Source organism: Gymnodraco acuticeps, unplaced genomic scaffold (genome assembly GCF_902827175.1).
Source record: "Gymnodraco acuticeps unplaced genomic scaffold, fGymAcu1.1, whole genome shotgun sequence".
Taxonomy (NCBI): Eukaryota; Metazoa; Chordata; class Actinopteri; order Perciformes; family Bathydraconidae; genus Gymnodraco; species Gymnodraco acuticeps.
In genome coordinates, this window is record NW_022989974.1 from 3,111,364 (window position 1) to 3,393,794 (window position 282,431).

The following is a 282,431-nucleotide window of genomic DNA, read 5'->3' on the forward strand; positions in this document are numbered from 1 at the left end:
TAGCTGACCTAATTCATAACTTCTTTCTCCAACAACCAATACTTGCTGCCACCTTAATGTCATGCTAATTGCTGTGACTCATTGATTGAATTAGGAATGTTGGCTTCATTGCCTCTTCAGATGTTTGATCATAGTTAACACATCACTGAAAATGGTTCCTCTATAGTATTTAGATATTTAAAAAATGTGCGAGCTGCAGTAAGACATTGTCACCTAATAATATCTGGATTGGGATTAGTGATTATTTGTGTATAGTTGCCTTTAGAAATCGATGTTACGGTTTTATTGCTTACTTAAAAGCCCTGGGAGACAGTGAGCTATTTGTCTGACCTCTTATTGCCCTCTGTCCCCTCCTGCACCATGAGATCCTCAGAAGCATGGCTGCTGGTCGTCCCAAAGTCCAGGTACAAACACAGAGGAGAGAGCCGTCGCTGCCAGGGCTGCCTGAGGAGATCAGAGCGGCAAACTCTTTTTAATCTCTTTTAAAAACCAACATTTTCAGAATAGCCTCTATTTTATTAATGTTTTTTCACTGGTTTGTTTTACTGTGTTGTACAAGGTTTGTTTTACTTCCTTTGTTTCAATACGGTTTCTACATCATTTCATTATTTGTATTTAATTGTGTTCTGTTTTTCTCTAAAGCACTTAGACAACAATTGTAACATTGTTTGAAAGGTGCTATACAAATAACCTTTATCATTATTAAAGGTCTGCCTAGAGAGACACCTCACCTGTCAATATTTGGACAGTCTATTTTATATAGCTGACCCCGTTGTGTCACTAAATCTGACAGGTCACACATTTCAGTGTAACATTTGTTCCTAAGATGACTGACCCTTTAAGACAGCAGTTGAAGATGGTGGAAAAGTTGATGCTGATGTCTAAACAGCTTGGATTTTCACTCAATCACTCTTACTACTTTGTATTATTCTGTTCTCATTTTGTCAGCCCATGTTCATCAGTTTTCTCTTTCTCGCCTTAATGAGCAAATAAAGAGATCAACTCCCAAACCCCCCCATCATTTCTTATCTCATTATGTGAATGATCTGCAGCCCATGTATTCTGTCACTGTGATAAAGGGGTGTATTCATGAAATGGACCATCAAATATGTACATTTTGCATGTGTATGTACCAGCACTGGACACATGAATAGATATAAAAAAGCACTAATTAATATGACACAATTTTTCATGCAATCTCTGGGTCTGTTAGCTCCATTTTATGGCCAGATCTGAGCAAGAGGACATTGTTTGGTATTTAGCATTTCTTGGCGCTCACTGTGGCGAGCCTATTTTTAAAGTTAAAAAGTGCTTGCAGTTTGGCCGCAAGAGAGGACACTGAAGAAGCAAACTGGTGATCCATGATGCTTTTATGAAAGGATGACAGAACGCTACAGCTTATAAACTCACACAGGCTGCAATGATTAATCCTCATAGCCCACTTAAAGGAAGGAAAACTAATTCTGCTGAAGATGAAAAGGCTGATAATTATGTTTATACTTTCTCTGTTTTTAACCCCAGTGCGAAAGGATTTTTTTTTATCGGAACGCCCTATTGGGTTTATGTTGTTGTGGGTCACTGAACCTGCATATTTTTGATGTGGATTTTGTGTGATCATTTGTGACATTTTTCCTCTGGTGCATTTGGTTTGCTCCAGACTTCTGTCTTCTGTCTGAGGTACATTCACCCGAGAATTCAAAGCAAATACATTAATGAATAACTAATCTTTGCAGATGCATGAATCTACATATCAATGTAATCAGAGGATGTTGTGTGCATGGCTATTTCCAGCAGAGGGGCTGAGAGGATGTCAAGCATGCAAAGCCTCTCTGCATATATGCTAATTGGGCTCCATTTTCCAATCTGAACCTTTCTGAAATGAACTTGTTTACCAATTCACTTTTTAAGGTGTCATTTTGCACATGCACGCAAACTGCATTGCTCCTTACTTATCAAGCATTTATGCCGTGCAGCTGGGTGAGATTTGAGATTACCGGGTGCACTCTGAGACATGTGAAATTGTGGATTCCCAATAATTTTTTCCGTTTGATAAGGTGCTCTCGTGACACAGCAAATATTGCAGTTTGTTCAGGCAGCGAGGCTCGGAGGCAAGCAGAGCATATGATTTCAGTACAGATGCAAATGTAAGTCTGAATCCTATGCCAAAGAGGTTACTCTGTCACAAATAATAAGCGCTTATCACCCGCGCCGTAGAAAATCTATGGGTTTGAATGAACAAATCCCTATACATATAGACCCTTCAAAAAGGACCTCAATTTACATGACATTACCCTTCCCCCACTTTGCCTCTTTTGGCAGCTCATAAACATTCAACATCACACGGAAAACGTTGCACCTGTCTGATGTCTAATGAAAATATTTGTACTATTCAAATGTCTGTTTCTGTACACAGAACTGTATAGTTTTCCTGTATCATCTAAAAAGGGGACGGCATTTTCAATGAAGGAAAATTGAAGCATCTGTGACCAAAGTGAATCTCTGTGAGTGAATTTTAAGTCACAATAAAGAGGACGATTTCAGCTAATCAGGAACTTTCAGTTTGCTGTAGTGCTTCTTGTCTTTTGTCACAGCTTATAATGTCTCCCCAATGTGCCAGAGTCATTGTAGATTACTGCCTGGGTCAAACCCTGAATGCAAATCAGGCCGAGTAACAGGCAGAGTGAAGCATTGGAAACTGGAATCAGGGTGCAGGACATATAGGGAAAATAAACTGCAATATTTGTCTTATCGTACATATGTGTCGAATAATTTATTTCTAATTTCAAGTGTGTTTGGCTGAATGTGTGTGTATGGACTGGCATGTATTTGAATATACATTTTTCTTTTTTAGAATATTGGAGCCAGGGTTTTTTCTCATATCAATCGACTGTTATCAGAGCAGGCTTTTTCAAAGGACTGAATAGTTTATGGGAAACGTAAGCGAAGGGGAGAAATTCCACATGGTGAGCAAGACATGTTACTCTGCCTGGATGTCACGCACAGTGGGTGCTCTGAATGATCTTGTGCTCTGATGTGAAGCTAGTGGGAGGAAGGGCTAGTTCTCCACTGAAGCTCCTCTAATGGCTTCCTCCTGGATTCCCTGCCCAAAGGGTTTCAGGCCCTGTGCTCTACCCTGGGCCTCTTTAGGCTGTGCGACTTTGATAATAGCTGACAAATGAAAAACTCTGCCGACATCAAACTGAGTTATTTGTTTCCCTGCTCTTACACAGAATGGACAACAGAAGAAACGCACTGTTTTTTCCACTGAATTTCATTATTCTATAGCAAATGTCCTGGAACTTAACCCAGTGGCGGTTCTAGACCAATTTGACTGGGGGGGCCACTGGGGGGCCAGTTGTTTTCTGAGGGGGGCACAATAAATGCAGGACGAAAAAGAGAACTAGACAGTATGAAGTAATTGCGTTTAAGAAAACAATGCAATACAGTTATTGGTATTTGTTTCAGTACACTTATTTATTTCAGATAGATCTTATAGTTATTACTGTTAGCTTCAGCTTAAGTTATAGTACAATTTTTGCACTAACACCATATCATATTTATATAAAAATAAAGGCAATGAACAGTTACATCTCTACTTTACATCTACAATTACACGGATATAGTTTAACTCACCTTCAATTATCGTGGTAGTCTCTCGAAACGTAGGTTTCAATCAGTCTTTCTTGGATGCAACAGCCTCTGATGATCCGAGATGAAAAGTGTTTGTCTGTTCATTCAAAGTAATGTTAAAGGTGGGGTAGGTCATTTTGGAGAAACCAGCTCGAGTGCGCTAGAATTTGAAAATACTGCCACTTCCTTACAGAGCCCCTCCTCCAACACACACGAACACGCACATGACCAATGAGGGCACGAGATAAGTTTGTGCACAGATGGAAGGCTGACAGGCAGGTAGGCCATCCAGTTATTTTAGCCGGGCCGGCTCAGATGATTGGTCGTCCTTTTTACAGTACTCTGGCTTCCACTGATGACATTTTTTTATGGATTTTTTGTCAAAACACTTAAGATATTCATTGCTATCGGCATGTTAAGAGCATTCCATGGAATATAACGAAAAGTGTATCTCGAGCCGGTTTCTCAAACTTACCTACCCCACCTTTAAGTAAATTGAAGGTAATTAAAAACTCTTGCATTGCTGTTTTGTATTCACAGTAGGTGAGAATCACAGTTTCATTGTCTTTGTGCTTTTGGGTGTTGTTCTGTGAGCTGATGTGATTATTTTTGGCCCTATTTTATATGCAAATGTGACGAAGTGACCTCCACACGTGCATTGCATGCATTATCCCTCTTGTTGCATGACATTTTCACTCATGTAGTTATGCCCTTGACTACACTTTATGAGTGTGTGGAATAAGAGGCAGATATTTAAGCTGACCCACATACATAAATATCCCCGCTGCCTCAAATATGAACCGAAAACTGAGGCAAACACGAGAGACACGTACAATGCAATGCTCTGGGAAACATTTTGACGGCCTGTTCGGATGCGGTTTAATCTTTCTGACATGTTAAAAACACACGGGCAACTTTAATAGAAGCACTGTCGTATGCTCACAAGCTCATTCATTCCTTGTTTGTCTCATTCTCTTCCTTAAACAACATGCACACACAGAGGCACACACGATGATTAAGAGGTCTGAGGGCCTTCAGTGCACGTGTGGACTCAGGGCTGCAGTGATTCATAGCTTTGATGTGGTGCATGCTTTCTATTCTAATCTGTCAGAGAGGAAACTGTGCTCACTGATGAGTGAGCCGGACCAGGAAGGGCCACAGAGTCCTGCCCAGTCTGTCCTTCCTCCTCCTCGGGCACCTCAGCCCCGCTCTCTCCCTCCTCTGACATAAACGGTGACAGGTGAGACGCCCCGAGAGCCGCCTGCGCACTGCAGGGCTGAGAGACACAGCAGGGATCACTGAGGTCAGAAACGTACTATGACACACGTGAAGGACAGGACACATTTCTACTCAGCAGCACATAAGACATCATTTCACATGGGCAGATGCTATGTTATTTCATATTAAATAGATTAGGCTCACATCATATTTAGTTATTCAGTGCTAATGTATTTAATTTAAAATATATCACATCCTCTCCTTTTGTGTAGTGCTTACAAGGTATAGCAGATCTTTTATCTATTTTGATTAAATTCCTCCTCAAACCTGAATCGAACTTTGAATGCCAATGGTTATTTTCTAAAGATATCATAAGGAATACTAGTGTTATTTTAAAGCTACAAAGATTTTATAATTTAACTGTAAAAAAGCATTTGATAAAAAAAGTTAGGATTTGTGGAAATGTGATACTTTGAAATAACTTTACTTTACAATCAATGGCCACCCTTTTTACTTAATTATTTCATCATGTTTCCATATTCTGGCCATGAAATACAACCCTACATTTGATAAATAAGACCGTGGATCGGAGCTTGGAACTATCAAATAGGTCTGACAATATGAAGGGAGGCAAAGTGTTGGAGTTGGAGTGAAGTTCCTGTGGTCTGTCAAACACATCCTCTGGCCGGGCCTAATGTGGCGTGTGACACGTCACACCCTATCACTCTGCCTTACAGGTGACCAGCCACTTACGTATGCCGCGTGCACCACAGGATCCCAAACCAGACACTGTCAGGTGTGATAACAGTTTGAGCACCAAACCCACTCTGAAGCCTTTTCATTTGATGCTGCAGCCGCACAGCTCACAGTCTGCACTACTGCAAGCATGTGCAGTGCCCTAAAGATGCTTTTATTCCTGGTTCCTGGCACATTCCCCCGATGCTGAGGACCAGAGATAACCCTGATGCTCCGCTCTCTCACACCACCAACCTCTCTCCATCACTGTTTTTTTTTTACTGAAATAAGGACTGCTGCTGATCCCAGCTCTTCAGAGGAAATCAAATAGGGCTGAGTCTCACTGTGGGGAGACAATGGTGCATGTTATACATACACCTTCAAGCACCAAATACAGTTCCTCATCCTGTTAGACTGCTGAACACCACCGTGCGAAGGCTGAACACATTTCTCCTCTTACAGAGTAACTACTTCCTCACACTTGTACACTAACGGATCAGCTTTTTTCTTTTCTTTATCTTGTCATTAGTGCCCTTTAGTCTCAAAATGCGCTGCCTCCATTTGGCATTGGAGGTAAATGTTCCCCCAGCACACACTCATTATTTCAATACTTACAACGCTGTGGACAGACCCGGCCTCTTTGACAGCGTTTGATGCTCTTGCTCTTTCTCTCTCTGTGTCACCATTTCTTCCACTTGATAGAGAAAGGGTTTGGGTTTTTTCTAGTTTTGACCTTGTTTTCTATTTATTTCTATTTCTATTTGATTTATCAAGGCTACCTGGCTTTGTGTGAGGATGTGTGGTGAAACATTTAGCTGAAAATGTATAACTGCATCACAGTGACAATCATTCTCCCTGTGCACAAAGGAGTTAAAAAAGAGATCTGCAAAACCCTTTCTCAATAGTCATTTCATCAAAATTGCATCATTTTTTTAAGGATGTTTTTCCTTTTGTAAAAGAGGCCAGCCCCTGTGGATAAAACGTTAAAGCTACGACGTATTAAACCGTTTTGTAGCTTTTCCGTGAAGCGATTACATTTTTTAAATTAAAATCAATCTCCACAGCTCACCTAATTTGATCCTTTCTTCTGACTGGGTCAAAGTCAAATTCCCTGTGTTTGTGTATAATACACATCAAATGTGTGAATGAAAGCTCATCAAAAAGGTGCAATCTAAAGATTTATGTACATGAAGAATCTTGTCTTTCAAACCTGGGGCTTTTTTTCTTCTTTACATTGAACCTCTGACCATTCCCCATTTGCTCTGTAAGCGTTTCAACATGAAGGGGAATGTTGGAGCAGATAATAAAGCAGTCTACTGTACAATCTCTGGGCCCTTAAGTCTGATAAAACAATGCGCAGGTGGAGGAGAAGAAAAATCAGTAAGGAGCCATTTTTCTGTGCTGGATTGGTCTCTTTGATCTGGAGTGCAGTGAAAGGAGGGCATTATGTAACGTCTTCAGCACACACATGGCCGACTGTGTGACTGCCAAACACACGGGGGGCAAAGGCGGTGGGGGGGGGCAGACAGATCAGAGGAAAGAGATAGGGCCCTGGAAGACAGGAGTAGTAGATGGACTTGTGAGGGAAAACATTGCTGCTCATATTGGTGTTGGGTCACTTTCCTTATTACAGCTGTAATGTGGGCCCTAACAAGCCTCATAATGAGACATGAGAAAGCCCTTTAGTGACGGTTCAAACATTTATCTCCTGCTCAGTGCCCAGTTCTAACTGTTTCAATGCACATCCTTTTGGTCGATTGTTAAGAGCGTTCATTTGAATAATTACATGGGTTCCTGATCTTGTAGGAAAAATATAGTCTGTAACACGAAATATTAGCCCATCATTTGTATGCCCTAATTGGAAGCAATCCATTACCTTGAAAGAGCACAAAATGGCAGCACAGTCATGCAACTGCAAAGCAGATGGCCCTTAAAATCAATCATTTACAAATTAATCAATAATATATAAAAGTATGAAGTGTAAGCCAACTGTATTGGTAAGAAATGACTGGCTGTGTCAAGCACCATACGGCCTTATGGCAAGCCAAATGTGGCGCAACAAAACAGGTCAAAGATGGAGCATGCAACATGGAGGGTTGCAAAGGAGAAATGTATTAATAGGACCCTGCCAAATCAATGTAACATGCACGCCACACAAGATGGCCTAATCAAGAAGGAGCTGTCTTAACGGATCGAAGGAGGAAGTGAGAAAAAGGCAAAGAGCGATTGGGAGAGTGTGTTGGCGGTGGTGTGCAGCTGAGAGCTGATGTTGAGATGGCCTGACAGGGTCTGTTTCTGTTCATCGTGAGACTGTTATCCAGAGTGACCGTGTTGTCTTCCCTTCCCTCCACAAAGGTTATGCCATTGCCAGCAGTCCACATGACAGAATGAATGAGCCACAATTGTTGGAGCCAGAGATGCTCAATCTTAAAGTACGCACCGACCCTGCACTCAATCAATACCACATTCAAGTCATTCATAGGTAAATCAGCGCCTGATCGCAATAATTCCGCCCTTGTATGCGACCTATAGTGAGGCTATGGCTGCATTTTAGAAATGACGTGCTTGGTAATCGGGTGTGTTGGGCTGTCAGCTTAGGGTGCATGATCTTGCCAGCATGACTCAAGTGTGCCCGTGAGCTGCTTCCTGTGCATCTACTCCAGTTGCTTGTATGATCTATTTTAGATTATTTTGCCCAAGGATGTGTGTGCATCCTCACAGCAGAGAGCCACAGAAATAAGAAAAAAGAGGAGGGGGGAATGGATAATGTTGAAATAATCTACAGGCAATCATGCAAATTCCCCAGACGTTGTGCACTCGGGGATGCTGTAGATACGGGTGCAGCCTCGCATTCTATTCAGGCATAACACATTTGGAATTATGCAAATAATAAGATCTTTATCGGCCATTAGTATAGGCTATGTAGGCAACATTTGAGCCAACATGTGTGACACTGCTGGGGCAACTTTTCCATTCAGTCTGTAGTAAAATCATGCATTTATCCATGTGGATAATTATCACTCCATACCGTGTCCACTCTGTTGAACCGCTTCCATTGGTTCCTTCATTTTATGTAACCAAGAGCAAAACGGAGCGAACAGTGTTCAACATATGTGTGTCTTGACCATGTCTGAAAGCAGCAGAGTCCATCCTGTTACAGCAATAACAGGGGGCAGCGACTGAGAGACCAGTCCTCCATCGCAGGCCCAGATGTCATGCTCCTTGTGGCCTTCACACATTGAAGGGGCCAAGTCGAAATTAGCGTGACCCTGATGTGTCATCTTGATTTAGACACTATTTTCATGCCGGCTATCAATGTGGCCTTATATCTACAGTATGTGCGCGCAGTAGTTTGTCGATGCGTGGATCTGCGATTGGTTTTGCACAAGTAGGAAAAATGTGTTCCCCTTTCTATAATCCCACAAGAGGAGGCTTCCTTGGAAGGCATGGTGCAGCAGAAGCAGGGGCATTGTGGTTGGTGAATGGCTCGTTCTAATCTCGTGGAGGCAGTGGACTGTTGGAGGGGCTTTTGAGCAGATTTGAGCCCGAGGGGTGAGAGCAACAAACACCAAAAAGAAAGAAAAAAAATCTCTCTTTCTAGTTTAAAGATTTGCTTTATGAATTCTGCTCGGCAAATTCAAATTAACCAAAGTGGAGGTATACTCATTTCCATTTCCATTCAGCCTTTAAGGGATATATTTATATCCTAAAAATGTAAAGAGGGATATGCTAATCTGACACTATGTTTCCCGTACATAAATACATCTTCAATTACATTTCAATAAAGATCCTTTAAGGCAATAGTCTGGGATATGGAGCCATGTTGGGTAACATCTATCCATTCTGCTCTCAGTACTATGACAGCTATTTGACACCTATAGACTCTTTTTAAAACAAAAGGACATTTTCACATTACTAACGGACACATTGAAGAAATGCTGCATCCATATCACTCTTCCCAAAATGATGACGCTCGTGTCTTTGTTTGATCTCCAGGGAGAGGTGTGTGTGTAGAGTGGTTTAACACTGCCATCTGCTGGTTGGGAAAGAGAATCCACTTTTTCTCTGATTTAACTACAGCCTGGTCATACAGTATCTCATTTCCATTATAGCATAATAATGTTGAGGCTGAAGGCTTATCAGATCAATGCTCAGGTCTGAGTCAAAACATTTGTATCACTGATAATCCTACCCTTTTCTCTCTTTAAAAGCAATGGATTTTTCCAACAGCTATCATCCCATTCTTTGTTACCATGACACCAGATCAACCAAACAATGTCTCTAGCCAAAGTGGCTTCAACTTTAATGTCTGTGGGAAGACGTCAGCTGTTGGTCCAGGACATGACTCTGCCATAGAATTTATTATGCACCAACAGCCATTAAGTACAAATAAAAGGTGTTAAACATACAGCTGTTATGAGACTATTGTCAACATACGTACAATTATGGATGCACCAGGAACACACCAGGCACTGTCCAATATACTATATTTACAGATAGTATCATCACATTTAATATCTATGGAGTATAGTATAAAAGGAAATGTTTCCAATGTTGGTCTCTCCGAACAAAACAGTTCTGGTTAACATGTTGTCAAATCACTTCATTTTGTAGCCGTGGCAACTCTGGTCCAATGACAATAGAGAAGGAGCCATGACTCCTTATTGCTTGTATTGGGCTCTAATCAGAGTAACCACCTTGTTATTGTACATTGAAGCAACAAGATGTCTTGAGTTTGACAATTAACCAATACAGTACTATAACACAAATTGTATGTTAATCTGCAATAAACAATAACCTTACAATTTAAAGCGGTTTCTTTCCAAAGCACCCTATTTTTTTATTCATTGTCAACAAATTCACTTGTATGAAATTGAATTGCATCCTACTATACTAGCAATCCAATTGATAAGTATTTTTATTTATACCAACCATACGCTTCATTATTTTAACTGGATTAACATACTTTTGATGTTGCTGATTGTAATTAACATTATGTATGTGGCTGAATGTGTGGATTGTTTCACATTTTATTTAGTATGAATGATGTTACAAGAATATGCAAAAGATAGGCATTTTTATGTTTATTTGGAAGAAATTAAGTACAAAACAGTGGCATTTTCTTCCAGAGAAAAAAAGGACAAGTGAACAAATATTACCTTTTTTTCTATGTGTATGACACCTGGAGCAGGTCATTTCTGCAAACAGTCTTAAAAGTACAGGTAGTCTATATAACAATTAAATAACAATGGACTAATACCCCAAACATCTTACTGAAAAATCTACTTGTGTCAAACAAACAGATTCCGATGATAATCCCTAAACTCCGCTAAGGTACACACAGAAGCTAAACTAACTCTTTAACTGTTAGTACAGAAGTCTTTGACACTGTACCAAGAAAGTCTTTGATCGAAAGACTATTGTGTTCCTGCACGTATTCATCATCTGACAATTCTGGGAAGATAACCAACTTTAGGAAGATACAAAAGCATGGTTAGAAGATAATAAGCACCCATGCTACATAGGAGTACACTACTCTGAATCAAAACAAAATATCTATGATCGTTCCGCGCGGCGCAACGATAGTCTTAAAGGAGTAAAATAAAACATATAAAGACAGGATAGTGTATGTAACAATTTCAAAAACTGTAAGATATTAATACAAATGTATATGACAGTTAACATACAAAAGAAAACTGAAATTGCAATACCATATCTTAATAAGTGTTGACAAATAGGTTAGGCTACCTTAAGTAGAGAATTTCAGAAGGGTGAGAAATAAAAGAAATTCTACATAACTAATCCGCACAAAAAAAACCATTGTTACCCACTGACACCTTTCTCTATATTTAAAGGAAGATATGGCAGCTCCCACCATGACACCGCTTGATCATACAAGACAAACATACTTGTCATTCTTAACAAAACTGGAGTGACGAATAAGGGTCAGGCAGCCATGGTGTAATAATAATAATAATAATAATAATAATAATAATATTTGTTCAGGAATTGCATGGGCATTAAATCTTAGTTCTAAGGGAAATCAACTGCTTTGCAATTGAAGCATTGAAGACTTCCTGTTAGAAAGTAACACAGTTAGAGTTTGTTGTCACCATTTTTAGCCAAAGTCCAAAATGTAACTATTGACATGTTCAAAATAAATAAAGCCACTGCTAGCAGACTGCTACTGAAAGGTCAGGTGTTGCTGTATTCAGTCATTTAGAAAGCGTAAGCATCCAGGTCCACAGAATAACAAAGCAAGTTAGCCTTTTAAACTGCATTCAGACAACCTTTCCAGAGGCTGCGATATGTAGGTCAGTGCTAAAATATACACCTACATATAGTAATGAAAACCAGATACAAAAAATATATTGAGTACAACTGTACCAGCAGTGAGTATTTCTAAAATGTTACAGATAAAAAATAAATTCTGAGTAAATATATAGTATAGAATAAGGTTTGTAATAGAAACCAGCTATTTGAAACATGCTTTCTAGTTAGGCACATCTACTATGATTGATATTAGTTTACTAAGTAATCAGCCACAGTTAGCATATAGACAGGAAACTAAAATAATTCAGTTAATAGTGGATAAGTCCAGTTCAGAATCATAAATAAGACATTATTAATGTCTTCAGAAAGTACAAGGGGGGGGGGGGGGGGGTGAAATGCATGTCCACAATTTCAAAACACAAGGATTGTTCTTGAACACATTGATTCAAAACGGATCTATGAAGGTAACCTGCTACCTAAACGTCAGAATTGTAAAAAGAGAAAATGACATCTGGCTGACTTTTTCAAGTAAAAAGAGATGAAAGAGGAGCAGTGTGATTTTAGAAAGGAAGATCTATGGCTTATATGTTGATGGGACATGAAGGGAAATTCTTTGGCTGTTGATGCAAAGTAAAGGCAAGTCAAACAAGAACATGAGCTCCTAAACAACCAAACACTTTGTGAATCTCATTTGAAATGCAAAATAAAAAAATTCTGATTGTACAGTTTCCACATCTAACATTGTCAACCCAACTACGCAATACTTATTTTCTCAATGAAGAGCCAATTTTTAGAGTATAAATATTAACTGAGCGTTCTAAAAAGTCGACCTGGATGTCCACAAGGGAACAGCCTATGTGAGCACCATATGACTTACATTGTTCTTGGCTAAGGGAAGTTGATGCTTGGCAAGACATGACGGTGGTCCATCTCCACTCTCATATGGAAACAGTAAGGAAGTGATGGTAATGTTAACTTCCCTCTGCTTCATTGATCTGCCTCTGGGGTTTGACGACCCCCATCCTTAGCCTTGATTTGAAGCCAGGCATCTCCCAGCGCCTTGGCAAAGTGGTCGTCCACTGAACCGGTGATGGACACGGAGTTGGACAAAGGCTCTGCTTCTTTGTAGTTCTTTCCAAGGCTGCGACGAAAGTGCTCCTCAATCACAGGATCGCATTCTGTGTTGGCTGAAAGGCCATTATGTGTGGAGGCAATAAAACCTGATTATTATCATGCATGTAATATATCACAAATATTATACTACTATATATAAACATTAGATTATTATTATTATGATTTATAGTAATGATTGGCTCACCGTTGGTCTTCATCTCATCAGCAGGTGGGCTGGGTGAACAGCCGTTCATGTGGCAGTGCGAGAGGTTACAATTACGGTTGCTCGCAGGGGCACAGGTAATAACAGAGGGACGATTCTATAGGTGGAAAACATTCATACAATCAGCTACAAAGAACTATGTAAAATACTGAGATTGTTAACATATTGTACACATCGTTACTGAAAAGAGTTTAAATTGAGAATTCAACGTTCTCTGAATATGTATATACCAAGATACTCCAGCAGATTCAAGGTACTACAACAACAAAAAACATGACAGTGGTACACCCAACAGACTAATCTGAAATATAATACAATTAGAATCAGGGGTTGTTAAAACAATATGTACACGGACAGTTGTAGACTTGCAAGCAGACGCAATCTTATACATACTACAGTCTGGGATCTGGGTACACAGACAATAGCTAATAAGATGCTGATCTCATTGCAGCAGGAAAGTGTTTGGTTAAACAACAAGAAGAAGGAATAAAGGGAAAATGGGTGTGACCGCTTACCAAAAGTAGGACCAAGGAGATTAACATATATCAGTACATCGGAGGAGGAGGAGGAGGAGGAGGAGGAGGAGGAGGAGGAGGAGGAGGAGGAGGAGGGAAGCATCGACCTGGGGAAGTGTCTCGCTACAGCTTGCGCAGTCAAAATGTTTCAATTGCAATTAGGGATGGGAATTTGAAAGCAAATGTATATTCGAATATTCGACCCCCCAAAAAACGGTTAACCGGAATGTACATATCCTATACAAAAAAAAAATTGGGTAAAAAAATTAAAATTCAAATAGTTTTTTGGAAAAACATTTTTTTCATTAACTTTTGGAAATAAATACATGTTCAAATAAGTATAGAAAGAAACCAAGTCGAATTTGTCAAATGTATTGAACTGGTGATCACAGTTTGACAGCTATAGTCCTACAGCTTTCATGTGCGGAGGCGATTCACAATCAGCCCAGCTGTAGAGAAGACCCTCTCAGCTGGAACGGAGGTTGCGGGTATAGCATGTATATATAAGTTTAATTTGGCATAGTTTGACCTCTGCACCGCACTCACTAACCTGGTCGAAATATTTCCACACATTACTCCTTTTTGACGCCATGTCTGTAGGACTCTTCTTAGAGTGTAAATAATTACCGGACTATGACTGGTAAAATATGTTGAATACCGGCAAAACTAAATCCCTCCTGTCAAAATGTCTATGTACTTTGCCGCCACACACGGTTGCCAAGCAGCGCTTATTGTTGTTTAGGCTGGCCACTCATGTGTCGCAAGTGTTGACAGGGGGGGGGGGGAGCACGCTCATGAACTGTTAGCGCCGGAACCTCGCAACGGCTGCCGAGCGCATTTGCGCCACATTTGGGCATAAGATGAGGTTTGAGTCTGCGTGATCTGCGTGTAGGGAGGGGCAGCAGCCATATCATTAGCTAGAACTAGCTAGATCTGATGGATTTGGACATAAACGTGAGTGAAGTATAACCGGACGCGAGAGAGAGAGAGAGATCAGCACCTGCAGCTCTGCCTGCTGTGAGGGCCGGTGAGCGGAGCAAAACACACCTTTAGACGTCACCTAACACATTTAGCTATGGCACTGTCGTATACATTCAATTATTCAATTTGATAATATGTAATCAACTTAGGCATCCCTCCCAAAAAACTAAAAAAATAATAATAAAAAAATTAATAACTCATATTCGAATACCTGAATACCTGAATCATTTCGAATATTCGATTAATCGTTCCCATCCCTAGTTGCAATAAGACTGGTGGACCTTCACGCTTATAATCACACGATAAAATGTACATCACGTGGATCAATTATGGCCGCTCAGATACAGCAGGCATGAACACCACTTGAATTTATCAAAATGATTTAATGTTTATACCGCGCACTCTATTGTATCACTCCCCGATTACAAGTTAAGTGCTTTCTTTTTTCTTCTCACTGTTAACTTAAGTTATTCTATAAATAAGTTCTAGAAGTTGACATACCTGCTGTCGCTCCACAGTCCCGCTAATGACAGACCTCTCTTTGGTCCTGACTCCAACGTCATGGATGCTTTTGGTCAGAGCCAGAGGCTGGTCTACAGCATAGCTAGAATAAGAAGCATACAGGTGGTTCCCATGGAGACCGTTGGAGGAGGAAGTAACATGCTCCATAGGAGTGTGAGCAAGGCTCCAGTGTTCATTACGATTGTCTCCAGCAGAGGGACGGGCCCTAGAAAAAGAACATTCATATTAAATATATACCACAAACAGTTTCACCTTTTCATAGACAATCCATAGCTGCATCTACACAGCGTAAACTGGGGTGGTGGTCTTGTCTTTTGTATTGTGCAGCACATCAGTGGTTGTAGGCATCTCTCAGAAACTGTTATGATTATTCACTACTGCATCATTTGTTTTGCTGCTCATCAAGTTTTCTCCTGAAATCATGACACTTTATAGCCTGGAGGTGATCCTTGCATTCCACCAGAGTTAATGCTGTAAGGTCGCATTCAGACATTTGTTTAAAAAAAATTTAAACTGGGCTTTTTCAAGCTGAATGGTTTGATATGTGTGTATGTGTTTAATACAATATGTCTGCTGTTTAAGGCAAGGCAGAGAGTAAATAACAATGTTGGGGTTTGGGGAAATGGATAATACTAATATAAAGCAGTACTCTTGAATAACTGTACACACAGTACCTTTAAATATTCGTAAAATTGCCTTGTGCTACATATTTCAATTTGTTGGCAAAAGAAAAATGCATAACTGAGCATAATGAGTTCTGAACCAGCTACATATCTAAAGGTGGGGTAGGTAAGTTTGAGAAACCGGCTCGAGATACACTTTTTGTTATATTCCATGGAATGCTCTTAACATCCCGATAGCAATGAATATCTTAAGTGCGTTGACAACAAATCCATTAAAAAAAAATGTCATCTGTGGAAGCCGTAGCGCTGTTAAAAGCATGACCAATCATTTTAGCCGGCTCGGCTAAAGTAACTGGATGGCCTACCTGCCTGTCAGCCTTCCATCTGTGCACAAACTTATCTCGTGCCCTCATTGGTCATGTGCGCGTTCATGTGTGTTGGAGGAGGGGCTCTGTAAGGAAGTGGCAGATTTGTTCCGACTGTGTATTTTCAAATTCTAGCGCACTCGAGCCGGTTTCTCCAAAATTACCTGCCCCACCTTTAAATACTTAAATGATACACTGTACAAAAAAAAATGTATGTGAAAAACTAAACTGAATTTTTTTTAAGTATTTTCGACATAGTTTTGAGTATAGGTTCTTACAGTTGAGTGGCAAACAATCTGCTCATTTTGGTCATGGGGTCATCATCACAGTTGATTTGGTCGTCCATTTGTTCTTCGCCATACTTCCGTTTGCTTGGGCAGTGAGGAGGAGGGCCAGTGATGTTGGACATGGCAGTCGGCAGGGAGGGTGTCCTGGACTCATCTGTGGTAAAGGAATCAGTAGTATAAATAACCTTGATTCACTTTAGATTCATGAACATGACCACAGCTAATTTGGTGTTTGTCTGCTAAATAAGAGCAGAACATTGATTAATTAAGCCCATTAGCTTAGTCATATCATCTTGTTAAAAAGGCAAGTAAACTGTCTTCCAGATTACCCTCCTAATTATGGAAGGTTGAGGTCTTTGTTTATTTCTGAAGGCAGCTTTGATTAAAATTGTTGTGCAATCAACAAGAGAGTCCTTTTGTTTTGAAGTAAAACCCTCTGCTTAAAAACAAACCCAACACTGTTGTTGTCAATATATTTCTCTAGAAACTGTTTATTCATATTTTAACAAGATGTTTGGAGGATGGCCTCCCCATAGACACTATCAGCGAACACAGACATAAGTCCTTCCTACATCAAATTAGGCCATATTTATAGTGTTTCATAGTATGTATCTTCATCATACAGTATTCACATATTTGTGTGTTATTAGGTGTGTTTAGAATGTCTTATAAGCTTTAAAGGGAGGGTATGAGAAAAACCGATGGTCATTTTTTTGTAGCATTTCCGGTATTTAGAATTAGTAGTGAATAATTAGTGAGTGCTAGTCTTTCCAACTAAGAAGTTAAACATGCAGAGACAGTAGTATTCACTTTATCTCCTTAAAACAAGGTGAGTTTAAAATATGCCGATGTATCTTTATTCCAAATTGACGTACAAAAAAAGTTGCGTCTCTGAAATAGCGTTAGTTGAAAAGCAAAACACTCGAAAACAATGACATTTTAATTATAGAAAGAAACCTAAACTTATTGGTTCAACATAACATGTGAAATACACAATATTGGGACACATAACAACACGCAAACAATGTCAAACTAACCTTCGTAGTGCAGTCTCCCGATGTTATTGTTCATCTTGTCCAGGAACTGAGAGTTCAACAGGTCCATTCTAGTGAATAGCATTTACACGAACAGGCTTGTTGCTAACATTGATGTTAGCAAGACACACCAGCGAAAGCAACACAAAAGTTATATCCTATAAAAGAGAAACAAAGGACACATCACGTAAACCAATGTGTTAGATTAGCTTATATTTCAATTAATTTAACGGAAAAGGATAATGTTCCCTTGACGTTAGCGGTTAGCTGGCTAACGATAGGTATCCTCCTGACGTTGACGTTAACGCTTTGAATGCTAACAGTTAGCAGTCCTGCTAGTTAAACACGTAGCTTCAGCTAACCGCTACAATGTTATGTTACCTTTCACTGACAAATGAGTAAAGTAGATCAGCAAGTTACGTTGCTACAATAACTGTACAATGATTGTTATAATAGTTACGGAACTGCTGTCTTAGTTACAGGAGCTAACAAACTGGAAAGCTAACTTTGGCGACTTTGACAAACTAACGTTAGCTATTAGCAGCTAAGCTAGTCCAAAACTTTGTAGTCAAGCTAGTTCGCCTAAACAGAATAAACGTTGAACAACCTTACACCAACTAGTCAAGTGAGCACTTACATTACGGTACATTTACTGGATGTATGCCCAACAACACCATTCAAAAACAGCGTAACATTAAAAGTGATGTTAAAGTTACTCACTTTATCGAAAAAACGCTTCACAGCCTCACCACTACCATGGCTAGTCCAGCTTGCCTTTACACTGCCTTCACGTACTTTCCCACCGCACCAGTCCCCAAACAAAAGAGTGGCGAGCGGCCCTAGCGGAGAATAAACGTCAGTGTTTTTATGTTTTATTCCTACAGAATACATGGTGAAAGGATAAGATGTGTTTTGTCAGTGTATAGTACCATTTTATAAAACATTCTCTGTTGTTTAAGTGTCTGATACTTGATAACCACGAATACAAAATACGTAAAAAATGACAAGTAATGATAACACATAGGGGAGAGTGGGGTAAATTGAGCCATTTTTTAGTTATGCTGTACTCTAAGCAAGGAGAAATGACACTCAAATGACACAAGTATTGTGGTGATGGTCACACCACACCACATCACACCAGGTGATGGTGCTGCCGGATTTGGCACCCCCACTATAACTCGGCTATCCTCTGCTCCTACTGTATACTCTTCTCATCTATAGACATATCAGTGACTTTGATCTTCTACAGTGTGGAGGTTGGTATTAATGTTTCACTACAGCGCTGCTACCAGTGGATGTCACCCAAGTATCTCTGAATAAGAACCCTTATAAGTACCGGTGTGTGGTGCAGCTTTTCTCAAGTAAAAATACAAGTAACATTTAGACTCTCCTTACCACTGTCTGTTATGATAAACATTCAAAAAGTAAATGAGACACCCTTGTCCTTTTACATGGATATTCAGTCAAGGGGTGCCCCATATCCTCATCCTATACCTATACTGTTCTTCATACTGTAAAATGTAAATACACTTTAAAGCCTTTATTTATATATGACCAAATATGGTCTCCACTTATCTCCTTAGACCAGGGGTGGGGAACCTCCGGCCCCCGGGCCGTATACGGCCCGCGAGACCATTTGGTACGGCCCTCGAGGTAATTTATAAACACACGCAAAAAAGAAAAAAATGAAAGAAATCTAGACCGCAAAAAAATTAAACAAGCGAGTGCCTGTTTTTCCTGGCCAAGGTCAGGGTCCTTGAACACAACACGAGCCTACGTGTCATCACGTGGTATGTCTCGTCTGACAGGTGTGTAGTGCTGACGGAGAGCACCAGAACACCGCTCCGGCACTTCCACAAATTGCATTAGCCTACCCATAAGGAGCCGTACACATGCCGCCGTTTTTGCGTGTCTGTGTCTTTAGTTGAAAGCCCAGTGGCGATCTGTTCATGACTGTCATACTGATCATACAGTCAATAACTTTGTTGTTATTAGCATCTGGTTAGCTAGCTATGCTAACGAATATAAGAAGCTTTTTCTCCAACCAGTGAGGTAAAGGCATATCTTTATATGATCATTATTATAAAAAAAACAAGATAATAAAGTAAACGGGTATAAAATACTATATGACAGTAAAAAAAAGTTGTTATTAATAAACAAGAATACAGTTTGAAAGGGGAGTGATTTGTAAAATGTCCATAAAGAAAAAGTAAATCTGCTTACAGTTCTGTTTCATATGGGTGTTGAGAGATGTTTCCAGAGCTCCTAATTTTGCTCTCAAAGTGCACCAGATTGATGCTTTTAACTTCAACATTTAAAAAAAAATCTTCCCGGGGGAGCATACCCCCCGAACCCCCCTAGAGGAGGTTAGGTTCCCCCCCACTTAAATCATGTTCACATGGATAGGAAACTAAATACATTTGCACACATCTTGTGTCCATATCTTTCTGTTTGGGTGTTCATGCCACAACCGTGCACGTGCATGCATCATCATGGTAAGATATCTGGAAAGAAAGGCCAAATGAATGGGCTGTGATTTTAGTTTTTTAAGCAGAGGTCAATAATTTGTACGGCCCTCGGAGGAAGTTGAAAAAATATAAATGGCCCTTGAGAGGAAAAAGGTTCCCCACCCCTGCCTTAGACCATAGATTCAATTAAGAACAAATTAATTCAATAACAGAGAAACATTTGACTGTAGAAAATAGGTATGCAACAGATGTTGTTTAGAATAACCAGAATGAGTGACAGCAAAATTACAATATGGGGAAACAGAATGGCAATATTAAAGTGCAAACAAACAACCTATAATTAGAGCTGGAGTTTGTCACTCATGGATTTAACAAAACTCCACTATTCATGTGAAGCTTTTGACAAATGGTAATTTTTTTCTGTATGATTCATTGTTAAATATCCAAATCTCCCTTCTGTTCAATTTCCTTGAAACAGAGGAGTAAGCTCCATCCCCAAATGAGTGACATGTGTGTGTTAAACAAATTAACCCTCTGAAAACTTAGAGATATATTTATTTGTGCAGCATTAAGTCTAGAAATAGTAGCAGTAGAATAATATAAAGCAAATTTGGACAAAGCGTTCACTTATGAAAGGGATATAAAAGATGCAAGGATGTATTTTCGAAAGATATTTTGTTGTATTCTTTTGTTATCCCCAGTTCATACACAATGTACTATTTTGTATAATGACATAGCCTACTACTTCCCATGTACTAAAGGTTAGAGTGTTTTTGTGCAAATAGCCCGTTGCTATATTTACTCAATTTTCCAAGTGGCCTGTGCCTGACAGTGCGGTTTAAATCTCCTGATGGCTGAGGGAGTTTGCTCAAAGCGGTTAACTTCATGGCTTTTGCATATAAAAGTGTTCATGCGAAATAAATATTCTGTTGCCTTAGTAATAACATTTATTAATCTTAGGTTGATTTGTGCTTAAGAGTCAATGTTGTATCTTGCAGAATCATGTGAACTGTGCAGCCCCATGACAAGATTTGTGGTGAGTGCGTTATTGATGAGTTATTGATCTATTAATCTGTTTCTTGATGCAATTTCAAAATATTAATCTATTACTGGAAATGAGATGTGGTAGTCTCTGAGGTTTTTATCAAACCGCTTTAGTTCCTTCTAAGTATATTCCCTGTATTTACCAATGAAAACATGTCAGAACAGCCATTAATGTATATAAAAGAGTACCAGGGGCAGATTCCTCCTTTGACATTCACATTATGTTTGCTAAATCAGACATCATTAAGTTGGAATATATTTTTTTCAGTAAAATGTATGAAAGTAAATGTTCAGTTACAGACAATATAATACAGAACATAACGTATGTTGTGTTTTTATGCTTTCATAAGCATTTCGATTGTGTACACACGTAAATGTGTATATCAAAATGTAATTGCACATAATATTGTTGTGCCATAGTAGACAAGTGCTTTCTAATTAAGTCATATAAAACAGTCAGGAAAAGAATGTCTTGTAGGAAAATGTAATAACCAAAATCAGTAGCTAAATGGGATCGATAAATCAATTAAGAGAGAGGCTTTACTGCAGGCACTTGTGTCTCAGGGGACTGCTGCTGACGCTTCTCCTCTCATTCAACATTGCCCACTAGTCCAAACAGCCATTTTAGATTTCATGGCTGCATTTCACACACACACATGCTGCGCATGGACAGAGGGCAAAGAAAACACAAGAAACAGGGGGAGCCGGAGGAAGGCAATTATTGTGTAGTACTCTGTATACCCTCATGCACTTACACTGGAAACCCCTCTATCTAAAATGCTGTGGTTCAAGAAAGCATGACGCCTGCGAGGCAGTAGAAAATGGGGGAGGGGTAGGGAAGGCAGGCACACCAGTGAGAGTGAAGAGAGGAGAGAACGAGAGGAGGAAGGAGAGTAGGAGCATCATTTGCAGTGGTGAGGGAAGCACAGGGTAAAGGGATTGGCTGAGGGAGAACGAAGCGTCACTGCTCGTGAGGGGGTGCTCTGAGGATGCTCTGCTGAACTGGGAGGGAACACATTTGCTGGGAGTTTGCATTGAGAGCTCAGCCATCGTCAGCTGCACACTGGGAACCGGGACTCCTCTGCAGAATCATTTTCCACACCCAGTGCTTGTTCTCCTCTCTCAGCTGTAGCCATGAATTATCTGCGTCGGCGTCTCTCGGACAGCACGTTCATCTCCAACCTGCCCAATGGCTACATGACAGACCTCCAGAGGCCTGAGGCTCAGGCTGCCCCACCTGCCTCCCCCACACCTGCCAAGTCTCCTACTACTGGGCCTTCACCTCCAGCCACTTCCCCTGCTCCAGAGAGAAAACCCCAGCCATCTCAGTCAAGCGGAGCAGGCTTCTTCAGCTCCATCACCAACGTTGTTAAGCAGACAGCTGCCTCAGCAGGGCTAGTGGAGCAGACACAAGTCACGACGCCTAAGAAGTTCAAGATTCTCCTGGTAATTGATGAACCACAACAGGAGTGGTAAGACAATATGTTTTCTCTACTCAGTCATTAAATTCATCTCAAATCATTTATGGGTTATGTATTATTTGTTTGCTCATCCTTGTACTGATTTTCTACACATGAATCCATTGACAACAACATGTGTTACATGCAGCCTGCAGATGGAAATGGGCACTACTCCTGTGGTTTGATGGTTTAGCATCCCTGTGTAATGATATTACAAGAGGCAGACAGTAATTAAGCAAATACGGTCTGTTAATTTTCAGGAGTAATTACATTAGATAGAGATACATCAATTGTATTGTCCTCTATTTGTCTGTGTTTTAGGATGGGGTTTTCTGTGGCATTTGGTTAGGTTATACATATTGTAGCAGGGTTTATGACAGCTGCCTTTAAAAAATGGTTTCCATTAACTCACAACATGTGCCCTGTAATGTAACTTTTTGAAATTCTGAAAAAAGATGATCCACAAGTTGGGCAAAATATGGAAATGTACATTATTTCCCTGTTAGTGATCTAAATACTGCAGTGCTTTCCCTCCATCATTGGGGTTGCCCCTGCTCACTGATAGATCACATGACATGTATCTGCAGTACATGGTGGTTTCCATTGGTTGAACATACAAGTCATGTGCAGTATATACTGTAGGGTGGCCATAGCCTGCATATTCTCATCCTGCTGGGTGCAAGGACCATTGTGTCATTAATGCCAATAGAGGGTTCGTAACGACATTAAAGCTGATGCACTGACAGTCAGCGTCCTGTGGGATCTAACTATGAGGTAGCTTAGAACAAGCATCGTTGTCAGTCAACTGTAGTAAGGAATTCAATTGCTTCAAATCAGTATGCACACAGCCTCAGACAAAACCTATTTTGTGTAGTTATTCATATATCTTTGTAAATTAAACATTATGTTAATTCTATCACCTCCTGATCAACACTTGTTTGCATAGCAGACATATTTTCCACAGCAAGGTGTGTGTGTATGTAGAGCTGTGCATCTGGATATCACATTCTACTGAATATCCCACAACTCATCTTATGTGATATTCCATTCTGTTGCAAAGCATCTATGGAAGTGGAGTTAAAAATCAGGAAACCAAAACTCAGCTTTATGATGCCTTTTTAATGTTCAGCACTTTCACACTGGATGGTAAACTGATTTCATGGACCCTTGACTCCAAATGCTTGGATAATACCAAGGTTCAAGGTTCTTTATTTGTCATACGAACATAGCTACAGAGTAGTTATGTCGATGAAAATCTTAGGTCACAGGCTTCTCCAACAGTGCAACACAATAATACAGATAAACAGAAAAATATAGTTCAAGTAAATATTAAAAAGTAAATACAAAAAGAAAAATAGTTTTAAAAAAGTGGAATTGTGAAATAAGAGTCTATAAGCTATTGGAATGATATATTAGATAAATAGATAAATAATTACTAAGTAGCAGATGAATGTTATGAATATTGTTTCAGCAGTTCAGGTGTTCAACAGTCTTGAAACTGTCTCTGAATCTGGTGGTTTTAGTCCGGATGCTGCGGTGACGCCTGCCCGACGGCAGCAGACAGAACAGTTTGTGGCTGGGGTGATGGGGGTCTTTTATAATCCGGAGGACTTTCTTCCTGAGCCGCTGGGAGTAAAGGTCCTCCATGGATGGCAGCGCCGTCCTGGTGATGTTCTGTGCAGTTTTCACCACCCTCTGTAAAGCCTTACGATTGAGGGCGGTGCAGCTGCTGTACCAGGCCGTGATGCAGCCAGTCAGGATACTCTCTATGGTGCACCTGTAGAAGTTGCAGAGTATCCTGGAGTCCATGTTGAACCTCCTCAGCCTGCGGAGGAAGAAGAGCCGCTGTCGAATCACAATATTCGGTAGTTGGAGCTGATTTTTAACTTGAATTACCTACAGTAAACATTGTTCAACAGATCAAGGAAACAGATTAGACAGGATGGCCATTTTGGATGCATCTGGTCTGGATGTCTTGTTTTATACATGGTTAACACATCAAGGTTAATACTGTATGTCATCTGTATCTCATGACTGCATATGCAGGATTTAATTTCACGCTGATTTAGATGCACATAAACAGACAATGTAATTAAATCTTCAGAGGAAAATGCCCTTAAAACAAGTCCCACAGAAATTAGGATATCAGCATGGTTCATTCAGGTGGACTTGCAGTATACATTGTTTATGCGTGCAGGACTAGCCATTTATATAACAGAACCGTTGATCAATTTTAATAAGATCAGTGGGATGGGCGCCAGTCTTTTGCATCCACTTGTTCCACATTTGTTGTGAGTGGATAGCAAGCTGCTTGTTGGAGAATAAGGATTACAGTCTGATGTGCCAATACACTGACTCTGCTCTGCAGTTTTGGCAGAGAAACGCAGTATAATAAATTAAACCATGCCTTTTATCAAAGGTCGTTCTAATTTAGAATATTGAGTTGGTAGAGCTGGGAGTGAGATCATGTTTTACACTCCATTGTTCTAACTGTCCGTATTAAACAATATCTGAAGTATTGCTAGCAAGTGTTTTACTGCTCAGATATTATTTCTCTTTCCTTATGCAATTTGGTCGATATAATGTTAGTTCATTGGGTCCGTGGGCTCTGCAGTCTAGTATCGTTTGAAATGGTTTCTTGCTTCATATATCGAGCACACATCCACTTGGGAGAATGAGCTGAAATGCTTCATTCCAAAGGCTTCCTCTGTTTGTGCTGCATCTATTTTTCATGACTGCTCAATTTCACTGAGTCCGGAGTTGCACATGTTTTTGGTTCTTTTTGGTTGCTTTTAAGTGATCTTTCACAAAGGGGGTTTGGGTCACGACGACACTGCAAATCAATCTTGATTTACTCTGTGTTGTGTCAGCTTCATTCACATTGGCTAATCTGTAGCTTATAGGTGATTTATGTGGTACCAAACTGTGCTGTTTGGACCATTAACTATAACATAAAGAAACAACTATCACATCGAGTGAGATTCAGAGGAGAAAGATTGAGAAAAGGGCTGAAATGTATAAAAGGGTACTTTGTATTCAGCTCTCAGAGAGGCAGGAAGAAAACCTCAAAAAAATAAAGCTGCAGACAAGTTTTAAGGAGATGAAATATGTCATGCAAGTACCCAACATCCTCTGTAATGTTGGCCCACCTTGAGTCTCTCAGCTTGTGTATGTGCTGTATCTATCTTGTGTGACAGTATGTCTGCCTAATGCTGTAAATAAAAGCCAGAGTGATGAATACCGGTGACACAGAATGAAATCAGGAAAGAGTCCTTCAGACTAATTGCATCTGGCAGAAGGCTCTGTCATCAACATCTATTTTTAAGATCCCAGATGATATTTTACACACAACACATTTTCGTACAGCACTGTCTGCATACTGTGTCACCCTGACAATATTGGGAAACACAACACTGTGTGTAAACCTTAATATTTCTGGAAAATCACAGTGACTGAATTGTAAGTGAGACATATTCCACAGAGGCCTTTAAATGCAAAAATGTCCTGCAATATTAGAATCAGCCAGTTATAGAAAACAAAAAGCACATCATTATGGACATGTATCTGAATAAGAAATGGTTGTGTAACAGGTTGTGTTAAACAGAATAATTATCTGTAGATTAAATGCATGCTGATAACATCAATGCAAATTACCAGGCTCACAGCAGAGAAAGCAGCATTTTGTCATTTAGACAACGCTTTGACTTATATGAGGCTGCCAGTCAGAGAGGTTTGTTTTGTGCCAGGAATACTGAGCTAGAAATGTCTCTTATAGCAAGAGGAGCAGATGTTCCCCTGTCTTATCAGACAAATGGTCGACATGTACTGCTTCTTATTCTCTCTGTGTTGTCGCTCAATTTAAAGTAGAGAGGCTCAGAGTCCTTATATTCAGTCACACTGTTCAACATTACAAAAACACAAATGAGCCTGCTTCGAACAGGAATCAGCACATGAATGTTTTGTACTGTGAGCTGTACCTTATTCAAACCCTGCCCACGTGTAAGGGTGAATCTTAAGTAGGCTAAGTGATGAGACATATAAATTCAACATGGACTCCCGATAACCAAGCTCCCGGGTGACTCATCAGAATGAATAAATAGTGATTTAAATTTCGCAGCAATATGTAATTTGGCAATTTGACAACCTGCAACAATTAATGAGGTTGCTTAATTTTTCATTGTCTATGTTGTCTTACTTTACTCTTAAAATCAGAAGAGAGGAAGAGGATTCTGGCCTTATTTGGTTTTTCATTGCATGGCTCATATCAGTGAGCAGTTAGGCACATTCCCCAGTCTAACTCTTTTTTAAGGTCAGTATGTTACCCAAGGGAAATGGCAGAAATGTTGCTTATACATAACAATAACGTCCTTTATTTTTGGATGGAAGCAAACATAAGGAGAATAGGTAAACTAAACAGAGGGCCTCCATGCAGAGGAGCTGCTTAACGTGAGTTGACTATCAAATACTTATGCATATTATTGCACTGTGCTGAAAGATTTCAAAGGAACTATAGGGTGGTGTCCTCTTTGAACACAGGGCTTCCATGCTCAGTATGCTAAGCTAGGCTGTGTTCTGCAGAGTGATAAAGTACAGTTCAAACATTCAAACATTCAAATGAAATCATAGGATTTTTAGCCTTGTGTCTGTGTTTGTTCCTGGGGTCGTGTAATGTAAACACCGCCTCAGTCTACACTGTATGTTTTGACAAAGCATATTCATCACAGCAGAGTAGGCTTTTCATTTCCCCAGATATATGAGCAGTGATTCATACTTTAATGCTTGTTGTCCTCCCTAGACAAATAGATCCCATGCCCTAATTAGATTGGGGATGAATAATGCAAATCTACCTCCGCGCCACATTGGCAGGGAGTGCTGGATACGTGACAGGGTGATGCAAACTCAGAGGAAGAGGGAATGAGAACTCCACAGCATGTCGTCTAAAAATATAAACACAGCCAAAACATGGAGGTTCTACTGATCCTATTAGTTACATAATGCTCAGCCTAACACCAATTTAACACTGTTGCACTGCAGTAAATGTCACTAAGTTTAAGTTTGAGCGAGAAGCTGTGGAAAGGAAAACTCCTACATGGCAATTTGTGGAAGTAAAAGGGTAGAAAGGTTTTTTTGGTCCATCCTTATTATTGATTTATTTGAGCTCACCCAAGTTGTACTTTCAAGGCTTATCTTCTCAGGCCCAGTCCTGCTACATAGGTCTAGGAAAAAGTCAAATAAATCAAACACACAGTTAACACCGACAATCATTATTTGCTGCAGCTTTCATCTCTGTGTGGTGTCGGTATGTAGACACTGGTCCATCTTAGTCTTAAATCCCATGGCAAAAATGTTTCATTAATCCAGTGATCCATGGGAAAAATGGGAATTAAAAGACCCACAGGTGTCACTTTTGTTTAACCTGTTTTGAAGAGTGCTGAATGCAGCCATTTCCATCACTGCATTGTCCTGAAATAACCCCACTGAGTGGTACTGCTAGTGGATCAGGCCGTAGGAAAGTCTTCATTGCATCTGCGTGTATGCTGTTGAAGGGCTTGGTTTTCAACAATCATGTAGCTTGGAATAGTGTTGCAATATTTTATTGCTTTACTTGTTGCCAGATTGAAGGGAAGAAGTGTTGAGGAGGCTGTGCTTCAGCAGTTTGAAGAATGTGAAAGGGAGATTTTGTCGATACTGTGCTGCAAATGGACCCTTTTCACCCAACAAAGCAGGATTTATCAACATTCATTCATAAAGTGATACGTGAATGCTTAATTTACCCTTTGGTTTGTAATCAATTAAGGTCTCTATTATTTTTCCTTTTTTTCTTTTATTGAAATTTGTCTTTCTGTTTTAACCAGGGCAAAATTATTCCGTGGGAAGAAACTACCTGGAGATTATGAGATCAAAGTGGAGCAGGTATGTGTTTTACCAAACCTGTGATATCCATTTTATTATGTAGAGGAAAAGTGTATTACTCTCACCTTTTGTGTCTCTCTCTGGTCATCCTCAGGCTGAATTCAATGAGATCAACGTCGTGGCTCATGCCAACGGGAACTGCATCGTTAACATGCAAGCCTACAGAAATGGTACCAAGGTTATCAGGTGAGACACACACAAAAGAAAAGAGTGAAGAATTATCCGCCACAGTCATAAATTAAAGTTAATTTAAAGGTTGATTCAACAGGGATGTTGAGTATCCACCTCCATTATTCATCATCCACACTGATATCAATGCTTATCACAATTAGTCATATTTCTTGTAAGAGTTTTGTCACATCTTTGCTTACATTTGACTTACCAGGTCATTCAAGCCGGACTTTGTCCTCATTCGTCAACATGCCTTCAGCATGACCCAGAATGAAGATTTCCGCAACCTGGTCATTGGTCTGCAGTATGGAGGCGTCCCATGCATCAACACGCTGGAGTCCATCTACAACCTGTGTGACAAGCCATGGGCGGTAAGCACCCAGCAGGAGCCTTACTGTAAACAAAGCAATAAAGCAGGGAACAGGATAATAATGAGATCTAATCTGACTGCATTGTTTTATACTAAGTAAATAAGATTACTTTGGGACATGATTTATGAATTATGATTTATTTACCTTTTGTGTGTCTAGTTTGCCCAACTTATCAACACCCACAGGAAGCTGGGTGCTGAGAAGTTCCCTCTTATTGAGCAGACCTTTTACCCCAACTACAAGGAGATGGTGAGAACCAAATCCAAAGATCATTTCAGAATATGTGATTGACATTAAACTAGATTTGTTTCTTATCTGCGAATGTAAGATAAATGTACAGTATGAAAAAATATATAATGCAATAACTTTCATACTTCAGGTCAGCATGCCATCCTTCCCTGTAGTTGTGAAGATTGGACATGCCCACTCTGGTATTGGAAAGGTAAAGACATTTTTCTTCGTGCAGTATTAGGAAAGAATACGTTATACACTTTTTGGGCGAACTCTTTTTAAATGATATGCTGTTAATATACATTTGAAAATCATCAAAATACTAGAAAACATTGTCTGCACCATGTCGATTTGAAAGTCCATTAGTTTGAGTGTTTCTTCTCATATGTCTGTTTTTGTGTACAGGTGAAGGTGGACAATCACAGTAAGTTCCAGGACATAGCCAGTGTCGTGGCTCTCACCCAGACGTACACCACCACAGAACCTCTCATCGACTCCAAGTACGACATCAGAATCCAGAAGATTGGCAACGACTACAAGGCCTACATGTATGTGTAACTCCACTTTTTATACCTCATATGTACAACTAGATGAGAAACAAAGATGTTATAATTTGTGGGCTTTACACACTTCAGGAGAACGTCTTTATCTGGCAACTGGAAGACCAATACTGGCTCAGCTATGCTTGAACAGGTGGCCATGACTGATAGGTGTGTATTATTCCTATGTTCCAATACAAAAACAAATGTCAGTGTGAAAAAGACGTTCAATGTATTATGTTACATGTTAATTAGAAGCAAGCAACTATTGGTGCGTTAACCGGTTTCTGTAATCAGTTGTGATAATCCGGTGTGTCTCATTATGCTGCCGCTTGTCTAAATCAGAACTGTTTTGTCTAGGTACAAGCTGTGGGTTGACACCTGCTCAGAGATCTTTGGAGGTCTGGCTATTTGCGCCGTCAAAGCTATCCATGGAAAAGATGGCAGAGATTTTATCACAGAGGTAGGAGAGAAAATCCCGTTTGAAAGCGTACAATGAAACACCTGTTCCTTAAGGTCAAGTGTTCAGTACATTACATTGCATTGCAGTACTTTCGAAATAATGCGACAGAGGTGTCGACATCCTCGCTCTCTGCTATAATAAATCCTCCTTGTTCCACAGGTGGTGGGATCCTCCATGCCTCTGGTGGGGGAGCACCAGGCCGAGGACAGGCAGCTGATCGCTGACATGGTGCTGGCTCAGATGAACCAGTTAGCAGAGAAGGAAGCCAATGCTCCCCAGAGACCAACCACCATTCAGCCATCCCAGGTACAGTAACACACAGGCACTGAGATTAGAAACGTAGGCTTGTGTTGGATGAGTATCATAGTTTTAACCCGGTATCACGGCAAGACGTGAACATGTGACGATTCACCATGCTGGGAGACGTGAATATGTCACGATTTCGTCCCTTCAAACGTGACAGTTACACGGTATTGTTAACCAGTGGAGAAATACCCGGAAATGCCAAGCAAATGCTACCCCGACGGTCGGTTGTTATTGTCAATATTAATATAATAATGATTTATTTTTTAATAGTCACACTCGATTACGCCGATGTTCTTGTTGCCCCAGCTGGTTGACACCTCTTTTAGCAGAAACAAAGGCTACATTAAAGGTGGGGTAGGTAAGTTTGAGAAACCGGCTCGAGATACACTTGTTGTTATATTCCATGGAATGCTCTTAACATCCCGATAGCAATGAATATCTTAAGTGCTTTGACAAAAAATCCATACAAAAATTTCATCTGTGGAAGCCGTAATACTGTAAAAAGTACAACCAATCCGTTAACGGATTGGATTGCCGCCCTGTCTGTCAGCCTTCCATCTCGTGCACGCACAAATGTATCTCGTGCCCTCATTGGGCGTGCATTGCAGTACTTCAATGACTCGCCAGCAACAGGCGGCCACTTTCACCAGTCTGCTGACGTCATGTGCGCGTTCATGTGTGTTGGAGGAGGTGCTCTGTAAGGAAGTCTTAAGGAAGGGGCGGATTATTTTCTGCTGTGTACTTTCAAATTTTAGTGCACTCGAGCCGGTTTCTGAAACGTACCTACCCCACCTTTAATGTATTAAATCGATGTTAATCCATGCGTGTGGATGTGGAATTAACGGACGTGACGTTGTACGATTGCGTTGCCAGGCAACAGCTTCGGTTCATGTTCATTTACAAACTCTTCAACTACAACCGTAGTTATATTTAAAAACATGTTAAAAGGCCTCACGAAATACTTTAATGTAAATTTAAATTTAAATGTGAAGGAATGTGTGTATAACAAAATACATCCGTCATAAACGAAACCGGAAACAGACGTAGGCAAGATCCTCAGCCCGATGCATAAACGGCGCACAGCTGATAGAAAGGGACACCTGGTGGTTAAAGCACGTTATTGCATTTTATTATTTGTATTCTTAGATATAGAAGGATGTGCAAAACAGACAAACTAATAAGGTTTAATTTAAACATTAAAGAATACTTTAGGTTAAGGTCTTCTTTTGAATAAGAAAAAAAGCTTTGGGGGTATAGAAGAAGAATATGGAGGGATGAAACCCTCTTTAATGGTCACACATGCAGAGCACACAGCACACACAGTGACATTGGTATCTACAGATAAATATTAAGCCTAACAAAGTACTTAACGTCTAATATATTGCTTTCCTGCAATGTTAACTATGTTCAAGCACTTATTTTAACTGATATTATACATGTGTATTATACTCTTATAAGATGTATGTAGATAGTATAAGAAATGTGCAGAATATGACAGTTTAATGGTGGAGGTATACACACATATTGATAGATGTCTTGTAATGCACTGTTGAGGAACCTGCAACACAAGTTTTTCATTCATTGCATAACTACACCATAGATGTGTATAATATGATATGTTAATAAACCTTAGAAAATCTTGAAAGGGATGTGCAAAATAGTCATTATATACAGTCTTTAATTAACTATTAGTAGAGAATAACGAATAATGAATATACTTTATAGGGATCCTATTAATATCTAATAATAAAAATAACAAAATTCAATAACGTGCTTTAACCACCAGGTGTCCCTTTATATCGGCTGTGCACCGTTATGGTGTAAATACAGCCTATCTACCAATTGGATCAAATATAAAAGTCAGCCGAATTAGTGTTGATACTGCAAGGAGACGTATTGTGTGAAAAGAAATGTAAGATGTTGTTTAATTGCTTATATATTTATGATCACGTTTTCAGTTTTGGCGGCAGTTCTTCATGTTTGTCTAGAAGTCTTCTCAGCAGGGCTCTATAGATAGAGAACTACGATAGATATGTAGTATTATTATATTTTTGAAAAAAAAATCGGATTTCACATCGCATAAACACTAAATCCCAGTGTGCATTGCGGGTAAACCATCCAATCATCGAGCTGAGGATCTTGCCTACGTCTGTTTCCGGTTTCGTTTATGACCAATGTATATTAATGTAGCATTTGTTTCTGCTAAAAGAGGTGTCAACCAGCTGGGGCAACAAGAACATCGGCGTAATCGAGTGTGACTATTAAAAAATAAATCATTATTATATTAATATTGACAATAACAACCGACCGTCGAGGTAGCATTTGCTTGGCATTTCCGGGTATTTCTCCACTGGTTAACAATACCGTGTAACTGTCACGTTTGAAGGGACGAAATCGTGACATCTTCACGTCTCCCAGCATGGTGAATCGTCACATGTTCACGTCTTGCCGTGATACCGGGGTGCATAGTTTATATACTATCAAAAACTAAAATGTTTAGATCTCACTATGAGAAAACCAGCAAAGTTGCAGGATGAGTAAGTAATTGCTTTGTCTTTTTAGGGAACTGGTCCGAAAGGAGAGGTTGTTGGTGACCCAGCTAAGAACGGTGCTGTGGCCCCGCCTCAAGGTTGTCTGCAGTACATTCTCGACTGTAATGGCGTCGCAGTGGGCCAAAAACAAGTCCAGGCCAACTGAGTCACCCAGGAGAAACTAGAGAATTCTCAAAGTCTAGATAACAACGACGTCTCTTAGCCAAACTCAAGCGCAGTCGTGTGTTTGTGTGGATGCTAACAGCTTGAATCAGATCTTGGTGACGTGAGCTCGGAACAGCTGAGTGCTGCCCTGGACTGTGTTTTTAACCCTATGCAGTGTCAAAATTGACTGTCTACTTGTTGACCTGTTCATTTGTGTGCTTGTATGGGTCACCCTTGTTTCAGTAGCTGTGGTTTTTCTTTGGGGCTGTTGTTGATTATGTAAAAAGCAGATTGTGCCTACACTGAGTCCAGTGCTGCTCTGTGCTACCCGTTTGACCCAGCTATAAATATTTTTGATTTGCCCCTTACCCCCTTTTCTGTTTACTATTTTGGTGTGTACCTTAGATATTGTTCGAACTGTGGACTATCGTGCAGTTTGAAGTGTGTGTATCTCAATATGTGTACAGTACGTGAGTGTGTATGGCTGTAGTGGTGATTATTTTCATACTAATATAATAGATATTTATTTTTGTTTTGCATGATTGATACAAAAGAAGGTGCAAGTCAGTTACTCAGTCTGATCAAGTGGGAAAATCATGAAACATCACTGTTTTACCCAAGATGTGTTCCCTGTGATTCATGCATTGTGAATGTGTCTTATGAAATGCATATTATATAAGTTAAATAGCTTACATGTATCCATTACCAATCAAGCGTTATACCAGTGTGCATACACATACTATAGAGATATACAGTATGTGGCCTTTCTCCTTCTTTTCATCATCACTGTCACAATGTTATCAGACAAGAGATTATGTCGAGTGATTTTAGGATACTCATAGATAAACACATTATAAATAATAAAACTTAGTCTAAGATCTATTAGCTCTATTAAAGATACAGATAATATTATGAAGGGTTGTGCAGGTGTCTGCACACACAACTTAAATATATTTCTATAATTTTGAACCAAAGAATACATCATTTACTTTCAATCGGTCTTTGCACTCATGCTGTAACCCACAATGTAAATATTAGCGAGTGGGCTGCAGTGTGTGTAATTTCACCATGAAGAAGACAATACTTCTATGTTTTCAAATAGACTGTTGTGAATCAAAGCCACTGAATTGATGCCATATATTAAAATTGTGGTCTCTCCGGTTGTGAGGAGGCGGGCATTACGGCTGCTAATATGGGTGAATAATGTATGATCTGCCACTCAATTGCCAGATATAATACCCCCTGTGGCCCTCACACTGGATAATGGCTATCATTGTGGTGTTGCTATGACAACAATGCACATTCTTTGAGGTTTTAGCGTCTGTGTTTCTGAATATTCAACACTTCCTGTGATTTGATGGAAAGTGCAATACAAATCTTTGTTTTTTTACTCAATAATCGTTTTATTTTCAAATCAGATCTTCCATTGAAATGATTCAAAAAGCTATAGTCATCCACTCAATGATTTTTTTTTAAGCGTTTCTAAACTAATATCACTATCACTTGGTTGTTGTCCAGTGGCTATTTCATATATCAAATACCCTAAATGGTGAAACAGCTAAAAAGCAACCAAATCAACTGTAAAAAGAAATCTGTACCTGTTTTCCAATGTATTTGTTATGACATATGTTCAGCAAGCTCTGTGTGCAATTCTTTACCAAGTTTTATAAAGTGCCATTGTATCTGTGAGTGTATCCTTGTAAAAGCCATGCCTGGGGCTTTATGAGTGTGTTGTTCTGTTCAATAGGAAATATGTCATGGCATTGAACTCCAAGGGAGGAACATGCAGAGGTAACCTGCTGCATGGTCATCCCTTGGTTCAGTGATCGAGACTCGATATTTGACAAATTATAACTGGACGTCTTTATTTGGCCAATGTGTTGAGGTGAAACCTATATCTTCAGACCTGTAGGACTGCAACTATTAAGGGCCATGGTAACTTGCTCAATATATGTACTTTTAAAACCGGTGTTGGACTGTTTAAATCAAGATCAGAATACAATATATTGTGGAAAAACGTCCTTTCTGGATATTTCCCCTCTGTCACTGGCAATAAAGCTTCATTTGCAATATATGTATGGTCTGTGTCCTCATCTGTTGTTGTGCTGTTCATGAAGGGAACCCTTATGATCAAAAACATACAAGATGTATCAAATTCAATTTGAGGAATCCATACTACTCCAAAAATGCACACAATAATGCACGATGCAATATTCATATTGTGGTAAATATATCTATATTGTAGTAATGTATTCCCTCCTCTTTGTTTGTGCCATTCTTTGTGTTGTCTCACACTTAAACAATATGACATTACTATCTTTAAGTCAGATAAGTATATTAAAACATTCATCAAAACATGCAAAAGTACATTTAAATTTCACTCACCACTCTGTCAACATTTATCTTTTGCTCAAATTAAAGCCCCCACAAGGATTTCTTTCACAAAGGCCTGCTCCAAAGCTGAACCTCAAGGCTGTAACCGCTTTTCTGAAAATGAATCCACAAATACTCACAATAAGTGTACATTCAAATACATGTTTTGAATGAGATCCTAGCTTAATATGCTGTTGTACTGGACTAAATGATATTGGGATGTTTTCAATTTGTTTGTCATTGTCATATCAGATACATGAGGGTGGCATACTTTCAGAAACTCTTCAAAGACAGAGTAAGAAAAACACATCAAATTTAGATTGGTTTGCATTTGATCCGTTACACAATGCACCATCTCTTAGTTGCAGCTCAGTCCCTTTTTATCCTTCAGAATTTATACCATCCTCTTTTAGCTGCTGCCAGATTGTCTTGGCTGCTTCTACCAAACTCTCCAGCGTATTCTAGCCTGTATTTACCTGATCTGGCTGTTCTCATCCAGCTTGCCTGTATTTTGGGCCTTGGGTATTATGTTTGCTACTGTCTCATTGAATGGCTTAAGGATTCAATTTAGCCAGAACCAGTGAACATTACAAGATTAAACATGAATACCTAATAGATCTAATCTAAACGTTTCCACAACTGGACCTAGATTATGTTTTGTCAGTCCTCGTTTTAAACCGAAAAGGCAATCCCTGAATGAAGTTTCCTGTGAATGTGAACAGTTTCTTTTGTGATTTAAATCTAAGTGTATGAGGTTAGACGAAGCAACAAACGAAGTTCTGGCTCATAAAATATAATAAAATGTTATTAACATTTCTTTCAAGCATTGCATGACAGTAACAAATGATATGACGAATACCTCATTGAGCACATTCATTACTTATTTGTCAATCGGGTTTATTATTCTCTTGATAACGCTTCTTCCAAATTGAAAAATATCTCATAAGGTGCACTCCATTATGATATTATTTGTTCTGCTTTATTGCTTTGGATGTTTTGCCTTTTTAGTTACACTGAATCAGCCAACTGGTGACAGTGTTACAACATCCCACCAGATCTGTAAATGCTTTTTTCCCACAACCAAGCTACCTTGTCTGAGAGTACACAAGGATCCCTCAACATATGCAATTACTGTCAAGTTAACAGACCTGGTGTGCTGTACCAATTACAAATATTGTGTTTTTAAGACATATGTATTCTCCTTGTATACAGTATGTGCACAGGAGGGCTTCAAAATGTCCACATGACACTCAAAACGTACTTACATAGCACAAACCCTGCATACTCTGCACAGCAAATGTCAACCATTTAAATTATTTAAACAAAGAGAAAACACATTGTGAAGTGAGTGTGTATTTGTCTTATATTTGTAAAAACAACGATCATTTAACCCACAATTCTAATGATAACCTCAACATTTTGAGTTTGTTATTTTACTAGTATGATGCCTTTCTGTACTTATCCTCTTGTTGTTCCTGACAGCAGAGACTGGTCAGCACTGTGCACGTTCTGCCTACACATGACTCATCAGTGCATATGGATAACCTGATGATTAGCCTGTGTTTCCTTACACAAGTATTACTTTTAAAAAGAATGAGGTAGTTCAGGCTCCTTGTCATTTTAACAATGGGTTTGAATGCCAGATTTTTGCTCATAATGGCATATTTTTGCATTGTTCTCTTGGTACTTTTTACTTACCACTATTCCTGCAAGTAGTGTGTGAAGAAGGCCGACACACCCTGAAGGAACAGCCACTAGATGGAGCTATTTGTAGGCCAGGCAGGGGTGTATGACTGTGCCTGTGTGGCTTGTCAGAAAGCAGAAATAGAACAGATAAACACATATAGCAAAACCGTCTTAAAAATAGAAGACTAGCGGTCAGTTGATGACTTTGCTCTTATTGCATTGCTCCACTTTTGATGACATCTGCACTATTGTAACCTGTGACGTGTCACTCAAGAAATGTTTTTTTACAGCCTTGGCATACATTTAAATTCAAAATAATCCATTTCTAATTTAGTTCACATACATTATGCCCATATTTACTATAAATGTGCGCGCCCTTGCCCAGCAGGAACTACACGTTGCATGTTTACACTAAAACGAAATATAACTGTCCTCTTTTTCCACAGCACGTCCCTCCCTTGCTAAATGATTGTTGTTCCACAGAGCCTGCCAATGGCTGCGCCGTACACAGAAGCATCAGCCAATGGAGGAATCCCCTGGTGTATGTATAACGGTGTATGCACTGGATCCCCTGTGAGGTTACACCACGTTGCCACTGCTAAAGCAAACATTTCACCCCACCACAAAGTCTTGCACATGTGTGGGACTTTAGTGTGAGTGAACGAGAGAGGAGGCCGTACAAATCTGATCCGCTTCAAATGCTGGTCATACAATTATATAACGTACAGTGTGTGGACTAATTACATGTGTTCCCCTTAATAATAAGTACAACATTTAACAAACACATATTTGGCAAAGGAAATTAACTTAATTTTATTAAAATATCGAATCCAAGGACACAAAAAACGTTTAACCTCCTGAAAGAGACATCAAAAGACAACAAATACTAATTAGTTTCCAATCATTTAAAACATTTAAGACAACCGCCACATGTCCAGCTCATGATAACCTTCCCATGGTGAGGACTGATAAGAATGTGTGTGTATCTACAGATCTATGAAGCCATATGTATACGGTTAGGAAATAACCATTGCTTTTGCTAGTGTGTGCAAATTCCATTTTACCGTCATCACTCATGCTCGCTGTCCGACAGGCTGATAGTTCTCCAAAATGACCCCCCAAAAAAGACAATAAAAAAAGAAAAACAATTTCCCATTTCTACACCATTATCCTTTAAGACAATGCAAAATAAACTACTATTGTGCAACTAAATGGACTACCTCCAACGGCTTTGTGATGACAAGAGGAGGTGAATTGTGCAGGATCTTAGTCCAGGCTTTGTTTCCTCTTAAGGCATCTTAGCTTTAAATTCCTCTTCATCAGAAACCAGCGCGGTCAGACAGAAGGCTGTGCTTCACATCACAGAACCCAAATCCAGAGAGATACATCTGTCTTCCTCTTGCGTTTCCTTCAGTGTCCATTTATCGTCGTCTTAGGTAGCTGTGCGTGCACTTATTTACAAATTGTCACCGTGGAGCCTCTGCATACTTCTTAATACGTGCAGCGATAATCAAGGCACCATCTTAAGCCAGCTTCTTCATGTGTTCTTCCCACTGCAATCCATCTTCATTCAGATCCACTTCCTTCTCCTCTCTTACTCACATATTGTATTGATTAGACAGGGTTTATATATGATTGTATGTACATTTGTAGGCTTACATTCGCATCTGTGTGTATAGCATTTGGGCATACTTAGCATTTGGACTGTTCTGGATATTTTGAAAGAGAAGGTGGAGGGGTAAGTGTAAGGAGAGGAGGCAGGGCTGTCTGAAACTCTAGAAATCAGGCAGTCTGGTGGAGGTCAGAGTACAGGCATTGATATCCTCAGTGTGAGAGGCTCTGTGCAGGGACGGTTCTGAGGCACTGCGGTTTATCTTAGGTAGGGCGTGCTGGAGAAGCTCAATGGAGGACAAAATCTATTAAAAAGAAGCATAACATGGAAAAGAAAATTATTAATTATACAAAACAGTCTTTATCCCACTAGAAGTCTTTAATTAGAGAGTACTTCACCTGTGGGAAGAGCGGCCTCTCGTCCTTGGACTTCTTGATGCAGTCGGCCACCAACCTTTTCATGGCTTTGGGGCAGCTCTTGTAGAGCTTACTGAGGTCTGGGGACAGGTAGCCTCTTCCCACCATGAAGATAATCTGAGAGGGGAGGGGGAGGGGGTCACAGACAGATCAGACTGAGGGAGTGTTTTGAACATGGATCCCATTTGTAAACATTTAAGAGTTCAACTAAAGACCCAAGTCAGTGCCACAACAGGAGGCACCTGATCAATCAGCAGATCATCTCAGGGATAAGTTTAAAAAATACCCAGAGAGTAAAAAGGTGACAAGCATCTAAAACACGGGAGCTTTTGTGGAGGCATGAGTGCTTGATGCTGCTTAGATAATGGGTGATAGGAGTACTCCATGTGCTTGCCAGTCAGAAGTGGATCATAACAGCACTTATGGGCACACTTTGTACAGCGACTTTATCCTATTTTGAATACAAACGCAATAAACTGAACTGAACAAGGAGCCAGACACGATCCAGACTTGGTCTCGTGGCCTGCGGTAGGACGAAAAACCACAGACACACATTTGCACTCCCATGCACCGCTTTTCAAACACACGGGCAGGGTTGTGTTACGGGGTCTAAAATTAGGCCAGTGGCTCCAGGAAGGCCGCCTCTGTTCCACGATGGGACTTAAGCCAGCTCCATAAGCCCCCTCCAGACAGCGACCCAGTGTCTGTCCACCACCTTCTGGCCCCGGCTCGCTGACTGACACTGGGACACAGGCGAGGACTAGAGCTTGACTGACTGTGGGTTACAGCTCTGTTTTACATGACCAAACTTGTAACCCAACTTAAAAAGTTTAGGCAAAAGTCTCTCAGCTACTGTATAGGACCTTTTGTAACACTAAACTATTGCCACTTGACCACACAATATGAAACGTGTAACTGATGAGACTTTACCTGATCTCTTGTTGCTATCAGGGAGTAAGGGAGCTCTCCCGTCAGGATCTCAAAGAGAACAATTCCATAGGAATAGACATCAGACTGGAAGCTGTAGGGGTTGTTATCCTGCATCCGGATAACCTCAGGAGCCTGTGGACACAATTAACACACATTTCTTTAGATTTGCTGTTGTGTCTCACATGAAAAGAGTCTCAGAACAGTTGTCTTCATTGCTTCAGTGAAAGGAAGGCTGTGTTACTGACCATCCACAGAATGGACCCAGAGGGCTGCTCCACCTGATGCGAGCCGCTCCATCTGGCCTTCACTGTGGCCAGACCAAAGTCCCCGATTTTCACCGTGAGCCCTTCATGCAAGAAGATGTCTACACCGCTGTCAAGGAATCACAGCTGAAGCACACTGGGAAAAACACACATCCTGACCACCATGAGGATTAACCTGTTACATCATTTTCACGAAACTGTGTCTCAGGGCTTCTTAACATTTAACAACCTATTAATGTGTCTCCCCCTCCCTCTCGATTCTATTGGTTCTAACGGTTCAAAAGAGGTGTCAATCACCAAAATCGACCGATGGGTTCCAGAGATATGGCAATTACACCCAAATGATCCCAGAGGTGGATTTATTTTTCTAAACTTCTCTAAAAAGGTCAAATTTCACTTGTTTTGCATCAATATTGATACAGGGTACTTATATGTTATAGTTTGGATTCCTAAAGCTTTTTGTCTCCGATCCCATCATTCAAGGGTGCATGGTTTTCACTATAAGTAATTGTTGGGTTTTTTGGACGGAAACTATAATTTACATTTTTTTACTATGTTCAATCTGAATTTACTTTAAAATAAAAACATCTATTCTGATTCTGACTTTTCTACATCCAACTCACAGGTTTATCATTGCTTTGAGAAAAAAGATTATTAATTTACCCCTTTTAGAAGGGAAGTGAAGATATGGTCATTTGTTCTGGGAATGTCATTTTCGAGCCTGAGAACTGAAAAACAGGCTTGGGGCTTAACTGGTTAAAGTGCATGAAGTTCTTTTATCTTTCACACAAAGCACACACAGCTAATAGAAAGGATACTGTTGGACTTCATGTCACGATGAATGATGTTCTTTGCATGCAGATAGCTGAAAATGAGAGAGAATTCTTTTAATGATATTTTGGTTTCTTTTAATTTTGTAAATCAGGAAAGATCCATTTGTCAGGACTTACTCCATGCCCTGAGCCGTCTGCCTGGCGATGTCGATGAGCTGGATTATCTTGAAGTTGGTCTCCAGGACGTGAAGGTGTTTGTAGAGACTGCTGCCCTCACACCACTGGGTCACTATGGCCAGGTTGTCCTTCGTCATGTAGCCCATGAACAACAGGATGTTGACATGTCGTGTTTTCCTGTGAGGTAGAAAGGAAGAGGAAACGACACATTGGAGAGAACATAACATTTTGTGGTGAAATTGAAGGATTTCAGCAATTAGATTTTTTTTTTTTAAACAGCTGAAAAACCTAGCTTTAAAAAGGGTTATTGTGTAAATGTATTGATGTATAACTTTTACCTCAGGACTGCCACTTCATTTCTGAATGCCTGAAACTGCTCCGGTGTTGGGTTGGTCACCTTTAATATCTTCACAGCTACATCACCTACAACAAAGAGACACTCTGCTCAGATCCCCAAGAATCCCCTGTGTGCCCATATGAAAATCCTTATGGGCACAGGTTAATCTTTTGTAATTGTTAAGTGTAGTACAGACAAGTAAAAGTGCAAGTTGTTACACCTGAAAGTGCCCTGCCCCATCTGAAATACATTCCTACCATGCCATTTCCCTTTGTACACGGTTCCAAATGAGCCAGAACCGATGCGGTTGTTCAGATAGACCTCGCTGGCCTCGATCTCCCAGTAGTAACTAGAGTCCCGCTTGTCCCGAGGCCTCTGGAGGAACAGAAATCAAGAAGGAGCAATTTATGTGAGACTCATAACCAATCAATCAAACCAGTTATCATCAGACACTGTTCTCCATAACTGGTCTGAAAGTATTTTCTATTTATATACAGCATACAAGCAGGAAATAAATAGCTGCAGGATTGTTTTACTCACTCGTGGAATGCAGCAAAGTACTCTTCTTGAAAAACTACTTTGAAAGTGTTTTGATAGTAAATGTCATTAACTACTTCTACACCGGCATACAAACAATGCATCGGACTTACAATTTTATTTTTCTCCTGAGTGTTGAAGGACGGTGCCCTCTCTCGCTGGTTGGGGGCGGGGGCTTTGGACGGAGGCTGGGACCAGCCTGTGGGGCTCTGGCTGGGGGAACTACCCGCTTCAAGATTAGAGAAAAAGGTGATTAAGTATGGATTCACGATTGAGGCTGCTTCAAAATCCTTTACTACTGAATCTACACGGAGGATGACATTTATATAGTGTTGGATATTTAAGATTTCATTAAATGGGATACAAGAGTGATCTATATGCCCACAACAATAGAAAAAGGCCAACGTTGACTCCTGTCCTATCCTCCTCCGTCATGCTTCTATCAGGCTCAACAAAAGGGAGCTAAGATGGCCAATGATAAAATAAATAGGTGACACATTTGTTGATATGAATGAATGTACAAATTGTGTATTAAGATTAATTACAATGTCTGTAGAGCCTTTTTTCCTTGTTTGATGGTTAATCACAAACAAATTCATCTTGTATGACCGTCCTACCACCTGTAGTGTTAAGCTATGTTTTTACGTCTTTTAAATATTATGAATGCTTTGATGAGAAATGTCCCAATTTGGTGGTAAACAGAGACAGCCAGGCAGTCAAGAAACAGAACAAGTTTTGAATGATTACACTTGTTTCAAATGAATGCACAATCAAAAGGGGGGAGATTTGAGTTGACAGTGTAAGGAGGAAGTGTGATGCAACACAAAAAAGTACACACCAGGAGAAAAGTAGAGCGAGTACTTACACGAGTCATGATCACGCATTGCATCCTAGAGACATAAGAAATGGTGTCAGTAAACACAGTGAACAACATGCTGTGCAGTCACTCATGGTTTGACTTCCGTACTGAGATATGAATGCAGATAGTCTGTTTGCAATGCATGCAATTCAGACTGCACACAGACGCACCGCTTTCTAACCTTTTCTGGTCTCTCGGATGAGGCCTCAACAAAAGACTGGGAGAAGTGCACAATACCTACTTTCCTCTTCAGCCAGAATCTATGGCACCAGGAGCTGGGGGACGTATTCAGGCAGTCTAGCTACTCCCCAGCAGGGCACACAATACAACAGGCAAGTGAAGACAGGGGGGGAAAGGGACAGAGTAAAGCAAAGTAAGGAAGGAGCGAGGAAAATAATAGTTCTCAGTTACTACCTGAACAGAATATAGAGGAAATATAGAGCTGATTATGCAAGAAAAGTGAAAAATGCAGAAACTAGACCTGAAGAGGGGGAATGCAAGTGTGGCACATTTTAAAATAACATAAAACAGGCTCAACCCTATTCAGGTGAATCACTTAACACAGATAAGAGGTAGAAAGAAGCAAGGCGCAGATAGTTGGAATGCCTGAGATGTACGTAGGAGGGCAGGAGATATTTTAGGAGTGGCTTCAACCTACAGGAGTACCCAAGATGGTGGTGTGTAGTTACCTCAATCATGCTGCAGTCTACAGGCAGGGTAGTGCTAACCATGTGGACGTTGGGTGTGGAGGTGGAGCGCTGCCTCTGGGAGAGCCAGCCGCCTGCGGGCGTGCAAGGCGCGGTGTAGTTGAAGGCATGAGGGGTGGAATATCGGTGGGCCGAGCTGTAAAAGGTGGACAAGGACCAAATATTACCACAGAGCTGCTATTGTTCGTCTACGTCTCTTGTCACTGCTTCAAAATGACATGCACCAATGACATTTGAGCAAACAGTGAATTCAGTGACTTCTTTATAATCTGGACAGTCGTGGGTGTGGTGGTGGTTGATGCAGTGGCTTTCAGGTTTCGTTTTTATTTTTCCCCAGTCACGCATCATATGTTGAGGTTGTGTCGTCAACAAACTGCTACCACGCATGCATAATACTATGGGGGGAAAACACAAATGGTAAAGCACACTGTGGTGAAGTAGTTATTAGTAGTTTTACTTTGGCCTTCCCCATGTTTGGCTCACTTGACAAAGTAGAGCTATTTTGCCCTTGATGTTTGCCAATGTCAGTATTGGCTCAGCTGAGTACAAAGCTCACCAGCCCAATATGTAAATTAGCTAACAAACCAAATGTTAGTCTGACTTGAGATGTTCACTTTAATCAAATCAAGTTATATAGCACATTTATAAACGATTTTTGGTCGAGCCAAAGTGCTGTACATATAATAAAAATAGCCTATAGTAGAGACACTTTACAGCAAATACAACAGCACAGATTGTTCAGAATATCAGTGTGAGAAAAACGACACCCTCTATCCTTTAAAAACGCACAAAACCTGATCCAGTTCAAATATCCAAAAACATATGAACAAGAGTGTTCCTGGATTATTAACAGCTGGACTGTAGCTGCTGTTTAAAATGGGGCGATGAAGAGTGAACGACATATATAATCATAGAGATCATATTAAATCACAATTACAACCATGCACTGCTCTCTTTAAGAACAATCCCCCTTCTGGCAGCACAGGACTATGTTTCCAAAGAGTATTTGAGATCGCTCTGCATGGAACAACTTGATACTCTGCGAGCGCTAATTTGGCAGCTCAGAGTGCTTTTTAACCATTTGAAGTGCTGCTGAAACAACAGGCTCTTTTCACGCCTCTCATTACATCAGCTCTTGGACTGCTAAAACCTCGTAAAGCTGAGGACGTCATTAGAAATAGGATTTAATTCAATTCAGATTAGGTTCCTTACACATTACAATAAGACTGATTTGCAAAAAACAGGAAATGATCATGTTCACAGCTGCCTAAATACGCCATTGTTCAACACTTGGTTCTTTGTGAGGGTCCCCGTTTTGTTCATGTTGTGTACAAGGAAGCACTTGATGTGTTACATGTTCCTTATAAGACGTTGCGATATGCAGCAAAGTCGAAGAGGAAGACTGTGAGCAAGTAAACAATGAAATACTTTCAAATGTTTTATGTGAAAGAAAATACATTGGACTAATTTGGTAGCGCAATGATACACACAATGCGCTTTGGTAAGCAACACTGAATGTAGGGCTGCTCGATTATGGCAAAAATCATAATGGGTCAATAATTGATATCACGATTATTAAAAACGATTATCCATTTACTTTGAAAACATCAATTTATTGGAGAAAACAAATTTGAACAGTATGTTTTTAACAGTTGATTACCCTGAGCTTTAAGTATAATTCAACTGAAAAACCAAAAAAAAAAAAAAAAAAAAAAAAGTAATAATAAAAAAATAATCGTTTTATTTCGATTACGTTGTTTTCGTAATCGTTGCAAGCTATAATCGTAATTGCGATTAAAATATGATTAATTGAGCAGCCCTAACTGAATGTAAGCATACATTTGGTTTGTATACGAGGAATCCCGTCTTAAAAAGTAGTACCGTCTCGTTTTTGCCCCTTTGACCGTAGAAGAGGTGGGTTCAATTCTGCAAAAATATTTTGTATGTAGTTTGTATTTGTGTGTGTAGGTTTTCCGTCTCCAAAAATGTCCTTTTATTTGCACATTTGCACCTAAAAATGGGAAAACCTCCATCTTGAGGGCAAAGCTACAGTAGATTTGAGTATTTATCTTAAACACAATGAGTGTGGGTTGTGGATCGATCAGAGATAAAAGTGTTGCCTGACCTTGGAAACCGTGTCAAGGATTCTCTCATTCGCCGGGACGTGAGCGAGGGCAGGGACGGGCCGCTGCTGTCGCCAGGTGTCGGACACAACCTGAAGATCGACAGCGATAAAGACCCTCAGTGCGTGGGAATGTGTCAGAGCTTAATCAAATAACAGCCGACTGCTAAAGAATACAATGGTTGCCAGGTGAAAGGCTTTATCTCGCCACTGTCAATGATATGGATCCTACAGATGATAACCATCAGTCCTGCAGCCTGCATGCAAAATAACACTAATAAGCTTCTATTCTCAGTGTGAGTACGCAAATCCATATATAGGAGCTTAATCAGGAGACCTGTAGTATCAGCAGAACATGCTTTCTCTTTTTTTTATCTCAGCACTATTTCTCATGCACTATGAATCCAACCTCAGCTTTGATTAGATTCAAAATGCAAGTACATTATAAGCTTAAGCTAAAAGAAAGCGTGGCTCTACGATGGCAAGTATGTCTGTCAGTTATATTTCTATAATGGATTCATCATAATGTAATGTTACAGAATGTGCTACTGAAGACACTTACAGGAGTTGTCTGATGTTACTCCAGTCCACACACATCGTGGGCACTTTGGTGCTGCAATGCTCATGGAATTTGTAGCCGCATGTTTGGCAGCGGAAACCGTTCAACAGAAACTTCTGGCAAATATCACAGAACGCTAGTTTCAGATATGTTTTCCGAACCTGAAAATGACAAAGAAAATACACATGTATTACTTCAGCAGTGATACTCTGAACTGAATTAAGTGTAAGCTTAACGAAAATACTTCAGATACTCACAAAATTATGTGTTGTCAATGGAACATGATCTAAAACCTCCACCTGTAGCTCTTCTCCAATCAGGGAGGAGGAATCGGTGTGCCAATCCATTCGTAATTTTTTACTTTTAAACAAAACAACAAAAAGCTTTAGAGGGACGAGGGGATATCAAAGCAAGCTAAATAACAGTAGCAGGAAATAATGTGTTTAGTTCAATCTCTGATGTTTCAAACAGTCCTGAGCTCACCTCCTCTCTCCTGGTTGCAGCCTGAAGACAGCGCAGCACTGAGGCTGCAGACCTCGCACCTTTAGTGCTTTAATCAGGCAATTGTACAAAGTCATACCTGGTCGCACGTTTACCTGAGGGGAGAAAAAAAGGTTAACTCTTCCATATTCTTAGTAAGTAACTGTACATCAGTATTTCATCAGCCTTGTATGCCATCTTCTTCCAGCAGGAAAAAGCGACTCACCACGGTGCGCTGCTGGTTCGGGAGGTAGACACGGATAGTGCTGCTAGTTTTGGAGTCTGGGATCTTGCTGTCGTCCGAGGAGCGGCGCTGGTAGGGAAAGCCCTGGACCATGGTGGGGGAAAGGCACGGGCCCTCAAACGCAGAGTCCTTCATTCCGAAGCCGTTGCTCAGGGTCTTCCACGCTCCCTGAAGGTGCTCCATTAGTAAAGCCAAGTGCACTCAATGGTCTGGAAAAAAAAAGAAAACCACATACAGTATAAGAAGTGCAAGGGCTTCAAAGCAAAGTCTAATCAATATTACATTAGTTCTCTTACTTCTTTGGGAGGATATTGGTGGTGTGCAGACTCAGTGTTGAAGTGTAAAAGAGTAGTCTGCAGATTTAAATAGAGGGTAAATGATTTTCCACCATGAAAAGTATTTAAGTTAAATTTGCCAGGCAATCTTTCTGAGGATGTACAAGTGTTTAAATGCATAGTCTCAACCTAAATATGTAGCTTCAATTGTGGCATTTTGTTTACCACTGAAAAAGCAGCTGTGGTATCACAGACAGAAACATGTGACAGAACAAAGATGTGTTAAAGTATCGAGAACTTGTTTGATCTAATCTCATAACCTTATCTCTCAGAATGCAAACCTCTAGGACAATGCATTTAAAGCGTTTACTGGGTTATATATCTGTAGCTTAGTAGCAAACCCTATCAGAAACGTGAGAGAAAAGTCAAGCGAATGTGTCGGTCGGACCAGTTTAGTGGTCCAATGCGCTTATTAAACTCTCAACCCTACACTATATCACACTATAGTAGGAGTTTAAGGAATACCACATGTGCTTTTTTAGGATTAAACTAGCCATTGTCCTTTCCCTTTCATTGTAGGTGGATCAGCAGAGCTATGTAGACAAACTAATCCACTCAGACCAGGAGAATCTCAGGCCACCACAGAGGTCAGTCGTGTTATTTACACTATATGCTTTCAACACTCTTTCTTTCTGCATGGTCAGGCAGCAAAAGAAAACTTAATAGTTTGGATCATACAAGTTTCACACATTAGGACTATTATACAAAAGAGATAAAGGGAAGGAATAACTTTTAAAAAACTGGTTAACTAAACAAAGAAATATGTGCTTCTTCCAAACCAATTTGTTCTTTGTCAACTACTCAGTGACTTGAAGAAAAAAACTAATTAAGTTGGACCTACCCATCCTCAAACAAATGTGATCCCTCTTTCACTTTGATTTCAATACAAAGAGTTAGTTCAACTTGTATATCCAGAAGTGTCACTGATTCTTGGTCTTCGTTTTAATTGTGTATACTTTTACTCAGCAAAACTCCTAATTATCTCTGGTGTGTCCCAAACAGACCTGTTAACACTGAGGAGATGATTTACTGCAGTTAGTGGTTACCTGTCACAGCAGACATACCAGTGTGTCAGAAAATCAAGAACTTGGAAGACTGCGACGAGCACTGCGATCCATCCATACAAATGTGTATCAACAGTGAAGTCCAGACTTTACTCCTCTCTGCTTAGATCTGCTCTACAGAACAGGTCAGTCTACATAGCACAGTCAGCTATAAAATACCAGCACAATGGTTGCATCCACAGCAGAGTTTCTACGACTTCGCTTAAGTCTTTAAAGTCATAGGTAAGATCAATGTCAGCACATCTTGAGCAGTGGTGCAAAGTAACTAAGTACATTTACTCAAGTACTGGAGTTAAGACACTTGAGAGACTTGCACTTTACCTGAGTATTGCTACTTTGTATCTGCCCCACTACAGATCAGAGGTAAATAGTGTACTTTTACTCTATTTACTTATACATGTATTTAATAAATGTAGTTACTTTGCAGATTTTGATTAATGATGTGAAATATAAACAACCATTAAAAATGACTTTGGTTACACATGGAGTAAATTCACAAGCTACCCTACAGTATAAAAAGTAAACTTCACCCTTACCAGCTTTGATAAACACAATAATTATAACCAAAACATGTTATATATCAATCTGGAAAAAGCCAATCTGCATAATGAGTACTTTTACTTCTGGTACATTTTGATGCTAACACTTTTGTACTTTTACTTGAGTAACATTTTGAATGTAGGATTTTTACTTGTAACAGAGTTTTCCTACGCTGTGGTAGTTCTACTTTTACTGAAGTACAATATCTGAGTACTTCTTCCACCTCTGATTTCAGGAGAGTTGTGTAGAGGCTCGCTAAAGTGACTTTTGAACGGCTTCAATTGAGTTCCAATAAATCCAAACTTACTAAACATACTAGTAAACTACGCCTACCACTGAAAGGCGTGCATGATTTAGGCTACACAACCACAGAAGCTATTAGTAGCTACGTGTGTTTTTATAAGGCCTGGTAGATCCAGTTATTGCTGTGAAATTGCCTGAAGGCCCTCAGCGGCAAACTCTATCGTTAAACTTCACTGCACATTCACCCTCCATTCAAATTTCACTTGTTCAAGCGATGCATGTCGTGGTCATGTGTCCTAAGGAGAAGCAGTTTTACAGTTGTAGTTAACATTTCAAACCCAATTCAAAAGAGTAGCCATGCTAAGAGCCAGTAGCCTATGTGTGCTTACCAAGAGAAGTTAGAGAAGTTGTGCTCCGCCATAACTTCAGGAAAAAGTGGCGTCGGTGACATCATCATATTTGCAACGCATTCAAAGAAAAGGGAAAAAGTCGAACTTCTTAAAACCGTAAAGTTGTATCTAATAACCTTGTATCCGGTAAATGTTGCAATATTGTTGGACGTGAAGGTCATAGGCTTGTCGCTTTTACAAGCCACTAAATATAATAAGAGGAAAAGTTGTATATCCCAGTCGTGGTAAAAGCGAAAAAATCCGTCGGACCCTCAAAGTGACACGACGAGGGATACTGTTAAAGTCCCGTGAAGCACTTTCAAATTAAAACTAACATTAGTTGCTCGGCACGTCCTTGCTTTTCAATCAATATTTACGTTGTTCAGGAGGAGGTGAAAAGGTTTGAGTTGGTGTCGTGCGTCCGTCTGACGCCAGTGATTGAAACAGGACCTTGCAGTCATAACAAGAGTTGCAAGCATCACTCACACTGCGCAACTATAGCACAATTTAATCCCTCCCACTTTGTTCAAACCGCTGTTTTGGTTATTAAAAATAAACTGCATATTTGTATAGTATTAGGGTCTTTATACAAGGTCATACTATACATAATATACTATAGTTAAAGTCATATTGGGTAGCCAATACGTTGCAAATGAGCTCCTGCTGTCTTTTTGTTGTTGTTGTTGTGGGTGAAACAATAATATGGTTTTTCATGCACTTTTGTTAAAATACAAGTTGCAACAGTATCTTTTGAAAAGCAAAAAATCTAACCACTACCGGTTTGGAGTAAGGGAGTAATCCATTATTAACTTCAAGTGCACCACCATCTGGATACAAAGGGACAGTGCAGCGTTTCCTTGGATTTCTTTGGAGCCTTCCTGAAATTCATGCTACATTTTACATATCTGGTCAAAAAGACAATAAAGAGTCCATTTGAAGTATGGCATGTAGGCTATAGAAAAGTATTCAACCTAGTTTTAAAGGTGAATACATATTTTTTAAATTGATAAAGGTTCATCATTCTTTAATTTGTTGGATATGAAAGGCTTAATACATTAAAACATCATCATCAGCTTTATTTAAAGAGACTCTTGGTCCATTATTAAAAGACATACAACACTAAAAAAAAAAACAGACTTTAAACTACAGCTTTTGTTAGCCAATGACATACCAAACCCAGAAACACTAACATTTTTAAACCGTACCCTTTACACTCACCATGTGTTCATCATCTCCGTAGCATCCCGGTGTGGGTCCCCTGAGGTACCCGGATTACAGATGGCTCATAGGTCCTTTCAGCCAGATGGAGTTGACATCTGAGAATAAAACAGCCTTATCAACATCCTGGTAAATATGTCTTAGGTTTCAGCATACATTGTTTCCATAAAGCAGCAGCAGACTCCAGAAATCCAAATCACAAACCCATGTTAAATTATATCCTCCTTACTTTACAATGTACTCTACTTTTCTAAAAAATTCAATTTTCTAACAGATGTTCCATCTGACAAATAACAGAAATGCCAAACACTGTTTCAGTGAAGATGAGGGCAGGGCTTTGTCATTGAGCGTTTTAAGGTACTCCACCCCACATGCAACAGTATTACTGTATTTCAGTCATTGCTGGATATTATGGTAAAACATCTCCTATTAAATTTAAAATGATGCCGCAAAGGATGTGATATTTCCCCTGCTTTGTGTTTAATGTTGTGAGCTGCAGAATAAAGACCACAGCAAATAATAATTGCTATGACAAAGCTTTACAGTGAAAGCCACCTTAAGACTGAGCTGAATGCATCTTTCCCACTTATTGATCTGACTGAGCACTCAGGCCAGTTAGCTGAGATGCTTGCTGCTCCCATGGATTGTTATCTATATCAGCTCACTTGTATTCAAAATATGATGCAATCAGGACTCCTTGGACTTTCACTTAGTAACTCTGATATAGACCCTTCTTGTTTGAGACACACATAAGCTGTTTGGTATACAATATTGTTTAAGATCTACTTCAATTTCATTCTGTTTTTTTTCAATTAATTAAACTTTGGGAGAAGTGAAGAAATCAAATAATGTTTTTCATAGACATCTTATTATTTCCTTTATTATTAACACAAATAACAGTGGCAGTGTTTATTTAGAATCAGATACACTGGTTATTGCACTAATTCTGTATTTAAAAAAAGAAGCTTCTTTTGAGACATGTCCAGGTACTGTCATTTAATTAATTACTTAACTTTTCATATTTTCTGAAACTATTATCAATGATTATATTATTAATATTATTATTTAAATGATTAGTAGTAGTTGTTTTTGTAGAAGTAGTAGTGCCATTTTTACTATAAGTATATTGCTTATAATAAGGCTTTAACATTCCTCAATGTTTTAAGAAGTTGGAAAAACAAGACCAGTCAGTTTAGGGAAAGGGGACCATTCTCTATCCGCGATTGGCTGATTCATAGAGGCGGTGTCCAGACTTCCTCGTGTTTGATTGGTTGCTTTCAGAGTATGTGACCAATGAGAGTGCAGGTTTCTACTGGATACTGTGAATGACAATTCAGGAACTCCTGTTCGCACCGCATGTAGCGCAAAGAAGGAGGCGTAAACACTGACAGAGCTAAGGTAGCCAGCGAGGTAAGCAATAAAACAGCACTACAAATGATTTAATCAACGTAAATGACATTCGTGTAGATTTGAAAAACGACACCGTGTTAAAATGAAGAATTGCAGGGAAATCGGACGTTTAGTCCGGTTTATTTTGTAAAAACGCACGGGTTTTGTTTGGTTTGAATAACGGTGCATCGGGTTCTCACTCCGGCCTGCTAACGTTAGCTCCTAACAACGACTTTGGTGTGTGCGCCCGGCGCGGGAAATGTAGTTTTTATGATGTATTTACTTTAATATCCATCGGAAACAATATACGGCAAATCTATTTTGCAATAGGGGTCGACCCACGTCTTTCTTACTGTACAAATAAGCTTGGTCGTCGACTGAACCGTGCTTCTTGGTCGTGGTCGTAAGGTGGTCTGTGCTAACATGTGCTAACCAGCAGCCGCACCACTGTCTCGCAAGTAACGTTACGCAGAAAAGTCAACGTGACTAGGCCAGCGTTAGCGTAGCTTCAACCTTTGGCATTTGATTCAGTTTCAGCCAGGAATCACGGTCAATACAGTCTTAAAAGTTATTTTTTACGCAGAATTAGCCTTCGAGTTTGCTAATTTAACAGATGCTCATCACAACACGATGGGATGGGACTGCCCTCTGGTGCTAGCATTCCAATTTAGCACGCAACCCACGACATGCTTTCATGGCCGTTTCTGTGACGTTAGTAGTCTGGCGTGTAAAACCGTGTTACAATACATCGAAATTAATCTTAACTTAAAAAAACTCTGTATTACGAATGAAACGAGCCTTTATGGTGCTACAGGAAAAACATATTTCATTAACTATTTAATGAATTAGTATTATGTAAGACACGAGTTGAGGCCCTTGGGGCATATGAGTGACCATTATACAAAATTAAAGCAACAAGTTCACCTTTGCAATCTTATTCAAAGGTGATTTAAATGCCATCAACCACATTTTTTTTCAAACACAACCATCATTTGGATACTCATTAGGATTAGCTTGATTACTCATTAACTCACATTCTTCCCGACTTCATGTCTTTAGCACCTCAGCAAACAGAAGTTTGGCCTATGGCGATCCCAACATAATTCCATTGAGAAAATCATGTAAGTTAGCTTAGTAGTTAACTTAGTTGTAGTTTGACGGCCAATTATGATAGACACCAGCTGAATAATGTACTTTACCCTCTTTTTGTATCATCATAGATTAGATCCCCCTGTTAGTCATTATGGTAGTCTGACTCCTGCAGACCTTGTGTGTAAGTTGTGTAGTATCATGTTCAAATGTGTGAATAAGGGCATTCTTGACGACATGACACGATGTCTATACTAGCTGCCCCTTTAAACCCCCCCCCCCCCATATAATCAGCAACAGCTGTCAATGTACAGTGTCTATAGCTTTTAATAGTTGTAATATGTATTGACAAACAGGTTTCCAAGCCACATATGCCATAGCTAAATATCTGTGAAGTAGAGCTCCAGCACATGTTTTAGTACATCTGTTTGTAAGTAGTTGAAACAGATTTTGCCACTAATGACTAGAGTAATGTTTCAGGGATCAACAGCATACTAATGAGGGGTCATCTTCTAAGCTTCATTTAGGCAAAAATGCATTCATATCCCCCTTATATATCCTACCAATTATTTCCTGTCAAAAGCTAATATTTAATGTGCAATAGTGTTGGCGTGCTCAGTGTAGACTCTGAATTCAAAGGTGCTTGTATTTTCACACTGAATTTGGATCACTAATGGCATGTTTTTGTTTAGGTAATGGACATGAGCAACAGCAACGATTGCTACCAGTGTGGCCGCTCCGGGCACTGGGCCAAGCATTGCCCCACTGGTCAAAGCGGTGGTGGTGGTGGTGGTGGTGGTGGCGGCGGCGGCGGCGAAGGTGGTCGTGGTGGCGGCGAAGGTGGTCGTGGCGGCGGTGGCACACGTGGACGTGGCGGCAGTGGCGGAAGGGGTCGAGGACGAGGCAAGGGTACTATCTAGGCCACACCTAGTATAGGATCATTATCACTCTAACCCATATTATTTTGCACTAAAGACATGTTATTCACCTACGGCTGTTTTGTGGGGTTATGGTTTTTGTACAGCATTCCCAATGAAACACTCATTTGTGGAGTTCAAGCAATAAATGTAAACATTGTCTTTTTTTTCATCTTTGTATACCAAACTGTCTTTCATTACAGAGATGTTCTGTTATCGGTGTGGGGACCAAGGACACATGGCCAGGGACTGTGACCAAACTGAGGATGGTGTGCATTGCAGTTCTAAATTCTTCCATTTCAGTTCTAGTTAGTTGGTTTGAAGTGGTGTTCTCTTACACCAGTCACCGAAGTTATAACAATTTTGATTACCACGCTTCACACAACAGTAAAGTATCCATACAACTTAACCTTTTTATATAGGACAAAACTTTTCTTGAAACGGTAATGGATTTGTAAATAAACTATTTCCCCCCCTTTTTTTTCAGCGTGCTACAACTGCCACAGGAGTGGCCACATTTCCCGGGATTGCAAGGAGCCCAAAAAGGAGAGGGAGCAGCTGTGCTACAACTGCAACAAACCAGGCCACATGGCCCGTGACTGTGAGCATGCCAACGACCAGAAGTGCTACTCCTGCGGTGGGTTTGGTCACATCCAAAAACTTTGTGATAAGGTGAAATGTTACAGGTGAGTTAAGTCCAGACTTCTTTAGTTACTTAAGTTTACTCTAAAATAAGTTGTCCTAATTGAATAAGCTAACGATTTGTGTCACTTCTAGGTGTGGCGACATTGGCCACGTTGCTGTGCATTGCAGTAAAGCCAGTGAGACCAACTGCTACAACTGCGGAAAGGCGGGCCACCTGGCAAAAGATTGCCCCGAAGAAAACTGCGCATAATCAGTGCCCTCTGTTGCCCCTCCTTTTTTCAGATTGATGGTTGGTTGTATTATTTTCTCTGAATCCTCTTCACTGGCCAAAGCTTGGCTAACAGAGGCTAGTCCCAGGCCAGTGAGCCTCTCGACATGTAATACAATGAAAGGGGTGAAAAAATCTTTCTGCATTCAATACAAAAATGTTTTAGTTCGGTAGCGGTGTTATGTATAATGCTTTGTAAAAGAACCCCCTTTCCAAGCCACTGGTTATCAGAGATGAATAAATGGGACTAAACATATGAGAATCTATAGGATCTTTGAGCTTGTGAAAGTAAGCCTCAGTAATATGAGATAGAAGAAGGGAGTAAATGGAAACTGAACTTCCATGTAAGGTTATTTTGGTTTGTTTTAGTGGGATTTGAGTTGGCCAAGAGGGTAATGACATGGAAACTGTTCATAACATGATGCATTTCAGCCCTTCAAGCAGCTAAGCGGGCGATAACAAACTACATGTTATATTGCTACGATATAAACATTTTGGAGGTATTAAAAGAAACGCGTTCTTTTATAGAAAATCTGTTTACAATTTCAATATCACTTGGTAGTCCAAGGTAGACGTTTCCTTTATAAATGGCTTTGGAATTTTTTTTTTTTACCTTGGCAAAATTTAACAACATGAACAGTTGTAAGAACAGCAGAATTAGGAGTTATTTGGGAATGAAAAAATGTTTTCACAGAAATCAAAATGTTATTTTTGTACAATATCACTTAGACTACTGTATAAATACCATTTGCTTGTACTCAGTTTTTAAGTCGGAAGGAAAGTGCAACTGAAGTCCTAGAAAATAGAAATGTAATTTTAAACTATCAATAAAGCTGGAGGAGCACGGGGAGGTCTTGTCTGACTACTTGATTTCAAATGTCTTGCCCTAACAGATTCTATTATATTTTTAAAATGTCTACATTTTTAGATTAATACTTACTTGCTTACTTATCTCATGCATTCTACAAAAACAATGCGTGTCACACAAAAGATCATTTATTTGGTCCTCAAGCATGTTGGCACTGCACCTAATTGGCAAGCCATCTGCAGAATTAGAGTTCAAATATCCGGACACATTTTTTTCCTATTTTCTCTGCATCCATTACATGTGTTCCATTTACAGAGCCTGTTGAGTAAAAATGGAAAAGGGGTGCAGGGATATCTTCACAGCGCGCGTCAGATTTCACAGGCAAATTCCTCGAGGTTCTCTGCAGCAAATGTAGCCGCCCTGAGACACATTTATTGGGAGACAGCTGCACGTGACTTTGCGCATGTCGTTACAGTTATGTGCTGTACAAGTGAAGCCGAATGAAATGGAGAATAAGATCTTTAGCTTCGGTTGTCTTCGTGGTGTGCGAACAAAGAATGACCATTAAATATATATTCATAAAACAACATGGACCATGCGGATCAATGAGATCGTGTTTCTGCAGCCGTCTCCTGTTATTCATCGACATGCTTGTGCGTGGAAGAAACAGAAAGCTCCACCTCGATGTCTAAAATGGCAGCGGGGGTTGCAGTTTTTCAGAAGCGCCACATCTCCTTCCGCCAGAGATGCAGGAAAAAGACCCTCCTCATATGACGTCATCAGGTTTCGCCGAGTCAAATCAGGCGAGAAAACCTCACAGGACGAAAACAAGCCGAGCAGCCAGCACAGCCCGAACCAGCCGGCTCTTATCCTTCATGCCGGGTCGTTTTACAATTACATACAGTTTCTCTTTTAAAACCCGGTGCTAAACAAAAGAGATGAGGGGACTCCTGTCGTTTTACCGGGGCCTGTGCTCTCCGAGTAACCGTCAAGCCAGACGCAAAGCTGGGATTGTCGGTTCTCGGTGCGGGTTTTGCGGAACTCAGTCAAACAGCAAGGTACGGTTGGAGCTGTTGCTGCGACTTTTAGGCTAAACAATGCGTTGTTGAAAAAGCGATTTACTTTGTATTCGTTTCAGTTTGTTGTATCAAATCGTCGTTGCTCTGATGTGGACGCGATGGAATAACAGGGTCTGCAGGGATAACAACAGATGTAGCTTACTGTTTGTTTCCCCCATGAGGAAAAACCAAGCGCAGATACTCCACGGTGTTCAGTTAGTTTTTTTTCAGCCCCAGTGACCGCAAACACATTGAGGAAAACATTTGTTTACATATATATCTAGATCATTTTCAGATTATTTGTTAAAGTTTTAACCCCCCCACCCCCACCCATATGTAGCGCTATGTCATACTAAAATCAGTCCCTAATAGTAAAATTACACTATATGTAGAACAATATCGAAAGACATTATCAAAAGTACATTCAAATCATTTCACATTTATGTAGAAAAATAGCATGTTACGTCTTGTACAGGGTTATAAATGGTTAATTTGCCATTTTTTAGCGACATGATAATAGGCCTATATATATTACAAATGTAATGAATAATTTCATCCCAATTCTGTTCTTTATCCTCATTTTGTGGCTATTCCTATGTGTAAAATAAATAAAGGCTGCACTTGTTGGAGTCATTGCTTGCTCTTTGGCTGAAAAATATGTTGCTGTTCTTTCTTTCTTCAGCCACAGCCAAGATTTGGGCTGCTGTTTGACATAGATGGCGTGCTGGTTCGGGGAAGGATGCCAATCCCTGCTGCAAAAAAGGCATTCGAGAAGTTGGTCGACTCTCAGGGAAAATTTGTGGTGCCAGTTGTCTTTGTCACAAATGCAGGGAACTGCCTGCGACAAACAAAAGCAGACCAGCTCTCTCACATCCTGGGAGTAGCTGTGAGTTATCCACGTGTTGAGAGATATTGCTCTAGCTACATGTTTGTTCTGTCTAGAATAAATACTCCAAAACTAAATTCTGGTTGTCCCCTATCACTTATATTAACCTCTTCTCACACCTACTCTATTCCCAGATTACCCAAGATCAGGTCGTCATGTCTCACAGTCCCTTGAGGATGTTTACAAAGTTTCATGACAAGTGTGTGCTGGTGTCAGGACAGGGGCCGGTCCTGGAAATTGCAAAAAAGTATCCTGGAATTGTGCTTTGTTGTGTTTTTTGCTTACTATTCATTGACTAATAAGGCTAACATATTACTCGTCATTGTCCTTAACTCTGTCTTTAGTGTGGGCTTTAATAATGTTGTCAGTGTTGATATGCTGAGGGAATCATTCCCATTGATGGACATGGTGGATCACAACAGGAGACCCAAACTGCCGGTAAGATATTGAAATCTTTTGCAGAAATAGATGACTATAGTAGAAATATTACACGCCTATTTAGTCATAAACAGCAGCACATGTTAAGCTTCTCTTCTTTCATTACAGTCCAATCCTGTTGGCAATCTTCCCATGGTTGAAGGTGAGGACATTACCACTTATTAGCTCTCATCCTGTATTTTAATTATCATTTATATCAAAGGGATCTAATGTTTGTCTTTTATTTCCAGCTGTGATTCTGTTTGGGGAGCCGATTCGATGGGAGACACACCTGCAGCTGATAATTGATATTTTATTGACCAAAGGTAACCTCAGCAATGTTCACCAATCCCAACAGATGCCTCACCTCCCCCTGCTGGCCTGCAACATGGACCTCATGTGGATGGCTGAGGCACATTCTCCCCGGTAACCAGTGCTGTCACAAAAATACAAATATTTAATATAATAACATTGACAAGGAAAACACAGTCTTTAAAGATTCCAAATGTAAATATACCCCTCTTCTTCCCATGATCCCATTTCACTCAGGTTTGGCCATGGGACATTTCTTGTGTGCCTGGAGAACATTTACAAGAAGATAACCGGCAAAGACCTGAAGTACGAGGCGCTCATGGGAAAACCCAGTGAGTTGACATACCACTTTGCAGAGTACCTCATCAGAAGCCAGACCATGGAGAGGCAATGGAAACTCCCCGTCACTTCACTTTATGCTATAGGGTAAGACACCATGTCTTTGTCTGTAATGTACATTTAGTAAAAGCATATGAGATATACTAAGAAAGCAACCACACATTTTCACAGTCTGAACACAAATGTACATCTAAGTAATGACAGAAGGCAGAAAGTAGTAACAAGGATACTAAAACCTGCCACCTGACTTAGATTACCAGTTATTGAAACGGTTTGTGCTCCCTTTATAACTTAAGTTTGCAATTTTAACAAACTAAAAGGCTGAGGAGTCTCTTTCAACTGCCCGCAAGCATTATAGTTAACTCAACATATCACACCTTTCTTTCAGAGCTTGCAAATTTCACTTCAACTTTTTGTCACGAATGTTCCTGTTTTGTTGTTACAGCGTTGTTTTTGTCGGTGGAGCAGCAGAGAAACTTCTCGAATGTATCAGTATTCTGGCTATTTCCTGATCTCTTCCCTCTCTGCCCTCTTAGGGATAACCTAATGACTGACATCTATGGCGCCAACCTATACAACCGCTACCTGGACGAGAGTGTTGCTAGGAAGAACGCTAAAGCTGTTGCTAAGATGGTCTCCGCCACAGGGTCCACCACCGCTCTGCCCCAGGTGGATGAGAGCCACAATCATTGGGAGAGCGAGCTGGCGTTGCCCTCTGCCACTTCCTGTAAGTCTGTCCTGGTCTGCACGGGGGTCTACAACCCCAACGAAGAGGTCCCGCCTGATGCCAGCCACTGCATCAAAGAGACTGTGTTCCACGGGCACCGGGACTTCAGGTTCGACCCCGCGCTGGTGGAGCCAGACTGCATCGTGCATGATGTGGCGGACGCTGTTGAACGCATCTTTGATCTGGAGAAGTTTGTGCCTCAGTAGAGTCGAGGTCCTATCAGTAAACTGGGTTATATGACATAACATATAAACCTGTAGGAGCCTAACACTGTGGACATATCAACAGGGCATTGACAAAATATGGGTCCTCTTCTTAACTGTCAACATTAAGAACAACTTTAGACAAGTTCATAATGTAAGTGTTACTGTCAACTGCTTTTTTATATTATTTTTGACTTAAATTACTTGTTTGGATTAAGGAACAATTTAAGGAACTGCCTTATTTGACCCTACAAAGTATTTTTTTAGATGATAGTTACGTTGTAGATAATTGAAAATTCCTTCCTGAAATCATCCTATATTTATTACAAGAATTTAACAGTGTTTTTAAGAAGCATATTCAGATAACGGTTTACCTTTATTCTGAAGGTGCATTTTTATTATTCCATTTTAAGACATTTATTTACCCATTTATCTTGGAAAATCTATGCATGTATATGAGATGAATACATGTACTGTACTGTTTGATTTGCAGTATTGTCCTCTAATAGAAATGTCTGTCTACATTTTCTCTAGTTGAGACCAGTATTTGCACACATCATCTTTGTTGTCTGTTACCATACCTTCCTGCCATAACCTGTTTATTATAATGTCGAATATTCTATATCCAGAAACAAAAGCTACCTGGAAATGTATTAAGATTAAATTCCAATACGAATCAACAACTGTACCGCTCCATATCTGATCATTTACAGTTTTTGCACTCATTGGAAATACCTTACTGTAAGAACATACATGGAATAGTTACACATGTTATGCAAACTGTGATGCATTTTTTACAATCAAAAACGACCAACAACCTATCACAAGTAATCAAGACAATGATCATTCTCAGTTAGCGCAGTATTGTTTTTTTCTACAAGATATACACTGTCATACATGCTCAGCTAGCTCAGTATTGAGTCATGTAGTGAGATCAGTTGTAAAGCAAATATAACATGCATAGACTGATGAGTATAATACATTCAGAGGGCAAAATAGTCCTCATTGCTCTTATATCTCTAATTTAGTGTCTAATTTTTGCTTATTTCTGTTATCAAAAGCTAAAAAACATATCACATGTAATGACTTGCAGTGTACCAAAGACACTTTTTTAAATGGGTAAGTCATCATGTTTTTATTTGTAGCCTTCACTGCTTTTATAAGTAAACTAGATTTAGGTTACAGAAATAAAAATCAGTTACCTAGAAGAAGTCTCAGAATGGCTGTGGCCGTTCAGCATTAAAACAACTTTATTGCAACAAACAAAGACAATCGTTGTGCTTCCGTCAACTCTATTCTCCTCTAGTGTTTCAGCAATTCCATTATAGTAGGTCCCTCAGGTAGCCTTTATCTTTATAGTGTGCTTCTTGTGCAACACATCCAGTACTTGTGGCAGTAACTCCATGTTGAGTGTTTTTTCTAGTTCCCCCGCACAAATGAGAGAATCCACAGTGACCTCCAGCGGTGCAGTGTGTAGCCTCCTCCTGTGTTTAGGCCTCAGTGAGCGCAAAGAGTCGGCCTCCAATCCTAAATGTCTCTCACAAATGTACAGTGTGAAGCTGGACGTTTTTTGCTAGTCTCAAGCTCCACAGAAGCAGAAGAATGAGGAAGCATAGCACCACTCCAATCACAGTGTTATAAGTACTATCAGTACAGACTGCCAGCACACAGGAGGAGAAGTATTCATCGCTGAGTTCAGTGATGACTTTCTGAACCATAGAGTCTGGGCCGGTACATATCGGCTCCTTTAAGACAACGGCCCTGTTCCTCAGCAACCAGCTCCTCAGGTATTGGATCCTACAGTCGCAGTGGAAGGGGTTTCCCGAAAGTGAGACCTTTTTCAGAGCAACCAGTCTGTCAAAATGGCCGGGAGACACTGAGGTGAGCCGGTTGTCCTGAACATGGAGCTCTGTGGTGTCTGAGGGCAGAGTGGGCAGCTCCACCAGGTCTAAAGAGCTGCAGTTGACCTGCAGACCCTCAGGAAGGAGAGCTGAACACAGGCAGGGCCGACCAGTGGTGTGTGCGCTTGATGTGGCCCAGACCAGGAAGACAGCTAAGATTAAACTGCAGAGCATCCTGTTGGAAAGGGAAAGATTATTCCAATACTTTCACTGTCATTTCCAGTTGAGATAATAATAATAGGAGCAGGGAGGATTCCTAGAGTGCAGCACTAAGCCAGTTGTTATATTGGAGAATCCTAAATAAAAAAAGTGATAATTAAGATGTGTATTAGAACAAGATAACGTTTCTTCAGAATCTTGATTTATTGTTTATGCCAAAACTGATTACATCTGTTAGGTGAAATTAAATATATACATATTTTTAATGAGGAGATACAGGCAAATGACAAAGTGAATGATACATTCCTTGTTTTCTTAAGTTACACAACAAATACACACCTTTTATAGTCTAGCCAACTTGGAACTTACCTCCTGCTGTGCCAGTCATCCTTAAAATATAATTATCTGTTCATTGTTCTAGTCCGTTTGTTGCACAGCCGATACAGAGCGACGTCAGTGTGAGGAACGCACCAATAACACTGCACGATTATGCCGCATTCACTGTGAAGGAGCCCCATCTGCTTAGAGGAGATAAGAGTTTATCTATTAACTAGTGGCGGAGGCTATCTTAAGCTCATCCACACAATGTTTGTTACTGACATCCACTGCAGTGATGAGGGCTAAGAGGGCATTATACTAAACACAGCTGGGAGCATGTACAGCTTTATGTGAATTTAAAAGTACCTATGAGATATTTTGAAAGCCAAATATTAAATGAGCTTGACGCCAAAGAGCAAATGTTTCGTGATGGAATTCTAGGCTGCAAAGCAGAAAGGAGGTTTATCCAAAAAATAATGTCACACTTCCACAGCCGAGTTTGAAAGATTATTTCCACTGGCTGATCCTATGAGGAACTGTGTGGCCAGCACATGATTCACCAATAGGTGGTGTAATGGCACACATTTCCACATGATTTTAAAGCACTTTAATGTATGCCCTCTAGTGGAAATGCTGCAACACTTAGAATTGGAAAGTAATGATGGAGCCTGGAAGTGGAAGATACTGGAGCCTAAAGATAAGGCTCCTTTGCAAAATGCATTAAAGAAGAAAAAGAGTTTAATTCCCCTTTGATTCGCAGTGACAGCTGAACCCGAGCTCAATAAGATGAGGCATTTTCTACTTTATACACACTGGAGAGCAAAAACAACACATGCGTACCATAAGTCATATATTCGTTTATTTTGCGTTCTCAACATTGTCACAGTTTAAGTTTTACAATAACTGGGGTCTTACTGACTCACTACTCACTGTACAAACAGAATGCACATATAAATGAGGCCATTCTTGTCTTTTTTCTTTTTAAATGTGTCTCACGCCAGACTGAACAGCTTGCAGCAGGATGTGTGTTTTTTGTACGCGTGTGTGTGTGTTGGGGGTTGTTTGTATGAAAAGAGAGCTGGATGTGAAATGGCAGCAAACTTCCTAACAGTCTGTTGTTGAGTTATACAGCACATGTCTGTTCACTGGAGGCAGAGACAATCGATATGTTCATATATCACCCCCTAATCCATCTATGAGGTGATGTGTATACATCCGGATCTTAACTGCAGATATCAGAATAGAGTACTGATCATATACACACTATGTACAGCTGATTCAACCTCCATCTTGGTCCCTTCATTAAAGATAAACCATCCATACAAGCAGTTCATCTGTTTGCACACCAGAATCCCATATTTACACGATGAAAGCCCTCAGCAACAGAAGTGCAATGTTCCTTTTGTTTGTAATTTATACAATGGCTTTTTGCTGATGAAATGCATGCCGAGCTTCATAACTACCAGCTTAACATAGAGCAACAAGAACACGTCAACATCAGGAAAATCGAAATAAATCAAAACCAAAATGTATAGGCTGATTTCTTCCCCATCAGCTCACAGTGAATAGGACACATGATGATCCATGCAGTGCATTGTTGGGGTACTTTCTCACAAAGAATGACTGGAGACATTTGAAGCACTACAACACACACCAAAATACACAGGTTCCTCGGTTTTTACATCATCCCAAGATTTCAGAATCATAGCAAAAAAATACAAAATCCATGGAAAGACACATTCAACTGATCATTAATGTCTCGTATGTGATATGTGTGTCATCTGAACGTCCTTGTTAATTCACATGAGGAGAAATGTGTGAGAATAAGCCTGACTTATGGCAATGGTCTTCTTTGTGAATGTTAAAATACATTTACAACCTGAATATTGGGACAAACTGTTTACTGTCACTAATTTACACACTAGAATAGACTCTTATTTGTAGAATGTAGAAAGTTATTCTTTACATATACCCAGTTCCTTTGTTCAGTTTGCATTTTGTATATCATAACTGCAATTCCTGAAAAAAATGAAAGTGTTCTTTCATATGTGCTTATCCAGCAAAATATTTCTGTTCAGCCCAAAGAGAAGCATATTCCTTTTATTAAAATATATACACACATTCCTCTTTCCACTGTGAACTGTATAAGTAAGTATTCATATATTCTCAAATGAAAAAAGATATATTTTTTTCACCTGAATCTCGTCCTGGACAACAAGATAACAGACTTCCACTCTCAGTACAAGTCTGCATTTTCTGAACATGATTGCACTTAAACTTGCTATGGTAACACTGATTCGTTATACAATGTGCAGAGGATAGCCTCACATTAATAACATTACATGCAAAAATCACTTACTAGACATTCCACTGAACTCCAAGTCTGTACCTCTCATACGACCACGAGGACAGCCACATATTAATTTACTGAGAAAGACTCTGACAGGGGTCAAAACAAATATAAATAAATAATAACGCAACACGGAAAAAAAACGCACAAATTGGAGGGACACCTTGCTTGTTGTTAATGTACAAAATCAGTCCAAAGATATTGCACATATGATAGAAAAAGATGAAAAAAATACTTCACTATGTAGGAACTGATTTTATTCACTCACCAAACGTCGTTGGCAAATAAAAAAAATATACTAAACAAGGCAAAAGAAGATTTCAAACGTGTTTCTGTTTTAGAATTTAAGAGTCAGGAGAGCAGCTGTCACATATTTTTTAAAGGCAACAGACTTAACATGTTCAACGCATTCTGCGGGTCCTTTTGTAACATTTGAACTGAGCCCCCGAGGGTATTTAAAATGTATTTTCAATCAGTTTCTACAGTTTAAGCAGCCACAGTATGAGTAGTAAACTGAGATTAAAACAACCAACCAGCCCAGTTTATAATTCAGGAGTTGACAGGAAAAGTCTGCTTTGTGACCTCAGTGTTTCGAGGCCCATATGCAACAGCTGCCTTCCAGAGGCTCCGTCTGATCCATTTGAAAGGCAACATTCAGATTATAGGCCGACTGAGTTCACTCCTTTCAGATCTTCATCCTGTGAGTCAGTATAATACTGATAAAATTCATTTTTGCAGATAATAATAATTGTAAGTATAATCTTACAAATTCCTTAACGCACAATATACTGTACATGAAGTCTTGACTAAATAGATTATGCATTAATAATTGGCACATTTATTTATGAGAGCTAGGAGACAACACATATAGCTGTCATCTACAGTAAATACAGCACTAGAACTACAATGACTGAGACGGTCGGCTCAGCAGTTTACCTGTCCTTTGATTTAAGTTAGTATGAAATGATTATATCTTCACTACGCATGAGCTCTACGCGAGGCAACGACACATTGCATTCATATGATGGTAGGATCTGAAAACCAAAGAGTTGTAAGTTGACTTCTGAAAGGCTGTGCACAAGAAATGATGCCATCGTTGTGACAGAGAAAACAGTCAGCCACACCTTTCCTCCTGATTATGTGAAGGTAAGACCGGTTATTTTAGGAATGAAGCAGTGGGGAGCGGCTTGGTGAGAGAACGCATTTTCTCTGCAGCCGTCACGGCCGGGCGGTGTGTGTGTGTGTGTGTCTCCCCCCCACAAAAACCCTGATAGGGCCAAGCCCATGATCAGGCAAACTTGTAAAAGGCCCCTGGTGGAACGTGTGAGTCCGATTTCCATCCTGCATATTATTTAGAGCTGGAGGTGAAAAAGGTGCCTGCGTGTGATTGGTTCACAGCAGCGGTTAAACACAGTGGACAGGCCATAGAGTTCTGCTGTCAGTCCCTTTGGTGTTAGCAATTGTCCCTTCTTCATAAAGTTCCTCCTCGCTCCTCCTCTCTGCGTTAGGAGCATCACACTACGGTGCTGATGCCACTGTGTTTAGGTTTGGGTCCGCCAGGCGCCGAACCCACCTGCTGACTGTGGTGGTGAGGGGCATGCTGGGAGTGTGAAGCATGATGGGAATGCTGGCTGTAGTGGCTGTGCTGTTGAGGGGGGGGTTGGTGTGAGGTGTATCCCGGGTGCTGGTGGTGCTGCGTGTGGGGGGGCGGTTGGTAGTGGTGGTGGTGGTTGTACGGCGGGGGGTTCTGGGGGACTTGGCAGTACTGGGAGTGGGGAGAGTGGAGCTGCACTGTGTGTGCCGTCTGTGCTGTGTGATGCAGGTTGGTGGGGTGGGGCTTGTGGGAAATGAGAGTGGGTTGGCCGGGGGCGGGGTAAGGGGCGTGGCTCAGCGATGACGGTTTGCCTCGTTTGCTGCCAAAGAACGACCCGATGATGGAAGTCGATGCGGAGTTGGGGATGGAGGGGGGGCCGCGGGGGTCGCCCTCGTGTGGCGTGGTGGCTCTCCGCCGTGTGTGAGGACTGCTAATGATGGAGCCCTGCAGGCGGGAAAGAAAGGTAACAGCATGGCCGTCAGACACCGTGTAGTGCTTCTAAACTACAGCTACAGGGAATTAGCAGGATGACTTCACAGTTTTCTCTTTTTAGATGATAAACAAGTAGCAAAATGTTATAGGGCATGCAGATGAGAAACTCAAAAAAAGTTTTCATGGTAGGCAGCAGGAATATTTCAGCTTCAAGATGAAGGGAGCCTATTTTCAAAGGAGCTGGGCTGTAAAGGAGCTAACTGGCTTGAAACAGTAAATCTGGAACAAGAGTAATTAGATAAATTCCATTAGCAGCATAAATAAAGTCAGTAACAGGGGTAGAAAAGACAACATTTCATCGTCATTGCAGTCAGTGTGCCAAACCCTCTCAGAGTCACACATGCAACTTGTTATAATAGTTCCCACATGCAGAGGATGTGACAGGCAATCCCAGCATCCACACGTTAGCATTCAACTAGAAGTCAGGAGGCAGGAGGAACTAAGCTCTTGGTGTGCAGACTTCACTTTTCCTCCTTTTCCTGGGTCCAACACTGCTGACTATCCAGGTGTGAATTCTCCTAAAAACAAGCTTTTCCTTTGGCACATGCTACATCTAAGACTAGAGAAACACTACATGGCATCTTTGAAAGCGGAATGACATTTTCAGGGTCCCAGACTTCAACCCAACACATGAACTCATGGACACATGAAATGAGGGAAAGATGAATGAATGAAATCCACATCTTTATAAGTCCCAGTGAAGCCCATCAGTAGACTTCTGGCTATGAAGGCCTCATCCCTCCCTGAACCTTACAGAATTTAAAAGAAATTGTAAAAAAGGGGAAAAGAAAGACCTGACCATTAAGAGGGGCTGCAGGAGATGAACAGTTTCCTAGAGTCTCACATAGCTACCACCCTGCCACAGGGAAGAAGAACCAAATGAAAACCGCTTGGATGGGATTGAATGAAAGACAGACACAGGCGACAAAGGGAGGGATCAGAGGAGGGATTAGTAGAGTCATGCTTGTTCGAAGATAAGGTGAATATTGGTCATATAACATGACCAACACAGGAGATCTCTGGCTTCCAAAAAAGGGGCAGGATCAGACGCAGGCAACCCATGCATGCACACTAACTGAGGCAAGCAGGTTATAAGGCATCCCAGGAAGAAAAATAAATGATCCAAACAAATGGACTGAGTCTATGAAGCAAAGAAGGTGTAAGACCAAAAATAAATGGTGTGTTTTCACAGTGCACATCATCACATAGAGAGTAGCTTGGATACCAGCTGCTTCCAACTTACTTCCATATTGCTGTCTAGTGATCCTGCACTGCTGCGACGCCCCCGCTTGCCTGCCCGAGACATGCAATACCACAGATTAGAGATCGACACACTCCTGGATCGACTACAGACGTTTAGGCCGCCCACCCGTCCCGAAGGGGGCAGTGCAGTGGATTGTGACTGTGAGTAAGGTCCAAATTTGGGCGGGAAGGGGGGAGCGCGTTCAGGGTGGTGGGGTGACAGGTGGCACTGTGGCAAGCTATTTAGTGAAGGCATATCTTCAAACAGGCTGAAAACTAAAGCTGGCTTAAGTATTTTTACTTTTTAAACGCATTTTGAACTGCTTTAAATTTCAAAAACCTTTCTATAAGTGTCAACAAATATGGACTCATCAAGTCTAAAAGCTTAACGTGTATGTTTAAGTTAGCAGGTTATTTGGTAAATGAACAGGGTTTATTTCTAAATCAGAATGTTCCAGATTTTTCACAAATATAACAACGTGTTTTGTAATGTTGTCACAAGATGTAGATTTTCTTAGGGTTGGCCGAAGGTTGGCTAGAGCCAGTGTCAGTGACAGTCACGGAGGAGGAGACACATCAAAAGCAATACAGTGGTTGGGATGTACAGGCATATACAGGTCTGAGGGCGAACAGAGCACTTTTGCCGTTGTTAGGCACTCTCAGCCAATGATACATGACCAATAATCACACATAAACAGGAAAGTACCTGATGTGTATGGAAATAACACAGTAAATACACATGGAATGGGGGTATGGCAAGAAAGGAAAAAGAAAACACTCAACAAAAATGACCCCGCTAACATGCCACATCCTGCATCTGAAAACACAGGAGACCGGAGGGACTTCTACAGATCTCTTCACTGACCTATCATTTCACATTGAGTTTGTGATCATTAGAACAAAGCGTTTCGTATTACCAACAGTGAGGCAGACCCCTGACTGGATTTCATTTTGTTATCAAGTTAATCACCCGATAACTTCACATAGCTGTTATCTGTAATGAATGAAATGCATTCTTGCTTCAGAGACAGAGCGGCTGCACTAAACACTGAAATTCATGGGTGTGAAATGACTGTTACCGCCAAGACTTGAATTACATGTTGATCTCCTTGCTATTTAAGAATTGTACACACCGAGCTCTTTGTTTGGTTCACAAATATACATGAGAGGAAATGGCATATGATGTTCGAATCAAACACAACATAAGATTATCATGAGATGTCTTTGAAGAAAACAAACTTCGTATAAAAGTGCAAGGTTAAACAAAAGTAACGATAAAAAACATGAATGGAAATGTTCCGAAAATAAACTCGTCCACATGATCAGGGATGAGAACTGCCTGTCAATTTCATTCATCACTGAGAAGACAAATTTTAGACAAAATAATAATGTTTACACAAGTACTTTCACTCAAATAGGTCTGTATTCAATCTTTGAATTGTCAAAAAGGTGGAGCACCCCTTAAGTCAAACTATCCAATCATGAATAAACATATGGTGCCATGAAACAACATTTTGCTATTTTTCATCCCCTTGATTTGACGATAGAGAGGTGAGAGAAGGACAGTACCTTTCACTAAAGTACTGGCTGGTAAAACAAAGATGTTTTGGCTGTACCTGCTTCGGAGAGGTCTCGCAGCGAGCTGCTGAGGGCGCTCCTCTTCAGGCCCTCACCCATGGCGTAGGTGTCGTCCAGACTGGCACGGTTCATGTTCCCGTTTCCAGATTCCTTCTTCAGACCGGAGCTCTGCGACATGCTGGGCCTCACCACTCCTTTCTGCTTCTCCAGCTCGGCTGTGGAAAGAAGCCACGGAAACACTGAGGTAAGCGGGACTGGTTTTACTTTTTACTCTGGCCAGGAAATTATAACTTCTCTGTGATGCATTCATCCACCCTTTGCTTTCAGAAACTCTATTGATTTAATAATATTAATAATAACACCCTTTATTTATCAAGCTCTGTATCAGGTGCTCAAAGAATTTAACAGAGGTAACTATCAATAACTATGATAAATAGTCCAATTAAAATCGAGCTAATAAGACAACATTTAGCACAAGGACACAACATTAATCACACATTAAAAACAAGTCTGAAAAGTGTCAGGTGGGGAGGTCAGTGCGGTTTCTGATATGTTGTGGTAGTGAGTACCAGAGGGAGGGGGCAGCAATGAAGAAGGCTCTGTTCCCTACATCATTTCTGGTTTTTGAATGCGTAGAAAAAAAGCTCTCCCTTCTGTTAGCCATCCTGTGAACTCTGTAAACATTCTCCTTCATAAAGAGCCGTAGTTGAGTAATGAGGACCATGCCTGTTTCTACTTCACACAGCCGGAGCGAGACAGAGTAAGAGGGGGGATGGGAGGGGGAAAGGCAACTCACACTCTATTCTGTATTTCTCCATTTCCTGGACCTCAGCAATGGACTCTCGTAGGTCGTCTGTGAACTTCTTGCGGTCTTGGGGGTTGGGCGCATTAAAGTTGATGAGGACTTTGATGTCAGCACCTGGTATCGCTGATGTAAGTCTGATTCCATTTGGGTAATCTGGGGCAACGGAAGAGAGAGGGAAAGACTTTTATATGTGGGCCATTGATGAAAAGCAAGTTAAAACACAATGGGTGAATCTGTCTGAAGTTTGGAAAGCACAAACACTGGTGGCTCGACACGCGGATAAAAACAGAATAAAAGTAAATGACTACTTACACTGATTGTCAAACAGAATCACTTGCATCCCATACAGAGAGAAGGACTGTCTGAAGCTGTACGTCACTGAGTTCTTCTTTTTCTGGAAAATCTTGGTTACCTGGAATCATGCAAAGAGAATATTTGAAATGCTGTTCTAAAGAGACAGGAGGGAAGATAAAAGAGGAGAGAAGAAGAAAGCAGAGGGCTTATACCACTAGGAGGTCATTGAACAGGAAGATCTCCCGCTGATGCAGGCCCAGCTTCTGCAGCTTGTTGGGATCTGGCACTTCAAACAGGCGGCAGTAACACACCAGGCGGCGATGGGGCAGTGACAGCACCTAAAGGAGCACAGATACCAGCACTTCAGAGGTCATTATGCCCTCAGTCCACACTATAACAAGGAACAGAAGTCTACTCTCTCCTTGACTGGAATTGAAATTAAATGTAGCCAACGTAGTGTTTGCATTTTTAACAGCATTCATATAGAAGGCACATTTTTCATACTGCTCCTTAAGGCTGCATCATTTAATAATCAGATCATTATTCATCGAGTTTAAGTCTTTAAATAACTTGTTTTGTCCAAAAAACAGTCCAATACCCACAAGCTACAAATGCATAGTCAAATAAAACGGGCATGTTCCTATGAAAACTATGAATCAACTGGACTGTAGTTTATTGTTTGAAGAGATGTATTAGCTTTCTTAAAAAATTGAAGGTATTCAAATAAGTATTTATATATTTAATGAATTAACCTGGGGCTCAGAACATTTAATACTGTAGTGAAATCTAAGAGCACCTCCAACACCTTTTGTCATTTCGTTGGATTAATTTAACATAACAAAAACTAAAATATATATATCCTTCAAACTATCCTTTAAACATCACCCAAGTATTCAATGGCATGGCAAACTGTTGCCATGCCATTGAATACTGGGGTGATGTTTCAAGCTGGATAACCTGTTACTACGTATGATTTATTATGTTAGCAATACAAGAGGATCAGGTGTCCTCAAATACAAAAATAGTCTGCATTGAAGCAGGAAGGCGAGTCTATTTTCTGCCGTCCGGACCTTTTGGTATGTATTACTACGCTGACACCGTGAGGAATTACTGAGGAAACCAAATATAGCTCGCTTGAAATCCTTATCCTGTATGCTGTGCTTTTAAAAATAGATTCCAGTAAAAGTGTATGTTTTTTTAAGTCCTAACTTATCGAAATCCAAATAAATAAAAACAATTTCAATGTTTTGTGTGTCATCATTTTAAAACATATCAGGTTTGTTTCACCAGTGTATTTAACTAGTTACATAGTATGAAGTGTAAGAATTGATCCTATGTTGAACTTCATTTTTACATAGATTATCTTATGCACTGATGTAACCTGTAACTGTAAATCTGAACCTTGAGTCGTTACATACAAGAAAACATGTCTACAAAAATCTATTTTCTAGCTATGCTGTAATAAAAAAGTATGTACTGGTTCAAGTGCACAATTAGCGGATATCTCATACCATAACTATCATGATAACTACTAATATTCATATTATTGGGGGATAAACAGTATATTCTGAGAGGCATGTAGTGGCATGCACCCAGCCGTGGTGCACTGCTGAGCACAGTCTGTAAACACTGCAGCTCAATGCCACCCACAATTTATGATGTTGACGCTGTCTCTAGGGTGCAGCAATGACAGATGATATGCTGCAGGGGGCAAAAGTCTCTGTAATCTGACTCTTAAACTACCTGTATAAAGAGCATTAACTGCAATATGCAGGGACAGAGAGAGGAAATGGTGCCCACACGGTAAAATAAGGAAAGAAAAATGATCAAGTATCGTATGATTTATGGATATTTAGCCTACTTACACATCCCAGGCCGTGGTGGAGGGATCCAATCTAAAAATAGAAAACAAAGGAGATGTTATGTTGGGATTATTAACTCTGTTGCTTTGATAACTTTAAAACTGTAACTTTTCTTGCTTATTAATGAGCCCATATAGGGACTTGCCCCTGCAGAAAGTGCACCTATAGTATATTAAAGTGGTGATGAAGATGCACCTCTTGGGTGGTGTATAAAGGGTGGCGATCTTTCTCTGCTGCCAGGCTCCAGGGAGTCTGTGATGATGTTGGAATGAAAACAGAACCTCCCCTAGCAGCCCACTCTAGTGGACCTGATTAGTATTGAGAGGAACTCCAATGTGGTTTAAATTCCACTTCCTTACAGAGCCCCTCCTCCAACACACACAAACGCACACATGACCAATGAGGGCACGAGATAAGTTTGTGCACAGAGGGAAGGCTGACAGGCAGGTAGGCCATCCAGTTATTTTAGCCGGGCCGGCTCAGATGATTGGTCGTGCTTTTTACAGCGCTAAGGTTTCCACAGATTAATTTTTGTAATGTATTTATTGTCAAAGCATTTAATATATTCATTGCTATCGGGATGTTAAGAGCATTCCATGGAATATAACAAAAAGTGTTCTGAAATAAATGACATACCCCACCTTTAAGTGTTTTACAGAGAGTCCTCCAGAGCTTTTAATTCAGCAGCTAAACGGTGACGTGGGATCATTTCTCAATGTGTGCAATTATTACTGGCAGAGCAAAAACAGATTTCACCCCGATGGAAACTGACTGCAACAAAGTCCTCTGTGCAAGACAAGCCTCTTCCTGAAGCTGCAGAGGTTAATCACACGTTTGACCTTCACGCATAAATGAGACATCATTGCCCGCAGAATAATAGAATAATGCAGAAATGCTGCTACATTTTGATAATACAGTCAGAACCACATTTGATAATATCTCTGGTTGAATATATTCATACATAAAATAAACCCAATAATGATTTTATGGATTATTTTAATATATGTCGCCAAATTACCCACTGCTTCTCCTAAGAACTATAATGTGCTGCGGTGGCAGAAAGCGCTCATCTGTCTGCAGACTGCAGCACTGGGTGACATCTCTCAAGGGCTTTGTGTGTTCAAATCACGAGCGTGAAGGTCTAAGCCCAGACATATGACTCACACAACAATACCCAAAGGTACAACATGTTTTCTAAATCTCCTTGTTCCTCGTATGACTTTAGCTCTGTACATTTGGGAGTCAGTAAATAAGGACAAAATGTGACTTTTACTCATTGGAAGTCATTTATGGCTGATACAACTTAGTACTGATATAAGAATAGTCTAAATCTTGTAGGCCAAAGTTGCCACACAGAATATTTTCATGACTTGAAAATTATAATATTGTTTATTGAACTTGGTTGGGTAGATAATGAAGTACTTACTGGTTTCTTTCCCACTATGAGCTTCTCCACCTTCTGCACCTGCGAGACGTGGTCTTCGTTGGTCTTGAGCTCTCGCTTACGGATCCTCTCATAGATGCCGACCAGAGTCTCCCTGGGGATATCCTCTCCATCATCCACACCTGGCACACAGATAAGGAAAGTAAGGATAGCAAATATCTCAACTAGTCCATGTCTAAGCTTGTATTGTTCAAGAAGTACATTTGAAAATATCAGTATATATATTTAGCTCACAAATAGTGTACTTTTGTGTTATCGTATCAACCCTTGGTTTTTACAACCTCTTAAATTCTTGATGAAGTCCTCCATCTTCATCTTCCTCTCAGGCTTGACATTGGGGCTGTACATGTCAGTGTTGAGGAGGATGATGGCAAAAGCGAGGATGAAAATTGTGTCAGGGTTCCTGAACTGTCGCACCACAGTGGGGTTACAGATGCAGTAGCGCTGGCTAGAGAAAACGAGACAGGAGAACATTTGAACTCATTTCGACATACAACCAAACTGAGATTACAACACATACACACTGTTGTGCTCATAGTGAGGAAATATGTTCCCCACGGCTCGAAGAAAACAGAAGTGATGTGAGTGCTAGTTCTCTTTATGTACCAACAGCTGTGAGGAAACCCAGCAGCAATGACTTCTCAAAAAGAAATGTTATGGATGTGTGAGTGTGAAAAGAGCATCAGTGTTATATCTCCTGCCTTTTCATTGTCACATGATCCCGCTGTGTTTGAACACTGTGTGTCAGTGTGTGATCTAACCTGAAGGCTTCGATGAGCCGCTCCACCTTCTGGGCCTCACCCTGAACACGGATGTGGTTCTGAAATTTCCTGAGAGCCTCGTCCAGCTCCATGCTCTGGAAGTCCATTTCATCCACCACACAGCTGGCACACAAGGCAGAAATATGACTATAAACAAATGATTTATATTTTACAGGGTTTTGTTTGAGCGTGCATGTGGAAAAGGATCCTGGACTGCATTACATATACACAAATCTTCTTCTAACACATTTTCCTTTGCTCACACCATACATGTACATAATACTCACTCCAAAACATCTCTGTTGAACTGTTTCTGTCGATTTCCGAGAAATTCTCCAATCATCTGCCTGCTGAGCCCCTTCCTCTGCAGCAGGAAGTGAGCCACACCAACCGGTGTGTCGGGGATAAACCCCCTCTCAGTCAAGTACTGGATGCCCTTTTCTGGCTTCCTGATAAATAACAATATCATATATCATACATTTAGGTGCAGATAAATAAAACTTGAGTGAAGACTCTGCTCATTTTGTAATATTAGTTTGGAGAAAATCCTTGTATTATTACTCTTAAGACATTTGATATTCTCACTACAAAGTTATATCATATTAAAAGAATCTCAAAGAAATGTAGTTACACTATATTCATATACTACAATAAAAAGATATTGTCTTATTTATTGTTTTCCTTCAAATATCTCTCTAAATATCTTTACCTTTGATTTAATACAAATGATTACAGTTTATAGTGCAACACACAGAGAGGGAATTATTTTCCAAGAGGCTTTTCTAACATCATCTCTATTTACTACACCCTTAATCACTGCAATCCCTGGTCAAGCGCCCGCTCCATCAGAGCTGAGTACCTACTTGTTGAAGAGATTCAAGCCGATGCGGTAGTGTCTCTTTCGAATAACATCATTACTGAAGATGGGCGAGTCCCAGCTGTTGCGCGTCTCTTTGTGGTACGTCTGCTTGCTGAGCGTCTGCTCTCGTAGGCTGTCTCTCGACGACGACTCGGAGCTGCAGTTGATGGTGTCGTTAGAGTTGGATGTGCTATTGATGCTGTCGTTATCCCCATCGGAGAAGTCGGATTCAGACTTGCTCTGCCTGTTGGCTGAGCCGTTTATAGCTAAGTGTCCTTCCAGCTGACGGTGGCGATGGCGCAGCGGTGGGTCTTCATCACGGGAGGAAGCTCGTGGCGGGGGTCCGTGGGAAATATGTTTGGGGCTCGCCTGGGTGGACGTCACGATGTGGCCGTGCGGCTCGTACACAGGCGGCCGTTTGACAGATCCACGGTCAGACCGGTCACTGAGCTCCGCTGAGCTGTCACTCGGAGGTTCAATGGTCAACAAAGGAAGATGGTCCATTCTGAGGCGCTGCTCTTGGCACTCTAGAGAAGGAGTGCTGCGGCAGCTCGTGTCTGTGTCACGACCCTCATCTTTGGGGTCAATAGGCCAGTATTCCTGTGAGGAGTTGACTGACCGCAAACGCAAGTCTGATTCTGTGCTGGAGGGTTGGTCCCCCGACCTCGACCGAGCCATAGAAGGATTCATGTCCTCCTCATCGATGAACAGAGTGACATCATTATAGGATGCCAATGTTTCATCATGCATTCGTCCAGCTTCCCTGCGGTGGGACTTCACCTGATACTGCCCTTCTCTCTCCACCTTAGAGCAGCCCACGGCGTCTGGGTCGGGACCCTCGTCGCCCTGAAGGCTGCGACAGTTTAGAGCATCATCAATCGACTCGGCCAGAGATTTGACCTGCCGGGAAAAGGCGTCCTCCAGCTCCGTGATGGCATCTGTCAGGTCACCCTGTGGGGTTGGGTGAGGCGCCATGTTGGCCTGCTGGTGTACCTCTATATCTCCGCGTTCAGACTGCACCATGGACAGTGGGGCGCCATCCTCCGTCATGGAAACCTGCCTTCCTTCAAAGTAGGAGCTGTGCACTTTCTCAGGACCCTCAAACGAGAGCTGCATCCTCATGTTGGAGAGAACGATGCGTCTGGACATGCGGTTTTCAGACATAGAGCTCCTGAGACGTTCAAAATTCTTGTTCATCTGATACTGGCGGAAGGCTGTCTGGATGGTGCGGGCCGCATGCCGAGTTATGAATCGTCCACCATATTTACGCTCCAGCATCTCCACCTACAGAAAGAGAGTACATTAGCTGTCAAACTGGGCCACCTGTTGAATATTTCATTTACCTTTTCTAACCACAAATATCCTCCTGAAGGTCACTGATAATTAGCATTCCTGCTTTATTTCCACCAAAAACAATCTCACACAGCTGGGTTTTTTTGAATTCTTGAATAGTAATTGGTCATGGACCTTTGAATAATCCCCAAGCAAACTATTAAGCCAGGCTACTTTGGAGTACCTGTTTATCCTGGAGGTCAGCAGAGAGCTCATAGCTCTCAGAGAGCGAACGGGAACGCTTGATGGCCTCCTCCTCAGCCTGCTTACGGATGATGGACTGCGAGTGCTGGAGTTTGGCTCGACGGGGTCTTTGAGGGCCAGGCTGGACACCCGTGGCTGTAAAGCGGGCTGTCAAATCGGTCGGGGCTGATGGCTGAGCCGTGAGTCACCGGGCCCTGGCCATAGCTGGCTCCACCATCCAGGGAATGGCCACTCTCATTGGGCCGTCCATCCCCTTCCACACTGCAATAAGAGAGCAAAGAGATGGTTCGAGATTTTAACTTCTTGTAAGAAATATAAGATAATTAGAATATATCTTTTGGGTTAGAATTGAAGAAGCATTATCAGGTTAAGTGCAGCCGTCTTCCTAATTCGTCTTTTAAAATGTCAGAACAAAAGTAGTTTAACTTCAAGGATTTATGGCTTAAGTTTTAAAGGTCCCATGTCATGGTTTTCCGGTTATTACCCGTCCCCTTGTGTGTAACGGTCTGCAGAGTCACAAACCCTCAAAGTACACCCTGTAGCGAGTAAAACTCAAACACAGAAAAGACCTGTCTATGCTGCCCCAGAACGCCTCGTTGGAGATTTTTATTTTTCTTCCTGGGTACAGTGACGTATTGGGTATAGTGACGTTACGTGCGTGTAGCTGTTACGTTTGTAATTCCTCACACACACACTCAATCTTTTCTCAGCTGCAGCTCCGCGGATTTCTCAGCCGGCGGGACGCGGGGAGGCTGCGGGTGTGTGTGCTCGGGCTGGGTTCGGGCTGGGTTTCGCTGTGTCTCGCAGACCCCACGCAGCAGCCAGGAAACAACACCAGTAATCCAGCTCACACTGTCCGCTCCTCGCAGCAGCGAGCCCTGCAATGTCCTGCCAACACGGCACCCAGACCCCACGCAGCATTCTCATCTTTTTGTCATTGCTAGTGTCATTTTCTGGTTGCTAACAAACATTGTAACACAATCACACATCAGAGCACAGTGGGCTCATGGGGGGGGGGGGGGGGGGGGGCAGGAGCTCCAACAAGGCGTTTAGGACAGAGAGTGAATACACATACTATACAGAGATGCTGTATGAGAAACCAATGTGAGTTTGGAAAATTGAAAAATATAAATCTATTCTAGTAGACCTCAACAATGGAATTATGATCAGTAGAAATGGCCATGACATGGGCCCTTTAATAAAAGACAGTCTTAAAATCAGTATTCCAGTCTCCGTTATGGAATAAACACAAATGGAAACACAGAAGTGAACTGAAGAGTGTGTGTAAAAGACTGCTGATTCTACAACTTTATGATAACAATAAAACCCACAGTTCACTCAGCTGTAACCTGCCTAATGCTGATACACAACTCTGCAAAAATTACTTTAGAAAATGTGTAACCTGCCATAGGTCTGCCTGTGCTTCAATCATAAATGAAAATGCCACATAAACAATCTTCTAACAGTCATCCGTTGTCCTTGTCGGATTACCTCTTACCCAAACAATATGAAAAAAAGAGGGAGGATACTCACTCACTCTTACATTCGGCCAAACTACAAGAGGACTTGCGAAAAGACCGTCTATTTTCTATAAATTGCCAACTCTTCCTCCATATCTTGTCCACCATTCTTTCAGTCAAGTGAAGTCCAGAGTACACAGGCTCGTCCAGGAAACTAAAGCTTATCCCACCTGAAGAGCCAATCAGTGACCAACAAGAGTTACATCATGTGTGCTGCAGAGACAGCACACTGTTCCAATACGCGTTACAAAGTCCAGATTAGAGTAGAATGACAGAGCAAATACAACCTTAGCTGTCCCTTCGAAAATGTGGTCGTATTTGATGTCCATCTGCTCAATAACTAACAATACAGTAAGTAACGTTTCTTCTCCTCCGAGGGACAGTGAATTGACTGTGCGCTGGCAGTCTAATGTGTTTGAATTGTGACTCGACACACCCATGCTGTGTACACAATCCACTTCCTTCATTAGACAGCCTCAAATAAACATTCAGCAACAAAAGCCTGCCAGCATACATCAACCAAAGGGAAAATGGGGAAGTCAATATGGTCAAAAGTTCAAACAGCAGATGTATTCGTGAATACTTTTGCGACTACATTAATAACGTTTGACTGAAACCACATTTACGGATTTGTAACCCAGGGACAGCAAACCAACAAAATGGTTGCAAAAGACGGTCATTTATAGTTCACAATAGCCTATGATTACTAAAAGCCTCAGAGAAATAGCAGATTCAGTCATGTTGCCTGCCTGAGCCTGCATCAACAAATACTTATTATTTTGTAAATTTGAATCTAATTCACAACCACAATTTGTCTGATGATTGTCAGAGAGAAAGTGTAACAGACTACAAGGTAAATCTAAAGCTTACTGTAAGTGAAAACGACTCATACACTTTGATAACAAATATCTGCTTTTCAAACCAAATATTTTCAACCAAATATTTGATTGTGAAATATTAAAACATTTTGTCCTGCTGCAGCGGTCAAACTACCACATACTTGTCTATGGTATAATTCAGAAAATATTTATTACAACAGGTTAGATGGTGTTTGGATGCAACTGGAAATATTATCAGGTCCTTAAATTGCATGTGTGTTCACTTTTACCGAATGCTGCAACAGATTGAGTTCTGTACATTTTCCTCCTGACCCATCTAGGGTCATCCAAGGCCACCGTGACGCAGGGAAACTTCACGGGGAATAAATGCTAACTGACTCTCTCGGGGCAATAGGTACACACTATGTTGAATCGTTAGCCAGCACGCAGCACCAGGGCTAAAAAAAGAACTTCCTGATCCTGCTGGACCAACAGAAAACACTTGCACTCCACATTGAAAATCAGATTTTATTTCATAATCGCCATTGGGATGAATCCCTGGAGTTTAAAGTGACACCCTCCGTGCTGTCACAGCAACAGCACAGCCACTGGTGATTTGTTGTTTTTATTAAGTTTGATTACTGACCTGGATAAAGTGATGATGAAAATACGTTTTGGGCACAGCAGGACATTGTTATTTATAAGAAAAGCCTGCATATATATTTGTCGGGGGCACATTTATGAAACCAAGGTAGAACTATAAAATATCTTCACTGGAGCTCAAGTCAAAACAATATGATTAACATTGATGTGGCAAATGGATTGTAATCAGGTCAATTCATCCAATATTTTGATTTAGGATACCTGCAGAAATAAACACTTTCAGCCTTAGCTGCACTTTGTGTTTGGTGCTAATTAGCAAACGTTAGCATGCTAAACGAAGATGATAAACATTATAACAGCTTAACATCAGCATGTTAGCATTGTTATGAGTATGCTGCTGTGTCCTTTTTTAGCTGCAAGCATGGCTGTGGACTCTTAGTTGCATTATGTTTTGTTGTTTTCTTCTGTGCTATTTTGTTAGGAGTAATTGCCTTTCTATTGTTTTGACTAATTGTGAAAGTATTAACGAACAGAAATACATTTTTCAATTATGTTTAATGACAATATAACTGTTGGGATTAATTATACGTTAAATAATTGAAAATACAATAAACTACAAGATGCTTTTAAGAGCTACTACGGTACCCATCTGGGGTTTGCTATCTCACTCTGTAACCTCTAAAAACACTCAAGGAACAAAGACAAATGTATAACTGTAGTTCGGGCTTTGCCTTTCCCCAATGGGGCCAGCATCTTTGCTTCCATTTTGTTCTTTCTGCTCTACTTTTTACAGACTGAGCGTGTGTGTGATTGTGGGTGTACAGAGGAAAGAAAGTGGGAATAAGTGCTGCAGTACTTTCTGCTCTGAGGTCATTGAATGCTCCACAGAGCGACGTCAGTCGCTCATGATGGCGGGAAAAAGGGAAAGGAGAGAGAGCAGCATTTTAAAAGCTGATGTTGTAACTGATGTTGAAGTAAAAGAGGGACTGATTTATAGCAGAGCAGGAAGTTGCATGACATTATTCCAGAGAAGTGACTCCACATGGTTCCGCTATGTTACGGTTTATATTAACATGTCGTATTCATAATATATGAGGATGGTAGAACCATTGTGGAAGGATGCAGCAATGATGGTTCTCCAAGGACTACTTCCTGTTAGTCACTGTAGGCCTACCCTCATTGAAATATGATCCCACAACAAAAGCAATGACTGCTCGACAGTGTCTGAAGCTCAGTCTGGCTCTTTATCCAGCAGGAGCCCTCGTTAAGTCTGATGTCGGCATGGATAAGCATGTCAGCTCAGCTGGCAGTGATTTTCAGCCATGGGATCCAGGGATTTGGGGGGTGAATTGAGGGGGGTCAACCATCTCTCTCTCTCTCCTCCTTCCCTCTCAACACATCCTGAACAAACAGGCCTCAACCCATTCCATCAGTCAGACCTGAGGGAGAAACATTCCTCCATCCCGGAAGAGAGGAGTCACATCTACAGGAGTTCTGGGAATAGAAGAAAGCTAATGAAGTGCAGGCTGGAGCTACGGAGGAAGAGAGGGCTGCAGTGTGGAACTAACAAAACTCCCAAACAAGTCACCAGGAAGATGGAGAAATCTACAAACGGCTTTGTGCTCGCATGTTTTTTCAATCAACTTCTGATTGGTGTTTGACAGGCTCTTTACGGTATAAGAAGGCATAATTGAATTGAGAACCCAAAAGCCATTCAAATGAGCATTGTGCTTTCCACGTGCAAAGGGTTTTTCAGCCATCTAAGTACCCAACTACTTAGATATGCCTTTGTTTCATTTCTTATTTATTTCTACTTTCTGGTGTTTTTAATATTCTTTAGTCTGTATCCTTTTGATTAAGATATTGTGGCGCACATGTGAAGCACTCCTCTATAAATAAGTGATCACAATCTAACTTTTTTCCACAAATACAGATCACATGGTTTCCTAAAGGCTGAGCTTGTTGGGGAAAAAATACCCCAACAAGCTTTAGTTACCTCATATAATTAAACAGTAATGTTACGGGACATACATATTATACCACCCCGTATTGGCAATATTCAATATCAATAGCATCATGGTTGCTTAGGAAGTCTGACCTGCCTGCTGAGGCTTATTTTTGCTGCGAACTGCAAATGGTGATGGAAATCTGATCCCTTCACAGCAGGGTTAAAATAAAACAACTTTAAGTGACAATTCTGTTTTGATGCATGTATGTAAACATTCAGTGAACTGACCCTTGTAATTAAACGTGTTACACTACTCCAGTTGCACAGAGGACCTGTGGCCCGAACACAACAAAAGCAGATGTTTTCCCTCCGTCTCTTCACAAGCAGCTCAGAGAGCTCATAAATACAGATGCACGCACCAGACCTCACAACAGTGTAGAGATAGGAAATAGATTTAGCAGGTAAAGGGGGTTAAGAGACCACGCAGTAACATGTTAATGAAGTCCAGCATAAAAAGTGAAGCTGCCAATAAACACTGTCATTTCACTGTCATTTGAGCACCAATCATCACACTAAGGGATGATTTTTGACGACTATAACTAGACAACGAGGAGCAGGTTGGGTATTTGTATTACCACACAGCTGCAAACTTGTAAGCTGCGCTGGCCAGCAGACTGACAGTTTCACTCTTGAGAGTTTGCAGCCGACGGTATACAGTCAATTGGAGCCTCATAACACTCGTCACTAATAACTACTGTACGTTTTATACTACAGTTTGAGAGATTTAAGACCTTGGCTGAACCACCAGTCTTGTATAAACTTGAATGTATCATGTACAGTTGATTGCTGAATGGATTTCCTCTGCACTAATTACAACTTCTCTCTGGCTTTTACACTTTAAAAAGCAAAGTAATGCCCGAGCACAATTTAGCTGTTATCTTTGACACCTGAACTCACAACATATCGAGAATAATTAGCTTTGGTAACAATGTGATGTGAAAGAGATTTTTCAACATAAAGCCTGCTGATTATTGATCGGTACGAGCACAGACCGGGCCAATTAAAACAACATACTCCGCTCCAAGTGTGAAGAGTGGTTTGTTGATGTCATCCTCGTACATGCTGGTTGAAGCAATCAGAAATCAATACTATTCCCTCGATATCTGCCGGGCCTCATTCTGTCTGAATCGAGGCCTCCCTCCTGTCAAGACTCATACAACAACAACACAGCCGCTGTCATTATCAGCCTGTAATGAATAATTAAACTAACACTACACTCAGCACCTGCCCTTGAAGAACCAGCAATGAAAAAGCACACAGTCATAGGGAGGGCCACGACACACCGCAGGAATGCCCTTCAGTCGAGCGGGTGGGGGGGGGCCTGTTTGATCCAACTCACAGATGGATTCTGTACAGAAAGACTAAACACCAGCACACTCATTCAGTGACTCAGAGGTGACAGGATCTGTTTTCCACTTTGAGTGAGTCAAAATTGAAATGGCAGACCCCGCATTACAATTCATGATCTTCGTGACTTAGCGTGAAGCTTCACATTACTCTCATCTTATAAGAGTGGATTATGTGAATGCACAAAAGGAGCAGGTTAACGCAACATGTTATCTGAGCTCTTTTCGCAAAATACACAGTCACACGCTGCTGTTTCAATAAACAAAGCTTTATGAGCTCTAGCAGCTTGGTGTAACCTCAACCAATGACACACACACACACACACACACACACACACACACACACACACACACACACACACACACACACACACACACACACACACACACACACACACACACACACACACACACACACACACACACACACACACACACACACACACACACACACACACACACACACACACACACACACACACACACACACACACCACACACACACACACACACACACACACACACCCACACACACACACACACACACACACACACACACACACACACACACACACACACACACACACACACACACACACACACACACACACACACACACACACACACACACACACACACACACACACACACACACACACACACACACACACACACACACTTTTTTTCAGTCTCCCATTATTCTTACCAGCCATTCAGCTCCAGTTCCATCAGCGACTGGTTCTTCTCTGAGTTACACTGCAAACACCACATGCTGGCCGGCACTCACAAAACAATGTAATCCAAACATTAACAGTCCCCCTCACCAGTTCCCATTACTGACTAAAAGGTTTCTCCTCAAACAGACGGATACATTTCAAAACTGCCATCTGCTATAGCTTGTAGCTGCCTACTTCTTGCAGACGTTCCCATTTCTCTGCCTTGGGAAAGCAGCTCCTTATGGATGGTAGGCGTACATGGTCAGTGCTAAGTGGCAGTCTGTAATCTGTGACAGGCTCCTTCTTTTTCTCTTTCTTCCTCTCTGTCCTGTGTGTGCCGGGCTGGTAGGAGTATAAGGGGGGCGGAGGCTGGGAGACGGGAGTGTGGGTTTTTGCCAAGGCCCTGAGCAGTATGGAAGGGGGCGGGATGCAGAGAAGGGGGTGTGTGAGCGTGCTTGCTCTGTAGCTGGGTAGAAAGAAGAAAGAGGGATGAGATACCTCCTGCACAAGACTAGCGATGCATGGAGAGGCTGCACAAATTACACTTTAGCAAGGCTTGAGGAATATGAAATAACATTTTTTCAGGCATGTTATCAGAGAATGTGAAACCATGAAAAAGGAGAGAGCGAGGGTTGGGAATGAGAGATAAAGCGAGGCGCAAAAAGCACAAAGAGTAAGCATGGTGGGAATGAGTGACAGCTTGATCCAGTTGGAGAAGCTGGTAAAAGAACAAAGTATGAGGAGGCGTGGCATGAAGGCTGAAGATAGTGACAGGAGTTGGGAGTTTTTGAATGTCAGAGGTACATTTTGTTACCCTTTTCTTGCATGAAAAATGACTTGGTGGGCAGAGATGGGCAATACAAGAGAGCACCTCTATTAATAGATGCTTTCAGGGTTGAGAAGTGACTGTTATGACGTGCACTAAGAAAAGCACAAGAGAGGATTCTGCGTCTCTCTGCTGCAGAACATCACACAAGAGTCGAAGTTTCTCTACTTTTAAATGAGCATTGTTTAATTGAATGAACGTCACACTGATAAAATACCACCCATCGTGCACCATCATTTCAAAGCTGGCAGGGACTTCCGTCCAGCTTCAGGCTCGCAGCAGATCCCAAACAGACTGTGCCTCCTCTCTGGACTTCACAGTGTTGTTGAGACAGGCCAGTGACTAATCACCCCTCTGAGAGGAGGGGGTTGGGGTAAACTGCCCCCAAGTCAGAGGTATTTTCTACCTAATGACAACAGGCACAGGAAACAGTGGAGAATGGCTCCCACATGGAGCCAGTTTACAGGGACACCAATCACCTACACACACACACCAGTCTCTGGAGGGAGATGTTGATGTCCTATAATTAAAAGTCTGCATCCTTAAAATGATCACCTTCTCTGGTTTGTTTTCATCTGAGACTTCAAATGAAAGAAGGAGAGACAAAGCCGAGCCAAGAGGAAAAAGTGTGCTTTTCTTAACATGTGTTATGGATCACAGCCGGTATTTGTGCACAGACTTATTTGCAATGTGTGACTCAGGCAGGATGATTATGTGCAGAAAGGCAGACACACAGTAACGGGCCAACTGATCTATTTCAGTTTGAGACCTTGGCCCTGTACTCTGGTGACTACAGCTGCTACGGCCTTGTGGCGCTGCAGATACTCCACTCAACTTACAGATCTCCCCTATCACGCAATCTTATAACGCTTACCGAAATAAATGTATTCCGAAGTGCCAGTAAACAAAAAAGATTGAGCAAAACCAATCTAGGGTGCTTTTTTAATAAAGCTGTAATGCACATTATTCAATCATTTCCCATTTTGTACCTCCCAAGAGACGCAGATGGAGGCAGCTATTTAGAGCATAAAATGTGATCATGATCTTAGATATTAGCCCCGGTGAAGGCTTTATTTTGATAGTGGACCACAGGGAGTGGCTAACTAGACTTTATTTATTTGGTAATGAGATATGAAGTAATATCATGGTCTCATTTTGAATGCAGGCATGTGCTGTCGTGATTGTTTCCGCATGAGGCTCAAGGGCAGCATCAGTTCAAGCATTGAGGAGAGATTAGCTGAAATTATCTAATTAGATGAATTCCAGGTAAAGCTGAGCTGTAAAAGTGTGCACAAACTTCAGGAGGCTGTGTAATTCTCTCTGCCTCCTCTACTCTTACGGTCTTGTCTAGTCGTCTAGGCTCACTCCATCTCCTGAATCCTGGCTACACGGCTCTGCCCTGCATGATGTCATTGTGAATTCCAAGCGGAGGCCCACTCTCCGCTCATAAAACGCCATTTCTTCAACTCAATACATATGGTCTCTCTGCATTTCAGCTCTTTCTCTATCACCCCTCCCCTCCAGTTGCACTGCCCTCCCTTCCTTTCCTCTTCCTTCTTGTTTTAGTGTTAGAAAAGTTAGATACATTACACATGGGACAAGGCCAAAGAGGCATCCGCAGGTCAGCTTTACAAAAATACCTTAATCTGGTGCCTTCCCACAGATGTAGTACCTGGAAAACTGAATGTATGTTCCCTTTGCAGAGAGACTGAGAAAAGACAGCAGAGGAAAAGAAAGAGGAAAGTGATAGCTTCCTGGAAACTTGGTCACAAGACTTTGGTGCTACGTGCTCTGCGTACATGACATCATGGGCCGTTCCTCATTATCTGCTTCTGCTGGATTCTGAGTGACTGAGACCTGCGCTAAGAAACGGAAAATAAAAAAATGAAAACTGGGCCCTTGCCTGGTCTGGAAACAATTACCAGCTGATGTCATAGTTTGATACAACAGCATACTTAATGAGAAGTAGTGGTGCGGGATAGCACAGAGGACTTTGTTTTGGAGGAAAAAAGAAACAAAGAAGAAACACATTTTGTCTATGAACGTCTCAAAAACAAAGATTTCTTTTGCCCAAGAGAGAACTGGCAGCAGATGTATAAATAGAGCTGAAAGGAGAGTAATTAAAGGATATGCTGCCTCTGCTCATCACATCCTGGCAGCAAAGACGGAGCAGATGTGTTGCCCGTGGGATCCTGTGGGAATGATCAAAGATCATCAGTGGCAAGCGATGTCTGAGAGGCTTTTCTCTTTTCTTCTGTTCATACATCACTTCCAATCGAGATAGAAACAATCTGTTCATTCAAAGACATGGAAACTGGAGGCTGAACTGCAGGAGATGACCTCTGAGATTAGTTGTGTGTCATCAAAACATTATTTCGAAGGAACTTAATGTTGTTTTGCCCAAGTTCTAACAGCCTAAATATTTACTTTTCCCTCCACTAGGACTGGCTATGATGTCAGGACTGAAGGTTTATTCACTTATTATTCAATTGAATATTGAACATATTGGGGATATAGAGTTACTTGTGTTTATGTCGAGATTTAGAAAAGAAGATTGTAGAAAAGAGACTTTCATGTCTGTAATGGCCATTAAGTCACTCTCCCAATTTTATTTGATAGATTTATAAATCTATGAGCATTGCATCTGTATCAAAACCCCAGGTAATATTTTTGCCGTTAGTATAAAAAAAAATCCAAACAAACCCCAGCTCTACCAACAGCCACTACTAAAATAGCAGCTGTGCAGCTCACACAAAGAAAGAAAGATCCAAGTTTGGTCCTCTGTCTTTTTTTGGGTGGAGCCTTTTCTCATTATCTCAGTGTTTGCGTGGGTTTCCTCTCACATTCCAAAAATCAGGTGGGGTGGAGAGTGAGACTCTTAATTGCCCAAAAACTGTAGGCTACTCCTTTCTGTAAACACATACATTTCATGAAACCATGGAAAATACAGGACTGTATATTTTCTCTCTCTCTTTCCCTCTCTCTCTCTCTCTGGCTGTGTATTGTGCACTGTTACCATTATTAGAAGCAGGCCCCGTTTGTCCATTTACAATGTTTTCCTTTCAGTTCACTCCATTACCAGATACCGTATTTCTTTGAAGCTCTTCACCGTAGCCCCACCCCAGCACAGAAACACACTACAGCACTATTCCCCCGTGCTAAAAATAGACCCATGTGAGGCGGCACACTCTGGTAAACACTCAGTGAGGGAGAGGAACAATGCTGTGAAGAACAAGAAGAATGCACATTATCACTAGAGATTGGCCACTGAATACCCGGCTGATTTAATCTAATTATCTGTTCCTCTGAGGAAGATCGATGTGCAGCGCTTTTCAAAGACGCTGTAACATTTTGAGGTCAGATGGAAAACAGTGCAAGACTTAGACTGGTGTCTCCTGTGGTTAGTGCTAAGAGCAGCCCTCACTGTAAATGTGACAAAAAGCCGCAGCGGGTATACATACCCAAGGTAGTCATGATGGATACAGGAGCGTGATACCGCAGACAAGAGCGACAAAACAGGCCCGACAGAGCCTTTACATGATGAGATCCTTTCCACAGTGAGCTCTCAAGAGGGACAGTGCCACCCATTGGTTAGAGACGATACTACACGCTTGATGTACACTAGGCCTGAGGGCAGACATGTGGCAGTGATGTAATTCAAGAGTACCGAGGTCAGACGTGTTTTTCATGGTTCCAATCGGGAGGGTGGCTGGGTTATTCAAAAGCACCAGGATGTAATAAGACCAGCTTTTTCTGGATGGCAGTTGTTGGGTGGGGACATCTGGAGGTTGGTGCAATAATCTATTTAAGGCAGTGACAGACTTACACCTGTCTCAAGTCACACAGAGAAAGTCCTGTGGTCCACATGCACTATGTGTTGGGTAAATGTGGCACAGCAAAGACGGTCACTAGACTATTTTCCTCATTATAGAAAATAGCACATTTTATTCGATTTAATTGTAATGCCAACTATATATAATGATGTAAGAATGCAAATATGTGCATTGTTCCCACTTGGATATTTTGTACTCTTGCAATCCAACACATTTTTCTCAAATCACTGAGCACATAAAATACATTTGCACATTAGAAAATACAAAAATGAAGATGTCTCCGTCAACTCTACATCATTTTGAAGCCCCACATATTCCCATAGCCCCTACATTCCTCCCTGCACAATAGCACAGGGTGGCAAATCAATCATCAAACACCATCCCAATTTGTACAACATGAGCCAAACACTGTAAATATCAGGTCTCTCTGCAGGACTGATTCCAAGACTGATTTCCAAGAACCATCCGTCAGCATAATCCCTGATAATAAAAAAGACATTTCTCACTTGATACCAGACATGTTCCTAAAATCATTATTTGTGTGTGTGTGTGTTTGTGTATTTTGCCCGTGCATGTGTGTGCGTTTGTTTGTTCGCTTGCCAATGCAATCAATTTAAAGCCATGAGCTGAATGACATTATTGAAGTGGGTAAATTGACAGTCCGTGCTAACAACAATAACTGCTTCTTCAATCAGATTCCATTCATTGCTAACTGCACCAGTGATCAGATAAACAGCTGATGAACTTGAAGACTATGTTGTGTTGCTCAATCATTCAAATCACTCACAAGGCTTCATTAGCTGTCAGGCGTGAAATAGTGTTGTGGTTCAGAGCTGATTGTAGTATAAATACGTTTCTAGGAGGCAAACAGACATGATTAGTGCACGGAAAGTTTTGAACTGATGACTTACTTTGATAAGTGATACAACATTAGCTATATAGATTCATATAATACAACCACAACCTGCTACATAATATGCCCACACGGATAGAGGATTAACGTTGAAGAAAAACAGATAAAGGGAGGAAACACGGATGAAAACCTCTGCATTCCGATAATAGTCCGACTGTGATGGCTTACATTCCGCTACCACTCGCAGCTGTATAATCACTTTAGCAGAGTTTGTCTCGCTTTGCTTCTTCCTCGGCCCTGGACTGTGCCTCTGTGGCATCACGGCAGAAACACTGCGGCTATTGAGCCTCGAGGAGCAGCTCCCGGCTCGGCCATCTTCACTGGCACGGCCCATTGTTTGTGTTGGCAGCGTGTATAAAGGCAGCCTTTCTCAAGCCTGTTCCATCACGCCTTCCCAGTCTCCGATTAGGGAAAACACAGTCGCTGAACAACAAGGGTTACCGTGTAGTGATGGCCATGACATGTGTCGATATGTCAGGCTGCTGAACAATATTTGTCTTCTTGTTAAGTCATTATTCCGAGCCTAAAGGATGTTTCAGGTTCTGCTCCACTTTGAAGTGCAAGTACAAAACGTTTTTCATTTTAATGGCCCTCATTAGGCTGACAGTGATAGAATAATTCAGGAAGCATAATGTTATTTTAGCAGAAAGTGCCCAAAGATTTGACGACCGAATACAGATGCAGCTATGAGGATAATGATCTGGTGTGCAAATGCTGTTAAGTCACCTGAAGATATAATATTCACATCATAAATTGCAACACAAGAGATGCCACAGAGAAGCCATTACTGTAGAGATAAACCTGATTTGTAGCTTGGGTTTGGTGTGATTTAAGTCATTTCAATCAACTTTAACATAGACTACAAAGGTTAAACAGCGAACATATTTCTCACATCTAGCTACAGCTATTATAAAAAAGATTGGAGTTCATCCAATTTAAACTTTTTCATTTAACTTTTTAGTCTCTGGCACAAAGACCAATAATGAAACTGCTGTGTCAGGATCCCATTTTTTAAAAAGGAAATCCTGACTGAAGCAGAAAACAGAGCGGACCAGGTCATCAGAGATAAACATGAGAAGGGATCGGCTTACATGTGAGGAGATCTTCCCCCAACAACAATGAAACTTGTATTTAAATATGAATTGAAAGCCACAGTTCAAAGCACATCAACTTTAAAGCAGATCTCTTGTGCATATCTTCACTTGACATGCACAGCAATGTGTTAGGGAGGGTGAACATGAGACAAAAGCTGTGGGTAGAAATTAAAAAAGGAAGACAAACTACTGATGATCAGTTTGTTTAAGTAACACAGACAACCGGGAAGCAATCAATCACAGAACAAAAGCACAAAGGTAACGCATTCATCATCGATCTACAGTCCTTTTTTCTCAGGAATGTAAAAGGAAGCAGAGGAAACCTTTTGTGCAGGTCACGAGACTGCTGAGAAAAGGATTCATGTTGACATATTCCAGGGGAACGAGATATCCTGAGTGTGCAAGTTCCATTCATACCACATTTCCACAAGACCTGGTGGGTGCAAGTCAGCAGATCTTATGTTTCAACATTGAGACAGGCTGGGTAGGACATGAAGACTGGCTTTATAGAGCGAGAGAGACATTCTGAGAATAACAAGCAGAGTCAGATTCATGATAACAACCCCTTCAGGAAGGGTTACACAGCACCATGTTTATTGTTTCATTTCTCTCAATGCCTCCCGTAAGCCCCGCTTGAGACACTGCCAAGGCATTTGTACGAAAAAGAGAGGTTATAAAGGGGAATATGGATTAATTCCCCATCTCTATGACAAACTACCTGACAGAGACTAATGTCGTTCGGCTTCCATTTAATTCACAAAACAGCCGGAGCTTATTGGAAAGTTTCTAGCGCACAATGAAACTCAATAAGGATACAAGTCCTACAGGAGCGGGCTACAGAAGAGCCAGACAGCCGTATCATGCATCAACATTAAGACGACACACCAGCGCGGATCAGAGGAGTCTCACAATTTATAAAAGAAAAATGTATGTCATTACAGAGGAACTAGATTTGAAACGGAGAGTAAATCTGTTACCTTGGCTGTATCCTTGGAGGTTTGATGTACGCTCCATAAAGCTCACTGTTTTATTGACTAAAAGCACAGGCCAGGTCTCTTCAGGCTGCAGGGCACATCGATCAGTGGCCCTTCAATTACTTAGAGGCCCCTGTCCCGACTCCCAGAGCTACAGTATAATAAACTGCTCCTTTGTGCAGTTATGCATTGTTTCACACATTTTAATCATGTGAGGATATGTCACTTTTTAAATTAGGGGATATGGCAGTGCGAGAAAAGGCACTAAAATACTGGCACTTCTGTTTTCTTCCACTAAAGCGTGACTTATTCTTGGTTTTCCATGCGAGACACACATCCAAAATAAATGGGCTTGTACAAGGATGTGGAAACATCAGAGGGGAAAGAGAGAATGTTTCTCTACCTCCTGTTTTCTGGGATAATACACATTTCAGTGACAACCGAAGGGTGCGGCCGGGAGACTGACGCGTTTTAACTTGCTGGTTTGGGACTCTTTTGGATTAATGAGGACTGACATTTTAATCATTCGAACTTCCCTAACAGCCTCAGGTTTCAATCAAAAGCAGGAGGCTGTATCACTAGAGAGTCATTCTCACTCCCACACAGTAATCTATGATTGACATTAAAATCAACACGAGCCATATGAGAATGTTTTCTCTTTTGGTGGAGTCTATTTTCTCAAGCTGCTTCAACAGCACGGCTACAGTTTGAATACCGGGAGTTCACTTGGTCTTACATTTTCCCACATTTGATATATTGGATGACAGACCAAAGAAAAGGAATACGTTGTCTCGGGAAAGGGCAGTCTGACACCGGTTCACACACCCTTTACTGCAGATTATGCGATACTGACCTTATTCTCACATCTGCAGTAGAGTTTACATTTGACTCTGTGTGACCTTAGGTACGAAAAGGATACAGGTAAAAATATATAACTTTACAAAAGGACAAATGTAAACTGTGAAGCGATCCAAGTATTGGATATGAATGAATGAATTGAACAGTAAAGCCATAAAGGTTTATTTGTACTTAACTACCCAGTTCAAGTTGTTAAAAGGTCACACAAAATCAGGTAGTCATTGAGATAAATTGCCTGCACTGTGTACCGTTTCTTACATATCTCTTAAAATGCATTGGTTACTTCAATGTCATTTGAGGTTTAGATCTTGGATGATAAACCTGCATTAACGTTTAGGTTCTCTAGCTGTAAACACACTCATATCTTATTAACACCGATATGGTTGATATGACAACCTTGTTAACAAACTGTTGCTTCTTCAAACATTAACCTATTCAATGTATTTCCACTGTTTATTCTCTTTTTTAAGCTCTGTTAAGCTCTCCTTTAAAAACTAAATAAAAAATATCAGATCCGCGAAATGCGAATCCAATATCTTCACTATCTTCACTATCTTTCTGCCCGTCGGTAATCGAGAAGTATCTTGCTGTGTGTTTGTGAAACTTATCCAATAAAAACAGCTTCCTACTGCTGCGGGAAACGGTGCTGATGAGAGTCGGCCATAAAACCACCATGAGCTGAGAGAGACTGAAAAGAAGAGAGCTGCAGGGAACTGCAGTGTGGTGAGAATGATCTGTGGGTCCATCATTTCAAGCAACCCCTTTCACAATGTTGTAGTATTCATTGTAAATATTATAACATTGATTCTGACTTGTGTTGCCTAAAGAATCTGAAACTATTGAGTTACCTAAATACATTTGATATTAAAAAAGGCATTCTGTAAAACTCTTTGGTTCTCTAGCCTCATAGCTATTAGTGAACTACCTCCAGACCTCCGTGTACAAGCAGACCCTGAAGGCCACACAGTCTTTGTTAGCCTCCACCTGTTCAGCAACTCCACTGTGTAAAGGTCAATTGCCTCACTTAAACTTTAACCAGTAAATTGTAGAGCGCACTACAAAGATGTCGCGGTGACAGCTGGAAGGAGCCGGTTTAAAGGGAGGGACACAGTGAGTCAGCAACAAAGTAACATCCTGAAAGAAAACCCTGATAACAGGATGGGATCCTGTTCCTTGTATGTATAATCTGTTCTGAGCTCTGCCATAGTCCCTACTTTGAGTTGCACAGGAGGTTCAGTGTGAGTGTGACAGGTATACTTTATTGTGTGCTGGCCCTCAAAGCGCATACACATCTGTTCAGTATCGGGTTAAGATGCTTGCTCCTCAGCATCAACTTTAAGCAGCATGGAGACCTTACTTTAGAGCTTTCTCAGCTGGTCTCGATACAGAATAATGAGCCCAGAAAAGCCAGTTTGCCATTTTTTGCGATTACTTTGCATTTAATGATGAAACACGGAAGGATTCGGTGTAATAAAAAAAGGAATTGAGATTCATAGCTGCTGCACTCGGCCTAATGATCCCAGAGGGGAATTTTGATTTTGATTTGCCATAGCATAAAACGTAACTCAGCAACATCCTGCACCAGGACAACAAGATAACAACACGTGTGAGTTGATGGAGTGTAAACACAGGACAGAGGAGATAGGGGCGGGGGTGATATACGTGGAATGAAGGGAGGACAGAGAGAGGAAAGGGGTGAGTAGTTGCATGTGATAAGGAGCAAAGCAATAGAAGCATGCATACATTGAGCACAGTGCAGCTCTGTGTTCTCACATACAGCGTGACTGATGAGGCAAAGCTGTCTCACGCTCTGTGCATCTAATAGGCTTTAATGATGGCCTCTCTCATCCATTCTGTGAGCAGGTCTAATGAGAGCAGGTCCCGCTGGACCGCGCACATGATGAACAATTGCAGAAACTGATCATCAGAGGTCCGGCTATATGTTTCATTGAAAAGGTGTCAACAGGATGCTTGACATGAGCAGGACAATCAGCAGGAATGTGCTGCGAGAGAAACATGTGAGGATGGGACATGGGGGTTTGGGCAGTTCAGAGGCACATAAACAGAAGAGAAGCTGAGGGTTAAAGGGCCAGAAAGTGGTTTTGTATCAGCAGGAAAATAAAACATTAAGTATACAGTTCAGGAACATTAAACAAACAACTCCGTACTGGCACTGTACATCAGCGTGAGAGTGACATCAGATTACAGAGCAGTGGCGTTGGCACCCCAGTGTACGAGCATCCACGGCTCTACGCTACGTACTTTCCATACCCACACATTCACATATCCTTTTATTCTGTTCAACTTTCACGCAGGAGTGCAAATTAACTTCCTCTTGATTATTTTTTAGATTAGGTGAGTAATTGTGAAGTCTACAGCTGTCAGAAAATATTAAGAAATCCACAATTTCCCCAAAGTGATGCTTGTTAAAGATGTAACCAATCAACTGACTAAAAAACAAAAACAATACTCTGTTGACAGTGATAGAAAACAGACAAAAGCAGAAGATTTGAGAAACCGTAAAAAGGGAATGTTTCGCATATTTTGCTTGATAAATGACAATCAATTATCAAAAGATGTTGGTTATTCTGTGCCAAATACTGTCATCCCCACTCTAATGCATGCACCCCCAGCTCTCCACACACCTGCAGGGTCTGACAATGTGAACAGCTGCTGTCTCCGTTACAGAACCTGCACTTCACAGCCAGAGAGATCGAACACACGCACACACCTTCAGAGTTGAGACCACCTACCTCCACACATCTGTCCCCGGGTCGGCCCTTAACACAAGAACGAGGCTCTGGTGACAAATGACTACTGAGAGGTAAGGTGACCGTGGCTGCTGGAAGGCTAGAGCGGCTCTGTCAGAGACTGGGAACCTCCATCGGACTGATTTACTCTCTACTAATCAGCACATTCCCCTAAACGTCAATGGAAAGAGGAGGTTCTCCTCACACAGAGCACCCTCCCCCTCCCTCAGCTGTGCACCTCACAGCCTCACTCTTTCTTTGAATCTATCTGTTTTCATCTCTCTCTCTTCCCACCATCAGCTGTCCTCTCCTTCTCACCCCAACAACATGCCTCCACCCCGGTCTGTGGTCATTTATTCAGCTGCTGTGTTGATGTCCATGGTTCAGTGGGGACACGTACAGAGCCTGCGTGTTGCAGCTCTGCAAGGTCACTGATTGTTTTTTTTCCTCCCCTCTCTTCAGGACTCATGGTGTTGCCGAAGGGGAAATCTGAGTTCTCAGCCAGAACACATCCTCAGACAGGCCGAGCACAATCCAAAATGTGGTTAGATAACAAGTCATCTCACAGTCTCTTTATATCTGAAGAGTGATCTGAATATTATTCTTATTTACATTTCCAAACAATAAAGGTTTGAGTTTGACACTCAGAACCAGGTGTAAAATGTAATCAGGAGAGCTGACACTATATATAAGTAACACTGTCTTAGATAACACATGCGTCCTCTCACTTTGTATCCGGCTCACGCTAGTTCTGTCCAGCTGACCAGAGCGGATTGAAACATGTCAATACTCACAAGGAACAAATTCCCTGAAAAAATCCAGTTGTGTGGCTTCGTGTGATTTAAAAAAATATACTTGTGTTCATTGTTGCTCTACGTATTTTTGCAAGAATATGCCAGGATAGAAATACAGATTTGTCATTCGTCTACTTCTGTCGTGCATAATTTTAATCGTGCATTATACTTTAGCTGTAAAATCATTTGTACATCAGGTCTGTTAAGCAAACCTTGGCAGTAAATCTCAAAAGCATCTAAGTGGGAGGAAAGCCAGAGAGACAGGCTTCAAGGCTGCAGCCACCGTGGGACTCCAGACACGATCCCCCATCTGCCTCCATTCGTCTTCTCTCTGCTCCACCATGGCTCACTGTGGCATTTAGAACTGCTCATTTATTTGACTTAAAATATCTCCAATTGTTTAATTACTTAGCTCTCTCTGCCCCTGACTCACTCACAGCAGAACACTTTGATATATTGACTGAAGGGCCATTAAGGCAGACTATTTTCTTTATGACAAATGCAGTCAAAGCCTTAGTGAATCCACACACTGAGACTCTCTGTCCCGAAGTCTCTCCTCCAACAGATGGTGCTGGTGTACAGTCAACGCTTTTCTGAGACTGATTAGGGTTTAGGGATATATGGCTGATCAAAAGTCTCCCACTCGTCTTCATCAAGAGGGGCCCAGTTGATGTAAAGTAGAGCAGCGGTGGGACGGTTACTGTTTTAAAAAGGGAGAAAATCTGTAATGGGCTTCGAATAGTGAGGGAGAGGAATGATTCTTTAGTTCCTGAGGGAGCTCATTTAAACTGCAGGCTGACATGTTTGAGTCTGTGTCAGGAGACAGAATGTATCTCTTAGTCTCATTTATCAGAAATGACTCTTCAATTCCTGCCTTGAGTGGCCCTTCATTTTGTTTTTGCTTTTAAGATATTTTGTATGCAATTTCTCCTCAATGAGATAGTGAAATCTTGGAGAGAGACAGGAAAGGCAGGGGAGAGGAAGAGGATGACATGCAGCTGGGCCACAAATTGGATAAGATCCTGGGCCTCTGCAGTGGAAAAATAAAATCACACTTCTTACAAATGTCCCTTAATTTGACTTCAGTCTAGCCTAAAACCCAAGCTTTCCTACTTTAAAAATGGTACTACTTTTAAAACGGAATTACTGGAAAATATCTATAATTCAAATCCTGTGAACCTGTGATTAGTTTTCTATTGTCAAATTGTTTTCAGACTAAGGAATAAAATCAATACAGACACAACATCTGTATGGTATGATTGAACCTTTGTTGAATGATGTCACTGAGAAGAAAGTCATTAGACTACGGTGCATCAGAAGTGTCTCTGTGGACGCTGCCTCTAGATTGAAAGCAGGATTTATCACAATTGCATGCACGTGCACTGATCTCTAAGGCCAGTTGTCAAGGCAACAGCAAAGTCTCAAAAAACAAACTGTCCGTCTCATCAGAAAAGATAGACGTCTATGTTCTTGCAAAAACAAAGTCCTGCGTTTACACACAGCTCAGAGTAATTAGTCCAATCAGGATAAACATTTCACTTTAATGACTGTTTACCAGACACAGCCTCCTGACAGCATGATTATTTTTGCTGTCATGCAGGGACAGGTGCTTATTACACAAGCCATGGGCCAACGCAATGCATAAAGAATGTTCTAGGTCGTGATCAAATATTTATTGATCAGAAAATGTGAAATTCTTTAATGAGCCTTAATTAAAAGAGCCACAGAGTTTACAGACACCTGTCCCCCTCTTGCTTCAAGTTATCCGTTGTATTAGCATCGAGTATCTTGGACAATGATGTACTAATGTTTTGCCAAGAGCAATATTTATCCATTTATCCTCGTAGGCTGAGACGAGCTGAAAGCCCCCAAAGGGACCACTCTGTTTTATGGAGTAAATGCACTGTCGTGCTATTATCAACTCCCCCAGTCCCCATCCTCTGACCCTAACCCCACCTCGCTCATTCCTGACATAAATCAAAACACACTCTGGATAATGAGGGTCTGCATTATCACTGAATAGAGTTGGTGGATTAACAGCAATTACCAACCTGAGCTCCAGAGGCTCAGCTTGTTCACAGCTGTACCTACAGAGGTGCAGACACAGCAGTTAAAGCCACTGATTCCCATTCATAGCGCGGAGAGAGATTGATTTTCAAAGACCATGCATCCCATGCTTCGGATTCTGAAGCAAAACACACATTTTTTGTGTATGTGCATACAAATGTGTATATCAATCAATCAATACACTGAGTATTGCAGACACACCAAGGATTTAAATATGCATGTGTGCATATGCAAGAGTGTGTACAACAACCACAAGGTGTAGAGTGTGTATATAAGAGCTGCAGTGCAGCAGCATGAGCTCATCACGCTTCTATTCTCCCCCTCCTCCTTCACTGGCCCCCCATCCCACCCCTCCTCACGCTCGCCATTACATAAGTTAATGCAGCACACACCCTCATTATTCTCCAGCCGGGTGTTGTGAAGAGATGCAAAGGAATATGTCATCAAAAGTAGAGTTACAGCCGAAAAGCCACATAGACAGAGTGCCTGTGTTTCCATATGCGCTCCTACAGCACCCCCCCCCCCCTCATCACACAATGCATAGCAGGGCAACACATATATTTGCCATGCTTTAATCATACATATAGTGTGAACAAGAAGGAAGACTAAGAGACATTAGAGAAACAATCTTCCTAAGCATAAGCATTTGAAATGGTAGTGTATGCATTCATCAGACACCTCAGTGAAACCCCCTGAACATGAGAAGCGCTCTCTAGAGGTTGGCATTCTCCAGCATTAGAGTAAACAAACTGGCTTCCTCCTGTGATTAGCATTTCAAAATCTGTACAGCTTAACATGAGCAGTGTAGATACTGCAGCAGAGGCAATGTTCCAAAATATATTCTCCATCATGGTGCAGCCCTGCAGCAATAGGAGGGGAAGAGACACTGAGACAGTAGTTTATTCTCAAGCCTTTCCCTTATGGCCATATCATATTAGCCCATATATTACTGTCATGATCACATGTCCTTTCAGCAAAGAAAGCCAGGCTATAACTGAAAACTGGCACTCATTAAAGGTGATATTAAGTCATATAAAGGTGAAGAGGAAAACAGATCTCCCCACACAATGCTGATGTCCCTCTGGTGGAACCATGTGTCAATTATTCAGAGGTTTGGACACTGACTGCAACCTAAGCATGGATCAGAAAGAAACTGTGCATATAAAGTGTTATAGATGTGAAATAAACCTCAGACGGAGAAACCTAATTTCCCCAGGGATATATAAAAGGTATTCTGATTATAATTCCGAGACACTGTCAACCAAAGCATAAACACATAGGAGCTTTTTTGTATGGTCATGGGCACTGATAAAAAAAGCCACATCTATACCTTACTGTGGAGACCAGACTTATTGTTGCAGTGTAAATCTATTTTCCACTGCACACGCATTCCGACGAGTATGAGTAAAATAAACAAGGCAGCAGAAATGTGCATTGCGTATGCATGTATACATTTGGACTTGGCCCCTGTCTGTGTGACTACAAAAGAAACATAACTATGCATTGAATCTATTCAGCGACAATTGCAAGGAAAGAAAAACAGCACACTTTATAAGGTTAACTGCAACTTGAGATCTCCATCATCCTGACATTTCTGACCAGAAAACTGCTTCCATCCTAGACACGTCTCAGCTTTTCCACCCTGGAGAGTATTTTTTCACTCACCACAGTGGAACTGCAAGCTCGCTTTGGCAGGTTGCTACTTTTCCATTACAAACAGTGAAAAAAAAGGCCTAACTTGTCATAAAGCCAGCGTAGCAAATCAGGGGACCAGCAAAGGGGTCAGCGCCTGCTCTCAATTTATAATCTACAAGCATGACGTTGAGTCACCAACTCTCCAGCGCTCTTGGTTTAGTTCAGGCCAACACCTATCTGAGCTAATGTTTCCCAGAGTTAAATCATGTTGTTGGAGCTATTTACCTAGTATGAAGCAGAGCAGTTCTGTCAGGCAGTGTTTAACATCCCAGTTCATTTAGATGAGTCTCTACAGAGCTTCCTCCTGTGCTCCTTTCCATGGATACCCACTATGGGACGAGGACGCACTAACAACCAGCTCCAGATCTGCACACATTAAATAAGTAATGTTGTCGTCGTACTCTCTGACACAGAACCAGAGTCGTATCAGATGTTCCTCGGTGTCTACTTTCACACTGCTGCTGGATTCCTGTCTCAGTCATGAATCGCCTACGGTGACTTTATTCTCTTTGACATGGAGCGGGTTACCATGAACCCCCTTTAGGATGTTTACCACCGCTGGTTCAAAAATATTTTTTGTTTGTTTCCTTACTTGATGTTCCATCCAGGAAATGTATTGACTGGACTGGAAAGGAGGACCTTATTTTGGCAGTTTAATTTTTATTTAGGGAAAACCTGTTTTTGTTCCTAATGCCTCCTGAACAGATGTCTGACAGACTTATGACAGAATAATAGTTGGAAGAAAAAATAACCTTTAAAACATTGTTATCATAAACTGAAATTAAATGTGGTTTTGCCTGATTTATTGAAATATACCCAACACTTTTTTGTCCACAGATTGTAGATTTATTTTCCATGTAAAAAAATAATATATTTGCTTATTATTTTGTATATCGATTATAAATATATTTTAGTATTTGGCACATTTTAAAATGGCAATTTAATATCATCATATATTCAATGTTCAGAGTTATTTATTTACGGTATGTTTGGGTGGATGACCGGTAGAACCCTCTGTATTTGCTTTGCTTGCCCACAGAAATCTGAAATAACTTATTAACATAAAATAAACGTTTTGAAAGGTGGATGGTATGTGAGTAACAGAAGAGCTTGTTAACAAACACAGAGTACTTTTGAGTTTCCCTGCAGGCTACATGATCAGAATGACAGGTGGATGTAACAGGAATGTGTGACAGAAAAATGTCAATCAATCAGATAATCCCATCACGATGGAAGAAATAAAGTATTTTCTATGTTATACAGAATAATGGTAATCTATGTGCTGGTCTCTGTATTCATTCAGAGAGAAGTCTGAATCAGGCAGAGGACATTTATACTTTCACTTCACTGCTTAGACAAAGTTAAGGCATAATAAGGCTTAAAAGATATGAAAAAAAGAATTGGCAAGATTATTCTTAAACCTTCATTATTGAAAACACGTCCTTCATAAAGTAGAGTGCCCTCAAAGACCTTGAAAATGTCTTTACTGTTCACTGTCTGCCTTTTACAGCTGTGTGCCAGTGATAATATATTAATGTGGTTCTGGAAAGGAAACCATGAAGCTTGAGCCTATAGAGAGGAATGTTATTTGATCATTTGAACGTCAGAAATATCTGCACAGACTGCTGCGGTCAGTCGGAAAGACAACCACCACTTATGCTGCGGGCCGCTGCCCTCCACGCTGCTCAGTGGCAGATGGTCTCCTACCTTATAGTTCGGCTGGTTATGCAGTACTTCCACATCGCATTCCACATGGCAGTGACATCACCGGAGGCATCAGACATGCCCAAAAAAAGTGCGCATGGCACTAAAGGGAAGTTTTAAAAAAAGTTTTAAAAACACTAAACTGCAGGGAAACTTCCCCTAAAAGAGCCACCAGAAAAACAGCCTGTGCTCACTCCCTTGTTGACCACTAATTACACCCCACATCCTTCACTTTCCATAGAAAACCCACAGAAAAGAATCATTCTTTCGCTGCTAAAGTTACTCTGTCTGTGCCTTTTAGAGTTCTCCCTGCCCAGAGTTAATGTTGGGCTCAGAGTTGCTGCTCTAGCAAGCTGCCTGATGACCAAGTAAGGTAAAGGCCCAGTACGTATAGCAGAAGAAAAATCATTCGTCTTCTTAACAAAAGCTCTCCACCCACAAGGAACCGCACACCAGTCCTCTTTCTGCTCTCTGCAGACACCCCTTCCTTTTTGTGCCGTCCAATGCAATCTTTCACTCATCTGCTGCTCCCCAATGGTGATGGGCAGGGCCTATGTTTAGTGTTTGATGTGGAAGTGACTGTAGGAGAGAGAGAGACACACAGAGTGATAGAAGGAGAGATAGAAAGAGCCATAGAGAGCGTTCGGTCCCTGTGTGTATGGTAATACTTGGGCACATGTCCAACAATCACACTGCTCTCAATGGGAAGGCCGCGCAGGAGGAGGGTGAACCCCAGTTCAGCAGCTGGGAGAGGCTGTTTTCACTTACTATACGCTGACCTTGCTTTGGCAAAACAGTCTCAGTCCTGGGATACAATCTGACTATGTTACACTGGCCAGAGCGTGTAATGAGTTACACCCAATGACCAGGATATTCCAGTAACTCTGCGGGATTAGAGACATATTCAGTTGTTTTGAAAAAAATCAACTATCTTGCTCAATAATGCCAAAGACCACTGAATCACAATCTATAACAGGCTATTAGCAGCAGTTAGTTGGTTTAATCTATTTTAAACTCAGCAGACAACATGCCCTCTGAAGTTGGAGTTCAAATGCTGCACATAGCAACCAAAAAAGAAAAGAATCTGACTAAAAATAGCATAGGCATTGAGTGTTGAGGTAGGACCAACAGCTGGGGGGGTTCCCTGAAGCCTACGTTCAAAGAAGAGTTGCCAGCTAAATCGGTGATGCATTATTAATGAATCACAGACATACTGTATTCTCACCTTCAGAATACTAATGCTTATGACAAAAAGTGTGTTTATATGTGTGAATGAATTAGCATATGGAGATGTGACAGCTGAGTTTCACAGGTACGGATCAGTGTCTTCACACCGCAGCTCGCTTCTGATTTAGACATCAAACATCTGCACGACGGGATGCGCATGAAGGAAACTCCGGCAAACATCCCTGGTTAGATGTTATTAGTGTAGCAGGAGGGAAATGGAGAAAAAAAAATTGATCTTGTCTGTGCAACTGCAAAACCGGGGATCTTAATTGTGTTGAATAACAGTGAGATAACAATTCGGAGGAATTACAGTCCTTTGAAGGAATTACAGTCCTTTGAAGCTGAAATTGTAGAAATACACATGTGACATTACAGAGCTAAAAGTGAAGAACACCTAAACATTAAAGCACCTTTACTGTAGAAAATGCATTCATATAAAGTGCTTGTGTCGGGCAAAACGGCTCAATGTGCACCTCCGTTTGAGTGAGTGTCGTCTGTGTTTGTAATGTGGAGCATTAGATATGTGTCGTGAAAGGCAGTAAAACACAGGAGAGCTTTTCATATTTGTAATCGTCTCAGCATGGCAGAAGGGGGGTGGGGTGAGTAATTGACACACTGTGAGAGAGGAGTGTGCACCTTTTTAAAATACCTGGGAGCAGCCAAAAACATCATTTAAACCTCTAATCTACTATAGAAAAATAAAAAACCATAATGTTCAAGCTGTTACAGATCTCGCATCCTCTGATTCACTACTGTGACAGTCTGAAGTGTCACCCAAGGACAATCAAATCTGATTACATGATTGACATGTTGTGGTGAAAAAAAAAATCACAAAGCACATCATACATTCATAAAAAATTGATTTGTTTGCCAACCTTGATGCCAGATGCAGAGCTAGACTGAGCAATCAGGCGCAGATAAGGCAGTAGGTGAAAGGTGACAGAGGAGAGCTCCCAGTGGGACACAGATTAATTCATTCAGCCAGCTCACTGTGCTTTCCCGCAGTGCCAACGCTAAACAGACACAAACAAGATCATTCCAAGCCCTCAGATACTCAACCTTTTGCTTCCACAAAATAACAGTCGTAACCTGGTTCGCTCGGAGAAATCGATTATCCAGCTTGCATGCTCCTGAGTAACGTCGCTCTCAGTCCGCCAGCATGTCAGCGAGAGAGCACTACAACAGTTTCTCCATCAATCAGCCACGCTTTGATGAGGAAATCCTAGAGTCCTATTGATTCACTTAATGTTGGGAGCTCTTCAACACAGACAGCAACATCATGAAGCACTCTAGGATAGTTACAAGTTGCACCAAAAACAAGGAGTACAAGAAAAAATCAAAGCCAAGCATGAGTGCAGGAAGCAGCCATTTTTAAACATACCTCTTGTAAAAGTTGTTGTGTGGGTGCAAACAGAGCACATGCCAGTAATCCAGGCAAAACGCTTTGAACTTCCACATCCTGAGCTCAGACGATCAACAGGGCAGAAGAGCAGTGGGATCCAGCAGCATTAAAGAGCCCCACAGGCTGAGGACCATGCTCATTTCTTCAGCCAGTGAGTCCCTGGCGTGGACGACAGATCTGTCCTCTCTCTGGAGCTCCAGCCTCGCCGCTGCCACCGGATGACAGCCTGTTTTTTTTAACCCGCCCAGACCAACCACATAATTCCTGGACTCAGTCCTCACCAACCCAGGAAGCCAGGCCTTTCAAGAACCCTCCACAGGGCTGTGTTAAAGCTCAGGATCCACCTCCCTGAATAAGCGCTCTCTTTTAGCTCCTATCCAGGTCGGTCAGGGTGTCCCCTGTGCCGGTCCCTAAACACAGAGCGTCAGTCCAGGGTCCTCGGAGACATCATGGCTACAGAAGAAGCTCTGCACCGCTCCAGCAGTCACAGGTACTGGAATGTGGAGGACAGATACAAGGAGGTAGCATCCAAAAGTCGCTCATCCCCGTTTGATTCAGGCAGGAGGATCATCAATGGCCCCCCCCTCCTCCCCCTCTGCTGCAAGAACAAACTTTCTGATGAGGCGAGAGACCGGCTCTTCTCTCTCACTCTTTCTTCAGCCTCACATCACCCTTCTCCTCCTTCCCTCAATCAAATCCTCCTCCTATCTCTGTCCCCTTCTCCTGATCCTCTGCCTCTTGCTCTCTCCCTCTCCCTCTCACCGCTGCTGCCATCCACACAGGACCTCCCAGAAATGTGCCGGTTACGGTTGCCGGGCAACACTACCGTACTACTGAAGCTTCAAATGGAAGCCTTGCAGAGCCGCATGCCATTGGTCGCTTTTCAGCGGGGAGGGGGTGCTGCATTGTTGTATGACCACATGAGTTTTATACACATGCTTTGCTAAAATAAATATGAGCCTCAAGTGCTCTCATGTTTGTTTTAGTGTCGGGTAAGGGAAAGGAAATGTTGCTACTCGACTCATCAAGGTCATTGAAGCATTACAGAAAACACAATTGCACACAAATTAGCTTAGTTGCTTAGTTATTGTCAATGGAGTGATACATGAAGTGAGTTAAAGGCAGATATGCAGAGGTATGCCAAAGAATGCGGTGAAATTGAATTTCTGCGTATAAGAGGGGCAGTATGTTTCACCTGGATGAAAGAAGAGTGTGTCTTCATTAAAGCTTGTCCAAATGTGCTGCCATGCTCAGCAGAGCTATAAGTAATGGACACACAGACGGTTGCTCTCTATTCTTGCGAATGAGGGTTTTGCACTTGAACACAAGCACAGTGTTGTTCTTTCTCTGCCGGAGACGCAGTGCCGCGCTGCTGTGCCACCCAGTCCCAGCCGTCATGGGAAAGGGGTGTGGAAGGGCCTCTCATCAATATTCAGCCACTGTCAGAGTCCAAACACACACACACACACAATACTGCATATTTACACCAACAAGCAGAATTATATGCAAACACAAACGCACAAATAAACAAACATGCATTAATGTTTGTGTGTTTACTCGGCAATACACTAATTGGTATAGTAAGATCGGTTTCGTCTGACAAGTGATCTCCACACGACTCTTTTCACACACCTCCTGGCACAATGTGGGCTTCCTCTGTTTTCCCAAGCCAACATATAGAGAGGCCAGAGCAGCACAAAGGCTATACTGAGAGCCAGTGTGAACAGCAGGCACACTAAGGAATTAATCAGCCTTTTGTCACAACTCAGGCCTCCTGATTTAAATACTTCTCACAGAAAATGACCGCACACTGACAGAGTTTTCTTGAATCTTTGCCATCTCAATCTTCATCGGTGACACATAGCTTTCAGCGAGTTAACATTTCACACATAACAAGTGTGATTATCTTCCAGTTTAAATGTCTGCACTCATATCATATCATCGTTAATATCATTTGTTGGAAGGAAAGACACATTCAAAGCAGTTTATCAGATAATATTAAGTCATAAAAGGGTCAGGCTGGAGATAAATCCACCAACAGCAATTAAGGCAGCAGTCAAAAGGTAAGGGACTGCACTGAAAATATTTTTCTCACTTTTTCCAAATTACAGTATGTCTGTTGTTCATCGTGGTGATTTCCTCATGTGGTTCATGCCACATGGAGAACCCTTTATAGTTCCCTTTTTCTAACTCATGTCTGGTTGTCCTTCACTGGTGGTGAGTGTGAGTGGAAACCCCACTGTGTCAGAACACATTACAGTTTGTCAAAGGCAAAAAGGAGCGATTATTGCAGAACAATCCGGCATAAAACACAGGGGGCTCCCATTCAGCTTGCATGATATGGCTGTTATTTGTTTTTCTAGATGACGAGCTGAGCAAGTGCTTAAACAACAGGATATAATTGAATAAGCAGATGTCATTATTGCTTACTGGCATGCTTTGGCATGTGTGTGGTTAACATGTTTTGCGTGTGGTTTAAAAGGTCAGAGTAAAATGAGCATTCTTTCCACTTATCCCAGTGTGGGCCTAAACCTTACCCGTCTATGAGTGAACATGTGCAGGCCCTCAGAATTTGTCAGTGTTTGACAGGGGTAAAATGTATCCACGCTAATATTTTGACGATTGTTGTTGGACTGACGCTGGCCAGTTGTAAAATATAAACATATCAACCGATGAAAGTATAAACCCTGAAAAGCAATCTTGGCATTTCTGCAGAGGTCAGAGTCAATGTCAATTTGTAAACAGCTCACATAAAGCTACAAATAGCATATGTTTTGAAGTCAATAATATGTGCAAAATGTATATTGAGGACATCAAAATATTACAGACATTTCGGTCCTTGCTGAATAGAAGCACTCAATCGCAGATATGGCGAGGAATGGATCAATATGAACGTACACTGTTCCAAAGATCAAAGGGCTGTTAAAGACAGGCAATCATATCTGCTCAGCCATCGATCGCAATAAATGACCTCATTTGAAAAGCTCTTATTGTCTCCATGTTTCTGCTTATGCATCTCACAGTATCACACTGATGCAGGGTGATACCAAGCATTACAGGGCAGGGACTTCAGTCCAATCCAATCCAACTTTATTTATATAACACTTTAAAACCTTCAGACCAAAGTGCTGTACAGAGAGATAAGCTCACACAACATAATATAAATACATTTAAAATACAAGATATAAACACAAAACAAACCAGAAATCAGTCAATCACTGATACGCTGCCTTGAGGGTTTTACTATGACCTCTTCTGAGCAGGAGATGGGCAGTCAATAATGACAGAGAAAACGACCTGCTGCTATCCTATCATGGTGTGTGTGAAGGTGTCAAACAGGTATCGAATGAGTGGACCGGGAGTCCTACTCAGCTTGTGCAAAACTCAATAAGCAATTAATGCATAAGAATATGGATAATGTCACAGCTTATTAAGGACATGCAAGACAATTGCAATCATTGGTGATCCATAAAATGTACTTGTTTGAAAGATGGCTGTCTTGGCCACAAAGAACCTGATTGGACATAATCCTCATCCCTAACCATGCGTCTGTTTTGTTAGGCCTTTCTACCAACAGATCCATCCAAAAGGGGACAAAGAAAGATATAGAAAAATATATAATAACCATCATATATCATAGAATGAGAGCCATCAAAGTTATTTTGAAAAATAACTGATGAGGAAATCATTATAATTTCATTTTAACAACAGAAGGACACAAACTCATTTTGTCTGTGTGAAGGACAGCCTGTCTGAAAGGATGTGTTAGAAAAGTTCACCCCCTGGTGGCCGATTGGAGTATGCATGCTGCAGCTGAAGGAGCCAATGAGCTGCTGATGTGATCGAAGGAATGAGGAGTCCGACAGGCATGCTGATTCACTCCGAGCATACCACCACAACACAAAGGAAATCCATTCATTTCTTATTCATACCACATGAGCGAAGCATTCAATATGAGGCAGACCAGATATCGAGAGTAGCCAGCTTCAAGCTCTGCACATAAAAACAACATGCCTTTATCATCTATTTAACACGTATCTTGTCTGCATAAGAAACGCAGCTTAAACCATGATCAGGGTGATTAATGCTGGAGATGTATACTGTCTAACTAACTGTCTATGTCTTTGAATATGGCTTCGCTGATGTGTCTTCAGCCATGCCTCCTCTTCTGTTTGGGATAAAAACCCAATTGCTGCCGCCCGCGGGGAAATGCTATTACTGGCAAAGAGGGAGGCCCTAAAGCTCAAGAGTATATGTGCCTATGTTTAATGTTTAGTTTATACTACAGGGTACATAGTATCGTTTTCATGTCATTTTACAGACGTCCTTTGGGGAAATGATCTTATGTGAAAGCAACTGCTCAGTTTATATGAGCACAAACCCTGGCATCATGCAGATAGTATAGTACAGCTGTTTAGCCTCTAGCCTGAATCAGCCATGCAGAAGAAAAGTGGACATGGAAGAAAGAAAGAATAGAATACAAGAAGAAGGAGGGTGTTAAGACAAATCAGGAAGAGAGAGAGAGACAGAATAACAAATGGAGGAGGGGAGGGATCCATAATAACAGAAGACTCCCTCCTCCACCTTTAGCGTTGTATTGAAGCAAAAAAGCCCGGGTACAGACAAACAGTAAAAGAGAACTAAAAAGGGGCGGAGGGGGAAATCCTCTGTAGGTGGTTGTAGGTGGATCCAGCAGTCTGCCAGCTATCCTGAATGTCTTCCATAACCTGAGGCCAGTAACAGAACTGATGAGAAGCACCGTCTCCACTGTCAGGAGGGTACATAGAGGCAGGACCACAGCAGGCTCATTCAAAACGACACCACGAAAGTCTACCACAGAAAAATAGATGGTTGTGTCATCTTTGATAATCACATACATGATAATGGGTGAAAGCTTATAACTGAGGCTATGTTAACACGTTGGTATGATTCACCACTTAAAATCCCTGATAGGATTAACATGTCTATGAAGTAAGCAAAGACTGCACTCACGGATATTCCACAGTCATGAGAGTGAAAAACATGTCTAGAGAGAATATGCTGTATGACCATGAGTCAGTCGTATGCTCTCTGTAGAAATGGCTTAAAGCTATTATGAAACAGTAAACGATGGAAAAATTAATCAATATGCAAGAGAGCATGCTCAAGGGTATCTTGGTACGGTTGTTATTATGTAACACTGTTGTTGATAAACATATACCCTATATCTGTTTTTATTTTTGCCAGGGGAACAAAATGTTCTGGAGATGCTTCTGATGCACCCAACTCTCCTCTGTGCGGTCGCTTCTGACGTTGCTGTTGGCAAAGGCAGGAGCTTATTATGGGCTGTTGCAAACCACGGATGCATCACTGGCTACTCCCCTGAGGGCACTTTTACCCACCGAGATGTGCCCGTGAGAGCCCAGCAGCCTTCGTTGGTATGATAATCCTTACACATGGCTGACACAGCTCCAGCTGCAAACTCCACCACTAAAAGCTCAACGCCAGCCTCCAGATGTCCAGCTGCTCTGGTTTTAGTGTGCAAATGACAGCCTTTCAGCTGACCAAACCTGAGCCAAGTGTGTGCTATTTTGGCCAAAATGCTCCTGGATGTAGCTTTCGCAGGGGAAATGGTACATGCTTGACTTGGAGTACTGATCCTCTGTGCTCTCAAAACACCTCAGTGAGGTGATTTTTGACACTATTCATTCTCATCCATCCATGATTCATTATGCTCTACTGTGTCAGAAGATTATTAATTAATCTTAAGATGTGAATGCCTCGCTATCTGTCAAAACCAAGAAGAAGAGGTCAAACAGATGATCGATAAATAAGCTTTACATTCCTTGGTATAATGACTAAAGGAATAATGACCATAACGGCTATAATCATGTCCATTTTACAGGATGGCAGCAGTCACTTATGGCAGTGGACAATCACTGTGGCTATCAGAGGGTTATTATGCTGACAGGCCTGCACATACATACAGCATGTATCCCCGTTTTAACTAGTGACTCACTTCCAGCTCTGTTAAGTCATGCCCCGTCCACCGATGCTATATGAACTGACAGCACGCTCTGTGCCAGCCCATGTGCTGGCAATGTGATGCATTGTATTGCAGATGTTGTCTCATGCAATACGCACATGCATCGTACAGTTGCTGTCTCCGGCAGAGGCATAATCAGAGCTATGCTGCAAGTTGTGATTCTCAGTCTGGAGACCTAGCACACCGCGCTGTCAGAAGCTCAGGCTCAAAGTAAAGGAATGTGCTGTCAGTGCCTTACAGCTCCGTGACGCACTCTCTTTTTCTCATCAGCGCTGGCGTCACTTGAACAGGGGCATCACATTAAAAATCTCTCAGCCAATAATGGAAAATTGGCATTCCTGCTGTAACGGCTTTATGGCATGAATGCCCTCTGAGAACGCATGACATTATCTCAATGAAGGGTACAGCCCATTGTTGTTTATTAGCCACCTTGTCCGTATGCAATTTTATATATTCAGTGTGCTGAGTACAGGAAAGAGATTATGAATGCCAGAAAGTAATCCATGCACAAAGATCAAACCTCCTGGATGGTAATGTCACGGACAATGGGATTACAGAAAGCATTTGGTTTGAGAAGAAAAGTTGTACAAATCGCAACTACAAAACATATTTTAACATCATCTGGAATGACTAAAATTCCTATTTAATTCACAAGCCAGCTAAACAACTGCTGAATAATGACGCTGGGCAGAAAAACTGATGCAGGAGTTTAGATATCCATGTCATAACACCTCAGGCAAGGGCTGTGGATTTAGCATCATTAATATGGTTTCATTACATGTATTAGTACACAAAATACAACATGTGTGCAGTATCTATCCCGGCAGTGTAGTTTTGCCTTACATTGCTCTGCACCAGTACCCTGCATGTATGACAGTAAACGACGTTACTTTAACTACTTTAACACATGGCATTAACGGACCTGGTTTGAAAAATGATCATAAATGTAATTTTTTTTATGCCTGCATTTCAGGGCACACACGTTTGTTCTACTGTGCTACAAAATATACTTCACATATCTTTCTGTATTTTATGATATTCTAACATCCCTTGAGGCCAGAGCAGTGAAGTATCCTAAAACAGGGGTTCCTAAAGTGGGGGTCGCGAGATGATTACATTTAAAATGTATAATTTTTTTTATCCAATATTTTTTAATTATTATTATTAATAATAACGTGTGCATAGACATTTTGCAGGGGCGGACTGGCCATATGTACAATCCCCCCATTGACAATCCACAAGCGCACCAGCACCCCCGTTGACAGGGGTCGCCAGTCCCTGGCACTGTTATTTTGGGGGTCGAGGGCTGAAAAGTTTGGGAACCCCTGTCCTAAAAGACCAAAAAGCCTTTGGTTAAATCCAGGTTATCCTCCTCGTGGCCTTCCAGCATTAGCAGTCCAGAGGGATTGCGGCCTGTCAGCGATGAAATGACATTTACAACAGAACAGTCCTGCTGCAGCTCCTCATTAAAGGAGTATTGTCAAGCATTGTGAGACTCAGACTGTTTGACAGACAGTCAAACCAACGCATTGATGTCAATCTTCAGCACATGTCCTCTGTCTCCTAAAAATTCAGTGTCACAAAGTCATCGGCACCACACTTTCCTGAGCACTGCCTCTAGGGCCTGGTCATGTGACTGTGTGGTTAAAGCTTCCTTTGGTCTTAATCTGAAAGGAAATAGGGAGGAAAGAAACCAGCCTCTAACCCAAATCACGGACAGGCTGAGATATTCGGCTGTTTTGCAAAAGATTGAAGAGTGGTACAGTAAAGAAACTTGGGAATCTGAAGAATGTATTTGTGCATTGATGTGCGCCGTAAACATGGAAACAAGACAGTGATTGAAGCCAGTGGATGGCGGGGGCACTTCGTCTGTGAAGGACTCAGTTGAGACCCGCGAAGGTCTCATTTTCATTAGGATGACTGATCCCCATGTATGGTACATAGATCACTACATGACAGGGTAATTCAGTTCAACATTATGCACCAGCTGACAAGAACATGTGTGGAAAATTCCAGTGTTCACATACACGGTTACACTTACGGGGCTGTAGAGGAATCTGAGGGTCTGATGGGATGCAAGCTACACACATTACAGCAAAGAAAACAAACATAAATGTGCCTCTGCAGAGAAATAGTGTAACAGAATGCTTATTCAGCTAAATACTGAAGCTGTGGGAAAATAATGTTTTCAGAAAGGATACCAAAAGTATAAACCCTAGCATAAAAACATAATCTAATGTTTTTATTTTTTGTCATCCCCTCAGATCTGACATATGATTTACAGAAGAGTGGACAAAAGCTTTCCACGGAGACTGTAGGACTCATCGCTATCCCAAAAATAACACCTCAGACTCAGCCGCATTTCACACACACACACACACACACACACACACACACACACACACACACACACACACACACACACACACACACACACACACACACACACACACACACACACACACACACACACACACACACACACACACACACACACACACACACACACACACACACACACACACACACACACACACACACACACACACACACACACACACACACACACACACACACCACACACACACACACACACACACACACACCACACACACACACACACACACACACACACACACACACACACACACACACACACACACACCACACACACACACACACACACACACACACACACATACACACACACACAACTATACGTCATAATCTGCAAGTAGCTTTGTTTCCCATTAAGATCTTTCACAGCATCATCTAGAAATTAGTTATTTCCTCAGCCACCCGGGGCTCCAAAACCATCACTCACATGCCTCTGTTGTGATTTCAGTCAGAATGGTGAGTAAATACAAAACAGCACTCAGGTTTCATGCTTTTGCATCAAGCCACACAGTATAATTCATTGTGACATTTTTGCATCTCATCCACACATACAAACGTTTGCCGCCCCTCTCCCGGAGAGAGACGTTGTTTACTCAGGACATGGGAAGGGAACATGAGCGGACAGAGCGAGGTCCGGATGCCATAGGTGAGTCAGCATAGACACTGGAGAGGCAGACACCGTGTTTTCCTCCACTAACACCCACTCCACTGCTGTCTCCATGAATGGGAGCTACTCCTACGCCTGTCGTCCTATCTGATGGCATTGATACTGAACATGCTACTCACATGTCGTAGAGTCTGTAACCCATGGCGGAGCCCGGTCTGCTAGACTGGGACCCGGGGTCTCGCGCCCGCCTGGGGTCCGTGCTGCTCACCACGGCGCGCCACACGCTGGGTTTGTCCATCCTGTATGCTGGTCAATGGGACTGCGTGACTGAGACAGCGTGCGCACACGGGCTCACTCACATTCACTCTCCCCTCTCCCTCCCAGTCACAAACACAAGACAGCAAGAGGGCGGTGTGTGTGATGTAACGAGGAGCGTCCAAGAGGCTGGCGGCTGGTGGGGGGGGGGGGGGGGGGTGGCTGCTGATGGAGGAGGAAGGGTGGAGGGAGGGTTGTCATTGAGCCAAGAAGCTAAAGGAGCTGTCTGTTAGGAACTGATGTAAAGCCTCTGTTTTAAAGCATAGAGGATGAAGGGTAGGTCTGTACTGGAGTCAGTGCCTGGGGGGGGGGGGGGGCACTCCTAAATAAAAAGCACGAGGAGACGACCTGCAGCAGAGCTTCTGGAGATTACGCTGCCTTTCATAAACACAGAGAAGCATCTGCGTACGCCTCTCTCCACCCTCTTATCTGTCCTGAGTAGTACAGTCCTCAGCAGGGCCACAGGATTGGCTCCTTGGTCTCCATAGAAACAGGAGGATGTGTCAGAGGTAGGGCTCATTAACATGCCTTCTGTCCCCTCCCTCCCATTTTGTTTTCACTCCCTCTCTCTATTTCTCGCTCTCTCTTTTCCCATATCTCTTCTTCTCATATATTCGCCCCCCTACCCTCCATCTCCATCCGTCTCTCTTCTGAAATCAATGCACTTTTCTCTGTAGTGTCTTTCCAAACAAAAGGGCTTTCCCGTCCAGTGAGGTTGGTGCAAAAAGGTAAAGATGATGAGTTGCTGTGGTTAATTATGTCTGCAGAAAAAAGAAACACTACAGAACTTAGACAGAGGAGATAATGGAAGCAAATGAAAAACTTAAATAGATAATTTTTGAGTTAACGACTACCTTTCCACCATTCCCACAAAGAGAAATAGAAAGTATATGGCTTGCACAGAAATTGCATCATGTACAAGTGATGCCAAAAGCAGAGAGGAAGTGTGAAATATTGAGCAGAATAAGGCTGCATTACTGAAGATGTCATCTTCATTCTGGGAAATAATAGATATGGCCTGCAAACTCAAGATGGTTTACACATACAGTACACTGCACTGTGCTCCTGTTAGGACAAAGATGGTAGTCTTGTCAACAGTTTCACCAGGTAACAGCATCCAAAGCATGATGGTAGGCAGGCAGAAGATTGTCTATGGAGACAAGCTCTCATCAGGACATAATAAAGCTCCAAACAAACACAGGCACACACACAGTGGGCTGAAGACAGAAACCCAGGGCTGATGGCTTACAATCTCCAGGGGAGGATGTGTTTCACCCCGGGCAGACCCGATAGCACACAGTGCTGTCGATGTATTGAGTATTAACGCCAAGGTGACTAGTACTATCAGACCTTTATCTTTTTCTCAATTAACTTGTGTAGTGGCTAATTGTAGGTGTGCGTCATCTCACTTCAATTACACTGGCTGTGTACTCTGTAATTACCCAGCACGAGTGCTGATCACTCCAGCGCTGACGTGCTCTTGTCACTGAGCCATTTGTGCGTGCGTGACTGTTTGTGGGCCTGTTTGTGCACTCTTGTTTGTGTCAGCTCTCAGTGCAGAGTGGAAACACTGTATATTATTTCACTAAAATTGCTCATATTCACACATCCAGAGCAGAACATAGTTGGTTTCCTCAGAGGACAAACCCTTTTGCATTTGTGGGCACTAAATGAGCTTTCCTTTTGCGCCACTTTTAGCCATTTAAGAGGCCAAGGCAACGGTTTTAATGCAATTTACTTCTCATTTCAACATTTAAATTGTGGGAAGCAGAAGATATTGCAGCCCCCTAACAAGTAGACTAGTTATCATTCTCAGTCCTTGCTAGCACTGCCTAGAAATGAGCTGAATGAACTAGAAATGCCACATATAAAAGCCCTGCAGAGACAGTTAATCAGTGAGCTCGTCCGATAAAATTCAAAACACACTTCAACCAAAGCTTGGCGTGTAATTTAACCTCCAGGTTGACAGTTGACCAAATTCTCTGTGTCTGTATATATGTATGTGCACGTTTGGTTAAAGGTTGTGGGGGGAGGGGGCTTTCACAGGACTCACGGTGTACGGTATCTGCAAACCCTGAGCAAAATGTGTTTGTAGTCCACACACACACACACACACACACACACACACACACACACACACACACACACACACACACACACACACACACACACACACACACACACACACACACACACACACACACACACACACCACACACACACACACACACACACACACACACACACACACACACACACACACACACACACACACACACACACACACACACACACACACACACACACACACACACACACACACACACACACACACACACACACACACACACACACACACACACACACACACACACACACACACACACACACACACACACACACACACACACACACACACACACACACACACACACACACACACACACACACACAGTGGAGCAGAGCGCTGAGCCAGATGCTCTTTCAAATTGACAAATAACCTTATATTCATGGTTTCAGCAATGCGCTCTTCAACGCAGAAGCACAGACTCCACACACAAACAAACACACAGGATGCAGTTATTGTAATATATATTTATATTTCTGGCCTTGGGTGACCCTCCACACATCAAGGCTTGTTCATATAAAGATACAAATCTTGCATACGTTGGCTTTCTTGTGCCAACCTCCCCGCTCCTCTGTCACCATATGGCTCCTTTAAACCAGCTGGCCCTTGGTATAATGTGTGCTGTTGGACTATGGCTGTAGGATTCTGAGCAGCACTCAGAAGCACAGATGCATTGAATGCACACACAAAGAGAATGCACATTAACACACACCGAGAAGGCTTTTAGTGTCACAGGAAATGATGATGATGAGTTCCAACCTAATGACATTGAGTCTTTCCTCTTGAAGACAAAGACAAGTGGAGAGCTTATAATCACCTAATGTGAAATCTTTTGCTGCATGTCACAGCCTCTTTTCACCCCAAATCTCTCAACCACAGTTTTATCAATTAAAAGCTAAAAGGTCCATCGAATGATAAGCTGAAAAAAGACACATTGAGGTTATCTCATATTTTTAAAGTAGAGCTGAATTAAATATTCAATAAACACAATGTTTTGTTCAGCAACTACTTTGTCATATGTAATGTTTGCTGTTTATATGATTATGTTGGGGTTTGGAAAGCTTTAAAAGGTAAGACGGTGAAAAAAATCATTAGATGCAGCTCTGTCCAAATAATGTTTCCCTTGTTCAGTTGTTGCAGTTTTGAATGCATCATGCTACAAATGAGAAAACCATAAAAAAGCCTCATGAGTTGATCAGCTAAAATGGAAAATCACAGAATGTCCTGACATCGTTCGTTTCTCGCTGAATCGGCTGCTGTTCTCTGCTGAGTGGCCTTAGCTGATATAAAGACAGATAACAGAGATAAACAACTGCTGGAGGTCACAAAACAGCAAGTTCTGTACACTTGAACTTTCCAAAACTGATGTAGTACTTCTTCCTATCAAAGTACACGCTGTTTATCCTCTAGTAAATCTTAAAAAGTACAAACTGTAGTGTTACTGTGCCGCGTATGTATCTGTCTACACTATATGTAAGAACAACAGTACTGGAGGAACTGTCTGTTCACAACATTAGGAAGCATTATATCGTCCTCGGCTGAGCTGCTCAGCGGGGGTCCCGTCTCTTCTCAAGAGCTTCCAGCCCACTTCAAAACACATCAGAACGGGAGAGAGAGAGAGAGTCAAAGAGAGAGACAAGTGGGAGAAAACTGACATTGACTAAAGCACTGAGAGCTGCACACCACAAGATGGCAGTGCATCCCCTCCTTGTATGACTTACTGCAGCCTGATGGGATCAATATGACTGAAAACATTCCCCCCAGGAGGATTATTGTTAGGCACATGTGACAGACCAAGGGAGGGAGAGCACATGCCTCATTTAGCAACATTAGTTAAACATATGTGGATTCAACAAAATAATCTTTCCTATTCCTTTTCATCACAGCCAATGTTATCTAGTGATTTCAGCATTGTTATGTTTATGTTTGACTCACTTAAAATACACCTACTGCATAAACTTTACGTTCCACAAAAACATTTTCTTAACCTCTCCAATTAGTGTCAACAGCTGGAACAACTGGACTCCCCATAGATAGTGACCTCCACCCTGTGCTGAAGAGGAGAAGCTTGGTTTCTCTGCTGTGGTTTCCATGTAACAACAACGCAGCTCAGCGGTTGCTCTCTGGCAGAGGGCACAGCGCTGTGCTAAAGCTCCTTCTGTCACAGACTTGGCCGCAAGCCTGAGAACATCAGAGGAGGAAGACAGACGAGCTTTTCATAGCGGGCCAAACAAAGAGCTGTCTCTCTGCTCCTGACTGAAGTACACACAGAGCCATCACTTGACCCCCAGGATATCTGCTGAGGCTCTGACTGCTACTGCAGAAGTTTACGCTTGGTGAAAAGCTGCTGTCAGTCATATTGATGTGAAGTTATAGCAACACTAACACTCTGCACTCACACGAAAACATACAGTACACATGATGTGTACCGTGAAGGTGTGCAGATCCTTTACCTGAAATCAAAAAATACAAATAAAAGTAATGCATTTAAATCTTACTTAAAGGGGACCTATCATGCAAAATGCACTTTTGTATGTCTTTTATACATGAATATGTGTCCCCGGTGTGTCAGGGAACTCACCAAGTGTCAGAAAACACAACCCTCTCTCTTTTCCTCTATACCCAAATCTCGGGGCTTCAACGGATCTGATACAGACTGATACAGATTAGAAAATTCTCTGACGTCAGGAACGAGGAGCTCCGCCTATGCAACTCTCCACCTATCAGGAGGAGACAGCCACGGCCATTGCTGTTCGAAAGCACTGGAGACGCTGTAGTACATATGCCAGGCCTGTAGGTGGCGCTGTAGTCTGCCACAAAAGCAGCGAAGAAGACTTCTCAGATTCAGCCCTTGCAAAAACAGGGCTGGAATAGAGCAAATAGAGCGAAATGAGGCATGGCTAAAATGCATGATCTGTTTGGTATTTTGAAAAAAAAACTTTGCAGACATGTTTTATATAGGTATGGCCCTACAATATATTATTCAAATATAGCATGATAGGTCCACTTTAAGAAAAATAAATGATGTGTCATCAGCAAAATATACTTACAAATATATACAAAATGCCGCCTGTCCCTCATATATACACAATGTATTGAAGTTACTATTATACCTTATACTACTTATACCTTCTTCATAATCTACACAATGGCCCCTGTTGACTAACACAGCATCAACAAGTAGAAAAAAAGAACTGGACTGAACAATAGGATTGAAAGACAATTGACTCTAATAAGGGGATGAAGTGCAGGTGGAGAGGTCGGAGGAGAAGCTCAGGTGAGGGGAATGAGGTGATTAAGGAAGAGGAGAGGCAGGGATCTGATTTACAGAGGAGGATCTGTGAAAGCAGGGAATGTGGTTGAAAGTGTGTACATGGGAAAAGGAGGGAAAGGAAGCACAGGAACACAAGAGTAGAAAAACAGCAGACAGAAAACAAAGGCTACAATTCAGTTGAGTCTGGGGGCTTTACAGAGCCAGCCTGGTACAAGATCTTAAATCAAAGGCCAATTAGAATGGGGATTAAGTATTCATTAGGCCATAAATATGCAATATCACAGAGTCATAATGGAAAGCTAGTCCAGAGCTCCTTGATCAGGTTGTGCTGTTCCTTCATGTCTCATTTTTTATGACCCAGGAAGGGGGAAACAAAAATCCACCCTCAGAATCTAATCCCTCTGTCATCTGCACTTTCTACTCCTCACTCGCAGGAGATCTCATCGCAAACACAATTCAGCACCAGTAATATCTTGTTGCACATACACAGACAAATCCCTCCACTTGAGAAATAGAGCTGAAAAAGCAGCTGAGAACAAGCGATCAGGCTCTCCAGTTTTATTACCTGGGGAAAAGTATGCCTCGCTCGCCTTGCTCTCTCACCTCATCCCAACAAAGCCCCCCCCCCTGCTCGATCTGAGCAGCGAAACAGAGTTATGGATTGAAAAAGCCTCCTATCAGACCGGGAGATGAATCTAAAGCGCACAGAGGACTCTTTGCTTGATATTACTGTGGCATGGAGCTGATGAAAAGATAAGCTATGTGAGAGACTCCCACAGTATCACTAATCTCTCACTACATCTAATTTACCAGGGAAGTGGAAATGGGGAATACAGAGAGAGAAAATCATTGGTTAAGAAGAAAGGAGGCTTGAGGTGGATCGATTGCGCTTGTATCACCAGAGGCTTTTAAAATCACACTGATGTCACACATTATGTTTAACTTGAAATGTAACACCTGTGCGCTGTCACTAGACAGGTGGGTGTCTTTTCATTACTGCTGAAGAGACGCATTAACTGCAGGCACACTGTGCTTGTTCTTCCTTGACTGATAAAAGAAAAAACTTCTGCCTCTCTGAGTTATAACAGTTACATATTTTGTTATAATGAAGCTGCTTGTTCATGTGCTGAAAGAAATAGTCACATATAATGTCACGGCCAAATGACTGCTGCTGACATTATGAGTGTTCGTTGCAATGATAGCGCTGTGACAGTACATTTTGGTTATTATGGGATGATACCAAATCAACATAATCGTGTGCGTCCACAATGTTCTACAACTCTCGCCTTTGAGAAAAAAACAGAACAGAGCGAACAGAAGATTATCTGAAGAAGACAAAGTGCTAGGTAACATCTTCACAAGTCGCCTTACAAGCAGACCTTAAAAATGTCACGTGATCACAATTCATCATCACCTGTATTTTTCCATATCAAACTAAAATAGAAGAAGTCTCTGTATGTGTGTGTGTGTGTGTGTGTGTGTGTGTGTGTGTGTGTGGTGTGTGTGTGTGTGTGTGTGTGTGTGTGTGTGTGTGTGTGTGCGTAATATGCAGTTATGTCAGTCAAATGTCTCTACATCTGTTCATACGATTTACTTTACACTTGACAGGTGAATTGCTGAAAGCCCAGGGAAGCACAGTTTCAAGTGTGAAGTTATTTGAAAAAGCTGTCAAAAAACCTTACTACTGTGTATTAATACATAACATGTGTACATTATTGTACCTATTGTGAACAAAAGGTTGTTATGTGATGAACTCCTGTGTAAAGAAGGATCATTATTTAAATGTGGCCAATAAAATGAGTTTTTTTTTTTTATTTAAGCCATATTTCAAGAACTGATTGTGACAATACAAACTTTACTGACTTACTTATAAATATAGAACGTTTTTTTTGTTAAAACTCTGAGTCGGAGATGATCAGCGACATTTTGGTGCAGCACCAATTTAAATGAAGTGTTTAAATATCACAAGGACTCGTATACATGTGAGACACTGCCAACACTGCTACGACTGAATGCTGGCCAGCATTTATTGTATTGTGTTATGATCCTTTAAAATAGTTTATGTGTGGCTTTGCTGAATGCAAAACTATGAAGACAGACACACAGAACAGACACACATGAAAACACACACACATTTCCCCCTCAGCCAAAAGGATCAACAGCAGAGCAGAGTGAAGTGAAAGGCACATGGCAGAACGAGCCTTAAACTCTCCTTTGTTACTCAGAGTCAAAGCAACTTATAATAAGCCACATGGGCAGAGTGTAAACTGTGTTTCCAGTGATCCAGCGCAGCAAAGATCCTGTAATTAACTCTTAGAGAATGTGATGACGAAACAGAAGCTGGGGACTTCAAAGACAAACCGAGAGCGTTCCCATGAGTTCAGACACATTACGGAAGTGGGCTCTGTTTAACAGGCCCATTAAATCATTGTGCTGCTGTGATTCCCCATCTGGTGAAATCAAAACGTTACAATACTAACAACAGTAAATAAAAACGGGCAATAAAGAAAGAATTCAAACAACTGGTAGAATTGTATAGGAAGTGGAAGGTTCTTTCATGGCTATTTATTTTTTTAAACACACTTTTAAAGTCTAACTCTCAAGCACAACAAGTGCTCCTTCATTTCCCAAGGCCTGTTTGCTGCCACATTTAATAAATGTTTACTGTGCCGTTAAGCCCAAATGACCTCCGATATGATCAAGGCCTTACAGAGAGAATGCGGCGTTAAATAAACACAACAGCTGATACAATGCAGGGTTCATGAACTTACACATGGTAATAGTTCTCCTTCTCTACCGCCTGTGTCACTCGTTCACCATATTCCCCCCCGCGGCTGAAACATAGCCTCATGAGCTGCCTCACACCGTCCAATCGTCAGCAGATAACACTGTTTGCAGCAGGCAGGCCGGGGGTCTGTGATCCTATGAAGCTATTGCAGGAATCAATAGGCTCTGCAGTGGTATCATTAGAGGGCCGGGAGATAATCACAGGTTCTGTTGTGAAATAGTCATTCACCATAATGAATATCATAAAGCATCTGAATTATTTATACATCCGATGGAGCTCCTGGTCCAGATCTGTGCAAATGTTGAGACGTCAAATCAGAGTCGAGACCACAAATAAACGAAGCATTGCAATAATATCCGCTTGACGACCTTTAGGTAGTACCATGGGAGTTTTAAGAGAGGGACGTAAACTCTTGCAGAAAGATTTACACTTCACCCTGACCGCACAGCGTCACGTGTACCTCTGTAGAGCCCGCCGGAATCTATTCATCAAGATGTGTTTCTTTCATTGAAGATACAGGGATGACGTTGTTTAATCATAACTGGGTGTTTGCAGTTCATATATTTATTTGGTTTGTTATTTTATCTTTTCTTGAATATCATTTACCTCTGTTATGTATTTGTTTGTTTATCTGTTTATTTATTGTGTTGTTTTTCAATAACAAATGCATTTCTTTCTTTAAAAAAATAATAATTTAGTTTTGGGAAAAGGGGTGAGATTAAATAAGTGTAAACTTCTTCCCACCCCTTTTCGGAAGTTTAATTAAGTAGATTATTTGTTTATACATAATTTAGAATCAGTAATATTTTTGTATATCAATTTGACACTACTTAATTTTGTATTGTATATTAATTCTCATGTTACATTTTTGTTTTACACATTCGAAATAAATCTAATCAAATCAAAAAATCGAATCAAGAGACAGAACAGGATAGGCACAATTAGATACACCGAGTGAGAGAGGGTGGAAGAAGAAAGAGAATGTCTGAGAGAAAAAAGGAATCAAAAGGGAGAGGGGAGCATCTTGGGTTTTAAAAAGCATCCATTCAGCCTTGAGCGGGGCTTGGTGGGTGCAGAGAGGTCTTCACTCTGGACAGGACTGAACTGGAAGGCAGCTGCAGACCATGAATACAGCAGCAGGCAATCCTCCAATCAGTTAAAACATGCTTTCTCTCCATGGCACTGAGGAACTGCCACAGAGGAAGTCGTTTTCCCCCCGTCTATTGATGAGGTCATCTATATTCCTACGTCAGATATGGTCATATAATTTATAATGCGCTGCTTTTGTACCGTTTCCTTTCAAGTTGCAGCCACATGCGTTGAGATCAATTCAGAACCTTCCCTCCTCAGTAAACCGTACAGAGCAATTATCCTGTCCCGCAATAAGCAGCAATCCTGCATCCCTATTGGCTCGGCTGACTGCTCCACTTTCACTGTGACATACAGTAAACACACTTCTTGCTTCCACCTCTCACTGCTGCAGAGCACTCTGACCACACAACAGTCACGGGAAGACAATACGAGCAGGAGGGCACATCACAGTCTCCACAAAAGGCAATATTTTTCACAATGGGGTTTTCTTTCATAATGGACCGCTCTGCAGCAGTATGGAAGAAGATATAAGTGGGAGGGATCATTACAGATGAGGACACGGGGGAAATACTGAAAGGCTGGAGCACAAAATAAACTTTGCAGACTTCATAATGGATCGTAATGTTGACATTATGTTCAGTAAGGAGCAAAAGCAGCCTCACAAGAAGAGGGGTGCTCTCCAACTTACAGCAAACTCACCCAGGGCCTCGAAAACTTTGTATCATCCGGACCCTTTTCGGGCTTTTAGTTTTTTATTGTATATTATATTGAAACTGAACAAATGTATCGACTATACAGCGCCAGTAATACTGAAGTTTTGGAACTTATACTTATATCGATATTTAGATTGATAAATTATGAAAATCATTTAAAACCCAAATACTAATCAAGTTACTAATCCATCAGAAATTGTGACCAAGGCGCTTACAGTATGTGACATTTAACAGTTGACAACATGAATGTGTCTAGTGATTAAAATAAATGACATTGTTTCCTAATTACCTGAAGACAATATGGCATTCCTATAAATGTACTTATTGGCTGACAACTACATTGATATTCATATATTTGCGATAATTGGCTGAAATATTGGAGAGAAATTATTTACTGACAAATCACAAAACGTAGGTCTTTGTCTTGTCAGATATGTATTTGAAACTTTACAGTATAAGCACATTTAAATGCTTTTGTTGACTTTGATGTTTAACTATTTGTCAGCATTTATCCGTGCTGTACTTTCTACTCTACTTCAGTTTCTATATTCAAATTAAGTTAAATAAAGCGTTAAAGATCAAAAGGCCATTTTGACCTCTTTTACTTATAATGGCATTCAAGCCATTTTTACAGCTAATGGAAACTTGAAATAATCTAGTTTATAGTTAATATAAGTAATTCACCTTTTTTATTTTACTTTAAACACTTCACATTTGGCTCTTTTATGCTTTACATTTAAATTTGCTATAATTTCTCCCCAGGCTTTATGGCCAGCTGCTGATTGACATTGAGCAGTACGGGAAAGTCAAGACTGGAAGAAATGAAACACCTTGAGGAGGGCGACTGGGGGTTATTCTGGGAGAGGTCCGGTCATCTACCGCCTCTGGTTCAGATATTCACCCAGTAATCTAACTTGGTGATACGCGCACATGTCGGAAATCGTTGAGGTCACATCTTGCTGTCCAGGTTCTTGAATCCCACCGCTAATTGAATTTCCTCCCCAGTTTTTAATTATCACCCCGACCAGGAATGCAATTTGGTAAATTAAAAGAGCTAGAACAAATGGTCTGTAAATAAATTAGAGGATAGACAGAAGATTTTATTTAATTAAATCAGCAACTTTGTTTTTTGTTAAAGTTGTTTAATAAAGCAAGAAGTAAAAATATCCCTGATTTCAGTCTCAGGAATATGAAGATGTGATGCTTCTGTGTATTATTATTTTTAATATCTTTTGGTTTAGGGCTCACAACGTGATGGACATTTTCCATTAGGTTTTTGTCTTGCTTAGATAAAACATTACATTTATATATCGGAACATATTAACTGTCTTCCAAAATCCTCATTAGTTGCACCTTCAATTAAGCTTACTGTATACGTGTTATGCAATCACTAAAATCTGCCTTAATCAAGTTTGCGTTTGATAAAAAGCCTGCTAAAAACGTTTTAATTTTAGTATCTCTTTTCTGCAAGTGCATCTTTCAGAGGGGTTTTCAACAGGTTACCATATGTCTTTTATATATTTCACAAAACAAACCCTGCAAACACCGTGTGAGAAGTTTCCTGTTTTGCTCCGAGCATTTAGATGTGTTACACTCGGGTGGTATTAAAGTGAAAACAGTCCATTTGAACAGTTTGTGGGCTTTTGATTGTCATTTATTTTCTACGCTGCTCCTGCTGATCATCTTAGCAGGGTAAGTGGCAGAATCACCACAACAAGCGCTCCAAGGACATCATTAGTTAACTATATTGACTCAAATATGCACACTCAGGCTTTGGAAATAAGCCATCCCATCTAAGCTGTTACATTGCCTGTGCATCTCTACTGTACATCTGATCAAATGCATGGGATTGCTTTGTCGCCAGGTCAGGAGGCAGAGAGAAAAGAGGAAGACTGCATGAAAAAAAATGTACATATGTGAAGAGAGAAAGAAAAACACAATTCAAAAAAGATCCCTGGGGTATCTGCTATTACGGTCTAGAAGCCGCTCTGAGTTGATCGGTGGCCCCCAGAGATCCAGCTCTGGCATTAGGACCGTTGTTTTTCTGCTGCATAACGCTACCACTACAAACACTTCCTATAATTAAACTTTTCTTCAAACTTTTCCAATATGATAACTCAAAACATCTAAAACAAGTGGAATGGATTCAGCGGAGGGCTCAGCACAGCAGCTCACACATGGATATATAATTAATATTTCACTTCCTCTCTTTCCTCTAATGCCCCACAAACACATAGAATATACGACGAAGATAAATCACTCACTGAGAGCCTCACACAGACGCACTGCTGCAATGGAGAGTGATTACCCAGCTATTTTGTTCACATTCCTTTCCAGATAACATGTGACTCACTGCTCTACAGACACAACTGCAACATCCTGGATTCAGATCTGGCCCAGGACCTTTGTCACTTCATGTAACGTGATGTTCCTGTCTGAAGGAAATCATTCATAACAACAAGTTAACCATGACAGAGCAAGGCCTTTGTGATAAATGTTGTTTTCAGTTTGATTTATACAGTATTCATACTGTCTCTCCTGTCATTTGACATTTCTTGTGAGTGTGCAGTGAGGTTTGAAAAATGTGTCTCGGGCACACATTCAGAGTTTGAGCCGCCCACTCACATTCATTGACACAAATGAGAAGGACTACATTGTCTACGACAGAATAAAAAACAATACACAATAGAATCCATCTCTCATATCTGGGGAAACATTAAAGCAATCACCTGATATAAATCAGCAAAGTTCAAATTACGGGGTGTTTGGCTGTCATCATTTCAAAATTGCCTGTGTGTGGCCGAACACAAGCAAACAATGCTGCTGAGCTGGAGAGGAAAACAATCAAGCTCCGATCACAGCCTTCATCTTGTTTGCAGTCATGATCGATTAAACCTATTAGCCTTCAGCTGTGCTTGAAGATTACTTACAGAGCAACAATCACATGGGGACAATTAGAGAAAATGTGTGAGGTGTTAATCAGCGAGAAATAGTTCCTCCTTTCTGCTGCATTACCAAAGTCTAAAAACAACCCACAGATGTTCCTACTCATCACAAAACGTCTGAACACGGCTCTTTGAAAATAGAGCACTGTCCCACCATGCAATTTTTGGGCTGAACATGAACCAAAAGTGGGCTATGGATTAGGCTCACATTGCTTTTTGATGATGAAACACAGCACTAGGAGGCATTTTTGAAACTCTGTGTTTTTTTGAAGCCCCCTCAGTCTGTCCTACTGATGCAGCACTCTTGTTTTTGTAGAAGTCTCCGCACAGGCTAATGGCTGAGCAGCGATGAAAGCTCATGTACTCAGGCATCACCATTCATTAAGCCCTAACATAATGATCTCCTCCTACAGTGCATTGGTAACTAGAGTTCATTGTGCACATCAGGACCAGCAGCACTGAAACTGCTGTGTCACAGGAAGCTGATGACTGGAGAACAGCTGCAAAGACTCAAACATTAGGGCACAGGGACGCTTTCAAGCTGTCAGGACCGATTTATCTGCCACAGAAAGGCTAATTACTGGGGCATCGATATGAACTGTGATGACTTTCAGACATTAACAGGGAGAGAGTAAGACAGGAGAAATACTGCTCTGCCTTGGTGCTGGAAACAACAAACATTACCCATGTATTCATTAAAAAAATAACATCTTACTGTACCCAAAGGAAGCAGAGTTCCATTTGCGGCAGGGGGCGACTCTTCTGCAGCCTGTAGACACCGGCCTCCCGGGGTTTTCGTGGACTTCAACCGGTAAGGAGGCATGTCTCCTACAGGGGGGGCAAACGAAACACACATCTCAGAGTGCTGACATGGAAGGGCAGATGTAAAAGAAACCTTTAAATTGTATATGACTGCTCTGCATTCAAATCATTCATTTTCCCTCAGAGGGTTTCCACAGGGAGTTTGTGACTTTCATATTTGTACCTCGTGTACTTCATTTTTCACAGACTATTTTAGAACAGCAGTACATCATGTTTCTGTCATTTAGCAAACCGGGTTATATGGAATTCTGTATTGCATCTTCCTCTTAGTATCACTGCAGTCCTCACAGGAAAATGACAAAATAGAGGGTTTGAAACCGGATTGGTATCAAACTCATAAACACCAGAAGGCACACCACGACACACAATATCACAAAATGAAAAGAGAGCTAAGTTACGTTTGTGCAATACTAAAATATACAACTTTAAAAGACAAGATCAGTGTGTGCATAGTTTTGCCCAATGACTGCAACTCATACATTTCATATTATGGACTCCTTTTGATAGATTTTTTAGTGCTATTTTTGATGTCTTCTTAAAGTACTTAGGATGCATTGCTAGTACAATAAAGTGCACTTCGCAGCGGTACTTTATATGGTTTGGAACTTCTTTGTCATAATCTGAAGGACTTTGTTTACCTGAATCCTATTATAGAATATATTTTTGACACAATTGTATCATAGATTGAATAATACTATATACTTCACTTTGTCAGATACCTGTTCTATCTATTGTTGGCATTGAACAACAGGGGAAAACAAAATGATCACATTAATGGTGAAAATGTGAACATGTCACAATAGCCTTTTATCAAAGAGAAGAAAAGGTTTCATGGGGAATGATCTCTTTGTAGTTGTTTGTCTGTGAGGCTCAGTGAACTGCAGTTAAAGCAGTTTTGGTCCTCTACTGATCATTTCAGACATGTCTCCTTTCTTTCCACTGGATGCCATTACCACAGAGGTTTTTCTCTCTCTCTCATCTGTTCACTGAGCTTGGCTGCTCGTCTCAGACAGACCAGGCACGTTCAGGCATACAACTGGCAGTCAAAAACCAACAGAATACCCATCTCTCTCAGCGTGTGACGTCTTCATCAGAAACATTAAGCCGACATCTGGCTCAGTGTAAAAAGCTGTCAAGCCTTTAATGATAGCCGTAGCTAATTTGATTGTGTAAAAGGAATAATTGCTCAAAGACCAGTCCAGTGAAAGCATATCATCCAAATACAACATTAATTCCCTTACATGCAATTTGTAACAAAATATACAAGCATCCTCTGTCCTTAAACACGGCTTGTTCTAATGTTATGAATGAAAATCCTACACTGAGACCCGGAGTAATATCACAGCTAATTGTATCATGGTTGCTGCCATTTTCTGCTGTTTCTGTGAAATGAATAATTAATTTAAGAAATGCTAATGTTCTGCTCTGGTGGAGAGCTGTGAAATAAATCAGACTTTTCTTTCTATCTTCTAATAGTTCCTGTGACAGTGCTGCAGAGCCGAACACTCAGACCTGTCAGTGCAATGACTGATGCACAAACACCAACAATTCATAAAAGTGGAAGCTCACACCCCGGGAGGGATGTTCCTAGACTCAAAAAACAATGTATTTGATTGGCTTTCTTTCTTCAAACCCTCAACACACACATGCTGTGGTTTGTTTAATTGCTCCTGAGGAAAGGCTTTTTAGAACAATGCCTGATTAAGGCCTGAAATCCAGTTTGCTCAGTCAAAATGGACTCACACATGGACAAACACAAGCAGGCTTGATGTCGAAGATGAGCATCGCTCTCCATGGCAACAAGCGATGGCGACGGAGAGAAGACGATGGGTTTGTGCGGCACCTGAAGAGAGATAGACCGGCCTTAAGGCACAGCCTGGTCACCTCTCCTCCCTGCAGACTGAGATCAGTTCAGCTGCCCTGACACCTACTGTTCTTTCTGGGTTAGATTTCTGACAACATTAAGCACAGTTAAGTCCACACATTGTGCGGTTTTAGAGAAAATACATGCCTGCAGATAGAAAACTGCAGCTCCATCGCTATTTCAGTGGAAGCCTCATCTGTTAGAAGCAAAAGAAGTTGGAAGAGTGCAGTCTCTTTGCTCCCATTAATGTTAATTCCTTAGGCAATTTATTCGGCTTTGTAAATGAACCCACAAATCTTTGACATTAAATTCCACAGCAAGATGAATTACTGTTTAAATTGATTGGGAACACTTTGCTTACTGGTGTTGTTTTGAGGCACACACTTTGTGAGTGGTGTTGACCTGCACAACAGCCCAGCAAAGCTTTATTCTCCTCATTGTCATCTCTACAATGAGGGTGGGGGGGGGGGGGGGGGGGGGGGAGAGGGGGCTTTATAATCGCCGCCTCTCTGTTTCCCTAACACTCTGTGGAGAATTACAGGGAAATAAAAGCAGCAGACCCCGTCAAGGCTTTGCTCCAGATGCCTCCAGTAACTCACTCTACTGCAGACCTCCGGAAACCTACTCGGGCATTTGTTTGTTTCTGAACAAACATGCTCAATAGAACAAGAACTATCGCCTCACAGTCTATGCTTTGGCCAACCAGTGAAGATGCATTTCATCCATGGCTGTCCCCAATTGTTTACTTTTGAACATTTGTGTAAATGTATCATAAAGAGTGTATTCATTCTTAAATGATGGCCAAAATCGTTTGTGACGTCACAGTGACCTTTATCTTTGATGAACAAATTGTAGTCAGTTCACTTGATGCCCAGAAAACATTTGTTCTAAATTAGAAGTAATTCCCTCAAGGCGTTTCTGAGAACGTGTTGATGAGAATGCAACAGAGGGACAGCCCAGAAACATAATGTCTCAACCAGGGTAGGATTTTCACCGGCGGCCATGACGGTCATGCCGTCATTGCCCCTCGGTCTGGCCGTGAAGCCCCGAAAATAATTCTACGTCCTACGGCCACCGCGGCCTGTGTGCCCCTGATACTGTTAACATCTCGAAGTTGCTTAAAAAGCGTCAGAACAGTGGTTTCTGAACTGCATTATGCTGCGTTCACAACGGACGTGATGCGAATATTCTCATCGCTCTAACCGCTGGAGTTTCACCGCGGCTGTCAGCTGTGTTTACTCATAGACTGTATATATATAACGGCCCGTCTACACTACAGGTGTCAAAAAATGCTTTCAACGCTTCGCCCATTCATTTGAATGGGGTGACATAGGATATTTTCAAACTTCGTCGAACTGCATTGTGGGTAGCATGGCAAGGCGTTGCAAGCATCGCGAGCGTCTATCGGCGTCAAAAGTTGAACAATGTTCAACTTTTGAGGCTCGATGCTTGCTCGAAGCTGGCGTCAGCCAATCAAATCCCGTTTTTGCAATTCCCGCCAGTACAAGCGCTAGCCAATCAAACCGCGTGCAAGCTGGGAGAGCCAGACCGCAGTTCATTTCCTCATATTCCAAACGAGAAATTACGGTAGCAAATCACCCGGTTCTTTCCGACCAGAACTATTTACCGGCATACAAACCGGAGGAACCAGGCATGGAGGGAGGTGGCAGAGACAGTGGGTGAAACTGGTAGGTTTTCGCCTGTTTGGGGATTTTATATCCAGTTTACTTCGTTTTAACATTGCTATTGCTTTGTATGTCGGGGGCGGGAGATTCATGTGATTGGTTGTTGGTCGCGTTGCTCGCAAAAAATCGCCAAGCTTCAGACACGCCCAGCTTCAAGATTTTTTGATGCCTGTAGTGTAGACGGGCCGTAACGGCCCCTACACACGGCGGTGTGCGTTGCCGCTTCAACGCTTCTGCCCATTCACTTTGAATGGGGTGACGTCACGATTCGCCGAACTGCATTGTGGGAGCAAAGCGCAGCTTCTCTCGCGGTACTCGCTGCAAAAGTAGAGCAATGTTCTACTTTTGGCGCCTCGACGGAGGCGTCAGCCAATCAAATCCCGCATATGCAAATCTGACAGTCTAAGCGCTAGCCAATCAAACCGTGTGTATGTTGGGAGAGCCAGACCGCAGTTATTTCCCATATGTCAAAAAATTGAGGAGAAAATTATCGTGGCAGTAGGGAATCACCCGGTACTATATGACCAGTCCCTCTTTACATACAGGGATACAAACCGGAGGAGCCAGGCATGGGGGGAGGTGGCAGAGACAGTGGGTGAAACTGGTAGGTTTTCGCCTGTTTGGGGAGTTTATATCCAGTGTACTTCGTTTGAATGGACAGCTAGCAAGCATAGACAGTATATTTAGCCAGCATGGATGTAGCATGAATGCTTTGCTTTGTATGTCCGGGGCGGGACATTCATGTGATTGGTTGTTGGTCGCGTTGCTCGCGTTGACTCCCCAAGCTCAAGACACGCCCACCGCCAAGCGGCAACGCACGCCGCCGTGTGTAGGCTCCGACGATTTCAGCCTGTTCTCCTACAAAAAACGACCAAATAGGTCGATTGTTTAAGCACCTTAGATTACGCCCCATAGCCACGTTTTAAAGTGTATCAACTCTAGTGGTCGTGTAAGAAACAACATGCTCCCGTTTATTCACAAATAACCCTCTCTGGAAAATCCTAAATTGTAGAATAGTTTGGCCATTAAAATGCTTTTTGATTAGATTTCTAGCGAGAAGTGTATATTGTACTTTTAGAATTCACGTCCAGTGGATGTGTAGGATCTATAGTTTGATCGATATTACGAAGATGTTTAGAGGTCTCGCCAGGATAACGTGTATATGCGCAGCTTCCATGTAAAGTTAGCGTGGGTGAAAACAGTTTTTCCGGTATCGAAGTTTTCATATTAAAACCGGATATATTCCCCTCACTGTCAAATGATTACACAGTGATATCTGCATTACTCATCCACTAAAAAACATCAGTTTATCCTTGTTAATTACACAATATTGATTGGTTTAAATGGTGTACAATGCTTTTATGTTTTTAACCTTCGATTCAGAGAAACAAATAGTTCTTTAGGAGAAGTTGCAAGTATTAAACTGTGTACACCCTGGAGGTTTAGGGGATACGAAACACAGTGGTGTTATCAAATCCAAAAAAAAACATATAATTAATAAATGGGTGAAATAATACCCACATGACACCTAAGGTCAGAAGAGCTTTATTTAACAACTGGTCTTATGTCTGTGACCCCTCCTGTTGTTCATTAATAAGCCTGAAACATGCTCAAGGTTCAGAGGCACATTTTGCAGATATGGCAGTAGCCATCGATCATCTTAAGATAAGATAAGATATACTTTATTGATCCCAAGTTGGGAAATGTTTTTGTTACAGCAGTATACTACTTTGTTCTACTCCACTACAATTCAGAGGTAGTGGAGTATTTTTACTCCACTACATTTATTTTAGTTACTTTGCAGATTCTGATTAATGATGTGAAATATAAACAACCCTTAAAATCAGACTTTAGTTACACCTGAGTCAAATTCAGGGAAGGTGATTGTCAAGTGACCAAAAAACCTATGCAATATTTTGGACGTTAAGTACTTTGTCAGACTTCATATGTATCTGTGGATAACCCCAACGTGTTTATCTTATTCAAAAGAAGACCTTAACTTAAAGTATTCTTTAATGTTTAAATAAAGCCTTATTAGTGTGTCTGTTTTGCACATCCTCCTGTTAATATCTTTGGACGTCCTGTACTAAACTGTTTTATTGTAGAGATCACTACAGTATCTTCTTGATATTTTCAAATTTGTATGTAGGCTACTCTTAATATTTAAATGTTTTCATCAAATAAAACGTATTCAACAACAAAATTAAATAACGTGCTTTAACCACTAGGCGGCGCGGGTTAAAAAACCAGTGGTGTAGTTAATAAAACATAATAATATCAAACATAATATGACTATTAACTTTATTGTGAAATTAAAACAGAACGGTAAAGGAAAATACAGTTTCAGTCTCTCGATTTGAAGCTTATGCATTGTACCATGAACCTGTATTGACCTGTAACAGTCAACTGCATGAGGAGTTGGAAAGGTAATGAATTAATGAATTAATTAAAATGTCGAACTCGGACTTCATTTTAAGGACATTTCGGCCAGGGATTTAGAGCTATATTTGTTTAACCACCGGATTGGCAACACAGGAGAGTGTGTGCACCAGTCTGCCTTGATATATGTATTCATGTCTGTGATACTCACAGTATCTGCTGCCCACAGCTGTTTTATAGAAGGAAAACCTCCTTCACTTCATGAAATCTCTGCAGCACCAGGAGGGTTAACTCAGCCTCTGAGAAGAGGAGCGTGCAGTGCCTTTCACGCACCGCCTTCACTGTGTTTACCTTCAGAATCATTAGAAAGGCTAAGAGCGACTGCACGCACGCACGCACGCACGCACGCACACGCACACACACACACACACGCACGCACACACGCACACACACACACACACACACACACACACACACACACACACGATTTAAACAGACTTCTGTTCCTCCATGTTTCGTTGTTATCGTTTCACTGAGCGGACCCGCCCCCTTTTTTTTCAAACACTCAATTTTTTGGTCCATCTGCGGCGGTAATAGGTTTTGTGCGCTGTGATAATTTGGCTGTACCTTTAGTAATGAATATTAAATGTTCATTTGATCATTGGTTTTATTATGAAAACGTTGAGACCGGAAATACTGTTTTCAACCCGTAACTTTACATGGAGGCTGCTGCATACCTCAAATCATCTTCGTAAGATCTATCAAACTATAGATCCTACATATCGACTGGACGTGGATTCTAAAAGTACAATATACACTTCTCGCTAGAAATCTAATCAAAAACCGTTTTAATGGCCAAACTATCCTACAATTTAGGATTTTACAGAGAGGGTTATTTGTGAATAAACGGGAGCATGTTGTTTCTTACACGACCACTAGAGGTGCTACACTTTCAAACGTGGCTATGGGTCGTAATCTAAGGTGCTTAAACAATCGCCCTATTTGGTCGTATGAGTTGGAGGACTTGTTGAAAGATTTCAACAACGTTTTTCCTTGTACGATGTGAGGGTCTAAGGACAGAGGGTGTCGTATTGTCATACTGATATTCTGTACACACTGTGAAGACCACTGAGACAAATGTAACATTTGTGATATTGGGCTATATAAATAAACATTGATTGATTGATTGATTGATTGATTGATTGATTGATTGATTGATTGATTGATTTACTCCTGTCATTCAAACAGGACGTGCTGGAGAGGGGGCGGGGCTTATATCCATGTAAATACTGTGGTGGAAACCAACTACGACAAAATTAACCTATTTTACCGTGATTTAATTGTAATAGACGTTTCAAAATGATGCCGAAGTAACTACATACTGACAACGGTTAGTAAAAAAACATGCTTTGACAAGTGTGCAGAGAAGACGGCAGGCGAAAAACTTTTAAAATGCGTGTTCTCTGAATGGAGCGATCTCCATTCGATCAGATCAGGCTAAACTAACCTGTAGCTGCTCCGTCCAAACTCACAACAACGTCCTAAAGACCGAATTAAAGCAGCGACTGTATTCGCCATGACACAGTCTGTGGTTTGTACATGTTTAACTTTTGTCTAGTTTCTGAAGAGATATGAGGAGCTGTGAGGAGTTGATTAAAGAGACACAAACACACAATGCATTTCAAAGTATTGCTTGTTCATATTTGGATGTTGGAGCTTCACTGTGCACTGCTGAATGATGTATGTGCAGAGTTTGACCCTTGAAGGCTGTTTCTTCTGCTCTGAAATTGAATATATTTGTTACATATTAATAGAATTTTTGATTTGATTTTTGATTTGTGAATGGGAGAAGTAGTAGATGGAAAAAATACCAAACGCTAATTATTCAAAGTAGAGTATTTCATTTTATATATGGTAATAATAAGGAGGCATAGGCCTACAGTATATGATTTGTTTGACATTGTTGATATTAAAAAAGTGATTTGTTTTCCATGTCATTCGTGTGTTTTTCTTATCAGAAAGTGAAGTTATTTAATTGTAAGCTCCAAATCCAAATGTTTCCCTCAATGGCCTTTGTGCCCTGGCATGTGGCCTTTGCGCCCTGAAAAAATGTGTGACACCAAAGGCCAAATGGCCTTGCCCCTAAAATGACGAAAATCCAAGCCTGGTCTCAACGCTCGTCTGTCGCCGCCAGTGAGGCATGAAGAGACAGAATGCGCACCGCTGAGAAGTCCCAGTCACGGATATGTCGTTCCAGCAAATACAATTTTAAATTTCAATTAGCTTCTGTTCTCAGACACTACAAATTAAAACAGTTCCAATCCATCACAATAAGCCAGCTCCCCAGGCACAAGTAAACCGGTATAAATAACAAAAGCACAAGTTCAATAATAGGCTAGAAGAGCACTTTCATCTTGTCCTCTAATTGCAATTGGTGCTTTAAAGTGTCGGGCTAGTCTTCCACTGAAGGATTTGGTCCTGTGCTAGTCTGGGTTTATGAATGGGTGCAGCATGAAAGTGCATCAGGGTGTCGAGAGGAGAACATCTTATCATCAGACACTCACTGAAGAACAATCTAATAAAAGCAGGTCACTCTGAGAGCCAGCCTGCTCATCTCACCCAGATTCTAATCATATCTGAATGAAGCCGTCCATTCTGATTACAGAACAGCACCAATTAAACACTGCCATGTTGTTATTCCCCTCTCATTAGCCAGGGAGTGTGTATGAGAATAATCCCCTCATCACCGTCAGGGCCAATCTCTCTCCACACACACTTCTATCAAACCAGTGTAAAGGAGTCTGTCAGGAGCAGGTCTTATTTATTTATAGCGCCTGTGCCAAGTTCACCGGCTCTTCCATTATTAATGGTAATGAAATCTACCAAGCCATGTAACACACAACATTTTAAACAGCCAGGCTGACTTGTGTCGCGGTGTGGCATATTAACGGGGTAAGAGATGTAAGTGACTGTAAGTCTGCTGTGTGTTGTCAGCAGAGTGTTGGCAGTGCTAGTGATTTCAAACAGCTTTGAGCTCTGATACAAAAGGGAAAGCAGAACCAAGATAAATCATGTGACTGATTCTCAGAAATGGTCACAGTGATTTCAAACTGGCTGCTGATTCACTTTAAAGAGATGCTCCTGAATATTTACACTGAGATACTTATACTATATCTATGGGGAAAGCATTAGAGGCAGCAGCATACGGAACGTTTTTAATGCACTTTGTCTCTAGGGAGGAGTGTAGTGGAGCTCAATCAGTGTGGAGAAACTATGGTGCAAATGTAAAAGAAGTGGCTTCAAACTACATTGCAATACATTCTCTTGAATTTTTAACATTAGGAATTCAGTGGCAGGCATTAAACACCTTAAATTATTAAATTCAAATTCTTGAGACCTTTCTTTGCTTCCATAATTAACTACATAACACGGTGTTGGAGAATGATCCGTTATATCATGTATAGAGGACAAATTAAAACAAATCTGCCTATTACTGTATGTAGAAATTCTTATACAGCAATGAACCTGTTTTCTTTAAAATGTTAAAGGTCCCATGACATGCTTTTCTGGTTATTACCCGTCCCCTTGTGTGTTATGAAGGTTTTTATGCATGTAAACGGTCTGCAGAGTGACAAACCCTCAAAGTACACCCTGTAGCGAGTACAACTCTAACACAGAAAATACCTGTCTGCCCCAGAACGCCTCGTTGGAGATTTCTTAGTGACGTAACGGCTCCGTGGATTGGTCCAAATTGACCACACACACACACACACACACACACACACACACACACACACACACACACACACACACACACACACACACACACACACACACACACACACACACACACACACACACACACACACACACACACCACACACACACACACACACACACACACACACACACACACACACACACACACACACACACACACACACACACACACACACACACACACACACACACACACACACACACACACACACAACACACACACACACCACACACACACACACACACACACACACACACACACACAAACACACACACACACACACACACACACACACACACACACACACACACACACACACACACACACACACACACACACACACACACACACACACACAACACACACACACACACACACACACACACACACACACACACACACACACACACACACACACACACACACACACACACACACACACACACACACACACACACACACACACAAACACACACACTTTTCTCAGCTGCAGCTCTGCGGATTTCTCAGCCTGAACTCAGCCTGAGACAGCGGGACACGGCAAGGCTCGACCTGGGCTCGGCCTGGGCACACACACAGACTCACAGCCAGGCTGCGGGTGTGTGTGTGTGTGTGTGCTCGGGCTGGATTCGGGCTGGGTTTCGCTGTGTGTCGCTGTATCGCAGACCCCACGCAGCAACCAGGAAACAACACCAGTAATAGAGCTCAGACTGTCCGCTCCTCACAGCAGCGAGCCGCGCAACGTCCCGCCAACACGGCACCCAGACCCCACGCAGCATTCTCATCTGTTTGTCATTACTGGTGTTGTTTTCCGGTTGCTAACAAACACCATTGTAACACATAATCACTGATGTTCCGCTGTAACGGTGGTGGACTCATCAGAACAGAGTGGGCGAGCTGACCAATCAGAGCACAGTGGGCTCATAGGGAGGGGGGTCAGGAGCTCCAACAAGCCGTTTAGGACAGAGAGTGAATACAGATACTATACAGAGATGCTGTATGAGAAACCAATGTGAGTTTGGAAAATTGAAAATCTATTCTAGTAGACCTCAACAATGGAATTATGATCAGTAGAAATGGCCATGACATGAGACCTTTAAGAGTTTTGTAACAGAACTACTTTGCTGGTCTGCACTGAAACGTTAAAAAACGAATTCCTTTATTCTCACCTGTAAAAAGTGTTACATGCAGTACTCGAGTTGAGGGGGGATGGCATCCCCCCCTGAAATAAAAACGGTCAAAATCATCCCCCTTCTAAAACTGCCATTCCCCCTTTCCATCCCTTATGTAACTTTATCAATGAACGTGGCACTGGTATTACTGCTATTTCAACATTAATTTTGCGCATTTTGAGTAAAATACTGTGGGCGAGGGAGCACACACACACTCACTACTTTAGTCACCAAAGGTGGAATCTATGGACATAAGCAGCAATAACAACTTAGTTTGGAGTTATACGTTTTTCTCTCGTGTTAGCTAGCTGGTAAGACTCAAAACTGTTGATGAAATGATACCACCAGCACCAGAAGAGCTGAAACCCCTCCTTCAAGCAGTGAACACTCTGGTCATCTCCACAGCTGAGTGTGAACGTGGGTTTAGTCAGATGAACATTTTAACCACAACTAGAATCTCCCTAGAGGTAAAAAGCATGTCAGCCTTGCTTTTCATCAAGTGTGTTGGTCCTCCACTGAACAAGTTCAGACCAGAGGTATATGTCAAGACTTGGCTTCAAAGCCATTGCTTAGCTAACAATCCGAAAGCAAGAGCCAGAAAAATTGAGACCAAAAAGCATGATTATGAAAATCTTTGGAAACTTCTATGAGATGGGGGAGAGTGGAGTAGGCAGCCATTGACAACATTGGTCCTATTTTGTATTATCTGTATAATCTTTTAATATATTTTCATATTTTGTAAACAATTTCAATTTGCACTTAATGCCCTGTTAAAAAAAGTAACATCGGGAATGTTAACATAACATATTTGTGTTTAAACTGCAATAAAATGATGACGGATCAATATTTTTCTAATTTTTTTCCTCAAATTTTTCATGAAGAATTTACATAATGATTTGATTAATTACGATACAAATGTAACCCTTTAGATACCAGTTTTGATCGTATACCAGTAACTGCTTTTTTGAAAAAATACACTATAATTCAATATTCTAAAAACTATTTTGACTTTATTATTATTAGTATAATCAGTTGATCATCTGAATAATAAATGAGGGACTGTTAACCTACAAGATTTGTACCATATAGTTCCATTATAACCACATTTTTGTATCCCCTCCCCCCCTTTAAATTAAAGTGAAAAAAAGATTTTGCACTAATTGTCCTCTGCATTTGACCCTAAATGTTAGTGGTGCCATGGCAGCCCGGGGACCGACTCTAATTCTGAGGTGCCTTGGTCAAGAGCAATGAAAGGAGTATCTGAACATCCATAACATGCATGTTGTTTTAGGAGTATAATAATTATCTTTATGCTGGTTGGTCTCCCACCCTCGGCGGGTTATCAGCACAAATGATGTCCCCATATGATAAAATCCACCATCCCCCCTGATTTTTTTTTACAACTTGAGTACTGGTTACATGTATCCAAGAGATTCATTTTATTTTAATATTGAACTGATTCATTTGTAAAGGCTTTTAATCTACACTCTTTTATTGTCCAATTATTAAATGTCGTTTTGATTTACTGCCAAAAAATGGTCTGCTCAATGATGGATTCATTTTTTCAAGAATTTAGTATCCCCTCGTTTATTATCCAATAACAAATAATGTAATAAACTGTTTCATAATCACTGCCAGTCCTGTATTAAACACATTGTTCATCAAGTGGAATTTACATGTTCGGTCCAGTATTGCTGACTTGAGGCGAAAACATTCCTGCAGTCTCACCGACCTCCTGACACACAGCGAGATGAGCTGCTCCTGAAGCTTTCCTCTAATTTGCAGGATAATTTCCATCACAACTATTGCTCAAAGCTGAGCGAAAGTTTGCGACCACTTTAATTCAGAAATATCATGGCTTTTGGATCCAACTCATGTATGCAGCTGCCAAACAAGTGGCATGATCGAAAATGTGTTGGTAGAGACGTGCAAGATCGAACCTGGCTTATACAGCAGCAGGGTAACAGTCTTGGCCCTCCAGATTTATATTAATCAAGAGGAGACTGGAAGCTGTGGCCAAATTCACAACCAAGAACGATATGCAGAGGGCTGCTGCCATTTGGGAGCCTTCCAACCACATCAAGGCATCAGTTTGGGGAGATGCGATCGTTTGTCTCTGAAGCCTCGTCGTTTATTTTTATTTTCACTGCTGTACTTTTAGATCCTACCATCAGCAACTAGAAAGATATAGAAAAAAAACCTTTTTGTGATAACAAATCAATAAATGCGCCTTATGACAGCTGATTAGGTATGGAAAATGTTCATTACACTCGACTGGAGTATAAAGGAGAGTATTATCAGTATACAGCACATTGAACAGTGCCAGCCGCATACAAACTCTCAACAGAAATGTTTCAAGGTGAAAAACATTTTAAACTTACATTTATTTTTCTTTGGATCAGTTTCCTCAAAAATATTTGTAGCCACTTGGAAAGGAGTTATTCTGAGAGTTAGTAAGGCTAAATGCCTGTGATGGATGATAAATGGATGTCTTGCTGTGCACAGAGATGCTTTTGTTTGAAGATCAAAATTCCTCATTGTTAAACAACAAGTCATCATCTATATTACGGATCAATGATTGGAATATTATTGAAGAAAAATATCTCTTATTTCCAGAAGCATTTTCACCAGAGGAACGTTTTGTAGCTAAACTATTTCTAGCCAGGAACACAAGGATTCTAAACATTACAACTTCAAATGTTTACTACTCAAAGTTTACACCCCTAAAACAAAAAATCGGATTCGTTTTTCAACAGATTTTATATAGTTTAAAATAAATTATCACAAGGATTCATTCTTTCCTTTTTAGCACTACTGTCAGTGGGGATGCCACTGAGTGGCAGCCAAACTTAACATGCACATCTCGCACTCTCGCATGCACAAACACTGTTACTGTGATGATATGAACACAAAGACTGGCACACTTTTCCAGGCTGTGGCCCGCTGGATTTGCTTCCAATTTGTAATAGGACATTTAGAGCAGAATGGCCTGGGGAACACAGACAGTAGAAGACCAAAGAAAAGGAACAGCCATGGCCTGGACATGTTTTCAGTAAAACAGGGGACAGGCTCAGCTACACTCTGCTAAACTTGACTAGACTTTTGTGGGTCTTTAATGCCCATCTACAGATGCAGAGGAAGGGGCTGTACGGATCCCACAGCGAGGCATCCCTAAAGAGAGAAGCTGCAGATAAGGAGTGCATTTACCACTGACAGCAACCCATTTACTCTCTACATGCAAGCCATATTTCTCAGCTGTGTTTACAGCAATGATGGATTCAGGAGGTTACAGTTTTAAATCAGCCAACATCTTACCTCAGCAGAGACAGCCCTACAAATCTCCAGCCACTAAGGTTCACACAGCAAAAAAGCAAGTGGAATGTGACCTTGGACCACGCCTGACATAAAATCTCATAATTTCCTACACACGGTAATCTTCACTAACACCAGTAACATGCAGCACTCCAGGCCTGCCTCAATCCTCCACACAGAGGAAAGCCACTCAATCTGGCTAGGACCATGATGGATATTTGGCTTTACACAATCCAAGACTTATATAACACTATGTTGCCACCAAAGCCTTTCCCATCAAAGGCACAGGATCGAATAGTGTTTTATGAAAGAATAATCATGAAACTTGGGCAGATGTACGATTCTGAGCAGATGAAGGTGGACATTGACATACCTGACCATTCTGGAAGAGTCACATTCAGACCTGAAAGACAGAAAAACACTGGTTCATTGATTTTTTTGAGCAGGTAAAAACTAAAATGCTGCAGTACATCAGTAGTGCAGCTAAAGACATGCACGGTAACAAAACGCCTCATTGAGCACCATCCCTTGATTCAGCAAATTCATTACAGCAGCAAACTTCTGGCAATGAGGGCTGCAGCACTTTGGAACAAATCCATCTGGCATCATAAAAAGTGACTACAACTGAGATGACTTTCATAAAATTAGACATTGATATTCCACTGGGTGTATGTGCTTGTTGCAATGTCTTTGCAGATAAAAAAAGCTTTCTTTTGGATTTGATTAAACTCTTTGGTAGTTTGTAGTACATTATTAGTGCTATCAGTAACACCTGTGCTTCTCATATCTTGTAGGAAAATTGTTATTATGGCATACATCATGTGCTCTCCATGTCTGTGATGCAGTTTCATTGGTACTTTTAGAAATAAACTGACGCAAATGGCAATCTAAGAGCAAGGAAAGTACTCTGTATAACAGAGAAATACAATGTAGCCCGCTCAGTGAACCATAGCACTAAGGGGCAATAAAGCTACTGCATGGGTGCATAAGAGAAAATGTATTAGCCTCCTAGTCACCTTTTCTAATTTTTCACCTGGAGGAAACAATGAGGTATTCATGGTGAAAAACAGTGACTGATATATCATTAAGGCTGTAGCTGCAAAGGAAGGGTTGTTCTGTTCAGCTTTTTGTTGGTGTTGGCTTGAAAACATAGCTTATAAGGCTGTGTCTAATTCTCTGTCAGGTGCATCCTCCTACCTCATCACTCTTAGTTACCTTTTTAGTTTTTTTGCTGTCACCCGTAAACATATCGCTTCACTCCAGAATCTCTTGCATTACCTAAACACCTGCTTCATGGTCTGGTCTATATTGACAAAGATGTTTAAAGCTTTCTTTAATAATTCCATAAAGCACTGAACAAACTTGATATGGCTGGTGTTTTCATTAGAGCAAACCCCATTACCACTGTGGAGTTAGGTTGAGGAGAAAACTAGAGCTGGGTTAATATAATGCAGTGGTAGGATGAGATTCATTGACACACATGCTGCAGTCCAGATCCAATGGCAATTACTGAAGCTATCGATTGCTGAGTATACAATGCATCACTGAAAGAAATGATTGGACCAAAACCATATTTCACAATTGTTTTGCTGAATGATATGTCTATCTGTTATGCTGCTTGCACCAGGCAATGCAAACTGAACATCCTCAGAGGAGAACAAAACAAGACAGAAGTGGTCAGAACCCTGGACAGCTCCTCGTCCGGAAAAAGGCCCTACTACTACTACTACTACTACTAACACTAACATCCATAACATTAATCTGGCTGCTACTTAGATATTATTTATCTAATATATCATATTCCAATAACTTGTACATTGCACTATTTTACATGTTTTGCTATTTTTCTTTTTGTATTTACTATTTACTTGCACTATTTAGTGTGAATGCTGTTTACAGCATTCCACTATAGTTCTTCAAATCTTTAATCTACTTCTTCTTATTATTATTATTAACTCTACACACTAATAATGTCTTTTTTTAACATGGAACTCAATGGGAGGAACCTTCAAATCCTCTTTTATCCACACCTTGCGCCAAATGCTACTCCTTCCACATACTTCCAACTTTAAAATGATCACAAGCCCTTCAGCTATAAAACTTGTTCTTCAGATATTTCATATCTTTTATACTTTGAGATATTTAACTTAGTTTGGAGCTTGGTAAAGAGGCCTTCTTCAGATTTTAACATTAGTGTGTTTTGAGCAGCTCGTTAAGACTTAGAGTGCTTTGATCTCAAAACAGAGTGGAGGAGTGCTTGAAATTCGCCCCAATTCTTTTTAAACCTGCCATAATTCCCAAACCCTACACTCCTTGGACATCATTTTTCATGAAAACGTAGGAAAACCTCTCCTACGTCGAATATTTAAAAATAAATTAAGAAAACATATTAAACAAAATTCCTCTTGAGGGCAAGAAGAAAACTTGTCAAAAACTCCACCTAGCTCCCAATAGATGTTACAAATGTTCGGATCTTTCTTCAGACTAGAGAGATGTCAACTTTAAACAAATCTCCACATTTTACACACAAAACCTAAAAAAAATACATATATCAGTCCATTGGGGTTCCCTGATGCTCACGGTCTGGGTATTTTTTTATAGGAGCCATCAGGGCCGGCCCTGACCAATTTGCTGCCCTAGGCAAGATTTTAGCTGCCCCCCCCCCAAAATGTGAGCACGGAGCGCGTGGAATTTTTTAGTGTGTGCACGTGCGAAGTGCGCCTCGCCAATTTGTTTCTATATGTCTGCCAGCACAAGAAAGGGTCTTGAGGCCTAGTACCAGGGCCGGTTCTAGCCAATTTGCTGCCCTAGGCGAGATTTTATAAAGAATAAATGAAAAATCTCTACAAAAGACAAATACACTATCAATCAATCAATCAATCAATGTTTATTTATATAGCCCAATATCACAAATGTTACATTTGTCTCAGTGGACTTTACAGTTTGTACAAAATATCAGTATGACAATACGACACCCTCTGTCCTTAGACCCTCACATCGTACAAGGAAAAACTTCCGGAGAAAACCCACAGTTTAAAGGGAAAAATGGGAGAAACCTCAGGGAGAGCAACAGAGGAGGGATCCCTCTCCCAGGACGGACAGACGTGCAATAGATGCCGTGTGTAAATTGAAAAGATAATACATTTGCAACATACAGAAACTTATTGACATAGGTAATATACGTCAAAATGGCTTCAAATGTATTCAGTATTGTATGAACATGTTTGAATTGGGGGGTGGACGTCACATCCTCTAGTGGGGTCCGGGGGTATGCCCCCCCGGGAAGATTCTTTTGATCATTTTAAAGTAAAATACTTCAATCTGGTGTACTTTGAGCAGAATTACTCTCCAACTTTAAACGATATTTTTGGTTTACTGTCCGATAGTATACATTGGAATGATCCCCTAGCAGCGGCGCTGCGCCGCTATTTGTATATAGGGGAAACACAGACTATAATGATCATACAAAGATGTGCCTTTACCTCACTGAGCTGAGGTTATCAGAGCCTCTCAGTCTTTCAGGAGAGAGCTCTCTAAAGCTCTCAACCCGCGGCCGCTTACACAGTAAATTTCAATGTTAATAAAAGCACATGGAACTCAATGTGAGGAACCTTCAAATCCTCTTTTATCCACACCTTGCGCCAAATGCTACTCCTTCCACATACGTTCAGCTAGAGACTTCATTCCAGCTTTAAAATGATCCATTCCCAAGACATTCAGCTATAAAACTTGTTCTTCAGATCTTTCACATCTTTTACACTTTTTGAGATATTTAACTTAGTTTGGAGCTTGGTAAAGAGGCCTTCTTCAGATTGTAACATTAGTGTGTTTTGAGCAGCTCGTTAAGACTAGAGTGCGTGATGTCATAGCTAGAGTGGAGGACAGTTTGAAATTCGCTTTCATATTCTTTTTTAAACTTGCCATAATTCCCAAACCCTACACTCCTGAGACATAATTGTTCATGAAAAATGTAGGAAAACCTCTCCTAGGTTGGAAAATAAAAAAAAAGCAAGCTAAATAATTAAACAAAATGCCTCTTGAGGGCATGAAGTGACAACAACTTTCAACAAGTCTCCATTAAGGCCCATTGTAAATGCAGCGTCATCTTTCATCACAGCACCAGCTGCACACCTTTAGTTAATCTGCCAAAAATGCCACATTATTGATCCAAAAGTACCAAAGAAAAGCACACAGACACTCCCCAGGATCCTGTCATGCTCCACGCGTTGACATTTTACCGATAGCTGCTACGGTTTTCAACAAAAGTTAGAAATGCAAGAGGTTTATCTCTCATTCAGAACAATGGAAAGGCTCTCCTTTCACTGCACATCTCCATTGAAACCTTTGATCTCTGGGCTTACACACAAAGGTGTTTGTGAACATTCATTCACTACAACTTATATTTAATATGCAACTCCTTCAGCCTACTTTCAGCTACAGAAACCATTCAACTATTACATTATTCAGCTATTTCAGGACATTGAGGCTATACATGTTGTTGTTTATACCTTTTTTTAAACCTTTTCTTTTGAATATTAAGCTTCTTCACTATTTTTCCTACTCTTCCAGTTTAACATTTCACTTTCAAGTTTCCAACAAAGTCCATGCAATGCATGGACTTTAACTGTAACCAGGGACGTGCACAGGTACGGGCTATTGTTGCCTGGGCAACGGCCCGTTTCCCCTTTTTGGCTGACCTGCCCCTCTGGAGAGAGCGAGAGGTTTTTTCTGTTGTGGTCGAATCAACATGATAAGCCCCCACAATTAGTATTGTAGTGTCTCGCTGCGGGAAACACACCAGCTTCATTCTTCTTCTCCTTCTTCTTACATGTAATTTCCCGCATGGTAAACTCCCTCGACGGGGCCGCTCGCTCTCTTCTCTTGATCGCCCTCTCTCAGAGAACACTTCACTGCCCGCTTCATTGTAGGATTTCTGCCATGTCTCTACTTTAAATTTGACCATCTCTGTTATCAAGTTATGGAATACTAAATAATTAATTAGATACCTTACACATTACTCCGCTCATAAAGAATGATAAGAATAAGAATAATGCGTATTGAACTGGTTTCATTAATTAGTGAGTTTATTTAAGGTAATTATAGAAGCCCTATTTTGTCAGTATGTCTGCAATGGTCAAACTACATTGAATTGTCCCCAATTTTTCTTTAGTAGTTTCTAACATTAGATATTTTGATGAGATATGGACTGCAAAACATGTCCCTGGTTTTCATTTTAAAAATCAAGTCACCGAATGCAAGTAGTTGCCTTAGCTTATTTTGTTATGAGATGATGATGTGAATTACTGTTCAAATTAGTTAATGTAATAATCGTTTTGGTCTTATATTTTTTTTCGGGGGGGGGGGGGGCTTTTTCCAGTTTAGAGCAATAGCCCCTCCAAATATCTGTGCACGTCCCTGACTGTAACTGTAACAATTTGGATTCAAATAATTTCCCCGCTAAATTCAGCAAGACACTCGGGTGCGTTCACACCTGCCTTGTATAGTCCGGTTGAATCGAACCCTGGTGCGCTTAGCCGCTTGGTGCGGTTCATTTGGGTCGGTGTGAACACAATCCAAGACCTCTTAAGTCAGGGGTGGGGAACCTTTTTCCTCTCAAGGGCCATTTATATTTTTTCAACATCCTCCGAGGGCCGTACAAATTATTGACCTCTGCTTAAAAAAACTAAAATCAACCTCTTAATCCAGATATCTTACCATGATGATGCATGCACGTGCACGGTTGTGGCATGAACACCAAAACAGAAAGATATGGACACAAGATGTGTGCAAATGTATTTAGTTTCCTATCCATGTGAACATGATTTAAGTGGGGGGGAACCTAACCTCCTCTAGGGGGGTTCGGGGGGCATGCTCCCCTGGGAAGATTTTTTTTTAAATGTTGAAGTTAAAAGCATCAATCTGGTGCACTTTGGGAGCAACATTAGGAGCTATGGAAACATCTCTCAACACCCATATGAAACAGAACTGTAAACAGATTTACTTTTTCTTTATGGACATTTTACAAATCACTCCCCTTTCAAACTGTATTCTTGTTTATTAATAACAACTTTTTTTTACTGTCATATAGTATTTTATACCCGTTTACTTTATTATCTTGTTTTTTTATAATAATGATCATATAAAAGATGTGCCTTTACCTCACTGGTTGGAGAAAAAGCTTCTTATATTCGTTAGCATAGCTAGCTAACCAGATGCTAATAACAACAAAGTTATTGACTGTATGATCAGTATGACAGTCATGAACAGATCGCCACTGGGCTTTCAACTAAAGACACAGACACGCAAAAACGGCGGCATGTGTACGGCTCCTTATGGGTAGGCTAATGTAATTTGTGGAAGTCCCGGAGCGGTGTTCTGGTGCTCTCCGTCAGCACTACACACCTGTCAGACGAGACATACCACGTGATGACACGTTAGGCTCGTGTTGTGTTCAAGGACCCTGACCTTGGCCAGGAAAAACAGGCACTCGCTTGTTTAATTTTTTTGCGGTCTAGATTTCTTTCATTTTTTTCTTTTTTGCGTGTGTTTATAAATTACCTCGAGGGCCGTACCAAATGGTCTCGCGGGCCGTATACGGCCCGGGGGCCGGAGGTTCCCCACCCCTGTCTTAAGTTAACTAAACAACCGGACTCTGGTCCGCTAAAATAGGTGGTCTCGGAGCGCTTGCTTGCGAACTCTGGAGCGGTTCATTGCTGGTGTGAACGCAGTCCGCACCAAAACATAGGAAGCGTAGTATTTACGTGTCACAAGAACACGGATGTCTTCAAAATCTTTAGCGAAAGACTCTTTCAAGACATCCGTGGTTGTTTAGTTAAAGAGTGAAGCCGAATGAAGTGTTGAAGAGTGTCGTGTAAAGTAAAAATTCTCCGTCAGCTACATAAAAGTAAGAACACCTGTCGTCGGTGAAACGCCCCTCCTTACTGCAGAACGTCTCTCATTATATGTGTTATAATGTTTTTTTAACGGACGTTGTCTGATGATATAATCATATGCGCGGGCCACTAGAGTCTGTTGATCTCCAGATTAACATCAGCATGAGAATAACCTGCCGACAGTGCCGATGCTCCATGGCGGAGGCTCCGGTAGAAATTGCCGGGATTTGCGTGTTTACCCCAAGCCCCCAGGAAGTGCGCCGGACTCAGTTGAAAATATTTGTGCTGGCCAAACGGCGGTACTACACTTCCGTTTGGTTGCCAGGCCCGGAAACACTTTTTCCCATTGACTTACATGGGGAAAGAGTGGTCTGTAAATCGTTGGATAATTTTTTTTAAACTAAATAAACTACCCAGTATGAACACTTGTATAGCCCTTATTAAAAACATTCGTTCCTCAAGTTGTAATAATGTGCTAATAACGTTATTCTGAGTTATTTCCCTCTGCATTATGAACGTGCATCTAACCCACGGGACCGCGCCGCCGGCACATTCATGTTACGTGTCCCGACCAATCAGAGCACACTGTGCTCACAGGAAGGGTGGGGGCTGGAGCTATTGGAGCTACAACGAGCCTTTAAAGGCAGAGCGTGAAATGCAGTGAATACACGTAGTTTACAGAGATGCTGTTTGAGAAACCAATGTGAGTTGCGTTTATCTTTACCCATGGATGCACAATAAGAACGGATCCATATCGTCTTACTGCCACCCCACGGAGCTGTAATAATGGATATATATTGCACATGTTTGCTGTAATTCATTATCATACTACATGGGCTGTATGATTAAATCTTGTACCGTAAATGTTGTATTAAATAAAGTTAATATTACTTATTATTATAAGTATATATATATATATATATACAGTGCAATCATTATTTCATGCTAAATGAAGCTCTGTTGCTTGGATATCACTAGATCCTGTTACAGCGTAATATAAGTACATAACGATTGATGTGTACATTAGCATAATGACTAGCTAGCCGCTAGCTGCTAACTGCCGCCTCGTTAATATCAAATCCATCATAATAACAAATCATTACCATGCTGTCATGAACGTACGGTGCTGTTACGTGTACGCAAATTGACGTGCTTGATGTGAACGAGCATTTTGGTTAAAGTTGCGCATGCTCTATGAGTGCACATACGGGTACTTCTCAGGTATGCCGGGTAATCTGTGACGTTTCGCTCTCTCAAAAGTTGGGCCATTTTATCATCATGCGCCAATGAGCAACTCTCATAGGAATGAATGAGGCCCCGCCTCCCACGCTGTATCCAGTTCTTATTATACATCCATGATGTGAACGCAAACCGAACCTTCTGAAAAATGAAACAATGTAACGAACTGTCGTCTGGTGCGCACCCAACCCAGTCTCATAAAAAAAACGTGTAATAACTACGTTGGTCCACAACGTAGGACGTAGTATTTCTACAAAAACGCCTCTGAAATTGTAAGAACCCTACGTTTTTTTTCACCATTCATTCCAATGGCTGGCGTCTATGTCACGTGATCTTCAAATTTCTCCCTGCAGAAAAAAAAAAACATGGCCGAACTTCGTTTTATTCTCGGTGGAAAATGCCCATTTTAAAGTTAGTTTGGCCATTAAAATGCGTTTTGATGTCATTTGATGCGAGAAATATGAGTTGTTATTTCAGATTATGTGTGCAGTGGATGCACATGATCTTTAGTTTGCTAGTTATTACAAAGATTACTTCAGGAAATTGTGTCTATACAACGTTTTCATTGTCACCAAGGTGGTTGCTAGGGATGCTGCTATCGATATTATTTCTGTTATGTTGTGTAACAGTTTAATGGTGTTATCTTTATTGCTACCCCCTTCCCCGTCAATGTATAGTGTCGGTCCACAGCGCAAACGTATTAGTTTAACAAAATCCGCATCTAAAATTGTGGCATAGATACGTTATTTTCCCCTGTGCAATTCTCCATTTACTCAACAATAACACATAATTATCCTTGTGATTATTTATTTGTTTGATTAATAAACACACGTTGGAGTCCGTCAGGACCAAGGGTCGGAGCAGCTCATTTGCTTTATAGAATATTACACCCGGAAGTAAGTATTCTCTCCGCTTCGCTTGACAAACCCCGTGATAGTCCTCAAGCTCTGTGATTGGAGAGTGTGCCGAGCGTCGAACAGCACTTGAAATGGGATGGAACCACGGCAGACTGTCCAAAACTGGATTTGAACGGGTCCACCCCGTCCCCCCCTCCCCCACCCCGTCCCCAGAACTACACATGCTGGCCATGCTGGCTATTGTGTTTCGCAAAAACGTTTTCTATGGCACGTCTCTACTGGGAGTTGTAGTTTTAAAAGACTTTTCATATTTCCCATAATAAGAAGTGGCCAGTATTAAACTGTGTACATCCCTGGAGGTTTAGGGGATAGGAAACACTCAAATGTAAAACATATAATTAATAAATGGGTGAAAATGGCTTGTGCCCATAATGGGCAGCATTACCCACATGCCAGCTAAGGTCAGAAGAGCTTTATTTAACAGCTGGTCTTATGTATGTGACCCAGAGATGTTCACAAGTCTTTTTTTGCAAGTCCAAGTCAAGTCTCAAGTCTTTGGTCACGAGTCCAAGTCAAGTCTCAAGTCTTTGTGGGGTGAGACTTGATCAAGTCTCAAGTCTTTGGTCACGAGTCCAAGTCAAGTCTCAAGTCTCTAAAAAATAAAAGTCTCATGTCTCTTCTGGTTGTAATAAGCCTTCTATTGTCTGCTGCTATCCAGTCTGTTAAGAATACTGCACAGCTATATCTAAGAAATTCAAAGCATTTACTGTATTATTATCACTCCTATATCTATTAGCATACAGTATCAGTACTGATTAGTTGTTTGTTATATGATCACTTTAAACAGGCTATTGCAATGCAATATGAGGAAAAACATCACACTTTAGCTAAATGCAAACAACTTATAAGCAAAACACTTCAGAATCAAAAATCAGTATCACAAATACTTTATTAATTATTAAACTGTGTTAAAAGTACTTAAAAGTATACATTTGTTCTGTGCCATTTGCAACTAAAAAACTATTGCTGCAATATTATCTGAAATATACTGAACTGGTGATATTAAAACATGACCTGTTCCAAAAGAGATATCTACCATTAACACCATTTACCAGCCAAATGCTGGTAAATCATGCAAGTGGCTGGTACTGTATGTTGCACGCACCAGCCACAAATAACAATGGCAATCTATTGAGTAGCTGGTAATATTTCAACATTCACTAGGCTAGCCATTTGGCCAGTGGACAAAAATGTTAAAATGTGACCTCTGCAACCGTATTGTTTAATTACACTGTGTCTCTAATTACATCTTTTAAGTCTACTATAAATAAACATATTCCTCTATCCTCTCACTCAAACCCAGTGTAATGGTAACCTGATAAACCTGTAACATTAACGTTACGTGGTCAACAATAAACCTGTAACCTGCCTATAAACCGACAGATGTATTTATGTATGTAACTATGTATTTTTCTACGTTTAACGTTAGCCAGTAGATGGTGGCAGCGGAACGTAATGATTAACGTTACCGACCTTTTTTATGTCATGTCAAGAGTTGGATGTCAACGCCACTCAACGCAAACAAGTGTGACAAGCAAACATTCACTCATATTTTCAAATATTCAGTTACAAAGCTAGTAGCAAGCTAAGTTAACATTACATAGCTGATGCTGAGCTAAACATGTTTGCTAACCGTCCATATGCGTTAATGTGACTGACCTCTCCGGGTGAGTTTTCAAGTGCCTGATGAAATTTGACGTTGTTGCACCAGCATCCTTGATTTTAATATTGCAGACTTTGCAGTGTGCGCTCCTTTTGTTGGTGCCGCCGGCGTTTTGTTCGAAGTTTTTATAGTTGAACCTAATTACAAGCGGTACAGCTGCAGGTGTGCCGCCGGTCGCCATGGTGTTACCATAATGTTAATGTTAAAGGTGGGGTAGGTAAGTTTGAGAAACCGGCTCGAGATACACTTTTTGTTATATTCCATGGAATGCTCTTAACATCCCGATAGCCGGCCCGGCTAAAATAACTGGATGGCCTACCTGCCTGTCAGCCTCCCATCGGGGCACAAACTTATCTCGTGCCCTCATTGGTCATGTGCGCGTTCGTGTGTGTTGGAGGAGGGGCTCTGTGAGGAAGTGGCAGATTTTCTCCGGTTGTGTATTTTCAAATTCTAGCGATCTCGAGCCGGTTTCTCAAACGTACCTACCCCACCTTTAATAAGCCAAAAATAGAAAACACAATGATTGTTCACGAGTCCCAAAACACGAGTCCAAGTCGAGTCCGAAGTCTTTTGAGCAGGAGTCCAAGTCAAGTCTGAAGTCTCTGTGTGTGCGACTTAAGTGCGACTCGAGTCCGAGTCACAGACTCTAGTCCCCATCTCTGATGTGACCCCTCCTGTTGTTAATTGATGAGCCTGAAACAAGTTTGTCAAGGTTCAGAGGCAGATTTTGCAAATATGGCAGTAGCCATCGATCATCTTAAGATAAGATAAGATATACTTTATTGATCACAAGTTGGAAACATTTGCGTTACATCAGCATGCAACATGTAACAGTTGTAAATATGCAGTGGTGTTTATTTGTAAATCATTTAGTATAATCACACAAATTCTGTGTTTTATATTTAATAATTCTGTGTTCTTTATTTATTGATTGTTCAATACCTGACAAGGCCAGAGATGAAAAACTTTGGTCGCAGGTTCCACAACAGTGACATACAAGACATCAATATGTGTGTACCTCCACCATTAAACTGTCGTATTCTGCACATTTCTTATACTATCTACATACATCTTATATAAGAGTATAATACATATGTATAATATCAGTTAAAATAAGTGCTTCAACATAGTTAACATTGCTGGAGGTATACACAACGTTTTTCATTCATTGCATAACTACACCGTTTGTGTATTATGTCAATAAACCTTAGAAAATCTTGAAATCTTGAAAGGGATGTGCAAAATAGTGATTATATACAGTCTTTAATTAACTATTAGTAGAGAATAACGAGTAATGAATATACTTTATAGGGATCCTATTAATATCTAATAATAAAAATAATGAAATTCAATAACATGCTTTAACCACTAGGTGTCCCTTTATATCAGCTGTGCACCTTTAAGGTGTAAATACAGCCCATCTACCAATTGGATCAAATATAAAAGTCAGCCGAATTAGTGTTGATACTGCAAGGAGACGTATTGTGTGAAAAGAAATGTAAGATGTTGTTTAATTGCTGATATATTTATGACCCACGTCACGTATTCAGTGTTGGCGGCAGTTCCTCATGTTTGTCTAGAAGTCTTCTCATCAGGGCTCTATAAATAGAGAACTACGGCAGATATGTAATATTTAATGCAGCCGAACCGTGTATTACAATGCCGTTATGTGATGACTTTCAAAGAGAAAAGCAAGCACACTCGGAATAAAGTGTTTTCGGTCTGTTTCCGGTATTTGTTTATGACGATGTGATGTGAGATATGAGACTGGAATTGCACAGGGGAAAATAACGTATCTATGCCACAATTTTAGATGCGGATTTTGTTAAACTAATATGTTTGCGCTGTGGACCAACACTATACATTAACGGGGAAGGGGGTAGCAATACAGATAACACCATTACACAGTTACACAACATAACAGAAATAATATCGATAGCAGCGTCCCTAGCAACCACCTTGGTAACAATGCAAACGTTATATCGACACAATTTCCTGAAGTAATCTTCGTAATAACTAGCAAACTAAAGATCATGTACATCCACTGCACACATAATCTGAAATAACAACTCATATTTCTCGCATCAAATGACATCAAAAGGCATTTTAATGGCCAAACTAACTTTAAAATAGGCATTTTCCACCGAGAATAAAACGAAGTTCGGCCATGTTTTTTTTTCTGCAGGGAGAAATGTGAAGATCACGTGACATAGACGCCAGCCATTGGAATGAATGGTGAAAAAAAACGTAGGGATCTTACAATTTCAGAGGCGTTTTTGTAGAAATACTACGTCCTACCATGTGGACTACGTAGTTATTACACGTTTTTTTATGAGACTGGGTTGGCGCACCTGAAACGTGTGAATGCACTTGGTTTCTGTAGCTAAAAGCAGCTACAGTGACCATTCAACTAATACAATATTCAGCTTTTCTGCATGTTCAACTAAGTTCAGCAACAAATGTACACAGTTTACAGCATTCACATGTATTTTCAGCAGGAAATGCATTTTCTAGTTTGTTTTTTGTTTTTCTGTTTTATTGTGTTGCACTGCCTGTGACCTAAGATTTTCATCGTCATAAACTACTACTACTGCTTCTTCTTCTTATCTACATAAATCCTGATCTGGTTCATGCCTACATTTGTTAGCTTGGCACATACTGCAAGACCTTCACACTGTACAGAAAACAGATGTACACACTGAATGATGTGTTTCATTCATTGGTGTTCAAGTGAAACTTCATCACTTTATGCACTTGATGTCTCAGCCGCTGGCTTGATAAGTTTATGCTGCAGGTGACAACAGAAGCGTACTTTCCCTTCGTTTATCTTCTCCTTTTCATGAAATGTGTAATACTTGCAGTACTGCAATTTGCACGAGTTGACACTTTCAGTGAAACAGAATCAATAGAGCTCAGCCTGAACCACTAGCAGCTGCAGTGATTGAATTTGAGTTAAATTGCTACACTTTTAGTATAACCTTGGACCACAGTAGGTTAAGACAAAGTGTAACAGCTCTTTGAGAATGTATGTGTTATAAGAGAGAGGTGCTAATTAGCTTTCAGTCTAGAGCTTTCAGTCATGAATTTTACTGCCTTATCTAAGCAGAATCAATCCCCCTGGTGATGATAGAAACCAGTTTGTATTCTGCAATGCACGGAAACATTGGCTACTGAGGTTGCAGGTGCATTCCCAATGCCTTCTAAATAATGAATGAAATGCCAAGTCCCATTGGAGGCATCATTCAGCAGGAAGGCCTCCCCAAAATACAAGATTGGTTTCGCCGACGGTGGCCTGCAGAAAAGGGAATCTCCGTTGGCTGAATTAAGACTTCAAACCAGCTGCTTCCTTCAAACTAAACTTACACTGCTGTCTCTACGGTCATGTCAAAGTCTCCAAATTGCCCTTTGACTCACTTTGTTAAACTGTGTTTGTCTTTTGCATGTTGTACATTTGTGTCCATTTTCTCTAATGGCTGTGTTGCAATGAGGACAGACCGGTTCCTGTTGTGAGGGAGGAAACGGACAGAGGGCACACCCAGCACATAAAATGCTGACTCAGAGTTTATCAATCTGCCTTTCTCCAAGAGTAAGTGCAACTGGACACGGCTGCAGAAGTGCACCAGTCTGCTCATTTAATCATAGCTTCCTGCCTGGCTTCAAATAAACATCACACACTGTAGGCCGCACAACTGAAACGATTCACACGTCATCCTCTCGTTGCCAATGCATTCCTGTTTTGCAGCCTATTTTTAGTATGATCACTGCTGTACTTTGAAATACATTAACATGTATGCTCTCATACTGGCTTGGATACTTTTGCCTAAAGCTGTTTTGCTTCCCTCGCCTCTTTCAGGAAAGACCTGCTCCAACGTAATTATAAACCCATTATTTGTTTTTCACTGTAACATATTGAGTAGGGTTAAGCTTTGAAGAAGTGGCTCCGCGCACTTCATTACATTACCACCCTTATTATGGTGATAGGAAAAATTCTAGTGCTATTTAGGGCTGAACGATTAATCGATTTTAAATCGAAATCGCGATTTGAAATGATGCGATTAAAGCCTGCGATTTTTTTTTAATAATCTTTTTTTATTATTGTGTGTCAGTCATCCACACCAATCAGAAGCAGTGGTGTTTTCTCCCGGAGGTCAAGGGAAGCCAGGCTTCCCCTGTTTTTTCGGATTGTAGTTATAATTTAAATAAATAAATACACTTTGTTTTGTTTCGATAATTCTCCTTTGCTGTGTGTTGCTGCCGGCCCGTCTCTCCCCCATTCTCATTGAGTATTTTACAAAGAGTGAAACAAACAGCGCCCTCTAGATGTTATGGTGAAACAGTAGATTGCACTCACTGTTGCGAGAGGAGGCCAGCCGAATCTGGCTTCCCTTGGTGAAAAAAAATCGAGGGATTGACCAATCAGATGAGGCTCACGTGATGCCCCTGCCAACCTGTGATTGGTCAGGGCCATGCCAAGGGAAGCCAGAGGCGGCTGGCTTCCCTTGCCTCACAATCAAATCACATCAACTTAGTGTTGCAGTGACGCGTCCTAAAATCCGGAAGTAAGCTGCACTCGGTTTCCCTCGACAAAAAGGCAGTGGGATTTCTCCATAGGATTTAGGAAAATAGCTCGAAATAAGGTCAGTGGAAAACGAACCTGTTAGATAATATCCACATGTCTACCCTACTTTTATAATTTTCGAATCATAAATCTAATCGATAGAAGATAGATAGCGTCACTGCACCACTCTCACCGCCGTTAGAAAGTAGCAAGCAACTGAAGCAAGTGCAATTATGGAGGGTGGAGATTTGGAGTATTTCATCAAAAAAAATAATTGTACTAAACTTCCGCTACAGCAGCAACAACAAATACAATCTGATGACAGGCCGATGCCCAAACTGGAGCTGTGTACAGAGAGGAAAAAAGGAGCGAATCGGACGTAAAACGTTAAAGGTCTCCTGATTTAGTTTGTGAATGAATGCTTATTAGAGTTTGGGCTGGAGAGTGCGTGCGGACCTGTCGGTTAGATAACAGGCGTGTGTAAGTCATGCATCTGATACAAATGTGTGTAAAATGATACCGGGTGCTGTAATCACTCATCTGGTTACGTTATTACATTGACCACCACACCCCCGACCCAAAAGAAAGGACGTATTATTGGCTTCCCCTAATTTTTTTCCCACGCCACGCTACTGATCAGAAGTGCTGTGCTCCACATGTACCAGCCATTGTTAATCAATCAGAAGTAGCCCATGATAGAAGGTGATAGACAGATTGATCCAATCACCTGCCAAGTGCTTTTGAAAGTGCCTGCCCTTTCCAAATGGCTTCCAATGGAGCTTTCCTAGATGGTTTCTGAGTCAGATTAGTACTGCTCCATCACGTGTTTCTATTACAGGGTGAATCTTAAACTGAAGCTTGACTTTAAAGCAACCCAACGGAAGTTTCATGTAAGTTTAGTTTTTTCACTCGTAGCTCGGGCTGTGGGGGTGCTAGAGACGGGAGCACGTTGATACGACCTTCCTAGCCGGAGTTCTGGCCGCATTTTACAATAAACTTCCGTTGGGTCGCTTAAAAACAAATATCGCAATTCGAATCGCAATATTTGTCAGAAAAATCGCAATTAGATTTTTCCCCAAAATCGCGCAGCCCTAGTGCTATTGCAATAAAGAAAATGCATGTGTGGCTATTTCTTTTTCTGAATACACAATAAAATCTGAGGTAATTACAGTTTGTCCAAGATGTATGATTGATGACATGTTTTCCAAAGTTGTTAAGCCTTTACTGGAGATCATATTGCATGCACAACATTACACATTTATTTTTGTTATTTTACATTCCTTTTGCCTAATATTTCACATCCTTCTACTTTCAAATCAGGGCACACTGCAGCTTTAACTTCATCCACCTTGACTATACAGCAGGAAGAAACAGCAGGAAGTCCATTATGAACTTTCACTGAGTCCTTAACTGAACTGCTTATATCAGAGTTATTTCCAAAGTTACCCACACAGTTATTGGGTTAACTGAAAATACTGTGCCATTTAGCCGCGACCGTGACAGTCATGAAACGTTTCAAGCTTTAGCAAACAAACCCCTCCAAGCTGTGATGAAAAAGAATAAATCACACTGAATTTACAAACCTCTACTAAAAACAAAAGGGCACTTCTTGCAATGTTGTGGCTCTGGCCTCAATTAACTGCAATGTCACTAAGAGATCAATGGCTTGAACCTGTGGCCTGTTATAACAGCTCATTCGCACTGACAGCTTCCACACAGGGATACTGTGAGGCTTGACGTTCTTTTGCAGTATTTCATAGTTGAGGTTGGTATATTATAAGATCCACTTTTCCCAAAAAGAACACTGCAGTCAAACCTGTTAAGGCCCCGGCGGGGGCTATGGGCTTTTTTTTCACGAAACTGTGTCTCAGGGCTTCTTAACATTTAATAAACTATGAATGTGTCATACCCACATAACGGGAAGAAACTCAGATAACTGACGATATGAACCATTTTTACCGAAACAAAACACAAGTCTCACAAGAAGCGTCTAAATGAGCCCTGAGCGAGAAAATGCTAACGCACTTAGCACAGAACTCACGGTATAAATACTTTATTACTTATCGGATCTGCACGAACAAGATATTAACTAGCAAGATTCTAGAAATATAAGTATAATCACTGTGCGATCAAAACTCGTGACAGGGGAAGCAAACCCAGACATCACACGACGTAGCTTTACGGAGGAAACACGGTTCTTAGTCTTACCTTTTGCTGTTTCTGATCAAAAGTTGTCTTCAATGGCATTAAAACGATAAAAACGCGGCTGAAGGTTAATCCATAGGTTAATCCAATGTGTCTGTGTCACTTTGAAATGATTACTGATAATCCATCAGCAATAAGCCTATTTTTCAGTTTTCAGAGCGTAACATAGCTTTCGGTTTGGGCAAACTGCGTGCGCATCACTCTCACTCCTTATTTGGTAACGTGTAGGTGGATTTAGGAACTTCCCCTTCGATTCTATTGGCTCTAACGGTTCAAAAGAGATGTCAATCACCAAAATCGACCGAGGGGGGCCATAGATATGGAAAATGCACCCAAATGACCCCAGAAGTGGGTTTTTTTGTTTTTTTAAAGGTCAAATGTCACTTGTTTTGCATCAATCTTGATACAGGGTTATTATATGTTATAGTCTGCATTCCTAAAGCTTTTAGTCTACTATCCCATCATTCAAGGGTGGTTTTCACTATAAGTAATGTTTGTTTTTTTGGACGGACACTATAATTTACATTTTTTTTTACTATGTTCAATCTGAATTTACTATAAACTAAAAACAATCTATATTGATTCTGACTTTTCTACATCCAACTCACAAGTTTATCATTGCTTTGAGAAAAAAGATTATTAATTTTCCCCTTTTAGAAGTGAAGATATAGTCATTTGTTCTGGGAATGTCATTTTCAAGCCTGAGACCTGGAAAACAGGCTTGGGGCTTAACTGGTTAAAGGACGTTATAGCGTTTGATGTAGATTTTGCTCTTGCCTCTCTGATGAAGTGCATACATGTGTGCCTTTATGTCTGCTTCTTTTAGGACTTTCTCAACCCAGTGCATAAATGAAGGGCATTCATCAATTGTTAGGCTCCTCAGTGCATCACATTCTTATGACATTCATATTACTGAGACCTAAATGATCTGTATTAATCAGCAACTAATTACAGGCAGAAATGTGTCTGGCTAAGCAGATCTAATGAGCCAGTCCAGTCCTCTGTAGTGGTTGGCTTCTCATGGTGCTGTCAAATTATGTATCTCTAAGGAGCAAGTGAGGCATGACCCCAACTAGCTCTCTGCCCCAGCAATACCACAGTTTACACAAATACACATTTGTATATGACTCTGATAGTTACTCAGAAAAGTCCATCTTCTTGCTTTGCACAATTTCATTTCTCAATCTAAACTTATCTGACTTTACCTTAATAGCCAATGTATTATTCAGACAAATGCCAAGGAGCATGATATGCACCATGAAAGAAACTGGACATAACAAAATGAATCTACTGACCCTGTCACTGATCAGTATTGTTTTAAAGCCCGGAGCATTCTGGGTTGATTTTTCGCTTATTTCAAGTCACAAAGCCTAGTGGAAATACTTTACCAAGCTCTATTCATCAGAAATGTCAATATTCTGTTTTTAAAAAGATCTGAACCTCAAGTCGGTCCTCTTCATGATGAAAAGGTCAAATCTAACTTCTTCCAACCTTAACTCTAAGCACCTGGTCTCACACAGACAGCTGGTTACAAGAAAACGTGCACTCTTGCTTCATTCCTGAACATATTGCTTGGATTTAGATCAGCCCTCAAAATCTCCAGGGCTACACAGAACTTAGACAGCAGTGCACACCAGCAGCAAAAGTTGAAAAATGAAGGTTAAAGTACAGCACCTAAGAGTGAAAGCAAAGGAAACTGTTGATACTGCAAGTCATTCACTCAGCCAATGAAGAGAAGACACTATACAAACTATAAGCATTCAAACTAAACCCAAAAATAGGCTAAAACGGACTCGAAACTTCACGCTGCAGACATTTCAGTACACTTATTTGTTGTTAAAGGCCAAGCAAGCTCTGAGGAAGTCCGTGTTGGACATCTATCTGTGATGACTAAGAGCAGTGGCGCCTCATCTGTGTTTAGCTGTTGACTCAGCCTCCACCTCATCACCGATCCACACATATACACACACATCATATACACACACCGCACACCCACTTGGCAGAAAACTAGTGGCAGCATTTCAAACAGCTCTCCACAGGTACTATGCTACAAATTGCCTTCGATTCAGCTGCTGCATCAGCTGGTTTTGACAGCTGCCAGGTGGATAATTGGTTCAACTGTGAACGAATAAAGGTTGAACAAGCAGGCGTGCTTTGGCCTTGTGGACCTTCAAAATGTGAAGCTTTAGTGTTGATCACAGTTTGTTGTGATAATTGATAAAAGAGAGTAGAACGAGATTTGAATATGTAGCTAGTTTAAAGTAAAAAGGATGAAAAGTAAACAAAGTATGCATCAGATTGAAGAAATAGAAATATATTATGTTGGATTTTCTCACTATCGCCCCCAAAAAAAGAGAAATTGAGAACATTTGAGGAAGGGTTATAAAAGAACAACGCTAACTATGTTAACAGAGTATTCACTTTTCAAGGTAATATGTACCTTGTAGTGCTGTATCAATTATAGCATTAAATAGCATTTAGCATTGTAAAAAAAAGAGCACAGCTTTGCATTACAGTCTTCTAACATATCGTTTTAATTAAATAACCAATTAATGAACCAATTAATGAATTAATGAAATGGGCGTGTGCATTAGCGCGTGAATGACTTACGTCTCGCCTCCGTAAGCATTGTATCTCTCAATTAAATTCAAAGCTTTATTAGCATGCATATTTACATACAGTATTGCCAAAGCTCTGTATAGTTGCAGTTCCATGCTTTTGGAAAGTACATCGCCTTTTATTTTAAGATTAATATGTATGTCAGATTTTTGGGATTGTGTAGCATTTGCTGTTTAGAGTTTAACGCTTTCCCTTTCTTTGCATTTCTGTATATTTCATACACTTGCAAATCAGGCAATATTTATTAAGATTGTGGCATGTTTTGCCGGTTTCTGGTCACTGCTTTTGGTTCCTATTTCGAATTTAAATATTTGTATTGCATAAAATGCAAGATGTTCTCTATCTCTCTTTGCTTGATATACTGACACATAACACCCATACACTACACACATTACTGATTAAACTGATATCACAATTTAGTTACTTAAATAAATATACTGTAATTGGAAAAGAATCATGTGTGATCATGTGTGTGTTTGGCCTTGTTTTGTCCGTCCTTGTAGGTAATTCAGTAATGGTTTGTGTGTAACACAGAAATAATACATCATTGGATAGTGTTTCTCAAATGACTCAGTGCGAGTTATTACTTTCTTCCTTTCCTTCACGTAGCTTCTCAGACGAGAGGAGTGGCGATGAGAGTGTCACGTTACTTCTCTCGCGGCATAGTCACGGCGATCGACACGTTAGTGAGCTCAGTGAGTTCGTTCTTTGGCACAAGTCACACCTCATACTTTGAATGGGGTGACGTCACGCTTTGCCGAACTGCTGCATTGAGGTTCCGTCGCTTCGCTTTGCTCGCGTTGCTCGCTTCAAAAGTAGAGCAACGTTCTCCTTTTGAAGCTTCGACGGAAGCGCCAGTCAATCAAATTATATGCCAGTGCAAGCTCTAGCCAATCAAACCGCGTGCTTGTGCGTCCGGGGCGGGAGATTCATGTGATTGGTTGTTGGTCGAGTTTCAGACACGCCCACCGGTAAGCTTCAACGCACGGCGCCGTGTGGACGCTGCGAACTAAAGCCACCACCAGCACTTCTAAAGCTCACTGTTTTACATTTGATATCTTTGTTTTTTAAGTGGTACACACAGCAGACCTAGCTAACATACCTAGCTATCAGGCTGCTAGCTTAAACTTCTAATTTAGTGTACAAACATTGATTTACCAGAGTTGTGCATTTTTTTCGTAAATAAAGTTTTCGTTAACGTTCAGTTACTCACCATAAGGAGTGTGTTCAGCTCTGGCATTTGTAAAGGTAAACACCCTGCATGCTGTACACCCATGTGTACTAGCTTGCAATCTTATTTCTGTCTTTGCTAGCACGTTGCTATATTGTGGCTCGTTAACACCCCCTGTGGAGAAGTGATATAGTGAAAGCATTGACAGGACTGCATCACATGCTTCTAGTTGTGAGTGATAGCAGACAAAACAGGCCATTCATAAAAACATTGCTTCATAGTGCTGTTAGTGGTCAATAACTGAAAAGGGTTCTATGAAGTCTCATTTAGATTAAAATCTGAATTAACATCTATATTTTAGATAATAATTTAAACAAATATTAAATTAAACTACGTTAATGTTGTGAATATTATGATTATTTTGATTCATGAATTTAGCATGATCACGGTGTAATTTTTAAAGAGTATTAACAAATACTAACTGTAGGCTTGTACATCTCTGCAGCACCACATTATCTTGGTATTTTGACAGATTTGTTGCCCTTAACAAATATTCCAACTTCTATGATTTGGAAATTGCATAGAACATATTTTATTAAAATTCAGATTGATTGTTCTGCTGTAAATTAATCTAAAACAGTGGTGCAACCGTAATTTGTTAGCCTGAAACACACTAAGCTCTACAATACGACCACCATTGATGTGGCCTACTGTATAACACCATCAAATAGAGGTAACATGGCTCGTTAAAGCCATCATTACCGGTTCTCATGGGACAATCATCAACATGAAAGGACAAAAACCAACCTTAAGTCTGTATTAATGGCCCTGATTGAGGGAACGAGAGGTCAGTGGTGCCTGGCTTCCCTCCAGCATGACTGTGGCTCACTGAGAGGGAGGCACAGTCCACTACACATGAAGGCAGCCTGCAGTTGATTTTGAGTGCACGTTGACATTTGTCTTTGTACATTGCTTGAGATTTATAAGTGGGTCTGAATGCAAATCATCCCTGCTGGCACATTAATCTATAGGGGTATTCCATTAGAGGGGGCTATGCTGGAGAGAGGGAGTTTGTGTGCTCGTAAATTTGGTTTGGCACACTGATTGTTCAGCAGATCGTTGGGTAAATGAGTGGATGCCGCCAGCCACGAGAAACAGCTTTCTCCATCATGCTATTATTTTCTGCCAAGGGGTCCCAAAACACATGCTAAAGTCATTACACTGGCTTGGGGTGAACTATTTATGACCGTGCCAATCTCCAGTCTAGAGGCTCGATCCAGGGGACTTAGTAATGGCACTTGAGGTTCTTTAGGCAACAATTTATGCTGAAGAATAAAACACCAGAGACGTTAGAGAGATAATTTAGTACAAGACAAAATCAAAAACCTCAAAGAACCTCTATCAAATACTTCAATATCTATTGATTAACTCCTCTCGACTATTAACTCCTCTGGCTTTATTCCATCTCATCAGGAAGTACTGCGTAACATCAATGTTAACACACATCACTGTTGTAATGAGATGAATGAAATATACTGAATCCCCTTACATATCAACAAGAATTCAGATCATTAAGATCAAAATGCAGTGTAAATTAACAGGTTTACATCTACATATGCAACAATAATAATAATAATTTAAAATGTCATCAAAATGTCATTCCATATGTTTCTCTCCTTTGTCTGTCAAAGGTTCTCCTCAGATGATGATGTAAAATGTATAAGTCTGACCAACGGTCTAAAGCCTGATGTTAATAAGTTAACAGTAATGGGAGAAGAGGAAAAATAACAAATCCTCGTTTTTGAGAAGCAGGAATCAGCAAATACTTATCACTTTTTTGAATAATTAATGTAAAGAGTTGCCTTTTATTTTAACTTGAATATACGACCAAAAGTTTCAGCTCTACTCTTAAGCAAAGATAGGGAAAAGAAAATCCAACATATATGAAGGAAGCATCAACCCTACTACAAAATGCATCCCAATTTTAAATAAAGTGAAAATGAAGCCGCAAAACAGAAATGAAACCGGCATTATCATCACCTAAATACTAAGACAGATCACTGTTTAGACAACAACGGAAAACACTCATCTTCCCAAATCTTTGCATAATCCTGCAGCTGCTTTAACTTTCCTTTAACTGCAAGTCTTGAGCATCATTGCAATGATAACTTATTAGCAACTGAATACATGCAATGAATGTAAACCACTACATAAAACGGATATACTTTTTGCACTGCCTGCGGATGAGACTTTACATGTTTGTTTGTTTTTATGTCTTATTTCTTTGTCACGTTACGGCATCCTGCCTGAGATCTGGCACAGAATCAACAACTCAGGAGCTTTGCTGTTCATTCATCAGCATTCAAACACTCCTATTAGCTCGATTAGGTTATTAACAGGGAGAGACTTTGAGTAGCAATGACGTGTCATCAATATTTGATTGCTTATGCCTCTTTCCCCACCGGGAGTTATACTAAATTAAATAACTGCATGAATCCTCAACTTCCACAAACCACCACGGCCCTCCTCAGCCTATACAACTCTGAATAAAATGTTATTGGGAAATGCCTGCCCAGCAATTGTTCAGCAAACAATGAATATCAAAGTAAGGATACTGTTTTAGTATATTTAGGAACACTTTTTTTATACAAAGCTGTGCAGAAAATGACACTTCAGCTCTTTGTCAACTACAGCTGAAGAGGTTATCTCTCCAGCCATCACATCAGCGTCCCAAATATTGTTTGCGCTCGGTTGGCTAGCCATGCCTGGGAAACAAGTTTGAATACTAAATGTGGGCTGGCAGATGCATCCACCAACACGAGATAAGAAGTGAAAGCACTCGTGCACACCATTCCACTTTAAACCCCAGTGGACAGGTCGGGATCCCCGTGGATCCACTTAGATTAAACCACCTGCCTCTCCTGCATAATGCACAAAAAAACATTTAGGGGATTTCACTTTTTGTTTCATTTTACAACGTATCACATTCACTGACTAGACATACAATATGTGTGTTTGTTGAAAGTCTGCTAAAGCCCTAAAGTCAGTAAGACTTAACCGCCCGTGAAGAGTCATTTATCACTAATGTGTGCTTCAAAAACGTGCAACCTAATCTTGTATCTCATTTCATTCCTAAGTGAGCACAAGGGATACAAGTAAATGTAGAGCACTGTTGAAAACAAACTGCATAGGGTCAGCAAAAATATGGCTAGACTAAAAGGCTGACAAGACAGGCAACTCTGGAGACATAAACAGAAGAAAACTGGTCTTTGATTGCTAATTCGTGCTAAAGTGCAAAACCAACCATCTGTTTGAATGAACTTTAAGTTGAACTCAAGGCACTGTGAACTAAGAAGTTTAACTTTAAATTAAGATAAACCAATCAACTGCCTCTCGCAGATTCTTCACCCAGCAGCCTTGGGGTTACAATTTACAAGGTGGACAACTTTATTGATCACCATAGGTCAGAACACACTAGGATGACTTTCGATACCTGCACAGCAATGCTACATCCTTAAAACCTGACCGACAATGTTACCCAGGAGCCGGTTCTGCAGAGTTCACAGAGGAATCTGTTGACTTGGCACCACAGGTTGCACTATCAGATGTGCATCACATTTCCTGCTCTCTGCACATTGTTTCTAAGAGAGGGTAGATAGAAAAACTGTACAAACAACATACAGGGAAAAGCATGCTTTTACAGGCAACCCAAGATAGCAGAAAACTATCTTATGTATCATTCAGTAGCAGAAACACTTTATCTGCCACTTGTTTTAAAACATAACATGACTGTTATACATGGTGTACGATGTTCTGCTTGTTGTCCTTCCTCTCTTTCCATTATCAGGTCAGTTAGCATTGGAATTGTGCCAAATGAGAACTGACAGCACAGTGTACCACTATTTGCTTAAAGTATGAAAAAGAACACAACCTGAATTCAAGATAACTGTAATACAAATACATCACACATCATACTAAACAGAAAAAAGAAGCAAATGCAGATAACAGCTTCCAACTGACAGATGTCTGGATTGTATTTAGATCCCTATATACATATTATATTACAGACTGCATGCATTAAACCGAGAGAGAATGTAAAGGTTATAGATTTAAACTTGAAAACACACAAGAAAGGAATACAAAAGCAGAAAAACATCTTGGTGTAAAGCAAGTGCTGTGAGGCTGTGAATCCAAGAAACATAACATAATTAATTTGGTTTTATTGCATACACTCCCCTTATCCCCTCACTATATTCTACTTGTAATAAAAAGTGTTAACACACAGTAAGAGTCTTCAGTCTTTTTACTAAGCTAACTGACTGGAGTATCATACTTAGCATTCAGACATGTGGTTGGTATCCAGCTTCTCATCTAACTTGAGGCTGGAAAACAAATAAGAATATTTCCCCAATCTATAAAACGATGTATTTCACAGGGGACTGACGGCTGCAGGGACTTTGTTAAATTGGTTTACTTTTGTCTTGTGGATAGCAAACTACGGCAACACTATGGTGTTCAAGCCTGTCAGTCTGACAGGAGAGGACTCTCCTCCACTTTGTTGTTGAAAAAACTCCTTATATCCGTTAGCGTAGCTCGCTAGCACCAGAAGCTAACAACAACGATCTCCGGTACCGGTGCGCTCTCTCTCTCTCGTTCGCTCGCACACACACACACACACAGAGCCGAGCTTTAATGAAACACAGAGACCCGGACGTAATAGTACTGTACTGCATCATATTATTTTCGAATCAATAATTTTTCAATTTATGATTTTTATTAATCTTTTTTTTATAGCCATTTCTCCTCCTGGTCTCTCGCGCCCCCCTGGCATACCTCTGCGCCGCCCAGGGGGTGCACGCCCCCCACTTTGAGAACCACTGCACTAATGGCATGTTCATTCTGAGATAATGAAGACAAAGCCAAGGTCTGTGGTTCTGTTTGAGCTGTTTTCGGATAGTGTTATTCAGGCTTTTGATCGCTTATGAAATATGAATCTATATTTACATGTTTGCGACAAGGTCAATATGTCTTTCAAGATAAAAAATTGCAGGTACATATAACATTGTGGTTTCAGGTGTTTGACACTATTAAATATGGTAACATTTTAAATAACAACTACATGACAAATTACATTTTCATGAATAACTGAATACTGAACAACTAATCTTCGTCAATGAAGTATGAAGAAATATTAAAGTTTACTGCCACAGTAGCCACTCTATTTAGACTAAATATCAGCATGCTATTTTTTTGAATGTTTACCATGTTCGGGATTTTAGTTTAATGTGCTAACACTTTATCATTAGCAAAGCAAAGTACCAGAGAGGCTGACAAGAATGTCATTAGTTTTGCAGGTAGGGTATTAACTCATTTGCTCCAGAATGGCATACAATAATAAATGTCCAAAACAAGTCAACAGAGCTTTTTAACCTCAGAGCAGCTGCTCAGAACTCTCTTTGGAAGTATGTCAAAAGCAGATTAGTAACAGATCCCTATGGGTAATCCTGGGAATCCCTCAGGAAAACCAGAAATAAATCTAAGAAACAGACATTTGGGATGCTATGGATGGCTCTTGCCACTGTGTACCCGACCTCTTAGAATGGCAAATAAATGGATGCAAGACAGTTTATTTTCAAAGTTCATTATTACCTTGATTTAACCTAATTTTCTCCATGCTAAATTACCTTTGCAAATCTTGAAATACATATTTTACTGCACTTAAATGTCCTCCATAAACCCCACTTTACATGATTAACAGCTGTCATATTCCATCGGGTTCATCGGGGTAATCACAGGCTCCTCGCTAACCTCTGTGTCATTCTGCCAGAGCTAGACTGAAATAGTGTTCAGACACTGTGACCGTACAGAATGAGAGATAGTGACAGACTGATTTTCCAGAGAAATAACACAGAATACTCTGTAGCGCCGAAAGAGATTTATAAAAAGGTCAGTGTTATAGTACGTCCTCTTCTGATGAGTCTGGTTTTATCAGCCACCAAAGCCACACAGTCTATGACTCATCAGTATTGATTTGCTGCCACTGATCTTCATGACACCAACACGCTCCTGGACACAAAGGTCAAGCATGATCAAATGAATCTGCACACTGTCAAAAGTTGAGTTAAATGTCTGCATGCTGAGCCATTTGGAGATATGACCAACAGAGTGTGAACACAGGACTATGCAGGGAGGTTTATCTTGATGATGTGCCTGAACAGCAAGGTTTTTTTGAACTGCACTCCTGATATAATGCTCCACTACATTTGGTCTACCTACTCTGCTTTGCTCTGCCTGGGGCTTAACCCACTGCCTGCAGATAGGGCCAGCCCTCAAACATGATTGCATAATGGATCTATCCCAAGAATGTGTCATTTTTTCAGGTTTGTAGCTATTGTATTCCATTTATCATGGATAAATGTGCCTGTCCACGCACATGACATCCTTTTGTAAGACCACAGAGGGCTAGAGCAAAGGCATAGTTGAGACTACAGTCATGCTGAAGTTACAGCACCTGAAAAACACCTGATTCTGAGTACGAGTCTATAATCTACAGCACATCTTAAACTGAATTGTATCTGCTAAATATCCATACATATTGACATATACAGCTTACACTCTCAAAGGCAACATGAATCAACTGTAGGCCTACTGGGAATTCATCTGTTGGGTTTACAGGTTTACCTGGGTGCTTTGGAAATTCTCTCTTGTATATGATCAGTAAAAGCTATGCTGTCCAACAAACCCCATTTTCTGTAAGTGTACCGTGCGTAATCGCAGGACCTATTTTCCATCAGCAAATATCAGTAAAAGCATCTGATGCCAAAGTAGACTAACGTTAGTTGCAACTGCGGATCACTGTGTGGCAGTGTTGGACCTGAACTAGTTGGGCTCTGCTTTGGCAATAATTACTTTAATCAGGTACATTATTCTAACTTTAAATGCATGAAGATAATGCAGTTCAACAGGGATGATTTAACTTTAATAAAAGCAATACCAGACGAGGTTTTGTCTTACTTTTCCTGTGTGATATGTTCCTTTATGGCCCCCAGGGTGAGCAGACTGTTGGTGCCTTGCAGCAGCCTGCAATTCGCCAGGTGCCGCTTGTACTGCTCCTTCAGACAGCCGTTCTCCGAGCACAAGTCGGACACTTGCTGCTCCAGCTCCTCGATCCTTTCCCTCTGCCTCTCCAGCAACTCCTGCTGGGTCTCGATGATCTTGTTAAGCTCCTTCAAATATTCCACAGTCCTGGTAGGGTTCTCGGTTGGGTTTTCCATGTCGATCCGCTGTGGTTCCCTGCTGTATCACAGAATGGTTCCGTGTAGTCCAGACCGGGCTTAAGCGCAACAATTCACCGGGTTGCGCCTTTTACGCTTCGCCATTGTTTTAAGTCCGTGTGGGTGATCATTCAAATAAATAGTCCCTGTACGCGCGTTTAGAACTCCTTTAAACCCACAAAACTAAAAGATCCTAATCACGTACCAAGCTGTAAATGTCAAATGATCAATCAACCAGAATGTGACAGACTACATTATGAGGATCGAAGCTGGCTCTCCGTGAAGTCCTGTTCCCCATGTTGGCAGCACGCTATGACATTTCGTGTGAGGCACCTTTAGCTCCATGCTGCTCCCGTGACTTTTCGTAAACAGGCTGTCAAGTGGGCGGGGTTAGCAAGTTTTATGAACCTGCAGGTCGCAATGAGCGCAACAATAGCTTTGCAGCAGCTGGATGAGGGGAGGTGGGTTTGTCCCTCAGTATACTCAAAATACTGTCTCATGTCCTTTCAGCGCGTGTTTTATGCATGTATGCACACGAACACACACCCTCCCCTCTTTCACACTCGTATTGAAAACAGAACAACTTTTGCTTTATATTCCGCCTGTGCTTAATGCTGGTGGTGCTGCGTCTCTCCTGCAGAGTTGTTGTGCTGTCTATGTGATGCTGTTTCAACAGCAGCAGACTGTTCCCTCCTCTAGTGAAATTATCCTAATAGCAGGGAGCAGCGTGGGTTAGTGAATCAAACATGAGTTTACTGTTCAACACATCTCTATGTGTGGCAGAGGCTGCAGTGGTCCCAAGGGTGAACTGTAAGAGAGCCAACTGCAGCACTGCCTGAGATACAGAGGCTGATGCTGGAGTTGTATCTGTTATAGCCATGGGCGTCGCAGCCATTATATGAGGGTGGGACAAGTCCCCCCCACCTTTTAAAATGATTAGTTTCGACCCCCCCACTTTTACCATGTGGAAAGTCCGTGCATCGGACTCGCCGCTCTCTGTAGAGCGCTGTGTCAGTGCTTCATTATCAAATGATCCATTCCACTTGCTTATAGTGAGAATGCCCAAATCAATGAAATTCCGTCCCATGTTTTCACTGCTACTTTGTACCAAGGCAGATTCTCAGAGCCGTAAACATGAGCAGTACACATGCTGCGTTTTTAGCTGTGTCTTTAGTTGTAAGCCCAGTGGCAATCTGTTCATCTGTCATATCATACAATAAAGCCATCGAAAAGAATAGGATACAGCATTAAAAGTTATTCTGGGTCTTTGTGTGTCATAGCCAGTGGCGTTTTTATATGTACAAAAGTGGTGGGGCACAAACAACTTAGATGTCTATACGCTTCTGCAGTTAGGTTCATGGCTGGAGGCACTGACTCTTCAGGTTTACAAATATTATATTTTGACCTAAATCAAAATATTAAATTATTTTCAAAAGCTTTTTTTGTCTGATGCTTCGATTAATTTTAAACAGACAGTTCAACAAAAGGATACCCAAAAAATGTAATTGTATCATTTAAATATTGAATTGTTCTCTCTTAGTAAGATCCCATTTTCAAAAAATTGCGGTCTTACCTTGACTTGAAGATGAAGTCCATTTGCCTATCCTTCTGGACAAAAATCTCTATTACTTTTTTGTAAAAGTCCTCCTTATCTTCTAGTTTCAAAAGTCTATCATAAGGATAGATTTATGATGCGAAAATTATAAAAGTAGGGTAGACATGTGGATATTATCTGGCTGAACAAAACATGCATTTATCTAACAGGTACGTTTCCCACAGATCTTATTTTGAGCTATTTTCTAAAATCCTATGGAGAAATCTCATTGCTTTTTTGTGGAGGGAACCCATGCGCAGCTTACTTCCTGGTTTTAGGACGCGTCTCCTCTTCATACATCACACTTTTCGCGGCACACGTACTTACAGCCAATTATTTCACACACACATACGGGTATTGGGCCGAGGGCGACACCGTACTTCCGGTATCCGCCATTTCATGTGAGGTGCAAGCAGAATATCATAGTCTATTGCCTTAATTAATATCTAGTCAACTCTAAAATACCACATATATGCATTGGCATGATAATATTATTGTGACAAGTGGGTTATTCACCTGGTGTTTCCAGAAATTAGACGTAGATGCAGCCAAAATCGATGAAGGCCACTTTCAAGGGTCGTTTTTCCATACATCTGCAGGCAGTCTGTAAGGGCAATCTGACAACCCACACAGCTCTAGTTTACGCTGGTAACGACCTAGAGCACACCCCTCAAGTCCAGAGATGTAATCCAAAGACATGCAGCGATTTCTTAGGTCGTTAATTCAGAAAAAAAAACTTGTGCGCTCTGCCTGGCTACGTTAGCTAGCTGTTTATATTTGCACCTCCAGGATATTTGCACCTCCAGGAAAATGGCGTATTTATATGTATTTATATATATATATATATGGCGCGCGTTGCATTGTGGGTAGCTCGTGACGTCACTGTGTGTGAAAGAATCAGCTCTGAATTATGTGAGATGACGTATAGTGGGGATGGCAGCTCAGTGCCCCTATGGGATGGTCATACTTTTTTTGCCACAGACATGTAGGCCCAATCCCAAACCACTCCCTCGACCCTACCCCTCCGTGACGGTGTGAACTCCGTCTGTAGCCACACTCGCAGCTCAACGAGGCTCCCTCCTGTCAGATGGAGGGAGTAAATACAGCAGCAAGCTTTGGGACGGCCTCCCCTCTCTCCGGCAGAAACAGGAAATGCCGTAACTGTGTGTAACAACGGTTTCAAATCAGCATCTCTTAGACAAAAAGTTTAAATGAATAACTCAAATAAAACTCCAAACATCTTTCATTGTGTTTCAAAGCTCTTTTAGTTTTAAACCTGATGTTTATAAGCTTCTTAGTTTTTGCAACGGTCTGTAAATATACACAACTTTATAATAAAATGCACATATTTACCTTTTTCTAGACTAAACACAGGTAATGTATCAGTGGATGTTTGCTGGAACTACTTGTTAACAGCGTGTTTCCTGACGGACACACACAGCGTGACTCCGGTCAGGTAGAGACCGGTCTCAAGGTCTCAAGTCAGCACCGCTGCAGATTCGCTGTTTGAGGGCTTGATAGCCAGAATAATATTACTTTTGTCGGTAACGGAGTAGTGTAACGCGCTACTTTTATAATTCAGTAATCACACTACAGTTACTAACATTGCCCCAACACGCGTTACTTCGTTACTTACTAAAATCAGTCATAATCAAACCTCAACAAACACCTGCAAAGAACACATGCTAAGGTGAAGCTAACGCACAGCTATTTGTTGTTTGTTTATATCACGTAGTCTGTTCTTCTTCTCTGTTTTCCAGTTGTTGCCTGTTTTGAATGACGAATACACACTACCACCGTCTGCTGGTAAGGAGAGTTATTGCCACTCACGCATGCGCAGTTCGTACGTGCTCGGCTGAAGTCTTTGCGGTGTCAGGGTTGCATTCCAATAGTCCATTTAGCTTAGGAACCTTCCTAACGTAGTGAAATGACCCGGAAGTCCCTCACTGGCAGCCATGATAAGTGCCGTTCCAATTCTCCAAATGAAAGGAAAGGAGGTTTCAAACTTCCTTTATAACCTCCTTTAGCTTAGGAACCACTGGACCTCCCTAACCGAAAGGAGAGGAGAAAATGCTGCCCCACAATGCATTGCAGCCGCAGCATTTGCCGTCACAACAGTCGGCCGTTCACGGAAACAACCGATTATGACCGATAAATGATATCATGAAAGTTACGGTGCTTATTAAACATTTTAAAACGTATGTGGAAAGTTGCCAAAGTGCTTTGTTCTGAACGTTCATCAGTATTATAATCAAAAAGAGAAATATGAACGTTAGTTTTTACTGAAACGATCAAATAAAGTCAGCATTTCACAGTCTTTACTGAGCTGTGTGGGGTTTGTTCAACTTTTAAAAGATGTTTGAATGGTGATATACACAGTGATAGATGTTGAGGACTAACGTTTATAATAAATACATTTGTATTAATTTTAAGATCTTTTCATAGTTCATACAATAATAGGTATTGGAATCATTTGTATTAATGTGGACCGGAGGGAGAGGGTGACGAGCATAAGTTTCACTTTCCTTTTTTATTTCAATTCCAACTTTGGTCATGAAGAATATGTTTCTCTGTTGTCCACGTTCATAAAGCATAAAGCAACAGCATCAGAGCACGGTGCAGAGTCTCTAGATGAGTTTACAGTAGTCCCTCGTTCTTATTAAACATCCATGTTGTAGTCCGCTGTATAGAAAACTGTAGTTTCCATAGTTTCCCCACAGCAGCAGACGCACATTCATGACGTCCGCTGGCGCATCATAAACACGTCGGATAGTGAAAGTGCATTCAGATTCTCTAAAGTACCGCGGTCTCTTCTCCTAAGTCCTTTTGAATTCTCCTATCCACTATCCCTTAACCCCGTGACGTTTCACTCAGAGGTCAAGGAATAGGAGATAGGGTTAGAATTTAGGAGCTGATTTTTGGATTATCGGAACGCAACCCTGGTTCCAGTGCAACACATGGCCAACACGCAGGAGAACACGCCGACGCAACAGCGTGAGCAGAGATAGACTGCGCAAAATATACAGATAGCAGGAGACAGAGGACAGCCATGGTCAGATAGGAAAACATTCAGGATCTGGATCAGTCTTATGCGACAATGGAAACTGAACTAAAGAGAACATTTGAAACTTTAGCAGTCTGCGTGATCTGCCTGCAGGGAGGGGCGGGCCGGCCCTGCGAGTAAAGTAACGAGTAAAGTAACGAGTTACTTTATGTAGCCTAGAGAGTAACGAAGTAGTGTAATATATTACTTTTTTTTAAAGTAATATGTAATATGTAATATATTACTTTTTTTTAGTAACGACCCCATCTCTGTTGATAGCCCACTCCCCCTCCACACTCGTTGCTTTGGAACAGCCCTCAATATGGCGGACCCTCCGCGTGAACGCGCAAACGGAGGGGTAGGGTGTAGGGGGCGGTTTGGGAATGGGCGTAAATAGGACAATGGTCTGAGCATGTGCAGTGTAGTTTTTACAGTCACCGTTCACTTAGACCAGGGTTGCGTTCGGATAGGTTAAAAATCAGCTCCTAAGTTCTAACCCTATCTCCTATTCCTTGACCTCTGAGTGAAACGTCACGGGGTTAAGGGATAGTGGATAGGAGAATTCAAAAGGAATTAGGAGAAGAGACTGCGGTACTTTAGAGAATCCGATTGCACTTTCACTATCCGACGTGTTTATGATGCGCCAGCGGACGTCATTGTGTGCGTCTGCTGCTGTGGGGAAACTATGGAAACTACAGTTTTCTATACAGCGGACTACAACATGGATGTTTAATAAGAACCACGGACTCATCTAGAGACTCTGCACCGTGCTCTGATGCTGTTGCTTCATGAACAACAGAGAAACATATTCTTCATGACCAAAGTTGGAATTGAAATAAAAAAGTTAAACTTATGCTCATCACCCTCTTCCTCCGGTCCACATTAATACAAATGATCCCAATACGTATGATTGTATGAAAATATCTTAAAATCAATACAAATGTATTTATTAAACGTTAGTCTTTAACACCTATCACTGTGTATCCCATTCAAACATCTTTTAAAAGTTTAACAAACCCCACACAGCTCAGTGAAATGTTGACTTTATTTGATCATTTCAGTAAAAACTAACGTTCATATTTCTCTTTTTGATTATAATACTGATGAACGTTCAACACAAAGCGCTTTGGCAACTTACCACATACGTTTTAAAATGCTTAATAAGCACCGTAACTTTCATGATATAATTTCTCCGTCATAATCGTTTGTGTCCGTGAACGGCCGACTGTTGTGTGACGTCAAATGCTGCGGCTGCAAGGCATTGTGGGGCAGCATTTTCTCCTCTCCTTTCGGTTAGGGAGGTCCAGTGGTTCCTAAGCTAAAGGAGGTTATAAAGGAAGTTTGAAACCTCCTTTCCTATCATTCTAGAGAATTCGAACGGCACTTATCATGGCTGCCAATGAGGGACTTCCGGGTCATTTCACTCGGTTAGGAAGGTTCCTAAGCTAAATGGACTATTCGACTGCAGCTCAGGGGTCGGCAACCCGCGGCTCTCGAGCCTTTAAGCCCTCTGCGCTGGCTCCCTTGAGCTTAGACAAAAATAAGAAGGAAATAAATTAAAAGTATTTGTAGGACTATTTATATTTTGTTGCATGGTTGAAAATGTTTCGTATCTTGTATTTTGAGGTGATACTGTGACACATACATAAAAAACGAAACGGTTTTAATTAGGTCAACTAAAATATGCGTCAATTCCTGCTACGGTCCCGTGCTAGCGCCTTTTCTTGCAGGCGAATAACCTGACCCCCGGCTCGATGAGCGAACTATGGATAAATCAAAGAAAAGTACGGAGGAACACAGGATTTAATTCTGCGAACGATGCTGGTTTACCGGTATGTTTGATATAGAGAGAAGTTGTCAAAGGTGCTGCAGCCTTTACGTATCGAGGAACGTGTTGTTCCTCGAGGAAAACAGCTGACGATGGGGTATGTAATTTATTTCAGAAAACACTTTTTGTTATATTATATTCCACGTCCCGATAGCAATGAATATATGACATGCCTTGACAATAAATACATACAAAAATGTATCTCTGGAAGCCGTAGCGCAGTAAAAAGCAGGATGGATGGCCATCTGTGCACAAACTTATCTCGTGCCCTCATTGGTCATGTGCGCGTTCGTGTGTGTTGGAGGAGGGGCTCTGTAAGGAAGTCTGAAGGAAGAGGCAGATTTTTTCCGGTTGTGTACTTTCAAATTCTAGCGCACTCGAGCTGGTTTCTCCATTCTTACCTACCCTACCTTTAACTCTTTTTAGGGTGCAGCTATATGTTTTATTTATTTCAAAGTGGGCCCATTTTAATTATATATTTTTTCCTTCAAATGTGCAGAGGACTCCCCAAGTGCTGTGTTTAATTTATTTTAAAGTAGGCCTATTATTTTTAATTATCCTTATAGCAGTTATTTGTTTCTTATTAGAGGTTAACAGTTGTATATGTATATGTAATAAATAGCATAATAAATGCAAAAAAACTGTAGTTTTTGTCTGATATAACAATAAATACAACTTTATTAGCTATCAAGCTATGAAATATGTTTTGCGGCTCCAGACAAACATTTTTTTTGGAAAAAGGAGCAAAATGGCTCTTTTGGTCAAAAAGGTTGCAGACCCCTGATTTAGACAGTGAGAGGGAGGGGCATGATCGGGTTTTGTCCCACATGGCTCTAAACAGCTCAATAGGCACACACTGTAGACACTAATTAGAAGAACACAGACTAAAACAGCAATGTAGAGACAAATCAGATGATTAAACATGATCTTAAAATCTATTTTATATTTATTTATTTATTTTTTGCATTTTTTTGTAATCATTATTTTTAATACTTTCTGCTGACACTAGGTGGGGCACCTGCCCCTAATGACCAGTCACCACTGGTCATAGCTTGGCTGTGTGTGTTGCACGACGAGTGCATTTTGTGTGAGCGAGCGAGCGAGCGAGAGAGAGAGAGAGAGAGAGAGAGAGAGAGTGAACGAGAGAGCGCTAACCCTTTATATATACAGTCTATAGCGCTAACGTACATAAGGAGCTCTCTCCTGTCAGACAAATCTTATATCGTCAGCTCACTGAGCTCAGGGAGGTAAAGGCCTCAAAAAGATTAAAATATAATTAATGCAAATAAACTAGGCCTACTTCTACTACTACTAATAATAATAATAATCATAATCAATTCAATAATGTAAATTTACTATATTATTTTATTATAATATAGTTGTAATATAGTCAAGACAAAACATGCGCGGAGAACCCATCTGACCTGCTTTGACAATTAAGATTCTTGTAGGATTTCTATTTCTGAAATGGGACTTAAAACTGTTACGTATTTACAATACACAGCCTGTGAAGCATTACATTACATTACATTACATTGCATTTAGCTGACGCTTTTATCCAAAGCGACTTACAATAAGCAGAAAGAAAAAACCTTGTGTAGTATATTACAGACATGAGAGGTAAATCAGTGACTGAGACTGAGTTATGGTAGTTTGCATTATCTCTTCTCCCTGTGTCTTGAATCGCTCCCCAATGGCTGACTTTCTTATCAAAGTAACTTACACACTCACACTTAAGAATAAGCCTATGTAAAAAAAACTCACAATATTTTCATATGCACTTCCCTCATAGGGGTCCCTTTTCTCTTTTGAATTTTTTTTTAAAGTTGATTTGAGGTTTTGTATGCCTGAATGCAGTCACAGCGCAAACACACAGGGTGAATGCTTTATCCATGAAATTGAGGGTGTTACCTTTATGGCAGGCTTCACCACGTGAAGGCTGCACTTGGATGATTTGTGATAAGTTATTTAATGTGGAGGCAGAGCTGCAGCAAACCACTGTGGGAGGCTGTTTAAGGACATGGAGTACAGATTGGCTACATTAGCTTGTTTTTCTGGTTTCAAATCTACGTGGCAGGAAGCCAAGGACCGCTGCAAGAGCCTTGACCTGCCACCCAAATTATATACAACACAGCCATTAACAGCCAAAAGTCACAGGGTGGTGCATGTCGACACTGCCAAAAGCAATACTTAATTCTCAGTTCATTTCTAGAGATGTATATACAACACAGAAGCGGCACACACCATCATAAGGTTAATGTCTTTGTTTTGTGCCCTTAGCAATACAAAACTGTCAACCATTACAAGCAGTGTCCCAGGGAAAGGAGACCATGAGCCCACATGCACATCACTGCATCGTTTTATACTTGCTAAAGTGTCCTCTGGTGAGCTATTGAATCCCTTCCAGCTCTGATGTTGCTGTTCCTCAACTGACCTTGTGTTTTAAAGACAAAAAAAGAGAGGAGAACGAAAGAGATAAAAGCAGTATCACAAAGAAATCAAAATCTGCCATATTTATATTTTTCTAGTGAAATTGTTCATGCAGCTCCATTGGTCAACTTACAATAGCTTTAGGAGTTTTGGAAGTATTGAACCTTATGACTTGTGTGGATGAGGCATGCCAGCAACCATTAATGCCTTCCAAAACAAAAATCCATGTCATTATTATGCTCCTGTGCTCTCTTTTCTTCCTCTGGCTGACCGCTCAGATGCCTGTTCTGTACCAGTGCGGGTGCCAGCCAGAGAGATTTATTTTGTCAAATTGCTCATATATTTGCACTGAGGCAAACCCAATCGAAAGGGCTCTTATATCAGCCCTACAAAACATTTGCCAGCTGTGATGGAAGAAATGCCACAATCATTTAACCAGCAGAGTGGAAACATTTTTATTTTCAAAGAATGCCAAATACTTTCTGCTGAGATCAACAATCACCTCATATTGATGTTTGTGTGATGGTGAACTGTCACACAAGAGGGAACATTGAAGGCTATAAAGCAATTGATTTGTTTTCTGAAATTCACATGAAACGTAATTAAAGTCATAAAGACCAAAACCAATTACGTTAGGGAGTTTCCTCAGTGGTGCTCTCGCAACAAATCCAAACAGTAAGAATATAGATTGGGTGCTTGATTAAGTTTTCATCGACATTTGTGTCATTTTGTATAAGAACTCTGCAACATGAACTTCAGTCTTCAGCCTATTGACATTTCTCCTGAGGAAACACTCATATAACCAATTAAAACATTTCAGTTCATAGTTAAAAAATACAGAACTAACTAAGCATTAATTGGGCTAAAATCTGCAACTTCTGATTTCCCTCACGAAGAAATCGCCTTCTAACGAGACCTTTATTACACCGCCCTGATCATCCTGAGGGAGCAGCCTCACTATTCTTGTCAGGTCTCATTCGATGCCCACCTCATTGATCCCCTCCACTGAGATCACGGTAAGCCATCTGGAACAGAGGCGGTTTCCCTTCACCCAGGACGCAGCAAGATGGCTCTCAGCTCCACAGACTGACAGGTGGGATTTATACAACCTGTGTGCCTTAATGGAGAGAATACATTGAGTGTCATTCTAGCTTAACACGGATGACTGCCTTAATGAGCTATAGAGGTATAGGCCTACTACACGGTCACGTTTAAAACCCACGTGCCACTATCATTTCATGGGAGTCATTTACAAATGTTCATTTCCACTTTTGAATTTCATCATCACATTTGAACTGAAGCAGAAATTACATTTATCAAAATGAATGTGAGGCTGCTGCTGTGCTTCTTCTGTCTCCTGCGAGCAGCTGCTGAAGCAGATAGCCAATCAGCTTAATGTGTTTCCTTACCCAATACAACACAGCAGTTAACATGTGGTCTCCTCCTAAGCCACCCAACATCTTAAGATACCCTTAACCGTAGCTGAAGCCTGAGCTACACAGCTGGCCGTCCTCAGCTTCCTCATAAACACCTCTCAGGCATGAGTCGATGCTCTGTCTGTCTAACCCCCCCCCTCTGAGAAATAAAGAGCATGTGGGAAATAATGCAAAGACTTAAGCAGCTGCTGTGCATGTCCTACTCAGAATTATGTTTTCATGTGCAGCAGAACAAGTTTGTGGGTTTTATGTCTGTAAACATACGTTTTACAGTTTTTAGCCTTGAGTAATAACACGGTATTACAAATTAACGAACTAGATCTGTAACATTTCAAGCAAAACTGCCAAATACGCTGGTTCAGATTCTTAAATGTGAAGATGTTCTGCTCTTGTTTGATATATATCATCATGAATCAAATATGTATAGGTTTTAGACTTATGGTAAGATGAAAACAAGCATTTGAACACAGGCCCTGATAAATGTGGTGCTCATATTCTGCTTTTCACAAATTGGAAACTGATTGATTATTCTTAAAACAGCACAATCTGCACTATAATACAAATAATGTGCACCCATGAATAACTACGACCCTAGAATAAATAACAAAAATGTTAACAAAACCCATATGAACGTTTCAGACAGTTGCAGACGATAAATCCTGCTGCTTCACAAATAATTCTGTGGTGCACATTGTGCTTACCTGCTGGAGATCGTGGAGCATTTGCTGACATGCAGGCGGCTGCAGAGGGCATACCAATGAGCTAGGTGACTGGGACCATCCAGAGCAGCGTCACAGACAGATGGGAGATATTTGATCAGATGTCACAGACCTTTACACATCCTCAGGGAGACAGAGACCGACAGCCTCCTAATCCGCTCTGTGTTTATCACAGACTGTGGAGAGTCTACAGGCTTTGGCATAAAAGGGATCTCAGCCATTGTTAATATACAGAATTACCAGTTTCCCATGAAGAGGAACTTTATATTTACATATTGTGCAGTGCTTTCCTTGCATTACATATTGTATTTCTTCTGCTGCAGCAAATACGTTTGAAAAACAACACTGTTGAACCTCCTTTGCTGAGAAGACATTTGTCTTTTTCAGTTATATGCAATAAACTAGGGGGGGAAATGAAGAAACATCCCAAAAAAAGACGTCTTGATGAAATATTGAAGAGGATAGGAAGAATTTAATGACCAGATAAATGAAACGGGTGATGCAGAAATCTAATTTGTAGCGATAGGTGACAGAATCGGTTGTTAGTGGAGAAAGAGCTATCGTTTTTAGTTCAGACTTCATCTACATGCAGGGCTCGACATTAAGGACTGCCCGATGGCCCGGGGCCATCTAGTATTTAGCTCGGGCAATGAAGCCTCACCTGCTGGTTGCCCGATCGGGCAATCTATTGTGCCAGTATCATGCAGCTTGCGGATCCAGTAATGAGTGACCCGACAGTAAAACTAAACATATCTATAACTAGTTTAGGTAGTTTGAGAGGTAATTAAAATAGCTACGTGTGTGTTTTGTCCGCTCACCGCTGCATGTGATCATGCAGAGCTGCGTGTCCACTCGTCAGCCTGCTCAGCTGATCTCTCTCTCCCGTCAGATTAGACTTCACTCGCGTTTATGTCCATATCGATCAGATTCAGCTAGTTCTAGCTAATGATATGACTACCTGTTTATTAAAAGACACCTACACAATAAGTGTCGCTATGCAACTGGGTGAGGCCACAAAGTATAGCGCAGCATTATGCATTTGTTTACATGCCCACCGGAACCCCGAGGCATTACCAACAGATCAACGCACAATCAACCCACACAGGACATCTCTTTCTCCACATTACGTGTTAGACATTATAATTGACTATTCTCGTCTGTCACATACTCTTTTGTCTGTCACATAAGTGGCGCAACTGAAGCGGTATTGCGCTAAAGGGAAATTATTTTGACCGGACATTTAGATTTGCCGGCTAATGGGAACTATGACGTCGCCATTTTGTGTGCTTCGCGGATGCGCTCGGCTCCTCTCGACTGCTGCTGGGGTCTGCTCGGTCAGCTTCCGGATGAGGAGGCATTCGTTCGACCAACTTACAGTAGATAACATTACAAACATTTTTAACAGGGTTCATACCAGTGTAAATAATGTTTGTTTTGGCATTAATAACTGAATGTAATGTTTTCTACTTTTTTACATCTGGGAAGGCATTTGCCTTCATCAGATGGAAAGTGTCTTGACCAACAACTTAAGTGTTTCTTATAGCTATCCAGGGCATGCAAGCGAGCAAACACAAACAAGAACAAACAAACAAGTGAAATGAAGAATAAAATTGAAATTGTACAATACAATATTGTGGTGGTTCATCTTATAATTCAGTCTAGAGAATGCACCAGACAGCATCTAAGACCTGCAAAAATCTAAATTGTCTAGGGGGACGGAGGCCCCCCAAACCCTTCGTGCCATTTCGTCCGCGCGCATTTTTCAGGGCAATCTCTATTGGGCTCAGGGCCATCTGTAAATTAGCTTAGATGGCCCACAGGGCCATCTCCCAAAATCCTTAATGTCATGCACTGTACATGTGTCTGTATTTGTAGTTATTCAGAAGAGAACATATTCTGTCTGTAGGACTTTATCATTTATTATTCTGTTGTGGAAAGATGGTTTCCATTAGTCTGTTTATTTTGTAAATGTTTCATGCAAAATAGTTGTATAGATGTCTTTGATGAATAATAACCAGATCCATGCTGAACGTGAAAAGTACAAACTTTAATTAGCAAAAGGTAAGAGCGTTTTCACACAAGCAAACACACTTGTCTGTATTATGTGCTGAAAGCTTTTCAGATATGATTGTAAGGCAACACAAAAACAGAACTGAAGCCATTTGATCCTCACACATACTCCTCTTACAGTAACACTGAATTTCACTAGCCAACATAAATACGATTGCTTATCAGCATTTTACTTCAAAATGTATACAAAAATATCTCATTTAAGCCCATGTCTCGTCAATTTGACACTGCTACATTAAACTCCTCCCGAAATGTGGTGGTGCAAAAACCAGCTGAACATGACACGACACCAGGTCACATTTGATTGCTTCTGCACTAAAGCAACACTGGGATAAAAACTGAATGAATGAAACTGTTTCACATTAATAAATTACACAGGAGCTGCATGCATTATGGCTCAAAACCTCAGTAATGTTGAATAATGAAGTAAAATGCCCAGAACAGAAATAATTCTAACATTTTCCAGTAGGAATTATGCACATTTAAGGGGTTCATCACCTTTAAAAATAGGACGGTTTCAGTGGACGGCATTTTCACAAAAATGTATTAGCTATAACAAAACAACGTCCTGCTTATAAAATCAAATGTTTCAAGTTAAAGTTCGCTTTCTGTCACACAAGAATTAGGTTCCTCCTGAGCTAGTACATTTCACATGTCAAATAAGTCGCAGACAAGGGGTGAGCAAAAACAAAGCCTAATTTAAAGCACAATCTAGTGGTTGTTTTTTAAAGCACACATGAAAAGATGTCAGTTGAACATGGGACGGTTTTGTAACAAAAGGCTATATCAGATGCAAACCACAAAAAAGACACGCATATATATCTGTTACAACACAAAAACGTACACACAAAGAAAAACAGCGCTGTTTTAGTTTTGCAGCTCTTAACTGAACTGCTATTCTGAACATTGAGTTTCTTTTTAAGCATCTGTACCAAGAAATGACGAAACTGAGATTCTGCACTCGCATCCCGCAGCATTTGTTACTGAGGGACAGAGGCACATTCAAAATGTATTAATGGCCTGTGGTGTTCTACTTTTAAAGAAAAAAGGCCAGACAGAACGCTTTATCAGGACTTGTAGTCTGGAGAATAAAGACGCGACCTGGGGCTGCTGTTTGGATCCATCCTCGGTATCGTGCGGTTAAAGGAATTCACTGCTGGAGAGTCTAAACCTGAAAGAAGGCCAAATATAGCACGGAGTAAATAACGCATAAATTACAGAATACAACAACAATGTATAAGTGGAGTAAATCAGTTGCTACAGTAGCAGTCAAGGTCCTTCAAATATGGCAGAATTTTAAAATGAAACACCACTTGGTTTAAAGGAAATCACAAATGTACAGCCTAATTTGTATTGGTACCATGTCTAGATCTCTCCCTAAAATGCGGCAGCAGCCAGATAACAGGCTATAAATTGTGATATCAAACACCGGTAGAGTCATTCACATTAAATTGAAGACTTGGAGACTGATACATTGCTTTTCTTGGCTAGGTATTACATCCAAATGAGCTTCAATTTACAACGGGAGAGGTGGCGTTTCATCAAAAAATCTATTTTGACTGCCAGGAAAGTGTCCTGGATGCTGTCAGACACCTCTTCTACCTTTTCTCAGTAGAGTTTTTACAGCAGTGGCGTCACCAATATGGAGGTTAAACAAACGTTTGAATGTTTGCTTTAGTCATTATATGCTTGATAGATGTAGTGGGGAAGTGTCACAGTGATAGTGTCCTACCGGAAATAGGTGGTGTCCTCTGGATGAAAGCATGGTGATAAGCTGGTTCCCTCGGGCTGAACAGCGTGTGAAGGACTAAAGGGAATAAAAACACATTTTAAAAACACATCATCCCAGTGTTTGAAGAGCTTAGTATCAGTACATCTATAGGGAATCACACCATTTCCTCACAGCTTTAGGTGCTTCAAATTGTGGCCACCACTAATGAACACACACTTGTCATGTTGGGACAATACTTCATGTTTGAATTCAACCCGATCCAATAGAGCTTGCACTGTTAGAGGCGTTCATTTTCAGGTGTGTACAAAAGGAATTACACTAAATATAAAAAGGTAATTGCAGAAATTGCCATTCTTATAATAAGAGGTAAACAACAATTACAAAATATATAAATCAATAATACTTGACTAAAGTTACATCTCAACAGCTTTGTTCACTCAAGTCACATAAACCATTTCAGTTTAACAAGTAACGATACAAATAAAAAAACAGTTAATTTTAAAGCAAATACCTTATTATCAAATATGCCAGGTATTCAAACAATATAATTGTATTACTGTGCCTCCAACTACCCCAGTTTTACAAGAATAGCATTTCCCACAGTGATGAGGCGACCCACCGATGATGATGATGGCGGTACCGGCCAGCAGAGCGAACAGGGTGAAGAACATCATCTGGTAGGAGTTTATGAAGCTGTGCAGAGAGTGGCTCCCCTCAAAGTTCACAACTGGAGTAGCAGCTGCTGTGAGAGAGCGGAGGATTGAGATAACAGGCTGTCAAAACCTCCTCCAGAGCGCTGAGAACATGTGACGCACTAACAAATCGTCGCGGATAATGATGCCTGTAACAGTGGCATTGAAAATATGTTGTGTGCCTATGTTTTAAAGATAATAGAAATACTACTTAACAACAAACAAGTGTGCATGGGGAATATTTAAATGTTTCTATAATCATCTGCTTTAAGGTTAACTTCTTCTCTGTATAATATAAGTGCAACAGGCTGTGACTTGTACTCCAGCTGGGACTTTCCTAAGATGCCAAGAGTATGCCCTGTAGTCCTCAGTGAATGAGGCTACTGTTAATATTTTTGCTTATGTAAAATGAGGACAACATATAAAGCAATGCTGAACACACAAGACGACTAACAACCTAAGAAGTATTGTGATGTAGAGTTAGAAATTAAAACTATAGATGGTCCAGCAAGGCTGTATTGCTGGTGTTGTAAAATGCTAATAACTTAATGTAGCTTGTCAACAATTATTTTTGGATGAGGCTACATGGATTGAATTGAAATGACTTAGATTGACATTTCAAACTTTTCTATGAATATAGGTGACAGCCATGCTTCCGTTCCCGTGACCTTACACATGCAGTCTATTTAAAGCAACATGAGATTGTGGCTTGAGGCACAGTGTGTTGTCATTTGCACTGAAAGGATATCAGACCTAGCTTGGCAGCGTTGTGATCAGCCACGTGAATCAGAGTGACTGGGATGACGATCGTGGGGCCGCAGGAGGGGCTGCTTATGGAGATGGAGGCAGAGACCGCCTGAGGGTCCACGGCATTGATGGTGTACTTCGAGAAACTGGGGAAGCCCTGATGTACTTCAATGTCTTGGACAGCAATGTTGGGAGAGGAAGACACCACCTAAAAGTGTGCAGACGTGTTACTTATATACATACTTTGTTCTAAAAAGGGTCATACTATCCACCACATGGAGCAAATAACATTTATTACACCTACAAAAAAATACATTTATGAGGCGATGGGCCCCTGTAATGCATCTACTAATACAGTAAGAATTGTTAACACTCTTGTATGTCACTTGTATTCTCTCTCCATCATTATTATTTTTGTTTATTTACTATTATTTGTTATTTATTTTTCAAGTTAGGCTATCTTCATTAGATTTTTTGTTTTGTTTTTAGCCCTGGAGAGATACTCTGTTACTGTTGTTTAATACTTGAAACCTATTCAGGATTGTATTGAGACAGCTGGAAAAACTGAACATTTGAGTGTGACTGAAAGATATATTGCACTGTATTATTGTCTGAAACTAAACAAATAAATAAATAAAAGGGTCATACTACACATACAAAAGTAACAATGGCACATTTTACAGCAGGGACTGACCTCCATGTTGGACAGGGCAGCCGTGGGGCCGTAGACGGTGAGCTCCGCTGATGGGTGCAGGTTGGAGAGCAGCAGTTCGGTCTGGTCGACGTAGAGGCCGGGCTCGATGGGCAGCCGGGCACTGACCCGCTCCCCAGAGGAGGCCCCGCCCTCCAGGCCGGCCCCCACCAGCAGGTCGGTCATGGACATGCTGAGCACACGGCTCTGCTGTTCCGTCATTGGCTGCAAGGTTATGGAACATGTATAGGAGCCTGGGGCAAGAATAAAAAGGTGAAAGCTGGTTCAGGCTTAAAAGTTCTACAGACAGCAGAAAATTAATATAGCAGCACACACACATTTTGTTTTGTAAATAAATAGTGGAGTAAGAGAGCAGATAATGTCACCTTCCCCGTGTTTGTGTTGTTATCAGAGCTTCTGGGACTGTGTTTGGTATCCAGGCCAGGTGCTCATACAATGCATTGACTGTAATGTTCAATGTACTGTAGTATATATATATATGTGTTTGTGTATGTGTATGTGTGTGTGTGACTGACTAATCACTAATTGCCTGGTGGGTAATGCTGAAATGCAGTCCCAACCCATGGAATTGTCGTATTGTCACAAAACACCCTCCCTCTGGTTCCCATTTTGAAAACCGTGTGGAAGCAACCCTTAAATCACATATACGTATGCTTTGGATTCTGTATAGAGCTCCTCTAACTACCAATGTGTGCATTTGGGACAGGAGGAAAAACTATGCATGTCACAGTGGGTGGTCCCTAGTGTCAATGGGGTGTCAAAAAGGGGCAAGACACGTAAAAAAGCAGTTTATATCCCCGCTCGGGTCTAATGTCTGAAACTGTCAAAGAGGGTCATTTCACTTCACTTGCTCCCATTAGGACCTCAGTGGGATTCAGCTGAGTGAATACAGCCTTGTATACACACACAGCGATCCCCTCAGAGATCAGCCAACAACTGCAGCGAAGTCCCAAACACAATTAGAGCAGTGCTTTCAAGCAAAAGGGAGTCTTGTCAGTTCAATACATCACCTGGACACCTTTTATTACAGTCCCTGCTAAACTCATTCCATGGGAAATGCAGATATTGATTACGCCCCTGTAAATAGTGTCTTCCTGGCAGATCTTGCATAGCGTTCACATTAAAAAAGGTATGCCTAGGTAAGATTTAGAATAAACGCATTTTTTGAAAGGTTTAACTTACAAAAAAGCAGGGTGAATGTCAAACAAATCTATCTCAGTATTGACAGTTGAGATGCTTGGAGGTCGCTTTCAATAAAAACCTTTAAAAATTGATCTAAATGTCAAAGGACAGACAGCGAATTAAAGATAAAGGGTTGGATCCTCCAAAGACACCCACATGTTCCGTGTCTGAATAAAATGATTACATTTTCTCAAAGGCTTTGTAACTGCTCACAGTTTTTGTATGAATATGAAAGGCTTTCTGCTGCTTTGACCATGGATGTGATTTGTGGTCAGAAAAGCCTTACCAATGCTGGAGTCGAAGCTGGTGTGTGTTTTGAAGACATCATTAGCAGAGAAGTCAATAACATCACTGCTGAAGCTCAGATGGCAGCTGACAGAGGTCTCTGGCTTCAGCTGAGAAATAGCTTCTGCCTGGGCCGGGGAACAGGTGCCTGCATGGAGGAGAACAATGGCATTAGATACAAAACCTGTGTGCTTAATAACAGACGTTGTTAATAAATCAAACTGTAATATCAACATTAAGGACTCTGATCTATTTTTCAAACCGTTATGTTTTCAGCAAGGCAGTTACAAATGAGAAAAGGGACTTTTGACAGTGCGAGAGTTCAATAAAAAGATGGACATCACTCAATTGACCGTCAAACATGAAGCCATAAGCAGAAACAGGCAGAAACAACTAGCCTGTCTCTGTCCAAAGCTAACAAACCCTCCTTCAACCGCTTTGTATCCCTCATATTAAACGTTTCTATCTTGTTTGTTTAATCTGTACAAAAAGTGTGAAAACTACAATTTGTGTTTTTTGTTGGGTTATGCGTCAGATCCTTGAAAATTACATTTCACCATTGCAAAATAGTCTACATCATTAAAACAGCAATTTGTCAAATTGGCCCTTTTTTTTCTCCACGTATTAAACAAAAAAGATAGAGCAAGTTTAAGAGGAGTTGGAGAAAAGCCAGTAAAAAGGTCATGTAAGCTAACGGTCTATAGCTTCATATTTACCAAGTAACTTAAAGGTAGGGTATGTAATTTATTTCAGAAACACTTTTTGTTATATTCCATGGAATGCTCTTAACATCTCGATAGCAATGAATATATTAAATGCTTTGACAATAAATACATACAAATGTCATCTGTGGAAGCCGTGGCTCTGTAAAAAGCACGACCAATCATTTTAGTCGGCCCGGCTAAAGTAACTGGATGGCCTACCTGCCTGTCAGCCTTCCATCTGTGCACAGACTTATCTCGTGCCCTAAATGGTCATGTGCGCATTTGTGTGTGTTGGAGGAGGGGCTCTCTGAGGAAGTGGCAGATTTTTCCGGTTGTGTATTTTCAAATTCTAGCGCACTCGAGCTGGTTTCTCCAAAATTACCTACCCCACCTTTAAGTGGTATCAATCTTCTCATCAATAGTCACAAGGCTAATTTATTGTATTTCCCAAAAAGCTTCTTTTAACACATTTTTCAGTGAGTGAGTTCAGTACCAATGAGGTTGTTTCCTCTCCCTCTGGTTGTGAGCAGGATCTTTGTTTCCTTGCCAACCCTGACAGGTGTAGCCTGCGCCACAGCAGCTGTCCTGGTGGATGGTTCTACTACTATCTACAGAAAATACAGAGAAAGAAAACAGCCATTACATCCTAAGACGATTCAGGCGAGTGCCTCGAATAACCACATTGCAATTTCCATCCAAAACAAATTGTTTACATCAATCACACCAGACAGTGAAACAAAACTAATTATAACACAGCTGAGTGTTCAATATAACATTACTGCTGCTTCTGTCAACGTCTCCTCTCACACTGATAAAAGACATCTTCACTTAGTACATTTGGCTTGTGACGCCTTTTCGGTTTGAGATAAATTACCTTGCACCAATTCTCTTCTGCTAATAGGAAATATTCATACAAAACAGCAGCTGACATTCAGATCACGATCAGACTGGATGGAGTATGTTGACACTCCGAGAGAGACAATTAATCCTTATCTCTCTCCACCATGTTTGAGAATCTCCACAGCGATAATGTCATGCACAGACATTAGACAGAAACAATGTGGTACTAAAAGGTGATGAGGGATATACTGCACATCTGTTGTACTTTCATTGTCTCCATGATGTATTGCTGAATAGATACAGGATAATGCACTGGTGGAGCCGATGAAAAATATTTGTAGAATAGAGATGTCGAGAGTAGCAATAGAGGAACCAGAGAGGTGTGCTGTTTGCATAATTAGAAATGATTGCTTGTAGCTCATTCATCAGTCAGTGAAGCACTGCCGCTCCTTACTGCCAATAGATAACATACCTCTCTGTAGGTTTTCAAAACACCAGGTATCTCGTAGTACACAGTGACAGTCCCAGAGTCTCTGGCTACTGCTGCACCACTTTTAGGATCCACCTGAAGAACGCCATTGGCCGAGGAGCTCCATGTACCGTGACCACCTGCAGAGAAGGGAAGACAGTGTGTTCCATTTCCAAATCCATTTATCTCAGATATGAAACAAAATACAAGTCAACTACATAAAGATGGATAATTCAATTAAGTAGGCTGACATCTTTACAGTGCCAGAACTCAATATTACATTTCCCAATGTTTGATCTTTGTTATTTTGGTTGAAAACTGTTATTTTATGATCCTTTAAAAAAGGTCCCCTATTATACTGTTTTTCATCAATATATTATAGGTCTCATACTGTAATATAGTGTTTGGCTGAAATACCAAACAGATCATTGTAGCATCCCATAATCCCCTCTGTTTCAGCCCTGTTCCAAAAGTGCTGATTCTGTGTCTGTTACTTTAGATGAAAATAAGGAGCCCCTCCCCACGCCCCTCTGAGAGATATTTGGTTAAAAAGAACACAATGGAGCTCGAGGAGGAGATTCAGGTGATAAGGTGGGGGGGGGGGTTACCTTGGTTGGTTATTGGCTAATGGTTACACAAGCCAATAAATAAATAAATCGTTATGACATCATAAAGTCGCCAAAATCTGATCAGCTCATTTTCAGACAGGTTTTTATATAAATGGATCAGGACAAAAATAGAGAGAATCTTTTTTCCTGAAACTCTCAGAATCTCTTTACACAGAGGGGACACATGGTGATGTAGAAAAGACATGAACAAGTGGATTTTGCATTATAGGTCCCCTTTAAACATTTGCTGCATAAAGGACACCTAGCAGTCTCACCTTCAGGGCTGGAGATCTGGGCGGTGAAGCAGACCACGTCCCCCACCACCAGCCTGTGGGCCTCTTCTGGGTGGATGGCGTGCTCCACAGGAAGTGGAACGTAGTCCGCCACACCCACGTTCTCACTGTCCCACACTGCAAGAAGAGTGAGGCCCACGTTGATGGTCCTCACTGTCAGAGTGTTGTTAGCGGGCCCGACCCCCACCTGCACCAGGTCATCTCTGCAGGGCGGAACAGAGGAGTTGGATTAATATACATCAACTTATTAATGTATCCTTTAATACAACTCAAAAACAGAAGTTCTTTATTAGATGATGGGATTTGTTTTGTATGTCCAGGAAGACCTCATCTAATCTAATTTCTCCCATCTCACTGCAACACCTGATGGCCTGTCATTGGTCCCCTTCAACGCTCGATTCATGCCCTTTAATTATTTGAATAATTACCCTAATTAGTCTCCCGCCCAATGGTCATTACAATAAACCTTATTAAAATAATTCAAATTAGGCCAATACTATTTGACATTTGGCTACTGAAAGAAAATTCAAGAAATACTTGACTTAGCTTGGTTTATATTTTGCGATAGTTCTAAATGCTTTTATTTAAAAAAACATTCCCCACGTCTTGCTTTTTGCCTCCATCTCCAAAGAATCTCAGATAACCTCAGATACCAGTAAAAATCCAATTGGCTCCCCGGGGATCTAATCATAGAGCAGACCTTTTAGTCCTTAGGCTACTGGCCATTTTACCACACATATTTTATACTTTCCCCCCTAATATTGTCTGTCAGCATCTGGAGAACAAGGTAATAGAATCAATTTATAGCGTGAGGGAGCCCCTCATCAGGAGGGCAGTAATGCGTCTTCCTGCCAAACACTCCTCCCATTCATTTGCTTCACTCACTCGGGTGGAAACAACTCCATCTTAAATGAGGTTGGGAAGGAACAGCCCGGGAAATGAATTCTGTGAACTCCTAGCGTAGCCTGCCATGACCTCTGCTAGTACTCTACAGATATTAATACACACAGTCTGAAACAACAGTATTAAACACTGGCTAAATATAGAACATATTGTTAGGGATACATATTGCATGGATTAATATCATAAATAAAATCAAACTTCATTTATATAGCACTTTTCATACACAAATGTAACTCAAAGCGCTTCACAAACACATACACAATTTACAAAAAATACCAGAGTAAAACATAGCTTTAAGATTTAAAAGAACACTTAATACAAACGCAGGGCTGAATAAAATAGGTAATAAAATAAATAAATGTCACATTTCAAACCTTTATTTATCCAGATAAATCCCATTGAGATCATTGAACTCTTTTACAAGGGAGACCTGCTCAAGTAGGTTCCACATGAAACATAAAAACATTAACAGAACAACAAAAGGACATCTTACATCATCATCACAGGGATTACACTTTACATAACTATCCACATGTACAGGTACCAACAGCTTCCGATTGAGTAGCATCCAACCGAGCTTTAAAAACATTTAGTGGCACCAGATTGCTCAGTTTCCATTTAATTTGCAGACTATTCCAAGACAGTGGCGGTGCACATCTAAAAGCTGTCTTCCCTAAGACAGTCCTAGCAGTTGGCACATTTAATAAAACTACAGCATGCGATCTCAGGCAGAAGCCACTTACAATTCGCCGTGAGATCAGGGAGCAGATATAGGATGGAAGTTTCCCTAACATGGCTTTGTATATAAAAATGTACCAGTGACTGAGCCTCCGTACAGTTAGTGAAAGCAAACCAGCCCTTGCATACAGGGTGCAGTGATGCGTTAATGCTTTACAGTTTGTCACAAATCTCAGTGCACTGTGATACGCAGCATCTAACTTGACCAGGCAATTGGCAGGTGCATTCATATAAATCAAATCACCATAGTCCAGCACAGGTAAAAAGGTCACAGTGACTAGCCTTTTCCTGGCCTCAAGCGAGAAACAGGACTTATTTCTGTAAAAGAAACCTAGCCTAACCCTCAGCTTTTTAAGCAGGTTATTGACATGAAGTTTAAAAGACAATCATCAAGCCAGATACTTAGGTATTTGTAACAGGTAACCACTTCAAGTTGTATTCCTTGTGTAGTTACAATATCTAAAACATGCTCTGGTGTCTTTTTAGCTTTAGAAAAGAGCATTACCTTGGTTTTATCCACATTTAAAAGAAGCTTTAGTTCAGAGAGCTGAGTCTGAATAATGTTAAAAATAGTCTGTAATTTAACACCAGCCTCCTTAATGGAGGGACCTGCACAGTACATCACGGTATCATCCGCATAAAAATGAAAAGTAGCTTCATCCACATTTTCCCCTAAACTATTGATATATATGGAGAATAAAAGTGGACCTAAAACAGAACCTTGAGGAACACCATTAGCAATGTTTAACCACTCAGAAGACAGCCCATCAAAGTGAACACATTGGGACCTTTCAGAGAGGTAGTTTTCAAACCACCCCACTGCATGGCTGGACATGCCTATACTGGCTAGCCTCTGCTTTAAGATGCGATGATCGACGGTATCAAACGCTTTGGACAGGTCAATAAATAGAGCTGCACAACTCTGCTTATTGTCTAAAATACTCGCCACATCATTCACCACTTTCATTGTCGCAGTGATGGTGCTGTGTTGCTTTCTGAAGCCTGACTGATGTTTAGACAGGATGTCATTTGTACATAAAAACACCTTTACCTGCTCACTCACTAGGCGTTCGAGCACCTTAGCCATACATTCAAATGATAAATATTTCATCAAGACTCCATCTTTCCAAATGTTAAACTTGTACAAATCTGGAGATATTGATAAAAACATTCCAAATAATATATATTTTCTCAGCTGGTAGAGGGTGAGTAGTGAGTGGGTTGCCATGACATGTCAGGCATCATTTGAAATAGGGGGAGACATTTGGTCAGGCAAGGCTGTGTGAGAGGGTGAAGGAGCGGACAACTCGGAGAGAGAGAGAGAGAGAGAGAACCAAGGCCTGCCTCTTTCTCTCTCTCTCTTCTCTCTCTCTCTCTCTCTCTCTTCTCTCTCTCTCTCTCTCTCTCTCCTCTCTCTCTCTCTCTCTCTCTCTGCCTCTCTCTCTCTGCCTTTCTCTCTTTCTCTCTCTGCCTCTCTCTGCCTCTCTCTCTATAAATCTATATTTAGCCCAGAACAGCAGGACGATGGGGTTTCAACTGCTGGGCCCTAGGCAAATTGCAATGTCCTCCTTCATCCTCTGCTTGCATTCTACTCATTGAGGTTTGACATCCTCTAAGGTCAGAGGGTGTCATTTTCTCATACTGATATTCTGCACAAACTGTGCTGTTGTATTTACTGTATAGTGTCCTTACTGTAAGGTAATTATTATATGTACAGCACTTTGGCTCGACTAAAAATCGTTTTAAAAATGTGCTATATAAATAAAACTTGATATATTTGATTTGAGGCACACTGTTTATAAATGCATACATTATTTATGTAAATGAAAGCCACATAGTGAAAAGTGTTAAAGGATCTATAGATTGTTTGCTGTTTACCTGTTAGTGGAGAACGTGAGGTGGGAGTTGGAGCTGTGAAGGACTTCTCCAGTGCCAGCATGAAAGTGGACAGTGAAGGTGAGCACTATGCCCAGGGGGAAGGCTTTCAGGCTCTCTCTGGTGTTAGTGTTCAGCACTGGGCTGGTACTGAAGCGCACATAGGACACAGGCACCACCTGAGAAATGAAGGGAAAAACCGGTGTCACACTCAGTAACTGCAGGGACAATGTCAACTGTCATTTTCATGGTCAGTGCTACTGTTAACAAACACAGTGAGTGGCCTTACCTCACTGAGAATAGAGCCTATAGCGGGTGTAGCTAAACAGGGAGCTAATTGATCAGAATGACAGATGCTTTATGAAAATCTATGCCATCACCAAAGTAATATAAATTCTTCCACGGGACCTTTTATACATTTTTATAACCTACATTTGGCAGCAATATGTACACCGAAAATAATCCTTTCTTTTAAGCCAGTGGTTCCCAAAATTGGGAATTGGAAATATTTTCGGGACCCCCCAACCCGGTTCCCATCTATATTGGTAGGATTCATTGTATATTGTTGTAAAAACATTACATTTTCTCTGCTAATAATAAGAAGATACAAAGATAATTTTATATTTTATTATAGATTACACATGAACAAAAGTGCTTGTAATAGATGCTGTGAATTAATTTGGCCTAATTAAAACTGGTTGGCCTTCTTCCCTGAGTAGTAGATTTTTAAATTCAAATTTCTTTAAGGAAAATATATTAATTAACTACTATTTCTACTGCAGGTTGCAAACGATCACATCACTTTACCATTCCTAATCCACACTAGCTTATCAATGACTTGTGTGTGCTTGCTTTCCCTCGCAGATCTTCTCAAACCGGGGCTGTTGTTTTGAGACTGCCTCTCAGTTCATTCTCAATGTTCAGCTTTGATCTGTATTTCGTTTTGATGGCAGCAACAGCAGAAAAAGCCTATCTCACACAAGTAATGTTGCAAAAGGCAGCATTATGCCCACAGCTCTCTGACCAATGAGATATTTTCAAGCAGTGTTTGTTTACAATTGAATAATAATAATAATAACAATACATTTGATTTATATAGGTGCACTTTAAAAACAATGTCATCTCAAGGTGCTTCACAAAGCTAAAAGGAGAAAATAATAAAATAAAAAAATCTTCCCGCGACCCCCCTGCAGTACCTCCGCGACCCCACAGTTTGAAAACCACTGTTTTAAGCCATGTCAGCCACACTTTTAAGTATGAAGGATGGATTCCATAAATACAATTCTCCAAACATCTGCCATTTGGGAGGCACCATTAGGTTTTCTGTTGATTTAGCTGTGCTGCTGTACATTGTCATATTTTCTAAACCACAAACTGATGCTGAATTGGAACGACATTTATCAAACGGTGTATTTTGGACATTTAACCACCTTGCAGCAGACAGTTTATATAATAACTACACGCAAGAGGTAATGGAAATTAAATTCTATGTTAATGCCCATAAGATGCAGCCTTCAAAGCCAACAATTGTGTCATGCAGTGGCTCTCAAACTGACCTTCAAAGCAAGGATGAGAGTTTGATTGATGCCAAAGGTCTCCTGGGAGGTGATCAGCAGAGAGGAGATGCCAGTAAGAGAGCCAGAGGAGAGGAAGCCCTTATCGTCCACTTGAGCGATAACAGCCTGGTCAGGGCTATCCAGAGTCCGATACGAGAACGCACCCACACCATCCCTATTAGACAGAGAGACACAGTCACATTAAGTTCATCCAAGTTATGTTATGTGTGTCTTTTTGCAATGTAAGTGTGTTCACATACAAGAAGAGACAAAAGGCACTCACCTGTTAGTTTGTAGTTTGAGGACTGAGTTCGGAGCCATCAGTAGCTCCCCAGTCTCTACTTCCGGATTGAGTATGTGTAGCTTGTCATAGACCTTGATCAAAGCAAAATGTTGAAAGTCCAATTATTAAAGGGCTTTGATCGCTCTTTGATGTTTCGGGACAAGAAACATGTCATAGTTTAATGCAGTCTGAAGCTGCAGTCTTATCAGCCTCAGATATAAACTCCAAAGCTCAGCATCTTCCTTTAACGCCAGCATCTCCACCATGAAGGAACAGCAGGGGGATATGATCACGATAAGTAGTCCATAAAAGAGGCTTTTAAAACATTTATGTTAACAATATGTATAATACGGGTGCTAATGACACCGATACAAATATCTAAAGCAGTGGTTTATTGACAGTGCTGTACCTGGATCTGGATCTCATCTGTGAGTTCTTGTAGATGTCCTAATAGCTGCAGAGCTTCCGGGTCAGTAACTCTGAGCACCACCTTCAGCCCTGTCCGCCCTCTCGTTCTTCCCGTCACCATCATACCAAAGTTGTGCGCCGGCTGGGGCTCCACGTTAGCCTGAAGGAGACAGACAGCTTGTAACAATGGCAAAAATAGCAGCAGCAAATCAAATCAAAAAGGCAACAATGATGAGGAAGCAGGGACAGGCTGACAAGACAGCAGAGGAAAGGCAGATGCTGTTTTTTATTTGAATCATAATGCAATGCAGGGGACAGCACATCTTAAAGATTCATCTGATAAAAGGATCGAGAGGACAACAGGAGCCTTAAATAGGAATGACTCTGTATTCATTACCAAATGAAACGTCAAAAATCCTGAGGGCAGGGTACCTCATTGTGTCTTGGCTGGACATCTAGAATGTCTCTCTTGGTGGTGGACCATGTGAAGGTGAGGCCAGGTATGGCATTGGCAAAGGAGAAGGGGGTTTGACTATTGGTCAGACCCATCACATAAACAGGCATCTACAAAAGGAAAGGAGATTAATGAGTTAAGTACAATATTGCGCATTAAAAGTACTCAATATTTGGTATTGTTGCCGCGAACTATAAGCAGTTACTCTTTGATTTGTGGTCATGTGTACATTGTAGTTCTTCTTGAAAATACCTGTGTTTTCGTCTTCATTCTTGTTATAGGTGCTCTGATTCTAATGGCTGTCAATTGCACAACCTCCACTTCTACTTGATCCTGTGGACACAAGAAGAGATTATGTTTTTCATTGTAAAATGGAGGTGAAAGATAAACTAGTCCACATGATGTTTACATATTGATATACCTGAGACACAACCACAAGTTTCCCCGTCTCAGCATCCACAGCTTGGACCAGTCCAGTCACGGTGACATTACCGATGGCAACACCCCTCACATGGCCCATGCCGTTAACAGAAGCTTTGTCCTCATTGGAAATAGAGAACAGGATATTGGACTGAGGCTGAGGGCCCCCCTCTGATGTGATCTATACATGAGAGCAGCATTGCAAAGAGGATTAAGAGTTTGGATGAGAGAAAAAAAAAATACAAATAAATGAGCATCACTCCTACATGATTAAACTTGACAACACTGACGCTTTAGTCAATAGCGTTCATCAAAGCAAGGTCTGATAGTAATTTGTTGAAGGGCATTATTCTTTGTGAAATACACAAGTAATGTGCAAGGCATGTTTATTATTGAATTGTATGTTTAGCCATTAGGAGGCCTCTTGGATAGATGGTCATAGCTTTCTTATTAAAGCATGAGCGGAGGCAAAATGAAAGGCGATCTGGATGTTTAAAGCAAGAGCAATTAGTCTAACGTCATTTTCCAGGAGAGCTCTGGCAGAGGGCTTTTTTGGAATATAAACTGTGGACTAGATGAACTCTTCTGGCAAGACAAACTGAGGCCAGCTGTCTCCAGACACAGCTAAAGAATCAATTTCGCACATACCTGCATCATTGCTCCAATTAACAGCGTCATTTTCCTTGGAATGAGTTTGAACGGTGGAAACACCTAGATGTTAAAAGGAGAAACACAAGTTACAACATGTGGAAGACATATGCCTGAGTTAACATTTTAGAAATTCACACAAAATTATACCTCAATTTGCTGAGGTGCAGATGCAATTCTCCTCCCATTTTTGTCCACAACAACAGCTGACAGAGTGGTCTGACCAATAGAGGCGCCTTTCACCACGAAAACAGCTGTATCCACCTCTGTGGCCTGCGCTAATGGTCTGGAAAAAAAGACATTTCAACATTTACATGAAGCCTTTAAAAGTTCCTTCATCCTAATCAACAAGTTTCACATTACTCACTTCAGAGAGACGATTGCGGAAGCTGCCGTGAGTTTAAGATTCATGAAATGGAAAAAGCTGACTGGGAAAGGCTTCTTATTATCATCCAAGACTCTGACATACGCTCTCACAGACTTGCCAATCTCCACCTGTAATAGAGAAGACACAAACCATAAGGGAAATAATCATTTTGGTTCACAGGCAGGGCAAACTTAACGATGCTAATTCAAGACAGGCCAACTTTTATTAAAATTACAAAGGGAAGTGCTAGAAGAAAAAGTCCATATTTAGTGTGTTTACATCATTGAGACATTCCGGGAACGCATGTTACTGATGATAGGGATAATAATAATCTAGTCAAGCTGTGGCTGCACCATCTAATATGAGGGATTATGGGGTGCTAAACTCACCTTGTCAACCACTCTCACATAAACCTCTAGGATGTCAGAAACGTGCACTGTAGCCTGGGCAGGCGCTGGAAAGGCCAGACAAAGGTCATGAACCATCACCTTCACCTCCCCTGGGTGGATGGGAGAGACCTGTGCAGCAAATCAAAGTGATACATCATAATCACATTTATCTGCATTCAATGGAGTAGTTGTGTACTTTAATCAATATCCTGGTCAGGTTATGCATTTGCGTTCTCTGTAAAAATCAACAGTTTGTCGTTAAAACGATTGTGTATTCCCATCACAGTTTAGATGGTCGTTCTTACCTGAGCTGTTCCTTGGGCCTCCTGAAAGAGCACGTTTGCGATCCCTTTCATACTGGTATTGACAAAGAAGTAGCCTGAACCTTCTCGCAGTGCCAGGTTCGCCTGAAAAACAGTTCATGCATTGTGAGGGCTTAAAATAGTAATACAGCTCAAAATGATTACATATTGCGGTCATTTATTTCTGACAGGCATCTGGCCTTGCATCAGACATTAAAGAGGACCTCTGACCACACTCCCACTATAAAATCCTCTTACACAGGTCACTAACTGTTATTTAACCCCCACACCCGCCAAACACCGCTCTTATATCACACAGGATTAGGAGAGGGGGCCCACTGAGGGGGATAATCTATCACGGTGCCCAGAGCAATCATTATTCACTTTTCAATTCATTCAGTTGTGAGTATGTGAGGGTCTAAGGACAGAGGGTGTCGTATTGTCATACTGATATTCTGTACACACTGTGAAGACCACTGAGACAAATGTAACATTTGTGATATTGGGCTATATAAATAAACATTGATTGATTGATTTATTGACCGAAGGTGATGCAATTTAAAGTTTTTTTCTGCAAAATTAAAGAGTAAAAAACATATCAATAATGGCACACAAAAAAAAACGTATGAATAATGGCAAAAATATCAATTGAAAATTACTTTCAGTAAACAAGCCATGAAAAACATGTTTTGAGTCCATCTTCACCCTTGCTAAGACAGGACCCTGTGACATGTATGTGAGTGTGTGTGTGTGTGTCCGTCTCTTACCCGCACATCTGGATGGTTGTATATGGTAACCATCTCAGGAGAGACTGTCACATCCTCCACCAATAGCAGCTCCAGAGTGGCTGAGACTGGGGTCAAAGGGTCATACTGTTTAGAAAGAGAAGAAGAGTTGAAACCAAGTTAGTGTTATGCTTACAACTTAAATAATGTACAAACATCCAATACAGTATGCTGGGTGTAAAATTGAAAAAGAGTTAGCTAAAGTGAAGTTTATTGGAAACCAAGCATCACTGATAAAAGTCAGACCTGCACTCTGACTCCAAACGACACATTTAATCAAATAAATAACATTTCTATCACAGTTGGATCCAGTCAAAAACACCTGATATTGATCTGAGTTTGAGCTAAATGCTTTGAGCTAAATGCTTACTGATCAAGAGTACGGATATACTGTAGGGATATTATATATATATATATGGATAGACGTTGAGCTGCTTTGGCTGTTAGAGAGAAAGAAAGTGCAACACTTTTGGACATATTTTAGTGGTTGAGTCACTTACTGGACTGGGAACTTTGGCTGCTGTGAGATGTAAGTCCTGGTAACCCAGAGCTGTCACAGTGATGGCAGCGGTGCCCTGTTTGGTGATGTACAAGCACTGTCTGTCGCCCTGCAACAGAAAACAACAAACAAAACGTAATTAAACAAACAATCCAAACTCTTTTGTCTAAACTAATCGATAAAAACAGAGAGTGGAAACACAACTAAAAAATGTACTCCCACCAATAGGTGAATGGATAATTCCCCGTCTGCCTCTGCAGTCTTAGAATTTAATTCTGCCTGAGCCTCCCTCCGAACTTTGCCTCATTACTTTCCCAAATGTCTCAACAAAAGACTTACATTTAGCCGATAACCCACTCTTTCGGAAAAACACAACAAGAAAAAACAAGGCAAGTCACAATGCTTTACCGTGGAGTTTCATCTGTTTGTTGCCGTCTTCAAACGGCTGCAGCTCCATGGGCAGAGTGGGCTCGATGCTGGCCAGCGACACAATGCTCGATTCCCACAGTATGCTCAGAGAGCTGAAGTTGTCAAACTTTCTTCCTTGTTCATCAAAAGCAGCCAAGTCCAAAATGGGATTACGGTAATTTGAAACAGGTACCTAGAAAAAGGAAGTGTTGAATGAATTATGAACAAACAATTAAAATCAGTCAGCCAAAGATACTTCCTTTTATGTTTACAGGAGCCTGAAATGTGTTCATATTATTATTATTATTTGAAGGTTTTCGTAAGATTAAGCATGTACAGCCATGGAAAGAAGTAAATAATCAATGTAATACAAAGACCAGGTTTAAAAAGTAAATGTACGCAGCTAAACACATCAGGTGAGGCTTGTTGACGACATACACACCACTTGTTTGTTCTGCTGCAGCAGCGGGCAGGTCAGGTCCAGCTGTGGGCTGCTGTACACAGGGAGCAGGGTGAGGCGAGACGGGGGGGCGCACACAAACTTCACCACTGCCGGCTCCACAGCGGGATAAGGATTAGTCACACTGGCCTTGTTCCCCACCATTACCTCCAGCACCTGAAGAATGACATAATAACTGAAGCCGATGGCTACATGCTACAGTGCGGTGCCGTTTCTATAACTATTGAGAGCCATTACAGTCATGCAGAAAGGACATAAGGTAGATAATGCAAGGTGGGATTTCAAGAAATTGTATTTATAGTCAGGGTACAAGAAATAAAAAGGGGTGAAATTGAATCATACAATTAATTTCGCTTCATGCATATTAAATAGAGACATTATGAGTTCCCACCTGTTCTCCCAGGGCCCTGCAGGTTGCTCTGACCCAGTGCTGGTTATAGTTGTGAGATGAGGGGCTGGTCAGGGTTAGGCTCACAGTGGTATCGTCCTCAGCTATAAGGTTGCAGAAGAACTTCGAGGGCTCTAAAACCCAAGGCCTGGGCCCGCCCTCGAACAACATGTCTTTAGAAGATCCCAGAGTCACCACGGCGACAGATACAGGGTCAATCGCCTGCCAAACAACAGTCAGTTATTATGCAAACTTACAGCAGGACACTCATAAGAAATGCTTTCACAAATGTCAAACTAATGGAGAACCAACATGTAATAACGTAAGAAGTACGTGTGCAAATTATCATGGAAGGACAATTTTAAAACCAAAGAAAGATCCCTTAATTAAAAAATAAAAGCAGGTTTTTGTGCATCTGCTTGGCTATTCTAGTGTTAAGAGGATCTTAACTTTGCTGGCTGGGAAATGTGAAGCTAAAATCCGCAGCATTTCACAGAAAATAAATTGGGTCACACTTTAGCTGCCAGGGCAAAAGAAATTAAGAAACATCACAAAAACGTCTGCAATATTTTTGAAGAATACCACTCACTTCCATAGTAAAAAATGCATGGCCTGTAGTGCATCAAAGAGCATGTTACTCTTCTGATAACCTTAATATAAGGAGACCACAGCAGTATATCTGTGGCTCAGGAGTGACACAATGCTTAATGATAGGTCATACTGTCAAATGAGTTACTCTACCACATTTAAAGTCATTTTGACTCCTGTGCAGCACTAGAGTCTAGGCCTAGAAAACAAATCAGTGTTACATAATTAAAATTCATAGAGTAACACCCAGGAGGAGAAATCTTTAACACTCGCTGATCATCGCTTTTCTGCCTTGATTATAGGGAGAGACTGTGTGCATGAATGTGTATGAATGTGCACGACTTTCCTTCAAGGACAAAAGCTAATTGCTGAGATGAAAAGAATAAAAAAGCAAATCACAACAAAGACTTCGGGCAGAGATGCCTCATGGCATTCAATGAGAAAAATAGTGAAGTACACTATTAAATAAACAAATAAATACAACCCACAAGAAAAGTAACTCTAGATGCCTTGAGAATATCGATAGTTACGGCTGTAACTACGGTTCTATGATTCCCGGATGACCGCCAGAGGTGGTGCTTTAAGCACTGGATGACTTATACCAACAATGTCATGAAGAATCCAAGCCCTTGCTCACCACTGGAAACAGCGGAGCTCGGCAAAAGGACCACGCCCAAAGAATGGGGAGTGGTCCTCAGTTGACCTGATGACAACTGGAGAATGTGCCAGAAGACGCCCACGACGCCACGGCGCAGATGGTCTCCAGGGGCACCACCCTCAGGGCAGCCCAAGATGTTGAGATGCTCCTTGTAGAGTGGCATCTCAGCCCGATGGCAGGGGGCGGTCACTGGCCCCGTAAGCCTGTGAGATGGTATCGACAACCCAGTGGGGCAGCCACTGGTTAGAGGGCATAACCTCCTTTAGTGCCGCCAGGGCAAAATCAAGAGTTGCTCCTACTGCCGTATACAGGCAGTAGCCTTGATATACGCCCTTTGGGCACCCCCAGGGCACAGCAACTTCGACGTGCCGTACTCCTGAATGTCAAAGCGTGCCAGCTGGGCAGGCTGATTGAAGTGGGTTTGTGGAGGACCCTGGGCAGGAATGCCACATTTGCCCAAAGGGCACCGCCTGAGAGTCCCACCTCGGGCATGTATTGTTTATGGAGAGGACATGCAACTCCCCGACTCGCTTCCCTGAGGCTATGACATTCTTGCCCCCCAGTTGGGGTAGAAAGTGCGTGAGTGCAAGCTGCACAGCCCGAAGCTCTAGCACGTTGACCTGGCGCGCACTCTCCTGGGCAGACCGCTGACCCTGAACGGTCCTGCCCTGCCGCACTGCACCCCACCCTGAGAGACATGCACCTATGGTGATGGTCTCCTGGCGGGATGGGATGGCGCCCATGGGCACGCCCACTAGAAGATAGGCCCTGCCCCTCCAGCGTGACAGAGAGTGGAGGCAATGCTGCGACACCCTGACTTCCCTGTGCCTGTGCCACTTGGCGTCCAAGTGAAGGCTGCAGTGTTCAGCCACATCTGCATGGGGCGCAACGACAGCGGGCCTAAGGGCTCAGCGGCCGAGGCAGCTGCCAGTCTGCCCAAGGGCCGGAGGAACTGAATATAAGGCACCATCTTGCCCGGCCCACGTGGAAGTAGGCATCCCTTAAGTCCACGGTTGAGAACCACTCCACCTGTGCATATGCAGTGGTCAGCATATAGAATGGCAGCACCTTCGGGAATCTGTCGATTCCTCTGAGGTCCAAGATCGGGCGAAATCCGCCGACTTACTTGCTCACGAGAAAGTACGCCGAGTAGAACCCCCTGGGCTACGCAGAGGGTCTTACTGGCTTGATTGCGTCCTTGGACAGAAGGACGGACAACACTTGGGCCAGAGCTAGGGCCCCTGCCGGATCGCTGACGACTGTCAATTAGACCCAGCCGAAGGCTAGGGGCCGGAGCTGCGGTCCGTACCCCTGGGTTAAGGTGAAAACCACCCAAGGGACGGAAGTACAGACCGCCCAGTAACTGAGCTGCTGCTGGGAAAGCAGCCGACGACCGCCCCCGGGATTTCAGGGCCCAGCCCCCCGGCCCCTGGAACCTCTTGGGGGGCACCGGTAAGGCTCTGGGGCACGAGGCCGCCTGGAAGGCGGGCGACCTGGGGCACGAAAGTCATTGGGTCGCGCCGCTAAGTCCTCTGCAGACCACCCCTGTAATCTGGCGGCTGAGTGCGGCTGCTAGAGCGGCCCCTGGGCCTGCTGGGAGTGGGCACAGGTCTGCGAAGACCCGAGAGCTGCTGCCTGGTCTGCCTAGCTTGGGCGGCACGCTCCAGTGCCTCCAGGGCAGCTGACCTAAACAGCTCCCCTGGCTCGACCGGTACGCTACGGAGGACTCTCCTACATGCCTCCGTTAGTGATGACTGGGCCAGCGAAACCTGGCGACGAGTCTGTACCAGCGACAAGGCGTCCTCATACTACAGAGGTGCGTCAACCGAAGGAGGTGCGCCAACTGAAGGAGGGGCGTCAACTGAAGGAGGGGGGGGGGGGGGGGGGGGGGGGGGGGACAGGCGGCCCGCTAGCAGCCCCTACACCGGGCCCAGGCTGAAGGGCCAAGAGGCGACTTCATCATGCCCCTATCGGCAGCTAGACGATCCACTTTAGAGGACAGCCTGTTTCTAGTCCTTCTATTGGGGGGAGCACACATAGCCATCGCTCCCTCAAGTCGCCGGGAACGGCCGAATTGATCTGGAGGAGGATGTGACAAGGAGAGGTGTCTGTTGGCTGCTGCCAGACGTTCCACCTCAGTGATTCTAGCCACTCTGAGCGCCCGAGGCATGCAGCTACAGCTCATGCAGGCGTTTACCGTGAGAACCTCCCTCAGATGCTCACATTTCGTCCCCACTGACCACCAGAGGCGGCCGAGGCAGGAGGGGCAGCGGTCGTGGCCGTCGAGGCAGTTTGGCGTCTACCAGGAGCGGGGGCGAGAACACTACCTTCACTGGTTGAGTTAGAGACGAATGCCAGATGCAGCGTAACCGGGAGCGGGAAAACAGCCTTCACCAGCTACCTGCTTAACAGAAAGACAAGGCAGTTCAGCGCCTACCAGGAGCGGGGACGATAACTGCCTTCACTGGTTGAGTTAGAGACGAATGCCAGATGCAGCGTAACCGGGAGCGGGTGCGGGAACACAGCCTTCACCGACTACCTGCTTAACAGAAAAACGAGGCAGTTTGGCGTCTACCAGGAGCGGGGGCGAGAACACTGCCTTCACTGGTTGAGTTAGAGACGAATGCCAGATGCAGCGTAACCGGGAGCGGGTGCGGGAACACAGCCTTCACCAGCTACCTGCTGAACGGGAAGAGTAGAGCGGTGCTACTACTCACCGAACAGAAAAAGGGATGTAGCTACATCCGCATTACCGGTAGAGGGAGCGGGAGCGAGAGCACTGCCTTCACCTAGCTGGGTAAAATAAAGAAGCTTAACAGTACACGCAAGACGTTAGCCGAGCAGCTGCTGCTAACGATCAAGCGAGATCAAGTCAAATAACACACATGTTTAAGACCAGATAACTAGCTTCTAAAGAAGAGAGAAGCACAGAGCCGTAGTTACAGCAGTAACCATGGCCAGTGCTCACACGGCATATAACCGTAGTTACAGTCGTAACTATGGCCAGAACTTACACAGCATAGAGCCGTAGTTACAGTAGTAACTCTGGCCAGTACTTGCACGGCTTGGAACCGTAGTTACAGTAGTAACTATGGCCAGTACTTACATGGCTTGGAACCGTAGTAACTATGACCAGTACTTACACAGCATAGAGCCGTAGTTACGGTATTGACTATGGCCAGTACTTACACGGCTTGGAACCGTAGTTACAGTAGTAATTATGGCCAATACTTACGGCTTAGAACCTTAGTTACAGTAGTAACTGTGGCCGGTGCCTAAAAGTGTCAGCCAAACGGCTGCCCAATAGATAATATAATATTGGGAGGATGAAATCCTCCTTAATGGCCACACATGCAGAGCACACAGCACACACAGTGAAGATTGTTCTCTGCATATCGTCCTAGTGCTAGGAGTCTCGTACTAGGAGCAGTAAATACAACGATATAGCACTACTGCAACCATACCATGCGTTTACCGGGAGCGGGAGCGAGAGCGAGAGCACTGCCCTCACCGGCTGAGTTAAATAATGAAGCTTAACAGTACATGCAAGGTGTTAGCCAAGCGGCTGCTGCTAACAATCAAGCAACCAAGTCAGAACACAATGTTAAGACCAGATAATTAGCTTCTAAGAAAGAGAACAGCCCGCATATAACCGTAGGCCATGGTTACAGTAGTAACCGCACATGCGGAGCACACAGCACCCGCAGTGAAGATGTTCTCTGCATATCATCCTAGTGCTAGGAGTCTAGTACTAGGAGCAGTAATACAACGATCTAGCGCTACTGCAATCAAACCCTATGTTACCGGGAGCGGGAGCACTGCCCTCACCGGCTGAGTTAATTATTAAGCTTAACAGCAAGGTGTTAGCCAAGCGGCTGCTGCTAACGATCAAGCGACCAAGTCAGAACACAAATGTTAAGACCAGATAATAGCTTCTAAGAAATATAAAGTACTTACCTTACTCTCTGCATCTAAACAAAAAACGGGTTTAAAATATGACACTCTGGGTTTTCCATACTAAATTGAATGAGGGACACAGCCAAAGCCGGGACTCAAATGCTAATGATAGCTCGGGCACAACGCCACAAGCAGAACTTTCAAAAGAGCATAAGGGCAACTTTATGGGAGAGGAAGCGGGAAAACTGTCGTCACCAGAAAGTCTAAGCCAAACAAAAAATAAGACAGCAATCAGGACAACTTGGCTGGGAGAGGGTGCGGGGACACAGCCATCACCAGCAACAAGCTGACACCAACCTGTCTGTCGAGGCTCTGCACAGCGCACAGCCGGCCACAGCTCCTGGAGTACGCGTTAACGACCCGTAGCTCCGACTGTCAGTCACGAAGCTGCACGCGGTCAGCTGCTTGCAGAGCAATCCTTCAGATCAAACGTTCAAACCTGAACGCTGTAGGCTACAAAAATGTAGCCACGGTACCCTCGCGCAGCGAGAAGATGAAAGGAACAGATCCTCTGACGACACCGGCTGATATAGCCGGTGTCACGTGGGTCACAGGTGACTTTGTTGTTATTGGTACTCGAGCTGCGCATGCGCGCGATGGACATATCCAGTGCTTAAAGCACCGCCTCTGGCGGTCAGTAGGGACGAAATAGAACTATTAAGAGGGCAAAATGAAATGACTTTTATGATGAACCCTGGTAGCATAAAGCCTTTGGACTCACTCTGAGAGGAAGATAAGCAGCAATAGTGATCTTGGCGCTGAGATGGACGTTGCCATGGGTGTAGCTCACAGTGAGCACGGTGTACCCGGGGGCCAGGGCCTTGGCCGTCACCCCACTGCAGCGCTCCTGGCCTGGAGCCAGCCTCCCTGGGTTGAACAAGCCAAGAAGAGTAAGAGAGAAAATGCAATATGATGACAAAGAACAAATAACCACAACAGTTCACCCAGGTGTTCTCATTTATCTTCCTTTCTTAAACCGCACTGGAGTACAGAAAGATCCTGCTATTTGTCCCAGCCCACTCCTCTGATTAATAATACAAGATTTCAAAATGAAAAAACGGTGGCTCTTGCTAACAGAGATCTTAAAGAGATAAATGTTTTAATGAAGATTCTGAAAGCCATAAAAAAGTATAAATCCTTCAGAGAGAGTTGGAGAGGATTCAGACCTATACGTTCGCTACCAGTATTATGCATTTGGTTTTATTAAGCTGGGCAACTATTAAGTGTCTACGGATAGTTACATACATTTTTAATATATCTATTCTTACCACTGCAGTTGAGGACTACATTGATTAAAAAGTTCCAGCACTTGCTGCTTGCATGGGAATTTGTATGGATAGTTACAAAATTACAGTAATTATATATTGTATCAGTTATCACTGAAACAACCACAGAGAAAACAAAGGGTGCCCCTCCTACACCACCACTGGACCAAACAAAGCTCTATATCAGTAAGTAGATGACACATTTGAATTAAAATGAAGTCAACGACCTAATTAACCTCCCTGTACAGTATAAGCCTCAAGCACATGCATGTTCAATCCAGTATTGCTAAATAAACAATACACACAAAACATGCCTGCATGCCTCTGGTTTAATTGGCGATTCACTAGCTAAGAGTCAATATCAGTCATAACTTGTATTGATTAACACTAAACAGCACTAAAGAGAGTCATTAATAAGTGATGATTGAGCATCCCTTGGCAGGGACCTTAACCAAATGTTATTCTACCGTGTTCATGAATTAATTCACCCACAATGTGTCCCGGTCAGATGAGCAGGACTCACCGCTTAGTAGTTGGAAGATGCCGTTGTTCTCCTCCTCGACCTGCAGGTCAAAGTGGGAGCAGTCACTCAACATGACGCGCTCCTTCTCCACCTCCTCTAACAGGCCGAAAATCCTGAGAGGGAGGTCCAGGACCGAGCCCACCTTGGCCTCCACGGGGCAGGGGGCGAAGTCCATGGCAACAGGCTCAACAACATACACCTGAGAGGAAACAGGATTATAAAACAATGTAAAGACGCTGTTGGTTTAAATCTGGGCAACAACAACAACAACAACAACAACATGGATTTTAACACAAATGTAAATGGTGTAATGTGCAATTGAATAATTGAGTTTTCTGAAAATTAGACATCGTGGACTATAAAATTGAAAGAAATCTGTAATTAGGATTATGGGCCATAACGTTACTAAATAGCAGTTTGCTGTTTAACAATCTGACAGTTTTCTATGCCAACTTACCTTCATCTGCCCAAAGTGTAGTTGGTTTCGTAGATCATGAGCGTAAACGACACTGACGCCGATGTCACTGACTGTTGTCATCACGCCTTTCACCGTCACTGTGGCCACAGCTGTGTTGGACGAAGACCAGCTGAAATTTCCACTCCCTCCTGTCGCCTGTCACAGGAAAAAGGAGTCATCACATGCCTCTGAATGACACCTCTTTAGTGGTAAAAGCACCCATGAGTGTTATGGTAAAGTGTGAATAAGAGTAAAAGCTAGAAAGCCATACAGAAAGTGTCATATGAGTGACACCTTGTACCATTCATGGACCAGAATTTCATGTATTCTGAAAGAGAATAATTACCTTTATTGTGTACTGATAAGTTCCGACCCTGGGCTGCCATGGAAATGTCAAAATACTGGGACTAAGAACTATGGGGTTATAGATTTCTACATCCTGTTCATTGTGCACTGGGTTGGCGAGTGGGTGGACTCCTCCATTCTGAAAAAAGAACAGAGGCCACATGAAACGATCAGGCTTGCTCTATTGAAGTGAAAGAAAGGAGCAGAAGGGTAATGCAAACAATGATTCTCCTGTTGAAGTACAGACTGAAATGGTAGAAAGTTCACTCACTTCATCCACAACAACTGTAAGAGTAGCATCAATGAGAGTGAGGCCTTCTTTGAGCGCTTTGACACGATTATAGGATCCATTCAGAGAAGACTCCAGGTGTTCAAAGTACTCCAAGGGGAAAGCAGTGATAATGCGGACATTCTGCAAAAATCAAAACACACAGATTGTTTAACTACTGCATTTGTATGACTCTAGAGGACTCTATAGATCAATCAATCAATCAACAACTTTATTAATCCCGCAAGGGGCAATTGGTTATGAGCAGCAGCTTATGTCATGTACACAGGCAGGAACATACAGGAAGAAAACACACAGATACACCCGGGAGCACAGATGTGGATCATTCCAATTTACACTATAAATAGTTCATAGCATCACAATAATAAATAAATAAATAAATAATCAAGTTAAAAGCCTTTTAAGAATTTAAAAGTTTGAGTGCAGAAGGGATGAATGATTTTGAAAAGCGATTAGTCTTTAGAGCAGGTAGAGCATATCTTCGCCCTGATGGCAACAGACGAAATTCATGTGAAAGAACATGACCTGGAGAGGCCAGAATGCTCTCTGCTTTCCGCAGAATCTGTTGGTTCAGAAGGAGATTAAGGGCCCTTCCCACTTTGGTTAAATGGATTCCTTGCGTCCCTCACTTGCGTTGTTTCCCTGCGACTAGTCCCTCCCACCAGGCAAGCATGGAGAGACGCAAGGAAACCACGAGAAGCAGGGAAACCACGAGAAGCAGGGAAATGAGTTTTAAGAGCAATGGGACGTCCTTTCCTCCGGAGCGTCACGTGAAGCGACATCCGTTTGTGATGACGCTGCACAGCTGATCGTCTGACAGCAGCTCTGTCCCCGTTATTTCCACACACCCCCGCCTCTGTTAGTACACATGTACTGACACAAACATTTGTATCATCTGTTGTAGACCCAAATAAATAAAATCAAATAAGAACTCATTCTCAAAAAAGATAAACGCCATTCTTAAAATGTATAGGCTAAACGAAAAAAGCGATCATGAAAATGTTTCCAATAAATGAAGAAAATGATTTTTGACCACTTTGTTGTTCAGATATATCACATATTTGTAACTAAACTCCCAGCGGAGTGAAGAAAATACATGCTCTCATGTCAAGAAGCATCAGATCAGTGCATGCACTGCATCGTCCAATCAGTGAGCGATACACAGTAAGGGGGCGGGGCGAGTGTCTGAGGATTTAATCGAAGGATGGTCTGGTGGTTCCTCGGTTATAGCTCCTCCATTATCGCTCCTCGCTCCTCGGGCAAAAATAAGGCCATTGGGACGCTACTCAAAATGGCGCAGACAAATCAACTTCCGGTGAGACCGAGACCGAGGAGCGAGGAAATGAAAAATAAGAGAAGTGAGAAGGGCCTCTCTGTTTCACGCTGATGATCTTAGAGCAGGTTTTAACAATGCTGTTCAGGCTGTTCCTGTCTTTCAGTCAGGGGTGTCAAACTCAAGGCCCGGCGGCCAAATCCGGCCCTCAACTTCATTTTATGTGGCCCCGCAAGAGCTTGCATGTGGCAAGATAGAATATAATATGTTAATTATTATGTAATTATGTGTATCACGGCAGTAATATTCTAAACAAAGTGCCGCGAGCGATTAAACAAGAGATATACGGATATGGACTATTTAATGTTTGCTTTGGAAATAAAAGGTCAAACGCATACTGGTGGAAAGAATGAGTTTTTGCACGTCCACAATGTGGACATTCACAGACAGAAAGAAAAAAAACATTGAAACAATTTAACAGTGGTTTTACTGAAGCATACTTACATCAGAGAGGTAGATCTTATAGCCAGATTTATCAAAGACTTCGATGACGATATCATATACTCTGCCTGTTTCCAGAACCCAGCTGTCTCCTGGCTGAATTTTAAACCCTGAGCAGATCAAACAGAGAAATAAAGATCAGCAACATCTTTCAAAACAATTTTACTTTGAAATCATTCTTAAACTGTTCATGTTTTTAAACAGTAAGAGAGAGAAACAGACCTAGGTATCCTGGTTCAACCACATACAGAGTGCTGTTGGGTAGGCGAGACACTCCTTGCATTCGAAGGCCTGAGGATAGCTATTAAGGAAATGTCACTCATAGACAATATGCACACATATGCATTATCCTACTCCAATTAGTACTACTCCACTGGTAACAGATAAACAAGTTTCATTGTTAAAACACCTTTATCGCTGCATGTAAGACAAGTTCCCAGTTTACTAGCAGAAGATGTCAAAGCAAAAATCATGACATTAAAGCATCATAATAACGGCTACAGAGAGCAGGAAGGATACTTTTGTGATCCAGCACCACGTTGATGTGTCCAAGTTGAATTGCTGTAACTGTGGAAGTGCTTTGATCCAGACTGGCCACAGAGACGTCTGAGTTTCCATTAGTGCCGATCACACTGTTCTGGACGTGCAGTTCATACTGATCACAGGGCATGGAGAGCTCTGGAGGAACACAAACACACATTAGTTTAAAAGCTGGCTCCTCTGTACGAGAAACTGAAAAAAAGGGACTAGCTTCTTCACTCATTTGGTGACAGGGAGTGAAATCAATGACTCAACTCCATTTTTGTGTCATCAGGGTATATGCAGGAATCCTGAAGTCAAATGTAATATTACATTGCATTTAGCTGACGCTTTTATCCAAAGCGACTTACAATAAGTACATTCGACCAGGAAGACACAACCTTGAAGAAAACAGAATCATATAAGTACATCAGGTTTCATAGAGCCAAACATTTCAAGTGCTACTCAACTGGCTTTAGATAAGCCAGTCCTTTATTAGTATAAAAGTGCTTTGTTAATAGTTCTAACGCTCGAAGTGGAGTCGAAAGAGATGAGTTTTCAGTTTGCGCCGGAAAATGTGCAAGCTATCTGCTGTCCTGATGTCCATGGGGAGCTCATTCCACCATCTTGGAGCCAGGATAGCAAATCCACGTGTTTTTGCTGATGGGAACTTGGGTCCCCCTCGCAGCGAGGGCGCAGCGAGTCGTTTGGCTGATGCAGAGCGTAGTGCACGCGCTGGGGTGTACGGTTTAACCATGTCCTGGATGTACGAAGGGCCAGATCCATTCGCAGCATGGTAAGCAAGTACCAGTGTCTTGAAGAGGATTCTAGCAGTTACCGGAAGCCAGTGAAGGGAGCGGAGGAGCGGAGTGGTGTGGGAAAATTTAGGAAGGTTGAAGACCAGACGAGCCGCTGCATTCTGGATGAGCTGCAGAGGTCGGATGGCACATGCAGGTAGACCAGCCAGGAGGGAGTTGCAGTAGTCTAGGCGTGAGATGACGAGAGCCTGGACCAGAACCTGCGTCGCTTTCTGTGTCAGCTGGGGACGTATCTTCCTGATGTTGTAAAGCGTGTATCTGCAGCAACGGGTTGTAGCAGTGATGTTTGCAGTGAAGGACAGGTTGTTATCTAGGGTCACACCCAGATTCCTTGCAGTCTGAGTCCTTTTAAGACCTTTTTTAAGACCCTTTCCATACATTTTAAGACCTCATCGCAACTTCGAGTTCTAACCGGTTACATTGGCGACACACTTTACCTCACATTTACTATATTGATTGTAAGATAGCACAACTAAACAGAGTGCAGACAGACTACTGAAGCCTCCTCTCCACATGAACTTCAACCTCTCTATGAAGGTCAGGTTTAATGCAGTATGCTGCTTCTGTACTCTGTGCTCTTTCATTCCAGTCAAACTCCTCAGAAACCATTAGAAACCAGTATTTGACCAATAAACAAAACAATTGACAAAACTTTGAACTATGAAATATATTAAACTTTGGTGAGCTTCAGCGGGGTAATGCCATATAGGAGCTCCCTCACAAATACCCAGGGGTTAAATTGGGCTGGGGCTGTCCGGGGCCAAGCCCGGCACATAGGACGATGCTCTGACGTCATCACCCTCACACATTTGTCATACGTTTACAAAAAACGATATATATGTTAAGACTTTTCTCATTCTTAATATAGACTATATTTAGGGTCGATATGTGATACCTTACTTTAAAATAGCGTCCGGTCGCATTCTGTGACCGGATATAGTTTGGCTTAGACCCCGGCCCCACGAGGACGCATACAGTAAAACGCATACGCAAACGCAAAAAAGTCTTCCGTTCACACGCATTCGATTCATTAACGTGTCCGTTCACACTAGACCGCTGGAAATGCTGGAAACGCTGTAGTACATATGCCAGGCCTGTAAGTGGCGCTGCTGCCGCCACAAAATACACCAAAAGCAGCGAAGAAGACCCCGGAGCATGGTTGTCATGGTTGCTCTTCTGTTTATTCTCCGCAGTGGACGGCGTGTTCTCCTGCTGTATATCTCTCAGGTAGTCCACCAGCAGATAAACCCCCCCCCCCCCACAGAGCGGAGCAAGGCAACGAAACTTAAAATAAGAAGCAGCATTTTATGGCACGCTATGCATGGGGCCACCTTGAGGGGGTTTCCCGACATGTTGTTGGGAAGGGTGTTTCATGTTGTCGTTGCTGTGGACCTTCTTAATACCTTGGAAAATGCCGTTTAATACTTTTTAATAGCCTTAATTTTTGCTAAATTGATTTATCAAGTTTTAATACTTTTTAAGACCCCGCGGACCCCCTGGTAAACAGAATCAGAACAGTAGGTTAAGTTATAGTAAAATATGGATTTGACTCATCACTGAACAGACCTGTCATCGTGCCCTGTCTTATCTTCAGGACTTTGTATCGGATGGAAGTTCCCGCCAGTAGGTAGACATCGTGTGCAGGGCTCAGCAGGATGTTCTCTAGAATCAGCAGCTTCACCTCCGCAGCGCCCACATCCTGTGGCAGTTACCATAGTTACAGTAAAACACAACATTAGCTAACAAACTGGCTACAGTGGTCAAATTAATCATATACATCTGTTGGTTAAGTTTTGAATATTTTATTACTGAAATGAACTTCTTTGTTGGGCAACAGCTTCATGATTTGATAACTCAGGTAGAGGCATAGCATGATAACAAGAAATGTGGGCGACAATTATTTAACAAAACAGAAAACCAGCTTAACTGTCACTACTGCTGTGTCGTCATATACAGAGGCAGGGAGGGTCTCGTTACTAGAGTGCAATCTTTTGCTATTTTTAGACGTGTGCATCTTAGGAGATAAGCCATCACACAAAAGGCAGAACTAACTAGAATTGTTTGTACTTTTCTTAGACCGTCTATAACTGCCAAGACATATATCCTTTGTACCTCTTAACAGCTTACCTTGTACAATGGCTCTTGTATTTTGGCCTTTAGTTTAGCATGTCCCGTTTTCAATCCTGACACCAAAATAATATCGCCCTGTTTCCCGACACGCTCCATTTCAGATATGTAAGCAGGGGGAGTGTAGGTGGACTCTGAGAATTTAAGTACCCTTGAGAAGAGAAAAGAGACATATTAGAAAACTCAGTTTGGTCATTTGCATGTGACCTCAAGAAATATTCAATTTCAGAAGAAGAGGAACCAAGAAGTAAAACATGAACTTGACACTACTTTGATTAAACAACAGGGTCACTATATTGTAGGTTTTATGGTTAGGTTAGAATGTCAATGTAGGTTGATAACGCTGAAAACAGTCTGTTCAGTAAAGAGAGAGTGCTGTATTAACACAGGAAAGCCTACCGTAATGAATTGTAAGAGTCAGAGATTCCATTCACATCTACATCCTTCACTAAGGACCAGTCAAAAACTAGACCTGCAAGGGTGCTGAAGGTGTTTCCTGCAACACAAACAAGACAAGAATAAGACATTTTAAGAATGTTCTTATCTAAATACATTGGTATTTGCAATTTAGTAAGAAGCAGAGGATGTCTACACAGACGTTTCAACTTGTGTTATAAGCCTGAGGTCACATTATGCTAAAATGTATAATGTCTACTGAGCACAAATGTCTAAAGGCTCCTGGCAGTCGAATTAACCAAAATCAAACCAATAGGCATTTCATTAAGGGAAACTTGCTGTGCTTTTGCAACTACTTCATCTGAGGAATATAAAATGCACTCTTAAGCCAAAGCAAACAAAAACAAAGCACCAGGCCCTGGAGATATCATCAGAAAGAATCAGGCTATAGCTACAGCTCATTGAATTAAGTGTGTCTGGCTTAAATGAAACCGGTCGAACAGAACAAACGCAGCCACCTCACAGTAGCAGCCTGAGGGGAAAGAAAATGCTGCCTACAGCTCACTCGTCACTCTGACAGGTCTTTTGTGCAGCAAATAAACAATGTGCTGTGGACTTAAGGATAGGATAATTGAATAACATAACATTGCTGTAAAACATTTTGTAAGTCTTCAGGTGATATTATTTAAATCATCCCTATTACGTCATCCTGTGGTGAGCCAGCATATGTCACCTTCAGAGTCCAGTGCATGAATTTTGAGTGCCAGTGGTGAGTCCTCGAGATGAAGCTCTCTGGTGGTCGACACTATCTGGATCTCACTGATGATGTCCACAATGGCATCACAACGCAGCACCTGTCCTGTAACTGCATGGTTGAGGGGACAAAACATCATATACACAGTTAATATGGAACAGGACAATAATATTGCACTTTCACCAAACCAAGAGGAGCCCAGAATTAAATGGCTAAGTGTGTTATTTGAACAGTCATTTTAAAATAGCAGTAGTAATTCTTCTAGAGCAGGGGTCACCAACCTTTTTCAGGATGAGAGCTACTATCAAAAAAATAAAACAAGCCAGGGGCTACTTTTGCTCCTCTTTTTTTTGTTTTTTGCAGTGTATATATTTAGCACATTTTAACATTATTATATGCTGACCTTTAACCTTTGTGTGCCGTTTGGGTCTGTGGGACCCGTTTCAGTGTTTACTAAAAGACAATGTAAGCTATTTAATTATTTGAACCTGCTTTATTTGGGGGGTGGACCTCACATCCTCTAGGGGGGTCCGGGGGCATGCTCCCCCGGGAAGATATTTTTTTAAATGTTGAAGTTAAAGCATCAATCTGGTGCACTTTGAGCCCAAAATGAATTTCTGGATACAGCTCTCAACACTCATATGAAAGGGAGCTGTATACTTTTCAATAATCCAAACATCTTTAGAATATGATCACAACCAATAACAAATAATTTAAACTTGTTTATTCTTATCTTACCTAGTTAGCATTCTTTCTTTCTATTTATGCATATTTTACTAATCACTCTCCTTTTAAACTGTTTTTTTTACTGTCCTATAGTACACATTGGAATGATTTCTTACTTTATCTATATTAAATAGATAAAGGTGTGCTCTCCCTAGCTCTCTCGCTCGCGCTCTCTCTGTGTCTCGTTCGCTCACAGAGGCTATGTGCTCCTCCGTGGCGATGACGGATAGCGTAAAGTGGGGGGGACACAAACGGGATTTCGAAAAATGGGGGGGGGACATGTCCCCCCTGTCCCCAGTGGAAATTACGCCATGCGTGTGTGTGCGTCAAGTGCAATAAATATATATGCAAGTTGCAACACACACACAGTAAAACTCTGCCCTCATGTGTGGTATAGGCTGGCATGACTAGGCTGTTCAATGGGGCTGATGTGTTGTGTAGATTCTGCCAGAAGGAAAATCACAGTCAAACTCCTTATGAAGTGGTGAGCTGCCACATTGCTTTTCTTCCCGACTGCAACGCTGGACCCGCAAATCAAGCAAGAACGTGATTGGTCGATATTCATTGTGGGGGTGGGGGGAGGAGGGATGATAGATAGATATAGAGTTGTAGTAAGTAGATAGAGTTCGCTATGATTGAGGTTTTGTTTATGCATAGGGTCGATTCTTTTTAATTACATTTCCTTTTTTGCGTTGTGTATTTTTTACAATTTGGATTTGCTTGGCGAGCTATTTTTAGAACATGCCCCGCGGGCGACTCACGTTGCCCCTGCGGGCGACTCACGTTGCCCCTGCGGGCGACTCACGTTGCCCCTGCGGGCGACTCACGTTGCCCCTGCGGGTGACTAAGTGTATGGAAATAGCAATGGAGGCTGATAGCAACAAAGCATGCTGCACTCTACAGGTATCAATCATGTCAAATGTTGTGGCTTTTAAAAAGGGCTGCTAAGTGGGCTGTTGCATTAGTGACTATATCAGGTAATGTTTGGGAAAACTTAAAAAAGGTGAAGCGAGTTGGCCACATTATTCAGCAATTGGAGTCCGAACAGTAAGTCTGACTTTGTTTGGTTTGTTTAAAAAATACTTTTTAAGATGTATGCAGTGCAGCCAATTTGTCTGATTTTCCTGATTTAAAAACAAATGTTAACAGCTGCAAGTTATCAATGACTGTCCACCAGTGCAACATCATGCAACAGATGTCATGAAGTATTACACAATAGCAAAGACAGAATAAGGGGGAAAAAAGTGTTTTGCAACAGAGTAATAACCATTATATTATGAAAGAAAAAGGACATATTTCATCATACACTATTTTGCTAACGTTGCACCCTGAATACTAGACTCATAACATGTTCCGTGGCTTAACCTACTACTAGCTTTTAGTAACCATTTTAATAACGTTTATTACACGGTTTAGTTGTATACTCGATTCTGATTGGTCAATTTAGAACATGTGACACGTTGTTAATACAGTAGAACAGACCGCTGTCAAGGACTATAATGACCGTTGCTAAGGAGGATCAAGAAAAAGAAAGAAAAATAGGTTATAAGACGGAGCACTGGACGTCAGATAAATGAACAGAAGAAGGCAGACAGGAAGTAAATAGCTTTGCATATTATTTTTTGGAATATTATAGCAACCATGTATTTACCAACATCCTCAGCCAGTATGATGCTGGTCAGTCTGGAGTGCTGGGTGGAGAGAGCCTGGAGGACAGCCTTCCTGGAGCAGCCTCTCCCAATCTCCTCATCCACAGCCTGGATGGAGGCCACCTCTGGTCTGGTGGAAGACCTGGAAGAATAGGACCATAAACCAATAAGGTTATGTACATAGGTGGAGAAGCCATGTAGTTCTTTATTTCTCACAACAATGTTGCACTTGATGATCATCATCATAAAATGGGAAATACATTTTCATCATTGGGGAGGAGTTCCATATTTATTTACTGTAAACCTGGATGGCTTAAATATGCAAACAGAAGAAAAACTCAGAGGAAATCATGTTATGTACATAGGTGGAGAAGCCATATAGTTATGTATTTCTCACAGTAACAATGTTGCACTTGATGATCATTATAAGGTAGGAAATACATTTTCATAATGGGGAGGAGTTCCATCTTTACTGTAAACCTGGATGGCTTAAATATGCAAACAGAAGAAAAGCTAAAAGAGGAAATCAGAAATTGATATTCAAGCAGTTTAGCTCTTTTAAGGCCCACACACACTGCGAGGAAGTGACTACAGTGTATACAGGATAGCTAACCATGTGGCCTCACGTGCCCCGTGCAATCTGACACTCCTTCACAAAGCATGCCCTCAGATCCCCTACTACTTCACTCTACTCACCATCTGTAGCAACCTTCAGTAGTTTCCAACGTGAAGTTGATTCTTGTGCTTCTGGCAAACGGTAGCAACACTTTGGGAATGTTTAATTTTGAAGAACCGTTAACTAGGATAACGGTTATTAATAATAACAAAACCGACACGGGTAGTCTTAACGAAATCATTTCCGTTACATTCCAAGATTTATTGGCAGGGATCCCAACGGTCGAATGAATGAACACCACGTTTGTGTACTAGCTAAACTTCCTCCGTCACAGTAATGTAGCTAGTGGTGCAGTGGTTTTAAAGTTGTGGCTCTGGGACGGAGGTTTAGAAGAGCTAACATCGCTACTGAAGCTATTTCAAACACACGCCGTCTTCCGGTTCAGTTTCAGTTTGTGTCAGATTTAACAGAAAGCACATGAATATGATCACAGTTACCAGTCCTCTAGTTCAGGATCCTCGCTCTGTTTATCATTGAAGACAGCCTGAAATACGCAGCGACCAGTTTCAAATCCCAGTGTTAAATTAACGTTTACACTATTTTACAATAGCTTAAAATACTCATACAAATACGCGCCATTAGCAATAATTGGACTTTCAGTGTGTGCATGCCGGGAGTACTGGGTCGACGTCATCGACAATGTGAGCAACATGGAGGATGACGCTCTTTCTTAAAGGTACAGTGTATGTTTTTATTTTCTGAATTGAGTGAATACAAAATAAATAAATTGGAAAAAACTCATGTTGCAAGACATGATTACTAAATAGTCTAGAATAGTTCTTGAAAAGGCGCACTTTGTTAACAGCTTGTTGTTTTTGTGGTATCTTATTCAATAAGCAATACTAAACTACAAAAGTTAACATTAAACATGCAAGGCTTTTGCATTATTAGTGAAACTGCCCCATGGCCGCCCTGTCAGAGATGTGGATTATAGAATTATACATTATTTAAATAATGTTGTGTGGTAGTTTACATAAAGATGGCACAACATGATGGTGGTTTTCATCCCCACATGCTTTCAATAAGCATAGTATGCCCATTTGGCATAATCCGTTCCAGGGATGTAGTGGGGAACAAGTAAATTGACTCCAATTCAGGTTCAAGGCCATTTAGATACCACATCATATAGGCACACATATACAATTCAAATCCAACCCAAAAGCCCTTAATTGATTCAGAGGTGTGTGTAGATTTACGGCTCTTGTAGGGGTGCTGTGTCATATACAATTACTTGTTTCTAATATAATGTCCCTCTTATACTATAATTAGTGGTAGACAGAATTTTAAACAACAAAAGCAATCAAATACAACACCATCAAAAACATCCATCGAAATGACCTTTAGGTTAAACACTTCACTTACACGGTGTAAAAAAGATAGGATTCATTGCTTACATTTGCTCGAGTTATAACTTAAAGGTTCAGTCAATCCTTGACACTCAGCCAATAGATCTACCTGTCCATTGACTCCAACCACGTAAGATAAATGACAGCCATTAGGACACAAATTAAACATTAGCCTGCCTAACCAAGCAAGAAATGTCTGCTCTGCATGGTGAGTAATTGTAAAGAGCAGACCATTTAGAAGTTGGCTGACACAAGTAACTGAATCATTTGTGAAAAGTTTGATTGATTTTGTTATTGTTGGTATTTGTATTGTTTAATAATAAACTGTAAAAATGTGAACGTTTTGTTGCCAGTCATTCTTGCATTGCAATGTTTAAGTACACCCAGAGTTTGGCTGTCTGGGACTTCAGCATTCAGTCAAGAACATGGAGTCTACAAATGTTCACCCCTAGGTGTCACTGACAGCTACCTCACCCAGGCATGGGTGATGACTGCAAAGAGAAAAAGATAATTTATTATAAGATATGGCAACATTTTTTTTAAATATCACTAGTGCTCTTCAACAATGCAATATTTACCAAAAAATAAAAAGGCTTAAGAATATTGGCAAATAATTATGAGACATGTGTGACAGTGTAATGCTGTGAACAACTCTTGTTTGTGTATGAGATCATTTTTGGATTTAAAATTGTTCCTGAGATAGAATGTGAATGTTAGTTACATTTTTTCTCTTACCATCGATGGCTCCATTGTCAACCCCTCCACTCACATCCGTAACCTTGGCATCATCCTCGACCCCACCCTCACTTTCCTCCCTCATGTCAACCAGGTCACAAAAAACGCATTCTTCCATTCAAAACATCGCCCGCATTAGACCCTCCCTCTCATCGACCGCTGCTGAAACTCTGATCCATGCCTTTATAACATCCCGACTGGATTACTGCAACAGCATACTTTTTGGATCACCTGCATTCACACAAAAAAAACTTCAAGATGTCCAAAACTCAGCTGCCCGCTTGCTCACCTCCACCCGACGCTCCGACCACATCACCCCTATCCTCCATGACCTCCACTGGCTCCCCATCAAACACTGCATTGACTTTAAAATATTACTTTTCACTTTCAAAGCCCTCAACAACCTTGCCCCCCCCCCCCTACCTCTGTGACCTCATCCAACGACACACCCCCACCCGTCGCCTCAGGTCTGCTGAAGCTAACCTACTGCAGTCCATCAGGACAAAGCTCCGGACCTGGGGTGACAGGGCCGTCGCAGCAGCCACCCCCACACTCTGGAACTCCCTCCCCAGCCACGTCAGATCCGCCAACACTCTCACATCATTCAAACAATCCCTCAAAACTCACCTTTTCACTCTTGCCTTCAACTCCTAATCAACTAACCCCTTGCCCTTATTCCTCCTAGCTTAGCACTTTCTACTTTTGTTGTTATTTTGTTTTACTTGCTTGTAAGCGCTTTGAGCACCAGGAAAACGCTTTATAAATGTAATGTATTATTATTATTATTATTATTATAATCTGAGATCAATTGGCTGCATTACTTCTGATCCATTCTTTCATCCGCTTTGAAGTTATTACAGATGTTCTCCTCCTTGTCTGTGCCTCTCATTTTTCCAGACACAGAGAGATGCACAGCTTGATTAGCAAATACACTGTGGTTTTGAAGTGTTTTACATGCTGCTTCGTGCCAGAGGTGACATATTGTTTGAGTCAGAATACATTAGCAATGAAAGCCCATCACTGGCTAGTGCTGTGTCGCAAACGACTGTCTTTGATGACAACCATATAGTTGCAACTGCTGCAATCTACACGTACTGTTCTGTATCCTCACACTACAAAGGTACCGTTGTGTAGTGACAGCTGTTTCAACTTAGTGTGACTTTTTCAGGCTATTTTGGGTTGAAATAAAACGAGGTATATTTCTTCAGTACAATGATGGCAGTGGAGAGTGAACCCTGAGAAGACATCACAGCTTTCAATTATTTTTGGCAAAGCTGTGTGGGCTTCGGCCCTACATTTAGTTTCATCTTTGTACTCGGCAGTGCATGATGTTAGGCGTCAATGATGTAATGTCTAAGAACATGGAAAACAATACCTTAATGTCACGCTCTGCTTCGCTGGCACTTCACATAGAGGCTTGGGTCTAGACAACAACATGTGCAGTCTGAAAAGTTCTTGTAGTGTTGTTTCTGGACCTTGGATAGATCTTTGTCTAAATTCCTCAGTCCAAATCTGGCAGACTTAATCAATCAATCAATCAATCAATGTTTATTTATACAGCCCAATATCACAAATGTTACATTTGTCTCAGTGGACTTTACAGTTTGTACAAAATATCAGTATGACAATAACTCAGCAACCATTAACTATATCCAATGCAATATGGGAATCTGAATCTGAAATATATTTAACGGCCATCCACTTTTATATTGGGCAATGATGTTGCAATGTGTACCACACCTGAAACCATCAAAGCCTTTCACCTCTGCTGTTAGACTGAAATAATGCAGAAACACCCATATAAAATATTTTCCTATGTCGCAAATGGCTGCAGCTGCTTTACAATTCCGTCTAGTGTCTCCTCATCTGGCATGCATCAGCAGTCACATCCTTCCTGGTGTGAAGTCAGGAACTTTTCTTGGCCACCATTCCTGGCTTGGTCCAAACAAGTGGGTGCAGAAGGCCATGTTGCTAAGTTAAACTCTTACTCAATGGCAATGTTCTCAGCTGGGGGCTCGGCTTTCAACAGAAATGTAATAGGCTTTGGAAGGGTGACTGTTTCTGGAAGTACAGCTTAAAGATCCCCTAGGTGTGAGGCACAGTAAAAACTGCTGTAGGTAGGTCTAATAAAAGGTGTTACTATCCAGTGAAATCAGCCTTTGCCTGGGGAAGCTATGTGTGTTCCAAGGAGTGTAAAAAGTGACAACAAAGTGAGCACTAGTTTAAATGATGAGATGGAACAACTCTGTGTGTGACTATACTACAAATGTCCAGAGGATCATGACAGTTTTCACAGCAATCTGATGCTGGGAAAAATGAATATAAATTATAATGAAAAGAATACTATATTTTCCTTCAATATTAACTTGAGAAGTAGAGTGACACGTCCTTTTGAATTCCAGATAAAGTTAGTCTACAGTAAGTACAACTGGGCGGTTCTACAAAGCTGTGCTTCAAGTGTCAAATCCCTTTACACAGTCTTTACTACGTGCTGTAAATTCCCTTGCAATTTCCATGGTGAAGGCATTAGGTGGACACAGCTGAGTGGGTTTGTATTTGTAGCTTTATGCATTAATGACCACGGTCAAATTATGCGGCTGTAATCAGGCCTAAATGCTTTCACGTGCCCCCCATTTAATTTATACGAACTTTTCTACACCACATAAAGAGATTAATTTATAATTTAAATTCATATAAAATAAAAATAATAATAGCTCTTTTGATATAAATAATGACATTAGATGAGTTTAACCACCTCTTCACCATCGTAGTAATATCAGATCACATTACATGTGTTAAATATTCAATGCCTTAGTTTAGCTTCACTAAACATCTTAGCAAAGAGCTGTTGTGCTGGAACTGCAACCCCACAGCAGACATGCCATTTAACTACAGCTTGGAAAGTCTTTACAAGATACAGGTGGGGAGTCACTTTCACCACATTACATTTGGGGTCTTAATTTCCCAGAAAGTATCCCCTGCAGTGCCACAGTGCCCTGTCTTGGCTGGTTTGCTTTAAAGACTTCCTGCTTTCACTTCATTTCAAGACCCACAGAAGTGTTGCTGGAGAACATTGTTGCGTACATAAGTAAAAAAGACTTTTGAGAATATGTGTTTATTGGTCATAAACCACATAGGTACATTGCAACCAAAGCACTACTATTAGAAGATTAGGACTAAACATCTGGCACGTTGTATGTGTATGCACTTGTTCTTGCAATTTTTGCATGATTCCTTGCTGAATCCTCTACTTTGATAATGTAAAAAAATGATTTCCTATTATATTTCTTTTAAAATCCCTCCTGCAATTAACAGAGAAGGGGCCCAGGCATAATATATCAATTTAACAAAGGCTACAGCAAACACGTTGAGACTGTACCCACCTGTTTAAACTAAAACAGAAGATCAGGACAATGGATCACACAATAGACAGATAATGTTAACGCCTGCTGCATTGGGGCCCAAGTAGACAATGATGTCACCATCACTGGCATCAGATTGAATGAAAACCCTGAAGAATATTAAAGCCATTCTATTGTCCACTGAGGTAAGAATGACTTCACTCTGCTCAGAGAACAAATAATAAACACAGTGTATTAATCTTTAGTTCAATATTTTTGTGAAACAAAGAAAGTGCCTATTAAGGTACATCATTATGTGGCAGGGTTGCAGTCAATGGGCTTGGGCAATTAGTAGTGGCATAAGTCACCGTTCGAGCATGCATGAATGAGAAATTACAACAGTGTGGGGTGCAATTACATCTCCCAAATCAGAGCGTGTCAGATGACATTATCTCACAGGCTGAGAGCAGTTACTGGACTGAGGTTTCTGGCACCAGCAGACTAACGGGAGGTCAACTACTCTTTACACAGGGATAAAAAAGGCCATTTGGTCCCTGCCTGCGACATGAGGACATCTATCTGGAGGCCAGAGGACCTTAAATGTTCCAAACCTAAAAGGCATTTAGGGATCTATTTCTGTTTGATCGCTGATTTTTATAACAGAGATGATTTATTTTTATTTTGAGACTGTTGAAATGGTTCAGAACTGAAAGCAGCCTGTATAGTTGTTCAAATGGCACAAGGGATTTCACTTCTGAAGTGCTATTTTTAACAAAAGATAGTACAGTAAATTGCATCAGACATGTTACTGCAAGTGACCTTGGCTATTGTGTGTAATGTAATCTTTGTCATTTGCGACACATGTGTGAAAGAAAGTCACATTTGATATCCTTTAGTACTTGCCTATCATTCTGTGGGGAAGCAGATTATGGGTACCGCTTGGTTGCTTTTTAGGCTCCACAGCAGGGCAGACGTGTCTCACACTCCTGGGGCCACTAAGCTCATGTGTCCAGGTACTGTAACTAATGACCATATGAGTGGGTCAGTTATGAGTTGAATTTGCGTTCAGTGCACCTGCGTCACACATGTGTGCCTCCTGTATAACATAGCTTGACCTAAAGGCAAAGGTTAGACTGAGATAACATTTAAAATAGAACCAGAATAAATCAATACAGTTGTTATTATGCAGGTCACATCCATAGATGTAGACATGCTTGGAGGAAACATGTTCTGTCATCAAGGCTTTAGAAAATTGTTATTCATGTTGGTTTGATCCATACCCTCCCTCACAAATATGCAAAATAGAGTCATTTTTTAAATCTGAATTGTGAACAAGTTGAGAGATTAACATTTAATTTAATCAGGAAAGACATTCATGATAATCTGGGGGGTCTTTCTAGTGTGTGACTGGTGCAGTTGGGCATGAATCTGATTATAATGAAAAGAGAAAACTAATAATGGGGCCACTGACTCATCTCTGTCATTGATTAGTCAAGGAAGACCCCTGAAACGAAGTGATCAATGGCCCAAGTGCCTGTGTGCCTGTCTGATCAGTCTATTCATGAGGCAGCTTTTGTCTATATTTATCTTCACTGGGGATCCTGAAGATAAACCAAGAGAAAGGCGAAGAGATACTGAAAATATATATGTACTGCAGTCTGTTTGGGAAAGACCTGTACCATGCAGTATAATTAAACTAAAAAGCTCTGTTAACAAATATCACGAACATCATGTGATGTCTAATGATTCTTGTATGAGCTTGATTTAGTTTGGCTTGAAAACAGCATATCAGCCAACAATTTAGCAGCTAATGAAAAGCTGTGTCGCAAATGTTCAATATACCCAAATACCAAGTATAAAAAGTATAGCATACATGTTCTTACAAGATTATAAAACCAGAGGCATTTTTGTAAATGTATTATGCATAATCATTCCTATACACAGTATCCTAATAAACTGTTTAGATCATCACAATTATTTAGGTGGACAACACATTTTCCACTGACGTCTCTCCATGAGTCATTTCTCGTACATTTGATGATTTTAACGCAGAAAAGGGAACAGAAAGCATTTCGGGAGATGCAATTCTATAGAAGTTTGTCCCGCCCCCCCTCCCTAAAAGAGGGGAGCGAGGACGCTCCCAGCCTCCCAAAACTGGAGCCGGGGCAAAAACTTTACGCACAAGTTTCCTTCAGGAGCACAGCAACGCTGCAAGGTCAGAGACGCAAGGTAACGTGATTTTTATGGCTAAAAAACATACAAATGCCCGGTTGATATATTGAGCGGTTTAATTTTCAAATGTTAACAGAGACAGATATTTAGATCATACGTTATGTGACTCAAACTGTCATAGTTTTCAATCGTGTTTAATTTGTACTTGAGAGTCAAATTCTTGTTGGCTGAATCTACTGTTCCTGGTACTACGATCCTATCCCGAAGGAATAAATAAACGCTTTAAATCGCTTTATTTTTCCAGGGTATATTCCCTATTTACAGTGTGGCTATACTGTGACGTTCATATGTTGTTTCTAATGCTTGAATCTTGTTGAACACCCTAAATGTTGCAATACTCTCCAATTCAAAATCGAGTTATTCTTTAATACATTCCTAAACAAATTAGAAAATGACGTTTAGCGTTCAGGTTCAGGAATAAGTAAATTCATAAAAAGTTTTGCACGTGCCTATGTGCGTGTGCACGTGTGTCACAGTTAGCAAAAAGGATAAAGGTCACATTTTGGCTACTGGGATGGCAATGCTCACAGTCACTGTTTAAAATCCTTTTGTAGGACATTCCCTGAGCTGATAGCTGAGCAAACACTCAAACAGACTACTTTTCATTCACAGAAAATAGCCCTAAGGTCATTAAAGTCAAAACCAGATGTTTCATTCTCAGTGTACATATTTCATTATCACCCAGTGGTCTTTTTTTTTTACCTGTGTTACATTTGTACCTTTCTCTCTATGAATGTTGTAGACAAACACACACTGGCAGTGGGCCATGGGCCTGTTAAAGACTTCAAGATCTGGTAAAATGATTTGGTACCAGCAGCACACAAAGACATCATTGATTCTCTAAACAGAGCAACCGTGCACTTGTGTGTTGTTTTGCAACTCTTGCCTGCTTTATGAAAGAATACAGAGTTGCAAATGTTATGTTTATACTTTGATGACCCCTAGATCATGGTAACATGACTCTGGACTTGTTCATATTGAAGGACTGCATGTTTTGCTCAGCACAAGGACTTTCATCAGTTTCCAAAATATTGGTGCACAGTCAGGTAGATGCATTTGAAATAACCAGGTTCCTGCATTTATTTGTAATGCATTTTACGTCACACCTAGTTACATGCAAATACTATGTTGCAGCAAGAGCTCCATTCTTCCAATACCACAGACTGTTTCTATTGAACAAACTGTAAACATGTATCCTCTGTAGCTGCTCTTCTTTTGGTGGGAATGCTTTCCAAGGACATGCCGTTTGGGAAGAATGTGTTCACAAAATAGTCTGTGGAAAGTGCGCCACTGAAATTAGTCAGAAACACTTCAGGAGGAAATGTCTTCAGACAAGTTTGTCATGCAGAACAATTCTGAGTTAATCTCTGATTTTGGACCAGACTTTAAGGCATGAAATGTCACATAAGTCTCTTGCAATTGCACACAAAAGAAAGCAGCGAAGAAAAACAGGAAAAGTGAAATAGAAAACACCTGGTTCTGAATGTGAGTGCTGATTTGAAGTCACATCACCTACTCACTGGATCAAGCCTGTCACATTCTGAGTTTGTGCTGCCACTCTGCACAGTATCACACACAAGGAAGAGCTTCATCAAATCCATTCATTATATCCTTTATATGACATTATTCATTACAATATTTAATATATCCTATAACAGTGATTTGTTATATGTGCTGGTTTATCAGGGGTGTGTTATCCCTGCAAGAGCACAGTTTGCTGAAACTGTTTGTGTTCCACCAGCTATTATAGGAAAAAATGAACAATGGACTCAAATGACTGTACAGTATTTGCATGAGAATGAGAACACATGCTGCAAAAAGATAACTCGGATAAACAGTTCTCTGCACAAAACAATTAGCACACTGTTTTTGTATTGCAAACTTTGCTATTGTCATAGAAGGGAGGTTTTGTTATTTCAGCATTGTTTTTTCAAATCCTGGCAACATTTATTATGTATATTTTTGTACATATTCCCCTCAGTCAATCTTACATTTGGCCAAATTTCCATGTGCAATCAAATATAAACCACAGCTTTCCACCCCTGTAGTGCCCAAGTGTGGAAAAATGTACATTTGGCGGGTGGCCAAATTATAGCAGACAGGTTATTAAGTTAACACATGTGATTTTGATAATAACTGTGAATACAAACCAAAATAAATAGCACACTGATTGTTATCAAGCTGAACGGCAGACAACTTTTACACTGCAAATATATCATTAACCGTTGTTTACTTTCACAGGCTTAAGGACTATTCATCATCTGGAATCAAATCTAGCCTGAAGAGACACTTACTTTGAAGAACTGACTTTAAATATTTCACTTGTTAAAGGCAAAATGAGCATTCAGAGGGCATCATTGTTGTTATGTTGTATGATTCTGTGCATGGACATCTGTCTAAGCCAGAAAGACTGCACAGGCGTGGACTGTCAGGATCTGCAGGGCTGCATCGAAACGGTTTTAGAGACCAATGCCTGCTGTCCCACCTGTAAACAAAAGGGCTGCACCTGTGAGGGTTACCAGTACTATGACTGCGTCCAAGCAGGCTTCCAGAGGGGGAAAGTCCCAGAAGGGGAATCTTACTTTGTGGATTTCGGAAGCACTGAATGCTCTTGTCCTGCGGGAGGAGGGAAGATAGAGTGCAATTTTATTCCGTGCCCTGAAATCCCCCAAAACTGCATTGATGTTTTACAACCTGCAGATGGATGTCCGCAATGTCGGCGAATCGGCTGCACCCATGGCAACCAGAAGTACGAGGCGGGGCACTCCTTTCAGGTGGAGCGGTGCCAGGTCTGCCACTGTCCGAATGATGGGGGAAAGTTAATGTGTTTGCCTAACCCGGATTGTGACCCTCATGGTTCTAATAAGCCCATGCGTGTTACCACCACTGAGAACAACAGCCCTTTGAGAGACATAGGCAGCCACCATGACAACAGACAAACAAGTCCTGGAGAACCATTTTCTAAGCTGGCATTGGGAAATACTTTACCACTGTATAAACAGGACCCACCCAGTTTTGGCAGAGACGATTATGACTCTGTATTGGCAGGGTCGATGTCTTCCACCATCCAAGACCTGGCCCAACCACTGGAATCTACTACAACCTCGCCAGAGTCAAGCTCCACTTCATTCAGCTTGTATGATGACAGGAGACATGAGCTGAGGGAGGCACAAAAAAGCTCTGATTCAGAGAGAGGAAGTGAGGCTGAGGTCACACAAAACTGGGATCCAACCACTACAGGGGCTCAGAGAGAAACATCTACTTTGCTTACAACAACCACCACACAGAGAGTGACCGCAGAGAACCGCAGTCCGCAGCAGGAAGTTGGTGAAAGGAACAGTAGACCTAACAGTGGTAGAAACAGAGTGGAGGACCCTTTAAAAGACACAACACACACAGCACGTGGAAACAAGGGGGCCAGGCATCACAAACATAGTCAAGCTAATCGCATGGGAAATAATGACGACCTCAGTCCTGCAGTTCATAAGGAACAAGAAAAAGTGTCAGTGGAGCATGAAGAGCCACTCGGCAAAGATGAGCAGGCCTCATATCCCACAATACAGTTCAGTCCCACCAGCAGAGTGCCAGTCAGGATGAGGGAGGATGAAGAGCAGCCCCAAAGACAACCCCAAACCCTCCTCAACTACCAGCCTCAGGACCTGGAGGGAGACACTGAAGGTACGTTAGAATTTATAATCAACACTTTTCTAACTCTCCTTGTTTAATTACGTGATTACAGGCAGTTGAATTGAAAATAAATCTGAATCATAAAATGCTTTAACCCATACATTAAACTCCATCCCAGTGTGTTGAATTATAGCCCAGTAATGGCATGGAAACGTTGTCACTTTTTCACGAGACATCTTCCTTTTTTTCTTTCTCTCACATCCTGTCTTTTGAAGAGTATTCATAATCACTCAATTCAAGCTGGCAGTGGTCCAGGAAAAACACTGGAAAGTCTGTATTCTTGGATAGCATTGATCTATCTATTCAAAAAAGAAAATAACTTATACTAAGCTTATAGGCTCATTTTCATTGTATAACTTGCATTCAAGTTAATCAAATGCTGTATTTATTTCCTCAGGGTTTTGTAAGTGAATAACACTAATCCTGGTGCCATATTTACATGATCATGTTTCTAATATATCTGATAAATCTTTTAAGAGCAGCTGCAATTGCATTTCTCTCTCTCACTCTGGTGATAGCTCAGCTCTGGGGTTGTGACTCCTGCCTGTATCTTTCTTGAGATTATCAGCATGTTCTCAAACAAATCAGCATTTTTTGAAATGGAAACTGAGCAATCTGGTGCCACTAAATATTTTTAAAGTTTGGTTGGATGCTACTCAATCGGAAGCTGTTGGTACCTGTTCATGTGGATAGTTATGTAAATTGTAAATCCCTGTAATGATACTGTATGATGTCCTTTTTGTTGTTCTGTTTATGTTTTTATGTTTCATGTGGAACCTACTTGAGCAGGTCTACACCTGGATAAATAAAGGTTTGAAATGAAATGAGCATCCTTCGGGGCATGTAGGCCCATCGACGGCAGGCACCAGGAGGGAAAGCAGATAATGAAGTGATTACGAGGATGTCAAGAAGATGGGTTACACTTCATCGGGGAATTGGAGAAAAGTATCTTATTCCAGAAAAAAGATGTGAGGTTACACAGATACAATACATTTTCAGAATCCCTTAATCTTAATCTCATAGCAGTTGCTTTAATGAATTAGATTGAACACAGCTTTATAAATGTTATGATTAATACACCTCCTGCCAGGGAAAATCTAATTACATCATAATTCCCCATTCTTTATGGCCTCACTAGTTATCTAAATTATGAAGGAGTGACATTTATAAGCTTTGTCATTTCATCCTTATCCTCACTGTAGAGACCAAATTAAAGGAAGGATCCTGACAACTCGTTCTTATTATTAATGGTTGTTCCGGCAAAAATGCAATCTGGAGGTGTGTGGTTAACCTACTTTACAACACTATGAATTTTGTCGAGACCTGTCAGGACTTTTCTTTCCTTTCAGCACCTGGCCTCCATAGGTATGTATAGTATAGGCTGAATGCATGTGTGGTGTGTTGCTGTGGGAGGTAACTCCAGAGGTACCTGTCAAGTTCACTTACTGGCATCAAGTTGGAAAATATAGGTTAGAAAATTAACTGTCTGTTGCTTTCTGTCATGACACATTTAGATAAGGAGAGCTACAGACTCAGGTCAAGTTTGGGTAAAAACTTTAAACTGTGTGTGTAAAGCCTTATCCAGAAGGTCCATAAGTACATAAGGATGAAGTCCAGATGTACAATTGTTAATTATAGTTTCGAAATATAGCTACAGTATGGAGTTGAAAGTCAAAGTTGGACATGTTTTTATCCTGGATTAAGGAGCTCCCACTACCTGGTCTGCCTGCTCAGTTTATGGAAGGACACTGTGCAGTCTGACTGGTGAAAGTCGTTGGACTTCGGGAAGATCTCCAGAGCGGTGACATGTTAAAACCCAGACAGGAAAAACTCAGCTGATAAGGGCCTCGACTAAGTCCTGTTATCAATGCCATTAGCAGGAGATTATTTTGAGAGGAAAAGAAAGAACACAACCATTTTTCTACAAATGGTCCGCCTTCGCTTTGGGACACAGCCCAAGATAAATGTTTTTTTTCTTTCAGTCAATAACTTCTGCTCGTTTACCCTCTCGTTCCAACCAGACACAGAGTGTGTGCTCAGAAGGGGGATGGGGCTGTTCAGGCTTTTTGATGCCGGGCTGGACCTGGTATAGGATTTCTTGGGGGTTGTACCTGTGAGCGGCATAATACCCATGTGATGAATGAGACCACTGTTGTGGCTTGATTACCAGACGCTACTCACTGCTCCCTCATGAGCCGGTGTGATTACCCGTCTCCCGTGAGGCCGCTGGTTTCCCAATCCTCCCAGTAATCACCTCCACACATTCACTTCTCAGTAACTTCCCTTTTCTACCTTCCCAAGCACCAACCATAACATTGAACCAAGAAATTAATGAAACTGAAGCATAAAAAGGATCTAAAATTAGGTGGAATAATTTTAAAGAAGGGCTTGTGTTTGTCCACAGTATTGTCACAACATGCTGCATATGTGAGTGGACTGAGCAGATGTGTGTGTAATTTTGAAAAGGAGGGTGAATTCCAGAGCTGTGTGAGAGTTAATTCCTACTGTACCAAAGACCAGTTCTAAGAAGATAGCTCCTTCTAGTTAATCTAGGGTGCCTTCCAGGTCACTTCCAGGAATTCTGGCGTTTCTCCCATCCGCAGCATGTCCTTATCGAAAACCGCCTCATCCACATGCCACACATGCTTATACATTTAACAAAATCTGCTCCAACTGCAGAAAACCACTCATAAAAGTGACCAACTGCATAAGTAGAGAGTGATTGATGATAAGATCTGTATTTCTTAGCCTTTGGTATGTCTGTCAATAACATACTAGCAAAGTACAGCTGTGTACAGATGTTTTCAGACTTACAAAACAAGAAGTTACTCATGATTTCTCCTCCAAAAACTAAATACAGTAAAACTCTGACATTGAACTTAATGCTTCATTGATACAATTATTTCTAATGCAGTACAAATAGCTCCTGTTACTGGCGCTTTTAATGACAGCCAATAAGGTCTTATTATTCTTCAAGTTATATTCGGACATCAGATTCAAAATCAGGATTTGGAAGGATTTCCTCTGGCAAGACATTAGAACATTTCCCTTGTTTGTTAACACACATTGGAATAAATACGGCATTACAAGGCAATGAGAAACAGGTTAAGATTACAACTCTGTGGACATTATCCTGCAGTTGAATACGTAAAACACAGGTTTTAACACATTTAATATACTTATTCTGCAAAAATAATCTCAAATGCTGATGTTGCCTAGCGGGAAAGTTGCAAAACATCCCATTGTGAATGCTTGGGTGTGTCAATGACATTTGTGGCATCCTTAGTTAAATCAAGCCTTTATATTGCCGTAAATCATTGCACCATCAGTAATAAGTCTAGCAATTAAATGTAGTGTTCCACTCAGGTTATCCAACCACAAGGAGGTGTAAATGGATTAGAAGTTACTGTATCAAACAATTAAATACTGAGGCAAGCCCTCAAGGCTCGTATCAACTATCTTTCAACAGAATTAAAACTACAAAAAGATTGATCACAGGAATGTTGGCTCACAATCTCAGGGAAATTAAGACACAAGTTGTCAATAATTGAAACCTGAACTTTGGAAATGAAGTCATGGCTACAGCGGGAGAGACCTCCCTCTTATGTCACATCCAGCTGTTCTTGGACAGTGATTATGTGTTTCAAAAGTCACGATATCTCTGCAAGTACTCATGAAGAAGGTGAGAAGAACGTTGTGTCACTCCCTCCCAAGCTTAGCATGGGCCTGTAGACACACCTACACACAAACACAGACATACCTTCAGCTTTCAGCATCAATCACCTAACATGTTCAACCACATGAGTTTGGTTGTCATGGACCTTTGGCATGTGCTGTTATTCACATTGTGGGTCATGTTCTCTGCAGCCCACCTGTATTATAAATCACAGTTAAGTTCACAAAGAAAAAGACACAGGAGCCTTGATTAGTGGCAGTGTGCTCTTTATGACACCTCCAGACATGTTGAGAGTTGCCCTTTTTGGTTGTTATTCTAGTTTCATATTTTCAAAGCGTGTGATGTCACCAGTTTTGGATTTTGACAAGAGCAAAGCATCTGGTGTTAATGCTAGTCTAATGGAAATATATAATGACAGACCTGGAACAGAGAGACGCTCCCCCCGCCACCTTTCAAGTCCATTGTGCAAGTTAAATAAATCAACTTGGCTAATTCCAAGTTCCGATAAAGTCTTAATTAGAAGGTCTGTGAAAGAGACAGGAAGAGATCTGGTTAAACTCAGAGTCAGATATAGCTCGGCCAAAATCGTTTATCATTGTTTTCACCCGTAGTAGTTATTTTGGTGGAACACAATCTCCCTCCAAAGTCATTTCTTTCACTAAATCCTTTGTAAACAGTGTGAACCACTCCACATGTTTTGACTTTGTAAACATCCCACATTCTCAATAGACACATTGAGCAACTTTGTGTAATGTTCAGGGCTGGTGAACTGATTCCACCTGGAGAAAATGAAAAGGAGACTAAAGAAGGAGGATGAATGATTATGTTCTCTGTCTTTTAATATACATTCACTCAGGTTCAAAGGGATTTGTTTAATTGCACAGCTGACACAGATACTGTTGATATGTAGAGTCATTTGCCTTTCAAGTTTTAGATTTTCCTCTTTCTAACCTTTAAATTACGCACACTGCAGCAGTCACTTGTTCTATTCTGAGTAGCTGCCTTGATCTTATATGTAAAGGTAAATCAAGAAGAGGTATTACAACAAAACTAAAGTGCAGGGGGAAGTTGAAATGCTAGAATGACCTTAGGCACTCTCAGATGTCTTTGCAGAGTTTTATAAATTGGGAATTGCAATAAGAGTTCTTGTCTCCCTCTGTGTGACCTGCACTCTCATTTAAGGCTGAAGTTGGAACAGACCATGCTGTGAGGGACCAATTAAAACTTTGGGAAGTTGTTCACATCATCACATCGGTTTGGCTAGTGATGTCGGTCTGTCAGTGTCTGTCTGTCATTTGGTCCACCACGTCCAGACTCAAATATCTCAGCCGATATGGGATGGATTATCTTGACATTTTTAACAGATTGTCATGATCTCTATAGGATACACTCTACTGACTTTTGTGATGCCCTGACTTGTCTTTCGTTGGTGAAAGCCACTGTTGATTAACGTCTGGTGCACTGCAAACATTACCTGAAAATCTTCCAAAACACATCTGAGTGGACCTTCAGTTTGAATGATTTTCAAATAGTAAAATATTTCTGCTTATATCCTGACTTCATCCAGTGCCATCATCATGCCTTTCCCATTAGCCTCTGCTGTACATTGTGTTAAGAGATACTCAGAAAATGTTATGTTAAACTAAGATGGTTGAATACATATTGGCATTGGTAGATATTGAGCACCTCTGTGTCTGTGTGCATGCGCAAAGCGCCACTAGCATAGATTTAGATGATGGTTTTGGTCTGGTTCTTTTTTCTTTTATTGTTTTCTATAATATGGACATCCAATATGATAATGACAAATCATCAATCAATTGGTTCCACTTTTCTCCCATAACAATGTTTTTACTAAATATCCTTCATTAAATGTACAAGGGTCAAGTCTAGTTACAAAAGGATTTGATTAAATTACCTAAACAAAGTTAAAACACTCAATGGCAAAAGAAACGTGTTTGAACACACATTTGTGTCCTGTACGGTGTGATTGACTGAGAAGACATATCAGTCATGAGTCGTGTCTTCTGCAGCTATACAGGAGCCACAAATCAAAGCTGGAATGCACTGCCCTGTTATTGAAGGAACACGTACATTTTTTCCCCTGTAAACCGGATAATGTGTTTTTGCTCTGTATTTTTCCTGACCCAGTTTGGAAATGAAATGTTAATGTGTTACTTTTTCACTCTGCTCTAGCTCTGATTAGCCAGGATGTAACATAAAAGAACCATTTTACTTTGAAGGAAATTGTATGGAGTTTTGGGTTACATATTTCTCCCTGCCAATTAAAGTAAGAGCAGAGTTGAGGAGTCTGAAAAGAAAAACACATATGTGACTTGCTTTTCTCAGCGAGTAGTCACCAAAACCAGCTCTCTAAGTGTTCCACCAAAGATGAAATCAATTACACAAATATCCTGTAACCACATTGTATTGCGACTCCCTGATGGGAATCTATGATGGTAAATGTGTTCATACTCTTCCAGCTGAATACACATTGTAAGCATAATTCGAAGTAATTTCTCTGAAACACTGCCTGCACAGAGTGGGATAAAGCTGGAACTGGTTGTTTGTGTTTCATTATAGTGTCTGCCAAGGAGCTGGTGAAGACCTGCTGCGAGACAGGAGAGAAATGGGCTTCAGCTAATGGTCACTGCAACAACATGGAGCCACCCACAAGAGATAGGCACTCCATCTGCTGGTAATGCCTTTATTAAACGCCTGCTCGCATCATTTAGCTTAATTCTTATAATTAAATACAACACTCTGTACATTATTTTAAATTCTCTTCTGCGAAAAGGCAATTGATTGCACTCTTTGTCACTTGAACTAGAAAATAGATTAGTAATCGGACATAATCTGAATGTGCAAAAGACATTATGGCAAATACATGTTCATACTTTATTATTATGGGAGGTTTTATTGCTAGATCAATCACATTTAAATGAATTTATTTTTGGAAACACCAACTGGCCCTCAGAGTTTTGACTCCTGGCAAATTATCCAGATTTCGGTTTCAGTTTCTATCTGTACTAAAATATATAAAAACTTGAAAAAATAGTTCAGTCAGCTCTGTGGAAGCAATCATGCGACGAACAGCCTTGTTACTCATTGCAGCCGTTGCAGTTCAAACTCTTTAATTGTCCTTTCGTCTGCTTTTCTCTGCCAGGACTGCCCAACAACAGTGCTGCCGAGGTTCCCTGAGAGAAAGTCGGTGTTCGGTGGGAATTAGTGCTGCCAGAACAGGAAATATGTGTCAAGAGGATGCCAGCGATAAATGTGGAATCGATTCTTATAAGGCAAGCATCGATGACAAGATACTCCGTGCAAAGGGAAAACTGAGTTCAATGGGTCCAAAGTCGGACATTGTACATTTCAAATTAAGCCTAATACCTTCTAAATTAGCAATTGATGAACGCATTAGTCACAGCAGAATTAAAAACACGTGTTGTCTGCAGTCAGAGTCTCTCTGCAGTGTACGAGCAACTTTATTCTAGATATCTCCTCTGAGCAAAACTGCTGTGGTTCCAATTCCCTGTTATTCAGTTACTTTATCTAATTTAGACAACATTATTTACGGCCAATTGAACTGAAGTTTTCCACATGCCTAAAGCTTTACTATCTTCAAAGCAGAACTCAGCAGTTGGAAATGTCGGATGTTTTTTGTTTTGCCTCTCTGAAACACGGACTGATAATTGAAGTGGTAGCAGCGGTAGACACGAAGCTATTATGGCGGTCAATGAGGGTCAAGTCACGGTGACTGTAACTCCATCGTGTATGCTCAGATTACCAGAGCCTCTCATTTGCTTTCTGACCTGTGTGCTGAAGGATACTTACTCACCTGCGCAGAGGCCCTTGAGCAGCATGGGGCCATTTACCCCTCTAGTCTGCAGTACAGCTGTTAAATATTGCTTTTCACCACCTTGTGCTTGGACCCCTGTAGATTTAGTATTATTATTCCATCTACAACCAAAGTACATCACAGCGGCCGTTACTTCAGTTTTATGTTTCACTGCCCCTGTGCACTTTTAAGTGGTGATCTTGCAGAGAGCTACAGGGGAACAGAGTGCTGTGAGCAAGAGGAGAGTCACCTCAAATTCATGCTTACAGCAGGAAGAGTGTGCAGTCACGCTCAATTCTTGGATGACTATGGGATCATAGATATGTTATTTGATCCTAAAGACACTCAACAATTGAGCCAAGAAAGCATTTATTAGTTTCTGATTTTGGGAAACAGTGAAATTCCCCCAAACTACAGTATCTTTAAACAGTTTTTTAACCAAATCACACATTTAGTCTATCCTATGTGATCTTCTTTTCATACAAACTTACATTTTTTCACCGCCATTTACTGAGCCTTTCCTGAAACAGTTTAAGCCCCCCATGGGGAGCACATCTTGCCACTTTAAAACCCTTTGCAAGAAGAAGTTAAGTTAAGTCAGGCTGAAATTACAATTTATTCTAATGGAGACATAATTGTTTGTATCAAATATCCTTGTGATCCATCCATAAGTGGTCAGGATATTTCACTTAAAACAACAAAATAAAAAAGAATTAGATACGAAAGTTAATACAAATCAGAAGCCTCATAGCGGCGGTGGTGGAAAAGTTGAGATAAGTCTTTAATCCCTTGTCGATTATGTCAGTTCTCAATTATTAAGCAATCCGCTAGTTGGATATTTAACTCCTGACAAAAGTGGACGAACTGACAGACCAGCTTAAAGCTGGGCAGGCATAAAAAGACACCTTTGTACAATTAAATGCCTAGCAGCTGCTCTATCCAGGACTACATGTGTAAAGGCTGACTGTGTGAACTTTAGGAGTGCTGTGACTGCTGCTCTCTGGGGCTGCAGCTCCGCCGCGAGGGGCTCCGCTGTGAGGCCCATCAGAACCTGGGCTTCCACTGCAGACACGTCTTGGTAACGTGCTGCGGGGGGGAGGAGAGCAGGCCGGAGAACCAAGACGTCTGGCACTCCGTCAGAGAGAGGCCCGCCCTCAACTCCACTCCACAACCAGAAAAAGGTAACGTAAACAAACATTTTCACACACAAACACACAATCCAGAATGTGAATGCATTGCATGCTCCACATCAGAGGGGATGTTGTTGTGGGCATGTGGTTCATACCATAGAGGAGTTATTTAATAAGACAATGATTTTAGTTATAAATAAGCATTGTATTAAGATGTGTTAAGCCTTGTTGGATTCCTAGAACAAAGTATATACCCACTTCACCCCTGTGATGTAATTCTAAGAGATCCAGAGCATGTCTTCCTGTTTGGCATTGCAATAAATGATTGTGTTGCTAGGCAACTTGTACTGATTTGGTTTGGCCACTAAAGGTGAAAAGCGTGTGGTCAAGAGTGATAAGGTTATTTTCATTCAGATGGTTTTTTTTGTACCGTTAGTTAGTTGGTTATTTATAAGAATACATTTCATTTCCACCTCATGACAAACATTTTGCCGAACCCATTCTGAATTAGACACTGCTGCATATGAAACATCGTAAATAAAGCAAGACATTCTTCATTCCCACAAAGTTTTTATTAAAAGACATTATATATACATTTACATGGTTTACATTTTGTGCATTTGGATGGCTATTTGTTTAAGAGCCAATCTAACAGAGGGCTCCACCAACCTTTTTACGATGTGCATATCATACAGTTTTATTGCCTGTGAGAACAGTATTCCCTCTCTCCATATTCTGTAGTATCTGACAGCCGGTACCCTAAAGAGGCCTTTTCCATCGGTGAGGAGCAGGATGGGGAGAATGCAGTGGAGGGTGGTGTTGAGGTGGAGGACATGAATGAGTGCCTGATACATGAGGGCAACATCTGCCACCACAGATGTGTCAACACACCAGGCTCTTACCGCTGCGAGTGCTTTCCAGGATACGTGCTGCAGGAGGACGCTTTCACTTGTGCTCCAGGTAACTCGAATACCACCACCACCACCAATCATCCCACGGTGCTAGCAGACATTTCCAGTGAGGAGAGTATACAGGAAAGCGACTTTCTGTGACATTTGCTCTTTAAATATGATTTACAGTCTGCATTCCTGTCAGAAAGATCCCATTTGTCGTAATTTGTCTACACGTTCACGGTGTATTATTTTCCTGGTCTCTTTGAGTTCCTTCCTGTCTGCAGGCCCTGATACTGCATAATCATAGTTATTTTAATCTAAATAACTAACATCCTTTCCCCTGAACTGACTGCAATGCTCAGCTAATCACACCTCTGCTGCTGTCAAAATGCTTATTTGCTAAAGAAAAAATATTTTACTATTTGAAAATCATTCAAACTGAAGGTCCACTCAGATGTGTTTTGGAAGATTTTTAGGTAATGTTGTCTGCAGTGCACCAGACTTTAATCAACAGTGGCTTTCACCAACACCAGCCTGTCTCAACAGGATACTAATGCTAGAGCTCTCAGCAAATTACAGTCAGGGCTGAGGCTCAATAATAAAACCAAATGTTTGTCTGCAGGCAAAGTTTTTTCCTGTCTCACCTTCACTGCTTTTACAACTTTCATCCGCAGCCTCTTATCGTTGGATGAAGATGTAGGAGTTGCACAAGTGTTAAGCCTCTAACTAAAACTGCAGTAGATTGGGAGGTTGATTTCTTGATTACAGTGTAATACAGTGATGGCAATTATTCATGTTCCTGCAGAGACACTGGACGAGGAGAACAGGCTGAAGGAGGATGACAGAGTGGTAGTGGAGCCCACTTCAACACCTCCGCCCCCCACTCAGTCCTCTGTCCCACTCAACCCCTGTGAAGGTTAGAAACACACAGCTTAATGAGGGGGTCTGACAGAACACAACCAACACTTTCATTCATCCTCACGTCTTAATGGAAGACATCCTGATGCAGTGGAATATGTTTAGAGGAGAAGCCAGCACAGGCCGCTTCAGATTGATGTTATTGTGTCAAACTCGCCCTTTCCAAGAAATGTAATTGTGCTGCAAATGTCAAACACAAGCGGTGAGATGGTATCAAGGGTTGGTTTGTTTTCAGCATTGAACACTCATTCTCACAACTTCCCAATATCAAAATCTGTGTAGGGTCACATTTTGTTTGTCTAGTTTGGTTTCCATGACACCAGGGTGGAGGCCTAACACATGGTGTGCCAAAAGTAGGATATACAATATGACCATGTCAGGGATCAACCTGGAAAAAGGAAATGAGTGAATGGCTATACAGTAAATAATGTTTTTTCTCCCACCAAGAGCCACAAAGCTCTCCTCTGTTTCACCCTGCATACTGTTGAGTGGAGTAGAAGTACTGTACAGTTTATTTCATTTGATCTCACTATACATTATCATTTCTCAGGGAACGGCCCATGTGAGCAACACTGCACCTCAGTGGGTGGAAGGCCACAGTGCTCCTGTTTCCCAGGATACTCCCTCATGGACAATGGACGCTCCTGTGAGGGTAAGGAACTAAAACTGAGGTATAATGCTGAGCACATTTTCTCACATCCCACCAGGGGAACATGTGGACTTGTTTGCGATCGTAGAAGTGAAAAATGGCCCACAATTTCAGCCCTCATTCCACTTTTTCAGCTAGAGGATTTTGGTTCCAGTTGAGGAGAGTTTATTGGCACGACTGCCTGCAACTGATTTTCTTTTTTCTCCAATCAGCACCTCAAGATGGGCAGAGGAGATTCAGCACTGATCGGCTTCACTTTAAGCATCACACTGTGCAGATCAAACAAATAAATACATGGGAGACTTTCTTTCCATCTTTTTCCTGAACTGAGTGTCACTGCAGTCATGGGCATCATTCCAATTATCCATGTGTTATCAGGATGTATCTTACCAATTCTAGCCCACATGTACCCTTAATCTCTATTATCACAAGGTGATCAGCTACATGTGTCTAAGCTGTCTCTCTGGGGATAAATATTTAGGTTAAGCTATAACCAATGGTCTGTCTCCTACTTGACAGAAGCAAACTATTGCAGTGACACAGAGTAGCTCAGCACACATTCTCATAGTGTGGATATTTTACCAAGTGGCCTTGCCCCATAGCTTTCTCCCAGAGGAGGTCCAACCTTGTCTCTTTAGTCTGCCTCTAACTGATAGCTGCTACACAAAGACCACGGCTCAGTATTTTTGTACATCTCTGTTTCTCACCAGCCGTCGTCTTTCCATTATGTATTCTCTTTTTTCACACTGACACATTTGTCTTTTCTTTCTTTAAAAAAACAAAACAGACATAAATGAGTGTTTGTCTGCGAGTGCCTGCCAGTTTGATGAGCGCTGCAGGAATACTGCAGGGAGTTATATCTGTCAGAGACCGATCTCCTGTCCCCCGGGATACCAGATCAACAACGACATATGTGAAGGTACAACAAACAATCAGCATCACTGTACTCACTTCCACCCATGGGGAATATGTCGTAATATGCACCAGCAGGAGAGCATTTGTATAACTTCATATTCACAATAAGGAAAGCACATTGTTCAGGCACACAATCACTTGAACCACCCTTGAGAGAATGTTTTGAAAATGATTTGTATTCTTCACTGGTCCAATCAAGTGATCATATAATTTCACATCTGAGCACACAGAACAGGGGGGATAGTGAGAAGTATTAATCCAGACAGCCAATTCTATGGTATGTGATGCTGTTTACTCTCAGTATGAGCTGAGAGCTGCCTGTCTTAACTTTGTGGGTGGGATCCAACTTTAAGATGCTATAGTAAACCCCCCAATACGTGTCATTATGTCCATGCATGCACCATCAATTGTGCCCGACCCGTGCAGAGGTCTCTTTCATAAAGCAGCCGCAGTGTTCAGGAACAGGGACCCCCAAGATGAGTTTTTGCCACTGCAGATGGTTTTCAAGAAAGGAGACTTACCTAACTGCAGCTCCTAAAACGATGTTCAGAGGAGTATTTAACAAGAACTTTAAGAATACCCTATCCAAACAGCTTCATCTTCCTACTACCCATTCCATATTCACGGCTTAATAAGAGACTCTAATGAAATGCTCCTTTTTTTAAAGTTACTCCACAGGGAGAAACTGGATTGTCCTCCTCTCCAACCTTTAAACAGAATGACTCAATTAAGACAATGAATTAGCTGTGCAATCCTACATCAATATTCACTGTCTCCCTAACTCAGTGTGTTTAATATTTAACACCACATTGACATATTTGTACTCACACTCAATGTACTCAATATTAGGTGAAGAATTGGCTTCGTTAATCCGTACAAATGTCTCCTTGTTATGTTATAAAACCGTTGTTTGTATACCTGGAACACCAGGTACATGTATCTATCAGGTATCTATACATTTATATTTAACTTAATTAAATAAATATATTGAGAGAAATGATGAAGAAATATAGGCAAAAAATACCAAGAGTTTACCTCAATGCTAGCTGCTCCGTGGCGCTGTACTTAATCACCACCATGCTTATAATAACATTGCTAAGCTGCTGATGCCTAGAAGGTATATTGTCCACCATATAAGTTGGGTTTGTTTGCATGCTAACGTTTGGTTATTAACACAAAACACAACATACAGCTGATGCTGATAGGAATATAATTTATTTTTGCAAATGTTTAGTCAAAACCGGAAAGGAACCAATGAAAGGTCAGACGATCCCCAAAGTTATTACAATTCATCCTGGGGGGAAGATGAATGTCATGGCAAGCCGTCCAACCGAGTGTTGAGAAATGTCACTCAGAATCACATCTCAACCTCATGGTGGTGCTAGAGGAAAAGTCATTATGATTCATGGTCTGGGAATAACACATTTTTAAATAAATAAATGAATTTATTTTAAAATGATAGACCAACTAACTGAACAATAGTTGGGCATGTCCTGCTAAAAAAATAAAATAAAGTATCCCTACATAGCATCTTAATGGCATTTCAGCCAAAACCATTCTGGAATTAAGAATACATCACTTCTCTTGCTAACACATGTCGTGACTGTACCACAATCCTCTGAATATAGTGTGTTTAAACGATGAAAAACAACAGTCAAGGTTTTAAATGTAAACAGGAGGTCATGGCCAGTCTATCGCATTTATCCTGCTTCCTGGCGTTTCTCTCTCTGTCTCTGTCGGTGTCGGGCTCACTCAGCTTCTGCCGACTCCACCAGGCTTGTGACAGGAGCAAGGTGCTCAATCACTATCTGCTGTTTAGAGACCCACCCTGTATCAGCAGGGCTGCTTGCCAGAGCTGTTTTAGGCCTCTCTACAGCAATTACAGTGGTCAACAGTAACCTCAAAACAAGGCACTCATACATTATGCACACACAGACACACACACTTCATTTAGTTCTCCTTTGAGATTGGGATTTCCCTTCAGCTTTGGTTCATACTACTGAAGCAGTTGTGGAAGGCTGATTGACAGGAGTGTTAGACGACTGTTTGGGAATATATACCGCAAGATTTATTCAAGCAATGCTCAAGAGGAATACTGCATGTGACTTCTGCTGGTTTGACTCCACCCTAACCCTAGATGTATTGATTTGGCAGAATTATTAAACATTCAGGCCATTTTAGTTGCAACTAATACAGTTATTAGTAAAGACAGTTATTTTACTCTTGATTCCCTTTAAGAATATTGATAGGGAAAAGTGGATGAACAGCAGTAAAAGGGAGTAACTGTACAATCTGCCATTTAACCACATTGCCATCCAGTGGAGAAATATGGCATTACATGTATGTATCTCGAACGATGCACTGTAAACACATGTAGAGGATTATTATACTGAAACTAATTACATGCGATGTGTGATTTATTTGCAATACGTAATTTATTACTCTTCATATGCTCTTTTATTCATCTCCTTCCTCAGATATCAATGAGTGTGTGCAGCTGAGCCATAACTGCGGGCTCGGCTTTGAGTGTTTGAATACCGAGGGTTCGTTCAGGTGCAACCCAAAACCTCAATGTCCAGTGGGCTTCAACCGGGACGCACAGAGCAACTGTATAGGTAAGGGGAGTCACTTTCTCACTGGGATGATTATATAACTGCTAATGTCTATCACTGCAGCAGGGTCTGACATTTTCCCAGTCCTGGGCAAGTGATTGAAGGCTTAATGTGTAGGGGGTTTCATTTAATTGTTCAAATAAAGACAAATAAGTGTTTGTTTTGGGGGGGAAATCCAACTCAGTACTGTATCAGGGTTACATCTATAACAAGCAAATAAGGGTATTCAACCTTGTTTTATGTAACAGTCGGTATTGTTTTTAGAGATTCTCTATCTTGTTCCAAAGCATTAGTCAATGAATAAGGCCAAGCACAAAATTCCCCCGAGTTGAATCATAGTCCATGTAGACACAAGGTTGTACGCCGTGCAGGTGAATCAGCGCGGCTGCAGTGACAGAGGGGTTAAATGCCACACAGACAGGAGATCAGACAGGTTGCTGTAAGGGGCTGCAGAGGGGTGGATAAAAGCCAATCCTCTGTCCTCCTCCAGAACAAACTGATGCTGTGGAATTAGCCCCCAGGGGCAGGAACTGGGGCATGTCGAGGCAGCCGACGCCCCTGTAGAAAGGAGTGTAAAAGTAATGCTCTGAGAAATGAGAAAATCGAGAAAATGTCAGACACACACACACAACAAAGTTATCCGAGGGAATGTGACTGTGATGTCTGTTCGCTTTGATTTCACGGTGGGGTTAAAGAGTTGCCCTCTGGTCTCTCATTCCCTGCCTTTGTGCCTTTGGGTCTTCACTCCTTTTCTGTGTTTCTTCATCTTCATCTGCCTCCCTCTGTCTCTCTAACAGACATTGATGAGTGCAGCAACTCGGCCCAGCCATGTAGCCTGGGATTTAACTGCATCAACACAGTGGGATCCTACATTTGCCATAGGAAGATACTATGTAGCCGTGGCTATCATGCCAGTCCTGATGGATCCAGGTGTATTGGTATGATTAGTAGTTTTCACACACAAAGAATATCTCTGATGATATTATTTACAGGTATGAGGACATATGTGACTAAACCAAAAAAACACATCATTTTGATTGAATAAATACTACACAATTACTTTTATTCATTCATTTTGGTGGCAGCTGAATGTCATTTTATTGATTGCTTCCATCTTTCTCCCATTCATGTTTGTCTTGTAGATGTGGATGAGTGTCAGAGCAGTCTGCATCGATGTGGAGAGGGCCAGCTGTGCAACAATCTGCCCGGTTCCTATCGTTGTGAATGCCAGACAGGCTATCAATATGACTCCTTCAGGAGGATGTGTGTAGGTATGTTGGTACATTCTACATGCTGTTTGCAAGTTTTAAGAGAAACAAAAGTAGAGCTTTGATTTTTGCTCCTATCTCTCCGTTTCGTGTTCATTCTGTTCTCTCCTGCCATACACCTTGCTCTTGAACACTTCACTGTACATCCACCCCTCTTCTTTGTCTGCCTACTCTGCTGCTCCTGTTTATTATTCTGCGGGGGGAGAGCTGCTGCTGTTTCCCAGGCTCTGCTGCTGGCTTCTGCAGTAGCCAGTGGAATGATCGCGTCTCCTGCTGCAGAGCTCTGCCCCTGCCGCCGCTGCTGCTCCTTCTGTTTGTGTTTCACTGTGTTGTGACTTTCATAATAATGGACTCTGCTCAAGTGTTTAGACTATCAGCAGGCAGCTGGTCCCCTCACACTCTCCTTGACATGCACCGAAACACACACAGGCATGTACACGCATAGGCGGTCGTGCAGGGCAACAAACCCCGCTCATGCTCGGTTGCTCGGGTGCACTTGCACACATGGGTGCAAAGACACAAATTCAACCCACACTTACAGAGGTACAACGACACCTCATCTTCCCCTCCTCAGATGTAAATGAATGCTGGCGCTACCAAGGCCTCCTGTGTGCCCAGACCTGCGAGAACACCCCAGGCTCCTATGAATGCTCCTGTACCTCTGGCTTCCGCTTATCCGGCGACGGCAAGACCTGTGAAGGTGTGTGTGTTTTAACATCTGCCTTCAAGGGTGTACGAGAGCGTGTGTATTAATGTGTACTTGTTGGTGCATGTGGTTGTAGGTTTTTTGTGAATCTGTGTGTGTGAATATGTGTGTGTGTGTGGTGTGTGTGTGTGTGTGTGTGTGTGGTGTGTGTGTGTGTGTGTGTGTGTGTGTGTGTGTGTGTGTGTGTGTGTGTGTGTGTGTGTGTGTGTGTGTGTGTGTGTGTGTGTGTGTGTGTGTGTGTGTGTGTGTGTGTGGTGTGTGTGTGTGTGTGTGTGTGTGTGTGTGGTAGATTCCTAGACTGAGCTGATAGCAGAGCTGGCCACTGTACAGCATGTTGCTGAAAAGCAATGAGGGGTTTTAGTGTTACACTGTACTGTATATCATGCCATGCCTTAAAGCACAAAACAGTAAAAACATAATTGGCTTAATAACAACATTGTGTTTATATGTTAGGTTAGGATAACAAAATTGAAAATCCTTTGATCAAGTGAATTGTGACAGTAATGAGCTCTAACCATTAATCTCCAGATGTGAATGAGTGTCTGGCCAGCCCATGCAGTCAGGAGTGTGCCAACATCTTCGGCTCCTACCAGTGCTACTGCAGAACGGGCTACAAGCTCAGGGAGGATGGGCACACCTGTGAAGGTGGGGCACACTATTGTACATCACAAATACCACATGTGTTTTTGGACAAGCTAATGAATCAATTTCACATGATTTCCTTTCTCCTGTTTCTTCCAGACACCGACGAGTGCACCGAGAGCATCGGCCACCTGTGCACCTATAAGTGTGTGAATGTTCCTGGCAGTTACCAGTGTGCCTGTCCTGAATATGGATACACCATGTCAGCGAATGGACGCTCCTGCAGAGGTGAATACTCCCCTCAAAAACGAAACCAACTAAATATTCTGCGGCTGCTTCATTACAAGCGTACATCTTTGAGCTCTGCTCTGAAATACATTTTGAATGCAGCTTTCGCCCTATTTAACTCTACATATAGTGTATAGCAAAGGTTATGCTCAGATAAATATAATTGGTACTTTTACAGTGGTTCAGTAATTACACAGGCTGTAAAACTTTATTGGCCTAAAAATCTTGTCTTGCTAATTTGAATTTTTTACTTGAGCAGTTTCTCCCCCACAAGGACTAGTCTTACACGTTTCAGCAGTGAGGCTCTTCCTCAAAGTTCAATTGAGCTGTGACTAACGCGCATTTCCTTGTCTCCAGGCAGTAAACCAGCCCTTGTGCATTAACTGTGTGTTTTAGATATCGATGAGTGTGCCACAGGGGCCCATAACTGCTCTCTGGCTGAGACCTGCTACAACATCCAAGGAGCGTACCGCTGCCTTTCTTTCGACTGTCCACCAAACTATCGCAAAGTATCTGACACGTAAGTGATGAATTTAGTTTTCAACCAATGTTTAATATGAAACATCATTGATCAGACAGCAGGATGACATTCTGAAGGGGTTTTTAAGATGTATAGGTTCTAAGAAGGATCCATTTTTGTAATGTTTCCTATAAAAAAGGAGGGGAGTAAAATCTAAAACAAATGTATTGTAGGTAAATCAGGACAACTTGTAAATCAGCATTAGATGGCATCAGTTCCACTTTGGATTTGGGAACCTGCTTAATACAAATATATTTGCTTTTAGACAATAACTTTTGCATGTGGAATTGTTGTTGAAAAGCGCACCACAAATCAAAGTTGCCTCACATGGCCTTTCCTTTTCTGTGTCCATTGCAGGCGCTGTGAGCGGATCAACTGTCCTAACTACCTGGACTGTCAAAACTCTCCTCTGAGGATCACCTACTATTACCTCAGCTTCCAATCCAACATCGTCGTTCCTGCTCAGATCTTCCGCATCGGACCCTCCCCAGCCTACTCTGGAGACAACGTCATTGTCAGCATCACGGAGGGAAATGAGGAAAACTACTTCAGCACCCGGAAGCTGAATGCCTACACAGGCGCTGTGTACTTAAATCGACAGGTTGAGGCTCAGAGGGATTTGGGCATCAATGTGGAGATGAAGCTTTGGAGACAGGGGACGTTTACCACTTTCCAGGCCAAGATCTTCGTCTTCATCACATCCAACTTACTCTAACAGTTAGAGGTGTGCTGTGGCCACTATGGACCTTTTCATATCACTATTTAACAATGTCATAAAGTATACCACTGTCCGTCTTGATTAGTTTGAGTAGTTAATTCCGTGTCCAGTTGAAATGAATATTTAAACATTGCTATAAGTGTTGTGGAATAATCAAATTGAGGCTTTACGTCAGTGTCTTTTTATGCTCCTGCAACTGGAATGAAACCCTATAATATCGAATTATCTTTATTTTTCTCACTTGAAATGTTATTGCAATCCTACATGTAAGTCATTTCATGGCTTGCAATACCAATTCAACACTTTTACCAAAACCCATTCAAATCTCAATCCAAGATAACAAAATCTGAGCTACAAATATATTAATATATTTATTATAGCCCTTAAATCATACCATTTGCCGTTGTTTTGATGATCTAAACCAGATGTGAGTAAAGCATAGAAGTGATAACTAGCTTCTAGCTTCAGCCCATTTATTTTCTTCACACTGAGTACTGGTATCCCAGTTTTCTGCTCATATAATCCTGTTATCAGATGATGATGATGTGTAGGTTGATAACCCTGTGGTGAAAGCAGAAGAAATTGTTTTGTAAAAGTTTCCATTTCTCTTTTACCCTGTGCTGCTGTTATTGTTTCGTCTTCAAAGTATTGTCTCTTATATAATTGTATATTACTCTGTGATGTATTTTTGTACTTCTGTAATCACCTTATTGATGGATGTTTCATATTTGTATTGTTAGATTTAAAGTTGCAAAGTATTTTAGTAAAACATAAAACAAATACCAATGTGGTTTGGTGAGTATTGGCTCATTTTATTTATTCATAACAAGAATATTATTTTTTATTTTCACTTGACAGACCTGTTTGATGCACCAATTATTTCTCATACACTCTATATAGTGAACAATATTCCTCAGTGAAGTTATAAAGTATATAATCCACTCTTGTCAGGACATGTCACACAGTAAATACATGCCTATTTACATACCTGTTCACACCTTGCTAGTGAACTCAACATGAGCACCATCCTTCAACACACGCCTTTTTGACACGCACACATTTTATGACGGCAAATCAAATCTATGATCATGTTTGATTTCTGAAATACAATTATTATAGTCTTCTTATATGTATGTGTAACATCTTATATACTCTTCAGAAATAAACTCCATCTTTAGTAACATAGAAAGAGTTATACTCCCACCTACAGGATAGATGCAGTCCTACACCCTCATGTTCTGGCTTTCTTCCATGTCTTATAAAACAGAACAGTCTTTAAAAGCATTCAGAAAGGTGCACTGAATATATTATTTGTGAAAAAGGTTGAGGAATTTTAAGTATAACATTTTATAAACAAATGAATTAGGAAGATTTCATTTTTCTTAAAATAATCTGCACCTTCTCAGAGTTCAGTGAACCTGTAGGACCTGCTGTAATCATCGGAAAGGGTGTGTGTGTGTCTGTGACAGCTGTATTAATGCATGATGTTCGTCCGAAAAGAGCTGCTCGCCAGTTTTCTAATTGTACTGTCAAAGGTCATTTAAACAAAAGAGAAGTGAATTCTGGGATTTCTGCACTAATTTTAGTCCTTCACTCCATGCTTGGTGAAAAACGATAACAGCAGGTTACTCCCAAACTGAGTCAAGGAAACATTCAATACAGTTTCGTCATTCTTCGACTTCAAGACGTTCCTCCTGACCTAACTCATAATAATAATAGCTTTGTGTGTATGACAGAATCAAGCCTTCAAACACACCCAGTGACTGAGATGCCACTCTTGTACAGTACATAACGAGCCCTGGAGCTGTGATTGATGTCTCTTTCCTCTAATTAGCTTTATCTGCTTTTCAAGATTAGGTGGTGCTGTGTTTCAGGGACAGTGAATCACGCATCCCAGACAGGGGAAGATACACACATCTATTATGGGTTTAGGGACACTAACAGGAAGTGTTGAAATGTCCTGGGTAAAGGAAGAGGTTTATAGGACTCGATAGTAGAGGAGACAGATATATAGAGGAAGTTATTTGGCCTGCAGTATTATAGGTGATATAAAAATAAGATTTGTTACTAGTTCCAAAATTCTAAAAATATCTAACATCTAATTTTTAAACAAATCTTGAGTAAGGTAAATTACATGTAACCTATATATATTAAATAAAGGCAGTGGTGAACAAAAGTTAAATGTTGATCTAATAATTTTTTACTTGAGTATTTACATTTTGTACTGCATTACAATTGAGAAGCAAGAATCATATTTGTTTGTTTTGTTGTTTAACTTTTTTTTCAGATTAATAATAATAATAAATATTATTTTTTGTTTATTGATCTCTTAGAGAAATGTTTAAAATAATCTGTGGCAGGCTATACTGTATACAATAAATAAGTACATGCAAAGCTGCTCTTTTACTAAATGCAACATAAGGTTATGAGCACATGAATGCATGCACAAGTATGACTATGATTTGATACTTTAAGTATATTTAAATGCAATCAATGTTTTACAATTATGTAAGTAACATTATAAATGCTTGACTGTAACTAGAAGATTGTCTACACAGTGTAGTATACTTTAAGTTACTATTAAAAGTCATTCAAAGAGGTAGTTGCCGTCCCTTCTAATACAAATTAACTGTATTTATTTGTTCTTGTTCCTTTCAATTTGACTAAGTATTACTTATGTTTGTTGTAAAAAGTAGTTGTTTTGTAAATACTTCTGTTATTATAGGTGAACAATTATAATAATAATAATAATATTTAAAAAAAAAAGAGAAGCAGTTGAAGGTGTTCAGTAAAATGTCTGCGCACCTGTTGCAGATGAACTCACTTCCGGTGGTTGATGATTACTGTAAACTTGCTGAAACGTCAAATAATAGCATTTCAAATTGGACTATTTCCATATGTCATCAGATCCCAGCTATAAACCCTATGCTTTGAGCGAAATGAAGACAGTTTCTGTGCCGGGATTAATGTTTGAAACTCCGGTGAGTCAATCACGTGACTAGTTGTTTGTTGTCAATGTGAAGAAAGTAGCACTAGGCTACTACACTTACTGCTCAATGAACATACTTTTATTAACTGCAATTAGGGTTACCTGAATTTTCCCAACGCCAGCAATGTGTTGCATAGCCTACTATATCTTTGTAGCGATGTTGTTAACTGATTGTTAATTGCATAGCTAATTGCTAACTTTGGCTATAGTGCTAATCGCAAATGCTATGGTTTGTTATTTGAAAAAGCTAACATCATGAAGCAATACAGGTGCATTGCATTGATTATGTTAACAATAAAGATGTTCTTGGTTTAAGGGGAGATAACACTTTGTAATGGTTTGTAAAACAGTGCACTGATTTTGTTTATAAAAATGTTAAGTAAGTGAGGAAGGGGTAATTAAATACACACTCATGTTTTAGCTGGAACATTCATATGTATACAAAGGGTTATAATTAGGAAAGAGGGAAATAGCTAGAATAAAAAAGAAATGTTTTTAAATAGCAATTGTGGTTTTATTATATAGTCATTGATCTTGCTGTTTATACATGCTTATTGGTTATAAATTACATTTAAAAAAAGTGGTTTATGAGGTATCATGTTAAAAAACAGAAAGACAACAGAATAACTTACTCTGCTCTATTTGTGTATTTTGTTTTAACCACAACATAGACCCTAGCCTGGTGCACGGTGTGGGAGCGGTACCTACCATAGGGTTTCCCCACAGAGGAGTCTGTCACCAGATAAGAACATGATCACACATCAACTCTACCCAGGAAGTCATACTAGTATAACAATATACACACAAAAGAACAAGGATCTAAAACTACTTAATTTAAAAAAGCATTCACTGAATGTTTCTACTCGAAGAAGACTTTACAATTATTATTATGTTGTTATTGCAGTGACGTAAACGTTTGTGATAAGGCACTCAATCCACATTGCTCCAGTGTAGATGTTTTGTTAGTGGAAGAACAGAAGGATGTGTACACACTAACAAGAAAAAGCCTAGAATCAATACATCTTTGTTTCCTCCAAACCCTTAAAACAGGTGCAAAATGGTTATGTTCGACCCTGTGCACAAGAATGTGTCTCTATAATGCCGCTATGAGCTGACTGACTGCTGATGCTGCCTAGAGCACTACTTAAGTACTAGTCATTCACTAAGAAGGGGATTTTTTTTATCAGATACTAGAAGTTATTAAGAAGCAATCATTGAGCATTGAGTTCTCCTGGACTTAATTGTTAAGACGGTTCAACTTGGGAGCCTGTTTCCCCTTAAAATGGCCCGACATGTCATATCAACAGATTCATCACAATCTAAAGATCCATATGATACGTGGCTTTGAGATTTCTTCAAAAGCTAAAAAGAAATATGAAACTGCAACGCTCTTCAAACTGTTTTTTAATATATATTTTTAAAACAATGTGTTTGAATTTTATAGTTGAGTCTGGAAGTTAAGCCATTTCTTACATTTTAAAGGGGACCTATCATGCAAAATGCACTTTTTGATGTCTTTTATACGTAAATATGTGTCCCCGGTGAGTCAGGGAACTCATGCAGCGTCAGAAAAATAAAACCCTCTCTCTTTTCCTCCGTACCCAAATCTCTCAAAAGGGGGGTACAACGGAGCTGATCCAGATTTACGTCCGATATGACGTCATCGGCAATGCAGACCCACAGCACTATCAGAAACGTTGCTATCAGAAACAATGCCCAACTGTTTTGGATGTAATATGGTCGGTGTTTACATTAGCATCGCTAACACTCAGAGCTAACCTATACTGGAGAGAGCATGTGTGTGAAGAAGCAGGAAATAAAAAGTAACTCACCTTGTGGTATAACCGGCAAGAGAGAAAGCCTTTGAGCTCCATACTGTTTCAGAAATAATCCTTGATAATCCATGATATGGCGTTTCATCACGGCAGTATCTGCCGGTAGAATCTCCAGCATGAGCAGGCATAAGCCCCTCTTTTTCTAATCTTTATTTAAAAAAAAAAAGCTTTATACCTAAAATCAGCACTTTTGAAACAGGAAGTGAAATAGAGGGATATGAGGCATGGCTAGAATGGGTGATCTGTTTGGTATCTAAATGCAATTTTTGGAGCGAAAAAACAACTAATATGCAAGGGACTGTACAGTATGTGTCTGGGTGGAGGTCGGAGTAAAAGGCGGGGTGGGACGAGAGGGAGAGGAGGGGGAGGGTGGTTATACAGACATGCTTGTCTTTGATAGCTCAGGTGGTCATCACCTGAGGGGAAAAGAGCGTTAATGGGCATTCTCAGCAGCAGACAAGCACAGGCTAGCGCTCCCTGCTCCCTGGCTGCCATAAACAGGGGGAAGTATGCATCATTAGATTAGGCTGAAGCTAACTACCTGCAGTCAAGCCTTCATCATACAGTAGCTTTGTGTGTGTGTGTGTGTGTGTGTGTGTGTGTGTGTGTGTGTGTGTGTGTGTGTGTGTGTGTGTGTGTGTGTGTGTGGGTGTGTGTGTGTGTGTGTGTGTGTGTGTGTGTGTGTGTGTGTGTGTGTGTGTGTGTGTGTGTGTGTGTGTGTGTGTGTGTGTGTGTGTGTGTGTGTGTGTGTGTGTGTGTGTGTGTGTGTGTGTGTGTGTGTGTGTGTGTTACAGACTCAACCCAACTGCTCTGTATGATTTGCTGGGTCAGATCTTGAAACACAGGACTGTGATTGGTTTCTTTTCGGAGTGATTACCTTCACCATAGATAGTTATTATTGTAGTAGATGATGTTATGTGTCAACATTTCGATTATAAGTAATTATATTGACAATGGGGTATGATGATTGATCATTGACAGAACACCTCAATTACATTATGAGACAATAAAGTTGGCTGTGAGAACTCAATCAGTGAAAAACCCAATTGATGAGTTCAGTTAAAGCTAAGATATTGAGTGGATCACATTTTGGCCTGCTGGGCATGAAAAGAAACAGGGCAATCACAAGGAAATAGTAAGATTAAACGTAAAACAACGGGTAGAGAAGTACAGAATGAGCGATCATGTTTGTCTTATCTTCCATGGAAAAAAAGAGAGATGAAGAGTTGAGAAATGCAGAGAGAAAGATGGCAAGAGAGGAATTTGCCTGAGAGGTGAATGAAGGAAGGTATGTAAAGTTGCCTGTCACTTCGAGGCGCCTGATAGCTCTGCTTAGGTGTCATCTTATCTCACTTCAGCAGATATTGCACCATATACCTAATATTCCTTGTTTAGGAATGGGATTGATCAAGCTGCATGCATGGAGAATTTAACCAATCCCTTAAAATGGACTTTTTGCCTTCTGTCTGACCTGTGAGAAGGTCAGAAAGGAAGAGATCTCTGTTAGAGATTCAGTCCAGAGGGCATCTACAGAGGAGAGCCAGGCTCATCCCTGCAGCAGTGGATTGACCTGAAGGAAAGATTTCTCCAAGGCTCCCTGGGAGGGAAGATTTACTGGATTCCTAATCACAGGTCGACACTTTGGAAACAGTTTCTCTGACCAATGGGAGAGGAGGCACAGATAATGCGTTGGCTTGTAAACTGCCATTTTGACAGAATGTAATGCCAGACATGTTCGGCATGTGTGGCTTTTGACACCACAAACTATGTTTTCCATTTTCTGAATAAGAAAAATAAGACTTATATGTGAAACTGTGAAGTATGAAATGTGTCAGTATCCGGTCAGTTCACCAATTCAAAGTTGTTTAAATCCATGTAGATGTAGAATGAAGTTACTCAGAAATATTCAGATGGGAAAAAAACGTTGTGAAAATGCTCATTCTGTGTGCAACATTTAAAAAAAAACATTATTAAGTAGTAGGCAGCAGTTTGACAGCTGTCTGTTCCCGATTTCATCTCATTCAAATTATTGCATTGAGCAGGAGGAGCAGTTGAGGACAGCCTATTAATAACCCCAAAAGTCCCCATTTGTTTTGCATTAAACCCGGTCTCCATCCATCCATCCATCTTCTCCCGCTTATCCGTGGTCGGGTCGCGGGGGTAGCAGTTCCAGCAGAGAGCCCCAAACTTTCTTTTCCCTGGCGACATCAACCAGCTCTGACCCGGTCTGTTACTCTGAAAATAATGTACGTGCTCTAAGAAGCACCAAGCTAAATATTATTACGCAGAATGACACCATCGGACCTACATGTAGTCATCCTTCAATTGTTCATCTGTTTCAAATGTAATATGCTGTATCAGCAATGGAGATGCAGTTCCTGATTGTTCTTTGTACCACCGTAACTGGGAGGATAGTGGTGGGGTTTAAACAGGTCAGACAGGTAAGTAGAAATTACAATATTTGTCAAATTTACCGTGACTTTTTATAAACCACGCAAACTCCGGTCTTCTTTCCAAATACAAACACAGAGACGGATCATTTTGTTACAGACAGGAGACCATCCTGCAATCAGATCCCACCAGTCATGGCACCGAATTGGGCTGAAGGGTGTGAAGTGGGGGAGTCAATGGCCTCTTTGCCCTTTCGGTACCTCTTCCTCGGACTACATTTTGACATTCATGTTTCCCAGATGATTAATCCTTGTTTCAATAATTGTTAATTATCTGACGTTTTGGGTCAGCCTTTCTGAGTTTGCCATTTTTGGATTGAGTAAAATGTCCTAAAAACTATGGATGGATTACATTAAATGGCAAAGACATTAATATCCAACTAAAGATGAGTAACTATGATTCTCTATCATAGTTACAGTTGCATTAACATCAAAGCATCATGCTGCTCAGAGCACAGCTGTGAAGCACTGTAGGGTCACGAGGTGTGTGGCTGTAGACAGTTGAGACCAGGGATACATTAATGCATGCTAGTTGACTTATACATCCCTGTTTAAACATCTAAGAATACTGTAATTCTAAGAATACAACAAGAAAAAAGCATTGCAAAGTTTATACAGGGCAAACGCTTATGTGGAAGCTTTTATATACAAACTTTCAATAAAAGATAGCCGCCCCTTATAATCTTCAACATCTATACATCATCATTATATTTTTCTTTAGCCTCTTTGATAATGATGTGCGTGAGTTATCAGTAGGCATCTGTACACCAGTAGCTAATATGTAATCCAAACCATTTCTGTTTGTTTAACCTCACCATTTATCCCTTGAATTGCGATTAAAAAAATGGGCCTCCCCAATTTAAGTGGTGATATTTCACAATATTCCACAAAATGAATTTGCAAGATGCAACAGGTACTGTACAGCTTTCATGACTGTCTGCATACCAATGTGACCGCAGTCTAACTATTACTCTCGTTATCTCTGCCCCCTCCGGCACCATGCAGGATAGGAAAACCTGTGTTCTCTTTCCCGAAAAAACTCTTCTTTAAAACTTCTGTGAAATATGTACATTTGTTTGTGTTTACCCCCAAAGCAAAGTCTTTTTATGACAGGAATATCATCTATAAAAACCAGCGTGAATACAGGATTCTGAAAGATTGTGTTATGTATTTTTTTCTTGAGTGATTAGACATGAAACAGCACGGTATTATCTGCTGTTGTACTGAGACAACACTCAGTTGTGTTCTCTCACACGCCACCTGAGCACTGGCAGTGTTTTGTTAGAGAGATTGATGCCTGTGTGTTTATCTGTCGTAAACCCTGTTGTGTGTGGCAGTGCGCAGCTTTATTCTGACAGACAGATGCTCAATATTCGTATTCATAAACACAAGCAGCAATCAGCATAAATCATGTCATTCATTGCACTTTATATGCTTTGAGAAATATTATTTTAACGACAGGTTGATTTGATGTTATTTCTGGCTAATTGTCTAACTTGTCACTGATGCACACGCTTATGACTCACAAGCAACACGCCCAGATAATGGTCTTATTGCAGTGGGAAATTTACCAAACTCTTCACAATGACTTGCGGGAAGCTGAGGGAACTGTAAGGATGTTTGCACTCAAGTTGTTTAAGATTTTTCCAAATCAATTCTGAAAAACAGCTTCACCTGACATAAAACCATTTTTCTAGATTACATCAACAACAAGAGAAAGAAAATGAAGTCTGATTCCTGTCTGGTTTCCTCCGTGACACAATGTGAACAATGACAAAATGATATGCTGTTCGTGTGTGGGATTGAAAATTGTCTGTGTTAATGAAAACTACATTTAAACCTACATTTACCCAAATTACAGATACAAAAAAAAGTTTTTATACAACAAATCTGCCACACATCCTACATTTAGGTTCAAGATTATAATGTATATTATGATATCAATTGTATCACAATATGAAAATGTATGTTGACATTGTCAAAGTAGTGTTAATTCACCCATAGGTTTATTAAGTTGTTGTTAGGTTTTTAGCCTACATGTATTTACCATGTTCAACTATTTTTGGTATAAAAGCTGTTAGATGGACTTATGGACCGATGGAAGGACTCCAAGATACAACTCTACCAGTAAGTCGCTCTTAATAATCTCTCTGTTTGTGTTCTCGCCCTACTTTCACCACTTGCAACAGGTGTGCTTTCTCACAACGTTGGCAGATCACCATGCACCTGCCACATCTGACCTTGAATACACACATAAATGGCTGATCCAGTGTACAGCTATGCCACAGACAGCAAACAGACGACGATCATTTCCAAACAAGATGAAGGCTTCCTTGGTCTTCTTACTGGTAGTCTGCTCTCTTTGCAGGACTGAAGCTGAAGGAGGTTAAAATGAGCTGGTGCTTCAGACTGACGTCTGGGCTGAGCTGAGGGCTTTGAGAGACATGGTGGTGGAGCAGAAAGTAGAGCTGAGGCACCTGAAGTCCAGAGTAACCGCTGCTGAGAGCCTGGTGGACGCCTTGGAGAAGGAGAATACAGGTAAACCGTAAGAAAAGACTCGCTTCATAACAAAATATATGAAGCTGAGTTTACATGATCACTCTGTCACAGCCATGGAGGCCAGGATGACTGCTGCTGAAAGCTTGGCAGAGGAACTGCAGATGGAAAATGACGGTAAACACTTGGCCATCCTTTCATTATAAACAACCATAACTTTTGCAAACTTTTTTGGATTGATTCCAAAAAAGTAAACCTTTATCACCTTTTCTGTCATTTAGCTCAAGCTACAGAGCTTGCAGTTGCTCAGCTGGAGCTCAGCAGTCTGCAGATAAGACTGACAGTCAGTGAGGAACGTGTGGAGGAGCTGGAGAAACAACAGGAAGGTAATGTTAAAGGTTTATGAACTTTGTGCATGTAGCTACTGTTGTGTCTGTGGCAGAGCAGGAACCTCAAAATACCAGGGTTTTGTGCATGTGCCATGTATTTACCCCATTTATATGCAGTATTTTTGTGTTGAATAATTGAGGTTTAAATGGACAGTCTTGCACTAATGTACATTTATCAAAGATATATTTAAGTGACTGTTATTTTGTATATATTGTGCTTTTATTTATGTCTTAATGTGTCTGTTGATTGTGTATATATATATATATACATATTTGTATATATATTTGTATTTTGTATTCAGGATTTTTGGAATGGTATTTCGATCTCTCTGTTGAGTTTGACTAAACCTTAACAATATGGTTGTGCTTTTGTTCTATTTTTATGTCCCTTAAGTTCAAGCTACAGAGCTTGCAGTCGCTCAGCAGGAGCTCAGCACTCTGGAGCTAAGACTCACCGTCAGTGAGGGCCTCATCATGGAGCTGGAGCAACAGCAGGAAGGTTAAGGTTTTTGTTATCATTTGTGTGACATATTAATTGTGATATGTGTGATGTGATTTGTGTGCAAATGGTTATGAATGAGTGGCTCGTGATTTTAGGACAAGAGATGGACATACAGGAACTTCAAAATACTAACATAGGTAAATTATTTTTTCCTCTCTGTGTTTTGTGCAAAAATGTTGTTATATGTCAGTATGTGTTGAGAAAGAACACATTCTGAATTGATTTTGTATTTTTGACTTTGCCACAGTGAGGAAACTGGCCTTTTCTGCCTCCCTTCTGACATCTGGTCAGGGTAACACAGAGAAAGAAGATGCTCCACTCCTCTACAAAAATGTATTTACGAACATTGGAAACCACTACAACCTAGACACAGGTATTTGGCCTTTTAAAAATAAATTAACCACTTGGTCTAATTCTCCACTTCTATCAGTTGAGACTTTTCTTTCTGTCTGTGTTTAGGTTACTTCACTGCACCAGCAAGAGGAGTGTATTACTTCAGATTTACTGGCCATCTAGCACACTCTGACATATCTATGATAATGAAAATGTTCATGAACGAGGATCTTATAGTTACCTCAGGTCACCATAACTATGGGTCAAATTATGCTGATGTATCCAATGGTGTAGTGTTGCAGTTAGAAGTGGGAGATGTTGTTTCAGTACAACTTAGGGGAAAGGTTTGGGACGACCATTACCACAGAACAACCTTCAGTGGCTTTCTGCTCTTTTCTTTATAAGACACAATGCAAACATGAGAGTTAATGCAGGGCCTAAATTGTGTTATTTCACCAAATAACAAATGTGTGTCTTAGTAACAATACAAAGTGCATAAAATAATAAATAAATCAAGTTTGATGAGCTGTGGTCCCCCATTGTTTATGTATTGTTTGTTTTTGGTTAGTCATTTGCCAGCCGAACAGTCTCTCAATGTTTGCTGTAGTCTGAGATCATAGGATTATGCCATGTTTTCGCCTTAAATAGATCAAGCTGTTAGAGCATGTGAAGATGATTCAGTCATAAGTCATTGGGCATTAAAAGCTCCCCTCCAGATATTTCTAAGACATTTAAATACACTACTTGGAATGATAATGTGTGTCTTATTTTCAACAAAATAAATTCACTTTCTGTTTTAAGGTGTTCTCTTTCTCCCTTATTGAAAGTTCCAGGTTTTACGAATATGTAAATATTGTGTGTTCAATTGAGTCAATGTTAAGTGTATTCAACTAGAGGCATAACATTTCACATCGTACTTGTAAATGGCATATTTGACTTTAATCGGCTTCCGAAGAAGTTTTGTTTACAGTTACTTTAGATGTAAGGTAAGCATGATTATAATCCCAAGGGGAACTTTAACTAAAAAAAGATTGATTGATTGATTTACTGCATTTTTCTAAAAATGTTAAGCTTTGAGCCTCTCACACTGAAATGTAAGCCTATTTGTATAACATAGTGTGTGTATAGTATGTAGGACAGATGCTACTGTAGAGGTAGCTAAACTACACCTTATTAGTGAGAATGAGGTCAATCTTTCCAAAACAAAGCCTTCCACAAAGACCCACTTTGGATGAGGTGGACACATTACGTTATGAAACAAAAGGGGGGGGTGGGGGACCCAACAAATTCCTTAGATAAAAGTGGAAGAAAATGACATCTCATGAATGTGATCATTGTTTCCTTTCCTTTGGTGTTTCACATCATAAACCTCCCGGAATGCAGCTGCATCAGAGTTTGAGCTTTGACTAAATCCAGTTAGACTCTTTGTTGTGCAGTCATTCAGATCGCACAGGTACACACACACACACACACACACACACACACACACACACACACACACACACACACACACACACACACACACACACACACACACACACACACACACACACACACACACACACACACACACACATACACTTACACTTACACAACGCCACACCTCGGTTATCAGTCATCTACTATGGGTCTGATAACCATAATCAACGCACAACACAAAACCATGTGAGCTAGCCCCTCCATTCACTGTCAGTGTCTGTGGTGAATTCTTTCTCTCTTTCTTTTGAATGCCCTCTACTTTCCCTGTTATGTCCCACAATGCACAGAGAAGACTATCAGCTGAAATTGATCTACAAGCTATCAGCTGCACTCACAGCAAAACTTCACACCCTCGCTGGCAGATATAACGGTGACACTTTGAAACTGTGGGTAGCATTATCCCATATCTTTGAGGTTTGTCAGTTGTTAAAATACCTTATGTTTTAAAAGAAAATGGAGGCCAGTATCAAGCTAAGGCGCTCAAAGGAATAATTCAGCTGTGTTTATGGAAAGAGCCTGGAGTGCATCAGAGACGCGGTGTCTCCTTTGAATCTGATGAGGAGTTTAGATCAGACCTGCAGCTATGGTTCAGCTAAGGAGCGCTGTTAGTCTGATCAAACAGCTGCCAATATGAAAAGGACTGCCATATCCTCTCTGCAGCCGGGGGCTGTGTGAAATGAATACAGCTTCTCTGATTTCCCTCTCACAGGCACCTCTTGGGTTGGAAACATTTTTTCATAATTACATTTAATTCTATGTTGTGTCCCCACAGTGCCACTATTAAGGTTAAGGCTATAAGCTGACGGAGCCTTTCAACCTTTGTTATCAGGGCTTTAGCTCATTTAGAGGTGGTATCATTGATCCGACGCTAAGAACACAAGAAAATAAATACTCGCATCCCTGTTATTTTCAATATTTCAATCATTCCCATGAAAACAGTGTCTTTTAATTGACTGTGTATGATGTTGTGAATTCCCCTTTTGTTTGGCATAATTTAGTAGTTGATGAATCAGATGGTGTTTGGATTGGATCTTAGTTATGAGTCTTTAATGAGAGAGGGTATTCTAAATTTGAGAACGTTAGTCATTGTTTCATTAAGGTAGTCTATCATTAGTTTTGACTTCTCCTTGGAAGATTAAGATGTGAAGGCTCCTAAAGCTGTGACAGTGCCAGGAAGGCTGCGTGCCTTCTCTATTTCACTTACAGCTTTTGCAAAAGGATCTATTGAACTGTGAATGTTTTGGATAGAGCTGAGTTCACCACAAAGGACCCTGTAAAGTAATCACTGAGATGTGTAGACATCTTCTTGGTGGATCAGGATTCTGTTGGTAAACGGACACAAAAAACAGCCAGGGGCAGGAGGATATTTTTGAAAAGTTGGTGAAAGTGTACATAAACCCTCATGCCTCCACTTGCATTCATGTGATCTCCCACACACAAACACACAACAAGGGCATGACGGTATTTCTTTTGACTTTAAAATGAAAGGACAGATTCATTAAAGGATTATAAAGTCAGCTCTAGAAAAAAGAATCAGCATTTTCTGAGATTACTATCAAATCTTCACAGATAATAACTAATTATGGGGTAATTTATAACAATAACATTACAGCAATTGCAAAGTAAACAAAAAAAATCAAGTATTTTGTTCTCATGTTCTCAATGACCTGATTACGGTACATTTGTCTCAGTCTACCCTTTTATTAGCACAACTGTTGGTCTTAATAATTTGTACATGATACTATAACATTCAAATTCAGTCTCATAGGATCATTTGATAGTTAGGCATTATAGCAGTGTATAATACAGTTGTGTGCATGTGGGAGCCCCCAGTAGGTGCCATTAGTCTTCAACTGTTCTCCAAAAACATGTTAGGTGCAAGCTAAGGCCCCAAGGCTAGCTGAGAGTAAATGTGCATTCCTTTCTGCCTGATTTAAAAGAGAAGTCTCATCTTTTTGTATGCACTTAGTTGATCAGAGATGAGCAGGAGGCATTCCATGATCAAAATCACAACTACAACAAGGTAGAAGTCATATGACACCTTTGGGAAATGTAAAGGCTTTAATGCTGATTTCTTGAAGGCTTAGATGCTCAAGGGAAAGTATGAAAAACGTGTTGAGAGATGAAAGATAGGAGCTGATTTTAGATGTAGTTAAAGACCGTGCTTAAACTAGTGGAATATTCCATTGACAGCAAATAAACCTATGTTCTATATCGTTTACATAAAGAAGAACATTGTGTAGCAATACAAAAGAGCCTGAAACCAGATGTACATATCTTCCTTTGCTGCCCATGTGCAGAAGTCTTGGTGCAGGGAACAAACACACAAAGAACCACACACACACACACACACACACACACACACACACACACACACACACACACACACACACACATGCTGAGACTCATGCACAAGCACAGGTATGCACACAGAGGGCAGCTCTGAGCCAACAATTCAGTGGAAATGAAGCCCTGCACTGTGGCCAGAGCCTGCAGATGCATATCTGCTCACAACCCTGTTAACACCTGATTGTACTTGCATTCAAATGCTGAACATTGTAATTGACCAGACAACAGATGGGCTGCACAAGCAAAAACGTAGGAATGTTTTTATTAGCTTAAACTTGAGTCATGTTCAAAATCCCACTAAATAAGCTGCATGGTGAAAGCTAAAAGGTTGGTGACCAAGGTCAGAAGTATGTAACAAAAGGACACTCTCATTGATGCAAGACACCCTAAACAGCCAGACTCAGCCAGTCTCACCCAGTTTAAGACTGCAGTTCAGCTCAAAACCTGGGGCACCAGGTTCTTTACTTATTTTCTTCTTTCACCTGAATACATTTTCAAAACCTGAAACTTGTTGACTGGAGAATATTTTCAGCAAAATACTGGAAAGGCTTCTCACTGATCTGCTTGTGATAGTGTGACTTTTTGTTTTTCTGGTTGGAAGGGGAGTCTTTGTGAATTAAGTACATAGCCCTGATCAAAGGACAATGTTACGTTGTGATACTGTTTACATGAGGTTAAGCTAACAAGATACAACGTGGTAATTAATGTGCTTAAGTGCTTTTAGGCAAATTTGGTTAGCTTGGACAGAGCCAGGCTGGCTGTCTTTGTGCTAAGCCGGCTGTAGCCTCATATTTATCTTACAAACATTTAAGTGATATCAATCGTCTCATCTTACTCTTGGCAAGAAAGTGAATAAGCATAGTTGCGTACGGTTATCTAAAGCGTTCCCGTGTATGTATTTATCAAAAATGTCAAACCAATTTATGAATTTTATCTAACTTGAATGTCTGCAGTTCTACACTGCTGCTGAAATTACTTTTCGTTCCTAGCGGTGGTGCTACCTGACGTCGTCTGATAAAAACTACCTCTTGTAAAGAATCAGTATCCCGCTTAATGTGAATCAAATACTTTTAGATTTTGTGCGTGAGTTACAACCAAGTTACATGAGGCGGTTTCATCTAAAAAAAAGACTAAGAAAAATAAAAACAATGACGCAGACTTATTTACCTTGGCTTGGTGCTTATCTATCTTGATGATATTTGTTAACAGTTGGGTGGCCCTTAAGGTTCCTGAGAGCCAAAACATGGATATACAACTGTGCCTATCTACTGTATGTCAATCTCAGTCAGGCTTTGAAGTTGCAGTTCTGGAAACATTTTGTTTATTATTTTATGTTTGTCCTCGCTTTTCAAATCAAGTCACCATGTTGTTTGTGAGGTATATAAATCTTTCAACAGCAAACAGCTCAGTGAGATTTATGACTTCTGACGTACCTGGTGGTTAAGGTGACATTAAGTCATGCATGTGCATTTTCTTCCTGTTCTGTTGTTGTTTAACATGTGGCCTTTTCCTTTATTGCAAGGCAGTCTATTGAACCAGTTTCAAGCTTCCTGCTAACATTCATATTTTTACCTGCAGGGCTGTGTTTTCTATGTTTTCGCTCTACTCTGCCTCATTGACTCTAATATGGGCTTCCTGAATGGGTTATCGTCAGACTTGTTCTCACAGGAGCTGATGACTCAAAATGATTTCAAAGATGCATGATGAGAATGCAGATCTTTGTGGTTGAAACAACCGCATTTGTTGTGATTAATCCTACGGACCCTAATCAAAACTTCAAGGAAAGTTAAAAGTAGCAATACATACAAAACGGCAGCTGTGTTTCTGTCTTCTGTACTTTGGGCCACATTAAATGCCCCAGGGGCCTGAGGTAAATGTGTTCACTGTTCAACGCCCAGTCACGTTCCCTCCAACTCAAATCGGTTATGCAAAACACAAAAGCTTATGAAGACAACTAAATTAGTGTAAATAAGAGTCACTCCAGAGAGAAACAATTGGGAATTAGGTCTCCGGAGTTTAGAAGCTAACAATGCAAAAAAACATATTGTTATATTAACATACATCTTGCCATGCTAGCAGTTTGGCTTTACATTGAAATGCTGTTCTGTCACTCTGTCTGCCACATTGATCCAAACTAGAAATATTTCAGAAAGTTTTGGATAGTTTTCCATGACATAATTGCACATGTATAATTGGTCCCCAGAGGATGAAGCTGTATTTTTCAAGTGAAATAGAATAAATGCAGCCCTTTTTTTGGCATTTAAAAATGATGGGTCTGTGCAGGATGTTCCATGTCGTGCTAGTTGTGATTCTCTTTGACCAAACAATCGACTGCAGTGTTTTTACTTTACTCTTTAGTATCGGCTCACTTCTAGTGGAACCATATCGAATGATACCAGAAAAAGGACCAGGTATTTTGAATAACTTTTTGCCAAAAAAAAAACCAAGCAACTTCAGTCGAGTCAAGTTGAAACATGCCATATAGCATGCAGAGGAAGTGAGTAAATGTATTGTGAAAATTGTTATCATATTTCTAACTGAACTTCTGCCGGTTATGTTCAAACTGAATATGTTAGCTTGAGGATGTTAGCATGTAGCTTAAAGCAGTGTTCTAACCAAAGACAGGAAGAGGTTATTGTGTGTCTGTAGACTCTAAGTCTTGCTCACTATGCTTTACACATGGTATCATTTTGTGTCAATCAAAGGCTGCATTTGTTAACCTGCAATAATCTATTTGTGTGTTGCTTCACATCTCTTCAGCTGGCGGAGGGCATTCCTCACAGACTGCTGGGCTCTCCTGGGCAACCAGCTATGGTATGCATGATGTCTACTCTTAAGTGTATTTGTGTTAGGGTAATACATGTTCTGTGGGTGAGCAATGGGCAGAGTTGTATAATAATGAAGAGTTGAGGCTTGCCTTGATAGAAACAATGTCACCCAAGTAATGAGCTGGCTTCAAGTGTTTGTTATTTCAAAAGGCATTTTTTCTCTTCAAGCTGCAATCGTCATACAGTACAGTTGTGGACTGTGCTGTGGCATGTTGTACTCAAAGGAAAAAGCTGAGAGGGATTTGTTATTGGCATTCTGGAAAATACAGTCAGTCAAAAAACACACCCAGAATCCAAAAATAGTATGACTGAATGTAAAGTTGGAACACAAAATGATTTGATAGATTATTTCCAGATTAAGCTTTATATCTGTGCAAGGATATTTAGTGATTAAGGCCATTGCATATAAATCTGCCTTTCTGACTGAATGTAATTGATTGTTTCCTACTATCTGGAAGTGTCCAGTTTTTGTTTGTTTTCTAGCCATGATTGTTTGACAATGTACTCCCATTTTGGCTGTTCATGGGATTTAAAATGTCTTGTCTGATGCACTTACCTTTGCTAGACTTCACTAACAACATATCTGTTCTTTTTTTCTAGGCTTGAATTGGATGCATTTCTTCTTTTAAATGATGGACCTTTTAAAATGAAGACGTTCCAGCACACAAGAACAGGCAGGAATCACCACATGCGGTGAAGTTATGACGTGACAGGTATGTCTTAAACAAACTCTGCTATTTGCATGAGTGAGAAGAGTATAAACATTGATATACAAACAAAAGTGTTTACCACATATCGATTATCAGTTGTGAATGTAATGAGAAGCTGCCAAATCCATCTTTTGTGTCACACTGTGTGCCTTGGAGCTTAAGTTTCCAATAAAACAAAGCACAAGGCGACTCATCTCAACACCTGGGGCTATTTAAAGCACATTGCTGCACTTTGGCACGTTCCATGCACTACATGTTGTCTTTTGCCACATGATTAGAAACACTTCATGACTGTTTGTACAATCAGACAAGTGTTAAACAACATGTGTTTTCTTATCGTACGAAAATGTGTTTACTTTAAAGTCATCAGACAGATTATTGACTTTTTCCTTTTGCAGCAAGCATCTGGAGTTTTGATGTTAAATCATTGTGTTCTTGGGTGTTAATATTGGAGGATTAACCTGGCACCCCTTTTATTGCTGTTCTCCTACACATGAAAAGAAGCGTCCATGTACAAATACAGTTATGCAAGTTGGCACAGAACTCTGAAGGAATGTGCTGCTCTTCTTTTTATTGAATGCATAAATTCAGGAAGTCCAAACATTGGCCGACAGTGCTCACCATACAGAAACATTCTCAGAAATCATGTAACCGAATGTAAATGTGTGCACTCAGTCAATCCTACTCATCCATGCTGAGGTGATACCTCTGTCAGTGTGGCCCTCTCAGATGGAATTACTGTCATAGTTGGCATGATGACTTTCTTCAGGTGATAAAAGAGGTGTTGATACAGAAGCATCTGGCAGGCCTCTGAGCTCCAGACAGATTCTGCTCTCACCCAAATCTATCAAACCACAGACAACATCTGTTTGGGCTGTAGATTAGACTAGTTAGCTTATATTGTGAATTGCAATAGCTTGTATCTTGTGCAGAACAAAATATTGATTTTGTTGACACAACTTAGATTAATCAACTTCACCCTGTAGAGGAGGGTTCGTACTCACCTAAGCCATCTTCATCATCTCCTCCGCAACCTTGAAACTGCTGGGTTTTTCCTGAATATGTTGCCCAAGGCTTGCTTTCGAAAGGTTTTGATTGATCGCTAGGATTTAGGGAGGAATCTCGCACAATTTAACACAAATCATGAAAGACTTTGTGAATAAACCACTGGGATGTGTGTTGCCAGTGGCATTTCGAGTTGTACGCCGTTTGAAACAGAGTGCAACACTGCAACTTGGTCTTATTGGTGATGTTGACAGATATCTTAATTGAGCTTTGACTGATTAAGTTTGTATCAAACAAAGGCTGACAGCCAATTTGACTGCTATGTCAGATTGAACCTGTTAGAAACTTCCCAGCCTTGGTATCAAACAGACAGGTAAGAAAATGAAAGATGACCATGTAACCCCTCAGTGTTTCTTCTGTACCTCAGTGTTCGCACGCAGGTACACACACACACACACACACACACATATATAAGCATGCAAAGACACTTCTGTCTCTGATGTGGCCAAAAACCCCGGAGGGACCAAAGCCATTTTTCATGTAATTACAGAAAACCTGCCTGACTGGCTTTGAGGCAGCTTGTGAAAGGAGGGACCATGTCTCTCTTACATTGTACAGTACATCTAACCAGTTGGTATAAGCTAAAGGTTATTTTACTTGTTTGACTTTCAGTCGTTTGGCCAGTTTTGTCGCCCCTGATGATTATTTCTTATAGCAGAATTTATGTTGGAAACAGTGTTCTTTTGTAAAAGATAGAGCTGATATGATCCAGGACTTTTGGTCTTTTGTCTTCTGTTGACAATATAGCTTTACCGATCCACCGAGGTTTCACCTGAGCTCTGTGTTCTCTTGTCTCGTCCCCATCTTTTATCCCGCTCGTTGATTCAGTTCAAGCTTTCAGCCTTGCTGCTCATGCATGTGTTCACGATAATGGAATTGTATTGTGGAAATACACAAATATATCATCATACGACCAAACGCTGACAACTGCAGTCTGTTACAGAGAGGGACAGTAGTAGAAAGGAATTTCCCCCAGGACAGATCAGTACGGACTCAGTGAACTGACGCTGTCTTAGAGGTGTGCTGCAAGTCTGCAGCAGCAACTGAAGTAGGCAGCTCTGAGGTAATGTTTGTCTCTGTCTCCCTTCAAGATAAACCTGTCATTAGAGCACAGACGAACCTGTCACATTCTGACATTCTGACCTTTTTATTCCTACTCGGAGAAATGGGGCAAATTTATGAGAATACTTCTGTGATCCAATCAATGCAACATGAGCAGCGGGGCAGGCTCTTGTTTATAATGGTCTCTGACTCTAGGGGGCAAATATTCATTTTTCACTGTCTGATGATAAATGAGACCATTACTTTTTTTTTTACATTTGATGCCTCATAAAAATATTAAGTTGTTGTTTGTCCGCTTAGGTTGCTCAGGAGTTTTTATACTCCTTGCAGCTTTTGTATTTAAAACCAAGACAGAATATTTGACTGTTTGTCTGTCTGGAACTCACGAACACTGTGGATGCTCGTGATTTTAAGATCAGCTTGATTCAGCTCAGTTGTTTGATGTCTTGAGGCATCTCCCATTGCTGCCTTTGAAGGCCTGCCACCTGCAGCAACCCTCCACCTGTTACAGGACGTCTACTGATTTATCTTGTAAACATTGTAGCTAAATTGTTTTCCTTCAGCATGTACTTTACAACTTATTTGTTGGATTCTTCAAGGAATTCATATGATTTATAAACGTTACAATGCATCATGCAACAACTGTCAGACAGCCTGAGCTTTGTCATTTTCTCGACTCGTATCAAACTATTTATCGCCATAGCAAGCAGCTGGCTTAGCATAAAGTTTAAGAAATCCACAGTATGTATCCACAGGTGTTGGTGGAGACCAAAACTGAGCTAAGAAAGAGAGAAACGTTAATTTTAGATGAACATGCATTGAGCAAATGTTACGCCCCTGATAAAAGGGAAGAATTTTGACAAGAGTCAAAGTTAGGTTTCATTCGCCGGTACTTTACTCGAGTGAGTCAACAAATGCAACACCTTTCAATAGCACATACAACTTGGCTATTAACACTGTATTTCAATCATGAGACTCCTTAATTACCACAATATCATTGATAAGATAATATAATTGACAACATAGCAGAACCCTCACAGAATTATTTAACTAAAATATAAAGACAACATATTACATATAACTGTGTGCATACTAGAGATGTCCCGATCCCGATCCCCGGATCGGATCGGCCCCCGATACTGGGTTTTAAGGTGGATCGGGATCGGCAGATCCAATTAAATGTCATGGCCGATCCATAGTTAATATTTCCCATGATTCCATTGTTACGTTGTTACGTTGTTTGTCGTTGTTGTTCTATTGCATCAGCCGCCATTATCGAGTTGGAAAAGTGGAACGGACACATATCGCTAGCTAGTTAAAATGTCTGCAGTTTGGCATCATTTTAAAATAACTACAAGTGAGTCGCCGACTGCGACATGCAAAGTCTGTGGTGTGGAAGTCTCATGAGGTGGTGCTAACAGGGTCTCCTACAACACCACAAACCTAATAAAACATCTTAAAAAGCACCACCCCGACGAACACGCCGCCTACTGTAAAGCGACAGCGTCTGCGACTGATGGACTCCATCAACAAACACTGCGGGACAGCTTGAACCGAAAGGCTTTACTTCCTCGAGACTCCGAGAGATTTCGCAAGATTACTGAGCTGATTGTGGAGTGCATAGCAGGGGACAACCAGCCAATTTCACTTGTGGAAAACTCCGGTTTTTGTCGTCTAATAAATTATTTGGGTGCCTGTCTATTTCTTAATGTATACGAAATTAAATGCTGTTTGCCAACACAAAAAGTGATATCGGAAATCGGTATCGGAAAACCGGTATCGGGAAATATCGGGATCGGATCGGAACCTATATGAAAATATCGGAATCGGATCGGAAGCTAAAACATTAGATGGGGACATCCCTAGTGCATACACAATACACAAGATGGCGGCAAATGCGCGCTACGCAGTGTTTGTTCATGTAACCATGTAGACGTTACTACACACATTCTCGGCCATCACACACATCAGCCCAAGCTGATAAAACGTAATAATAACACACTCAATATTTCACACAACCGCTTTAAAACACTCCTTACACATGTTATGTTATAGTTTGGCCCAATTTGCTATGTTTTTGTACTATCTACATACCTGATAAAAGGGAAGAATTTTGACAAGAGTCAAAGTTAGGTTTCATTCTCCGGTACTTTACTCGAGTGAGGAAAGTACCGCGAAACCCCCCAGATATGTGGGCGGAGACAAGAGCAATCGATCTCCGTCTCCCAGATCAAGGCCATCTAGTCGATCACAGTTTAACAGATCACACGTCTCCAAAACAAACACAAACAAGCGCAGACAGAATACCTTCTCATCCTTTCCAAACATCCTACAATGAAACTACATTAACAAAGGTCAAAGGTAACAGTTAAAATACTGTCAATGTTACAAAAACAATCTATTACACACTCCCCTGCTAAATTTGATGTCGTCCCGACATCTCAAAATCTATAAACTAAAGGTTTTAAACCTGAAATGTTCAATTTGGTCTTGAGGTGTGTCAATAAAGTGATTGATTTTGGCATGAACACAATAAATCTACCGAACTACTGTTTCTGTTTGTGTCAAACGGTCTCAGTCCTACCATTCTCTATAATACACTGTCCATGTCTGTTTTATGCCTAGTATCCTTGCACATATAATGGTTGGGCAACTTAAAATGGATTTGTCCACATTGTCACTAGTTGACCTTCCCTAAATAAACTTGGTTGATACTGGCAAAGCATTCCATTAGCATGTGCTGCGCTATAGCATGTTGGAGTCCCAAGTTGATCATAAGTGAAGAATCTAGGGGCTCGCCTTTCCCTCCTTGGTAGATCATCTCTTTGCTCCCTTTCATCTCCACCTGAATCTGAGTATGGGGATGTTGGGTTCTCATTCTGTGCTTCCTCAACAGGTTGAACATCTCCACACTCACAATTTTCCTCTGGCAGCACATCTTCTTGTGCGTTTGTTATAGGCATCTCTTTAACCACAGGCTCATCTGTACTCAACACTGGTGTGTTCTGTTCAGCACCATCTTGTGTGTTAGACTGCTCCATGGTTACATCAATAAAGGGCCATTGAGAATGTTCTACTGGCTTGTAGTAGTACTCAAACTCCTCTTCGTCATCTTCCTGTTCCCGAGCTGTGTCTTCAGCAGCTGTCTCTGTCATCCTTCTTTCATTCTTTTGCTTGGACACTGTCTTTGGCTGAATTTCCAGAGGTAAGTGATCACAAGGTAGCAACAGATTGCGATGCATTATTCTCGATCTTCCTCTTCCCTGCTCAGGTCTGATTTCATAAACTGGAATGTCTTCTCCGACCTGGCGGATTACATAGTGGATGTTCTCTTCCCAATGGTTACGAAGCTTTCCAGTGCCTCCTCTCGGTGTCAGGTTTCGAACAAGGACACGATCACCGGGGTACAGCATGGAGCTTCTCACTTTTCCATCATAATGTCTTTTACTGCTTTCTCTTGACTTCTTTGCATTCTCCTGCACTATTTCGTACGCGTCTTGCATCTCCCTTTTCCATTTCTCCATGTATGTTCGATGGTCTGTTGTTCCTGTTTCAGATGTTAGACCAAACAGTAGGTCAATGGGTAACCTTGGGGATCTTCCAAACAGAAGGTAAAAAGGGGAGAAGCCTGTTACCTCACAACGTGTGCAGTTGTATGCATAGATCAGCTTGTTTAACGATTCCTTCCAGTGTTTCTTCTGTTTATCAGTAAGTGTCTTTAACATCTGTAGCAGTGTTCGATTGCAACGCTCAACTTGCCCATTTCCTTGAGTATGATATGGTGTTGTTCGCGACCCAAGTACACCACAGTTCTTTTTCAGCTGGGCAAAAAGCTGGTTCTCAAATTCGCCGCCTTGGTCGTGATGTATACGTGTTGGTAGACCAAACTTGAGAGTATAATCATTAAATATGCGATCAGCAACAGTTTTGCCAGACTTGGAAGTGGTGGCGTAAGCCTGGGCGAAACGAGTGAAATGGTCAACGATTACCAGTATGTCCTCATAGCCGCCGCTGCATTTGTCCAAATGAAGAAAGTCTATTGACACCAGTTCAAAGGGTTGGTGTAATGATAGTCTGTTTTGCCCCTGAAGACGTATGACATTTGCATCGGGGCTGATTTGCATTCTTGTCCTCTGTGCTGATTTTATAATTCTCTCCAGAGGAAGAGCGTCGCGTCTTGTAAGGAGCCACAGAGGAAACTTCACAGTTCCGAAGTTATCAGAGTCTAACATGCGATTCCGCGTGCTGAGCCGGGGATCTTCAACTACTCCACGCTGTTGCTGTGCGAGAAAAGAGACGCGCTGTATGTGGGAGCACGGGAGGCCATCTTTGAGCTCAGCAAGAAGAACGTGACGGTTAAAAACAACTAGGTCGAGTGGACAGTTGCAGAAAACCTCAGAGGGATGTGCACTTCAAAAGGTAAATCAAAAGAGAAGGATTGTCTAAACTACATTCGAGTGCTGCAAGTCGCAGACGACGAGCGGCTGTATGTCTGCGGCACGCACGCCTTTCAACCTCAGTGTGTCTACTTGAACCTCGCTGACTTCTCGTTGGACCGTCAGCCTGAAGACGGCCGGGGGAAGTGCTCCTTTGACCCGTCACAAAGCTCTACTGCCGTCATGGTTGATGGAGAGCTGTACTCAGGGACAGCTTATAACTTCTTAGGCAGCGAACCCATTATGTCCAGAAACTCTCCATCCCAGTCCCTGTTGAGGACAGAGTACTCCAGATCATGGCTCAACGAGCCACGTTTTGTTTTTGCTGACGTGATCAGTGAAGGGAGTAACAGAGCGGATGGCGAGGACGATAAAATCTACTACTTCTTCACCGAGGTGTCCGTGGAGTACGAATTATTTGGCGAGCTGCTCATTCCCAGGGTGGCCCGCGTCTGTAAGGGTGACCTCGGGGGGCAGCGCACTTTGCAGAACAAATGGACGTCTTTCGTGAAAGCCAAGCTGGTGTGCTCCATGCCTGAGCTCAACTTTGTTTTCAACGTAGTACATGATGTGTTCATCCTGAAGGGCGCCGACTGGAAGGACACCGGTACCTACGGGGTGTTCACCTCCCAGTAGGGTAACGTGGGCCTGTCAGCAGTGTGTGCTTACAACATGACAGCTGTGGAAGACGTCTTCTCCAAGGGCAAGTACATGCAGAAGGTCACAGTGGAGCAGTTCCAGACCAAGTGGGTCCAGTACAACGGCATCACTCCCACTCCACGTCCTGGAGCATGTATTAACAACCTGATGCGACAGCAGAACATCAGCAGCTCTCTCCACCTGCCGGACAAGACCCTTCAGTTTGTGAAGGACGAGCCCCCAAATGTTACGCCCCTGATAAAAGGGAAGAATTTTGATAAGAGTCAAAGTTAGGTTTCATTCTCCGGTACTTTACTCGAGTGAGTCAACAAATGCAACACCTTTCAATAGCACATACAACTTGGCTATTAACACTGTATTTCAATCATGAAACTTCTTAATTACCACAATATCATTGATAAGATTATATAATAGACAACATATTACATATAACTGTGTGCATACACAATACACAAGATGGCGGCAAATGCAACACCTTTCACTAGCACATACAACTTGGCTATTAACACTGTATTTCAATCATGAGACTCCTTAATTACCACAATATCATTGATAAGATAATATAATTGACAACATAGCAGAACCCTCACAGAATTATTTAACTAAAATATAAAGACAACATATTACATATAACTGTGTGCATACACAATACACAAGATGGCGGCAAATGCGCGCTACGCAGTGTTTGTTCATGTAACCATGTAGACGTTACTCCACACATTCTCGGCCATCACACACATCAGCCCAAGCTGATAAAACGTAATAATAACACACTCAATATTTCACACAACCGCTTTAAAACACTCCTTACACATGTTATGTTATAGTTTGGCCCAATTTGTTATGGTTTTGTACTATCTACATACCTGATAAAAGGGAAGAATTTTGACAAGAGTCAAAGTTAGGTTTCATTCTCCGGTACTTAACTTTACTCGAGTGAGGAAAGTACCGCGAAACCCCCCAGATGTGTGGGCGGAGACAAGAGCAATCGATCTCCGTATCCCAGATCAAGGCCATCTAGTCGATCACAGTTTAACAGATCACACGTCTCCAAAACAAACACAAAAAAGCGCAGACAGAATACCTTCTCATCCTTTCCAAACATCCTACAATTAAACTACATTAACAAAGGTCAAAGGTAACAGTTAAAATACTGTCAATGTTACAAAAACAATCTATTACACAAGTTGTTGCCTAGTTAGCAGCATAATACACACTATTAAAGACTTGTATTAAAGGTGGGGTAGGTAAGTTTCAGAAACCGGCTCGAGTGCACTAAAATTTGAAATTGAAAATACACAGCCGAAAAGAATCCGCCCCTTCCTTCAGACTTCCTTACAGAGCACCTCCTCCAACACACATGAACGCGCACATGACGTCTGCAGACTGGTGAAAGTGGCCGCCTGGCGAGTCATTGAAGTACTGCTGCAATGCACGCCCAATGAGGGCACGAGATACATTTGTGCGTGCACGAGATGGAAGGCTGACAGACAGGGCGGCAATCCAATCCGTTTAGCCGGCCCTGCTAAACGGATTGGTTGTACTTTTTACAGTACTACGGCTTCCACAGATGACATTTTTTAATGGATTTTTTGTCAAAGCACTTAAGATATTCATTGCTATCGGGATGTTAAGAGCATTCCATGGAATATAACAAAAAGTGTATCTCGAGCCGGTTTCTCAAATTTACCTACCCCACCTTTAAGATTTCAAAAGTGAAAATGATCACTCGCAGTTTTCAGAGTTTCCTACATCATCCCCTGATAAGATTCCTTGAGATAAGGAAAACTCATTAGAAACCGATTTTAAACTAGGCCCTTTTTGTTCAGTTTGCTCTGCCAGTTTCCTCTCAGTAGAAACCATCAGGTACAAGGAACCGCTTTAACTCTGTGTGAGTTTCTGACATCGCATTGTTCGTCCTACTCGTCCCGTCACCAGACACCGATCCTTTCAGAACGGTGATTTATTATGGAAGCGATCGCTCTGGTATCTGTGCCAAATGACAAAGCTTCGACTGCTTTTGTTTCCTCTTCATGAGTCGCAGGTGACATCAGATCATAGCCCGGATCATATTTATAATCTTCTACCTTGTGGCAACTGTATGTGATACTCTTCTGGATCCTGTGAGTGCATGGCAGGGTCATTTCGTTGACTGCAAAAGAGCAAAGAACCTAAAGACTCCCTGCCAGAAACCCCTCAGGGTGTTTGTCACTGTCTGGCACAGTATAAGGAGTCACTACCCATCAGCCTTTCAATCTGGATTTAACTAGGCCAAGAGGAGACAGTCGATAATGAATGGCCAGCCAAAAGAAATACCATTTGTATTGCCTGTTGTCAGTATTGTAAAGACAACAACAGCAATATAACATTACAATAACCATAAATCAACGCACTGTAGGTATAAAGCCTCTGTAAAATCATTAAGGGTGAGTGAAAGTGAGATTCTCTCCCCTCCATCGCTCTCTTTATCCCGTTTCCCTTTTGTCCTATTCTTTATCTCATTACCATCACTGAAGCTGACCTCAGAGCAGAGCATCCAGCTGTGTTCCCCTGCCCTACAGAGAAACCTCTGACCCTGCCCTGAACTGTAGGATCATCTAGCACTGTCACAGAATGACTCCTAGGTCACTCGGTGCACATTACTTCGGGTTTTTTTTCAAGGTGGATTAGGAATTTGATAGTGATTGTTCAAGTATTGTAGGGGAATAAGTGACGAATGGAAAAATGTGTTTAGAGGAATGAACAGAATGACCTAAGATACCACCTGTCAGACATCTCAGCAGAGTTACCTTGTTTACAGCCAACACTGGCTATTATTTACAGGGAGACAAACTTTATACAAGTGGTTATTACAGTTCATGACATCTGTGTATGCAATTAACCACATGCTTCTGCCATGTTGTGACCTATTCACTCACATTTTAATTATGCATAACATATTTTTGAAAGGTTACATTTTGGCTAATCCAGCAGCAGAGAATGAAGTGAAGATAACATGATTGAAAAGGTCTGTTCAAAACACTCTTGTCACCTGCATTGTGGGATATATATCAAAAGAAGTACTTTCAGGTATCTCTTTACCTCTTTTGGGTTGAGGGTGAGGGTGTTTCCATCTCTTGGCAAAGCATGAGTGGAGAGAGGAGAAGATTAATGGTATAATAGCTCTGACCACATGGTTTAGTTATTTAAACTGGCAGCATCAGCTCAAATTGTTTCATAGCTTTCTGCAATGATACATTTAGGAGCGTGTCTGGACAGGTTCAGCCAAGAGACAGGAGCTTGGAAGCTATGACACCATCAGTAAAGTACACGCAGCGTGTTTACCTGTTTGTGCACCATTCCTTTTGGTAATTGGTTGCCTAATATGCAGATGGAAGGAGCATACCTGGCTATGTTCTGAGTTGATTTCAGTATTGTTTCCATTCTTGTTTAGAAGTTTTGGTAAAACTAGCGCTTGTGAGGAAATTGTTTCATAATCGAGAGATAACTGAGGAGCGTAAGACTGTGGCTTATAATAAACCTGACGTTTTTGTCAAACCAATAGAAACAAACAAATCAAATAGATGCCAGCTCTGTGAGGGCAGAGGAGGGCAGTCGGAGTGTCATGACGTGGATGAAGATCAGTGATATTTCCTAAGCGTCTCTGAGTCTTACAGGGTTGTAGTGAGTTTGGTGTTTTTGTTTCAAACATCCCGTGTCAGGACGCCCAAGACGTCGGAGGATTACTGTAAGCTTGGCTCAGGTGACGTCTTCTGGAGGAGGGAGGGGGCCAGGTATGAGGGCCCACCATAGCCCTGCTCCGAACCACTCCAAAAACAAGGAAAAGTATCATATGGGGTGCTCAGATCATTCAAAGATACAACACTATACACCATCAAAGGCAGCTTTTAACACACTCACTGAAAGTTCTCATTACCCCATTTCTCAGATGCATTACCGTTTCATGATTACATATTTCGAAAGCTTTCAAAGGCAGGTTAAGCGGGCCGGTATGTTCACCAAAATCATTGTAAATAGCTCCAAAACAACGAGCTGATCCAACCTTTGTTCTTGCCTTAATGCCGCTGACAATACCTTGAAGCTATTTGACCACTGTGTTTACCTGCAAAAATCAGATAGACTATGGGAAGTCAGATAGACAGCCCCCTGTGAGGGCCAAACAGTTGTGGATCTCTCTTGTGGGGAGTGGATATTGTCTGCTATCTCTGGCTTCCATCGCAGAGTCTCAAACAGCACTCTGTTAAGAGAGTGCATGAATGAGCTGTGCACCCTTGCAGTATCTCTGGAATCACATAAAGACAACCTTGTGCTCTGCAATTTACTGTGCAGCGCTCAGGTGCTTGTGCATGTCTCAACCAGAGGAAAAACAAAAGTATGACTGACATAATCATGTGTCAGAAGATTTATGGTCAGAGAGAGCGAAGGGGAGAGAAAAAAGTGGAGAGCACATTTTCTCGCCCCTCCTCCTCCTTCAAATTATTGTCTTTAGTGCTGTCCACTTGTTTGAGTGAAATGTTGGAAGTTGTTGAAACGGAATAGTACACGCGCAAACACAGACACACACACACACATGCAGACAGTGCCTTCTGTTAATGAAGGCCCTGTAAGATGTATGATTTAACTCTTTTACTGTGAAATTATGAGTCATTTCCTTCTTCATTGGTGGTATATTTAAAGTTGTCTTTGGACAAGTAAACACAAGATGCTATCTATGTTTCATGGATAACTTTAATTCTCTGAATAACGTGTCATGCAGACACAGAAGTACACTTTGTATGCCAATAGGTTTATGGTCATTAAATGAATAGGAAATAAATCATGGATAGTTTTAGTGGTTATACCTTCTGCATCATCAGTTCAATTTTAATTTGAGTTATAAATCTGTTCCCTAGTGCAGTCAAGGCCGATCTAATGATAAAACGAAAAGCAGGATGGATCTTGCTGTTTAAAGACTCATTGTTGTCTTTGACGCTAATTGCTGGCTGGAGCACACGGCTGGGCCGCCCTGATGTAACGGGTCATGGGAGCAGATAGGGAAGCTGTGGCAGGCCTCCAGTAATAACACAGGGAGCGAGCCAGACTACCAACCATAAATCTACTGCTACCACCAATTTCCAACCACTGCAGGTGACGGGTTAGTGCGTGTGTTTGTGTGTCTGTGTGTGTGTGTTCTTATAAACAAAACTCCAAAGGGTAACGCAACCCCACTTCACAGCAACATGGATATTACACCCCTGAACATCTTGGCATGGGCCCGGTCCTGTTTATGGAGAAACACAGCTAAGAGTATAATTAGCATTTGAGTGATCCTGAAGGGTGTCTGACTTAGGCTGCAATATCAAAGAAGGTGGTATTTTATGCTTGTGACTCAATAGGGATGAAATGACTGTGGCCTCTGTGTGGTGGTGTTTTCGCACCTGACTGGAAAACACTGCAGGTGGATTAGCGGGGACAGTAGCTAAACTACATTGTTTGTTTGGAAAAAAAAGGCGTGTTGTGCTTTAAATGATAGCATCGACTGTTTGATGGTGGAAATCCTCGTGATTAATCCGCATTAGTGGAACCTAAGGGCACCTTGTATCCTTTGAGTATCACATTTGAAGTATCCTCACAAACCTGGGGTTTTGTCCTAATCATTCAAATGTTAGATTACTGCAAGTGAAAGTAAAAACGAGACACATTTAAAGGACTCTGAGATGTAATTGTTTTGTTCATGACATAATGCGATGTGTCTCTAACACACAAAACCCTAGTTTAGGTTTAACCTCATTTTAGGAGCAGCTCCCTTTCTTATACGTGAGTCTTTTGTATCAATATTATGAAAGCTTTTGTCAGACAGAGACAAGACTCTGTTATTATCTCCCTTCACGCCCTTTTCTCTTTATTCTGGGCAGATTATTACTGCCAATGACACATGACCCGGCTAAACTACTGTAAATTAAACCTGAAATCTCCTGCTTTTTCTATGGGGAGAAAAGGGACGTTTTACAAGGAAAAAGCTCATGTGGGAATGTAAAAAAAAAGAAAACTGCACAGGTGAAAACTTTACAGGGAACATTTGTCAATCCCAGGAGATTATTGGGAGCAGGTTTTCCGTCAACACCCCGGGCCGTCTTCCCTCTCCACTTCCAGGCCGATGAGAGTGGAATCTGTAACGACTGTGGGCTTTAGCATCGTTAACATTTCACTGACACGTCGGCCGGCCTCTCTTGGAGACTGCCCTGCATTTTCTCTGCTGCACTGGAGTTGTTGTAGCAACTAGTGGCCCAGAAGTGAATGAAGCAGATGTGCGAGTCATCTATCACCTGACAGCTCCCACTCCCCCGACTGAGCAAGTCATCTCCGTGACAGTCTGCCCAACCAGTCTCATCAATTACTCTGGTACCCTACCATTAGAGCACAAACACTTTTCTCCCCTGACACATTCAACTGCTTCCCAGTCTGCAAGATGGACCCTCAATTAAGCCTGAATAACTTTCGCCTCTCAAAGGACGTCTTTCTTTCTGCGGCCCAGTATTGCACACATTGTACTTGTAGGATGAGAACCTTTTTCTACATCCATAGCCATCATTTGATATTCGAGAATAATTATCCCTATTTTATGATTATATAATTATCCCGTGATGATGCAAACCACAATGAAGCTAACATTAATAAAGATTTACAATTATGTTTGTTTTTTTAAAGTGTAATTAATGGCTTCAACAGTTAATTAATTCCTACAT

At 41.2% G+C, this 282,431-nt stretch overlaps 11 protein-coding genes across 24 annotated transcripts; 6 read left to right on the top strand and 5 right to left on the bottom strand.

Annotated features, from left to right (window-relative positions):
- Positions 1 to 10,650: 10,650 nt before the first annotated feature.
- LOC117543028 (transcription cofactor vestigial-like protein 4) lies at positions 10,651 to 18,333 on the bottom strand. The gene is made up of 6 exons (XM_034211036.1): positions 18,240 to 18,333; positions 17,523 to 17,677; positions 16,477 to 16,639; positions 15,190 to 15,415; positions 13,175 to 13,289; positions 10,651 to 13,043 (listed from the first exon to the last, which is right to left on the bottom strand). Exons 2-6 carry the CDS (start codon positions 17,602 to 17,604, stop codon positions 12,844 to 12,846), a joined length of 786 nt encoding a protein of 261 aa, XP_034066927.1. The 5' UTR covers positions 17,605 to 17,677; positions 18,240 to 18,333; the 3' UTR covers positions 10,651 to 12,843.
- A 3,542-nt stretch (positions 18,334 to 21,875) lies between these two features.
- syn2a (synapsin IIa) lies at positions 21,876 to 35,256 on the top strand. Its single transcript, XM_034211035.1, has 11 exons — positions 21,876 to 22,503; positions 28,347 to 28,404; positions 28,499 to 28,590; positions 28,790 to 28,946; positions 29,106 to 29,195; positions 29,326 to 29,388; positions 29,583 to 29,725; positions 29,813 to 29,887; positions 30,077 to 30,179; positions 30,339 to 30,485; positions 33,048 to 35,256. Exons 1-11 carry the CDS (start codon positions 22,166 to 22,168, stop codon positions 33,180 to 33,182), a joined length of 1,401 nt encoding a protein of 466 aa, XP_034066926.1. The 5' UTR covers positions 21,876 to 22,165; the 3' UTR covers positions 33,183 to 35,256.
- Positions 35,257 to 38,028: 2,772 nt separating this feature from the next.
- raf1a (Raf-1 proto-oncogene, serine/threonine kinase a) lies at positions 38,029 to 53,697 on the bottom strand. Of its 10 annotated transcripts, none has more exons than XM_034210897.1 (20): positions 53,469 to 53,697; positions 51,046 to 51,143; positions 47,553 to 47,609; positions 47,239 to 47,465; positions 47,016 to 47,128; positions 46,790 to 46,892; positions 46,536 to 46,693; positions 45,977 to 46,066; positions 43,834 to 43,987; positions 43,386 to 43,445; positions 43,151 to 43,175; positions 42,399 to 42,514; positions 42,006 to 42,123; positions 41,750 to 41,834; positions 41,412 to 41,588; positions 41,280 to 41,326; positions 40,444 to 40,562; positions 40,199 to 40,330; positions 39,251 to 39,385; positions 39,016 to 39,156 (listed from the first exon to the last, which is right to left on the bottom strand). In XM_034210897.1, exons 4-20 carry the CDS (start codon positions 47,437 to 47,439, stop codon positions 39,016 to 39,018), a joined length of 1,974 nt encoding a protein of 657 aa, XP_034066788.1. In that variant the 5' UTR covers positions 47,440 to 47,465; positions 47,553 to 47,609; positions 51,046 to 51,143; positions 53,469 to 53,697. The 10 variants fall into 10 exon arrangements, with proteins under 10 accessions (XP_034066784.1, XP_034066788.1, XP_034066787.1 ...); XM_034210896.1 differs by lacking the exon at positions 53,469 to 53,697 and adding an exon at positions 51,275 to 51,329; XM_034210899.1 differs by lacking the exon at positions 47,553 to 47,609.
- cnbpa (CCHC-type zinc finger, nucleic acid binding protein a) lies at positions 52,242 to 56,203 on the top strand. 2 transcript variants are annotated; one of them, XM_034210905.1, is made up of 5 exons: positions 52,242 to 52,455; positions 54,216 to 54,432; positions 54,644 to 54,709; positions 54,928 to 55,126; positions 55,218 to 56,203. In XM_034210905.1, exons 2-5 carry the CDS (start codon positions 54,219 to 54,221, stop codon positions 55,333 to 55,335), a joined length of 597 nt encoding a protein of 198 aa, XP_034066796.1. In that variant the 5' UTR covers positions 52,242 to 52,455; positions 54,216 to 54,218; the 3' UTR covers positions 55,336 to 56,203. The 2 variants fall into 2 exon arrangements, with proteins under 2 accessions (XP_034066796.1, XP_034066797.1); XM_034210906.1 differs by having other exon boundaries at positions 54,216 to 54,426.
- A 180-nt stretch (positions 56,204 to 56,383) lies between these two features.
- Positions 56,384 to 60,106, top strand: zgc:77375 (uncharacterized protein LOC402927 homolog). The gene is made up of 8 exons (XM_034210903.1): positions 56,384 to 57,219; positions 57,902 to 58,105; positions 58,240 to 58,352; positions 58,450 to 58,543; positions 58,652 to 58,685; positions 58,774 to 58,948; positions 59,072 to 59,260; positions 59,710 to 60,106. Exons 1-8 carry the CDS (start codon positions 57,100 to 57,102, stop codon positions 60,104 to 60,106), a joined length of 1,326 nt encoding a protein of 441 aa, XP_034066794.1. The 5' UTR covers positions 56,384 to 57,099.
- A 339-nt stretch (positions 60,107 to 60,445) lies between these two features.
- On the bottom strand, positions 60,446 to 63,067 carry gp9 (glycoprotein IX (platelet)). Its single transcript, XM_034210904.1, is given in 3 exon segments — positions 60,446 to 61,673; positions 61,675 to 62,179; positions 62,503 to 63,067. Coding segments are annotated over 2 exon segments (738 nt in total). The 5' UTR covers position 62,179; positions 62,503 to 63,067; the 3' UTR covers positions 60,446 to 61,439.
- Positions 63,068 to 63,318: 251 nt separating this feature from the next.
- Positions 63,319 to 170,649, bottom strand: LOC117542982 (IQ motif and SEC7 domain-containing protein 1-like). Its single transcript, XM_034210892.1, is given in 17 exon segments — positions 63,319 to 66,869; positions 68,161 to 68,210; positions 69,776 to 69,952; positions 70,534 to 70,695; positions 70,855 to 70,954; positions 71,049 to 71,174; positions 72,702 to 72,731; positions 74,125 to 74,264; positions 74,424 to 74,590; positions 74,904 to 75,026; positions 75,191 to 75,352; positions 75,767 to 77,046; positions 77,279 to 77,428; positions 77,430 to 77,559; positions 127,451 to 127,558; positions 142,119 to 142,148; positions 170,025 to 170,649. Coding segments are annotated over 17 exon segments (3,720 nt in total). The 5' UTR covers positions 170,285 to 170,649; the 3' UTR covers positions 63,319 to 66,344.
- A 12,711-nt stretch (positions 170,650 to 183,360) lies between these two features.
- nup210 (nucleoporin 210) lies at positions 183,361 to 220,699 on the bottom strand. The gene is given in 41 exon segments (XM_034211037.1): positions 183,361 to 184,575; positions 185,137 to 185,211; positions 185,756 to 185,878; positions 186,582 to 186,783; positions 187,270 to 187,520; positions 188,756 to 188,902; positions 189,952 to 190,066; positions 190,771 to 190,907; positions 191,651 to 191,871; positions 195,188 to 195,363; positions 196,741 to 196,915; positions 197,024 to 197,115; positions 197,433 to 197,591; positions 197,864 to 197,995; positions 198,138 to 198,218; positions 198,307 to 198,486; positions 198,954 to 199,016; positions 199,104 to 199,239; positions 199,321 to 199,448; positions 199,710 to 199,838; positions 200,015 to 200,116; positions 200,779 to 200,883; positions 201,297 to 201,371; positions 201,373 to 201,404; positions 201,704 to 201,896; positions 202,146 to 202,319; positions 202,555 to 202,773; positions 208,476 to 208,621; positions 209,543 to 209,741; positions 210,000 to 210,155; positions 210,346 to 210,483; positions 210,616 to 210,756; positions 212,411 to 212,517; positions 212,630 to 212,698; positions 212,927 to 213,085; positions 215,311 to 215,443; positions 215,872 to 216,022; positions 216,271 to 216,367; positions 217,001 to 217,132; positions 219,399 to 219,538; positions 220,093 to 220,699. Coding segments are annotated over 41 exon segments (5,655 nt in total). The 5' UTR covers positions 220,254 to 220,699; the 3' UTR covers positions 183,361 to 184,471.
- Positions 220,700 to 227,598: 6,899 nt separating this feature from the next.
- On the top strand, positions 227,599 to 250,899 carry LOC117542964 (fibulin-2-like). 2 transcript variants are annotated; one of them, XM_034210858.1, is made up of 17 exons: positions 227,599 to 227,723; positions 229,968 to 231,404; positions 237,670 to 237,784; positions 238,253 to 238,382; positions 239,904 to 240,105; positions 240,796 to 241,014; positions 241,753 to 241,863; positions 242,416 to 242,517; positions 243,302 to 243,433; positions 245,907 to 246,044; positions 246,839 to 246,979; positions 247,184 to 247,312; positions 247,884 to 248,009; positions 248,544 to 248,660; positions 248,757 to 248,885; positions 249,282 to 249,405; positions 249,763 to 250,899. In XM_034210858.1, exons 2-17 carry the CDS (start codon positions 230,063 to 230,065, stop codon positions 250,118 to 250,120), a joined length of 3,615 nt encoding a protein of 1,204 aa, XP_034066749.1. In that variant the 5' UTR covers positions 227,599 to 227,723; positions 229,968 to 230,062; the 3' UTR covers positions 250,121 to 250,899. The 2 variants fall into 2 exon arrangements, with proteins under 2 accessions (XP_034066749.1, XP_034066750.1); XM_034210859.1 differs by lacking the exon at positions 227,599 to 227,723 and adding an exon at positions 228,494 to 228,520.
- Positions 250,900 to 252,963: 2,064 nt separating this feature from the next.
- LOC117543099 (complement C1q and tumor necrosis factor-related protein 9A-like) lies at positions 252,964 to 261,829 on the top strand. 3 transcript variants are annotated; one of them, XM_034211164.1, is made up of 8 exons: positions 252,964 to 253,104; positions 259,766 to 259,935; positions 260,008 to 260,070; positions 260,175 to 260,279; positions 260,677 to 260,781; positions 260,880 to 260,921; positions 261,032 to 261,157; positions 261,244 to 261,829. In XM_034211164.1, the coding sequence occupies exons 2-8, from the start codon at positions 259,842 to 259,844 to the stop codon at positions 261,519 to 261,521; spliced, it is 813 nt and encodes a 270-aa protein (XP_034067055.1). In that variant the 5' UTR covers positions 252,964 to 253,104; positions 259,766 to 259,841; the 3' UTR covers positions 261,522 to 261,829. The 3 variants fall into 3 exon arrangements, with proteins under 3 accessions (XP_034067055.1, XP_034067054.1, XP_034067053.1); XM_034211163.1 differs by lacking the exon at positions 252,964 to 253,104 and adding an exon at positions 259,048 to 259,524; XM_034211162.1 differs by lacking the exon at positions 252,964 to 253,104 and having other exon boundaries at positions 259,048 to 259,935.
- Positions 261,830 to 273,846: 12,017 nt separating this feature from the next.
- Positions 273,847 to 276,000, top strand: LOC117542961 (semaphorin-4D-like). The gene is given in 2 exon segments (XM_034210856.1): positions 273,847 to 274,014; positions 274,861 to 276,000. Coding segments are annotated over 2 exon segments (1,287 nt in total). The 3' UTR covers positions 275,980 to 276,000.
- The last annotated feature ends 6,431 nt before the right edge of the window (positions 276,001 to 282,431 follow it).

Coding starts and splice junctions, on each gene's coding strand:
- LOC117543028 (XM_034211036.1), bottom strand. CDS start 17,604: ATGCTATTCACTAGAATGGACCTGTTGAACTCTCAGTTCCTGGACAAG. Junction 16,640..17,522: donor CGGGAGACTGCACTACGAAG/GTTAGTTTGACA, acceptor CCTTTACCACAG/ATGAGTCCAGGACACCCTCC. Junction 15,416..16,476: donor AGATTGTTTGCCACTCAACT/GTAAGAACCTAT, acceptor TTCTTTTTCTAG/GGCCCGTCCCTCTGCTGGAG.
- syn2a (XM_034211035.1), top strand. CDS start 22,166: ATGAATTATCTGCGTCGGCGTCTCTCGGACAGCACGTTCATCTCCAAC. Junction 28,405..28,498: donor ATGAGATCAAAGTGGAGCAG/GTATGTGTTTTA, acceptor GGTCATCCTCAG/GCTGAATTCAATGAGATCAA. Junction 30,486..33,047: donor CCACCATTCAGCCATCCCAG/GTACAGTAACAC, acceptor TTGTCTTTTTAG/GGAACTGGTCCGAAAGGAGA.
- raf1a (XM_034210893.1), bottom strand. CDS start 47,439: ATGGAGCACCTTCAGGGAGCGTGGAAGACCCTGAGCAACGGCTTCGGA. Junction 43,176..43,385: donor GATTCTGGCTGAAGAGGAAA/GTAGGTATTGTG, acceptor TTATGTCTCTAG/GATGCAATGCGTGATCATGA. Junction 39,386..40,198: donor TGATAGCAACAAGAGATCAG/GTAAAGTCTCAT, acceptor CTCCCCTCTCAG/ATTATCTTCATGGTGGGAAG.
- cnbpa (XM_034210905.1), top strand. CDS start 54,219: ATGGACATGAGCAACAGCAACGATTGCTACCAGTGTGGCCGCTCCGGG. Junction 54,710..54,927: donor CTGTGACCAAACTGAGGATG/GTGTGCATTGCA, acceptor CTTTTTTTTCAG/CGTGCTACAACTGCCACAGG. Junction 55,127..55,217: donor GATAAGGTGAAATGTTACAG/GTGAGTTAAGTC, acceptor TGTCACTTCTAG/GTGTGGCGACATTGGCCACG.
- zgc:77375 (XM_034210903.1), top strand. CDS start 57,100: ATGAGGGGACTCCTGTCGTTTTACCGGGGCCTGTGCTCTCCGAGTAAC. Junction 58,353..58,449: donor GTCCTGGAAATTGCAAAAAA/GTATCCTGGAAT, acceptor CTCTGTCTTTAG/TGTGGGCTTTAATAATGTTG. Junction 58,544..58,651: donor ACAGGAGACCCAAACTGCCG/GTAAGATATTGA, acceptor CTTTCATTACAG/TCCAATCCTGTTGGCAATCT.
- LOC117542964 (XM_034210858.1), top strand. CDS start 230,063: ATGAGCATTCAGAGGGCATCATTGTTGTTATGTTGTATGATTCTGTGC. Junction 231,405..237,669: donor CCTGGAGGGAGACACTGAAG/GTACGTTAGAAT, acceptor GTTTCATTATAG/TGTCTGCCAAGGAGCTGGTG. Junction 241,864..242,415: donor CCCACTCAACCCCTGTGAAG/GTTAGAAACACA, acceptor ATCATTTCTCAG/GGAACGGCCCATGTGAGCAA.
- LOC117543099 (XM_034211164.1), top strand. CDS start 259,842: ATGGTGGTGGAGCAGAAAGTAGAGCTGAGGCACCTGAAGTCCAGAGTA. Junction 259,936..260,007: donor CTTGGAGAAGGAGAATACAG/GTAAACCGTAAG, acceptor ACTCTGTCACAG/CCATGGAGGCCAGGATGACT. Junction 261,158..261,243: donor CCACTACAACCTAGACACAG/GTATTTGGCCTT, acceptor GTCTGTGTTTAG/GTTACTTCACTGCACCAGCA.